The 288,358-nt window shown below is 43.8% G+C and overlaps 1 protein-coding gene across 6 annotated transcripts; it reads left to right on the top strand.

The window, feature by feature from the left end:
• Nucleotides 1-123,845: 123,845 nt before the first annotated feature.
• Nucleotides 123,846-270,940, top strand: LOC138261905 (ATP-dependent translocase ABCB1-like). Of its 6 annotated transcripts, none has more exons than XM_069211464.1 (30): nt 123,865-123,964; nt 129,730-129,787; nt 155,006-155,096; nt 160,818-160,911; nt 160,994-161,051; nt 162,619-162,769; nt 165,745-165,817; nt 167,980-168,171; nt 173,336-173,507; nt 181,503-181,627; nt 184,048-184,225; nt 188,163-188,276; nt 190,286-190,396; nt 195,412-195,537; nt 198,610-198,813; nt 202,929-203,099; nt 223,678-223,839; nt 226,635-226,862; nt 228,483-228,626; nt 232,228-232,332; nt 233,730-233,807; nt 234,306-234,389; nt 234,481-234,684; nt 235,726-235,826; nt 238,608-238,748; nt 247,344-247,500; nt 249,342-249,539; nt 249,956-250,162; nt 252,512-252,658; nt 270,646-270,940. In XM_069211464.1, exons 3-30 carry the CDS (start codon nt 155,048-155,050, stop codon nt 270,841-270,843), a joined length of 3,972 nt encoding a protein of 1,323 aa, XP_069067565.1. In that variant the 5' UTR covers nt 123,865-123,964; nt 129,730-129,787; nt 155,006-155,047; the 3' UTR covers nt 270,844-270,940. The 6 variants fall into 6 exon arrangements, with proteins under 6 accessions (XP_069067562.1, XP_069067560.1, XP_069067565.1 ...); XM_069211462.1 differs by having other exon boundaries at nt 123,896-123,964; nt 160,821-160,911; XM_069211461.1 differs by lacking the exon at nt 129,730-129,787 and having other exon boundaries at nt 123,846-123,964; nt 160,821-160,911.
• Nucleotides 270,941-288,358: the final 17,418 nt, after the last annotated feature.

The following is a 288,358-nucleotide window of genomic DNA, read 5'->3' as shown; positions in this document are numbered from 1 at the left end:
TCTTTCAATGCAGAGACCCCTCAAACTTTTAAAGTTTAGATTCCCATATGTTTGCCTGGACAACTGTGGGAGTAAGCTCTACTGCAGACATGATAGAAAAGGTTTAGGACAGAGAGAGAAAAAACTTTTTGGAACTTTTAAAAGAACAGAGAAAAATGTTTTCAAACTTTTGAAAACTTTTTACGTTTTCAGAAACTTTTCAGAAACTTTTTAGAAAGTTTTAGAGAAGGAACGTTTAACTGTTTAGGTTACTGTGTATATTATGAAGTATTTGGTATATGTTTTTCTTATGAAAAGCCCCAATGATAAAGTTGTAAAGCAGTTACAAGTACTTATCCCACCGCTGCATCACCAATGTAGGAGGCTGGCCTGGCTTATAGTGGGTACCTTGTGGTACTTACACCTTGTGCCAGATCCAGTTATCCCTTATTAGTAGATTAGTAGTGTTCTAGCAGCTTAGGCTGATAGAGGTAGCTATAGCAGAGCAGCTTAGGCTGAACCAGGAGACATGCAAAGCTCCTACTATACCACTTATATCATATAGCACTATACTCAAAGTTACTAAAAATAAAGGTACTTTATTTTAGTGACAATATGCCAAAAGTATCTCAGAGGATATCCTCCCTTAGGAGGTAAGTAAAATACACACAATATACACACAAACCAAAATCAGGTAAGTAAAACACTTAGAAAAGTAGTGCAAACACTGTAGAACACAATGGAATGCAAAAGGAGACAATAGGCCGAGGGGCAACACAAACCATATACTCCAAAAGTGGAATGCGAACCACGAATGGACCCCAGGCCTAGTGTAATGTGTAGAGGGTCACTGGGAGTGTAAGAAAACACTAAGGGGGTCAAAGATACACCACCCCAAGACCCTGAAAAGTAGGAGTAAAGTTACCCTACTACCCCAGAAAGACAGTAAAGTTGAGATAGGGGATTCTGCAAAGGCAACAACTGACTGCAAAGCACTGAAGACGGATTCCTGGACCTGAGGACCTGCAAAGGAAGGGGACTAAGTCCAAGAGTCACGCAAGTGTCCGGGGGGGCAGGAGCCCACTAAACCCCGAACGAAGGTGCAAAAGGGCTGCCTCCGGGTGGAAGAAGCCAAAGATTCTGCAACAACGGAAGGTGCCAGGAACTTCTCCCTTGGTCAGAAGATGCACCATGCCGTGTTGGAGGATGCAGAGTTGTTTCCACGCAGAAAAACAGCAAACAAGCCTTGCTAGCTGCAAGAGTCGCAGTTGAAGATTATGTGAGGGCCCAGGAAGGAACAGGAGGACACCCCTTGGAGGAGGAGACAGAGGGGGCGCTCAGCAACACACAGAGCCCATGCAGAAGCATGCAGCACCCGCAGAAGCACCTGAACAGGCGTTCAGAAAATCTGAGCATGGCGGTCATCTCAGCACAACAAAAGAGGGTCCCACGAAGTCGGAGGTCAAATCAGCAAGTTGGGCAATGCAGGACGGAGTGCTGGGGACCTGGGCTGTGCTGCGCATGAAGGATGTCTTGCAAAAGTGCACAGAAGCCCTGGCAGCTGCAGATCACACAGCACACAGGATTACTGTCTGGCGTGGGGAGGCAAGGACTTACCTCCACCAAATTTGGACAGAAGGACCACTGGACTGTCGGGTCACTTGGATCCAGCTCCTGTGTTCCAGGGACCACGCTCGTCAAGATGAGAGTGGACCCAGAGGACCCGTGATGCAGAAGTTTGGTGCCTGCATTAGCAGGGGGAAGATTCCGTCAACCCACGGGAGATTTCTTCACAGCCCTCAGAGCATGTACCACCAGGAAACAGTCGAGAAAGCCGGCAGGATTAGGCGCTACAATGTTGCTGGTAGTCTTCTTGCTACTTTGTTGCAGTTTTTCAGGCGTCCTGGAGCAGTCAGCGGTCGATCCTTGGTACAAGTTGAAGAGAAAAGTGCAGAGGAACTCTGGTGAACTCTTGCAATCGATATCTGAAGAGAAACCCACAGGAGAAACCCTAAATAGCCCTCAGAGGAGGATTGGCTACCTAACCAGGTAAGACCCTATCAGGAGTGGTCTCTGACGTCACCTGCTGGCACTGGCCACTCAGAGGTCTCCATTGTGCCCCCACACCTCTGCATTCAAGATGGCAGAGGTCTGGGACACGCTGGAGGAGCTCTGGGCACCACCCCTGTGGTGGTGATGGTCAGGGGAGTGGTCACTCCCCTTTCCTTTGTCCAGTTTCATGCCAGAGCAGGGGCTGGCTACCCTGAACCGGTGTAGACTGGTTTATGCAAGGAGGGCACCATCTGTGCCCTTCAAAGCATTTCCAGACGCTGGGGGAGGCTACTCCTTCCCAGCCCTTAACACCTATCTCCAAAGGGAGAGGGTGTAACACCCTCTCTCAGAGGAAACCTTTGTTCTGCCTTCCTGGGACTGGGCTGCCCAGACCCCAGGAGGGCAGAAACCTGTCTGAGGGCTGGCAGCAACGGTAGCTGCAGAGAAAACCCCAGAGAGCTAGTTTGGCAGTACCCGGGGTCCATGCTGGAGCCCCGGGGATGCATGGGATTGGCACCACAATAACAGATTTGGCTTGGGGACAATTCCTTGATCTTAGACATGTTACATGGCCATGTTCGGAATATTGACCTATATGTAGTTCACGAGTGTAATGGTGTCCCCGCACTCACAAAGTCCGGGGAAATTGCCCTGAACAATGTGGGGGTACCTTGGCTAGTGCCAGGGTGCCCTCACACTTAGTAACTTTGCACCTAACCTTCACTAAGTGAGGGTTAGACATATAGGTGACTTATCAGTTATTTAAGTGCAGTGTAAAATGTCTGTGAAATAACGTGGGCGTTATTTCACTCAGGCTGCAGTGGCAGTCCTGTGTAAGAATTGTCTGAGCTCCCTATGGGTGGCAAAAGAAATGCTACAGCCCATAGGGATCTCCTGGAACCCCAATACCCTGGGTACCTAGGTACCATATACTAGGGAATTATAAGGGTGTTCCAGTGTGCCAATCAGAATTGGTAAAATTAGTCACTAGCCTGCAGTGACAATTTTAAAAGCAGAGAGAGCATAAACGCTGAGGTTCTGGTTAGCAGAGCATCAATGATACAGTTAGGCACCACACATGGAACACCTACAGGGCACAACTGATGAGCACTGGGGTCCTGGCTAGCAGGATCCCAGTGACACAGGCAAAAATAAACATACATATAAGTAAAAAATGGGGGTAACATGCCAGGCAAAATGGTACTTTCTTAGAATATCCATTCACCATATTATGACACACACACACCAATCCAACAGAATTCAGCCACAGACACAAATCCGCCAGCCCAAGGTCAGTGATAAAGTAGCGGTCGCAAAATCCATACCGCTATGCCAACAGAACAACGCCCATTACATTATGACCCACGAATCACTGCGGCAGACACTAAGCGGCTGTAAACCATTGACGGTACATACCGCCGCGCTCACAATGGACACCCACATAAAAAACAACACCACTTTGGACAATTTAAACAACACACACCTGACACCCATACACACACCACACCCACACTACTATAAAACACATGCCCACATTACCCACAACCCTTTACGAATACAAATCGTAGGCATGAGACTGACACCAAGACCACTGACACAACAAGAGCCACACACTGCTCACACCTATACACCAACCATGGACTCCACATCACACACCCCAACACATTACCCAACACACCCTCACCAACACACATCACAGAGGAGGAGCTAAGGGTCACGGTGGAGGAAATTGTCAGGGTAGAGCCACAGCTATTTGGAGCACAGGCTCAGCAGATATCAATAGCCAGGAATATGGAGCTATGGCAGAGGATGGTGGACTGGGTCAACGCCGTGGGACAGCACATCAGAATTAGGGATGACATCAGGAAGAGGTGGAATGACCTACAGGAATGACCTACAGGGGAAGGTACGTTCCACAGCAGCAAGACACCAGCTTGCTATCCAGACGACTGGCGGTGGACCCCCACCTCCTCGCCCACAGCTCACAGCATGGGAGGAGAAAGTCTTGGCAATACTGCATCCTGAGGGCCGGAGTCGGAGGAGGACTGGACTCTGGTAAGTCAACTCTCTACTATTATCACCCTCCTATCTGTATGCCATCACATACCCTCACCCTCACTCCCATCACTCCACTACATCCCACTCACTCCACCATCACATCTCACTCATCTCAATGCCAAGCCCTGCAGGCTGCACCAATGCATGGACACCCATCACAGCCCTGCATGGACACTCATCACTAAAGCATGCACACCATAGAGAACTAACAATCCCACCATACACTAACATATAACATACACAAGTAAAAGCTGGCAGGGGAAATCCAACCATCGAGGGGAAGCCACGGATCTACAATATGTCAGACACATAAACCATAACACATCATTTACATCCCCACAGGCACCCCAGCCAATGTCAACGGAGAGGAGGTGCCAGGACTATCCAGTCCCCCAACAGAAGAGGCCCACAGTGATGATAGCAACTCTGGTCTTCGGGATCTGGATGACCTACCTGGCCCATCAGGGACCACTAGACAGCCGGTTAACCTAGCTCAGTCACACACCACCACAGAGCCTCCCCCATCTGGGAACACCACCACAGCACTCACCCAGCGTACCCACACCTCTGTCCCCAGGACACATCAATCAGCAGTGTATCTACCTCTACAGGGACCCCAGGCCACACCTCGCACACAAGACAATCAGGGACCTTGGGGTCAGTGGATGTGGGCACACGGTTCAGGGGACAGAGGCATACGCCAACAGAGAAACTGGGAGGACTGCTGTGTGCCAGGGGGAGGACAGGCCAAGGGAACAGACTCTCCAGGAGGCACTCGCCAAAATCCTGGGAGCCTATCAAGATTCCCAGGACACGATGGGCCAGATCCTACACAACGTGCAGGAGAACAGGCGGCTGCAGGAGGGACAGTACCAGGGAATCAGGGAGGACTTGCAGGCCATCAACAACACCCTGATCTCCATAGCAGGGGTGCTGGAAGACTTGGCCAACATTATGAGGGAGGTAATCTCACACCAGCGGGCCTCTGCCACTAGCCAGACATCTGAACAGTCTTGCACTTCCGCTGCCGCTAGTGGCCAGGAGGCCCCACCACAGGACTCACAGACCACCAGCACCCCTCCCCCTGCAGAAGGTTAACCACCCCACAAACATTCCCTGTGATCCAGACAGAAGCCAGAGACACTTGCCAAGACCCCCGCCAGGAAATGAGACTCTCCTGATTGTCCCCCTTGTGTCCCACTCAGTCACCCTGTCCACCTTAAACCTCCAATGCTCCCATTCCTATGTCCCCTTGGACTCCTCACCTGTGCTACAAACAGAAAGGAGCAATACCCTGGACTTTCCTCCATCATCACCTCATTCCATTGCACTTACCCCCTATATGTTAGCACTCCAATAAACACCTTTTGACAAAAATCCATTTGGAGTATGTCATGTATATCAAATATGTATTCTTTGAAACAGGTACAAACAATGCAAATTAACTGTACATAGAATGAGCATAGATAAATAACCTGTAGCTGGCTGTAGTGATCACACCCGGAGTATATGTCAAGTCATAAACATCTGCAAAATGAATTGCCAGAGGGAACAGTAAGTGGGCATAGAAGTGGAAATATCAGCATGCCATTGCCACACAGATTGCAACCAAAGTCATTGAAATGAAAAGTTACACTGTCCTACCTGTGTCTCATTGAAACTATTGTCGTATAACTGATGTTCTGTTGTCCTCATCCTCTGCCTCCTCATCATCACTGGCCACAGGGTCTACTGCTGCCACAGGGGCATCTCCAGTCTCCTCCTCCTGCAGAAAAGGGACATGACGTCTGAGGGCCGGGTTGTGAACATGCAGCATGCCACTACTATCTGGCAGACCTTCTTGGGTGAGTAGCACAGGGATCCACCTGTTAGATGGAGGCACTGGAACCTGACCTTCAGGAGGCCTCAAGGTCCTTTCAATGATCCTTCTGGTTCACCCATGTGCCTCATTATAACGTTCTTCTGCCCTTGACCTGCTATTCCCCAGAGGGGTCAGCAGCCATGATAGGTTTGGATACCCAGAGTCACCTGCAAATATTGATGGACAACATTTAGCCACACACTATCGTATATGGCCCAAGTCATACCCATACACCATCATCTACTGGGTGGGAACCAGAGCTCACCTATTACCCACACCCTATGCCTCTGTAGTTGGTCCATCACATTTGGGATGCTGGTATTCCTCAGGATAAAGGCACCATGCACCGAGCCAGGATACTTAGCATTGACGTGGGAGATGTGCTGGTCCGCCAAGCACACCACTTGAACATTCATGGAGTGGAAACTCTTACGATTCCTGAACACCTGTTCAATCTGGCAGGGGGGGGAGACAAATGCAATATGTGTAGCATCAATCGCCCCAATTATGTTGGGGATGTGTCCCATTGCATAAAACTCAGCCTTCACAGTGGCCAAATCCTCAACCTGAGGGAAAACAATGTAGCTGCACATGTGTTTTATCAGGGCAGACAACACTATTGTCAGCACTATTGAGAACATTTGCTGTGATATTCCTGCTGCCAAGCCCACTGTCACTTGGAAAGAACCAGTTGCCAGGAAATGGAGTACAAATAGCACTTGCACAAGAGGGGGGGTCCCAGTGGGGTGACAGATAGCAGATATCAGGTCAGGCTCCAATTGGGCACACAGCTCTGTGATTGTGGCCCTTTCAAGTCTATAGGTGAGGATAATGTGCCTGTCCTCCAGTGTTGCCAACCAGGGGTCTGTACACAGGGGTATGTCTCCATCTCCTATTCCTCTGCAGCAGCAGGTATCTAAGGGACACAAGAGTGAGGAGGCTGTCACAAACTGAAAATTGGAACTACAACAGGAGTCTGCAATCTGTAAACTTGTAATGGGTCAGTGTGATTTGTCCAGAATGTGCCTATTTCACTTGTGACGGAGCATGAATCCATAGGGCTGCCCCCCCCGAAATGGCGTCTGCCTTTCCTGTGTGGAGAGACAGGTGGAAGTGATGTAATTCCGCTGACATTGTGCGCCGTGGCTGGAGGCGGTTGGGAACCACCATGCAACTTCTCATTGGTTAATATTGGACCCTATGGGTTACAGTGGCCAATGGTGATCTACGCCGGCGGTGACAGTATGCGGTGACGTGACTGCCATTTGTGACCATATTCCTCACTTGCTACCTGACCTTCCATAGGAGAGGAACTACACTGCATGTGCTGCTGTGACCTGTGTCTGGAACCCACCATGGCCCGTGTGACTGGGGAAAGTGCCCCAGCCTTCACTTCAGAGGAGTTGGAGAGACTGGTGGATGGGGTTCTACTCAGTACGGTGGGCCATATGTGTAACAGGCTGGGCTGTTTGTCTAATGGTGTTTTCCTGTGTGTATTGCCTCCGCAGGTCGGCGCCCATCAAAAGAAGGGTATATGGCGTGCCATCGCCAAGGAGGTGTGGACCCTGGGGGTCTATGGCTGGCAGAGCACCCACTGTTGGAAACCGTGGGAGGACCTGAGACGCTGGGCATGGAAGACGGTGGAGGGGTGCCGGTTGAACCCTGACCCCGTTGATGGCCCGCATAGTGGTGGTGGCCTATCCAGAGCTGGATGGGCACTTGAGGGAATCACAGCAGCCACAAGGGGGTGAGTGAAGTGGCTATCATTACAACTTATGGCTGGTGGGGTGGTATCCAGGTGGTGGATGTCTGTTAGTGGGTGCCCCTAGGCCAGGCCTGACATAGCAGTGTAGGTCCTCTGGTGGCTAGGGTTCCGAAGGGATAATCCTGCCTATCTAGCTTGTAAGCATCCACTACTGGTCAGGGCTGTGTGGGTCCCAGGTGTGCTGCAGTTGGCAGTGTGTGCCCCTCCTCATGCCTTGGTGGCTAGCAATATCAGTGGTGGTGCAATGCATAGTGCGTAGGCCTGTTCCCTGTGTGTGAGGGTGCTGTGAATGCCAACGGTGGTGTTGGTGCATCCATTGACCTAGTGTATCCTTTGTCTCTCTCCCCCCTTCTTGTTCTGTCCTTATGTGCATTAGCATCATCTGGTGGAGGAGCAAAGGCACCGGCGACGGAGGGAGCTGCATCCCACAGGACCCAGGAGGCAAAGTCGGAGGGCGAGGGGAGCAACACGGCGGAGACTGGAGGGGACAATTCAGACACAGATACCTCCTCCGATGGAAGCTCGCTGGTGGTAGCGGACACTTCTGTGACCACCCCAGCTACAGGTACAGCCACCACCCCGTACCAGCACCACCCTCCCAGCAGCCCCTCATCGTGTTTCCTGTGCCCGCTCACCGAGGAGGGTGGGCATCTCCTTCGCCCCAGGCACCTCAGGACCTGTCCCAGTTAGCCCTGCTGTCCTGAGTGAGGAGGCTATTGCCCTCCTGAGATCCATCTCTGTAGGGCAGTCAACCATTGTGAATGCCATCCAGTGGCTGGCAGCCCAGATGCAACAATCTAATGCATTCCTGGAGGGCATTCATACTGGATTGGGGGCCCAATAGTGATCGATCCAGGCTCTGGCCTCCTCTCTGATGGCAGCCATTGTCCATGTTTCTGCCGTCCCCCCTCCAACTACCACTTCCCAGTCCCATTCTCCTCTACCCCAACCCATCCCAAGCACACAGCCAGACGAGCATGCACACAGGACAACACCCAAGAGTGTCACAGGCAAACACAAGCAGCACACTTCATCCCACAAGCACTCATGCAAACACCATACATTTGCAGACACCACAGCATCCACCTCCTCTATTGTCTCACCCTCCACCACCTCCCTCCCAGTCACGTCCACACTCACACTACATGCACTACATCAGCATCCACTACCAGCATCACTACACCAAGCAGAACACACACCTCACAGGCAGACACCTCCACAACATTCATGCATATGTCCCCTGTGTCCTCTCCCACTGTGTCTGTCCCCCTCTCCTAAAGTACACAAATGCAAGCACTCAGGCACCCAACAGCCATCCACCTCACAACAGCATACAGTCCATGTACCTGCACCCAAATCCAGCAGGCAGACACCTCCAACAACCACTCCCTCATCCTGCACTCCCATTCCTTCTCCCTCTTCCCGCCCCAATGCCCCTAAGAAACTTTTCCTATCCACCATTGACCTCTTCCCTACCCCTCCCCCGTCATGCACGTATGGCCAGGGTGTCATGAACCCAGCCAAGCACCTCAGCCACACAGTCCATGGGCCCACTTGCATCCGCACTGACTCGTGAGGGAAAGGAATCCAGGCCACATATACTGAATACAACTAACAAACTTCCTGTCAAACCACTTGGCCTCTCTGCCCAGGAGTACTCCAACAGTCCATTCTCTCCCTGAAACTCTTTAATACATACATGGAACACTTGTTCTTACTTCTAATCATTCAAACATCTCCTGATAACTCTATGTGGATAACAGGCAGTTCAATATGAGAGTCACCTCACAAAAAGACAATATTGGACTGGGCATGACCCTAAAAGTCCCTCAATCATTGATGCCTCGCCATCACCTAAAGTTAAACCTCTGAAAATTGAGGTCCCCTTCTTCTCTCCATTGACATCCACAACTCCAGTACAAATATGGTTAAATACAACTAACATACTGGGCTACAAGCAAAAGTAATACATACTTACAGGATCACCACAATGCCCAACTTCAATATGCTCACCATCAAGTCAGACTCACAGGAGTCAATAAATACATCACTCTGCACAATAATTTCAGATATGTGGTACAACCCCTTGTCGTCTGTGAAATCTCTTATGATTTTTCCTCGCTGTCTGAATTTTGACAATTCCCCATGCTTCATTAAAAGCAGCCCTCAAACTGCAACTCAGTTCATGTCTGGTGCCAGAAGTTCCTACCACATCACTTCAACTTTGTTCTCATTCAAATGTATTCCCATTGGATTCAGAAGTATTGACAAACTAGTCAGTACTGTCCATATGTCTATACACAACAACCGTCTGCACTCCCGCTATTTAGCCAGCCAGTCATCCAGCAACCAGCTATGTAGCTGACACACTGGTTATATCTGGTGGGTCAAGTACACTCAAGAATAAAGACACTCTCCTCCTGTAAACTTCAGCCTTCAAGAAAATCAAAACTCATGCAAGCTTTCTCAGGGAGTTGTCCTTGAGTATGGAACGTAATCCTCCATCTATTGTAATGATTACATATTTTAAAACCTTGAAGAAAATCTCAAAACTCACTACAGTTTCAACAAAATATCTAACTGGATATATCTGTAGAGTGATGCTTTCACTCTGTGGGGCCTACTTACAAGCTGCATTTTGTAGTACATTTTGTAGTGCTATAATAGGACTACTAGCATACTACAAAATGCTTTTCACAACTCTCCATGTAGAGTTTCAGCTCCACCTCATTTTTTCTGTCTCTTGTTTTATGCAGAGATCCTTACCTGAGTGCAGAATATCCACACATGTAAGATTATGTTTTGGCAGTAAATGTGGGGAGTGGCTGGAAAAGCAGCAAACTTACTGCTAAAGAAGAGGGGAATAGGGAGGAGTAAAGAGGTGTTTAGGGAGGGGCTGAAGGCATCTAAGGGAGGAACATCGCCCACCCATGAAAAAGTAAGCGAATTGCTATCCACCGACTGCAATTCTGAACTTACTACTGCTAAAAAAACAGTAGTAAGCCTAGCACCATACATGGCCAGCCATTTGTACTGCAGCACCCTCCCATACAGAATAATGAAAATAGGGACTTAAATAAAACCCCCATAAAAACAATGTTAAATTGCATTTATTTATTTTAAACAGTTACAACTATGAACAAATGTTATTTAATGTGAAAGACAATCCAAAAAATACTATGGTGGTCATTACAACCCTGGCGGACGGTGTTAAAGCGGGAGGCTGTTGTGAGGTGGATGGCTGTTGGGTGGGTGTGTGCCTGAATTTGTGTATCTTGGGAGGGGGCGTCACAGATACACTGGGAGAGGAAACAGGGGACGTGTGAATGGTAATGGGGTGGTGACTGCACGTGAGCGGGGTGTGGTGGTGGGTGTGCTGGAGAGAGACGTAGTGGCTGTAGAGGTAGTGCATGCAGGTGTGAGTGTAGATGATACAGGGAGGGAGGAGGGAGACGAGGAGGAGGGGAACACAGTGCAGGCAGTGGATGTTGGTGTGTCTGCATGTGTGTGATGCTTGCGTGAGTCCCTTTGGGATGTGTGGTGCTTATGTTTGCCTGAGCTTCCCTTGTGTGTTGACGTGTGTGCATGCTGGTCTGTAGGTGTGCTTGGATAGGCTGAGGTTCAGGGGATTGGGTCGGGGTGGAGGAAGTTGGAGGGGGGAGGCTAGACACAGGGACAATGGCTGCCATCAGTGCTGAGGCCAGAGTCTGAAAAGCTCACTGAAGGGCTGCCTAACCAGAATGAATGCCCTCCAGGAATGCATTGTTTTGTTGCAACTGCCTCTCTACACCCTGGATGGCATTCAAAATGGTAGACTGCCCAACAGTGAGGGACCTGAGGAGGTCAATGGCCTCCTCACTGAGGGCAGCAGGCCTGACTGGGGCAGGGCCTGAGGTGCCTGGGGCAAAGGTGATGCCCACCCTCACGGGGGAGCTGGCACGGGGCGAAGGCTGAGGGGCTGCTGGGAGGTCTGTGCTGGAAGGGGGGTGGTGGCTGTACCTGTAGATGGGGGGGGCACAGATGTTGCCGCCACCACAAGGGAGCTCCCATCAGACGATGAGTCAGTGTCACTGGTCTCAGCTCCTGTCCCCGCCGTGAAGCTCCCCTCGCCCTCCGTCCCAATGGTGAACTCCGAGCCTGTAGTGTGGCCCTCCACGGCCATGTGGGATGCAGCTCCCTCGTGCTCCGGTGCCATTGCTCCTTTGCCTGATGATGCTAATGCACACAAGAACAGGGAGACCACAAAAAGGGGGGGGCGATAGAATAAAGACATGTTGAGTGCATGCATTACCGCTACCGTTGGCGGACACAACAGACACAGAAGCACCCTGCACTACGTCGAGCTCTTGGGCTCCACTGTTCAATTCCTGGGAAATGGCCCACAAGGCTATAGACGACATCTGCACACATAGATGACACAGGTGCATGACTAGGTGTACTTGGCACTCTACAGAGGTGGGCTGGGGTGCCATATGGCCTGCCTTACGGAGGGACCTTGCCTACGGAACTCGCCCTGGCCTAGGGAAACCCACAGCCCACCTCCCCCACCCAGACCCCTCCACTGCGGGCAAAGTCAGCAGAATGCGAGTGTACTCACCCCCTTGCGGCTGCTGTGATGCCCTCAAGCGCCCATCCAACTCCGGGTACGCCACCGCCAGGATCCTGAACATCCGGGGGGTCATGGTGCGACGGCCACCCCTCCCACGTTGGGAGGCCATCCCCAGCTGAGCCTCCGCCATCTTCTTGCTCCAGCGGCGAATGTCCTCCCATCTTTTCCGGCAGTGGGTGCTCCATCTGTGGTAGACCCCCAGGGTCCGGACGTCCTTAGAGATGGCATGCAAAATATGTTTTTTTCTGGTGGGCGCTGACCTACATGATTTGTACAGGGGGAAGAGAAAGTTATTACCAACTGCACCGTCAAAGTGATTGGCCCCCATCCCTACCTTTGCCATGTGGCACATGCACTCCCCGTCGTTTCATGCACGCCGCACTCTCCACCCTTCCTTCTTACATCCACCCCTCTCCACACAGGCATAGCCCATACAGCATGCTCCCAGTGTACTTACCTGTTTGTCTGGAGGACCGTAGAGTAGTGTGTACTGGGGGAGGACCCCATCCACAAGTTTCTCCAACTCATCCGATGTGAAGGCAGGGACCCTTTCCCCAGACACTCGAGCCAATGTCTCTTCCAGACCGAGGTCACAGCAGCACTTGTAGGTGTAGGTCCTCTCCTGTCGAAGATCAGGTATTGAGTGATTGAACAGATAGAAAATGGTGGTCACATCCGCGGCGGTGCGTACCGTCACCACCAGCGTACATCGTCATCGGCTCCTGGGACCCATAGGGTCCAATGTTAACCAATGCAGCATTGTGCCGCGGTCTTCGACCGCCTACCGCGACCGTGTACAGCGCCAGTGCAGTTACCTCACATCCCATTGTCCCACTTTAGAGGTCAGGCAGCCGCCATTTCAGGGGCCCACATGGCTTCATTTTCAACTGCTTCACACATACCTAGGCCTAGACTCAACACATGTACAGGCCACTTTTTGTGTATGAATGGTGTTCTGTGTAAGCTGTGGGTACGTACCTCGGAATTGTTTGACTCTGTGCTCGCTGTTGTCCTTCATAGGCACCGTCTGCTGGGATATGTGAGGAGATGGCGGCATCCTCCGGTTTACCGACCGTTGGTGGGCCTGTCGACAATGGAGGAAAGACACGTGATAATCACATACTGGCTTGACCGTGCCACAATCCAGGAACTGTGTACCCAGTTGGAGCCAGACCTGATGTCAGCTATCCGCCATCCCACAGGAATTCCCCCTCAAGTGCAGGTGCTGTTAGTGCTCCATTTCCTTGCAAGTGGGTCCTTTCAAACAACAGTGGCTATAGCATCAGGGATGTCCCAGCCTATGTTTTCCAATGTGTTGTCAAGAGTGTTGTCTGCCATGCTGAAACACATGCGGAGCTACATCGTTTTCCCTCAGGTTGAGGATTTGCCTACAGTGAAAGGTGATTTCTATGCCCTGGGACATATCCCCAACATCATAGGTGCCATTGATGGGACACATGTGGCTTTGGTCCCCCCCCACAGGAGTGAACAGGTGTACAGAAACCGGAAGAGTTATCATTCGATGAATGTACAGATGGTATGTTTGGCAGACCAGTACATCTCCCATGTGAATGCCATGTTCCCTGGCTCAGTGCATGATGCTTACATCCTGCGGAATAGCAGCATCCCTTATGTGATGGTTCAACTCCAGAGGCACAGTGTGTGGCTATTAGGTGAGCACCTGAAAGCTAGTCAGTGGGAATGGTTGTCTGGGTCTGGGGATATTCCTCCAGGTTAGTGTGTGTCTAACAGTTGTCCCTCGCCATTTGCAGGTGACTCTGGTTACCCCAACCTGTCATGGCTACTGACCCCAGTGAGGAATCCCAGGACAAGGGCAGAGGAACGCTACAATGAGGCACATGGGCGAACTAGGAGGGTGATCGAACTCACCTTCAGCCTCCTGAAGGTGAGGTTCAGGTGCCTCCATATGACAGGTGGATCCCTATTCTACTCACCAAAGAAGGTGTGCCAGATCATCGTGGCCTGCTGTATGCTTCACAACTTGGCTTTGCGACGACAGGTGCCATTTCTGCAGGAGGATGGTCCAGATGGCAGTGTTGTTGCAGCTGTGGAGCCTGTGGACAGTGAAGACGAGGAAGCAGAGGAAGAAGACATGGACAACAGGGACTCAGTGACCCAGCACTATTTCCAGTGAGACACAGGTAAGAATACAAACCTGCCTGCTACATGTACTTATACACTACTACCTCTCTACTGTCTGTCTTTTTTACCCAGTGGATGGTCACTGAGTTGTCACTTTCCCTTACGATTTCACAGATCTGGGTCCCACAGTGTGACATCTGCTTTGATTCCTCATGGACTAGAGCTGTGTGACATAGGTATGTTGACATTACAAATGAAAGAGCTTTTTGCCACAGTTATTGCTAATACAGTATTCTGAAATCACAGACAGACTCCAGATTGTTTTGTGCTTTAAGGGTGTTTATTTTAGTGCTCAGAATTGGAGGGGGTAACAAAATGGTGAGGGGTGATGGCGGAGGAATGTCCATGGCAGAGTCCAGTCTATTAGTCTCACAGGTGCATTGCCCAAATGGGCATAGGAAGTGGAGCTGGGGCAGTTTAAGGATGGACAGGGTGACAAAGTGGGACAGTAGGATGACAATCAGTGTCGTCTCATTTCTTGGCGGGGGTCTTGGCATCGTTCTCTGTCTTGTTCCTGGATCTCAGGGACCATTTGCGAGGTGGTTCTCCCTCTGCAGGGGGTGGGGTGCTGGTGTGGTGGTCCTGTGGCGGTGCCTCCTGTCCACTAGCGACGGCAGAGGTGGTGGGCAGTACATCGTCAAGGCTAGTGTCAGGGGCCCCTTGTAGTGCCACAGTGTTCCTCCTGGTGTTGAGTACTTCCTTCAGCACCGCTACGATGGTGCCCAGGGTGGAACTGATGGTTCTGAGTTCCTCCCTGAAGCCCATATACTGTTCCTCCTGCAGGCGCTGGGTCTCCTGAAACTTGGCCAGTACCGTTGCCATCGTCTCCTGGGAGTGGTGGTATGCTCCCATGATGGAGGAGAGGAGAGTGGGTTCCCTGGGCCTGTCCGCCCCCTGTCACACAGCAGCCCTCCCAGTTCCTCTGTGTTCCTGTGCCTCCGTCCCCTGGACCGTGTGCCCACTACCACTGCCCCCAGGTCCCTGTTGTTGTTGGGGTGGTGGGTTAGCCTGGGTTCCCTGTAGTGGTGGACACACTGCTGATTGACGTGTCCTGGGTACGGAGGTATGGGCCCGCTGGGTGGGTGCTGTGCTGGTGTTTCCAGAGGGGGGAAGCTCTGTAGTGGCCTGTGACTGTGTGAGGGGAACCGACTGTCCCGAGGTCCCTGATGGGCCGGCTGGTCATCTAGATCCAGTTGGACAGAGGTGCTGTCATCACTGTGGGCCTCTTCTGTTGGTGGTGTGGACATGTGTGGACCCTCCTGTCCGGTGACGTTGGGTAGGGGTCCTGCAGGGGTATAAAGGCATGATTATTGCATCTTTGTGTGTCAAGGTGTGCAATGGGTGGGTGACCGTGTACCCCAGTGCTGTGTGACCTTGTGTGATGGTGTTTTAGGGGGGTGTATGGGTATGTGCAGTGGGCATGCTTTAGTGATGGGTGCCCATGCTTTGGTGTTGCATGCAGGGCCTGGTGTTGGGATGTGTGGTTTGTGATAGTGGGACATTTGTGAGGAGTAGGAGTGATGGGGGTGAGGGCTAGGGTGGGGGTAGGTGATAGCATGCAGGTGGGTGGGGGATGAAGTAGTGAAAGGTTTGACTTACCAGACTACATTCCTCCACCTACTCCTGCGACGCCCTCAGGATGCAGAATCGCCAAGACCTACTCCTCCCATGTTGTTATTTGTGGGGGAGGAGGTAGGGGTCCGCTGCCAGTCCGCTGAACCGCCAGGTGGTGTCTGGAGACCACGGAACGCACCTTCCCCCGTAGGTCGTTCCACCTCTTCCTGATGTCCTCCCGATTTCTTGGGTGTTGTCCCACTGCGTTGACCCTGTCCACTATTCTTCGCCATAGCTCCATCTTCCTAGCTATGGAGGTGTGCTGCACCTGTGATCCGAATAGCTGTGGCTCTACCCGGACGATTTCCTCCACCATGACCCTGAGCTCCTCCTCTGAGAACCTGGGGTGTCTTTGCCGTGCCATGGGGTGGTGTAGGTGATGTGTGGGGTGGTGTGTGGGGTGATAAGTGTGCTGATATGTAGTGGGGTGTTGTGTGAGGTGTGTGGAAGTTATGTGGGTGATGGTGTTGTGTGCCTGTGGATGCTAGTGTTGTTGATGGTGGTGTCTCTCTCTGGCTTTCGTTCGTGATTTGTTGTCGTAAGGGTTTGTGGGTGATGTGGGTGTGTGTTTTATAGTGTATTGAGTGTGTGGGAGTGGTGTGTGTATGTGTATCAGGTGTGTGTATTTGGAATTGTCCAATGTGGCTGTGTTTTGTAAGAGTGTGTGTATTTTGAGTGCGGCAGTGTGTACCGCCAATGGAATACCGTGGTTGAAAGACCGCCGCGTGGATTTGTGTGTCGTGATAGTGTGGGCGTATTTCTGTTGGCGTGACGGTGGAGGTTTTGTTTTCGCCAGTTTATCACTGACCTTTGGTGTGGCGGACTTGTGTGGGTGTCTGAATTTTGTCGGATTCCGAAGTGTGGGTCATAATAGCTGTGGCGGAATTCCGCTGCCGCGTGTGTGTGGTGGCGGTCTTCTGCACGGCGGTAAGCGGCTTTTACCACCAATGTCATAATGAGGGCCTATATATTTATGTATTATTTAATTATGACATGTTTTAACCACTATTTAATGTAAATATTAATGTAACTTTATATTTTATTAAAAGGTATTTACATTTCCTTTGTGTATTATAAACATCACTTTCAATCAGTATTAATGCAGTGTAAACGTTTTTTAGGGGGGATTTATTATTAAACTTAAACTTAGGACAAATGATGTTAATTAATATATTTGAATGAATTGAAAATGTAATTCAAGATAAAGATAATAGTGCTGTAACATTTATATTTTAGTCAATATTTAACAAAAATATTTATAATAATCTACATTGCTATTGAACATAAAAATATTTTAAAAATGTTTAGTTAAAAAAAACTTATTGAAAAAAATATCATCCTTTACTACATTTTACAAGTGCTGTGTAAATGTAATTAAAAGTAACTTAATTAATGATTAACACAACCTAATGTTATATTATTGTTTACTTTAAAATAAGGTTGTTAAAATATGTCATAATAAATATTAAATACAATTAGTTTTTAAAGATTGTGTTACCATTAAATTAAATTGATTTATATTTCTAGCTATTTAAAGTTCACTATTTTAATAGGAGGATTTTGCAATACCAGTGGTTGGTCATGTATGGTGCTGGGCTTACTTCTATTTTGGAAGTAGTAACTTACACTTGTGGATGTGGCTTCACTGCCTTTTCAGGGGGTGGAAGCATGTGACTTACACTTTTTGAATACCTTTAAACTCTGATATCATGAATAGTCAAAAGTGGGAAAGTTACTCAAACGTGTAAGAGTAAATTACACATGTAAATTATAGAAAAGTGTAAGTCAAACAAATTTGAAAGTTAACTTTGTGAACAGCCGTGCATATGTTGCTAGTTTGTGTTATTCAACAATCGTGAACACAGACAAAAAACTTTCAAATTTTATCTGGGCAAACAAGGGCAACAGGCTGTCTTGGAACAAAATGAGAAGATCTTCACCTGAAACCCCACTGACTGCTTCTTGTTGAATTTAAGGGGCATTGTGTTAAAATGATGGTGATCCTATTAAGGGTTGTCATCTTGACTAGTTTTACACTGCTGTAAATAGTGAGTGGTAAATTGTTCCACCTCCTCAATATGGTGTCAATTTCTCTGGTACCCTTAGTCAAATTCAATTTTGGGACATCTTTCAAGTTCTGGGTTATCTGCACTCAAAGTACCTAATCTTCTTCTTTTTTCTCAGTAAGAGAATAATCTGCAGGGATATTCCATTCCATACCCTCTATATTTCCCACATTTAATTGATAGCCTAAGAGAGCCCCAAACTCTCTCGCTTGTGCCTCCACTCATTGGTTGGGTCTCTACAGGTCTGATATATATAACAATATCATTGAGATGAAGGGCTATTCTTTATTCATAGTTTTTAAATTTGAATGGTGGGTTGCCAGAATCTTCCCTAATCGATTGCACAAGAGGCTCAATATACGAGTTGAATAGTAGGGGAGAGAGTGGACACCCAAGACATGTGCCTCTCTGAATCAGAACTTTGTCCGACAGGGATTCACTAACTAAAATTCTTACTTTTGGTGCCCATTTACAGGCCTTAATCAATCTTACCACCCTGTCCGATCCTATACAGACACTCTCAAAGAAATTACTATTGACCTGGTCAAATGCCATAGCTGCATCTAAGATGATAACAGCCAGTAGTGTCTCATAGGTCTCTGGCAGATCTATTGCACCTATCAGAGTGTCAGATCATTCAGGTGCCTTACCTCTAATACAACCCTTATGGTCTTCTTGCATGAAACCCTTGATTACTGCAGCTACTATAGTTGCCTTCATTGAAGTCAATATTTTATAATCTATATTTAACAATGAGACTGGCCTGTACAAACCACACACCTTCTGATTTTTTTAGGCTTAGGTATTAGCAAGATGGTTGCCTTAAACCAGGAAGTTGAAATATTTTCCTCTCCCCTCACCATTGAATTAAATAGCTTTTTTTACCACTGGAACCAAACATTCCATTTTGACCTTATAGAGCTCAGCCAGTATACCATGATGGCTTGCAACTTTAACATACTTTACCCTTCCTATGGCCTTCCTGATCTCCATTTCACTAATTTACTCTTCTGGTTTTTCCTGTCAGGCTCTGTGCAGGACCATCAATGTCCTATCTGCCAAACATTCCTTGATCCCCTGCCTAGTAATCCTCGTGTTCTCCTTGCACAGATTCTAAAAATAGGTCTGAAAGATCTCCAGAATTTCACTGCTCTCAGCCATGTCCCTCCCTTTAGTATGGTATATTGCTTTTATGTGATATCATGCACAATCAGATCTTGATTTCCAAGCAAACAGTTTCCTATATTTCTAGCTGTATTCAAAATGTCTGAGACTGCTCGCTTTCCATCTTTCTCTTTGTTTCACCTCTAACCTTATATTAAAGTCAATCTTGGCTTGTTTCAGATCTTACTCTTTTCTTTGATCTTTCCCTGAGGCTTTTATCACCTCATCCTCAATTTTCCTTCTCTGGTTTAACAATCTATGAACTTCCAAGAAGTTTACTTCCACAGCTCTCCTGGACCATTTCATTGTTATCCCTCTTAAGAAAGCCTTATAAGTATCTCATATAATATTTAAAGTGCATTACGACATATTTTGTGCAAAGAAAAGCTCAGATTCTGTCTTAATCCACTCTGTCAAATCCTGGTCCTGCAAAAGACTGCAGTCTACTGCACACCTCCTGGGGTCTGTTACTGATGGATTTTCAATTCCAGCTAGATTGCATCATGGTCCAATAACTGGGCAGGAATATGTTTCCCATCTGCCACCTTTTTCCTTGAAGTCAGATTAATGACCAAAAGTCTATATGAGAGTCAAGCCTGTATTTATGACTATGAAAAGTATAGCCTCTCTACATCCCAGCCTTCTCTCACCATTCAGGTGCAGATCTAGCACTATAAGCTTCATTTATCTTAAAACTTTTGGAGACTTATTTTTTTATATTACTGATGATCTATCTAACTTGTTGCTGATTAATGTGTTAAAATCATCATCCATTAACAGTGGCGAATTACATTCTGCAAGTTCCAATAGCATGCTTCTTAGAGGGCTCGGGTTGTCACTATTAGGCCTGTACTACCCCATATAAACCAAGCATAGATGATCTGTTTCAATCTTGGCAATCGTCCAGGTTCCCTGCTCATTCTGAACTGAACCCTCTCATTTATTATCACATTTTTTTATATAAAAATTGTCCGCCCTCCCCCCCTTTACCCATCCCCCAGTTGTACCAGCCTGTTCTGTTGCCAACATGTCCTGGAACCATTTCACCATTTTAAACAACATTATACATTCCTGTTTTGTAAGACTATCATTTGAGGTTCACAATCCCTAAGATATTCTATAACTTACCTCTGCTTCCTTTGCCCTAGTAGCCCTTTGACATTCCACGTAAAGAAACTTATTTTGGAATCCCCTGTCCTTGTGCCCACCCTAATTTAACCCACCACTATAAATTATCTCTGCTGGATCTTAGAAAATAAAGCAAAGGTCGATGAGGGCCTTTTTGTATTTTTCACCCCCTGTGCTCCCACCCTGTGTCGTTCTCAAAACTCACCAACCCTTTCTAGAGGAATCACCCGTTCTTCCAAATTAACATACCTTGACGCCCATTCAAGACCACCAGACCATTGGCTCTACTAAACACCCATGTGACCACCTCATTGGTTATTTGATTTGCTGCTTTTCCTTTTCGTTAGTTCTTTTCTTAATTTTTGTTTTCATATATAAAAGACTTATATGTTCTACTTTCTATTGCCCCTTCTTTTTATTTATTCCCTTCCCCCCACATACTGCTTAGGAGGGCCAAGACACACTAAACTACATATCAAGAATAGGGTGAAAGAGGCATAAGAGGTAGAAACTGCATGATTACATTGCCTCCTCTACATACCTAAAATGATACATCTGATCATCTTTCATTACAGTCAGAGGAGCAGGGAACTTCATTTGGACACACAAGTCTAACCCATGCAGCTCTTCTATCTTCTGACCAAGGGTACTCTGCTTATCATTAGTCACCCAATATACACCAGAGTTAATTATGAAGGAATAACTGTTCTACACTTTCTTTGGCTCAATGTGTCTGAAAATGTATAAGTCTCCTCCTGGACTTCTGTCTGGTGTGGTTTCTCCTAAAAGGGTCCCTATGAACTCTTTGTATCTTATTTTCAAAATCTATATCACATGCACCTTCAAACAACCCATTTTTGATCAGAAAGATCACAAATGATTTTAAATATCACATTCGCTAGCCTCCACGACTCCCAGAATGTTCAGGTTATTCTTCCTGCAATGGCTCTCTAACCTCTATAGTGTTCCATTAAACTTCTTATCTTGAGCCTCAATGACACTTTATCTTGTTGAGATTTCTGCGCTTGTTGGGAGAGCCTATTCAAGCCCTGCTCTACCAACTGCATACCAGCTGTCAAGTCATTTTTTCTCCTAAAGTTCTGCAAGCATCCTGGACTCCCTTTTGGTTATTCTCTGAAGTTACAAACCTAACCAAATCCTCATGGTTAAAGTCTGTATCAGAGGTATCAAACTAGTCTCAGAAACTTTCTTTTCCTGCATCTCCACGCCAGCTAGCTTCAGCACTGCTCCATCCCTGATCCTCTGAGTAAAGTGCCTGCCTCTCAAGAAATAAAAATCTAGCAGAGGTGCTAAAGACCAATGGCAATAATTCTCCCGTGAGGGCAGAGCGTATTATTCAATGACCCTCCTTCCTTCTCCATTCCTATACCGGGCCTGACTCAAACCCTTTCATGATGGGTTTGCTACTTATTTCAGAATGGTTTAACGAGGGTTCCCCTGCTGTTTCCTCTTCTACCCTCTTGTCCACTGCCTTTTGCTTCACACTCATGGAAGCTAGCATCATCTCCTTGCTGTCCTCTTTTGGTCTGCGATGAGAAAGAGGTGGAACTTTTTAGATTTCTCATACTGTTCCACCATGATTTTAAAGTAGGAATGCAGGGAGAGGATAGTTTTAGGTTTGGTTCTGGATACTCTACCCTCGCTTCTATCTCTTTCCCCAACATTGAGCCTCCTCTCCCTCCCCTGAAACTTGGTCTCCCTTTGAGGCTTTAGTGGGTTTGCTTTCATTTTTATTTTGAGGAGTCTGGTTACAGGCCTGCCCTCAATGAAACCTTCACTAACCCACACTTGACAAAGGGGCCCATGAGGATCTCATGCTATGCCTGTTTTTTCTGTAAGAGTGAGGTGCCCCTTCTCCTCCTCGTGAGCTGTTCTTGGAAAAATCCACCATTAATACGTCCACTCACTTGTATCAAGTGCGTAGCCTCTAGTGACTTTTGTCCCTTACTTGCAAAGACTAAGCCCTCCAACATCCACGAGGAATAAGATTCAGAACAAGGTATAAGTTCATCCTGCACGTTCTCCTCCTTGTTCCTTTCCTCTTATTCCTTTCTTGAACTCCTTTTGCTTAGTGTTGTTGTAGCTATGTATGTGCATGTGGTGTCTCTGTCCATACAGCTCATAGTTCCCAAGCCACCTAGGCCTCCCTGCAGTGTGATCCTCCATGCAGCTATCAATCATAGCATTTGTATAGTGCGCTACTCACCCGGAAGGGTCTCAAGGCGCTTGGGGGAAGGGGGCCGCTACTGCTCGAATAGCCAGGTCTTGAGTTGTTTCCTGAAGGTGAAGTGGTCCTGGGTCAGCCGAAGGTGGATCGGGAGGGAGTTCCATGTCTTGGCCGCCAGGTAGGAGAAGGATCTGCCTCCGGCGGTGGTTCTTCGGATGCGTGGTACGGCGATGAGGGCGAGGCTAGCGGACCGTAGCTGGCGGGTGGGCGTGTGGAAGGTCAGGCGGTCGTTGAGGTACTTGGGGCCCAGGTTGTGGAGGGACTTGTGTGCGTGGGTGAGGAGCCTGAACGTGATCCTCTTGTTGACGGGGAGCCAGTGCAGGTTCCCCAGGTGGCCGGAGATGTGGCTGCGTCGAGGGATGTCCAGGATGAGTCGGGCGGAGGCGTTCTGGATGCGTTGTAGTCTTTTCTGTAGCTTGGCTGCGGTTCCGGCGTAGAGGGTGTTTCCGTAGTCCAGCCGGCTGGTGACGAGGGCCTGGGTGACCGTCTTCCTGGTTTCGATCGGGATCCATCGGAAGATCTTGCGGAGCATGCGGAGGGTGTGGAAGCATGAGGAGGAGACGACGTTGACTTGTCTGGTCATCGAGAGGGAGGAGTCCAGGATGAAGCCCAGGTTGCGTGCGTGGTCTGTCGGCTTGGGGGCGGTGCCCAGGGCTGGGGGCCACCAGGAGTCGTCCCAGGCGGAGGGTGATGGTCCAAGGATGAGGACTTCCGTCTTGTCTGAGTTCAGTTTCAAGCGGCTGTTCTTCATCCATTCGGCGATGTCTTTCATCCCTTCGTGGAGGCTGGTTCTGGCGGTGTCGGGGTCTCTGGTGAGGGAGAGGATCAGCTGGGTGTCGTCTGCGTAGGAGATGATGTTGAGGTTGTGTTGGCGTGCGATGGCTGTGAGAGGTCCCATGTAGACGTTGAAGAGGGTGGGGCTGAGTGATGATCCTTGCGGGACGCCGCAGATGACTTCGGTGGCCTCGGAGCGAAATGGGAGGAGGCGGACTCTCTGTGTTCTTCCAGCGAGGAACGAGATGATCCACTTCAGAGCCTTCTCTTGGATGCCGGTGTTGCTGAGGCGGTGGACTAGGGTGTGGAGGCAGACAGTGTCGAACACGGCGGAGAGGTCCAGGAGGATGAGTGCCGCTGTATCCCCGTTGTCGAGAAGGGCTCGGATGTCGTCGGTGGCTGCGATGAGGGCGGTCTTGGTGCTGTGGTTGGCTCTGAACCCGGACTGCGAGGGGTCGAGGGATCCATCATCTCGAGGAAGGCGGCAAGCTGTCTGTTGGCGATCTTCTCGATGACTTTGGCAGGAAAAGGGAGGAGCGAGATGGGGCGGAAGTTTTTGAGGTCGGTGGGGTCCGCTGTTGGTTTCTTCAGTAGGGCGCTGAGCTCGGCATGCTTCCAGCTCTCCGGGAAGGTGGCAGTGTCGAAGGAGGTGTTGATGACGTCTCGGAGTTGGGGTGCGATGGTGGAGTCGGCCATGTTGAAGACGTGGTGGGGGCAGGGGTCAGTCGGAGATCCGGAGTGGATGGTGTTCATCGTGCGGGCTGTGTCTTCGGTGGTTACTGCGGTCCAGGTGCGGAGGGTGGCGGTGGGGTGTGTTGGTTCGACGGTTGGGTGCGAGGATGGTGCGCCGAAGCTTTTGTGGATTTCGGCAGTCTTGCGGTGGAAGAACGAGGCGAGGGAGTCGCAGAGATCTTGTGATGGGGTGATGTCGTTGTTGCCGGTGCTGGGGCTGGAGAACTCCTTGACGATGCTGAAGAGTTCCTTGCTGTCGCGGGCGTTGTTGTCCAGTCGATCCTTCAGTGATTTCTTCTTGGTGGCGCAGATGAGCTGGTGGTGCTTGCGGGTGGCGTGTTTGAGGGCGGTCATGTTGTCAGTGGTCTGGTCGAGGAGACAGGCTTTCTCGAGGGTGCGGCAGGTTTTCTTGGAGTCCTTGAGTTCGTCGGTGAACCAGGGGGCCTTCTTGCTTCTGGGTTTGCTGGGAGGGTTCTTCAGTGGTGCGAGGTCGTTGGCGCAGGCGGTCAGCCACTGCGTGAGGTTGCGGGCTGCTTCGTTGGGGTCCGGTGTGCTGGCAGGTGGGTTCTGGCTGAGGGAGGTGGTGAGTTGGTCGGCGGTGATCTTGCTCCAGCTTCTGTGAGGAACCTGCTGCGGGTGGTGGTGGGTGGTGTTTTTTCTGAAGCTGAAGTGGACGCAGCTGTGGTCTGTCCAGTGAAGTCCGGTGGAGTGGCTGAAGACGATGTGCTTGCTGGATGAGAAGACGGGATCTAGCGTGTGGCCAGCGTGGTGGGTGGGGGTGTTGACCAGTTGCTTGAGTCCGAGGTTGGCGAGGTTGTCCAGCAGGGTGACGGTGTTGCGGTCCTTGTTGTTCTCCAGGTGGAAGTTGAGGTCCCCTAGGAGGATGTAGTCGGCGGAGGGGAGGGCGTGTGGGCTGATGAAGTCCGTGATGTCTTCGCTGAATTGTGTGCGTGGTCCCGGGGGTCTGTAGATGAGGGTGCCTCTGAGGGTAGTCTTTGGGTCGGTGTGAATCTGGAAGTGGAGGTGTTCGGCGGCGGTGTAGGTGTCGTCGGCGTCGGTCGTGATGCGGATGGTGTTTTTGTGGACGATGGCGATGCCTCCCCAGTCTGGTTGACGCGGTCCCTCCTGATGATCTTGTATCCATCCGGGATGGCGATGGCGATGTCGGGGGCTGAGGAGGCGTTCATCCATGTTTCAGTGAGGAATGTGACGTATGGTGATGTTGTGTCGAGTAGGTTCCAGAGTTCGACGGCGTGTCTGTGGACGAAGCGGGTGTTGAGCAGGATGCACTTGAGGTCGCTGCTGGGGTTTGGCTTGGCGGGCGCGGTGCATGTTCGGAGGCAGGTGAACTTGCAGGTTGTGCAGGTGAAGAGTCCGTGGAAGCGTTTCGGGGCGGCCCGACAGCAGGCGGGGGTCCGGCCGGCATTGAGTGCGTTGAGGGCGGCGGCGTCGTAGGTCTGTCGGGTCGTCTTGCGTCGGTGGGGGCCAGGGGTCCTGGCACTGGGCGCGGTCCAGGCACGGACGGGCACAGACGGGCTTGCCTTTGGCGCGCCTTCGGCGCGCAATCGGCGCGTCCGCGCGGTCGCCATGTATGGCGAAGTGGGAGGGCGGGAGGAGCAGCTGGGAGGCGGGAGCGGGGAGGGCACAGAAGGAAAAGGGGGCGTGGCCGCTAGCACGGCAGCGGGAAGCGGGGCGGGCAGGCACAGGGGGGCGGACAGACAGAACAACAGCACAGGTAATAACAAAAAAGCAAGAACAGCAAATGGGAAACAAAAACAAGATTAACAAGATGCAGGAAAAACAAAAAGGAAACAAAGTATAATCAACAGTACACGCAAATGCGGCGGGGGCGGGATCGGCGAGGCAGGCTCAGCGGGGCTGCGGGCAGTAGCGGGGCGAGTTGCACACACAACAGCTGGTGGCCGTGCGGCGCGGGGGTGTCCTGAGAACCCCTGCCAATACTGCCTCACTGTGCACCAGCATGCTTTTTCCTGCTTTGCCTGTTTTGCCTCCGCAGCCTCCCAAGCCTCAAAGCAGGGCTCCAAGGCAGAGCTGAAACTACTCACATTGCCAGCACTGTTTTGCGCTGTCATCTCTCCTCCCACTGTTGACAGTAAGTCCTTTCTCCGTGGGTCTTTGCGAGCCAGTGGTCCTAGCCTTAGCCTGCTGCCATGTTCCTCCCCTTCGCAGTTCAATCGTCGGTAAAGAGTTGAGGAACTCATGTTCAAACATGATTTAATCAATCCCCATTCAAATCCTATCTCCAATAGGTACTCAATGTTTTGCTTTGAAACAATAAACCTTCAGAAAGAGATTGAAACTCTCTGTCAGAAGCCACTTGCAAAACAGTGTGACTGAAATCATTAAAATGAACTGAACTTGGTCTTCTAACACCTTGATTTGCGGTGAGTGTATATAAAATACTTGACGAAACAGTTGACAAACTAGTGATATTGTTTTCAATATTTGTAATAGAAACAGAAGTGAAGTTACACAACGGAATTCCACAATGCAATTCCAGAAAGATTGTAGGCCTTTAATAAGGTAATTAGAATTTCCAAATGGCTTTTCAGTTGTCTTTGAATGTGTTGCAAACAGGTAATATAAACAGATAGCAGAGCTCAATCTAAAGAAAGCATGACATTGAAGACGTTAGATAGTCAACAGGACCTTCTGAAAATGCTTTAACAAAGAAACAAAATGTGCATGAAAACCTAGATGCATTTGTTAAAGCTGTGCTCACTAAGGGCTAGAATCTCAAAGACTGAACATTTTTAGAAGTTTGTCTTTCTGTTTAAATTGTGCTGTGATTTGATTTGACCTCACTGTCATGTGCTTTCCAGAGCTGCTGCACCAGCCACCTCAGTAATATTTATTTATCCAGGTAGTAGGAACCTGGTTCACTGTAGTATTCCTCTTTTCTTGTATGTGCATGCCATATTTATCATAAGACGTCATAGTCAATTAGGTGATAGACACATCAATTTCAGCTCTTGTTATAATTATTTCAGTCCATATTTATTTACTTAATTTTACATCATTATTAGTTTGTGCCTAGCCTCCTTTTTCATTATGGGCCCATTTCACAAAGGTATTTGCACAAATAAGTGGAACTCAGGTCCAGTATGCGCAAAATGTGTATTTATATTTGTTAATAGACTTTCTTACGCAGAACATCATCAGTCATTTTATGTGTCAACTAACCTGCTACCAGGAGCGAGTAGATTTGCTGCATTTTTGGGGGGACGAGGGGTGTTCTCTAGGGAAGTGATAATCTACCTAAGTGTACATGCACCAAACTGGATGTCCGTTTTTTATGAATCAGGGCCCTTGAGCTTCAACTATAATTCATATGTACTGTGAAAAAATACTCTTGCTATTTGTTTGCAACGCAGTTATAACACATTATTGAAAGGTTGGAGTAAATCTATATTTCCAAAATCCATTACTGATTGTCTAGTATGTTTTGTGTATTTAAAGTGAAGGGACCGAGCTCCACGTTTGTACAGCTACTTGATGTCTGAAATTATATTTAACATAATAGTCACAAGGTCAACAGGGTTTAACTGCCTTTACCTCTCTCTCTCTCCTTCTCAGAAAAGCCCAACAAAAGAGATACCGCCATACACTAAAAGCAGACACTGGTTGACATTTCCACGGTAGCGTTTCTAAGAAACTGTGTATGCTTTGTTTTCTGAACCAGTCTGTTTCCAAATTCCTTTTAGTTTCTAGAGTCAGATGATCACGCAATCCATTGTAGTGTTGCAAAGCATACCAGAACAAATATGCCCACGACTCTATTTACAAATATATCCATGAGCAAGCAACGAAGATGTTATAGTTAAAGATAATACAATTTGGACCTTCTTCACCAACTCAGCTCGGTACTGAAAAATCATTTTAGGCAACAACAAATCTTTGCTTTGTATTTTTTGTAGTGGAGATTGGGTATGAATTCAAGAGGGTTACCAAATGTTTTGATTTATTTCTCATTAACACTGATTGAGAACCAAAACTGCAATAACTCCTGGTTAGTCCTGGGCTGACTGGAGGATTACGAAATTCAGCAGGCAGGCAGTAGTCACCTTGTTATACCTGCTCTTTTTGGGATGTGTTCGTATTGTATTCTAAGAAAATAACACAAGAGTGTGTCAAAATTATGGATTTATTTTGTTATTAAAAACATTGTACTGCAAATCCAAACTTGTACGAAAGGTCAAGACATAGCATTTGATTGAATCTAGACAAAAGTATTTTGCATGTCTTCCATTTTAGGAAGCCATGAATCTCTCTCATAAAATAATAAAAAATACACTATGGACCCAATTAAAAAGAAATTAACGTATGTGCTCACTTCCTTTGAGTCCTCCACCCCTAATCACTCTAGGTCCCCGCATTCACACCACCCCACCTCCCGCACTTGCCTAGGAGCTGCTCCCGCACTTGAGAAAGTCAGGTTCCTCCTGCAATGTGGTGGGGTAACTTGTAGGAACAGTGGCCTCCAGGCATCTGGATAGCATCTTCTTCAGCTCCCACTTGGTTGCTTTTCACTCACGCCTCTCGGATGCCTCCCACTGTGGTTTCCAGTCCTCCTGGCATCGGGTTGTCCAGTTGCTCGCTTCGAACGCTTTCCATTGGGATGTACAATCCTTCTGGTGTCTGGTTCATGTTTCCCCCCTCATTATCTGTGTTTTTTCCGGTTTCCCCAAAACGCCAACACACCTCCACAGTGTTAAACTCCCCTTTAAAGTGGCCACTCACTATTCCCCATTTGTCCTGGGTCTGGTCAGTTGATGCCTCAATGATGCCTTGTTCTACGACGTGGAGCAGGAGGGTAAGACTTCTGCTTGACTGTCCAGTCACTGCCTGACCTGTGGTATGAGACTGGAAGTAAAAGACAGCGTTATTAGGTCGAGCGCACAAGCGCTTTGACCTGTTGTAAGTATTGTGGGCTTTTAACTACACCCATCTATTGCCCATCACTTTCATTTGTTTCTGGCTTTGCCTTTCAAAAATCAATTGATGTCATTGGTAAATGCTTTACTTTTGTCCTTCCTTGAGGCTGTTTTTGTCACACCCTGAGGACTGCCCCTGTTACAAGGATTATTGCTCAATTGCCAATATCCTTCAGAATGGGTGAACTATTTTTTCTGTTGTCTTTTCCCTTCGTGCTGCATGGTGGCCATGGGGCTCACAGCAGTAACAGGCACAACAGCATTAACTTGATCGGTGGTATTAGAGCACTGGTCACATTGTTCACAGTTACCTAATCAGAGTCATTTCCTTTGGCTCTCCCCTTAAAACACTAGAAATTGGTAAATGTTTTATGTAAAACAGAAATTCTCAAAGTGAAAGCGCCTCTCCCGCACAGCGGGAAAGCTGATACTACAATATTCACTGCACTAGGGAAACTCGCTCCATAAAGCCTTGCAGGGCTTTTCTTTTGCAAAACATTTTTGCTCATAACTCAATCTGTGGTGTCCTAGAACAATGGGACAGTCACTAAAACGTTCAGCATGCCACACTCTTTCTGTTTGTATCATCTCTAGGTCCCCACACTAGGTTAGTGGGGACCCCACAATAATAACCTTTCTGACTATTCAGTGTCTTTTTAAGTGCTCTCATGGCTAGAACTTTTGTTCTGTGGCAATAGCTTGTGTTTTTAAGGGCCTTGTTTGTAATATAATTGCTTTAGGCCTGGTACTCCTGAAAGAGTGTAATGCACTGTACCCTCTAGGGGCTACATACATGGTTACACTGCATTACTTTCTCCTATTCTTTTTTCATGTGGGTATGCTCGCTAAGGGCTGACTGTATGTAGTACTGTGATGATTACTGTGATGATGTAATACATTCTGGTGCTGGGCTGTGAGTAGGAACATTCTTAAAATGTTGATATTGGAAGTTTTAAACAGTTATTGTACAAACTGAAGACGCTCTGGATGTTCGCTGGCTGTGCTGCTCCATAACAATGTAGCCTCTACTAATAAACCAGTACTTGTCTTCATTCGGTGGTCAGAGTACTTACTACACTGTATGGTTACATGACCATGTTTCCTCCAAATGTTATTTTTATTGTGGTGACCTCTAGGGGCTGTTCTGAGCATTGCAGTCAACATACTATAATATTCGCTGCACGAAAACTCAACCCATAATGCTTTGCAAGGCATTACTTTTACAAAACATTTTTCCTCAAAACGCCTGAGGTGGTCCTAGGACAATAGGATCACCTTCAAAATGTTCTTTCTGGTTGGTTAGTGGGGACCTCCAATATAATAGCCCCTTCCACTATTCAGTGTCTTTTAAGCTTTCCCATTACTAGAAGATTTGTTTTACAGCTGGGAGAAGTTTGTTTTAAAGGCCTTGTTTGTAATATCTTTTCAGTAGTCCTGCTAGCCTAAAAACACCCTCTAGAGGCAAAGTATATGGTTACACTACATTACTTTCTCCTGTTTTATTTCACGGGGTTATGCCCTCTAGTGGCTAACAAAAGGGTTGCATGACCATGTTTCGTACAAATTATATTTTTGTTATGGTGGTGGGGCTGTTTTGAGCATTACAATCCAATACCAAAAGGTTATTGCTGATAAAGGTTTATATGATATTTGTATGTTTTAATGATCTATCCTTGTTACAATTATGACCACGATTCAGGTCAACTTAACATCCTTATTACACTAATACTGTTTGAACACTCTTCATTTGTTTGAGTGACCCTTCTAGTTTATTTCTCCTCTGTTGCTGTCTTGTGTCTTTTTGGGGAATTGTGTTAGCCAGGCAGCAACTCTGATGGTGGGGTGGTGAAAGTGATATTCTATTGGAATTAGCATGGCAGATTTAAATTAGGATGCTAAATGTCAATATTTTCATTTTTTGCTGCAGATAGAGAAAGAAGGTAAATGGAAGTGCTTTAGTTATATGCAGGGTGCCTGGAATTACATGGGAGGAAAAGATTAAATTATGAGGCAGCGTTGACCAATTTATGTGGCAATAAAAGTCCAGTTATGAATTTATAATGCCAATAGCTCTAACTCAAGGAAATGCAATACCTATTGCATTGCAAATACTTGTTTGAAATGTCTTCTGCCCATTCGTCACATACCAAGGTGAGTATTCCAGGCCCTTTTCTGAGATAGGTTCTTGACTCCCCGCCTCTTGACACTGACATTTTCAAACATGTTGATTTAACCTCTATGCATAGGCGTAAATCCCGGCTTAAAAAATGCAATTGACTAACTCCATGTGGAGATTTACACCTAGTAGTAACTAATCAAAATCCGACCCTAAAATAAGCACTGTTAAATATACAGGTGTTTTAGTCCCAAACCTGGTGAATGTTGTTCTAAAAAGCATAGGTGGACATCCCTGCCTATGCTATTTAGAACTACGATTGAAAAGAATAGGGAAACTGACACCGCCATTTGAAAATACATAACACACACACACACACACACACATTTCCACTATAAGCACATTAAAAATAGCCCCTGCTCTTGGATGTGCCCTTTCTCTTTGCAATGCAAGATGCTGTGCAGCCAGACACAAGCTACAGCTGTTGTTGTGAATCATTCTCTATGTGTGTCTTTTATGTGTACATTTGATAATGTGATTCACATAGCTGCCTGCAATTTAAAAAGTTATATAAACATGCTTATATTAATGTTATTACATTTGTGCACTGTGATGAGAGAGGTTTTCTGCAATGTCTCAACTTGTATGACCATTTTTTTCTTTTCTTTTTTTTTTAGGTATTCGTCTTCATGCTTTTTTTAAAAGATTGTTTTTATTGTTTTTCTTTGCTTTCTTCATCTTGACATACATACAAATTGGAAACCACGTTTTACAGTCATTTGGAAAAACATATGCAAAAGTCACAATGATGATGACAAAAATAGCATTTGTGAGTGAAATAGAAGATTTAGGGCCTAATTATGAGTCTGGCGGTCACTAGACCGCCAAACTCACTTTGTGACCCTGGCAGTCCAACCGCCATGGTACCACGGTCTCTGCTGGGATCAGTGATCTCGACGGGCTGATGGCAGGTGCAGGTTGACATCAGCCAGGGCAGCTCTCTGTGCAGCACCACCCTGCTGATTACAATGTGGTTCTTCACCAGCCTTTTCATGGTAGTTTCACTGCCATGAAAATGTTGGTGGAGAATAGTTGCAGGGTCCATAGGTGGCCCCTGCAATGCCCATGTCCGTGGCACAGGCAGTGCAGAGGCACCCCTGCCCAGCACCCTTGTAGTGTGCACTGTCCGCTCTGCAGTGAGCATTAAGAAGGTGCTGGTGCCCCCTGCGGGAGGCAGCATTGCCGCCAGCTCGACTGCAAGCCGCAACAATCCTGCCAACACTTTCCACCTGGGCTGACCAGCGGAAACCTTGATTTTCCGCCCGTCAGCCCAGCAGAAAAGTCATAATGGGGCTGGGGGGGACGTTGGCACTACAGGGGTGGTCTACCAAACTGGTAATCAGGTGCTTAGTATGTCTCAGCAAGAGAAGAGAATGATGAACGTTAATAAAAAGGAAAGAAATGGGATGGAACAGGAGTGAGGGATGGGGATGGAGGCAGGCACTATTAAGGTGCTGGTAAATGATGTAAATGATGTGGGGGAGGCACAAGATTGGCTTAACTCCACAAATTGGAAAGGTGATTGTAAAATGAAGTGAGTCTGAACAGCGGGCATAAGGAAGGTGTGTTTCTAAGCTGCAGAAGAAGAAAGGGAGGGGGCATAGCATAACTCCTCAGTCAGGGATGTGGAGGGAGAATTTAGTATTGGGTCAGGCGGAAGATGTCAGTGTGGTAGAATTTGGACAATTGTCCCTCAGAGTAATCAGGTGAGTGAACTGTGTCATTAAGGTATCCCACTCTGGAGAGATGGGACGTCTGCGTATGCCTCCAAGGGTGGTGCTTGTGGGCCCTTCCAATGAATGGAGAGGGACCTTTTGGATAATAGCAGTGCTAGACTAGCAAAGTGTGTACAAACAATGTAGTGCTTCCTGTGCCTAAAAATGCCCAGGACACTATCCTCGCAGGTATTGAAGCCATTCAGTAATCTCTTGCAAAGTGGTGTGTATAGCCTGCCAGTAGGTCTGGAGCGCAGGGCTGGACCATCACATATGCTGCAGATCTGCTGAATCTGATCGATATCTAGGGCAGGGCAGGTTTGCTGTTGGAAAGTCTTGGTTCAGGTGCATGGGAGTAAAATATGCCCAATGTAGGATATGCAATTGTATGTTTTTAAATCTCACATTGCAGGAAACGATGGGGGTCGTTATGACCCCGGCGGTGAGTGGTAATGCGGAGGCAATACCGCCAACAGGCTGGTGGTACATACCGCCACATTATAAGAATGGCAGGTTGGCTGCAGCCAACCCGCCACTTCTCCACTCATACCACCATGGCGGTATCAACCGTTGGGCCAGAGATGTCAATCTCCAGCCCGGCAGCCGGCATAGTGCCGCCAGAGACATTATGAGCCGGCCTACCGCCATGGTTTTCATGGCATTAGCAACACCACAAAAACCATGGCGATAGGCCCTACCGGTGAATTCCTTCCCTGTCACCGGTAGGCTCCTCCCCCACCCCCCAACACACACCTGAAGCCCCCTCCATTCAAACTCACCCCCTCACCCCACCAATACGCACACTAACCCCCCACTCCCTGACATTCAAATACACCCCCCACCCACCCCCTTTCCAAACACACACACCCTACCCCCGATCCAAACACACAACCCCACCCCCTCCGTTTCACAAATACCCCTCCACCTCCTCCAATTCACAAACACACCCCACCCCCTCCGATTCACAAACACACACTCCACCCCCATACATGCACACAGACACCCACACGTACCACGCATACACCCATTCACTGTCACTGGCATACACGCATTCATACACACACTGGCATACACGTATTCATACATGCATACTTCCAGACATACTCACACACATTCTTTCACACATTCACACTGACATGCAGACACGCACTCACTTCACCATTCATACATGCATTCACACACACGCATACAACCACGCAAACAACACAACACACACAGATGCATTCACACACGCACTCACACACTGAGACACACACTGTAGGAAGTTGGCTCTGTATGTGCTATTTCAAAGTAAGGAATAGCATGCACAGAGTCCAAGGGTTCCCCTTAGAGGTAAAATAGTGGTAAAAATAGATAATACTAATGCTCTATTTTGTGGTAGTGTGGTCGAGCAGTAGGCTTATCCAAGGAGTAGTGTTAAGCATTTGTTGTACATACACATAGACAATAAATGAGGTACACACACTCAGAGACAAATCCAGCCAATAGGTTTTTATATAGAAAAATATCTTTTCTTAGTTTATTTTAAGAACCACAGGTTCAAATTCTACATGTAATATCTCATTCGAAAGGTATTGCAGGTAAGTACTTTAGGAACTTTAAATCATCAAAATTGCATGTATACTTTTCAAGTTATTCACAAATAGCTGTTTTAAAAGTGGACACTTAGTGCAATTTTCACAGTTCCTAGGGGAGGTAAGTATTTGTTAGTTTTACCAGGTAAGTAAGACACTTACAGGGTTCAGTTCTTGGTCCAAGGTAGCCCACCGTTGGGGGTTCAGAGCAACCCCAAAGTCACCACACCAGCAGCTCAGGGCCGGTCAGGTGCAGAGTTCAAAGTGGTGCCCAAAACACATAGGCTAGAATGGAGAGAAGGGGGTGCCCCGGTTCCGGTCTGCTTGCAGGTAAGTACCCGCGTCTTCGGAGGGCAGACCAGGGGGGTTTTGTAGGGCACCGGGGGGGACGCAAGTCCACACAGAAATTTCACCCTCAGCGGCGCGGGGGCGGCCGGGTGCAGTGTAGAAACAAGCGTCGGGTTCGCAATGTTAGTCTATGAGAGATCTCGGGATCTCTTCAGCGCTGCAGGCAGGCAAGGGGGGGGTTCCTCGGGGAAACCTCCACTTGGGCAAGGGAGAGGGACTCCTGGGGGTCGCTTCTCCAGTGAAAGTCCGGTCCTTCAGGTCCTGGGGGCTGCGGGTGCAGGGTCTCTCCCAGGCGTCGGGACTTTAGATTCAAAGAGTCGCGGTCAGGGGAAGCCTCGGGATTCCCTCTGCAGGCGGCGCTGTGGGGGCTCAGGGGGGGCAGGTTTTGGTACTCACGGTATCAGAGTAGTCCTGGGGTCCCTCCTGAGGTGTTGGATCGCCACCAGCCGAGTCGGGGTCGCCGGGTGCAGTGTTGCAAGTCTCACGCTTCTTGCGGGGAGCTTGCAGAGTTCTTTAAAGCTGCTGGAAACAAAGTTGCAGCTTTTCTTGGAGCAGGTCCGCTGTCCTCGGGAGTTTCTTGTCTTTTCGAAGCAGGGGCAGTCCTCAGAGGATGTCGAGGTCGCTGGTCCCTTTGGAAGGCGTCGCTGGAGCAGGATCTTTGGAAGGCAGGAGACAGGCCGGTGAGTTTCTGGAGCCAAGGCAGTTGTCGTCTTCTGGTCTTCCGCTGCAGGGGTTTCAGCTAGGCAGTCCTTCTTCTTGTAGTTGCAGGAATCTAATTTTCTAGGGTTCAGGGTAGCCCTTAAATACTAAATTTAAGGGTGTGTTTAGGTCTGGGGGGTTAGTAGCCAATGGCTACTAGCCCTGAGGGTGGGTACACCCTCTTTGTGCCTCCTCCCAAGGGGAGGGGGTCACAATCCTAACCCTATTGGGGGAATCCTCCATCTGCAAGATGGAGGATTTCTAAAAGTCAGAGTCACCTCAGCTCAGGACACCTTAGGGGCTGTCCTGACTGGCCAGTGACTCCTCCTTGTTGCTTTCTTTGTTCCCTCCAACCTTGCCGCCAAAAGTGGGGGCCGTGGCCGGAGGGGGCGGGCAACTCCACTAAGCTGGAGTGCCCTGCTGGGCTGTGACAAAGGGGTGAGCCTTTGAGGCTCACCGCCAGGTGTTACAGCTCCTGCCTGGGGGAGGTGTTAGCATCTCCACCCAGTGCAGGCTTTGTTACTGGCCTCAGAGTGACAAAGGCACTCTCCCCATGGGGCCAGCAACATGTCTCTAGTGTGGCAGGCTGCTGGAACCAGTCAGCCTACACAGATAGTTGGTTAAGTTTCAGGGGGCACCTCTAAGGTGCCCTCTGTGGTGTATTTTACAATAAAATGTACACTGGCATCAGTGTGCATTTATTGTGCTGAGAAGTTTGATACCAAACTTCCCAGTTTTCAGTGTAGCCATTATGGTGCTGTGGAGTTCGTGTTTGACAGACTCCCAGACCATATACTCTTATGGCTACCCTGCACTTACAATGTCTAAGGTTTTGTTTAGACACTGTAGGGGCACAGTGCTCATGCACTGGTACCCTCACCTATGGTATAGTGCACCCTGCCTTAGGGCTGTAAGGCCTGCTAGAGGGGTGTCTTACCTATACTGCATAGGCAGTGAGAGGCTGGCATGGCACCCTGAGGGGAGTGCCATGTCGACTTACTCATTTTGTTCTCACTAGCACACACAGGCTTGTAAGCAGTGTGTCTGTGCTGAGTGAGGGGTCTCTAGGGTGGCATAAGACATGCTGCAGCCCTTAGAGACCTTCCTTGGCATCAGGGCCCTTGGTACTAGAAGTACCAGTTACAAGGGACTTATCTGAATGCCAGGGTGTGCCAATTGTGGATACAATGGTACATTTTAGGTGAAGGAACACTGGTGCTGGGGCCTGGTTAGCAGGGTCCCAGCACACTTCTCAGTCAAGTCAGCATCAGTATCAGGCAAAAAGTGGGGGGTAACTGCAACAGGGAGCCATTTCTTTACACAAGCCCCCCCCAGCCCACAGGCCAGGAGACTCAGCCCAAGCTGGGAGAGTCTTCCTAGTCTGTCAGGCGAGGAAGAGTAGGAGAAATAGGCTGGTTAGTTGCAGGGCCTACTCTGCCTTACATCCTTCTGTTCAGGTCATTCCCTTTGGGGAACTGACCTACTTCCACAGTGATAGGACCTAGTCTGAATTGCCTCTTGTCTGCCTCTTCAATGTCTCCACCCATTCTTTCTATTTTGGTCTTAGAGGTATCCACCTCTGCTAACCTTATCTTGGCCAGGGTTACCCCTAGCTTACCCAGAGAGGTTACCCAGAGCTGGAGTAACCCCACCATGACCAATAGGGTCAGGGGGCCTAACTTGCTATTTGGCATGGGGTCAGACCACCAGGCTAAGGATAGTGCAGCCATAAAGGCTAACACCCAGCAGAGGCCACTGACAGCTGTCAGTGCCCAGAACCACACCTTTAGCTCTTCACCTAAAAGGGAAGGGGCTAAGTTACAGGCCTCTTTGGGTTCAGGTTGCCTGTCTGCTGTATTAGAGTGGGGGGTTACCACATCTTGTAGTAAACACCCTTCTTCCACTCTTTCTTCTGTTAGCTGAGGAGCCACCCTCTCAGGTTTAACAGTTGCCTGACTAGCCAGGACTTCTTGTGGGTCAGGTTGGACTTTATCAGGGCCATTTTTGGAGTTCTCCCCTACTGGAGCAGAATCTCCTTGGCTTGCTGTAACCTTGGCTAAAGGTTGTCCACCCTTCCTACTCTGTTTTCTTTTCTTCTTCTTCTGGGGCCTGCTTGCATTTACTGCAGAGGCAGGACTTCCAGAATCCTTGGGAGAGGACTGGCACTGGACCAGTTCCTCTCTTGGGCTCTGACTAACCTCTGGGTAGTCATTTCCAAGGAGACAATCAAGGGGGAGGTCTGTACTGACTACTACCCTTCTCCAGCTAAGAGTGCCACCCACTTCTATGGGTACTAAAGCCACAGGCCTCTTAGTGACCCTGTCTAGGCTAACTCTTACCCTGGCAGTCTCACCTGGGATGTACTGGTTTGAGAGCACCAGCCTGTCATGCACAATAGTGTGACTGGCACAAGTGTCTCTCAGGGCAGTGGTTGGGATTCCATTCACCAGTAGGTGGTGGAAGTGTCTACTTCCCTCTGGAATCTCCAACTCACCTGTTGGGCCCTGTTTCCAGTTGAAGGCTATGAAGACCTCCTCATCTGAGGAGTCATCTCCCATGGCTACACTGGTTACCCCTGGAATTTTGTTCTGGGGTTTGTTTTTGGGACAAGAAGTGTCCTTGGTGTGGTGCCCAGACTGTTTACAGTTGTGGCACCATGCCTTAGTGGCATCCCAGTTCTTACCCTGGTACCCACCTTTGTTTTGGGTTGTGTCTTGGGGCCCACCCACCTGTTCTGGTTTTTGGGGGCCTACAGAGGACTCTTTTTCTTTGTTTCTAGTGTCACCCACTTTCTCCTGGGGAGTTTTTGTAACCCCTTTCTTTTGGTCACCCCCAGTGGAAGTTTTGGTTACCCTAGTCTTGACCCAGTGGTCTGCCTTCTTTCCCAATTCTTGGGGAGAAATTGGACCTAGGTCTACCAGATACTGATGCAACTTTTCATTGAAGCAGTTACTTAAAATGTGTTCTTTCATAAACAAATTATAAAGCCCAACATAGTCACACACTTCATTTCCAGTTAACCAACCATCTAGTGTTTTTACTGAGTAGTCTACAAAATCAACCCAGGTCTGGCTCGAGGATTTTTGAGCCCCCCTGAACCTAATTCTATACTCCTCAGTGGAGAATCCAAAGCCCTCAATCAGGGTACCCTTCATGAGGTCATAAGATTCTGCATCTTTTCCAGAGAGTGTGAGGAGTCTATCCCTACACTTTCCAGTGAACATTTCCCAAAGGAGAGCACCCCAGTGAGATCTGTTCACTTTTCTGGTTACACAAGCCCTCTCAAAAGCTGTGAACCATTTGGTGATGTCATCACCATCTTCATATTTTGTTACAATCCCTTTGGGGATTTTTAGGATGTCAGGAGAATCTCTGACCCTATTTAAGTTGCTGCCACCATTGATGGGACCTAGGCCCATCTCTTTTCTTTCCCTTTCTATGGCTAGGAGCTGCTTTTCCAAAGCCAATCTTTTGGCCATCCTGGCTAACTGGATGTCCTCTTCACTGGGGTTATCCTCAGTGATTTCAGAGGTGTTGGTCTCTCCTGTGAGGGAACCAGCATCTCTGACTATTATTTTTGGAGTCAGGGTTTGAGGGACCCTGTTCTCCCTAGATAGGACTGGTAGGGGGGAATTGTCCTCCAAGTCACTATCCTCTTCCTCTGAGTTGCCACCCTCAGAGGGGTTGGCCTTTTCAAACTCTGCCAAAAGCTCCTGGAGCTGTATTTTGGTAGGTTTGGGGCCCATTGTTATTTTCTTTATTTTACAGAGTGACCTTAGCTCCCTCATCTTAAGATGGAGGTAAGGTGTGGTGTCGAGTTCCACCACAGTCACATCTGTGCTAGACATTTTGCTTCTAAAAGTTGGAATACTTTTTAAGAATCTAAAACTGGTTCTAGAATCTAATTCAAACTTTTACAAACTTTTAAACTCTAAAAGAAATGCTAAACAGGATCTAACACAAGGCCCTAGCAGGTCTTTTAAGAATTTAGAAAACTTTTCAAATTGCAAAAATCAATTTCTAATGACAATTTTGGAATTTGTCGTGTGATCAGGTATTGGCTGAGTAGTCCAGCAAATGCAAAGTCTTGTACCCCACCGCTGATCCACCAATGTAGGAAGTTGGCTCTGTATGTGCTATTTCAAAGTAAGGAATAGCATGCACAGAGTCCAAGGGTTCCCCTTAGAGGTAAAATAGTGGTAAAAATAGATAATACTAATGCTCTATTTTGTGGTAGTGTGGTCGAGCAGTAGGCTTATCCAAGGAGTAGTGTTAAGCATTTGTTGTACATACACATAGACAATAAATGAGGTACACACACTCAGAGACAAATCCAGCCAATAGGTTTTTATATAGAAAAATATCTTTTCTTAGTTTATTTTAAGAACCACAGGTTCAAATTCTACATGTAATATCTCATTCGAAAGGTATTGCAGGTAAGTACTTTAGGAACTTTAAATCATCAAAATTGCATGTATACTTTTCAAGTTATTCACAAATAGCTGTTTTAAAAGTGGACACTTAGTGCAATTTTCACAGTTCCTAGGGGAGGTAAGTATTTGTTAGTTTTACCAGGTAAGTAAGACACTTACAGGGTTCAGTTCTTGGTCCAAGGTAGCCCACCGTTGGGGGTTCAGAGCAACCCCAAAGTCACCACACCAGCAGCTCAGGGCCGGTCAGGTGCAGAGTTCAAAGTGGTGCCCAAAACACATAGGCTAGAATGGAGAGAAGGGGGTGCCCCGGTTCCGGTCTGCTTGCAGGTAAGTACCCGCGTCTTCGGAGGGCAGACCAGGGGGGTTTTGTAGGGCACCGGGGGGGACGCAAGTCCACACAGAAATTTCACCCTCAGCGGCGCGGGGGCGGCCGGGTGCAGTGTAGAAACAAGCGTCGGGTTCGCAATGTTAGTCTATGAGAGATCTCGGGATCTCTTCAGCGCTGCAGGCAGGCAAGGGGGGGGTTCCTCGGGGAAACCTCCACTTGGGCAAGGGAGAGGGACTCCTGGGGGTCGCTTCTCCAGTGAAAGTCCGGTCCTTCAGGTCCTGGGGGCTGCGGGTGCAGGGTCTCTCCCAGGCGTCGGGACTTTAGATTCAAAGAGTCGCGGTCAGGGGAAGCCTCGGGATTCCCTCTGCAGGCGGCGCTGTGGGGGCTCAGGGGGGGCAGGTTTTGGTACTCACGGTATCAGAGTAGTCCTGGGGTCCCTCCTGAGGTGTTGGATCGCCACCAGCCGAGTCGGGGTCGCCGGGTGCAGTGTTGCAAGTCTCACGCTTCTTGCGGGGAGCTTGCAGAGTTCTTTAAAGCTGCTGGAAACAAAGTTGCAGCTTTTCTTGGAGCAGGTCCGCTGTCCTCGGGAGTTTCTTGTCTTTTCGAAGCAGGGGCAGTCCTCAGAGGATGTCGAGGTCGCTGGTCCCTTTGGAAGGCGTCGCTGGAGCAGGATCTTTGGAAGGCAGGAGACAGGCCGGTGAGTTTCTGGAGCCAAGGCAGTTGTCGTCTTCTGGTCTTCCGCTGCAGGGGTTTCAGCTAGGCAGTCCTTCTTCTTGTAGTTGCAGGAATCTAATTTTCTAGGGTTCAGGGTAGCCCTTAAATACTAAATTTAAGGGTGTGTTTAGGTCTGGGGGGTTAGTAGCCAATGGCTACTAGCCCTGAGGGTGGGTACACCCTCTTTGTGCCTCCTCCCAAGGGGAGGGGGTCACAATCCTAACCCTATTGGGGGAATCCTCCATCTGCAAGATGGAGGATTTCTAAAAGTCAGAGTCACCTCAGCTCAGGACACCTTAGGGGCTGTCCTGACTGGCCAGTGACTCCTCCTTGTTGCTTTCTTTGTTCCCTCCAACCTTGCCGCCAAAAGTGGGGGCCGTGGCCGGAGGGGGCGGGCAACTCCACTAAGCTGGAGTGCCCTGCTGGGCTGTGACAAAGGGGTGAGCCTTTGAGGCTCACCGCCAGGTGTTACAGCTCCTGCCTGGGGGAGGTGTTAGCATCTCCACCCAGTGCAGGCTTTGTTACTGGCCTCAGAGTGACAAAGGCACTCTCCCCATGGGGCCAGCAACATGTCTCTAGTGTGGCAGGCTGCTGGAACCAGTCAGCCTACACAGATAGTTGGTTAAGTTTCAGGGGGCACCTCTAAGGTGCCCTCTGTGGTGTATTTTACAATAAAATGTACACTGGCATCAGTGTGCATTTATTGTGCTGAGAAGTTTGATACCAAACTTCCCAGTTTTCAGTGTAGCCATTATGGTGCTGTGGAGTTCGTGTTTGACAGACTCCCAGACCATATACTCTTATGGCTACCCTGCACTTACAATGTCTAAGGTTTTGTTTAGACACTGTAGGGGCACAGTGCTCATGCACTGGTACCCTCACCTATGGTATAGTGCACCCTGCCTTAGGGCTGTAAGGCCTGCTAGAGGGGTGTCTTACCTATACTGCATAGGCAGTGAGAGGCTGGCATGGCACCCTGAGGGGAGTGCCATGTCGACTTACTCATTTTGTTCTCACTAGCACACACAGGCTTGTAAGCAGTGTGTCTGTGCTGAGTGAGGGGTCTCTAGGGTGGCATAAGACATGCTGCAGCCCTTAGAGACCTTCCTTGGCATCAGGGCCCTTGGTACTAGAAGTACCAGTTACAAGGGACTTATCTGAATGCCAGGGTGTGCCAATTGTGGATACAATGGTACATTTTAGGTGAAGGAACACTGGTGCTGGGGCCTGGTTAGCAGGGTCCCAGCACACTTCTCAGTCAAGTCAGCATCAGTATCAGGCAAAAAGTGGGGGGTAACTGCAACAGGGAGCCATTTCTTTACACACACACACTACACCCTGCCACCCTCCCACTCCCAACCCCTATCGGACGCCTGACTTACCTTGTCCAGCGAGGAAGGGGCGCTGCTACCGCCAGTAGCGCCCTGCCAGCAGAACACCACCAGGGCGTATTTCTGGTCAAAATACAGCCGGTGGCGTTTCACTGGCGTGGCGGGCAGGTGGTAGCAGCTTCAGCTTACCACTATCCGCCAGCATGAACACTGCCAGATTTCCGCTTTTATTCTGATGGAAGTCAGGCAGTGCTCATAATATGGCGGATGGATGGTAGCCACCGTGGCGGTATGTTGGCACCCGTCACGGCGGCGGTAGGGCCTATGTTTGTAAAGGCCAGAGCTTACTCCCATTCCTTATCATGGGGCACCCTCCCTATATCGTCTTCCCATTTAGAGCGTAGAGGAGACAGTGAAATGCCAGTGTGGGTCCCAAGAGCTTTATAAAACCATGTAATTAGTTGTCGACCCTCACCCATCATGAGTATAGTTTGAATCACTGTATGAACTGGAGATTCCTCATCCCTATTTTGCCATAGTTGGAGACAAGTATGATGGAGTTGGCAACAAGAGAGGAATAGCCCTGCCGGGAGGCCAAAGTCTTCCTGGAGATTCTCAAATGTGAGGAGGTGGCCGTCAGAGAATAAATCTCCAATCGTGGTAATAGACCAGTCATGCCAGCTTTGTAAGGCTGAGGTTGAACAGGTGCCCGGACATTTCAGCAGTCCCACCAAGGGGAACCCAGGAGCACATGGGAGGACACGACGTGTGAGAGCATGGTTCTATTGATGCACTTAGAAGCGACCCTAAGGAAGGTCATGTGATTTCCGAAGGAATGGACTGAGAAGCTTGAAGGTAGCAGACACTGTTATTTTTTTAATTATACTCCCATCCCCTTCCCTACAACAGGTATTTAAAAAATTCAAAGGAAGATAACATCCATTCTTTGGACGTCCAGGGCTATTAGACTTCCCTGGGAAAAGCTGGGGTGCATATTAGAAAAAGGGGGCCTGGCGTTTTCTTATTTGAGGCTGTACTGTGATGCCTTCCAGAACTGTAGGGTGTTGTTGGGTTTTACTGATACTTTGACCTGGGGCAGGATGTTGACAGTAATGACTGGAAACCTGGGAACAGTTGGCTTCCTTTAAAAGTGTGGGGCTTCAAATTATTTCAAACAAATCTGGTTAAAGGTTTTAATGACAGCACTCAGTCTTTGGTGGAGAATTAGCAAGACTTTTTCGCATCAAATATTACTCTGACTTTTTTCCTATCTGGGATCCCCCTGTTACTTAGTACTCCGGAGTGTCTACAGGATAGATTGAGCTCTCCATTGAGAGATGCTGGTACCACAATCTGGGGGCAACTTTTGACAGTTCAAGGCCCGCTACCATGGGTGGTGGCTGCCGAAAGGACTAAGGAACGTCTGTTCAGATTCAAATATGTTCAACTGCTCTCTTGGTATGACAATTAAAGGCAGGACAGTGGATGGCCTTCGGAGGTAGAGCTGAGAATTCACGACATGCTGAATATGAAAACAACGTGTCTCGCATTTGCTCGAGTTAGAGCTATTACCGTTGTAAACTCCTAACAGACTTTTCCCGCCACACAAATTACAACAAAAAAACACAGCGTGATCGCGCTGTGTAAAATGCAGCGCTGAAATTGAAACCGGAAAAACTGAGCGCGATTGTGCTATGTAAACCCCAGCGCAATTGCGCTGCATGGAAAATAAAAAGATAAAGTAGTCCGGAAACCATGCTGAAAACATCGAACCTCGAATGGTTTCAGTAGTTTACCGGTGCTGTGTAGGTGGGCTAAACACCGGAAAAGGCATGACGTATGCATTCCTTTCTCAAATGAAAGCAAGCAGATTTTAAAAGGCAAGCCCACAAACCAATGAAAGTGACTGACGTGACATGGGCGTGGTTGGAAGCCCAAAGAGAGATTACAGCATGGGATGGAGCACTTTGCGCTCGCCCATAAAAATGAGACTCCCACCTGGAATTGGCAATTATTTAATCCTGAGGAGGAAAACTTGAAGGGTCTGTTTCTAATTTGGGAGGGGACGATGCCAGGGATCGAGCTACAGTACTTATGGCAAGTATCTATGCAACTGTTGTATAGTACTGTTAAATTTGCAAGTTTAAACTGGAATCACTTTTATACCTTGCATAGGATCTATTGGACCCCTAATAGAACATGAGGTTTGCAAAAGGCCAGGCACCCATTTGCAGAAGGAGTGGTTGCCCTGAGGCTAATGATAAGCATATATAAATGTCCTGCACTTCCCTCTCCGCCTTTTGGGAGGCTGTGACTAAAACCAAAACTAAAACCATATAGGAAGATCGGTGTGTTATAATCAAGGAAAACTCCATCCTTGTCTTATTTTGTGTGGATATTCTAACATACAGGGGGTCATTCTGACCCTGGCGGCCGGTGGCCACCAGGGCCACCGACCACGGGAGCACCGCCAACAGGCTGGCGGTGCTCCCACGAGCATTCTGACCGCAGCGGTTCAGCCGCGGTCAGAAGCGGAAAGTCGGCGGTCTCCCGCCGACTTTCCGCTGCTCGGGGGAATCCTCCATGGCGGCGGAGCGCGCTCCGCCGCCATGAGGATTCAGACACCCCCTACCGCCATCCTGTTCATGGTGGGAAACCCGCCATGAACAGGATGGCGGTAGGGGGTGCCGCGGGGCCCCTGGGGGCCCCTGCAGTGCCCATGCCAGTGGCATGGGCACTGCAGGGGCCCCCGTAAGAGGGCCCGCAAAGTATTTCAGTGTCTGCTATGCAGACACTGAAATACGCGACGGGTGCAACTGCACCCGTCGCACACCTGCAACTATGCCGGCTCAATTCTGAGCCGGCGTCCTCGTTGCAGGGGCATTTCCTCTGGGCCGGCGGGCGCTCTTTTGGAGAGCGCCCGCCGGCCCTGAGGAAATGTGTGAATGGCCGCCGCGGTCTTTTGACCGCGGTGCGGTAATTTGGCGGCGGGACTATGGCGGACGGCCTCCGCCGTCCGCCATAGTCAGAATCAGGCCCACAGTATCCTAGATAGCTCGTAGCAGAGCCTGTTATTCTACCTGTTATTACACACGAGTAGGGCGATCTGCACGTATTGGCTGAATCCTGCACCTCCCTCTCCTAGGTCGTGGTTGAATGCTGTCGAACGTATATGTGAATTAGATGTCAAACAGCATACTCCATTTGGGCCAGATTTGTGCCTGGGGGAGGGGTGTTTGTTTCGCACAACAGTACAATCCTATGATTACACCATAGTGCCAAAGTAATCCGGGTGCTAAATCCCATTTCTCTTACATGTGGCACATTTTACGCAAAAGGTGATATGAGAACAAAAATAAATAAATAAAGAAGCCCTTTAACATGCACTTATAATAAGATGGGGAAGATATTGTCATGTTTAGAAAGCGTAATCTTTCTTCAAATTTTATATCAGATCCTTAGTTGCTGCTATGCTGGCCACTTATCCCTCTGTGGTTGAGTCCTGTGAAGCAGGTTCCAGTGGTATTTATGAGATCTCAGAGAGCAGGACTTGTCATCCTGTTCTTCCAAAGCAGGACCCTCCTGTAGCTAGCCTTCCTAAGCTTCAATGGTATAACACTTGCAATTGTAGCTTACACTGAGTAGAACACTTAAGTCCTTATCAATAGTGCCCAGCAAATAATGCAGTTTAGAGCTACAGTAAAGAATCATTAGCTCTCTTTTGAATTCTGACTGAATGTCGCTAAAAGAAACATTGATGGTTGATTGAAAGGGAGAAAACAACAGACTATTTCCTGCGCACCTTTTACTTGACTAATGAGTCATGGAGGAGTGTTCAGCACAGTTGAGACAGCACCCTGCTGATCTCAACCCCACATGGTAAATACCATTACCCTAGGGTGAAGTATTTACCACTAGTGGTAATTACGTCCTATTTCAAGTTTCCAACAGGAAAACAAGGCATAACATGTGTGATCAGTTATTAACACACTGAATTCTGCATGTTTTGTCTTTTTTCCAGACCTTTTCATCTGATAGGTTTCGACAGGTTCGACCTGATGGAATTTATCAGGGCAAAACTGCAAGGATGTGATAATTATCACACTGACGTAAAGTTCCTAGGGTCAGTCTCCATCTTCGCCGGACCCCGACTCCATCTAAGCCCATGGACATCACCTTGTTCCTTGTTTTTGCAGAATAATTGTCATTGTCTGATAACACCACTTTCATTAGACCATATCCTTCCTAAGGAACAGAATATCGTCCAGTTCTTTGATCAGTGACAAAAACAAAGTCTAAGGCGACCTTCTTCGAGGTCAAGTGTTGATTCCTCCTTAAGTCAAGGATACATAAACACATGATATAGATTTTTGATCAAAGGAGTGTAGTCAGAAGCGTCAGAAGCGTACACTTTGATGTCCATAATCGAGCACACACATTACAGTCTCTGATAAAGACTTAGGCCCTGATTTAAGAAAAATGACGCACAATTGTGCTAGTGCAGTTGTGCGGCAAAAAAATTACCGCCGGCTAACGCCATTCCTTAGCTCCACCCGTGCTCCGTATTTAAAAAATGACGCACCATGACGCTAAGGAAAGGTTAGCGTAAAAAAAAAACAATGCTAACCATTGTGACATGCTAGAAAGGGGAGGCACATAGGACACACTGAATGCATGCAAAAGGGTTGTCTGGGGGCAATTAGTGCCAAAATCAAAAGGCCCTATTGCCAATGGAGCCTCACTTTCAGTGACGCTCTGGTGATGCTATGCGCTCCACCATATTCACCACCTTGTAAATATGGCCCCTTCACACTCTGCACTTTGCCTGGAACGTGCGTTCAATCAGTGTGGCTGTGCCACAACAACACCCGTTGCATATTGTTGTTGCCCCAGATTTAAGACTACATGAAAACCTGGGGCTGCAACTACATCCAACACCACCGCAGTGGTGGTGTTAGAATGGTGCAACAAGGACAAATGCTTTCCTTCCTCCTTGTGTTATTGCTCGTCCTTTGTGTGCTGCATCCTGCAGCACAAATAGAAAGTGCAAATGGCCCAGAAAAAATGTATATTCTACAGGAACATGTCCCTACCTGCCCAAAAACAATCTCCCCCGCAGCTCAGCCTTCCGTGCTCCGTGGTGCAAGGTAGTGTGAGTCGAAGCTCGGTAGCAAATATTGTGCTGATGCAGGGGCCAAGAGAGGGCTGTGACATGTACGCCTAAAAAAGGTGCATCCAACCGTATTGAAAATTACAAAGCATAGCACTGCCAAAAGTGGCGCAACATTGCACTCGGTCATTTTTCCTGAAACCTGGGCAAAAATGGCCCAACACTTCAGATGCTCACACACATTCCCTCCCAAAATGCACCAAACATTTTTCAACCACCCCAGCAATCGCTTCATCCAAGCGTATTGAAAATGACGGAGTGTTGCACTGTCAAATATGGCATTTTTCAACCACCCCAGCAATCGCTTCATCCAAGCGTATTGAAAATGACAGAGTGTGGCACTGTCAAATATGGCACAAAGTTGTACTCTGTCATTTTCCCTAAAACCTGGGCAAAATGGCCCAACACTTCAGATGTGCCCACACCTTCCACCCTACCTGCACCAAATATTTCTCAACCATCCCAGCAATCACTTCACTTTGCCACTAATCCACCTGCCCATGTGTAACACTCGGTGTACAACATGTTCTACGGTTGTTGCACAGTGTGGCCCAACAACAACTCTCATACACCTCCATGTACCATTTGGGAATGGGCACAAAAGTGAACATATACAACATATGGGGCATGTCTGTGATTATCATTTGTGCTGCTGTACAAGTAGCTCCCATTTCACCAGAAATAAGGTTGCCTGTGTTGTAGGAATGGTTGGTGTTGTGCACAAAGAGACACCTTTTTGCATAAGAACAGCCACAAGTGGCAGCAATGTTTCACTACAGGTACAATGTCACAAACCTGAAAAGCAACATTATCATCATACAAATTGTTGCCAATGGGGATACAAGCTGTCCATTCCCCTTGTACCACATTAACAAAGTCACACAATGCATGCATTGATCCACATTGTACATCCTCACACTACTATATGCCTGTGGCAGATATGCTATATGCTAGGAAATATCCCTTCTGTAGGGAGGGAAGAGCTAATGGGGTTGACAATTCATAAAGGTTGCACTGTGCCATCTAATTACCTCATGTGTGAGGCCTGCTAAAGGCAGATGACAAAGTGACGCAAGCATTGTAAGAAATGGACCTCCCTGTGCTTTGCTGCACTAGTTCCATCATTCATGGTGCCAATGCAGTAAAGCACCAAAATAGTGACAAAACTCAATACACTACTGTGGGAATCTCCACCATGGCGAAGAGGAATGTAAATTACGTGCCACCATGGTGTCAGTGGTTGGGGCAAGGTGCCTGCAAGGAGAATGGTGGTGTGGGATTAATGCCCCAAATACCTTGAAAGGTTGCCCTATGTGTGATGCACAATGCAACACACAATAAACAACTACAACCTGTAGAATTACAAACTTGCCAGACACCCACTTGTCAATCCCACACCACCCTCAGTTCTTGGACTACACTAAACCTAATCCAGATGTGCTGACCTTTTCAAAGGCATCAGAAGCTGGGTGGGTCACACATGTTGCATGAGAGGATCACAAATATACACATGGAATGCCTATTACATGCAGTGTCAGGTGTGAGAGGGGCACATGGAAAATACAACAGGATAAGGAATGCAAGGTGCTTCACCTTGGCATGTCAAGTATGACCTATCATTATCCACCACTCAAGTACAAGTCACTAATATTAGATGCCTGAGTACAGCACTATGATGTCTGTGTCTGGATATACTGGCACATATATACTCATTGATGAAGAAACATGCAGTGCAACAGGTATGCTAATTCTGCTGTGCGGCATCAATTCAAAAGTCCAGGGATGTGTGCTTCTTACAGATAGTCAATGCATCTCTATACTAACTTTGGTAATCCCCCCAAAAAATGAGGGACCGTACCATCATTGCCACACAACATGCATGGTGTAGGGGTGTTCCTCTTGGCTGTACTAATGCACATCTGCAGAAAGGAACACATCCTGCTAAATCTACTAACAGGAATGCTGTCTGCCACTTACAATGTTTGACGATGATTGCAACACACATTGAAAGTAGTCCACAATAGGATTACTACAATGTCTGTTCTCAGTACCACAACTACAATGCAACCCTTGGTGTGGTGTTCCAACATGATGCATCCACACATCAACAAGCCTCAAAATCTTCCAGGTCCACCTCCCACAACAAGTGTGTTCACAGAGTGATGGAAGTGGATGGCCTTTACACATACATCTTCCTTGCAACGTAGGACCAGATTATTGACGAAGTAGTGCAGTTTGTATGTGTATAAAGAGGAAGGTCTACCTTCCGCCAAAACACACTCAGTCCATTAATACAGCCATCCTTGCAGCAATGCAACAAGGAAACCTGAGATGCACGGATGAGTGTTGTCTTGCAGGAAGGGAGAAAATCCTGTTTTCTCACATACACACAATGTGGTTGAATCTCACAATGGGTGGTGCAGGATGATGGGCACATCACTCAAAGTGTCTAGGAGGATGCATGTGGACAGCTCACCCCCTACTGTCACTCCAACAACACATGTAGGGTGGCAGATGAGTCACTTAACAACTACAATATCTGTAATAACAAATTCCATGTATATCTGAACATCTACACTTGTGCAGTGAGCACAGAGCTGGAACAACGCCCATGACTTGCAAAGTTTACACAGTCAAGTCAATGAAAGGGGTACATATGTCGAAGACCATGATTAAAATATCAAGGTGGGAGTAACACACTGGGAACTGTGGACCGGCAGATTGTGCAAATGGCGACTACACACAAATGATGATGCAAAGTATGCTATTAGGGCTCCACAAATGTGTGCTTTGATGTGGGGGTCTGTAACATGTCACAGAGCCACCAGTAGCATTTAAATGATGAGACATGTCAACAGCCACTGCAGTCAAAGATTGACCTTTCACTATCCCATTGCAGAGGATGATGCCTTACCTCATGCTGACCTGCCTGTCCTCGATTTTACAGGTGACATGGATGACCAGCTGCCAACCATCAATGAAAAGACTCTGCAGGATGTCCTGGGTTCCTTCCAGACACCACCTCCAGACACAGGGAGAACACACAGCATTGTAGGGCTTCCACATAAGCCACTCAACTACCAACACATAGCACCAACCAGTCCTGCCACAGCCCTGGACACTGAGGACCCAGACATCACCTTTCAGAGGACAGTGGCAGGAGTCCAGCAGGAGCTGACACAGCAGGTGAGGGTGTGGATAGAGACCATGGCAGGCAGCCTAGAGGAAGTGCAGAGGTGCCTCAGCTGAGGACAACTCAGCTGCCATCAGGGGCACCCACTCCCACCTTCGCGTACTCCAGCAGTCCCCGGCAGAGATAGCTGCTGTCATGAGGCAGAAGATTGAACAATTGCCCTCCCAAAGTGGCAGCAGCATGATAGATAACAGGCTGGAGGCTAAACAAAATCCCCTGATGTCCATACAACGGTAAGTGACCTCCCTCAGAACAAACATGGCTGCCTATCACTGTGATGTAGCATCAGTGATGAGAAATCAACAGATCCTTTTTGCTTGAGTGATGCCTTATGTGCTTCCACAAATAGCCACTGCTGGACCTTGGATTCCACATTCCTAGCCCCTGATGTGTGTGTGCCCCCCCCCCCAACTTCAATAACAGCACCACCTATGGCACAGGAGGTACCACACATATCAGAAGGTGAAGATGTGGAAGGAACAACATTTATATGTAAAACTACCCGGTAGCTGCAGTCTGTGCCACATAGACAGTATCTCTTTAGTTCTGTGCTTAAGATCATGCCAGTGTTGTGCCAGCTGGCAATGTGCCCTCTTCACTTTACCACTATTGACATATCTTCCAAGGACTGTCATTGTCTCAATTCCTACCTACTGTCAATTTGGACCCCTCATCACTAATGCACACTTCTACACATGTCTCATGACATGCTCCTCACCCTTGGACTCCGAGTGTACATCAAATGGCTCAGGATCTTTCATGGGGTCAGTAAACTGGACACTGTACTGCATTGTAAACTAAACTTGTACATGTAAATAAATTACCATAATTACTTGTACCATGTTCAATCAATTCATATAAATGTCTGCATTGTGTTAGTAATGTAAATGAGAACATAACCAAATGACATGTCTGGCTTACTGTCAGACACAAAGGCACACACAAGAACTCAACCATGATAAAGGTGGTCTATGTTATTGTGGACTACAAACAACTTACTGAGCCTCCCAAGCATGTACTGCTCAGATATCCGTGCAAGTTGACATATAGCATGAATGGTTCAGAACTCAAGTGTCAGACATTTCCCTGATGATTGTACCAGGACAACAAATATGTAAGAAACAGAAGAGCAATATTTAGGATCGTGACAGGCAGCTGCCAGTATCCATACCCCAAACAAGGTGGAGTTTAATGTGTTAAGCCTTTCTAAAATGATTGTGACAGACCTTAGCAATGACAATTGATGTTGCATCATTACCTGTCACAGATATAGTATCCATACACAACCTGAGTGTCAGGGACTGCGCTGAAAACAGTCTTGAGTAGCTGATGTCATAGTGCTGCCAATCAGACAGCTCCTTGGTCATTGGGGATACACATATTCAAATATTTAAATCAATACTGAATGCACACCCTAAGGCATTTCCCTAACTTGGCCAGTGCAGAGATGCGAACACCCAGACAGTCAACCATCATGGACGCTTAATTGCCCAAACCTTACAGGGGTTATTGGCACATAAAAACACGACCTATTAAGAACCTACACTACTCACTAACCTACACTAAGCTAACCTATACTAACTTATCCTAACTTAACCCTACAGCTATCTATCCTAATCTAAATTTATACATATAATGCCATTCAATACAATTGTCCCACCCCACCCCCCTTATGAGACAACAGACATGTAGGACAACATGCACTAAAGCTACACATATACTAATGAGTCCTATGTCCTAAACATTTTTTTTCTTACTTTTTTGGGGGGTATTTTTTTAACATATACACCTATACCTAATCCCCCACCCAACCACCCCCCAAACAAAAACAATGACTAAATACCACCCCCCAAACTACACAAACTATATCCTACAACTAACCTACTCTATCCTGTCTAACCTATGTCTATCCCCCTAAAACCCTCTAAAACTTTAAACAATGCAGACTGGGGAAGGGAATGTCTAGGGAAGTGGTTAGTGGCCCCACCTATAGCTTCTTCAGCTTCCTCCTAATGTACTTTAGGATTTTGGAATTCCTGCCATTATCTGCCTCAAGTCTGGCCAACCTAGCCTTGACCTCAGCCAGGTCTTTACGCATTGTGGCCTCAAAGATGGACCCAGTGGCATATAGTGGTGGCTGTTGTGGTGCTGCTGGCATCAGATGTGCTGTAGATGTTGAGAGTGCAGGATCTGATGGAGCAGCGCAGACTCTGGCTGCTGAGGACACTCCTTTTGCTGAGGTGATTGCAGGCTGTTGAGCTGATCCACCATGTGGGAAAGCCTTTACGACCCCAATTACTTTTCTGTGCGGTACCTCAAAGACATCTTCCCGTAACCAGCCTGAACCTTGCAAATGTTTCGGAAACATTCAACACATTTTGTGAATTTTAGTTCCTGGGCTGCAATCATTGTGGCATCTAAAACATGAGGAGAACATTCCATCAGTATCTGCTGATGCCCCCTAACCTGCGCCATGGGACGCCGTATCTTAGATACTGTGCACACATGGTGGCGGTAGGGAGGTGCTAACAAACTACACTACCCCAAGGTGTTTACCCTACAATACAAATAAAATGACAGGACAATAACACTACACAAAACTTACAAATACAACAAATTGGACTGAACAGCAACAGTACACAGCTCCAAACTCTCAGCAACCACCACTCCCCAACCAGCACCAGCTCCACACAGCCTCTATCAACCACAGACAAAAAGACTATAAAGTAAAAGTGAAAGTAAATTCACTTTACCATGTGTGTAGCAAGGAAGTCCTGTTACATCACTTCCTGAACGTATGCGTCCCGTTTTCTGATATGTGTCATTGTTTTTAACGTATGATGGCCATGTGTGGATTTTTTCCATGAAGGCTGACAAGGCCTGTTGACTTGCAATTGACATGCAGGTGCAAGGTGTCATTTTTGACATGTGCGATGTTTGTAGGACAACGGTACGCATCAAATTATTTGACGCATACTGGGCATGCATCGAATTATGAGGGAAGGCTGAGACAGCAAGACAGTTCAGATGCGCATGGTGTTAGCCGTCATTTTACTGATTTCCACTGTATGGAGATGTGACATATGCGTCACTTTATTTTGATGCATAACAGCCATGCATGGATTTTGGTAGAAAGGCTTACAGCACACCCACATTCACATTCCTTATTAAAGGGTCTATCCATCTATATAGTTTGTATGGTATGGCTACATGTTTGTGCATTTGCTTTTAATTGTGTACCAGTAACATAAGAATGTGTTGACATATGTATCTGTGTGTGTTTGTGTGATTGAGGACTGATACTGTTGGCAAATGTGCCAGTGTATGAATACTCTTTGCCACACACATGTTTGCACATGTGTACTGAGTTTATATATGTGATGCTACTCATGTTGTGGGTCTACCACATTGTCATGTCAGACTTCTGACTGTATGTTACCATACACAACATAAGATGGGAAGAGCCATGTGCAATACATTTTCAGGCATACCATACCCTTAACAAATCTTTAGCACGGTATGCTGTTGACTAAGGCCAGGATAAGATTCTGTAAGCTATTTTAGTGTCAGTGCACATATATGCACACTCTGGTGTGTTGTAAGGAGCATACTTAAAGATGCAGAGCAACACATGTGACGTGTGGTTCCCCATGCATGCAGAATGTTGGAGATGGTGCACTGACATGTGTCATTGTAGGTATATATGTGACATTTTTTTGTGTGAAAATATATCTATCATGTCTGATAGGTGCTGCATGATACAGTGACGTGCTTAGGGATTGGACACATACCAAATCTCTATTCCAGCTAACTTATATGTAGGCCAGTGTTCCAAAGCTGTGTACTCATATCTGTGCGAAACATTTTTCACAATGGGGGGACTTTTGTACTCATCATGATAAGTTGTGAGTTATCATGTGACACATTTTATAATGTAAATTGTACTCATTTGTCCATCCACAAATTGACAGCATCATGCATGGTCCACCTAGATGGGACATATGTAGATACATTTTGTTTTTTTAACAACATACATTTTCAAATTTCAATTACTCAAACATGGATGCTATTAGCAGATTGATGAAATTGAATACAATCTGTATGGCAGGGGTGTTATTCTGCAGTGATGGCACCCTAGTCATCAGTGGACATGTGGCAATTTGAATGGCCATGCAGGGCCATTGTTGCATGTATGAACACAGGTTGACTGTGGTCACCTCAGCTCAGTTCACTGTGTGCGATCTGCAGGCTTCTGACTGTGTCAAGGGTCAATGTAGCCTACTCAGGTGTTTGAGGGGGTGTTAGGTGGGGATCTGCCATCCTCATGATGGATCATCAGCACTGTGATACACAGTCTCCTCCAGACATACACCTGCACATTTGTGATCTCATTGCCAAGTATGTGTTGTTACCTTTGAGGTACTGATGTCTGGCTTGCCCTATCATATACTGGGGAATGGCATGTCTCATCAACTTCCATGGTTTCACATGATTGGACATGGATCAGTGTGGTTATTCCTAGGATGCTTAGTTAGTCATTGATAGTTTGTGGAACTGGGTCTTGTCTGTAGACCCAGGGTACAGATACTGTCCTCCCTGAGCTTCCCTTCTTTGTAGATGACCACTATGGAAGGTTGGCACTAGTCTAACGGGAGTACTCACTCCTTTTAGCTCTTCTCATACATCTGCATTAGATGTGAGGCAAGCTAAGTGGCTGTCAGCGTATAGGGTTCCATTGTTACCCCGTGGGCCTTGATGCTTTGCCGGGCTTCACATCCCTGATGGCTCTAACAATTTCCTCCAGGGAAGGTGCATCTTCTAAGGTTTCCCTATCCTCTGTTGTGAGTCTTGGGTGGGGGATGTCACCCAGGAGGTCGCCTGCTTTGCTTTTTGTGGCAAAATACCTTGCAAAATCGATTTTCCCATAATACTGGGCAAACATTTGGGCTATGGTTTGTCCGCAACTATCAAGTTCCCCTGATTCCTTCTGGATCCCAGTAACCCATCTATCTGCTGCCTCATACCTGTCCAGTAAGGCAAATATTTTTCCTGTTGTGTCCCACATTACATTGATGTAGTGCTGTGTTGCCCTGTGGTGCATACTCACAGCTTCCTGGGCTACTCTCAGAATTCATTTTGCTTCAGGGCTAAAATGTGGGATCCCTCTGATCCCTCTTCAGGTAAGGCAACCTCAAGGGACAAAAACTCACGTTCAAGAGGCTTTAATTTGGCCCTTGTTAGTTTTTTCCCTTGCGCCATCATGGTGAGAACCACCCCATTGACTACGGTCTTGTAGGCCACCCACAACATGAGTGGAGCCTCAACTGAAGTGCTGTTTCCCTGAAAATAATGGCCTTTTATGGCTAACATCCATTCTCTAATTTTTGGCTCTTGAAGGTCCCAAGGGCTCAATTTTATGCGGGTAGTGTTTTGCCTCTCAGTCAGACCATACACCAGTCACAGGGGAGAATGGTCAGAAATACCCCAGGTTAAGTTAGTGGCCTTACTGAACAGCAGGGGAGCTGGCATGAGAAAGTGATCAATTCAAGAGAGACTATCATGTACCCCCAAGTAAAAGGATGAAGTGCTGGCTTGCTGGTTTAAGGGTACACCATACATCTGCCAGTCCCTGGGCAGTGAGGAAGACTGCTAAAGGACTGAATCCAGGGGCCTCAGGGATGTTGGTGAATGCTATCACTCAGCGTTGCGTTGAGGTCCCTTCAGAAGATCACTTCCCCATCTGGAAGACTGTGTACAAGAGTGGTCAGGGCTGGTAGTACAGAGTTGTGAAGTCATTTTGTAATATCTACTGAAGGTATGTTTAAGATGCCCCCCTCCCACGCCCCAGAGAACACCACATAGGGACCCAGCAGGTCAGGCCATATTTGCCAAATGACCAGAGGCAGCGTTCTCCTCACAAAGATTACTATTCCTCTAGAGGAATTGATGTACTGTTCAGGGTCAGAGCTAAGAATTAGGCCCTTACCACGAACAGTACTCAAGGTCCCATTGGTACAAATAGTGTGCCCCCTTCAACAGCTGCTCTTAGCAGATGTTAAGAGTAGCAGCAATATATGGCACAGTTGTTTTTGTTAGATTCCACTGCACCATTTTGGCTCCCCTACCAGATGCACACCCCTGGGCATGCTTAAAGCCTGTTGCAGGCATTTTGTGGCACAAGGTGTTACAAAGTGCCACACTGCCTGAATTATGCCACTGTGAGTTTCTACTGCAAGATATTTGCATAGTTGGGCCAACTTAGCATAAGATGTTTGAAACTGATGTTGAACAAGGATATACTAGGCCCTCTTAAATCAGGGCCTATGTCCCAAAGTTGTTTACAACTGTTGTGGTGTAGTCATGCTCTCTGAGATATGGATAGGTTGCAATTGGTATGTGATGGCGTAAAAGAGTACACCATGTACATTCTGAGTTTACTGATTTTATTGAATTATTTACATGGTGATTCTTGGAGTACAGATCTATGCGGAAAAAATGTGCACAATTAGTTCTCTTCTGTGTACTATAGCAGCAGTGTTTTGTTGTCCCCCCTCCAGTTGTTCACCGTTGTTGTCATCCTCCTCATTGGGGACATCTACTTGTTCATCCCAGGGGACATGTGGACATAGACAAATGTTGTGCAAAATGGCACACACAAGGATAATTTTGCAGACAAGAGGTGGTGCATAGAACAGTCTTCCTCCTGTAAGATGTAGGCACCTGAACATTGATTTAATGAGACTAAATGTCCGCTCCACAACATTTCTGGTCCTCATGCGTGCTTCATTGTGGGCCCGCTGGGCATCCGTTGTAGGATTTCCAAAAGGTGTCATGACCAATGGCTGGATGCCGTAACCTTGGTCAGCTGCAAAGGGCTGCAAAAGTGTCATGGCCCATATTTGCTTTGATTGCAGTGGTGTATCAGACCTACAACTGGTACTGTGTGTGTGTTCCTGTTGGGATGTATGGTTACATTGGTCTGGGGTGGTGCACTTTCCGATCATGAGCTGTGGCTTGGGTACTGTTGGAGTTTTTTCCTTATGCAGGGTCATCCCCAATCTTTTTGCCTCCTGCCTTCTACTTTTTCTGACCTGTTGCTGTTGGCTTTTGAACTCTGAGTACTTTACCACTATTAACCAGTGATAAAGTGCATATGCTCTCTGTGTAAATTGTATGTAATTGGTCTACCCATGATTGGCATATTTGATTTACTAGTAAGTCCCTAGTAAAGTGCACTAGAGGTGCCCAGGACCTGTAAATCAAATGCTAATAGTGGGCCTGCAGCACTCGTTGTGCCACCCACATTAGTAGCTCTGTAAACATGGCTCAGACCTGCCAGTGCAGTGTCTGTGTGTGCAGTTGTAAACTGTAAATTCGACTTGGCAAGTGTACCCACTTGCCAGGCCTAAACCTTCCCTTTTCTTATGTGGAAGGCACTCCAAAGGTAGGCCCTAGGTAGCCCCAAGGCCAGGGTGCAGTGTATGTTTAAGGTAAGACATATGGTAATGTGTTTTATATGTCCTAACAGTAAAATACTGCTAAATTTGTTTTTCACTGTTGCACTGTCTGTCCCTTTCATAGGTTAACATGGGGGCTACCTTTAAATATGATTAAAGTGTAGATTCCCTTTGGGATCGGATGGACATGTGGAGTTTGGGGTCTCTGAGCTCACAATTTAAAAATACATCTTTTAGTAAAGTTGATTTTAAGATTGTGTGTTTGAAAATGCCACTTTTAGAAAGTGAGCATTTTCTTGCTTAAACCATTTCTGTGACTCTGCCTGTTTGTGGATTCCCTGTCTGGGTCAGTTTGACAGTTGGGCTGGTTGCGCCTCTCACTAGTCAGTGACACAAAGGGAGCTGGGGTGTAGTCTGCATATCCTGATAAGCCATCTGTGCTAGGAGGAAGGGGAGGAGTGGTCACTCACACTTGAAAGGGCTGTGCCTGCCCTCACACAATGCAGTCTCCAACCCCCTTGTGTGTGTCTGGGGCCTGGCCTGGGCAAGGCAGGATTTTACAAGCAAGAGAGACTTTCCTTTGAAGCAGGCCTACTTCAAAGGGCAAAATGGGTATAAAAAGGGCACCCAAAACCACAGACTTTAGAACACTTCTAGAAACCAAGAGAAACCTCTGCCTGGAGAAGAGCTAAAGAGCTGAGGAAGAAGAGCTGCCCTGCTTGTGACTGTGCTTTGTGGAGCTATCCTGCAGTTGCTGCTTCTGCCTGTGCTAGAGGACAAAGACTGGGCTTTGTGTTGCCTTCTTTCTTGTGAAGAACTCTTCAAGGGCTTGATTTAGAGCTTGCCTCCTGTTGTTTGAAGTCTCAGGGACAGCAAAGACTTCTCTCTGCTAGCACCTGGAGCCTCTGCTGAGACTCCTACCCTATCAAGTGGTGCCCATTCAGTTCCTTGGACCCTGAAAGGAGAAGCTGGCAGGCCAAGAGGGAGATATCCACGCACCGACCGCCGTGCAGGGAAAAAGATCGACGTGAACCTGATCTGTGGCTAAAAAATCGGGGGGCTGCCGGCATCGCGGCTAAAAATCGACACTCGTCTGCAACACGACCGGAAGATCGACGCCCGTGGCTGGAGAAACGACGTGCAGCATTGAGAGAGTGTAGTTTATATAATCTATATTAACATAACTGTTTATGAATTAATGTGTGATAATGCTGCATAGAAACTGTAATAGTAATTTTGCTTAAACGTGCACCTGAAATGTGACCACGGGGAGTGGCCGCCAATGTATACGTGGACTAATAATGATGACTAAAAATGTTTATGTATTATTATTGATTAAGTCATACTAATTATTAATAATTGTATTATTGAATTTGTGCTGAAATCCTTATAGGCCTTCAGTTAGCATGAGTCGAAGCTTAGCTGCTTGGCTCTCATATTAAATGCATTTTTCCTATCTTGCAGTGTGCTGACTCACAAAAGGACACAACCTTTTTATTTTTTCAAGCTACAAGACGAATGTAACCATGCTAGATCCGTTCCCATGAATTTTTCATTGCTTGAAGGGTGATGTTAAAACAAAATGAAACAGTGTAGATTAATGTAATGTGCAAGGTCAATCAAACCGGTGAAGACAATGGAGCTACTGACCAAAAGATGTGCAAAGAATTACAGAAAGATGAAATCATACCAGACGTGCCACCTCTGAAGACATCGAATGGGAGAACCGATCAAAGATTTGTAAAATAATATGGGGTGAAAGTTAGGTGACCTAATGTGTTTTCTGATAGGTTAAAGATAGTGGGGTATAACAAATGTCCAATAGAATTTTGGGGGAATGTACAACGAAAAAGGGATAAAAACCCATGACACGGGGAAGCCATTTAGGTGGGTTAGGGAATGCTATTGATTTTATCCAGAAACTCTGTCACTCTGTTTGGTGACTTGTTGATTTACTTAAACCATCCTCGTCCTTAGATTTGCCCATTTCTACACTTTGCCTCCTTATGAGAGAAGTGTCCCTTTTTGGCCCGGAGCTGAGTTCTGACTGATGGTGATTTGACAGATGTCCTGAAGATGAAGACTGAGCCTGTGCGCTGAACTAAACTTTGGAGGTTAACTATGACAATACAATTGTGATTTGTTTGTTTGCTTTTCCTTTCTAGGTACCAACTGCTTATTTTTGACAGAGACCATAGTTAAATGTTTTCCAAAATGGTGTTTAAATCGTTTTGCATGAAGCCCAACATGCTAATGCTAATCAGTGGTTAGGACAGGTGTTCACTAAATTGACGCAAATAGACAAACAACCGAATCTATGCTTTGTTGAACTGACACGTTATTGAGACTCTGTTAAATTGATCTGTGTCCACGCCATGTTATGTTCTGATGTTTATAATTCTCGCCTTTATGAAATCTTACCAAAGTTGCCATATCGTGACTATGCTATTATGTTTCTTGGTTTTGAGATTGATGCACCTGTTTTTATATTTGTAAGCAATAGGGAATAAAACTCATAACATTCTACTAAACTGGTGTGGTTATTCATGACTGAAAAGTCATGGGAGTGTTTTGAATTGATTAATGACTTTGACTAAAGTGAAATGTATTGTTGTGATAAATATTGATGACATTATTGACTTATTGATTGACATATTGATCAGCTATCTCGTCCTAAGGTGTCTCTCAACTGGGTCAAAAGATTAATTGGCCTAAAACGAGTCCTGATGTGTAATAAATTATCATAAAGGGACGCGTTAGCAGTTCTGGTAGCAGAGTGACGGTTTGGCCCTTGTGGCCCTAGGACGGTGAATTATTGTTTAGACTGTTTTTCTGAGATAATGCATATTGGAGGTATGATGCGTTTCTAAATTCACCATGACTTTCATGGGATCTCGGAGCCTGCCTAAGTGAGTTGGGAATGTTCTCGGCGTCATAGTATGTGTGGTGTAGGATTTGCACTTGCTCAGTTTATGCATTTCGCAGGTGATTTGTGAAGTTTGTGTGTATTTAGGTCAGGTAAATGTTGTTTTAGTAGGAGTGGGCGTACTCCGCAGTATGAGTGTAGGGAAGTCGGCGTACTTCATATGAGTGTGGCGCTTTGTGCTCAAAATTATCCACGTGGTTGGTTGTTCATGTACAGACCAGTCGTGGTCTAAGACTCCGGAGTATATTGACAAGTGTAGGAGACACTTGGGTTTATGTTGTAATTTGTGCGGTTTAATTAGGTCAATCGGGCATGGTTGACAAGTCGAGTTTGAGTCAAATTGTATGTGTGAAACCTTCGATGGAGATTTGGCAAGTTCTAAAGTGCACTAGAACGAACCATTGACAAGTCGAGAGTAGGATTTGCGGGTCGAATTCTGCTTGCGTGTGCGAGAACTGTAAAGGAGAGAGTAGCGGCCGAGGCTTCAAGTGAAATCTATGTAAAGTTCTGAAGCGAATGTGTACCCTTCCTGTAGTAAACCGACAAATTTGTGTTGTTGTTGTTGTTAAGGTGCTCGCAGTAAATTTTTGCATTCGTTTGGTGTGAATCCAGTGAGGGGCAGACGAGCCGCAAGACTTTGTCAGCTGCAGTGTGTGAGTGTGACGTCAGTGGTGCAGCGCTGAGATACGTCAGTTGTCAAGAGGGGTCGCGCACAGATTGGCTGCCGTCCATGAGAGGCAATAGGTTGAGAAAGGTGGGTGAAGAGTGTCCTGGGAATTAAAGTCACTTCCTGACTAAATACAAACAAAAAGAAAAAAGACACAAAGATGAACTTTATCAAAGCTTTTAAGAGCGCTCTGAAAGGAGACGCATACATTGTGGTGAGTGAAGGGGAGCCCACACCGCCTGAGGGTACTCCAGCTTATATAGTTATGGAGGAAAAAGGTGTTGCGCCTTGTTTATGGATGAAACAGTGGCACAAATTGACAGGAAAAGAGGGATGTTTGGCATTTCCGGAACACAGTACGTTCAATACGAGAATTCTAGAGAATTTAAGGTGGATGTTAAGTGTACAGAAGCCACCTCCGAGGCCAGCTCAGTACGAGGCTTTAGCAATTTGGGATTTAATGGCTATTAAACAAAGACAGGAAAAATTCCAAATAAGAATAAAAAGGGCAGAAAAGACTTTAGCGGAAGCTAGGTGGGATAATGAGAGTAAAATGTGGAGACGGGGAATAGTTGACGGACTCAAATTATTCCCAGCAATAACACAGGGAGATGAGACACGGGGGAAAAAAGCCACATGTAAAACAGACAAAGGCCCTCATTCCGACTTTGACCGGCGGTGGTCGCCGCCGGCCTGTCGGGGGCCGCCAGAATACTGCTGCGCGGTCAAAAGACCGCCGCGGTAATTCTGACTTTCCCGCTGGGCTGGCGGGCGGCCGCCTTCAGGCCGCCCGCCAGCCCAGCGGGAAAGATGCTTCCACGATGAAGCCGGCTCGGAATCGAGCCGGCGGAGTGGAAGCTGTGCGACGGGTGCAGTGGCACCCGTCGCGTATTTCACTGTCTGCCAAGCAGACAGTGAAATACTTGTAGGGGCCCTCTTACGGGGGCCCCTGCAATGCCCATGCCAGTGGCATGGGCACTGCAGGGGCTCCCAGGGGCCCCGCGACCCCCCCTACCGCCATCCGGTTCCCGGCGGTCGGACCGCCGGGATCTGGATGGCGGTAGGGGGGGTCGGAATCCCCTCGGCGGCGCAGCTTGCTGGATTCGATGGGGCGGCGGTACACTGGCGGGAGACCGCCAGTGTTGCCGGTCCGACCGCGGCTTTACCGCTGCGGTCGGAATCCCCATTGGAGCACGTCCGGCCTGTCGGCGGTGCTCCCGCGGTCCTCCGCCCTGGCGGTCTTTGACCGCCAGGGTCAGAATGACCGCCAAAGACTCTAATAAGTCTAAAGAGACTAAGAGATCTTGGGTATAAGAAAATGATTCAGATAACTAAGAATTTCTAAATCAGTTATTGCATGATCGCCCGCCACCTTATGCGATAAGCGACAATGTCCCGAGCACTAGTGCGGGTCCTGGGAACCAGACGCAGGAGAAGGGAGTTACTGATACAGCACAGGCTAGTGATACGGGCTCGATACAGAATGGTGTCAGTGTACCCACTGCGCCAGACATGCAGACACAGTTGCAACCTCCGCCGCAGATACAGAGAATCTATCCAGACGTCCCAGTACTAGAGACTACTACAAATCTGATAGTGCCGCCAGACCTGATATATACAAAATCAAGGCTAGTGCAGATTGAGCCAACTCCACAATTGCTGCCGCAGCCACAACTAATACCAGGGTATAATCCAGCAGCAGGACCTCCATCAATACCTGCCCCGGCTTCAGAGAATCAGACCTTTGGAGTCTCTTTGGAGGCTCCACAGAGTTTTGGACCAGGTCAGGCACCTGCGGCCATATCATTGCCAATTACTGTTGGTCCACCGGTGCCATTGTATGCACAAGGTAAGCCTGGTGTATGTGATCATGGAGTAATGACTCAAAATGTAATAAGAGGAGGGTCCATAGGAACTCCCCCGTTAATGGCTCTAGGACAGCAATCGGTCGAAAAAACGAGGTCTTTGCTAGACCTCAGCCCAGTTGAAGCACCGTTGGAGGCAATGAGACAAGCAGGGCTAGGAATACTAACCCCACAGACAATAAGTATGAATGCTTCACAGTCACCAATCATGCATGCAGGGAACATTTCACTGCAAGGTTTTATGGTACAACAGTTAAATGAGTGGTTAGAGAAAACCTATGCTTCACAAAAGACTACAGTAACTTCAGTGGAACCGGAAAAGTCGGAGAAAGATGATTACCTGAACTTTGTGAGACTGGGTGTGGAAGCTGCTGAATTAGTGGAAGGAACAATGGAGGTAAACAGATTAGAGTCATACACCGAAGCAGAATTGAGATATCTGTGCCCTAAAATCACTAAAGAAGTAGGTAAGGTACATCAGAGATTAGCGAATCTGGCAGACAAATACAATATTGATATTGAGAATACTAAACATTTGAAAAGAAGCTACAGGTTAGACTTTGACTCAAAGGACTTCGAGCACATGAGGTCTGCCGGAATGAAAGTGCATCTAAAGGAAATACTGCAAAGTGCTCAGATCTGGGGAGCTTTAGAAACGTGGGTAGGCAGATGGGCCAAGAAAAGAGACAAGGAGAAAAGTGATAGTCTGGGATCAAGTAAAACTAAAGCTTCACCAGATACGGAATCAGTAAAGATGTTACCCATGAGAGAAACAGCTGGTGGGGTTCTAATCCGTGTACCGTGGTCCAGGGGAGACATCCTATCTTTCACAAATGATTATCCCAGGTTGAGGGAGAAGCCGATCAAGTGGTATCAACAAACAGATAGGTTTGTGAAGCTTGCAAAGTGTCTCTGGGAAGATTTGAATACCTTGTTCGAGATCATTGTTCCGCACGACTTATGGCCTGAGTGCAAGAGAGGGGTGGACTGGCTGACGCAGGAGCCAGCAAGGGATAAGGTGACTGGAGCACCCTCTGAGGAGGTGATGAAGTATTATCACAAGGTAATTGAGTTTTTGAAGCAGAAGGTGTTGCCAAAAGTGACTGATTGGCAGAAAATCGACCGGACCTCACAGGAGTTTAAGGAATCGATACATGCTTATTATGAGAGGTTGTTGAAGGCATTCAAACATTACAGTGGTACTGAAACTATTGAGCCGAAAGACATGAACCATCTCGTGTTCAGATTTGTTGAAGGGCTGAGGCCAGAGGTTAGCCAGATGATTAAGAATCATTTGATCTGTGGGCAAGCAAAGCTGATTGATGAGGTGTTGCAGTACGCAAAGTACTGTAGTGACGAAATTGAGCTGAAGCAGAGAAAGCTGAAGGAGAAAGTGATGGTGATGCAGATAAGGGCAGCACAGGCAGGTATGCAGGGAAATGGAATTCAGCAGATGATACAGCAGCAACCGCAAGGGAATGGTGTGTTTCAGGCACAAACGAGAGGTCGAGGTCGAGGTTTTGTGAATCGCGGTCCAGATTTGAATACTGTGATGATTCAAAATGATACGCAAGGGATGAAAAAGATGTCTCCATGTCACGCGTGCGGGGGCGTGGGGCATTGGAAGTGGGAATGCCCAAATGTGGTGCAGGATGGTGTCGTTCAACAAAGCACTAATGTCGGTACATTACAAAATGTGAGAGGTCCAAAATTTGAAGTCAAAATCCGAACTTCCAAAATAACATGGGTCAGATGCAAGGGATACAGCCCATGCAGCAAATGCAAATGCTGCATGTTCAACCAGTGCAAATGCAGCAAGTACAACAGCAGGTTCCCATGGTACCTAGACAGCAAATGCAATTACCATTAGCTCCAATGGGACAGCAGCAGGTGATGCTTCCTCAGCAGGTCACAGGTCAAGTGATGAGCCAAAATAATAAAGTAGAGCAATTCCCATTGAGTGGTGAAGATGGAATGAATGAGGATTGGTCGGATGACAGTTCAGACAGTGAAGAGTGCAGACTTGCAGCGGCCCTAGAAGTAGATCAGAGGGGACCCTATGTAGAGGGAAAGATAATTGGTCATAAGGTTTCATTCTTGTTTGATACCGGAGCTACACGCTCTACAGTCAGAAGTGCAGAGGTTCCAAAATTACCACTTTCAGGGCATACCATAAGAGTCGTCGGAGTAGCAAACCAGTACTTGACAAGTCCAATTACAGATCCGGTGCAAGTTGAGATTGGCAACTTTCAGGGACTGTATAAATTTGTAGTCTGCGATTCAAGTCCTGTGTGGCTACTAGGAAGAGACTTAGGGGGTCATTCTGACCCTGGCGGTCGGTGATAAAGCTGCGGCCAATCCGCCAACAGGCTGGCGGTCCAAAAAATTGAATTCTGACCCTGGCGGGAACTGGCAACAGAGCCCGCCACTTTAACACTCCGACCGCCACGGCGGGACAGACCAACAGGCAGGCGGCAGACAATGTACCGCCCACCCTATCACAACTCACCAACCTGCCACCTTTTCCGGGGCGGGAGCCCCGCCGATAAAAACACGGCGGAAACAGACTACGAACGGGAAAACGCTCACCTCTTTACACTCCACGAGGACGGAGGACAGCATGGAGCCCGAAATGAACATCCTACCTGCTCTCGTCTACCTGCTCATCTACCACGAGTACGAACTCCGGCGCAGACGACAACGGTGAGTACCGCACCTACGACACAGGGGAGGGGGGGAGGAGGAAGGGTTACGGGCACACACATACGCATTACACCCACCCCCCAACTATCTACACACCAATGCAGAGCACCAAGTCAAAGTGACCCCACCCAAACCCCCCGGAATAACGAAAAGATAAGATTAAAGTGAGAAACAACATTTATGTAAAAAATAGATTCATTGAAGTCATGGTAAAATAGGAAAATTAAATAAAAAAATCCAAGTGTAAACATTGCGTAACCGATAAATAGAGGCAAAAAGTCCCGCACAGTCACTGAAATTTCAAATGTCCGTGGGCCAAAGTGTATCAACACATGGGCAAACCCCACACAGGAGACATGAGTCCGTTGGAGAGAACACTGCAGGGGCATCAGATGATAAAACTACAGGCACCTCAGGGGGAAGGGAAGGGGGGGCACCACAGCCACATGAGTCCACGACCCCAGATCCAAGAAGGGGCCACCATGCCCACTGTTCAATCCTGGGGAGTGCAAAGCCACAGTCTCTCAAGTCTCTACAGTGGGTGGCTTGCCCACTGTCATATCCTGGGGAGTGCAAAGCCACAGTCTCTCAAGTCTCACAAGTGGGTGGCTTGCCCACTGTCATATCCTGTGGAGTGCAAAGCCACAGTCCATCAAGTGGATAACAGTCTCCACAGGCAATGGAGGAGGCAGGGTGGCCCGAGTGCAGCGTGAACATTAGCACGACACAGAACCGGCACTGTCAATGGGCCAGCGGTGCTTGAGACGGCGGGGCCCAGCGGAGCGGTGCTTGAGACGGCGGGGCCCAGCGGAGCGGTGCTTGACTGGAAGGGCCCAGCGGAGCGGTGCTTGAGACGGCGGGGCCCAGCGGAGCGGTGCTTGAGACGGCGGGGCCCAGCGGAGCGGTGCTTGACAGGAAGGGCCCAGCGGAGCGGTGCTTGACAGGAAGGGCCCAGCGGAGCGGTGCTTGAGACGGCGGGGCCCAGCGGAGCGGTGCTTGACAGGAAGGGCCCAGCGGAGCGGTGCTTGACAGGAAGGGCCCAGCGGAGCGGTGCTTGAGACGGCGGGGCCCAGCGGAGCGGTGCTTGAGACGGTGGGGCCCAGCAGAGCGGTGCTTGACAGGAAGGGGCCAGCGGAGCGGTGCTTGAGACGGCGGGGCCCAGCGGAGCGGTGCTTGACAGGAAGGGCCCAGCGGAGCGGTGCTTGAGACGGCGGGGCCCAGCGGAGCGGTGCTTGAGACGGCGGGCCCAGCGGAGCGGTGCTTGACAGGAAGGGCCCAGCGGAGCGGTGCTTGAGATGAAGGGCCCAGCGGAGCGGTGCTTGAGACGGCGGGGCCCAGCGGAGCGGTGCTTGACAGGAAGGGCCCAGCGGAGCGGTGCTTGAGACGGCGGGGCCCAGCGGAGCGGTGCTTCAGACGGCGGGGCCCAGCGGAGCGGTGCTTGACAGGAAGGGCCCAGCGGAGCGGTGCTTGAGACGGCAGGGCCCAGCGGAGCGGTGCTTGAGACGGCTGGGCCCAGCGGAGCGGTGCTTGACAGGAAGGGCCCAGCGGAGCAGTGCTTGAGATGAAGGGCCCAGCGGAGCGGTGCTTGAGACGGCGGTGCCCAGCGGAGCGGTGCTTGACAGGAAGGGCCCAGCGGAGCGGTGCTTGAGACAGCGGGGCCCAGCGGAGCGGTGCTTCAGACGGCAGGGCCCAGCGGAGCGGTGCTTGACAGGAAGGGCCCAGCGGAGCGGTGCTTGAGACGGCAGGGCCCAGCGGAGCGGTGCTTGAGACGGCTGGGCCCAGCGGAGCGGTGCTTGACAGGAAGGGCCCAGCGGAGCGGTGCTTGAGATGAAGGGCCCAGCGGAGCGGTGCTTGAGACGGCGGGCCCAGCGGAGCGGTGCTTGACAGGAAGGGCCCAGCGGAGCGGTGCTTGAGACGGCGGGGCCCAGCGGAGCGGTGCTTGAGACGGCGGGGCCCAGCGGAGCGGTGCTTCACAGGAAGGGCCCAGCGGAGCGGTGCTTGAGACGGCGGGGCCCAGCGGAGCGGTGCTTGAGACGGCGGGCCCAGCGGAGCAGTGCTTGACAGGAAGGGCCCAGCGGAGCGGTGCTTGAGATGAAGGGCCCAGCGGAGCGGTGCTTGAGACGGCGGGGCCCAGCGGAGCGGTGCTTGACAGGAAGGGCCCAGCGGAGCGGTGCTTGAGACGGCGGGGCCCAGCGGAGCGGTGCTTCAGACGGCGGGGCCCAGCGGAGCGGTGCTTGACAGGAAGGGCCCAGCGGAGCGGTGCTTGAGACGGCAGGGCCCAGCGGAGCGGTGCTTGAGACGGCTGGGCCCAGCGGAGCGGTGCTTGACAGGAAGGGCCCAGCGGAGCAGTGCTTGAGATGAAGGGCCCAGCGGAGCGGTGCTTGAGACGGCGGTGCCCAGCGGAGCGGTGCTTGACAGGAAGGGCCCAGCGGAGCGGTGCTTGAGACAGCGGGGCCCAGCGGAGCGGTGCTTCAGACGGCAGGGCCCAGCGGAGCGGTGCTTGACAGGAAGGGCCCAGCGGAGCGGTGCTTGAGACGGCAGGGCCCAGCGGAGCGGTGCTTGAGACGGCTGGGCCCAGCGGAGCGGTGCTTGACAGGAAGGGCCCAGCGGAGCGGTGCTTGAGATGAAGGGCCCAGCGGAGCGGTGCTTGAGACGGCGGGCCCAGCGGAGCGGTGCTTGACAGGAAGGGCCCAGCGGAGCGGTGCTTGAGACGGCGGGGCCCAGCTCAGCGGTGCTTGAGACGGCGGGGCCCAGCGGAGCGGTGCTTGACAGGAAGGGCCCAGCGGAGCGGTGCTTGAGATGGCGGGGCCCAGCGGAGCGGTGCTTGAGACGGCGGGGCCCAGCGGAGCGGTGCTTGACAGGAAGGGCCCAGCGGAGCGGTGCTTGACAGGAAGGGCCCAGCGGAGCGGTGCTTGAGACGGCTGGGCCCAGCGGAGCGGTGCTTGAGACGGCGGGGCCCAGCGGAGCGGTGCTTGACAGGAAGGGCCCAGCTGAGCGGTGCTTGAGATGAAGGGCCCAGCGGAGCGGTGCTTGAGACGGCGGGGCCCAGCGGAGCGGTGCTTGACAGGAAGGGCCCAGCGGAGCGGTGCTTGAGATGAAGGGCCCAGCGGAGCGGTGCTTGAGACGGCGGGGCCCAGCGGAGCGGTGCTTGACAGGAAGGGCCCAGCGGAGCGGTGCTTGAGACGGCGGGGCCCAGCGGAGCGGTGCTTGACAGGAAGGGCCCAGCGGAGCGGTGCTTGACAGGAAGGGCCCAGCGGAGCGGTGCTTGAGACGGCGGGGCCCAGCGGAGCGGTGCTTGAGACGGCGGGGCCCAGCGGAGCGGTGCTTGACAGGAAGGGCCCAGCGGAGCGGTGCTTGAGATGAAGGGCCCAGCGGAGCGGTGCTTGAGACGGCGGGGCCCAGCGGAGCGGTGCTTGACAGGAAGGGCCCAGCGGAGCGGTGCTTGAGATGAAGGGCCCAGCGGAGCGGTGCTTGAGACGGCGGGCCCAGCGGAGCGGTGCTTGACAGGAAGGGCCCAGCGGAGCGGTGCTTGAGACGGCGGGGCCCAGCGGAGCGGTGCTTGAGACGGCGGGGCCCAGCGGAGCGGTGCTTGACAGGAAGGGCCCAGCGGAGCGGTGCTTGACAGGAAGGGCCCAGCGGAGCGGTGCTTGAGACGGCAGGGCCCAGCGGAGCGGTGCTTGAGACGGCTGGGCCCAGCGGAGCGGTGCTTGACAGGAAGGGCCCAGCGGAGCGGTGCTTGAGATGAAGGGCCCAGCGGAGCGGTGCTTGAGACGGCGGGCCCAGCGGAGCGGTGCTTGACAGGAAGGGCCCAGCGGAGCGGTGCTTGAGACGGCGGGGCCCAGCTCAGCGGTGCTTGAGACGGCGGGGCCCAGCGGAGCGGTGCTTGACAGGAAGGGCCCAGCGGAGCGGTGCTTGAGATGGCGGGGCCCAGCGGAGCGGTGCTTGAGACGGCGGGGCCCAGCGGAGCGGTGCTTGACAGGAAGGGCCCAGCGGAGCGGTGCTTGACAGGAAGGGCCCAGCGGAGCGGTGCTTGAGACGGCTGGGCCCAGCGGAGCGGTGCTTGAGACGGCGGGGCCCAGCGGAGCGGTGCTTGACAGGAAGGGCCCAGCTGAGCGGTGCTTGAGATGAAGGGCCCAGCGGAGCGGTGCTTGAGACGGCGGGGCCCAGCGGAGCGGTGCTTGACAGGAAGGGCCCAGCGGAGCGGTGCTTGAGATGAAGGGCCCAGCGGAGCGGTGCTTGAGACGGCGGGGCCCAGCGGAGCGGTGCTTGACAGGAAGGGCCCAGCGGAGCGGTGCTTGAGACGGCGGGGCCCAGCGGAGCGGTGCTTGACAGGAAGGGCCCAGCGGAGCGGTGCTTGACAGGAAGGGCCCAGCGGAGCGGTGCTTGAGACGGCGGGGCCCAGCGGAGCGGTGCTTGAGACGGCGGGGCCCAGCGGAGCGGTGCTTGACAGGAAGGGCCCAGCGGAGCGGTGCTTGAGATGAAGGGCCCAGCGGAGCGGTGCTTGAGACGGCGGGGCCCAGCGGAGCGGTGCTTGACAGGAAGGGCCCAGCGGAGCGGTGCTTGAGATGAAGGGCCCAGCGGAGCGGTGCTTGAGACGGCGGGCCCAGCGGAGCGGTGCTTGACAGGAAGGGCCCAGCGGAGCGGTGCTTGAGACGGCGGGGCCCAGCGGAGCGGTGCTTGAGACGGCGGGGCCCAGCGGAGCGGTGCTTGACAGGAAGGGCCCAGCGGAGCGGTGCTTGACAGGAAGGGCCCAGTGGAGCGGTGCTTGAGACGGCGGGGCCCAGCGGAGCGGTGCTTGAGACGGCGGGGCCCAGCGGAGCGGTGCTTGACAGGAAGGGTCCAGAGGAGCGGTGCTTGAGATGAAGGGCCCAGCGGAGCGGTGCTTGAGACGGCGGGGCCCAGCGGAGTGGTGCTTGACAGGAAGGGCCCAGCGGAGCGGTGCTTGAGATGAAGGGCCCCTGTTCAGCGGTGCTCCTCCCGGCGGTGCCCTGTTCAGCGGTGCCTTTCTGCACGGCGGGGCCCTGTTCAGCGGTGCCTTTCTGGACGGCGGGGCCCTGTTCAGCGGTGCCTTTCTGGACGGCGGGGCCCTGTTCAGCGGTGCCTTTCTGCACGGCGGGGCCCTGTTCAGCGGTGCCTTTCTGCACGGCGGGGCCCTGTTCAGCGGTTCCTTTCTGCACGGCGGGGCCCTGTTCAGCTGTGCCTTTCTGGACGGTGGGGCCCTGTTCAGCGGTGCCTTTCTGCACGGCGGGGCCCTGTTCAGCGGTGCTTGATCTGTAAGTTAAGGGAGTCAGACCTGGCCACGACTCCCTGCTCAGTCGCCCTCCGACTGTGCATTTGCTGGACCCTTCGGTGACGGTGTGCTGGGCCCTTGGGTGTCCTCCCTCACACCCGGGATGGGGCTTGTGGGGCCCTCCTGGTCCGCGCTCCTGCTGGCTGACTTCTCCGCCCTGCTGCCCTTTCCCTCCTTCGATCTGGCTCTCGGGCCCTTGCCTCCCCTGGATGTTGTGGCAGGTGAAGTGGCAGAACTTTGGTCCTTGGGGGCAGCCGTGTCAGTCGTCCCGCGGCGGCCCCTTACTTTACGGGTCCTCTTTCCAGGGGGGGGGCTGGCTGTCCCCTTGCTGCTGACCGATGTATCACTGCTGGCAAAGGGGGGACTCCAAAAGCCATGCACTACGGTGACCCTTGAAGCCGGGCTGGTGGTGGCTGAGGCGCTCCTGGGACTCTTAGCAGATGGAGGGGGGGGGTCAGGGGAGGGAAAGAGGTCAAGAGTGGAGAGGTAAAGTTTTTTAGGACCAGGGTAAAGGGTAGGTGTAGTGGTTATGGGAGTGGAGGAAGAGGAGGTGGTTGTAGGAGAGTCAGGTGTGCTGTCCTTGGATGAAGGTGCATGGGCTGGAGGCTGTCGTGAGGTGCTTGGCTGTTTGGTGGGTGGCTGCCTGCGTTTGTGTGTCTTGGAAGAGGGGGTGACAGACACAGTGGGAGAGGACACAGGGGACGTGTAAATGGCAGTGGGGGTGGTGACTGCACGTGTGCGGACTGGACTGGAGGGTGTGCTGGTGATGGAAGTACTGGCTGTTGGTGGTGTGCATGCAGGTGTGAGTAGAGACGTCACAGGGAGGGAGGAGGGAGACGAGGAGGTGGGGGACACAGAGGTGGTAGTGGCTGTTGGCATGTCTGCATCTGGGTGTTGCTTGGGTGAATGTTTGTGTGATCTGTGGTGCTTATGTCTGGATGAGCTGCCCTTGGGTGTTGAGGTGTGTGCAGGCTGGTCTGATGGTGTGGATGGGATAGGCAGAGGAACAGGAGACAGAGACAGGCTGGAGGCAGTTAGAAGCGGGAGGCTGGAAACAGGGACAATGGCTGCCGTCAGTGCTGAGGCCAGAGCATTGAACGATCGTTGATGGGCAGCCTGACCCGAATGAATGCCCTCCAGGTATGCATTGCTACGATGCACCTCCCTCTCTACCCCCTGGATGGCATTCAAAAGGGTAGACTGCCCAACAATGATGGTCTGTAGGAGGTCAATGACCTCCTCACTGAGGGCAGCAGGGGTAACAGGGGCAGGGCCTGAGGTGCCTGGGGCGAAGGAGACGCCCGCCTTCTTGGGCGAGCGGGCACGGAGTGAAGGCTGAGGGGCTGCTGGGAGGGCGGAGCTGGTGCGCGGGGTGGCGGCTGTACCTGTAGAGGCGGGGGGCACGGATGTTGCCGCCACCGCTAGGGAGCTCCCATCCGAGGACGTGTCGGTGTCGCTGGTGTCACCATGGCTCCCCGTTGTGAAGCTCCCCTCGCCCTCCGTATCACTGGTGGCCTCGGTGTCTGTGCCATGGCCCACCGGGGCCTGGTGAGTTTCAGCTCCCTCGTGCTCCGGTGCCAATTCTCCTCCGCCTGATGATGCTAATGCACACATGCACAAGAAGATAAAGAAAAAGGGTGGGGGGAGACATAAAAACTGGTTGAGTGCATGCATTGTCAACACCGTTGGCGGAGAGGACAGACACAAGAGCCTCATGCACTAAGCCGCGCAATCGGGGTACACTACTCCGTACTTGTGACTAGGCCAACAGGTCTAGGGACAACAAACGCGCACATGGGTGATGCAGGTCCATGGATAGCTGTACTTGTCACCCTACAGAGGTGGGGGGCGGGGGCACAGGGACATGGCTAAAGCAGAGGACTACACTACAGAAAGCGCCCTGGCCTAATGTCACCCACAGCCCTCTTCCCCCACCCAGGCACCTCCACTGCGCGTAAAGATAGCTGAATGTGCTGGTACTCACCCCCTTGTGTCTGCTGTGATGTCCTCACGCGCCCATCCAAATCGGGTAGCCCACCGCCAGGATCCGGGACATCAGGGGGGTCAGGGTACGACTGGCACCCCTCCTAGGTTGGGAGGCCATCCCCAGCAGTGACTCGGGGGTCTTCCTGGTCCCGCAGCGGATGTCCTCCCACCTCTTGCGGCAGTGGGTGCCCCGTCTGTTGTGGACCCCCAGGGCCCGGACTTCCTTGGCGATGGCACGCCAAATGTCGACTTTCTGATGGGCGCTGACCTATTTGACATGTACAGGGTGGGAATTGAAATATCATCAATTTTCTGCATGATAGATGCGATTGGCCCCCCCTCCCCAACCTTGCCATGTGGCACATGCTCTCATCTGTCGTGCCTTGCACTCGTCATTGTCTCCCCACCCCACCATCTCACATCCACCATACACAACCCAGGCATAGCCCATTCAACGTGCACACAGTGTACTTACCTGTTGGTCTGGAGGACCGTAGAGTCGCGCATACTGGGGCAGGACCCCATCCACAAGTTTCTCCAACTCTTCTGTAGTGAAGGCAGGGGCCCTTTCCCCAGTCGCAGCAGCCATTGTATCTCCCAGACCGAGGTCACAGCAGCACTTGCAGTATAGGTCCTCTCCTGTGGATGATCAGGTCTCGAGTGATTAACCAGATAGAAAATGGCGGTCACGGCCGCGGCGGCGCGTACCGCCGCGGTGCGTTCCGCGACCGCTGGCGCAGCTAGTCATTGGCTCGTGAAACCCATAGGGTTCGATGTTAACCAATGCGGCTTTGCGTCGCGGTCTTCGACCGCCTACCGCCACGGTGTGTCACGCCAGCGCATTGACCTCACATCCCACTGTCACACTTCTCAGGTCAGGCAGCCGCCATTACAAGGGCCCACAGGGCTTAATTACTACTGCGTCACACAGGCCTAGGCCTTGCATTGCCCCTCATACAAGCCATTCAATGCATTGAGAATCGTGTACTGTGCAAGCTGTAGTTACGTACCTGTGGGTTGCTTGACTATGTGCTCCATGTTGTCCTTCCTAGGCACCGTCCGCTGGGACTTGCGAGGAGAAGGATGAATCCTCCCGTGTACCGACCGCTGGTGGACCTGTCGACAATGGAGGAACGTCATATAATACTTCACTACCGACTTGACCGAGCCACTATACATGAACTGTGTGCCCAGCTGGAGCCAGCACTGATGTCCCCCATCCGCCAACCCACAGGAATTCCCCCTCTGGTGCAGGTTCTGTCAGTCCTCCATTTTTTGGCAAGTGGGTCTTTTCAGACAACAGTGGCCATGTCATCAGGGATGTCTCAGCCTATGTTTTCTAAGATTTTGTCCAGAGTGTTGTCTGCCCTGACGAAATACATGCGGAGCTACATTATTTTCCCTGAGGAGGGTGATTTGGCCACTGTGAAGGCTGACTTCTATGCCCTTGGACATATCCCCAACATCATTGGTGCCATTGATGGGACCCATGTGGCCTTAGTACCCCCAAAAGACGACGAGCAGGTGTACAGAAACAGGAAAAGTTACCATTCGATGAATGTCCAGGTGGTCTGTTTGGCTGACCAGTACATCTCCCATGTAAATGCCAAGTTCCCTGGGTCAGTGCACGACGCGTATGTTATGCGAAATAGCAGCATCCCTTATGTGATGGAACAGCTACAGAGACACCGTGTGTGGCTAATAGGTGACTCTGGTTACCCCAACCTGCCTTGGCTACTGACCCCAGTGAGGAATCCCCGGACCAGGGCAGAGGAACGGTACAATGAGGCCCATGGGCGACCTAGGAGGATCATAGAAAGGACCTTCGGCCTCCTGAAGGCCAGGTTTAGGTGCCTGCATATGACAGGGGGATCCCTAATGTACTCACCCAAGAAGGTGTGCCAGATCATCGTGGCCTGCTGTATGCTTCACAATCTTGCATTGTGACGCCAGGTGCCTTTTCTGCAGGAGGATGGTCCAGATGGTGGTGTTGTGGCAGCTGTGGAGCCTGTGGAGAGTGAAGAGGAGGAAGACGACGGGGACGACACGGACAACAGGGACACAGTCATTCAACAGTATTTTCAGTAGCACCCAGGTAAGAATCCCCCACGCCATTTTACATTTACTTCTGGCCTCCTGCATCTCTACTTTCTGTGTTTCCCCCCAGTTCCTTTCAACTGAATTGTGACTTTCCCTTGGCTTTTCAGAGCTGTATGACCCACTGCGTGACTTCTGGTTTGTTCGGCCATGGAGTAAAGCACATTGACATTGGTATGTTGTCATCACAATGTAACTGAACAATTTTGAACCGTTATGTGTAATACATTTGTTAAGAATACAAGCAGACTCCTGAGTGTTTTAAGTGCAATTAGTGATTTATTTAAAGTGCTACATATAGGTCCATGATAGTAAAACGGTGATGGGTGGGGGTGGAGTGATGTCCATGGCAGAGTCCAGTTCTCGGTCGCACAGGTGCATTGTCCATATGCCTGTGGAAGGATGGAGCAGGGGCAGTTCAAGGTTGGACAGGGTGACGATGTGGGACAGTGGGATGACATCTGGGGGGATCTTAGGCTGGTGGGGGTCTTGGCATCCTACTCTGTCTTCCTTTGTGATCTCAGGCTCCTCTTGCGGGGTGGTTGATCTTCAGCAGGAGGTGGGGTTCTGGTGGCCCGTCGTTGTGTGGGGGCCTCCTGTCCACTAGCGCCGGCGGAGGTGGTAGGCTGTTCCTGGTCCGGGCTGGTGACAGGGGCCCTTTGGGGTGCCACATGGTCCCGCAATGTGGTGACTATTAGGTTCAGGGCCTGGACGATGTTCCTGAGCTCCTCTCTGTACCCCATGTACCGTTCCTCCTGCTGTGCCTGGATCTCCTGGAACTTGGCCAGTACCGTCGCCATCGTCTCCTGGGAGCGGTGGTATGCTCCCATGATGGTGGTGAGGGCCTCTTGGAGAGTTGGTTCCCTGGGCCTGTCCTCCCCCCCCTGTCACACTGCAGCCCTCCTAGTTGCCCTGTTTCCCCGGGCCTCTGTCCCCTGGACGGTGTGCCCACTACCACTGCCCCAGGTCCCTGTTGTTGTTGGGGTGTTGGGTCAGCCTGGGTGCCCTGTAGTGGCGGACACACCGCTGATTGACCTGTCCTGGAGACAGAGGCATGGGCCCGCTGGGTGGGAGCTGTGCTGATATTCCCAGAGCGGGTTAGGTCTGCTGTGGCCTGTGTCTGTGTGTGGGGAACCGACTGTCCAGAGGTCCCCGATGGTCCGGGCTGGTCGTCAGGTTCCAGGTCGACAGAGCTGCTGTCCTCACTGCGGGCCTGTTCTGGGGGTGGGATGGACATATCTGGACCCTCCTGGCCGGTGTGTTGGCGTTCGGGCCCTGCAGGGGTGAAAGAGTATGGTTATTGCTTCTGTGTGTTCCATGGTGTGCGATTTGTGGGTGCCCTTGTCCCCCAGTGCTGGCATTCCCTTGTGGCAGGAGTTGTGAGGGTGGTTTGTGGGGGGTATGGGTATGTGCAGTGGTCATGCATAGGTGATGGTTGTCCATGGTTTGTGTTGGCATTCAGGGTTTGGTTTTGGGTTGGGTGGGTTGTGCTGGTGAGACATTGGCAGGGAGGATGTGTGCTGGGGGGTTGGGGGTGAGGGTGGGGTGTGGGTTGGCATGCTGGTGGTTGGGGGGGGGAGTAGTTGAGACTAGACTTACCAGAGTCCATTCCTCCGCCTACTCCAGCGAGGCCCGCAGGATGCAGGATGTTAAGGACCTCTTGCTCCCATGCTGTGAATTCGGGAGGGGTGGGTGGTGGTCCGCCGCCAGTCCTCTGCACAGCGATGTTGTGTCTGGAGACCATCGACCGTACCTTCCCCCGTAGGTCGTTCCAGCGCTTTCTGATGTCTTCCCGGTTTCTGGGATGCTGTCCCACAGCGTTGACCCTGTCGACGATTCTCTGCCATAGCTCCGCCTTCCTGGCTATTGTGGTGTGTTGCACCTGTGTGCCGAAGAGCTGGGGCTCTACCCTTATGATTTCCTCCACCATGACCCGGAGTTCTTGGTCAGAAAACCTTGGGTGTCTTTGGGGTGCCATGGGGTGGTGTGGATGAGGTGTGGGGTGGTGTTTGTGGTGATGTGAGTGGTGGTGTGTGGTGATGTGTGCGTAGATGTGGTGTGGTTGATGATGTTGGGTTCCTGTGTGTGTTGGGGGTTTCGATTGCTGTTCTCTCTCTCTCTCTCTCTCTCTCTCTCTCTCGCCTTCTCTCCGATTTCCAACTAGTCGGGGTTTGTGCTTGGATGTGTGGGGGTGGTGTTTGTATGTGTATCAGGTGTGTGTATTTCAAATTGTCAAATGTGGCTGGGTTTTGGAGCTGGGTGTGTATTTTGACCGCGGCGGTGTGTACCGCCAATGGAATACCGCGGTTGAATGACCGCCGCGTGGATTCGTGGGTCGTAATGGCATGGGCGTGTTTGTGTTGGCGTGGCGGTGGAGGTTTGGTCATCTCCAGTTTATCGCTGCCCGCTGATGAGGCGGCCTTCCGTGGATGTCGGGTTTTTGGCGGCTTGGCAGTTGTGGGTCAGAATGACCGTGGCGGGTTACCGCGGCCGCGGCGGTAGAATGGCGGTCTTCTGACCGGCGGTAAGAGCCTTTTACCGCCGAGGTCAGAATGACCCCCTTACTGTGCAAAACAAAATGTTCGATTACCTGTTCCAATGATGGAATTGAGGTGCAGACAAACAGTGATGATGAAGGGGATGATGGTCAGTTCTCAGAGTTAGGGACAGAAACCGTGAATGAAGATTACCCTTTGATAACATTATTCCTGATGCTTACAGTGACTGACTTACCAGCTGAATTACAGGGAACGGTGACAGAGAAAGTGTGGGATTTGACAGGAAAGGAAGTGGGACTGATAAAAGGAGTGGAAACAGTTTAAGTACAAGTGAAGCCAAAAGCGGTGTACCACATGGAACAAGATGTCCTTATTCAGGTGTCGCAAATAATTGCGACTTTGTAAAACAAGGAGTCCTGAAGGAAGTATTGAGCAGCCCATGTAATTCACCGATAATGGGTCTGAAAAAGCCTTGTGGGAAGGTTCGAATTGTGCAGGACTTGAGGAAAATAAACGAGATTGTGGTAAAATGTTGCCCCATAGTACCAAACCCAGCAGTGATCATGTTTCAGGTTCTGTGTGATGCTGAATGGTTCACTGTTGTAGACTTGTCACAAGCTTTCTTTTCAGTGCCTCTTCATGAGGACAGCCAGTTTTTATTCAGTTTCAAATTCCTGGACAAAGTGTACAGTTGGTGAAGAATTCCTGAAGGGTTTTCTGAGTCACCGTCCATCTTCAATCAGATATTGAAAAAGGACTTAGAATCCTTAGTACTGCCTTTCAGTTCGACTCTAGTACAGTACATTGACGACTTGCTGATTGCGTCCAGGACAAAAGTTGACTGTAAGTATGACACAATTGCTTTGCTGAATCATTTAGGAAAGAACGGACATAAAGTATCGCCAAAGAAGCTGCAGTACTGTAAGAAAGAGGTGAAATACTTAGGACACTTGATTGAGAGAGGGTCCAGGAGGATATCAAAGGAAAGGGTGACAGCTATTTTGCAGATGAACCCCCCGACAACAAAGAGAGATGTCAGGATGTTTTTGGGAATGGTGGGCTACTGTCGCCAGTGGATACCCAACTTCTCAATTATCTCTAAACCACTAATTAAGCTGACAGGCAAAGAAACTAAAGATGACCCGTATACCCTAACCCTATCTAAGGAAGAGCTTGAGTCATTCATGGAATTGAGAGAGTGCATGTGCAGGGCACCGGCTTTGGGTATGCCTGATTATACGAAACCTTTTCTACTGTTTTGTCATGAACGTGATGCTTGTTCTTTGTCTGTCTTGACCCAGGTCCATGGAGGTGCTAACCGCCCTGTAGCATATTTTTCAGCTACCTTGGACCCCGTCGCAGCAGCCTTATCGGGTTGTTTGCGCGCGGTTGCGGCAGTTGGTCAAAGCCTCAAGCAGTGTGAAGGCATAGTGATGGGACATCCCTTGACAGTAATGGTTCCACATTCAGTTGAAATTCTGTTGACTCAAACCAAAACCCAGCACATGACAAATGCCCGACTCTCACGATATGAGACAATTATTTTGGGGTCGCCTAATGTCTCACTGAAGCGATGTACTGTATTAAACCCGGCAACTCTACTTCCTGTTGAAAGTACTGAGATTATTAATGAAGAGGATGTGGAGCATGATTGTCTTGAGGTAACAGAACTATGTACCAAGCCCCGACCTGATATTCAAGATACGCAGTTAAAAGAAAATGACTGCATTATGTTTGTTGATGGATCCTGTTTGAGAGACTCAGTCGGAATGCTGAGAGCTGGTTATGCTGTGTGTACCATAGCTGGTATCATTGAAGCTTCCTGGCTCGAGAAAGTGTATTCCGCACAAGTGGCAGAATTAATTGCCCTTACTATGGCATGCCATGCAGCTGAAAATCTGAGAGTCACTATCTATACCGACAGCAGATACGGATTTGAAATTGTACATTATTTTGGCCAATTGTGGTCACAGAGAGGTTTCATGACCTCTTCTGGTTCTCCAGTGAAAAATGGCGAACAAATTAAATATTTGTTACATGCGATTCAGTTACCTCTTGAAATTGCTGTGGTGAAATGCAATGCTCATGTTAAGTCGCAAGACTTCGTATCTATGTGAAACGGTTATGCAGATCAAGTCGCAAGGTTTTGTGCATTGAACTGTATATCGTTCAAGGATCAGTGGGAATTGTTACCGCAATCTGAAAATTAAACATGCTTAAACTTTGCATTAAGGGTGGTTGATACACTAGATGAGCTAAAAACATTACAGGGTCGTGCTAGCAGAGAGGAGAAACGCTCCTGGCAGAGAATGCAATGTGTACAAAGAGCTGATGACTTATGGGTCTCAGAGGAGGGGAAACTGGTTTTGCCAAACAGTCTTCTGTCACAGTTTGCAAGGCTTTATCATGGACAAGCACATCTTGGGAGAGATGCAATGATTAGGTCTTTCAAAATTGACTGGTTTAACCCGAAATTCAGACAAGCCACAAAAGTTACTGGTCACAGGTGCATCATCTGTCAACAGATGAATGCAGGAAAAGGGACTGTGGTAACTTTGAGCCGCATAGGGATAGCTGGCGGTCCATTTAGCAAGATGCAAATGGATTCCATTGAGATGCCTGTTTGTGGAGGATTGAAGTACGTGTTGGTGATTGTGTGTGTTTTCAGCCACTGGATTAAAGCTTACCCCACACGTAGAATGACAGCCTCACAGTTGCAAAGCTGCTGCTTATGAAACTAATACCCAGGTTTGGTTTTCCGGTCTCTTTAGAATCAGATAGGGGCAGACACTTCGACAATGAGGTGATTAAGCTCTTGTGTGCTGCATTAGACATCGAACAGAAGCTGCATTGTAGCTACCGCCCTGAAGCATCAGGATTAGTGGAACAGATGAATGGTACCCTGAAGTCGAGAATGACAAAAATGTGCGCAGCTACCAATATGAAATGGCCAGATGCATTGTCCTTAGTGCTGATGTCGATGAGGAACACCCCTGATAAGAAGACAGGACTATCACCCCCATGAAATCCTTATGGGCAGAGTCATGAGGCTGCCCACAGTACCTGCAAATGCTCTTTTGAATATCACGGATGATATGGTGTCGGACTACTGCAAAGGTTTGGCTGATGTGGTTCGCTCTTTTTCTCACCAGATGGAAGCCAACACATTGCCACCGATCAGTGATCCAGGTCACACCCTGCAAACCGGTGACTGGGTAGTTGTCAAGAAGCTCGTGAGAAAGTCGTGTTTGGAGCCGCGCTGGAAGGGGCCATATCAAGAAATACTGACAACAACCACTGCTGTGAAATGTGCAGGTGTTCCAAACTGGATACATGTCAGTCACACAAAGAAGGTAACGTGTTCGACTGATGAGGAACTTGAAGCCTCCGACTCAGCAAGTCCAGAGAAGGAAGTCTCAGGGTCTGAAAATACCCAAGGGGGAACTGAGACTGTAGGAGAGCCCGCTGAGAACAGCCTAGTCCCTCAAACAGTAAATGAGTTCGAGAGAGGTGACAGTGTGCCTATCTCAGTAGAGGCAGCAGGAGAACTAAATCAAGGAGAGGTTCTCCCAGAAGCAGAAGGATATGGGTTAGAGCTTGAACCTGTTACAGATCCAGAAGAAGAAGAAGGGGAAATAGTAGAGAGAGATCAAAGCACAACGGCATCCCCTGAGCCAGTTGCAGGTCCATCAAGAGAAAACAACATAGCACAAGAGGAGGGTGCTGCTCAGCGCCCTGAAAGGACAAGCAGGAAGAAGACGCATAAGGGAGATAACTGGCCAGAGAAACAGATTGTGAAAGAAAGAGTCGTACCAGGTGAAGCAATAACAGAAGAAACTGATACATCCCGAATAGAGGATCTAAGTGAAGGAGAATTGCAAGGCGAATGCAGATTGAAAAGAAAAAGAACTGCAAATAGAAGGTACGCAGGTCCTGAATGGGCATATGCAACGACATCTGAATAGCAACAAGAATTCTTAGCATTCTGTTTTGATCGAGAAGTACCAGGTCAATACTACGGTACCTGAATTCAATCAGAGAGAGAGAGACTGTGTTAAAACTGAAATCGAAAAGGAAAATTGAAAGCTGAAAAGCTAAGAAAGAGACTTATAAATTACCGGATGTGACACTGATAACCTGAATTGACTTTGAAAACCCGATTATGACAAGCTGCTAACCTGATTGACAAAAGGGGTCCTAGAGTGAGTGAAACGCTGAAAATATACGCAGAGAGAAAGAGACTTTACATCAAGAAAAAAAAAAGAAAAAAGCTTTTATATCGTCCTCAAGTTGATTATTTGCTTTGAAGTTATTCTGCTATCTGATTCTTTACAGACATGGCTTATAATAGAGGTAGTAACAAAAAGGGTAAGTTGTGTGGTTGGTTAACTCTTATATTAGGTATTGTGTGTGCAATAATAATTGTAGGTGTGATTGTGGGAATGCCGTAGTTGGATAAGAAAGCAACTAACAATGCTTCAAAACCTGAGACTACAACACTAACACCATGGGAAACGTCTGAGCAGGATACAAAACATTTGCATGAAGGAACTAACTCAAGGGGAGAACTTTCCACCAATGTCTTCTATCGCTTGCTGAATGAGTATGTTGAAACCATGGATGCAAAGAACTGTTATGTGTGCACAAAGATTCCTTCATCAGTACAAGAAGGGGTCACTTATCATAGCTTGCCATTAACCTATGGGATAAGTTGTAGTTTGCTACTAACAAGATTCTATAATCAAGAGCATGTGCAATACTTCTATTCAAATTTGGATGTGGTGTTTTCTTTTGTGCCTGTGATTGAGTTTCTGAACAAGTTAGCTAAGGAGCATAGTATAAAATTAGTTAGAGGTTTCTTAGAACCAACACTTACATTTGGGACAGCTTATGCACACCGCAATAATCTGACTTGTTTATTGACACCTGTAGAGAAAAGCTTTTTAGATCACACTGATGATAGACGCAAAGCACTGAAAGAAAGATTAGAAAAGGGGCTAGAAAAACGCACATATGCAAATGATTATGCTTACACTGCAATAAAGACGCAAGGCAAACTAGCTATAGATGCATTACATGTAGGAAGGCTTTGTATATATAGGCCGAAATCTGAACATGACACTTTATTTGTGGGAACGAGTGAATGCAGGCATGTGTTTTTGTTTCAGAGTAAATGGACATTCATGTTAAATGGACAGGATCCAGCGATCCCTGGAATCTGTTATATCTGCGGACTTAATGCTTATCACCATCTCCCTGAGGGGTGGTATGGAACATGTTATTTGGGAATAGTTTTCCCAAAGATTTACCAGATTGATGACTTAAAGCAAATACCTAAAACGTCTGAATTACAACATGTTAGACAAAAACGAGAGACAGCGGCTGCTGTTGTTGGTGACATATTTGGAGCCATAATTCCTTCAATAATGGTTATCTTAAACTCCATAAAGATTCGAAAGTTGTCTACTATTGTGGATAACATGCTGACAAACTTTACAGGAGCTATATTCCTGATGGATACTGAACTTGCTGCGGAAAGAGCTATGACTCTTCAAAATCGGCTTGCTTTAGACATTCTTTTAGCAAAGAGCAGCAGAGTCTGCAAGATGCTCAACGAGCGTCATTGTTGCTCATATATACCCGATAATAGTAAAAAGATTAGAGGTATGTTTACTTACCTAACTAGAGATAGTGCAGCTTTGAAGGAACCTGGAGTGTGGGAGAAAGTGGGAAAAGGAATTGCCAGAGTAGGGAGCTGGTTTACCAATATTTGGAATGGGGCACTTGCAAAAATATTAGGGGGGTCTACTAATTGTCCTGGCCTGTTTATTAGGATTATGGGGAGCATGCAAAAGTAATGATAAAATTAAAAGAAATTGGACAAAAAGGAATAAAAAGAATGAAGAAAGTGAAAGGGAGAAAATGTTTAATGACATTTGGGAAAGTTCACATGAGGGACAAGATGTTGAAATGCGCATTATGCGCAAGGTGAAAAATTAAGTGAAAAGTCAAAAGGGAAAGGTTTGTGTGATGACGAATGTCATCAGAGGAGGAACTGAGAGAGCATAGTTTACATAATCTATATTAACATAACTGTTTTAATGTGTGATAATGCTGCATAGAAAGTGTAATAGTAATTTTGCTTAAACGTGCACCTGAAATGTGACCACGGGGAGTGGCCGCCAATGTATACGTGGACTAATAATGATGACTAAAAATGTTTATGTATTATTATTGATTAAGTTATACTAATTATTAATAATTGTATTATTGAATTTGTGCTGAAATCCTTATAGGCCTTAAGTTAGCATGAGTCTAAGCTTAGCTGCTTGGCTCTCATATTAAATGTATTTTTCCTATCTTGCAGTGTGATGACTCACAAAAGGACACAACCTTTTTATTTTTTCAAGCTAGAAGACGAATGTAACCATGCTAGATCCATTCCCATGAATTTTTCATTGCTTGTTGGGTGATGTTAAAACAAAATGAAACAGTGTAGATTAATGTAATGTACAAGGTCATTCAAACCGGTGAAGACAATGGAGCTACTGACCAAAAGATGTGCAAAGAATTACAGAAAGATGAAATCATACCGGACGTGCCACCTCTGAAGACATTGAATGGGAGAACTTGTAAAATAATATGGGGTGAAAGTTAGGTGACCTAATGTGTTTTCTGATAGGTTAAAGATAGTGGGGTATAACAAATGTCCAATAGAATTTTTGGGGAATGTACAACGAAAAAGGGATAAAAACCCATGACACGGGGAGACATGTAGGTGGGTTAGGGAATGCTATTGATTTTATCCAGAAACTCTGTCACTCTGTTTGGTGACTTGTTGATTTACTTAAACCATCCTCGTCCTTAGATCTGCCCATTTTGTCACTTTGCCTCCTTATGAGGGAAGTGCCCCTTTTTGCCCCGGAGCTGAGATCTGACTGATGGCGATTTGACTGATGTCCTGAAGATGAAGACTGAGCCTGTGCGCTAAACTAAACTTTGGAGGGTGAATATGACAATACAATTGTGATTTGTCTGTTTGCTTTTCCTTTCTAGGTACCAACTGCTTATTTTTGACAGAGACCATAGTTAGATGTTTTCCAAAATGGTGTTTAAATCATTTTGCATGAAGCCCAGCATACTAATGCTAATCAATGGTTGGGACAGGTGTTCACTAAATTGACGCAAATAGACAAACAACCGAATCTATGCTTTGTTGAACTGACGCGTTATTGAGACTCTGTTAAATTGATCTATGTTCACGCCGTGTTATGTTCTGATGTTTATAATTCTTGCCTTAATGAAATCTTACCAAATTTGCCATATCGTAACTATGGGATTATGTTTCCTGGTTTTGAGATTGATGCACCTGCTTTTAGATTTGTAAGCAATAGGGAATAAAACTCATAACATTCTATTAAACTGGTGTGGTTATTCATGACTGAAAAGTCATGGGAGTGTTTTGAATTGATTAATGACTTTGACTAAAGTGAAATGTATTGTTGTGATAAATATTGATGACATTATTGACTTATTGATTGACATATTGATCAGCTATCTCGTCCTAAGGTGTCTCTCAACTGGGTCAAAAGATTCATTGGCCTAAAACGAGTCATGATGTGTAATAAATTATCATAAAGGGACGCGTTGGCAGCATCGCTGATGGAGGCTGGTGAGATCCCAGCCCGCGCTGCGTTGTTTTCGGACCATCGCGCAGCTGAATTTCTGACGCAACCATCACTGGGCGTGCAAACACAACGCAAGGCCTGCCCGGACCCGAGAGTACGGTTTGAATCGACGCATTGCTCTCCTGCGGAGAGACGAAACGACACACGCTGACTCGACTGAAGAAGAAATTATGCAAGGTCTCGCTCGTGAGTGAAATCAACGCATTGGAAGCCCTTTTTGACACACACTCACCCATGCTGGGTTATTTTTGAGACACCCAGGTACATTTCCACGCTAACAGAGTTAGAGTTGTGTTTAAAATTACATGAAGACTCTTTTTAGTTTTTAATTGATAACTTGAGTTGTGTATTGTGGATTTCTGTTGTTTTTGTCTTGTTTTGTTTAGATAAATATTTTCTATTTTTCTAAACCTGTGTTGTGTCATTTTGTAGTGTTTTCATTAAGTTACTGTGTGTGTTGGTACTTTACACCAAGCACTCTGAAGTTAAGCCTACTGCTCGTGCCAAGCTATCAAGGGGGTAAGCAGGGATTAGCGGAGGGTGATTCTCTTTTACCCTGACTAGAGTGAGGGTCCTTGCTTGGACAGAGGATAACCTGACTGCCAACCAAAGACCCCATTTCTAACAGGTACATGGTGATTGTAATTGGAATTTTTGTCTGACAGTTCACCTGTGCCAAACGTGTGCGGTTTTCTCTATCTTTGAGCCGGGGACCAAATTTACAAGGCCCTAGAACCTCCTTGCACCTCATTAGCCTACTGTCTGTAGACACTATTGTCCACCACAGCACCATGTTTACAAAGTGCCACTACCCATGCAGTGCAACACTTATTGTGCCTTTGCAACACATTATGCCTGTGCAAAGTATCATGTGTGCACGGGGTGTTTTCCCCCACTGGGCAAAGCTAAAATGGTGCAGAGGAATATAATAGGTTCCAAAGCATAATTTTTATCTGGTACTTTTGGTGCCTGCACAGAGCAGGCGTATGTATTGGGCACACCATTGCTTTAAATGTGGCCCTATTTACTGCGCAGGATTTGCACAATACATTTGGCAATTATCCTACACAGTCCATTGATGGCATCCACCATGTTGACACTATTGCACCTTCTCCGCAACATGATGCGCCATATAGTGACTACGGCACACACATGTTGGGTGTAGGGGTGCACTATAGTGCCCAAGTGAAGAAGCACTACTTTAGATGCTGCCCAACTTTTCTTATATGTGGCCCTTAGTGCCTTCACTTTAGACCTGCAGAAGAGTGATGTAGTGGACGTGCATACCTATTATGTGTGTTGTGTGCCATGTAACAGGTGTAGGACCCTGTTGGTTTCATGTGAATCCCACCCTATTGCCCTAGAAATACCTCATTTGCACAAAGTTTTGTTGTTGTCAATTGCTGGCTGGCATGCTTATCTGCATGAGGTTCATATGCCCAGTGTGGGACAGTTATATGGGATGTATTGTGATGTATGCATGATTTTTCAGACAGCTGTGGGACAGGACAGGGCATGCTGTACTTTTCAGCACTTCCCTGCATCAGGAGTCCAGCCTTGCTGAGTGCCATGTATCCTCATTCATGTGCATTTCTGGCCTCTCCCTGTACATTGTCAGTAGTACATATGCCGCAGACCATTGTTGGTACCTTTGTATCATGGTATGTTTGTATATTTGTTGGTGTGCTGTGAGGTGCCCATTCCTGCACATGATCTTTCACTGACGGTGATGTTGTATTTCAATGTGTGCTGCACTATGCACCACAAAAGGGAAAGTTATACACAATTAGTATATCTTTTATATTTTGCAGCTATGTAGATGGTGGTTGGATCACTCAGGTGGAAATATATATCAGTGCTGCCTGAGATTTCTACAGCATAGTAAATATGGGGCAGTGCCAATATGTGAGTTGTTTGAAGTTTAAATGGCCAATGCAATTCAAATAGCAGACCCATTCCTTGGTAAGTGTTTTTTGTGTAGGATCTGTGTTTTGCTGTGAACATGTCGTTGTTTGAGTCCAGCTTTTGTATTAATATGGGACATTGCTCCACCTGTCCCTCCAGTGATGTGTCAGTCAGGTGGTGCCAGGGACTTGTACATATGGGCATATGTGAGGGTGATGTGCCATGCATGCAGTGTAGTGTGGCATGTGGCATATGGGTTGTGGTCTATATATCTGTGTTTTTTTCCCTGTCCATGTACGTTTGATGTTGTGTTTGTATTGTTTGCATTACAAGGCTGGTGTGTTGTGTGTGTTATGATTTGTATGCTATCTGACCTACAAGTAGGACTTTGCCATATTGTCCATCCTGAAATTGTTGGTTTATATTGGAGTGCCTGAAGATGTAAGCATCATGGACGCTTCCAGGATATTTTGTTAGGATATTTGTGATAATTCCACTGTGGTCACGATAGCCTGCACATTGATGGACTGGGCATGCTTGTGGTTCCTGTAGAGGTGTTCGGTTGTTGCAGGAGGGATAAGTTGGACATGGGTGCAGTCCATTGCACCCAGCACATGCAGGAAACCAGCAATTTGGTAGAAACCTTGCCTTGTCTCCTGCTGCAGTTCCTGGGAGTTGGCTAACCATATTTGGTGGGGTCTGAGTCTGATGATGGCATCCAGAGCCTTTGTAAGGAAGGCAGAGAGGGATGGTCAGGAGATCCCACCCACTTGTGCCGAAGCATTCTAGAATGAATCTGATGCCAGCAAGTGGAGGACAGCCAGGAGTTTGGTCATGGGTGAAATTTCTTTGTGACTGCACTCTTGCTATGATGTCTGGCACAATGTGGTGGAGCAGGAGTACAATGGACTCCCACCTCAGACAGTAGAGTCCGATCACCTCTTCTTCCCTGAGGGTCAGGATGCTTGCACACAGGTGAAAGATCGTCTCTAGTCTTCTATGCTGCGTTTGTGGTGACTGTGGTGGTGTTTGTGGTTTCTACGGTGGTGCTGGTAACACTTGGGGTCATCGCTGCCGTCTTTTATTGGTGCCGAGCTGTAGGAGTAACACTTCCATGGTGTCTAGTTGCTTTTCTAATGCTCCTTCTGTGTTTTTCCCTTATGTAGTAGTGTGTAGGCCGAATTTTAACGTCTGGTCTGTCTAGGCGTTAAAATTTAGATGCTAATCAGACTTAGCGTCATTTTTTGGAGCCGGTCCTTTGCATGAGTAATTTTTCCATTGAGTTCTAAATTTGCCACTAGAGACCTAGCGCCATTTTTTAAGAGGGAACGCCTATCTTGCATATCATTGTCATTAAACAACGCAAGGTGAGGTTGCACTCCCACAAAATGATGTTAAGTCAAAAATATTGAAGCTAGACTGCTCTAACATCAAAATCTAAATATGCTGTTAAGTTAGCACCACTTCTTCATAAAAAAATTACGCAAACATGAGCTACTTTTTTTATAATCTGGCCCTTAGGATATAAGGACTGTCATTTGCCCACTTGGTAGAGAGATCCTTCGCCCTGATTATCACCCATGATTCTGACAAAGATGATCCCATCTACTGCCAGTGCACTTCACAGACAACACACCTCACCTGCAGCTGATATAGCCCAGTCCCGGGGAAAGCCCAATTGACTGCTATTGGAGTCAGTGTTTGCTGTTCATGTGAAACTCTGACTTCATGCCTCCATTTATAACAACGTCTTTTCTGTCAACAAGGTATGCAATGCATCCCTTCCTCCTAAGAAACTCTAGATTGCAAGTTTCTTTCCCTTTTATGTTCTCAGGGTATAACTCATAGAAATAGGCAATAAGGTTTTATACAATATTTTAATGGCGTTTAGCAATGCTAGAAATGTTTGTTTTATTCTCATCACTTGTAACATGTCTCCTGGCTGTTTTTATAATATTTGTGTGGTTGTTTTAGATGTAATGAGAAACAGATTTTTTCTGTAGTAATAAATACTTTTAACATAAAAGAATTTCATTCTTCTTAGTACAATGTGTGTGGTAGAATGAATAACGAAATGAGGTTGCTGTTTCCATGGCACCCCTGATTCCTTTATGGGATTGTTAGTAACCCGAAATCAATACTTCTATGTCAATTACACACTGAATAGTGTCTTGCAGGGCTACACTGGTGTGTTGAGCTAAGTTCACTAGTATCACCCGTGGGTGGGAGGGGACCGCTTGTAGAGTTATGTCAGAGTCATAACTTTCACAACAACACAACTCGTAAGTTGGATCAATATGTAAACACATTTGGAAAATGATCAGAATTTAGCCCTGAACTGGTAATGAGGGCCAAAGTGTCTGACATTAAGCTGTTGCCTCTATCCCTAAACAAATCCAGTAGGGTAGGATTGAAAGGTTCGGTTCAGCACTGAACGAAGCTAGGAGTAGACAAGAATCTCCAGCACCTTATCCAGAAGGTTGAAAAGAATGGTGGAAGTGGTAGTTCCCAGGACGCCCATATAAGACAAAAGTCCAAGGGAAATAGGCCCTCTCATCAAGTCCACAAGGGAGGTGGGAATAGGTACAGTTTCTTCCTAGAAAAGTAGAGTGTTCACTTTGGATTTGGTGGGGAAAGCTCAATTAATAGTTACTGTTCAACATGCTTTCACCTCCCACATCTGTTTCCCACATTGCCAAATTCATTCTTTATGCAAAATACACCTGGCCTGATTGAATCAACAGATGAGTCACTGGAATTCAGTCAGGCCCACCCATTCTGTAAAAGTGCCTCCCAAACCATACTTGCAATTCAGCACAGTGTTAGACGATGGGAAGATGGGCACTTATATTGAACATCCTGAGGATTAAATATGACCATGGTCAACCTTTGCTTTGAGACTCTTGAATAAATCTTCAAAGGGGCAATAAGAGGGCAAGGAAGAGGTCTCCATTTTCCTTCCATATTTCTGAGTTTAACCTTGAGATTGAATAATTGATTATGTAATTCTTGTTATTTGTAAGTGTAGTAGCAAATTTATTAACTGATAAGATTATTTATTAAAATGAAGTGCAAAACCTATGTTGAAAAATAACTATATACTAGCTGCAGTTTTTGTAGAACGTAAACATACTTAAATGTTCAAGACTGTAAAACGGAGAATTAAAACATGACTTAAAGTTAACATAACTGGTGGTGCCATGTTAACTGCAAATAATGCATTAACACTGAAAGGCCTGTTTTTTCACATTGAATAGACGTTGTGCAAGATATTTTTCTTCTCTTTTCTGCAGATGTCGCCATTTTGGAAGCTACTGTTAGCTGGTGAATAGACACATGTTTAGTATTAGACAACTGATAGAAATGTTGTCACCATGAGGACATGGAGACGACAGAAAGAGTGATTCATGGGAAGAAGTTGTTGGACCACAAGAAAAACATTCTGAAACATTCAAGGACAATGGTTTAAAACGCTATTGTGCTCCTGTGAGAGCATGGGGAGTGAACCTGTTCCCACGAGCATACTGCAATCCTATTGGTCATCAGGAATTAAAAATAAAATAATGTTGCAACATAGAATTTGTGTATTTGTATTAGTGCCTGCTCTTAGATTAGGGGAGACTCATATTCACATAGACCAAGAGACAGACCTCAGATTCCCAAAAGAGAAGAGGGGGATTTGAGGATTATTTTCACAATTCTCTGACCGGAGACTCACCCTTTGATTTTCTGATGTCTCTCTTCATGAGAGGCATTCTTCCTTAGATTTTCACTGAATGTTCTGCTGATTTTTGGGCTGAAAATAATTTCTAGTTTATTATGTAAAAGCTTCATGCTTATGCTTAGATTTTTCTCATCAGCACTCTTTAAATTATCTGAACTGACACCTTCTCTCATAAACTTTTACGTGTATTGGGGAATTTTCCTTTATAGAACATACTTCTTGCATTATTACTATATTGACTGCATTAACGACTAATATATTGTTTTACTTTATAATAAAAGATCGATTGATAGATTATAATAACGTTTCATATACACATATACAGTTTGGAAAATAATATGAGTAAATAAAAGATGGAAAACTTAAAGATTTGAGAATAAAACCCTTTAACTGACACTAACTCTCTTTAGAGATTGAAGTAAAAGATTTAAATATTGATTATGTTTTCATTTTGAGAGTCATTATAACTCTTTGTCGACTTCAAAAATCCAATCGACCAGTAAGCCTTTTATTGATTATTCTGTGAAATAGATAATCCCACCCCAGCAAGTGGTAGTGAGAGGGTGGTTTATATCACAAGAGAGAGGAGCTATAATAATTTACCACAGTTTAGAAATGCCAATTTCCCTTTACCCAAAGCCTGGACTTGAAGAATGAGAGAGCTGCAGTTTTAAAGGCAGTTGCAGTGGTGGAGGTGTGAGTATCAGTAGGGTTATGCATTACAATTGGTTTTGTTGAGATTCTGTCATTGTTTTGAAGTTATGTTTTTGTGTTTTGAGAAGTAGTGGTGTCTAAGTACTAAAGATGACAGTTGAAGTTGTTATCAGACTTAATGTAGTATAAGATCCTGGGATACAGAGATAGATATGTAGAGATAAACAGTTAAAATTGAGATGTTATTTGTCTGCTAATCTTTGCGGTGCAGATTTGTGAGGTACAATCAAACTGCACAATTGAGATGGGGATTACAGTGATTGCTGTGAGTGTACTAATAGTGATTGATGTTAGTGTAGCCGCCTTTGCAAACAGAAAGCTATATTAGTTAGGGTTATATCCCACTGGCTGAGATTTCATTCATGTGTGTGTACACGTGGATATGTAAGAAAGTCAGAGAGTGTTAAAACTGAATTTCTGATTGGGTTCTTCTTTGAACTAATTACTTTGACTTCTTTAGTGGAGCAGGCAAACGTTATTTGTTTATTATGCTTGCTTAGAGTTGTAGCATCTTGGGTACAAGACAAAGTGTAAAGGCGGGTGAATCGCTGCAAGGAGTGGAGGGTGGAGTCAGCATGTCAGCATATGCCAGTCAGGGATTAGTCAGTTGGTGTGCAGTCCAGTCCTGAGATTGGTTGACGAGTCATCAAAAAGCAGACTGTGATAGGGTTGTGAAAGAAAGGATTGGGATAGGATTGGAGGGAGAACTGACGTATACGAAATTACAACTTGAACCAAAACATTGAATTTTGAATTTCAACAGTGCACATTTATTGCTGACTCTTCTGAAATTAAGAACTGCTTAAGGCTCACAGAGATTTGCTGAGGGGTGATGTATAAGTCCCAGTTTGAGAGAGTGAAGAGGCACCACCGGAAGGTATGCCAGCTCATTACATGGCAACAAACATAAGGCTCCATAAATGTTTGTGGCTTTGTTTATGGTGAAAAATCACTGAAAATGAAGGTCCATTTAAAAATACACAGTATGTCACTTTTGATTTAAAGGCTATCAATTATTTAAGGGAACATTATATGAGATAAGGCCACCTCCTAGACCCAAACAATACAAAGCATCAAATGCTCAGGAGTGAGCAGCACATGCTAAGGAGAATAGAGCAAAAAGAGCTGTGGAAAAGAAGCAAATACTCAAAGGGATAAAGGGCAGCAAATGTATAGTCGCGGGAGCAAGAATGTACCCAGCTATAGCCACAGAAAAGACTAAAAAGAACTGGAAACAGGACAATGATGATGAGAAAGCTGCAAAGAAGACAGACAGTGATAGTTATTCAAAGGATGATATTTTGGATGCCTTGCTGGCTTAAAATCAATGGTCACATGCGGCCCCCACAACAAATATAGATAGTGATACAACCTCTAGTGCTACGTTTGCTATAGCTCCTGTTGACCCGAATACAATTCAGACTGAGAGACCACTTCCAGTACTTTCAATTGCACTTGTACCTGTGGAAGCAGCCCCTACTTTAATAACTCTATGTGTTACTGCTTCAACTGTGACTGTTCGAGCCCCAGTGTCACAAGTTGCATTATCACAGTCATTAGCAGTGCCTGTTGCAACTGCACCAATAAATATTGTTCTGAATACTGTTATCCAAGGTGCTGTAGGAGGAATAGCTGTTACAGGGTTCATTCCAACATCGAAAAATTTACAGATTGTTAACTGGATATCACTGCAAAATATTCAATCATTCACGACACCGGTTGCACAAGTGGAGACAGGACCATTTGATGATGGGATTTTTTCCACATGATTTGAAGAAACCTCAGGAGATATAGCAAGACCATCTATTAGTCAAGAAGGAGAGCGAAACTTAGACATCCCAAAATAGAAGGTGGAATTAGAAAACTTATTGGAGGATGATTAGATATTTTACATTTGACTCAATATTAGGAAAACAAACTGATATATTTAAGTATCACAGGGCATGCAGCTGCCACACATGGTAAATTAACTAAATTAGCAGGTAAAGTATGAATGGATTTTTCTAAGAACGTTCCTTTGCGAACAAGCCTCAGGGTACAACGAGATGATGAAGCCAGTGTGATAATGCAATCTTCAGGGATGAGACTACATATTTCAGAATTGGTAAAATGCATCCGCAATTGGAGTGATTGTGACAGATTAGAGTGCAAGTAGGCAAAGAAACAGGGAAAGAAAAATAAACAATCATATGCTATAGAAGCAAATGGTAAGCCACCACCAGATGAAGATGAGGCTTTTAACTATTCCTATCAGGGACAAACCAGGTGGAGGATATGTTTACATGCCGTGGAGTCGAGATGGTCTCTCACCATTTATAAACAACTTTACAAAATTGAGAGAGAATCCTGCACAATTTTACACACAAGATGATAGATTTGTAAATATTTTGAAGGTTTTGTGGACAAACTTGAATACCTTCATTGATATTGTGGCACCGAGTGACTTATGGGCCAAATGTAAAATAGCTATGCAATTGCCACGTACTGAACCTCAGAGAGATGCGCATACTTGAGCGCGCTCACCTCCAGCAAAAGACATTAATTGGCTAAAGAACAACAGAACTACTCAAGAAGCTAAAGCATCAGTACATGCCTACTATGAATGTTTGTTACAGGTGTTCAAACAACATAGCAGTCAAGAAAATCCCAAAAAGATCATATGGGGAGTTTTGTGTCACAGTTTGTTTTTGGGTTGCAATCAAAGTCACTATGCATATATAACAGAATGTGATTTGCTGGCAGCTAAAACCTCAAGATGAGATCCTGAGGTATGCAAAATACTGTAGTGATGAGCAAGACATGAACAAGAAAACACTTAAGGTGAAGTTTGTGCTTGCACAGACAGAGCTATCTTAAAAGAGATTTCAGAATCAGTTGCATGGAGGAAATGTTGGTGGAATGCAGTTTGTTGGTTTTCAAGATGGAGGTCAGGTTGTTCTAGGAGGAATTGGTGTTTCACAGGGTAGAGGTAGAGATGTTCTGGTTGATCAGAATTCTAGAATAGACATTGAAACATGAAAGAAATTGACTCCTTGTCATTATTGTACCAGGCTCAAGCATTGAAATAAAAAGCATAGACAGATTCCAAATAGAAGTAGTGGTTATGGGCAAATATAAGGAATCAAATGCAAATGCAAAATGTTCCAGTACAGGTACCAGCTCAACAAATGCAAATGCTAATTTAGTCACAAGTTCCTATGATGCAGGTCCCACAAAATCAAATGGCCCCACTGAATATGGGAAATCCTAGGTTCAGTGTGAATCATGTATCAAGAGCTAATTCAAATCCATTTCAAAATTAGAACCCATTTCAACAGTTCCCCATGTTGGAGAATGAGAGTTTTGACTCTGTCAATTCCCAGTGACAGTGCCTGAAGTGGGATGAAGACTGTGAGCTTGGTGCATTCTTAGAGGGAGACCAAAGTGGACCATATGTAGGTGAAGAGTTTAACGGCCACCAAGTGACATTCCTTATTGACATGGGAGCTACATGTTCCACTGTTAGAACAACAGACGACCCAGACCTACCTCTCTTGGGAAAAAGATCCAAGTTGTAGAGGTTATGAATAAACAAATAACTAAGCACTTTTAAAACAAAATACCTGGAAAAATATGTTCATTTGAGGAAGATCGCCAGTTTGTGGTATGAGATTCAAGTATTGTAAATCAGTGTGGAGCAGAGATTACACAGTAGCTATTGACTCAAGGCTTCAGGGACAGAGGAGCTGTTGACTGATATTCTAAAGTCTCGGTCGGCCAAACTTTGTGTATCCACTTCACTGAAATAGCCAGATGCATTACCACTGGTTCTGATGAGTCTTTGAAGTATTTCTGACAGGAGATCAGTCTTATCACCTTGTGAAATCCTCTTGGGTCATGCTGAGGTGGTGCATTGTTTCTCACTAGGTTGGAGCTGTCACTCAGACAACATCAGGAGCAATGCCATGACCTTAGTCCTAGCGACTGGGTTGAGGCCAAGAAACATGTGTGAACATCTTATCTGGAACCAAGATAGAAAGGCCCCTACCAAGGCATTCTGATTACTAACACTGCTGTTAAATGTGCTGGTATACCCAACTGGGTGTACGCGTCGCTCATTCAAAGAGTCAGGTGTCAATATGAAGTATTAGTGTTCTTTGAGACAAATCAAAGAGCACCTGTGACAGGACATCCAGAATGATCAGAAGGAGTGAGTAACAGCAAAATCACTAGGGGTGGGTGGAAAAATTCACTCCACTGGCAGAGTTTGCAGAATTTGGGCACAGCACGCTATGTAGAGTAATGAGGAATTCCCTAAATTCTACAATTTGCGAATGGTAGAATTTTTTTTCCGTTTTTTGGGGCATGTGCTGGTGAGTGCCACAATACTCTCAGGTCGCTTGCGAATGAGCGCAAGATTTCACACCCGCTAGCATGGCTTCCGGAAGTGATGGCACCTTTATAGTGCTGCTGTTAACTGTGCTTATATACTCAACTGGGTGCACGCGTCGCTCATTCAAAGAGTGAGGTGTCAATATGAACAAATAGTGTTCTTTCAGCCAAATCAAAGAGCACCTGTGACAGGACATCCAGAAGGATCAGAGGGGGTGAGTAACAGCAAAATCACTAGGGTTGGGTGAAACAACTCACTCCATTCGCAGAGTTTGTGGAATTCGGGCACAGCACGCTACGCAGAGTAATGTGGAATTGCCTAAATTCTGACATCCAGCTTGTGTTAGAATTGTTTTTTCTGCCTGTTTTTGGTGTGCGCTGGTGAACGAGCGCAAGATTTTTTTTGCCCGCTAGCACGGCTTCCAGAAGTGATGGTACCTTTTTAGTGCTTCTGTCGAGCACCCGCAGCTGTACTCCGAGCATATTCTCTACATGAGAAGCAACTAAATCTACTCAAAAAGATGTTTGAGTGGGTTTTCTACTCCAGTGGACAGTTCAAGTTGGTTTTTCTCTTAATTTTATTTCCAGCATAAAGGAACTGCTCCAGAGACTCCAAGTTCCTGTCCCTGTCCAGCAGACTACTCCCAATGCTTTGTCCATCTTCTAGTCACTTTTCACTTGGATTTTGAGGTGGACGTTTCGTTCTCTTATTCTGCTGAATATATACCATTGGATTTAAGGAATTTAAAACTGATTCACAAAGATAAACTTACACTTGTTGTCTAAGTTTAGACCACAAGTATAAGTTTATGATGATCAGGTATTCACAAAGGTAAGTTACGAGTAGTATCTTTACATCCACTCTGGGGGCAGATCACCTGCACTCAGGGTGGCTCATCCGCACTTGGGCCAGATTATCCGCACTCAGGCGGTTGATCCACACTCGGGTCGGATGAGGCAAAAAGGCATACTGGCACACCTGTGTAAGTAAGGGCCCACCATCCCCCCAACCAACTTCAGCTGAAATTCCTCAGCCCACACCTAATCCCGCCCTTGCTGCACACTTAAAAGCAAAGCTGCCACAAACAAACTCTTTAAGTCTTTTCAGCATTTCACTGTGTGTCTGTTGGTTTGCCCCTTCCTATGTGACATTAGGATTTGAGGAGAAGGAGGAGGAGAATAGAAATAATACTCAAAGGAACAACCTCTTTGGGATCTCTAGTCAAGATGCCATGACCAGATACTGTTTTCCCCCTGATATCATCTTGGAAATGGTTTGCGACTTGCCGATCCCATGCCATCCCATCCTATATCAAGATCCTAGCAGCTCTCCATTTCTATTCTACAGAGTCATTTCAGAGAGCCTCCGGTGACCTTGTGGGCATCTCCCAAGCAGCCCAGTCCTGATGCCTGATTCTGGTTCTTGGCTGCATCAATAGGAGATCCCATTTCTATATTCAATTGCCCCATACACTGGCCAGAAGGCAAAGGATAGCTGGGATTTCTACCTCATTTTCCACTTCCCACATGTGTTGGGTGCAATTGATTGCACTCGTGTGGCTCTACAGCCACTTCGACACAATATATCTTAGGCAACAGACACCGCTGGCACTCCATCAACATGCAGGGTGTCTGTGATGCCAGTGGCATTGATGTGCATGCAGTGTTCCCAGGAAGTACCCATGACAGCTATGTATTCACCTGTTGCCCGGCAGATGGCAGCGGGAGAATTTGGCAACATGTGGCTACTGGCTAAATCTCAAGCACCACAGAAGTATGAAATATATATATATGTGTCTCTACATGTTCACAACCATTAGACAACAATAAACACCATGCCACATACATTCCCCCAACAGACACAGTATGTATTGTTTCATACAGTATGTACTGTACAGATGCATGAGGGACATTTACAAATATTACTCTATTTCCTTCCTTAGGTGATACTGCATATGCACTCTCCCTTTACCCTCTCACACCATACAGACCTGCAATCACTGTACCTCAGCAGAGGTACGATAGGGCATGCAGATGTACACAAGCCATCATTGAGCGCACTTTAGGCTGCTGAAGTCAAGATTCAGGTGTCTCTACAGTACAGGGGGTTGCTGCTGTACTCTTCTCAAGTTGTGTGCAAGATTATAGTAGCCTGCTGTGTTTTGCACAACATAGCAGGAAATCATGGCTTACACATAACTCTGGACCCTCAGGTAGGTGGTCTGAAACCAGGCTCCCAGACCATTGTACAAAACAGAGGGCAGGGTATGCAGTTGCGTCACCAGCTGGTTGACACTTTTTTCACCTGAACAATATGTGTGTTATGGCCGTCATGTGGTTTGCAATGACGATTGGTGGACTTTTAACACTCTGTCTACATATGCCATCCTGAGACTTCTTTGTAAGCCATACATGATGTCTGTATACAACCGCTATTGCCAAGAGTAAAAAATTGGCCATGCATTACATCATGTGCACATGTCAGGGATTAGCATGGACAATGTCTATTAGGGCTTTGTTGATTCTGGGGATCAAATGTCTGCATGTCGGAAACCTCCCTGGACAGTGTCCCAAGAGGGGTCTGCTTCCCAAAGAGCCTCGCCCATTGGTGTAAACGTACCACATCAGAGTCTGAGTACCTGTAACCAAGGGGAAATTCCTGCTATGAGATTTTCCAATGTAGTGATCCTGCTCCAAGTGCGGCAAATCACCTACAACTGTGTAGCCTGTGTCCCAGGGACAGCAGAGGCTCCTTGCTAACCAGGCCCCTTCTATGTGTGTGTGTGGCAAATCATATGGCGGCATGACCATATGTCTGACATAGGTACACCATGGAACAAGTGGATCAGTGTTGAGACATGGATAGTCCATGCTCGTAGCTGACATATTTGGCAGCTGCACATGGGATGTGCCACTCCAGGCCTGTGGTGAATTATATTGGAGATTGGGAATATTGTCCCTGTTTCTCCATGGAAGTACTGAGACTACAAAACCCAGAATAAATTATGATCATCGGGCCAAGATCAGCACATCATGAATAGACCATGTAAATTTAGCAGGGCTCGCTTATCACAAACAGTCTTCATCATGAATCAGACTGACACCTACTGGTCACATTCAAAATGTGTAGCCATTTTATATTGTGTGTAATGGGGAGTATATCACACATTCAGGTCTCGTTATTCTATGATGACATGTCAGTACCTCTTGTCAAACCAACAGGCACCTTGTGGGACATATGGCATTGAGTGGCTGCTGCTATTTGTGCAGGTAATGTTAGTCTAACACATACCCTGCTCCAAAGGTACATCTTGGACTATTGCAGGTAACAAGACACACTACCCTGCAGCATGCATTGAATAAACTCCATTAATTGTCTCCTTCAAAGTGTCCCCGGTATGCATCCTCAATGTGCACCCACTCTGTGCACCCCCAAGGCACATCTATAGTGCAGAAATGCCAGCAGAATCTCGTGCTGCCCATTCTGGAAAAAGGATGGTGCTGTTAGAGATATGGTGCCTGCACTATCACCAGTGGGTGTACACTCACTGGAATAGGGGAACAGCCCTTTGCTGATGGATGGAAAATCTTTACCATGGTAGCCACGGCACATATTAGATGTGGGTGCAGGGGCAAAGAAGTTGTTAGAAGGTGCACTGACATTGTGCCACATAAAAGGTGTCCCACTGTCAGTGCATACCCTGATGAGAGTCCCCTAATGAGGAGACAGATGGTCATACAGACTCCACAGACATACCTTTGCAGGTGCCCCTACCAGCAAGGCATATCTAATTCCCCTTCAAACGTGCATGTGGGTTGACATCTGCACAGTGCTACACAGAGCAGCTACTGTGTGAGAGCTAATTTGTCAACATGACTGGGCTGCTCCCACGGAAGTGTGAGTGTGTGGCAGCCCTCGGGGCACTGCATTCATTATTATGGGTCTCACTTTTCCACATTGCACCTTTTTGAGCTCTGTCGTAGTACAGCCAAAGCGTGTCCCTTGTACAATCATGTCCCAGTCATCAATGTGGACATCAGCATGCATCTTTTGCCCTGGGCCTACAGAATAATGAGACTTCCTAGCAAACACCCTCTCAGCGTGTATGTCCAGATGAGTATCACTGACTTTGTGGGTGCCTCATACAACCTGGGACTACACAACCAATGTTAGCACAAATGACAATACCACAGCCAGTTATAACTCAGACGAGTGTTCCAGCTCAAGTGGGGACTGCTCAAATAGTGATGCCTATACGTGTTACTGCTTCCATAGTGACTGTACCAACATCTGTTACTAAGGTAACTACAGCCCAGCCCATAGGGACACATGTAACAAACTCATTAGAAACCCGGATCAATTGTGCCAGCAGCATGAAAGCAGCGTTCAGATTGGCCACAGGGTAGCCTGGGAGGCTTTGTCTGCAGTGGAGTCAGAAGACCGCCGGGCAGCAATGCCGCATGATTCAGGTAACTTTTTTTTTTTTTAATATACATTTTCTCTATCCCCCCACCCAGCACCACCCAGCCGCATTTCCACACCACGAGCAGCGACGCATTCAGGCACATTGCAATGATGGGGCCTGAGAGGGGAGACCGAATGCATGCTTGACACAGTCTTAGAGGTGGACCAGAGTGGACCATTTATAGAAAGTGAGGTAAATGGTCACCAAGAGTCATTCCTTATTGATACTGGAGCTACCCTTTCCACTGTTAGGACAGTGCAACTCCCAGACCTACCTCTCTCGGGAAAGAAGATCCTAGTTTTAAGTGTTATAAATAAACAAATTACAAAACCAATCTCAAAGGACGTTCCTGAAAAAATAGGTTCATATGGAGCAAATCCCCAGTTAGTTGTTTGCGGCTCAAGTCCTGTAAATTGATTGGGGAAGAGACCTATTATGCAAACTAAATTGTACAATGTATTGTACACCAGATGGGTTTGAATCTCATACTCATGATGAGGATGTTGATTTTAAATTGGCTCAACAGGAGACAGTAGCACTTTACCCAATAATTATAGCACAATATGTATCACCAGATTTAAAAGAGACAGTAAATCCAGAAGCATGGGTCTTCACAGAAAAAGATATCAGACTAATAATAGGTGTAGAACCAGTCCAGATAAGTGCCAAAAATACCACCTTATCAGACGACTCCAGAAATAATAGCAAGGATAACACCAATAATTGAAGATATGATATAAAAAAGCATCTTAAAAGAGATAATCGGGAGTCAGTGCAACTTTCCAATTATGGGATTAGAAAACACTGGTAGCAAATTTAGGATTGTTCAGGATTTGAGAAAGATTAATGATATTGTATTCCCAAGTTGTCCTGTTTTCTCAAATCCAGCCACCATACTTTATCAGATTCCATGTACAGCAAAATGGTTCACAGTTGTAGATCTCTATCAAGGTTTCTTCTCGATTTTGTTACCTAAGGGTTGTCAATATCTATTATCCTTCATGTTTTTAGAGAAGGTAGTAGCATGGTATCAAATCCTACAAGGCTATACTGAGTCCTTCAATCCTTAATCAGATTTTAGAGAAAACTTTGTGGATGTTGATCATGCCCTGTAACTCAGTTCTTGTCCAGTATTTGATGACCTATTAGTGGCATCAGAGATAAGAGACTCTTGCACACAAGACACAATTGCTTCACTAAATCACTTGGCTGAGAATGGACATTAAGGTGGTCCTTACAACCCTGGCGGTCGGTGTTAAATCGGCGGTAAGACCACCAATAGGCCGGCGGTAAAAAATTAGCAATTCATTGCATTCACTTCATGTCCCACCGGGGCTAGTGCTGGCAGTGGCCTCCTGGGCAGGTGGGCTAGTGCTGGCGGTGGCCTCCTGCGCAGCTGGGCTGGTGCTGGCAGTGGCCTCCTGCGCAGCTGGGCTGGTGCTGGCAGTGGCCTCCTGGGCAGCTGACTGGTGCTGGCGGTGGCCTCCTGGGCAGCTGGGCTGGTGCTGGCGGTGGCCTCCTGGGCATCGGGGATGATGGCCGTCTTCTCCACTGTGCTGCTCCTCCCAGACTTGCCGGGTTTCTTGTGGCCCTTCCCCACCTTGGAAGGTGTCACAGCTGACTCCACATTCCCACCTGTACCCCTGGGAGTGGCTTTGGTGGCTGGAGTCTTCCCCGTCTCCCGCCGGGCACTGGCCAACTTCTGATGCTTCACAGGTGGGGGACTGTCTGTGCTGTGGCTCCGTGCCACACTGGCTGCCCTGGTGGCCGGTGCACTCCAGATTCCGGTGACTACAGGCACCACTGGTCCCGGAGATGTTGTGGCTGAGGTGCTAGTTCGGGACCTATGAGATGGACGGGGTGGGGGAGGTGTGGGAAAGAGGTCAAGGTTGGACAGGAAATGTTTTTTGGACACACTGGGATGGGTAGCTGGAGGGGGTTTGGGAGTGGAGGAAGAGGTGGTGGTTGTAGGAGGTGTACGTTTGGTGACTTTGGGTGAAGGTGCATGCGCTGGAGGCTGTCGTGAGGTGGATGGCTGTTGGGTGGGTGTGTGCCTGCGTTTGTGTATCTTGGGAGGGGGCGTCACAGACACACTGGGAGAGGACACAGGGGACGTGTGAATGGTAGTGGGGGTGGTGACTGCACGTGAGCGGGTGTGGTGGTGGGTGTGCTGGAGAGGGACGTAGTGGCTGTAGAGGTAGTGCATGCAGGTGTGAGTGTAGACGAGACTGGGAGGGAGGAGGGAGACGAGGATGAGGGGGACACAGTGGAGGCAGTGGATGTTCATGTGTCTGCATGTGTGTGATGCTTGCATGAATGCCTGTGGGATGTGTGGTGCTTATGTTTGCCTGAGCTTCCCTTGGGTGTTGACGTGTGTGCATGTTGGTCTGTAGGTGTGCTTGGGATAGGCTGAGGTACAGGGGATTGGGTCGGGGTGGAGGAAGTTGGAGGGGGGAGGCTAGAGAATGGGACAATTGCTGCCATCAGTGCTGAGGCCAGAGTCTGATAAGCTCGCTGAAGGGGCGCTTGACCAGAATAAATGCCCTCCAGGAATGCATTGGTTTGTTGCAACTGCCTCTCTACACCCTGGATGGCATTCAAAATGGTAGACTGCCCAACAGTGAGGGACCTGAGGAGGTCAATGGCCTCCTTACTGAGGGCAGCAGGGGTGACTGGGGCAGGGCCTGAAGTGCCTGGGGCGAAGGAGATAACCACCCTCCTGGGTGAGTGGGCACTGGGCAAAGACTGAGGGGCTGCAGGGAGGGCGGTGCTGGTAGGGGGGTTGGCAGCTGTACCTGTAGATGCGGGGGGCACAGATGTTGCCGCCACCACAAGGGAGCTCCCATCAGAGGACGAGTCCGTGTCGCTGGTGTCAGCTCCTGTCCCCGCCGTGGAGCTCCCCTCGCCCTCCATCCCACTGGTGAATTCAGACTCCGTAGTGTCGCCCTCCAGGCCCATGTGGGATGCAGCTCCCTCGTGCTCCGGTGCCACTGCTCCTCTGCCTGATGATGCTAATGCACACAAGAACAGGGAGACCACAAAAAGGGGGGGGAGACAGAAGAAAGACATGTTGAGTGCATGCATTACCGCTTCCGTTGGCGGACACGACAGACACAGAAGCCCCCTGCACTACGCCGTGCTCTGGGCTCCACTGTTCAATTCCTGGGAAATGGCCTACAAGGCTATGGACGACATCTGCATGCATAGATGACACAGGGGCATGACTAGGTGTACTTGGCACTCTACAGAGGTGGGGTGCCACATGGCCTTCCTTACGGAGGGGCCTTGCCTACGGAACTCGCCCTGGCCTAGGGAAACCCAGAGCCCACCTCCCCCACCCAGACCCCTCCACTGCGCACAAAGTCAGCAGAATGAGAGTGTACTCAACCCCTTGTGGCTGCTCTGATGCCCTCAAGCGCCCATCCAACTCCGGGTAGGCCACTGCCAGGATCCTGAACATCAGGGGGGTCATGGTGCGACGGGCACCCCTCCCACGTTGGGAGGCCATCCCCAACTGAGCCTCCGCCCTCTTCTTGCTCCAGCGGTGAATGTCCTCCCATCTTTTCTGGCAGTGGGTGCTCCGTCTGTGGTAGACCCCCAGGGTCCGGATGTCCTTGGCAATGGCACACCAAATATCTTTTTTCTGGTGGGCGCTGACCTACATGAAATGTACAGGGGAAAAAGAGGAGTTATTACCAACTGCACCGTCAAAGTGATTGGCCCCCATCCCTACCCTTGCCATGTGACACATGCATTCACCGTCTTTCATGCACGCAGCACTCTCCCCCATTCCTTCTTACATCCAGCACTCTCCGCATAGGCATAGCCCATACAACATGCACCCTGTGTACGTACCTGTTTGTCTGGAGGACCGTAGAGTAGCGTGTACTGGGGGAGGACCCCATCCACAAGCTTCTCCAACTCCTCCGATGTGAAGGCAGGGGCCCTTTCCCCAGACACTCGAGCCATTGTCTCTTCCAGACCGAGGTCACAGCAGCACTTGCAGTGTAGGTCCTCTCCTGTCGAAGATCAGGTATCGTATGATTGAACAGATAGAAAATGGTGGTCACGTCCGCAGCAGTGCGTACCGTCACCGCCGGCGTACATCATCATTGGCTCCTGGGACCCACAGGGTCCAATGTTAACCAATGCAGCATTGCGCCGCGGTCTTCGACCGCCTACCGTGAAGGTGTGCAACACCAGCGCAGTTACCTCACATCCCATTGTCCCACTTTAGAGGTTAGGCAGCCACCATTTCAGGGGCCCACATGGCTTCATTTCCAACTGCGTCACACATACCTAGGCCTAGACTCAACACACATACAGGCCACCTTTTTGTGTATGATTGGTGTTCTGGGTAAACTGTGGGTATGTACCTCTGAGTTGTTTGACTCTGCGCTCGCTGTTGTCCTTCATAGGCACCGTCCGCTGGGACATGTGAGGAGATGGCGGCATCCTCCGGTGTACCGACCGTTGGTGGACCTGTCGACAATGGAGGAGCGACATGTGATTATCACATACAGGCTTGACCGTGCCACAATCCAGGAACTGTGTACCCAGTTGGAGCCAGACCTGATGTCAGCAATCCGCCATCCCACAGGAATCCCCCCTCAAGTGCAGGTGCTGTCAGTGCTCCATTTCCTTGCAAGTGGGTCTTTTCAAACAACAGTGGCCATAGCATCAGGGATGTCCCAGCCTATGTTTTCCAACGTATTGTCCAGAGTGTGGTCCCATTTCTTGGAGGGGGGCTTGGCATCGTGCTCTGTCTTTGTCCTGGATCTCAGGGACCGTTTGCGGGGTGGTTCTCCCTCTGCAGGGGGTGGGGTGCTGGTGTGGTGGTCCTATGGCGGGGCGTCCTGTCCACTAGCGCCGGCGGAGGTGGTGGGCAGTTCATCGTCCATGCTAGTGTCAGGGGCCCCTTGTAGTGCCACAGTGTCCCTCCTGGTGTTGAGTACTTCCTTCAGCACCCCTACGATGGTGCCCAGGGTGGAGCTGATGGTTCTGAGTTCCTCCCTGAAACCCATATACTGTTCCTCCTGCAGGCGCTGGGTCTCCTGAAACTTGGCCAGTACCGTTGCCATCGTCTCCTGGGATTGGTGGTAGGCTCCCATGATGGAGGAGAGGGACTCGTGGAGAGTGGGTTCCTTGGCCTATCCGCTACCTGTCGCACAGCAGCCCTCCCAGTTCCCCTGTGTTCCTGGGCCTCCGTCCTCTGGACTGTGTGCCCACTACCACTGCCCCCAGGTCCCTGTTGTTGTTGGGGTAGTGGGTTATCCTGGGTTCCCTGTAGTGGTGGACACACTGCTGATTGACGTGTCCTGGGGATGGAGGTATGGGCCCGCTGGGTGGGTGCTGTGCTGGTGTTTCCAGAGGGGGGAAGGTCTGTGGTGGCCTATGACTGGGTGAGGGGAACCGACTGTCCTGAGGTCCCCAATGGGCCGGGCTGGTCATCTAGATCCAGTTGGACAGAGCTGCTGTCATCAATGTGAGCCTCTTCTGTTGGTGGTGTGGACATGTGTGGACCCCCCTGTCCGGTGACGTTGGGTAGTGGTCCTGCAGGGGTATAAAAGGATGATTATTACATCTGTGTGTGTCATGGTGTGCAATGGGTGGGTGACCGTGTACCCCAGTGCTTGCATTCCTGTGTGGGACCTTGTGTGATGATGGTTTAGGGGGTTGTATGGGTATGGGCAGTGGCCATGCTTTAGTGATGTGTGTCCATGCTTTGTTGTTGCATGCAGGGCTTGGTGTTGGGATGGGTGGTTTGTGATGTTGGGACATATGTGAGGAGTTGGGGTGCTGGGGGTGAGGGTGGGGGTATGTGATAGCATGCAGGTAGGGTGGGGGATGTAATAATTAAGATTTGTCTTACCAGAGTCCATTCCTCCACCTACTCCTTCGAGGTCCTCAGGATGCAGAATCGCCAAGACCTGCTCCTGCCATGTTGTTAGTTGTGGGGGAGGAGGTGGGGGTCCGCCGCCAGTCCGCTGAACCGCCAGGTGGTGTCTTGAGACCACAGAACGCACCTTCCCCCGTAGGTCGTTCCACCTCTTCCTGATGTCCTCCCGATCTCTTGGGTGCTGTCCCGCTGCGGTGACCCTGTCCACTATTCTTTGCCATAGCTCCATCTTCCTTGCAATTGAGGTGTGCTGCGTCTGTGCTCAGAATAGCTGTGGCTCTACCCAGACGATTTCCTCCACCATGACCCTGAGCTCCTCCTCCAAGAACCTGGGGTGTCTTTGCCGTGCCATGGAGTGGTGTAGGTGATGTGTGGGGTGGAGTGTGTGGTGATAAGTGTGCTGCTATGTAGTGGTGTGTTGTGTGAGGTGCGTGGAAGGTGTTGTGTGCCAGTGGATGCTGCTGTTCTTGCTGGTGCTTTCTCTCTCTGGCCTTCTTTCGGAATTTTTTGTTGTGGGGGTTTGTGGGTGATGTGGGTGTGTGTTTTATATTGTAATGGGTGTGTGGGAGTGGTGTGTGTATGTGTATCAGGTGTGTGTATTTGGAATTGTCCAATGTGGTAGTGTTTATATGTGTGTGGGAATTTTGAGCGCGGCGGTGTGTACCGCCAATGGAATACCGCGGTTGAAAGACCGCCGCGTGGATTTGTTTGTCGTGATAGTGTGGGCGTATTCCTGTTGGCGTGACAGTGGAGGTTTTGTTTTTGCCAGTTTATCACTGACTTTTGGTGTGGCGGACTTGTGTGGGTGTCTGAATTTTGGCAGATTCCAAAATGTGGGTCATAATAGCTGTGGTGGAAATCTGTGGCCGCGGCGGTGCGTTGGCAGTTTTCTGCACGGCGGTAAGCGGCTTTTACCGCCAATGTTGTAATGACCGCCTAAATGTCCCCAAGCAAGTTACAATACTGTCAAAAAGAAGTCCAATACTTGGGACATATCATTGAGAAAGGAACCAAAAATGTGTCAAGAGAAAGAGTGGAAAGCATTTTATAAATGGGTCCTCCAAAGACTCGAAGAAGTCAGGATTATTTTGGGAATGGTTGGCTGCTGTAGTCAAAGAATACCTAACTTTGCCTTGGTGGCAAAGCCTTTCCTGAGGCTGACACACAGAGACTTGTCTGATCCAATTCCATGGGACAACAAATGCATTAAATCTTTCCTAGAGCTGATTGAAGGTCTCTGTTGTGTCCGGGCACTGGGGATACCTGATTAATCAAATAGTTTTACATTATTTTGCAGTGAGAGGGAGGGCTGGCCAGTGGCCTATTTTTTGGTCACACTTGATCCCGTAGCTTCCATATTGCCTGGCTGTCTTAAAGCGATGGCTGCTCTCAGTGCTAGTCTTGAGAGGTGTGAAAGCATAGTGATGGGACATCCTTTAACTTTTATGGTGCCTCATTCTGTTGAGGTTTTGCTTATCAGAACAAAAGCCCAGCATATGGCCAGTACAAAATTGACTAAGTATGAGCAGCAGATACTTCCTCCTGGTAACATCTCTTAGAGGCATTGCCAGATTTTAAATATGAGCACACTTATGCCTCTGCCTGAAGGTGAAGCATTAGATCAATTTGAGCTTGACTGACTTCGTATCACAGACGTATGCACCAAGCCAGGACCTGATATAAAGGATGAGCCATTCATAAGTCTTGATTATGTCAGTTTTGTAGATGACTCATGTTTAAGGACAAAGGAAGGTTCCTGAGAGCAGCATATGCTGTCTGTATTATTCAAGAAATAATAGAAGCTTCATGGCTTCAAGGAGTTTCTTCATTCCAAGTTGAAGAATTGATTAGTCTTACAAGAGCTTGCAGCTTAACTGCCCAAATGAAAGTGACTACATATACAGATAGTCAATATGGTTTTGGTGTGGTCCACGACTTTGGATAGTTATGGTCACAAAGAGGTTTCATTACCTTATGAGGATGCCAATTGAAACGGGGAACAGGTGAGGCAATTGCTGGAAGCTTTACAGCTTTCAACTGAAATTGCAGTCGTTAAAGGTGCTGCACACAGGTGCCAATATGGTTATGTCAATGTCTGCAATGTCTGCAATACATATGCCATATGCCAGTGGCATGCTATTGTGCAATTGTGGTCTTTATACTTAATGGAACATTCACAGATGAATTTCAAGAGGACATTGTCTATTCCATGCTGATGACAATAGCTTATAGTGGATCCTGCCTAGTTTGCTTAGCCTTCTGGCTTGCAGACCTGTGCCCCTGTCACCTAGTGATTTTTAACCTACTTAGCCTGTTCTGTTTTAGTACATTTATTTAATTATTTCTTTCAAAATGGCTGCTATGTTTAGACTTAGGAAGATGTTTTGATTTCACATTATCAGTGTCATTCTGTTAAGGCGTCACTATCAGCGTCAAAGACAAGTGATATACGTAGGTATTCACATCATGTCCCTTTCCCACTTATGTGTGACAGGAACATAAAGTACTCTTGGAAATAATTGTTTATATAATTGCAGCCCCAAGCATGCCTTCTTATCTATTGTTTGGGAAAATATCTGTGCCAAAGGTCCAACAAGATCTGTATAAATACATCTAATGCAGACAAGGTTATCAGAGGGATTCCTACCAGATACCATCAGCACTATGTATTGTACATGTCGTCTTGATCCAGACCCAGCCTTCATGTTTCCACGGGCTCTGATCTAGAGACCTCATTCCAAGGTAACACGGGTTGGAGGCTCTTCTCATGGACATGGTACTAGCAGATTAGGTTTATCACACCTAGCTCTCTTTAAGTTAGAGATTAAATTCTCCATGCTGGGGTATTAGGGCCTACTTTACATCTCATGTTATTGCAAGATAGTTATTGCAAGATGGTGGGGGTCTTTGTATTCACGATTCTCATCTTCACAATTCTGCTTCTTGCATTGTTCATTATATTACTCATTGCAGCTCATGACTTTTACAGTAGATAGTAGTCTTGTTAGTAAGACCTATTTAAAACCTTACTGTATCTCCTTCATTGCCTGTGTGTGACTAAGACTTATTGCTCATGTGAGAAAAGTGTAATCTCCGTTTAACCATGACTCCCCTGAGATGTCACACTCGAGTCCATGCGTAACGGCTGCCAGAAATCACCTTCTACTGTTTGGGTTTTTAGAGAGGTACTGCTTGTGAGTCGGGCGGGATAGGCTGACAGTTACGACTTGTTGAAAAATTGGCTTAGTCGCCTACAAAGAAAAGTGCTGTCATCCCTAAACTAGCAGTCTTGCCTAGAGCAAGAGTCCAACTACAACAAGCTGATCCGAAAGTCATGCAGGAAAATTACTCTGAGGCAGAACAACAGAGATGAATCAGAGCAGGATATGGCAAGGATGAAAATTACATTTGGATTTCAGTAGATGGAAGATCATTGTTATTTGACCGTCTATTGTCCCCAAAGACACAACATTTAGGCAGGGGTGGGATGGTCAGGTAATTTAGACAGAGTTGGTTCAATCCCAGATTCGGAGCCCATGCAGAAGAATTGTGTCACCGAAGTACAACGGCTCAACAGATAAATGTAGGAAAGCGAACACTAGTCACAATGAGTCATGTAGGGAGATCAGGAGGTCCCTTCAACAGAATGCAGATGGGCTTTATCGAAACACCTGTTTGTAACAGGCTGCGATATGTCCTGTTATATGGTGCATTTTCTCTAGATGGGTGGAAGCCTACCTAACAAGGGGAAACAAGTCTCACAGTAGCCGAGCTAATGTTTAAGGAGTTGGTCCCAAGGTATGACATGCCTGTTTCTCTGGGGTCATTGAGGAACTGACTTCAACAGTGAGATCATTGAGGTGGTGTTTGCACATTGCAAATTGAACAGAAGCTACTCTGCAGTTATCAACCTGAAGCATCTGGGATCGTTGAGCAGATCAAGTGAACCATTCAATCCAGATTGGCAAACGTTTGTGCTTCAACTTCATTGCACTGGCTTGATGGTTCACCCTTGGTATTGATGAGTATAAGAAGTACACCTTATAGAAAGACTGGTCTATTACCACACAACATACTTATGGAGAGAGCAATGAGATCACCTGCTGCTCCTGTGACTGCACTTGTGAACAGACCAGATGACATGGTACTGTATTATTGCAAAGGACTAGCTAATGGGGTGTGTTCTGTCTCTCAAAAGCTTAAAGTTGTCACTGTAAATTCACATCAAGAACAGTGTCATTACCTCAATCCAGGTGACTGGGTCTTTATCAAGAAACATGTGAGAAAGTCCAGGCTGGAACCAAAGTGGAGAGGCCCCTATCAGAAACTAATCCAAAAGAAGAAAATAATTAGGAAATTTGTAGATTCAGATAAAGGCATTAACTTTGCTGTTCTATACAGTACATATTGCTTCTACAAGATGTGACTTTAGATAAACATGTGTGTGTTAACCAGAAATAGATGTAAAATTATTATAGGCATTGTATTTACATTAATAATTTTACTAGCAGTTGCAATATTATTACTAATACATTTTACACCACAGAGAAATATATAGATACATTCACTAACACAACCTCTAGAACAGGAATTAATCAAGATGAGTTAAAGGCTTCTTTCGTAGACTACATTGAGGAAGATTATTGGACAAATGTTTATTCTAGATTAGTACAAGAACATATGAGAGCTATAGATGCAAAGGACTGTTAGATATGCACACACATGCCTTATTCAGCTGTTGAACAAGTAGCATGACATCATTTTCCTCTTTACTATGCTATATCATGCTATATATTGCTCAGTTTAGTATTTAAACAGAGACACTTTGAATATTATTTTGCTAGCTTTGACATGTTTTTTTCAAATGTTTCCTTTGTGAAGAGCATGAGCCTACATCCACAAGGAAAGGAGATGGAGATAGCTTGGTATTACTGTAGACCTTTTCTTCCTGTAAATACTGTTAAAGTTCATGAAAATAATTTAATTTTCTTAATGAACCCACTAGAAAAAGCTTAAATGTTAATGTTAGAGACGAGGACTGTATAGTTTGCTGGAAATGCGTAGAAAAAGGAAGATGTCTTAAAGAGTGTGTGGAGAAGAGGAGTTTAGAAAGAAAATGTCTGTTCAAAGATTGGAATTAGATAAAAGACACATAGGGAAACTGAGGGGGTCATTCCGACCCTGGCGGTCCATTACCGCCAGGGCGGAGGGCAGTGGAAGCACCGCCAACAGGCTGGCGGTGCTTCCTGGGCGATTGAGACCGCGGCGGTAAAGCCGCGGTCAGAAAAGGGGAACCAGCGGTTTCCCGCTGGTTTTCCCCTGGCCCAGGGAATCATCAATGGCGGTGCTGCTTGCAGCGCCGCCATGGGGATTCCGACTCCCTTCACGCCACCCTGTTTCTGGCGGTTTTTACCGCCAGGAACAGGATGGCGGGAACGGGTGTCGTGGGGCCCCATTCGGAGCCGGCTTCATTGTTGCAGGGGCTTTCCCGCTGGGCCGGCGGGCAGCCTTTTGGCGGTTGCCCGCCGGCCCAGCGGGAAAGCCGGAATGGCCGCCGCGGTCTTTTGACCGCGGAGCGGTCATTCGGCGGTAACCGTATTGCGGGCGGCGACTGCCGCCCGCCGCGGTCAGAATGACCGCCTATGTGTGTGTTTAAAAGAGGAATTCAAGGGAAAAAGACATCTATATGGAATGGTAATTGTCAGGGGTAACATTGCAAATTTTGCAGTAAGATGATCCAACTATACCTGGAGTAAATTTTATTTGTGAAGAGAATGGGAATGTACTACATAGGTTAGCCATTTTCAAAGATGTGTCACACACAGAGTTTAGATGCATTAACAATGACACCCCACATAGATATTCACACCGTGTAAATGAATGAAAGCAGTTAGAGGGAGCCATGTTTGGAACAATTATAAAAGCAGCAGGAGTAGCATTGATTGATGAAAAGATTAGAAAGCTTCCAACAGTTTTAGACAAATTAGCAACTGGTACATCTGGAGCTTTATTAGTTGAAAACAGATCAAGTAGTGATTAGGTCAACGATATTTCAAAAATCGTTATGCTTTAGACATTTTACTCGCAGCGCACGGTGAAGTTTGCAAGATGCTAAAAAATGAAAATTGTTGTACATATATATCAGATAAAACCAAGAAGAATATTGACTATAAAAAGAATATTTCTGACTTAAAGCTTGATTTAAAGATGATGGACGGAATGCAGAGCAAATCAAACATTCACCCCCAGTCACAGATCTTGGTTTAATCCATCAGTTTTTTTGCTTGCCATGCCACTCTATTTTGGACCCAACCATATGCAAATCAGTCTTGACCCTGTTCCCATGGGAACAGTCCAGCCCGAACTGCCATATTTCCGATCTACACAAGCAATTTACAAGACAATAAAAATGTTTTTAGAAAAGAATAGTCGAAGTATGAATAGGAGAATAAAGAACGATGTAGAATTGAGTGAGCATATTAACAAAGAATATAGCAGACTAAAAGACAGAGAAAATCTAAAGTGAAAAAGAGAAATTCAAAAATTCAGCAGAAGTTGAGATTCAACTCTGAATACATCTGTGAATGTGTTTTGTGATAGTTTAAACAAATCAAATGGGGGAAATAAGAAAGAGTCTTTCATAAGAATAAAAACATTATTATCAACCTGTCTGAAAGGATTTTTAGCCCTTCATTAAACATTGCATTAAACATGGGTTTTGCATTTGAAATTTGCACGCCAGCATGCACTTGGCTGAGCTACAAACAAAGACAAACTCATATTTCTTTCATTTTCTTCATTCTTTCCTCTTAATTCGTTTGACCTGTGTCATGGCCACAAGTATAGCATTGCATGATGCCAATGTCCTATAGTAACAAACAAATGAACAAAGTGAATTTTAGTGCTTTTTTCATGAACATTTACCTATGAAAATAATAACTGCAATGTTAGATAACTCTTATAATTTTTTATTTATAAATAAGGCTTTGCTAGAAAGATGTGTGAGAATGGAAATGAGATCATTTAAGAAATGTATTGTGTTCCCTTAACTGTTCTTTCCCTCATACATATTTACCAGTGGAAGAAATTTGAGTGTTTCATTGCTGTTTAGAAAATAGTTAAATGTATCACGTATTGAGAACTTTCTTTGTTAAATCTTGCCATATTGACGGAAGCTGTCCTGTTCACATGAAGACTTCGAATTCTGACTGGTTGATGCCAAAAATTATTTACTCATGCTTTATAATTTGCTTCTTTGTAGAATGTTTTAAAAATGTGTTCCCAGATTAAGATAACAGGCCTCTTTTTCAGAGAGACACACTGAGGCTCGCTAAACTGGCATGACTTGCTACACTCTTTGAGAGCTCTCTAACTTTGTCATTTTCTGCCTTGTCCTTTTTATCATGTCTTGGATTCATGATGAGTCTGACCTTATCTTGCTTAAACCTATTTACTGAGAGTTTCTACTGAAATTCTCAGTGAGATTTGACTACAAATGATATGCTTTCACATCTGAGACGAGAACTCTTTAAGAGTTCTTCTGAACTTTATTTTTCCTGGAGCTAGATTAGAATAAGGATTAGATCTTTATGAGACAGGCTATATACATTGTTCTGTAATTTGTATTGTTTTTAAGTGATTTGCTAATAAAGATATTGAACTAATTATTTGATAACATTTTAAAAATAGGATGCAAAATGCTCACGAGTGACTCTTTTAAAGAAAATGTCATTGAGGAACTAAGAATATTTAATGTTTTGATTTGCGTCTCTTTCCCTTCTCACTTGCCTAAAAAAGCAATTGCCTTGGGGTCCAGTAATAAGCATGGGTTTTAATGAGAAAGATGAACAATTATGTATTCAGAGTCTCTGCTTCAACAGGGACAACCCTGCAGAGAGATCCAGGCCCAACAAGCAATTATGCCATACTAATTATTACTCTTGCACATTTTAAAAACACATGATACATAAATATACCAAACTATCTTGCATTTATATTACATAGGAAAATTACTATTCAGTGTAGTCAGTTGCTCCCCGAAGTAAACAGACAATAAACTTTTCTGTGTAATTCACAATATGTCTTTGTCCAATACAATGGACCTTGCAGCAGTAGCAGCTGCTGCCAGGAAGGGTTGAGGGTGCAGCGCGCGGGGGGGTTAAAAAAATATATATATATTTACCTGCTGCCTCGGTGTTCCGCCACTCCCGTCGCCTCAGTAAACTTTTCTCTTTTTCCTCTTTTTCTCCCCTCCCCAACCAAACATATTGCTTCTCTCATGCTGATGCCCGCATGACAGAGAATCACCAGGATTGGCCTGAGTGGGCTGAAATGCTGCCCAGGGATGAAGTGGGAGACTGCGCCTGTCTCCACCCATCTGTGCAACACAGCTGGGTGGAGTGTTCTAAGTGTGCATGTCATTTTGGGGGGCCTCAGATGACCGGCCAAACTGACCTGCGCAATTAGAAGTGCACATACCAATCCTCCCTGTGCTGACACAGAGGATACCGACCCCGACCGCCGTAAGAAAGCGGAAAAATATAGTGATAATAAAATACTCTTATCACTTTATTTTTCTGATTTCAGCAGCGGAGCGACGTTCCTCTGCCATAGCAGAGGGGCTGCCCCTGCCTTTCAGTCCAGATATGATTATCAACAAATATGGGCAGCAAATATGGTCAGGACAACTACTGACTTGCACAAATTTCCTTTTTGGTTGAGGTGCATTATTAGCAAACTTCTTTTGAAATTTTAAACCTGAAATTACAGACTAAATATTAGTTGATCGCCTCGGTATATTTGTATGCTTGCTTTTTCAACGTTCTCCTCATTACTGGTGTGCTTAATGAAGATACTTTTATGGAACTAAAACTGCAAATGTGAATATAAAAACAGCAAACTTAATTATTATTAACCTTAAAATACTACTGATGGCATCTAGGCATAATGTTAGACATGGAGTGGCAAGACCCGAAAAGTTTAATTTTCATTGCTACTCAATCATTCAGGAAATCTGAAAATAAAGACAGGATAGTTTATTTCATTATTTTTAAACTGAAAAACATTCATATACATACACATTTTCACCATTGCTTTCTGTGTAGATATTAACGCCTTTTCCCCACTGAATATTTAACACATTTCATAATTTTGTCACCTTTCTTCAAATTTGGGGCACATCTGCATGGGCTGTTGTAACTGAGTTACACTGTTTCATTAAAGTCACTAGCGATACGACACTGTAAAAATGCAGAAGTAATTTAATAGGAATGCTGGGTGGGAAATACATGCTTAGTAGTAGAAAAATTCCCACGATGCGCTGCAGACTTGGTTGTATGAGTCTAAAATACATGAGGCACACCGCCAGTTCCCGGGAGATGCATGGCTAGAATATGACAAGTTTCAGGTTGAAAATGCAGGTTCACCCAGAAATGGAATGGAATGAGGAGGATGTGTCTAGTTACATACAGTAGATGATGGTTGCCAGAGAAGTCAGATCTTGGTCAGGGAGGGGGGAACCCCCTTTTCGGAGTTATTACCACAAAGGGAAACATGAAAAGATGAAGTCGTTTCACAGAGCTAAGCCATGGCACAGCAGCAAAGGTCAAAGCGATAAAGGGGGCCAAGCAATTTGTTGGAAATTCGAAACCGATGAGTGTACATGGGGGCAGAGCTGCAAATTCAGACACAACTGCTCATCCTGCGGGGGGAACACCCAGCTTCATTGTGCAAGAAAAATAGACACCGATCAGACAAGAAGGACAAAAAGAAGAAACATGAAGGATAGATCACCAACAGGGCCTCTATCATGGAACTTAGAAGAACTAAAGTTGGCAAAATCCCCCATTAATATGCAATTTTGAAGAAAGCTGGCCAGTGAGTATTACAACAAGAGTGAGGCAGAGATTTTAGTGAAAGATTTTGAGGAAGGTTTCCATATCCCAGTGTCAGACACAATAGTGGGTGGGAATGGGAAAAACTTAAAATCAGCAAAAGATCACCCAGACGTATTGCAACAGAAAACTGAGAAAGAAGTGAGGCTACGCTGCATTGAAGGGTCACTGCCTTTCCCAACACCCCAAAACTTAATAATATCCCGTTAGGTGTGGTACCAAAGAAAGAAGCTGGCCAATTCAGACTAATACATCACTTATCATACCCTGAAGGCGCGTCAGTAAATGACAGTATCCCTGCAGAGGCCAGCTTTGTTGCCTATACCACTGTGGAGGATGCCATTGATTTGATAAAGGCAGCAGGCATGGGGGCATTGTTAGCCAAGGCCGACATTGAGTCAGCATTTTGCCTACTATCGGTACATCCAGATAGCTCCTTCTTGTTAGGTTTTCAACACAAAGGAAATGTTTATGTTGAGAGGCCATGCCTATGGGCTGCTCCATCTCATGCGCCTACTTTGAGCAGTTTAGTACATTTTTGGAATGGGCCTTGCATAAGACTCACGCAGCCGGAGGGAAGATGCATTATTTTGATGACTTTCTATTTGTCGGGAAAGCAGGCACAGGCGAATACGCAAGCTTACTAAGTTCTTTCAAAACATTAGCTAAAGAAATAGGTGTTCCCCTAGCGGGAGAAAAAACAGTCGGACCAACTACAACCTTAGTTTTCTTAGGCATTGCATTGCTGAGTTAGACTCAGGTACTGGGACAGCAAGGATCCCTATAAACAACGTTAGGAAGTTAAAGGAAGAAATAAGGTACATGCTGAGTAGACAAAAAGCAACACTGAGCGAGCTGCAAAGGATGGTGGGAAAACTTAACTTTGCAAGCAGGGTTCTCCCGACAGGTCGGGTTTTTGCAAGACGTCTGAGTAAATTGACAGCAGGCTTGCGTGAGAAACACCATCATGTCAGGCTCCGTGCAGGAGTTAAAAGCGATCTGGCCATGTGGGACTCCTTCCTCGACCATTTCAACGGTGTGCTCATTTGGAGAAAGGGATGGATAACAGCTAACGAACTAGCATTGTTCACGGACGCCGCAGGCGCTCGTGGTTTCGGGGCATTGTTAGGCAGAGAATGGTGTGCAGGTCAATGGCCTGACAGGTGGCACGAACTCGGGGTCACCAAGAACATTACATTCCTGAAACTATTCCCCATTGTAGTAGCCATGACAAACTGGAATTATAAACTTCGGAATATGAAGCTAACAATTTGGTCAGACAACCTAGGGGTAGTAATGGCAATTAATAAGGGTTCGGCATCCTGCTCTGATACATTGAGATTATTGAGGCGTTTGGTCAGCATCCAGCTAAGGGGGAACCTGGACATCAGGCCCAGACATGTGCAGGGTATAAAAAACTCATGAGCAGACGCTTTCTCTCGTTCCCAGATGGACAAATTCAGGAAATTAGCCCCAGAAGCAAAGAGCAAGATGACCCCTTTTCCGGAAAATCTGTGGGAGCTGGCAGAGGCGACCTGTCAATACTAATTCATAATGCACTCATGCCAGAGACACACAAAAGGTATTCTAAATACCCCATTAGTGAGGGAAAAAGGGGGCCTGGAAACATTGGGAGATCCCATGGCAAACAAGCCAGCAGTGCAACATTTCATCAAATGGGCATACCAACAGAGTAAAACAAAGGACTGGGTGCAGGCTCACCTGGCTGCGGTGGCACATTTTTCAAAGCTCCAGACAGGCCAGGACCCCACAGCCGCACACTATATTAGAGCAGCATTGAAGGGCTGGAAGCAGCTAGAAGGGCCAAGAATGGACAGCAGACACCCCATAAATTTTAACAAATTAATAAGTTTGATAGATGCTCTGGAAACAGTGGCAGATGACAGCTACGAGATAGGTCTCTTCAGGGCAGTTTTTACCATAGCTTTCTTCGGGGCCTTTCGAGGGAGCGAGTTAGTGGCCACGGCAAAGAGAGCGGGCGGCAACAGATGCATTCAGGCTGAGGATTGCAGAACAGAAACAGACAGGGTACGCTTGTTTTTAAAAAGATCAAAAACAGACCAACAGGGCAGAGGCAGTTGGATACAGCTCAGTTGCATAAAACAAACAAAGTATTGCCCGGTTTGCGATTTAAGGAATTATCTGATAACAAGTCCCAGTCTAACAGGACCGTTATTTATGCAGAGCAATGGAGATTGGCTGAGCAAGTACCAATAATTTTTGACAGTCATGCGCATAGCATTAAAAAAAAGGTGGTCTAGCGCCTGCTGGATTTGGATCACATTCTTTTCGCATAGGCACAGCCACAACAGCAGCAGAGTTCGGTTTGGAGGAAGATGCTATAAAAGCCGTGGGTAGGTCGCGGTCAAAGGCATATAAGAGTTATATACCGCCACATTTAGTACAACTACCACTTGTGTCTGATTCCATTGACAGGTGCACCACCCAAGGTAATATGGGTGGTCGGGCACTCCTTCATTTCTAGATTGCAAACATGGTGGAATCAGAACATCAGCAACACGAAAAGAGATGTAACGATGAGAAAAATCAAATGGTGGGGTTTTCCTGGCATGAAGTGGGAGCAGCTCTCGAAAACATTGAAGGGGCTGTTAGCAATCACCCAGAAACACCCAGATGTTCTAATCATACACCTGGGGGGGAACGATTTAGCTGCAGTGGGGAGAAAGATCCTGCTGAACGAGATAAGGTGAGGCTTGTCAGAATAGACAAAATTGTGCGGAGACACGGTCATCATATGGTCTGAGATAATTCCCAGGTTACAGTGGAAGGGGGCTTGTTCAAACAAGGCAGTGGACAACTCCAGAAGGAAGCTAAACATTGCAGTTTGCAAACATTGCAAAGCAAACGGTTTTGAGAGCATACGCCATGGCTTGATTCACCCCAGGCGACCGGAACTGTACGCACCGGACGGGGTGCACCTATCAGCAGTAGGAATGGAAATATTTTGGGCAAACCTGGCCGCAAGGATGGCATAGTCAGGTTTCCCAAAAAAATAAAAAATTTATGAAGGGGGAGCTGCCAGGAGACGTAAGCCTCTCAGGCAGAGTGGCGGAAATTATAGGATGTTTTACCTAAATTATCGCTAGGCACACTTAGTAAGGTAGTGTGCAGATGGAAGCCCCTACACCTGGGGATGCCTTACGGCAGGGTGAAAAGAGGCCAGGTAGGGGAATAAGTGGAACACGGCACTCGCAGCCCAGACCCACCAGGACAGATGGCAGGGCACAGACATATGCCAGGTAGCGAGTTGGGCCTCATCCAGAAGTTCTTGAAGCTACCCCGTGGTGAAATATGGTAGAACGAACAATATGGACTAAGTCCCCTCACAAACTAAATGTGAAATTGCCTACAGATGAAATGGGTCAGCAAGACATGGCAAACAGAGGCCAGGACTCAAAGGCCGATCAGTCACTGCATTTAAGAATTTTGTAATGTTGATTTTAAGAAATTGCTGGTCATTGATGTATGAAACAGACGAAAAAATTGTTTATAGTTTCAATATAAATGTGATGTTAATTAAACACTGAAGTTAAGGTCTTTGACACAGTAGTAGAATGTTCAAGAGTATTAGGCAATAACACATGGGCCTATAGCAATAAAAGAGGCCAAGTTTATCCACAGTTAAGTATGGTCTGACTCGTTTTTTGGAATTGTTGAATTGTTAATAACTGGAGTGAGAGAAGTGCAGGAGTTAAAGCAAAGGCCACTCCTGAAAGGGCCATCACGGGCCGGCGCCATAACGGACGCCTTGGACACGGAAGGGACCGGTCAAACGTTTTTTGTTTTTGTAAAAAACACACCCAGGCAAAGCGGTGGCTCCCCATCCCCCCTTATACAATAAAATGACAAATGGGGGAGAGAGGGCGCGAAAGGACAGTAGGACCAATGGGGGGTTTAAATTATTCAAACCCCCCAGTGAGGTAACAGGAAGTCACCTGCATAGGGTCCAGGGGGACATTTAAACAAGCGTGCCTGTCCCATCCTTTTCAAACAGGCAGATGAATCGGGACAGCGCGCAGGAAAGAAGAATGAAAAACAACCCTCCCACCCAGACAATAGGCATTTCGTCGAGATGCCAGACAGAAAAAGGGGCAAGCGGAAATTAAAGGACATTTTACCAAAATTATCGCTAGGCACACTTAGTAAGGCAGTGTGCAGATGGAAGCCCCAACACCTGGGAATGCCTTACGGCAGGGTGAAAAGAGGCCAGCTAGGGGAATAAGTGGAACACGGCACTCGCAGTCCAGACCCGCCAGAACGGATGGCAGGGCACAGACATATGCCAGGTAGCGAGTTGGGCCTAATCCAGAAGTTCTTGAAGCTACCCCGTGGTGAAATATGGTAGAACGAACAATATGGACTGAGTACCCTCACAAACGAAATGTGAAATTGCCTACAGACAAAATGGGTCAGCAAGACATGGCAAACAGAGGCCAGGACTCAAAGGCCGATCAGTCACTGCATTTAAGAATTTTGTAATGTTGATTTTAAGAAATTGCTGGTCATTGATGTGTGAAACAGACGAAAAAATTGAGTATGGTTTCAATATAAACGTGATGTTAATTAAATAGTGAAATTAAGGTCTTTGACACAGTAGCAGAATGTTCAAGAGTATTAGGCAATAACACATGGGTCTATAGCAATAAAAGCGGCCAAGTTTATCCACAGCTAAGTATGGTCAGACTCCTTTGTGGAATTGGTAATAATTGGAGTGAGACGAGTGCGGCAGTTATGAGCCACTCCTAACACATGACAAGGTCAATCTCCACTTTTAAAAAGGCACGGAAATAGCGCTCACTAAAACGCCTTTTGTGACCTCTATCCACCTGATGTATCAGGTCTCCACAAATCTGAAACTACAAAGCTACCAATATCTGTCTGAAGACTTACAAGCCTGCTTTAAGGCAACTTTTTCGCTTGTTCAGGTTTGTGTTTATGCCACGGTTTGGAAAGTTCACTGCCGCCTCATAGTCTTGACGCCCTACATAAACCCCAAATAAAAAGCATTGGAAAACCAAAATGCTCTAACCCTGGAAATGTGAACTATCTTCATGCAGTTCGACCCGCAGCCTCTCTCGAATGTTTACCAGGTGCGTTCTTTGTTAAGTGCTACCTGCATAGTCCCTAGAGAGCCCTTAACTCCTGATCAGAAGGGCTCGTCTTTTTGTCACGACCTTTGTTCGCGGTGGCTCTGCTCATCCTGGTGTTGTCTAGGAGATGGGCTACGTAATGTTTGCTCTATTAATGTACGTTGATGTTGATGGCATTGTTAAAAAGGACATTGCCGTGATGTCTTTTTTGTAATCATAATCATTCACATCAGACTTTCAGCAGCCGTGCCAGCTTCCCGCCCGCATCGCTTCCTCACAGTGGGTCATCCAAGTTTATGCACCCAGCCCTAGTCTGCTTATTTGAACAAGCCCAGGGAGAGATCACTCCTCAAATACCCCCTGTAGTGCTTTTACTTGGAGGGAGGGTGGGGCGCATCCTGCTACGCAGCAAAACTTGAGTGGACTCTGGCGGAGGTGCTGACGGAAAATTCTCTCACAAAGGACAAGTATACGCGTTGTAGAAAAATGATATAGCTGCGGATAGTGTTCTTCTGCTGCTGCACTTAAACATACCGATTTTGTTTCACTTATTTTACATTACTCCAGTTCCTCGAAGCCTCGGCGCGCTTTCCACAGACCATATTTATTGTATTTGGTACTGCTCGAACAAGGGCTCTCTACGCCGGTAGTCTTCAAACTGAGGATACTTTTAAACGTAAGGCCTGCCTGACCAGAATACTAAAAACAGTAACAGAACTTAACTGCAATGTTAAGAACATCTAGACATATTTAAACATTTCCAGTTTAAAAGGATAATTGTGGAAAATTCATAGGGGAATCCCGATGATTTTTTTTGTCACTTGGGGGAGAGGGGGTTGACGCGGCATTACAAGTTTAAAGACCACTGCTCTACGCCGATGTAACGAGATTTGTGGCAGACTCTGTAAGGTCGACAAAGACCACCATTACCGGTTGCCTCTCGCGCTCCTCGTTATTCATCTCGAATTCCCTTCAGGGGCAGAATACCCTCGACCAAAGCCCGAGGACCATAATAAACTGGTTCTTCCAGTGAAACTCGTTGACCCCTGCCGTGCGCCAGCCGATTTCAAGCATTTAAACGCTGTCCCATGGGAAATAATTCCAATATGATGTTCATTATGAAGTCAATATGTATAACGTAAATCGGGCTGTACACAAGTGTATTCAAGGTATTCCTTGGAAAAAGTGCTTCTGCGTGTGTTAATGCGCTATGGTATACATTCCCCCTACATTGATGCGGCGTGGTATCGTCATGACTGCACATTCTGTCAGTCCTGCCGTTTTAGCCAAGAGGGCTGCACATGGCGGTAGTTTTAATCTCTTGCGGCTAGTGTGGAGTGAAACTACAAGTCCCACAATGCACATTGTTGTTGCTTGAAATCTATGATTAGTTGAATTTGGCCACGCATGACATGTATAACGGCAGCACTTGGAGGCTTCGAACCTTTCTTACTCATGCTGACGACGTAAGCATTTAATTACAGCATACAGCAGAGGAGGGCAGGGCGTGCGTTCGATAAGCAAGTTCATCCAGAGACCCAGGTACATATTCTGGAATGCCTATGAGCGTCGACGTAATTGAGCAGACTTGCCGAACTCCGATGACCCTTTGAACTGACGGATGGGAAGTACTTTTACCTGTTTCGAAACCTGATCCCTCAGATGCTTTAGTTATATAAGCAAAAAGGGGGCTGGCCCATCACATCGCATCTCCAAGCGGTTAAAAAGGAGTGACCACGCTTGTACCAGGGAGCAGCACAAGTGTGTCCTGGGAGTACTGCGCTCGTGAGAACACAGGCGGACGAGGCAGGTGGGGAAGACTGACCCTAGTCAGGTATATATTTACGTTTTTGTCTATCGCAGGCCCCATGCTCCCCTTCTATAATGCACTCGTTCAGAAAGTCTAGTCTAAAAGAATAATGGTACTCGTTCAGAAAGTCTGATATAAAAAATAATGTATGTATGTAAATTCCGGAGAATAAGCGCTGTGAAGCGGTTGTCAGCAGCATTAGCACTGTAAGAAAGTCACACAACGAAAACTGAATTCTTACGTGATGCACTGTACTGCACCTGTACTTAAAACGGAATCTGCGCGTACCTTAGATTCTGTATCGAGCTTGAGGGAACGTGCATTTTAAGTTTAAGACATGACCGCGACTTTAGCTTCTTTTTCTCTCACCCTACCGCGTTTTTGATGACTACCAGTTGAGCAGGGGAATAAGCTACATTTTCTCCCACCAGTAGCTCGGGAGCTTGTAGCTCGCCAGCTCTCTGAGCATCGAGATGGTCTGGGCACATTGAGGGAGATAGTGACCATAATTTTCAAAATACTGTAGAGCAGTGGTTCCCAACCTGTGGTCCAGGGACCCCTGGGGGTCCGCGATGCCTTCTCAGGGGGTCCGCCACTGCTCAGAAAATTAAATAATATTAACAGTTTAGGTCCCCAATGACTCATTGGGGGGGTCCCCAGATTCCAATAATGATTCACTGGGGGTCCCCGGGTTCCAGTAATGATAAAATGGGGGTCCACAGAAGTCAAAAGGTTGGGAACCACTGCTGTAGAGTAGCAGTCAGCCAAACCAATGGCAGATCTCCACAGTAGCAGACAAAAAAACGCACTGTAGCAGCGGGAGTGCCTGCAGCATGCCGCAGTCTAGCAAAGTTGCATAGGAGTGGTCATGTTGCATGACACGCTCTCCCACTGTGTATATGAATACACGGCCATGAAAGAATGACATAAGAAGAGTCGCTTGAGTGCAAGGCTTGGAGTGGTGGTCATTATCGGTATTCCGATATTGGGAGGTCAGAATTGGAATCTTATTGGATGTGGTTATATTGTAACAGTAATAATATTCATGACTACCTCAGGGTGATATTCACTGATATAGAAAAGGTTGGAGATCACGGAGTTACATAAATAAGAGACAATTAAAAAAAGAGACTTGGCTCTTTTAAAAGTATGTGTACTTTTTTTATTTTTTGTCTATTTGTACAGTGGTGACTTCTGTGTAGCAGAGATGAAACAAACATAAAAAAATGCTGAGTGATAATCTCCTCAATCAATAAAATCCAGCCTCACAGAAGTTGTTCCCATCTTGAGAATCTATTTTATACACGCGCGAGATATGCCACGCCTAACCTTTTCGCAACTCATCCCATGGAGTCGCAAGGAAATCAAATGGAATCATTTAAAATACATTAGGATTCCTAATGGGACCGCCAACCAAATTCTTTTGAAGTGTGCAGCTTTGTTTGGACTCGACTGATACAAATGTTATAACAGCATTTCGTAGTCACCGCGGACCTTGTGCAGCCTCTGTTGAATAATAATTATTTTATATTTTTAGATTTACATACATTCCGGTTTTTCAGATTTTGGAACTGAACGTACAAGTAGAAGAGACACGCCTATAAATGAACGTATTTTGGCATCTACTGCTTGTCTAAGCGAAGACTAGTTTTTTTTTTTTTTTTTTACTTAATAATATATGAAAAAGAAACATTTATAGTTGGAAAATATCTTTCTAACCAGTAAGACGGTCACCGCACCAGTTACTGCATCTGAAGTTTACATCAGTAGGTACATCACTGGTTACTGGTCAAACATCTAAATCAAGATGGCACCAATTAAGTCGTAGAATCTTTTGACGATGATAAAAAAAGGATCATAGTTCAGTTCATTTGGTGATATGTATTTCATTACTTTCAGATTTTTAATTCGTTTTGTGGTATTAATTAATAATGTAGTCTTTCAAGGCTTGTGCGGTTGTGTACTGCAACTTTTTCAGATACTGTAACACATCATATTCCCAACATCGTCAGCCATTTTACATCTAAAGCGACTCTGCTGATCACATATAAAATAATCACCAGCTAGTTTGTTGCTAGTACTCCTTGAATCGTGTAGCAGTGCAGGAACTAATTAAGAAAAGGCTGACTAATTATGTGGCAAGAAATTTCAAATTATGTGGTATAACCTGGAGCAGTACTATTTTGGCTTTTTAACGGACACTGAGACAAAAGAGATTTGAAAAGCTGTAAAATATTGCGATTTCTTGAGTAATAAAGCTATACATATTCTCCAGGTTCTACTCCCAATCAAATAATGTATCTGTTGTGTGTGCCTTCATTGGGAGCCAGTATTCTGAATGCTGGATTCTCAAACTGCAATGAGGTTGCAACAGAGAGAAACAAACGTTGTTTCTCACTTTTGCTTTGTCATGAAGGAATTTCAGGCTGCCCTGACTGGGCTTCCAGCGAACCTGTTAGCCCACTCTCAGCTAGAGAGCACAGCTACAAGAAGGTGGGAGGAGCGAAGGCTCAGAGAGTGGCAGGCGTGGTTGACAGGAGGCCTTTATTTACCCCCCACCCCAAATACGTCGCTGCCCCTCCATAACAGATGAAAGCAGGGGGCAGATGATTTGGATACCATACATAACTTACATTTATAGCTAGGTGAAAATTGTTTAACAGGGATGCCTTTCACCTCAGGGTTATGAACGACATCATAAACCACTTGAGCTTGTTCTTGCCTATTTGATGTCACTCATAGCTTCTATGTGAACAGTATCCTCATTATTTACTGTTACCCTTTCATAACTCTGTATGTTGTACGTCGTTTCTATTGGAAGCCTTTAGCATAAATACATGGATCCGAATCCGTTTTTTCACTGTAGTGTTGTCACAACGGTGGTTAACCTATGTGGTGACATCACCTGGAAAGCGCTAGCTTCTTCTTTGTTCCGCCACATGGGCAGGGTCTCAATGGACTTGAGTGCTACAGTGGAATGGCGGTTGGAGATCTCGCTTTTTGTGCCGCTCCCAGATCTCCACAGACCTGAGGGAGATAGGAGTCCATTGACAGCAGTGTCCCAGTGCCAACTGCCTTGTGTACCTTCAGTGCAGGTTTCTGCAGACCCACTCTGAGAGGGTAAATTAAGTGCACTGCCAGACGACATTCACAGAGCTACTGTGCGCATGGTGCTTGCTCTCTGCTCTCGGTGTGAGAGTGGAGAGTGTGGCTTTGGTCTGGTAGAGGGTTGGATTGCACAGAGTGGTGGAATTGGGTGGCAGGATGCCAGTTTTTTAAAAATCAGTTTGGATGTCAGGAGGGGTTTTGCATAGGGTGATGGTGGTGATGCCAGGAGGACAGGTGATTTTTGGGTATATTTGGTATGAAGAGGAGGCACGGGGGTAGCATATGGCCACTTTTTTGATTTTAATAGTTGGAGAGGGAAGATATATAAAACTATAGATGGGTAAAATATGAATTACAGAGATGTTTTTCACCTTTCGGTTATAAGTGGCAATATCGACAACTCGAAATTCCCTCTGTTGTCCAGTTGATGTCACTCAGAATCTCTAGGTAAAAAAACATCCTTTAATTCACAGTTACTCATCTATAAATTTAAAGCTTTTGTATGTCTCTCACTGAGCACCACAAGAGGGAATAGCAGATTACAAATCTGGTCATTCACTGATATGATGCAGTAACAGTGGGAAACTGTTGCTGCATCAGAATTTTTTTCAGGCTGCTTTGAGAGGGCTGTTTGAGATTCTGTTAGTGTGGTTCTAGCCTTTTTCTCAGAGAGAGAGCAGCAAGAGCATCTTCGTGCAGGGAAGGAAAGGGAGGGCATAAAAAGTGATGGCGGTGGGTGGCAGAAGACCAGCTTTTTTTTTTGCTTTTAGACATGCGATGGGAAGAGAAGCTATGTTTTGTATGGTTCCTCCAGTAATCTACTGCCTTGATGTAGCAGTTGAAAGCTGGATCTGAAGCTGTTGGGGCATGCATAACAAAAAATTTAAATTGTAGATGGGTAAAAAGTAAATAAATGAATAACGAGGATCATTTTGACCTCAGAGTTCTGAATGATACTATAGCCAACTCAAACTTCGCTCTTGTTGACTATTTGATATCACTCATAACACCTCGTTGAGAAATATCCCGTTAATCACTGTTACTCATTTATAATTCTTTGTAATGTGTGGCTTCCATTGGGAACTTTTACCACGAATACAAGAGTCTAAATCTAGTTATTACCTACAATGACACAGAAATAGTGGGAAACAAAAGTTGCCCCCTGCTATTGCTACGCCAAAAGGGTTTTCCAGGCTGCTCTTCAGAGTTCTCTGAAACTCTTTCATTGAATTACTAGCTCAAGCACAGCTCTCATGTCTACAGGATATCATTCAGAATCATTCGGTGAAAAATATTCCTGTTATTCAGTGACACACTTATAATTTTATATCTAGTATGGAATCAAACAAACACCATTTTATTAACTCTTATTTCTGATTCACAGAGTGCAGTAGTTTGTGTGAAACATTCAGAACTGCACTAAGCATAAAATCAGTTTACAGGAAAATGATTCTTGTAATTAAATGTGCACCTCTTTTATCCAGCACATGCCAGACATGTTCAAGTTTATTCTGTGTCCACGCCATAGGCCCCTGGAACCACTGATTTCTTTAGGAAATACCACTACAGGAAATCAATGTATATTACTCACATACAGGGCCACTGGAATTATGCGGCAGAGAAGGACCAAATTATGTGGCGGTATTGACTAAATTATGTGGCAAGAACAGGTAAAATATGCAGCATCATGCAGTCCTTTTTTATAGTAATACTTCAGTTTGTCATTTCTACACGTGCTAACAATGTCTGGACAAAGATTTCACCTTATTAAAATAAGTTTAACACCCCAATACAGCAAAAGGCAATTGAAAGATGACCAGTCAACCTTTGTGAAGGGCTTTACATTGCACAGGAACATTTTGCCATGTTTTTAGTACTTTAAACCATTTGAGCCAAAAACATTTTTTTAATACAATCTAATAATGCAGCAGATAATGGATAATGTGGCTGGTGCACAAATCCATAATTATGCCGAAATGATGTGGAGAATGCCACAGCTGAATTGTATTATTCCCGAGGCCCTGCATGTGTATTATGCAGATGTCTCTCGGAAATTTTCGAAAATTTCAAGTAACCACACCTTAAAATCAAGCAAAATATTTAACAGTTGTTGAAGGAAGCCATTGCTTGCCTATAAGCTTGACTGGTAAGACGTCCTCGTTTGGGAGCATGTTTTTTAAAATTTTCTTGTTTTTTGATCAAGTGCTTTGTCTAGAAGCAGTTGCAGGCTGGGCCCTGAATGAGTGGGTGAAGAGTGTTGCAAAAGTAGCCCCGGAGTAGGAACGTGTGAGTGGGTCTTGATGGTCTCGCAGAGACTCTGACCTGACAGTTTTGCTGCATGCTAGAGTAGGTGTGCCAAGGAGATTTCAGGAAAGGAACCATTTTTAGGTCTCGCCTGCAACAGCACATGCGCTCCCACTTGTGACAGATATTGTGTACACAAAAAGGGCTTGCAGCCCACACATTACTTACTATTGGATTTTTTTTGTCACTCTCATATCCTTGCTTGTTATTGGTCGCATGCGATCTCGCTTGTGGCAGATACTGTGTACACAAAAGGGGCTTGCAGCCCACCCATTACTTACTATTGGTTGGCTTGATTGTCTCTCCCATTTCCTTGCTTCTCATGGGAAAATGCATGCGTGCCTCACTTCCTTTTTTTGCATTTCTGGCTTCACTAGAGCATGGACCAAGTACAGATTAATTACATTTCCTTCTGCTGATCCTGCTTCAATTGAGGTACGTTTTTTGTTTCCCCTTCATTGTTGCTGGTTTCGGCCCGCTCTTGTTGTTGCTTGTCCATCTCCCCATCCCTGCTTGACCAGTCCCCCCTCTACTTCCGTTGTCATTGCTTTTTTTTTTTTTTTTTTTTTTGCTTCACAGTTTTCCATAACACGATCCAAAGCTATTGGAACACTCTGCATGCTCACTAGTTACATTACACAATGACACATTCATTTTTGTAGGCAGGGCGAAGAGTGAGTGATTTGCCCAGAATCACAGGATGCTGAGCCCACGCTGAGACTTGAACCTGGTGCCCCAGTTCAAAAGTCGGCAGTTCTGGCCTTCACTCCACAACCTCTCCCCTAATCATTGCTTCAGAAGATCGCCACTTTTAGCTGTGCTGAAATTAAAGGCAAAACCGTGTTATTTTTTACACTGTTATTACCTCTAACATGCACAACACATATTTCTGTCTACAACCTTCCATGTCATCTTTGTGCTATTGGCAACAGCCTTTGAGACTGCTCTCTTTCCTAAAAAATACATTACATTTCAGAACCACACAAGTCTTTAAAATGTACTCTTCGCCATGCTACACAGCCACGCTATTGTATAACATGGCTAGAAGACATTAGCAAAGCCAATTGCTCTCATATAGGTAAGACCTATTGACTTTGCCAATGCTTGATGCAAATGTCTTAGAACATGTCTTCATTCTGTAATTGTTTTCATACAACTGACAACGTAAATTACTCCTCAACCAGAAACCTCCATTCAGGGTCCAATCATCTGATCAAACAAGGATCCTTTAAGGAGATGAATCATGAAGGCAGCTACCTGGATCGATCTCTAACATAATATGGGATCAGAATCCAAACACAAGTTGTTAAGGAAAATTCTGAAAGAAATCGCATACACTTACCTTCATTTAAACACTGCTTGTACTCCAAACTCATGAGTGAATAATATCAAGTATAGCTCTCAACTGTCTATTCAGACGCCAACACTCTGCAGGTACCATCTAAAGCGTTCTGAAGTAATGCAACCAGTGGTTAAAGTGGGTGCAGTCTCTAAATGTAACAGTCCCATTAGCACTTTACAAAACTCCTTAATAAATAAGTTAACTGTCCTTGCCCAAGGACCTTGCCTAACATTTTCATCCTAAGGAGTATCCGCAAAGTTTCACAAAACATTTGTGTGATGAAAGTCAAACCCATAAACCTCCTTGGGCCTGTTTCAGGTTTCTGAAATTAGAAGAAATGGGAGGTGTGCCAATCCTTTGCATAACCTACTGCGTCAATGAGGAGCTCTTTGCTGACACACCTAACAATGCCCTTTGGCTGTCTCTGTTTCCATTAGGACTTCAGGTCCTGACTCTCTGTCCGTCGTTTCTCTTGTTGCTGCCAGCTGTGCACTGCTAACAGACGCAAGACATTGGGGTGTCAAAAGCTTTCTGCGTTTCAAATTAAACCAATTAGAAATGGCTCTATGAATGTTCTCAAATTTCCCACCATCCCTGCACAAATCGTTAATATCCTTTTTTCATATTGACTTTTCAAGGATTCTGTCTTTCAATGAAAGGTCTTTTCTTTTCCACATCCCCTGTAAAATAGTGAACTTTTGTGCACTTTGCCAAACTTACTACATGATTTATGGTTTCAGGGAAAAACGAAAAAGCATCACAAAGGGAGAAAGTAGAAAGCTGCTAGTGAGCAGAAGTTGCAGGGAGTGGCTTTATATGGATTGAAGGGGCCCGGGATGGCTTCAGGATTACGCTACCTCAGTATTCCGTGTACCCACATTTAATTGCAGCAGCCACGTGTTTTAGAGGAGTGCTTTGGGCACCGGCACGTTTTTATTTACAAATTAAGCACTGTGCTAACGTCATCGCTAAACACTGTGCTGTGTTCTGAATCCTAAGGTTGTGCTTCTCCGGACCAAGCACTCTTAGAAAATGCCTACCAGTGTGGATGACATGTAAATCCCTCACCTTGTAGTCCCCTGTAAAGTGCCCTGAAACCCTACAGTGGTATGAGAGATGCTATAAAACAAATGAAGTACATGTGACAGAGAGGCTAGGGCGAGATGAGAGGCCCTTATGGTTTACTTCCTTTCCCCTTCACTTATTTATTTGAAAAAGCTTTCTCAGATCTTGCATATCTAAAAAATAAAAACAGAAATAGCTCCGGAAATGTAGAATCTGACCTGAGGATTCACCTTTCCTAAATAAAACCAAACATTGAAAAGGTAGTTGCCGAGATGCAGCGCCAACCTTCCCAATAAAATGTTTTGATTTTTGCATATTTTTTCAATACAAAATAATTTTATCTTTAGTAATTTGAGTATTTGTTTGGTGTGTACTTGTTATATGTTTTGCAAATTACTGTTTTAATGTTTGAAAATTAAATTGCACAAATTGCTGGGGGTCCCCGGCTTCCAGTAATGATTTATTGGGGGTCCACAGGAGTCAAAAGGTTGGGAACCACTGTTCTAGAGCGATCCCAATGTTTTTTTCAATATACTACCCTCACCCACTAGTAGTGGCATGCTTCATTAGCTGTGGTCCGACACTAAATGATAATAAATGCAATGATGGAGCGGAGTCGTTAAGACAACATAGATACATAGGGATCAGCACTAGTTGAGACTGTCTGAAAAGGATACCTTATCCGATTTATTTATTTGGGGGTTCCCTCTGACAGGATTAAAAACTTAGTATGGACTCGGGGCACTTATCACCCTACATCAAACCGTCTCGTGTGGTTTGATCAGTCCTTTCCTGTGTGTTGTAAAGCTCAGCATGGACAGGTCAAACCATCTAGTATTGTTAATGATTTATCTGTGAGACGGCTTCTTTTTATTTTGTATTTGAGGGTGCCTCCTATAGGTCCAGTAGTTATCCTTTAGTATAGCACTCTAAAAATTACAGCATTTATCAGGTGGCATTTAGCAGGCCAGAATTGACTGCCTTTCATACCAATCATTCTTTTCTAATTGTCCATAACAAGAAGAAAACAAATCATCTCATCTCATTAAAGAGAGCTCACTGGTGGAGTCTGAGAATGGAACCCTAGACAGTCAGGGTTTCTATATATAGAACCTGCGACCTCTCACCTTACATTTTCACAATATGCACGCGATGTTGCTCCAAAAGCCACCTAACGTTTAACATCTCCACCTTGAATATCTAGTTCAACCGGTTAAAAAGGCAGTTTCTTTGAGGAAGTCTGGGCGAAATTTACATTGACGATATCACACTTTTTTAATGGCTTTTCGTGCACGGAAAAGTAAATATTGACAGTTCTCAAGTCCAGTAACATAAAATGAAATTATACAACAATAAAACGATGGTGATCATTTTTATAACACAAAAGAAAAACTTACATTAGGTCCTTAAACACTGGCTCTCCTAGAAAACAAAGTAAGAAGACAGAGTATGAGGGGAAAAGAATGGAAATGCCAGAGAACAGGACTTTGAGAGATAAGCATCTCCGATGAACAAAATGCTTTGAATCATGCACATACTGTGGCGTGGGGGATCTTTGGAGTTCCACAGAATAGGTTTCCATTTAATCACATGCTTCAAAGGATTGAGGTTTGTGTTCTGTGATCGGCTAAACTTGTGATCTTGGCCCAATAACTGCATCTCCACCGCCCACTACGTATTTCAGATTAACTATGCCTTATTTGAAACAGGTGAGGTTTTAGTAGCAGTTTTACACTAGCAAAAGATATTTTGTTATGCTGGGTACACATTAAATAAACCAAGGTGTACTGAGGTGACCTGGTTGTATTTTCGCTCCCCGTTCGATTTTTATTGGGTGAGGGAATTTGTTCCCTTTTTATTTACAACCTTCTTTCATCTTCATTGCTTCTCGCAGCTACCTAGCATTTGTTTACCAAACATTTAAAGATATTCATCTATGCCAAATCCTTCTCAATAAATTAATGAATCTTACTACTTCTTTTGTGATCACGCTCATCCCAATTCAAGTATGTAGTGCAAAGTACATTTTGGGGTATTTAAGAGCTTTCAAACTGCAACAAGAAGTGTTAAATCATGTAAAACGACTATTTTACAACTGGACATGTAGAGTACTGCTTTCTCTAAGTAGGTCTGTTGTTCATTGTTGTTTCATCCTCCTACTAATGTGCATATACCATGAAGTAGGGACTTCAGCAGGCTAATAAGAGAGAGCCTAGCCTGTATGAGTTAATCCAACAATTTTAGAGCAGAACCAATCACACAACCAAATATCGCATTTTAATTAATACACATTCACGTGCGTTATATATTGTTTTTAATTGTAAAAATGAGTTTAAATGCTATCATTTGTTTTGTAGTTAAAAATGCGCAATTGGTGACAAAAGCGCTAACCAGGATTTGGAAACGTTCTACATCTGCTAATGTATCCTCAGATTGCATTTTCAAATGAACAGACACATCTGGGAGGTATGCTGCAATACCTCCAAGAGGCACAACAGCCCTAGTTTACAGCTTCCCTTTCTAAAAACTCCTAATAGTTGTTGACTCATCCTCCCTCTCACTGCTGAAGCTTCCTCTTGAGACAAGACTGTACATGTCCAGGCGCCCTTTGTGCGATTGTTTATACCCTTAGAACAAATGTAAGGTTAAAATAAAAGACAGGCACATAGCCGGAAAGTGTATAATAATACACACCTCTTATTTTGATTACAAATTCGTAGAATCATTTGTTTTTGGAGACTGTCCACCAGGGGTGGTTCTTCCTGAGGAGCGTCGCCCCATCTTCTGCAAGCGCAGCAGGCAAACACAAATAAATAAAATGGTAAATTTGTTGCCATCAGCTCGAGCTGTGTTCAGCGCAAGCGTGAGGGCATGGGGTGAGGCTGAATCCTGCAACTGCAGGGTGACTGTCGCCCCTTTCAGTAAACGTGTTGGGTTGGCCAGCTGTCTAGCTATGGCCAGCCTGACATGTGCACTGTAGACCCTGCAATCCCACAGTTGTCAATTAGCTGGGCCGCTTTTTTCGAGATTGTGGGCCTGTTATTATTATTATTATTTTTATGTCTAGAAGGTCTATTTTTTTTATTTTTTTTTTTTTTATTTTTACTGTTTATTTCCCTGATATTACCACAAATGTTGTCTTCATCATGCCCAAATGCATGTAGTCTCCTTGCAAAACACCTATACAAAATGTCTGTACAGGTTCAAAACTGCTCCGTTTGTAAACTTGTGCCACGTTTTTACTTATCTAATTTGCTAATGGAACCACTTTTATTTTGGTGCCCGGGCCTAATTTCAGTCCGACTCCAACCCCGTCAGTGAACCAGAAAATGCAGTTGGATAAGAAAGAGAACGTTGGGGGTGACACACCTCAGAAACAACTGGAACACAGGTTAAAGACCACAACATGGTTTATTCGTATTAATCGGGACATATGTCATATATATATTCATTAAAACTTTGTTTTTACTTTACTCTTGGTGGTACTAGCCAATGCATTACCAGTCCTAGCTGCTACTTAACGTTTGCCATAAAACTATTATCTCTGGCTGCACATTTTCACTCCATGCACATTGACAGTCCCTAAAGGTAGCCTTAGATCTTCCCCAATTGTATTCCCTCCCGCCATACCACAACCTATTTACCGTATTTTCCGGTGTATAAGATGACTTTTTAACCCCTAAAAATCTCCTCAAAAGTCGGGGGTCGTCTTATACGCCGGTATACGGCGTGCTGAAACTTCAGCTGAGCTGAGCCACCGTACGCTGCATTGGAAATGAATTCCAAGCGTACGATGGGCTCCGCGTCCCACAAAGATTCAGTTACCGTACTTGTGGACATGGTCTTACCGTATGCCGAAATCCTCGCTGGCAGTTGTCTGGGCAGGCGCGTGTTCCTGCGCGTGCCCCAGGCTATTCAAATCGCGCTATTACGGTACCATAGAAACAAGATTTGTTTTCTGTTTCTTTCTTCTCGCACATGGCACATATATTATTAGGATATATATATTATTAGGAGATATTAGGGAATTACCATATAGTAACGGCCATTTTGGATTGGGATATGACAATATTATAAAAAAATATATATTTTGACCGTATTTAACTTTGGTTGTACTGCAGTTTCAACAATCTTAAATGTAAATTCATTCTCTGTGATTGGCTGGTTGTTGTATACTTGGTGATTCTGAAGGAAGGCAGTCTATCTGGTGAGCAGATACATGTGGTGGTGAATACAGTACAGTACAGCACAGTACCAGTACCAGTATCTGAACCAGTTCATACAGTACAGCACCAGTACATACAGTACAGTATACAAATGGCTAACAGACAAGACCCCATCCTGGCTCCACCAGCAAGAAGAAAGAAATATGAAGCCGGTTTCAAACTTAAAGTTGTAAACTTTGCCATGGAACATAATAACTGTGCTGCTGCAAGACAATATGGAGTAACAGAAAAGATGGTTCGGGACTGGAAAGCAAATGAAAAAGCATTAAGGAGTATGCCAAGGGGTAAGTGTGCATTAAGAAGAGGCACCCCACATTGGCCAGAACTCGAAAAACATGTAGCAGACATGGTGAATGAGCATTGCCAAAGTGGTTATATAGTGACACAAAATCAAATACATTTGTTTGCCCTTCAGTGGGCCAAATCTAACCCAGATCACAGCAACAGATTTAAGGCCACTGTATCCTGGTGTACTAGATTCTTTTAAAGGCATAATCTGGTACTGAGGCAAAAGACGAAAATTGCACAAAAATTACCTGCAGATCTTGAAGCCAAAGTAAATAGTTTCCATTGATATGTAATACAACAGCGCAATAAACATGGCTATGCGTTAAGTAGTATCGGAAATATGGATGAAACTCCCATGAATTTTGATATGGTTGGAAATAGAACTGTCCATCCAAAAGGTGAAAAAACAATTTTAATTAAAACAACAGGGCATGAGAAGTCCAGTTTTACAGTGGTACTAGCATGCACAGCTGATGGTGCCAAACTGAGACCAATGATTATTTTTAAAAGAAAAACAATGCCGAAACTCAAGTTTCCTGTTGGTTGTTTTGTACATGTACATGAAAAAGGCTGGATGGATGAAGAAGGGGTAAAGCTATGGCTTGATAATGTATGGAGCAGGCGACCAGGTGGACTTATTCAAAAACGTAGTCTACTGGTGTGGGATATGTTCAGGGCTCATTTAACTCCCAGCCCCAAGCAAAGGCTGGCAAGAATAAACACAGATGTGGCAGTTATTCCTGCAGGATTGACATCGTTGGTACAGCCACTGGATGTCTGCCTAAACAAGCCATTTAAAGATCGGAATCGAGAACAGTGGAATGAGTGGATGGTTAGCGGCGAAAAGTCATTCACAAAAGGAGGAAACATGCGTGCTCCACAGTTGGATGTTTTGTGCAAGTTTGTCATAAAAGCCTGGAATGATATTGATGCAGAAACAGTAATCAAGTCTTTCAAGAAGTGTGGCATATCAAATTCATTAGATGGTATGGAGGACGACTACTTGTGGCAAGATGAAGAGAAAGCCGAAGCTGAGACCACACCATCTGATACGGAATTAGATCCATACGATGACTGCCTTACAAATGTACCACAAGATGTAATTGATTTACTTATGATATCAGATGACGAACAGGAGGATTTTGAAGGCTTTTAAAGAGAAACTGTCAAGCCAGCAAGTCCTGTAAAAATAGCTTGGAGTTATGATGGGCGTTGCTGACTCCCTAGGATCTTGCCCGGCACTTGCTCTCTCTTTCTGTTTGTTTATCTTCCTCCTATCATCATCAGTTCAGTTTGGTTGACAGCTTAGATAACAAACAGCATGGCAGTTCCCATGGGTTTATTGTCTTATCCTTCCTTTCAGCTTTAGAGTGAATTAGGAAAAGTTTAATCCACTTGCACTGTTTCATGTTTACATGTTTGATGACAAACAGCCTTATGTTTATAAGTGACAGTTTTCCTACTACGTACCTGCATGTCATAAGCATTTGAATTAAAATTACCATATTAAAATCAAATTGATGTTTTTTAATTTTTATTTGGTGTGCGTTGAAAGAGGGGTAGTCTTATACGGCGAGTATAGCCCAAACCCTATATTTTAACAGGAAAAGTAGGGGGTCGTCTTATACGCCGGAAAATACGGTACCTCTCCTGACAGGAGGATAGTCCGGGTGACCACTCGAACTGCAAACGTGAAATGTTTTTTTGTTTTTTTAAACCATGTACACCTGGCCACTCGGAATAGCTAGTCTTTCTCTTTTGTTAATGTACAGCCCACAATAACACGAATTTCTCCTAAGGAGACTGGATGTTTGTGCAGCTAGATAAATTAAGAGGCTTGAGCACATGAGGCTAGGCTGTGTACTTGCAAACAAGCAGCATGTGTGATAATTACTGCGCATCCATTCTTTTAAATAATTTGATTTGAGGTTTCATACATTTATGAAGTCATTCACTCAGTAGGATTTTGGGCTCCATCGAAGATTTAAGAAAAATCAAAAATATACATTAGAATACTGTTTCAGCACGGAATCATTTACAATACATATTTGTTACATTAGAACTTAATGCTTTTGCCTAATGTGGAAGCAAAGTAATATTTCATATTACCTGCAAAATTTGTCCGTGCTTGTACAAGTCAGCTCATCCACATGTTCCACAATGTGGCTTCTGTTTGAATTAAACCTTTTAAATTATCAATACAAGATATGTAATTCATTTTTTTTGTTTGGAAGTCTTTTTACATTCTCACTCTTCTGTTTTTTTTTTTTTTTAAAGGTGTCAATCCGCTTTTGTAGTTATTACTTATTTGTTAAATCAGTGCCAGTCATGTATTTTTCTGCCGACCTCATCAATCCATTATCATAAAAATGGCACATTCAGAGCAGTAAAACATTGACTCTAAGCAAGAGAATCAACATCATACTTTCCTTGACAGAAAAAATGGATGTTGGCAGATTTTGTGGATTGCAAGGTAGCACATGATCGGCACCTGTGATTAGTTGTCAAGATTCGTGCAGACAGCATTGTGTGAGCAACCTCAAGAAGCTCCTTGAAAGATCTGCAATTTTCCTGCAAGTCACATAACAAAATGTTGCCAAAACATCTCACTTCGGCCATCTTTTAAATCTCTTCTTGTTTATTGTGGAAACAAAGTTCTAATGAGATACCGAGCATTGCTTGCTCATTCCAGTTGAGCTGGTGCAAACATGAATTGTGATGTACCTTTGGTTGTTTCCTGTCGGTAGTGGGAGAGTGAGCAATATCACAGGAGAGAGAAATGCTGCCGGTAACCATTATAGGTGGTTAAGATTAATTCACTCAATTCCATCCATCACTTGTTTTTCTTTGTAATGCTTGTCTACAGTGATTGAAATGGATTTAAAGAAGTGTAGGTACTCATGCCCAGACTGCCTGTGTGTAACTGAGAAGTGTAGGTGCCCTTGCATTAAAAGTTTTGAACCGCTTTCATAAGTGCAGGTACTCTTCCTTTAAAATTATAGAAGTGCAAGTATTCATTGCCTGCCCATTTAATGCACTGCTTTTATTTCTGGCCTAATATTGAAGATTTACAAACACACAAAATGGCTTATTCTTTTTAAGGGTCGATAATTGAAGTTTTAGAAATTTCTTAACCTTTCTTCTGCATGCTGATCTCTTTCAATGCAGAAAATCTGCTCCACATGTTTGGTGGGTACAGAGATATGCCAGATTTTGGGGGTGGGGTGGGGAGGGGAGGCTCTGCATTTTGGGCAGAGGATTTACCCTACACGGGGAGGCGACCCCGCCTCGAATGTGGAGACTCTGCTCTGTTAAATTACAACTGGTAAATACCCCAAAGCTCTTACTTTCCCCTAAATGCAGATAACAGTGCCTCATCCCCACCGGAGAGGGTGGATAATTGTGGAAACTGGGCGCATACAGAGAGGGCTCCTCAGAGGAATTGTGGTCGATCAGATCTCATCCCTTTCTCTCAGTTACTTTAGTCTCATACAGGCAAAGACAAACAGAAGCAGAGTAAAGTTCAATACGGTTTATTGAAGTAACTGTCTTAGATAAAATGGCTTGTATTGCAAAAACTACAATGATAAAACACACTAGAAGCAAAATTGCTACAAGGAGAGTGAAACACAAAAACAGTCCCACCATACTGTCACTAGGAACAATATATTTCCTACCTTAGCTTTGTTAGAGCACAGCGTGATAAGCCCTTTGTTAGAGCACAGCGTGATAAGCCCTATTCCACCCTTCAGGTTCCCCCCTTGGGAAGACATCATCTCCCATACCTGAGCAAGGAAGCCTGTTGTCTAGAAAGACACCGTCCACATCTAGACCAGGGATTGGGCAGCCTAAGCAAGCAGCTGTTAGTGAAGACATTCAGCAATCAGCATGCAGTCGTAGTCATCTGGCTGGAATCTCCCTCTAACATGTATAGGACAGAGAAGTGTTTTATAATAAAACAACTGATGTTCTAAGAAAGGGTCCCCACGCAAGGATAGGTATGTTTCTGTGAACGTCGGAGACACAGAGTAACACTTTTGCCATCAACCTTATCTGACTGCAGCCTTGAGGAAAGCACAAAGTGACATGAATGCAGAGCTAAGAACGTGATGCTTTCATAGGCGAAAGAACAAACAGATAGAGAAAACAAAACAACACTGCAAATGTGGGTAATGCTAGAAAAATAAAGCAACGCTGAATAAAATGTAACTGGGCTAACGTGCACAATGGCAGACCTAGTTTGCTAAACTAATGTGTCTAAAACATGGCTAAAATAGCTATATAACAATAGCACTTATGTTAAGTGCATTAGCTATATATTATTATTTAGCAGTTCTGCTGAGAAGTGGCAGGATACTTATATTTAAAGTTTGTCTTTAAGTTAAGATGGGCCAGTATAAATTTAGCAAATGTTTGGTTTCCTATAATACATTCCACCTAGACGATGTCCTACTACTTTGCCTTGGTCCCTTTTCTGTCACCCAAGCCCCCCCTCCAAAGAAATGGATAACTCCTCGACCAAAACTCATGTTTGGATGACTTATTGAAGTGTGCCTTTCAAACATTATATAGAGAGCCTGTTTTTTTAATGCTTATCTCTGAAGGCATCCATTGAGTTTCTGTCCTCTTTTTGTTTTTTTGATTTTGGGCACATACTGAGTGGGGCATTGTTTACCTCAACCTTTCAAGCATCCATCGTTCTCTGTTCTTTGAGGGCTTCTGCATTAGAGCGGCACCCTCAATATTCCCTATTGCTGCAGTATCTTCATGACAATGTCCGGTAGGACACATTAAGAATCTCTTTGCTGATGTTTGTCTTAAAGAGTTGCTTGGATGAGCTTCAGCAATGACAATAATCAAAGAGTTTGAGACCTTGCATTGCAGACACCTGTTAGTACAGTGGTGAAGGAACCATAATTATTTTTCAAGTAATACAATAATTGTTGTGATTTGTGTATCTGCTCGAAGGCTTTATTGTTTATAGAAATTATTAGACCAACAAAAAATATTTCAAAACCTAATAAAGAACAAATTGAAATAGTCCAAAGTTCTGTGGGCTAAGTTGTTTGACGTTGCAAGTGGAGAATCTTTGCTTTTGTTTGTGGTGGAACACACATAGGATTAGCACGAGGTGTTGTTTGTATTACCGCATTTACTTTTATGGTGGTTTTTTATAATGCATTTAAGTTCTGTTATTTATTTCATAAGCTCCCTTCATCAATTTACTTTTTTATATAACTCTGAAGTATCTTCTCTACATTTATTTTTGACTATGCGGGTAACGTCAATATTATTGGCTGCACAGCATGTATCCCGTGTTTCCTTCAGCACGTGGTGCTTTTCCAGTGGATGCAGGCTCCCAATATCAGCTGAATAATACAATTTTTAGGTAATCCTTTAGCTCCACGGGGCTCCAGTTTGGTCTAGATAACTATTAGCTCCCTCCTGTTTAACATTCTGCTGGTTACAACCTTAGAAGGTGGACACATTTTGCTTTTGTCGGTGGTTGAATGCACTTCGGATTAGCACTGGGTGTTGTTTGCATTACCATTTCCTTTTCAATAGCAGTTTTTAATATCACATTTAATCAATGTAATTATTTTTTTGTAGAAGATTTTTATAGCCCGATAATTTACAAGTCTAGTCATATAATGACAATTAGTTCTCTTCATTGTAAGCACTTTATGGTTCTCCTTTTCATTGTTTTTTTGAGAAATATATTTTTTCCATGACCAACTGTGGTACCCTTTTCTGTATTTGTTCTGTGTTTTTCGAAACCATGCCTTTGCCTCTTAAGTGTATTGTCCTAATGATGACCCTTTGCACATCTTTTTGGGTTGTAACGCAGTTGACTCTTCTGACAACTTGAACTGATTAAAATTCCTTCCTATAAATATGATTGGAACTGATACAGATGGCAAAAAGGTCAATATTACATTGTCTGTTTCTGTACTTAACATATCATGTTCTTTGTAATTTGTATTAACTGTGTGATCACCTGAGTTCTGAGCACTTTATTTCAAGTATTTTTATCAGTATTTTGACTCTTTATTTACTGAAACAATATTAACACATTTGCATTTTTAAAAATATATATTTTTGAACGGACACCTTATTTCGTTTTGTTCTTTACTGAGTTTTGTTATATTTTTTGTTGGTCTATTTGTTTTTGTGCAAAATAGTGTCTTGATATGGTGGTTATTTTAATCTTGTTTATATATTGATTTAAGTTTATTTCAATTTGCATGATTAATTAAATTCATAGCAAACGTTACAATAAAACAAGCACCGGAATGAAATGAACAACATCATGCAGATTACAGAAGGTACCACTAACAAATAAAAAACATGCACTGTCACATGATTAATAATATGAAAAGTTGCAGCAAAAAGGCTCATTCAAAGCAGCAGTAGGAAATCATGCATCACACAGTTTATAAAATATACCACTAATAGGGCAAAATGTACACCATCACATAATTAACAGTATAGCAGTAAATTCCCTATTCATAATATTATTAATAATAACAGCCATGGAATATCACAGGTAAGCTTAAACAAATGCTCAACAAAAGGGCAAGTGCTAAGCAGAGCCTACAGAAATGATAAAACCCTCTGCTTATGTATACTAAAACTAAAGGGCTAACCATAAGGTAGCCCGATCCTTTCCAAAGTGGGCCATGCCCAGCTTAGTGTTATGGGCTTTGCTCCCAAGTTGTAACATTTTTTAGCCTTAATGAGGCAATTGTCAAACTTGATGAAGCTTGCCGTCAGTTGACATGAGTCATCTTTCAGACATTCTATTACAGCTGTTTTGCAGACCCTGATGCTCAACTGCCTAAAAATTGGACTAAGATAATATTGTCTGAATGAAATTAAAAAAGGGCACAAGCAGAACACATGTAAACGTATTATAATCGCAGCCCCTACTTAAAACATCAGAGGTGCCAGTCAGATGGCCGTACTTGATTGCTTTGCATGGTAATAAGCCAAATCTCAAATGCATTAGTTGGGAATTTACTGTAAAGTTTATAGCAAGTGACAAGTACATCGGAAGAGATAGTGGTTGATATAGAGGAATTTTCAGGTTGGCATGCTTCTTGATGGTAATAGAGCACACGTCCTCATGAGCTGACAAGAGCCTTGCTTGCCTCATCAGTGCTTTTGCCAGACATTTCAAGTGCTAAGTAGACTTCAAAAGGTCTCTGGCAACCAGATGATCTGTGGCTACCTGAATAAACTGGTAGGTGTCAGATTACGGATCCTGTGTAATGTCCCACAAGAGTTTTTTTTTTTAAAGACCCTTGCTCAGCTAATGCAAATTTGGAGCACGTGAATAAGAAACTGGCAAACCATGCATAGTTTTGTTGTACCTGGTTGAACTTCAAACAGATCTGTGCTTGTGCAAAACATGCTGGTAGCTTGATTAAGCACCTGTAGCATTGGCATTGAGCCCGGTCAAGCCGGCTTGTAATACTACTTAGATGAACAAATGCTCTGTTTGCGAATGTGGGCATTAGTTTGCTTCAATGACTTTGCAGATTGCTGCCTGGTCCAGGCTAGAGAGATTTTGAAGTAGTCACTGAAAGGCAAAGGTAACGGCCTTGGCTGATGATGCTAGTGTCTCGATGTGGGGGGTAGGCAGGCCACGTTTATTAAGCCAAACTCCTAGTTACTTGATGCTTGGTGCTCTTTCAATCTCGTGGGCATTTATATACCAAGCATGTTTTCTTTTTTATTTCCCGAAGACTACAATCTTAGTTTTCGATGTGTTAATACTGGATCGACATGCATAGTAGGTTGATCTCTGTACCCTGCCCCTTTTGAAACCCAGTGTCTGTGGAAGGAATTAATTTATTCTGTTGTGCCCAAGCTTCCAATTCCTTGTGGAGTATTTTCTCACACCATTTCCCCTCCACATCTAAAACGGCAGTGAGTCCAAAGTTTTCATGCTTATCCCTTGCATAAGCCAGAAAACTTCTTATGTTTTGGGACTAGGTGGGATCCGCCCCAGTTCTCAAGCACAATAAACAAAGGAGTGAAAAGGGTGGCCAATGTATCAATAGCCACCTTAAATGTGCTTGCTGGAAGGCCGTGGGGACCTGTTCTACAGAATAAACGATGTATAACAGAGACACGTATGCTGCCCAGTTACCCATGAGAATGTTGAAGGTCTCCTTGATTTTGATTCCCATTCACCTTATACACCATAAGCCAAATTGTTTTAAAAATCCGTTGGCTTTATTGCTGAAAAGATTGCTAGCCATTGGGAATCTCTATAGCACTGCCATTTCACAGAAAGGCATTGCCTGCAATTCTTATGCACTGGCTTGATCTTTTCTCTAGGTTCCATATTTGTTGGTTCCTTACACACAACCACTATACATCTATTAAGTAACATTAGTTCCTTACTGTTCATCAGTCTAGGTTGATTTTTAGGCAGAAGGTCTTGGCAGGGCTGCAGATTTATTAAAGCATTTAGCCGTTAGTTTGTAAAGACTGGCCAGGTTTCAATTACAATAGAGGACATATTTAAAGTATATGAAAGAAAAGTATCAAGGAATGACTTAGGGCCAGATGTGTGAAAGCATTTTGCATTTGCAAACGGTGCGAATGCACGTTTGCGAATGCAAAATGCCATTTCAGAATGTATGAAATACATTCTGAACGCAATTTTAAGGAATCGCTAAAATAGCGATTCCTTAAAATTGCGATCCTGTTTAGAGAGTCGCAAATCGCGGCTCTCTAAATTAGAAATCGCAAATAAGGATTCCTTATTTGCGATTCCTTAGCACATGTATGAAGCAATTCCTAAATGCGATTTTGGCATTTAGGAATCGCTAATTACCACCAAGTTGAACATGGTGGTAACCATGTGCAAAATTTTTAAATGCATTTAAAATGCATTTTTAAATTGTACATGTAAAGCACACATGCCCTTTTGGCATGTGTGCACCTTACATGTCCCCCAAAAATGTTTTGGAGTGCAGCAGTTTTGCATTTCCAAAATTGCGATTTCTGGTTTAGAAATCGCAATTTTGGAAATGCAAAATATTAGCAGATATGGGCCAACAGTCCCATAGGTGAGAATTGGGCCGGTATCGCAACTTGCAAATCAGTAATAGCATTTGCGATTTTTAAGAAATCGCTATTACCGATTCGCAAATGTGATACATGCCACTTTGCGAGTCGGAAATAGCGATTTCTTAAAAATCGCTATTTCCGAATCGGAAATGGCCTTGATGATACATCTGGTCCATAGTTTGAAATTCCAAATATGTGTCACCTTATACATTTAATAGGTTTGCTGGCGCACTAGTGGAGGCCTTCTTCCCACCTCAGATTAAAAAATTCACAAGCACTCTGGTGAGACAACAAACCTTAAATCTCACCAGTAGAAGTCGACTGGATATTTAGACTTGATGAAGAGTGTAGTAGTCAGATTCATTCAATCACAAATCCATGACATAAAGCCATGAACAATTCAGAACACCATGAACAATTTAACTCTGAATCAATCTCCAAACCAAATAAAGTTTCAAAGCTTTATTACAATGCCATTATCAATGTAACATATGTTGGACAAAACTCAGTTATACGCATACATTAAAACAATAGGCTGATCAAAATGTCTAAAAATATTTAATCTACTAAACATCAATACTATTTAACACTCCAAAAGAATGACATAAATTATCAAAGACACAACATGCACATAGGTATCATATTTCAAAGCAGATGATTATGACATCAGTAAATCAGCAAAATCCAATCAATAACATTTCGGTTTCAGAGCTGGGCCACTCCTATCTCGAACATGAATTTGGACTTGCATGTGTGGGAACGGGCTAACACATGGGAAACAGCAAAAGAAGAGACAAAAATAATTTGGAAAAAATAATCTAACTAGGGTTACTCCCTATAAAAATATGCTAGTGTAATTATTTTAGCTGAAAAATAAATAAGAAAACCTAATTTAGTTATACCTCTCCTCATGGGACAGCAGACAGGAATACTTCTTCAAATAGAGCATTCACATTCTCCTGACATTTGTAGACCGCAGCATCAGGACGGTGCAGAAAATGGGCTGCACATAGGATAAGTCAGCAGTTCAGAATTAGTTGGCCATATTAGAATGAGAAAATATGACTTTATTCTTCAGAAGATCACTAAAGGATACAGGGATTCAGAAGAAGCAGAGAACAGCTGGTCTTCATCATTGCATCAAAACTGGCTTTTGCAGAGCAACCAGACTAACTCGAACTCTAACTTCTACTAACTTCAAGTTTCCAAAGTTCCTCACTAATTAGAAATATCCACGGTCCTTTAATTGATCCTTCAGGGGGGCTAATCTCACGTACAAAATCCAATGACCAATGGCTGTCTGTTGAACCATCAAGTTTGCAACAATTCTGGATTTTCTCAGCAAAAGTGCATTGTCATTTCAAGGATTTCACACAGTTCCGAAAAAATATTACAATTTCTAGTTGCTTGTTACTTCAAAGTCCTTTCTCACAGTACACAAAATGAACTAAACTTTCTCACATGGGAATTAGGAGTTTTCCTGTCTTGTTAGACAGATAGAACAAATACTTTTACATAGTTAACATTGAAACATGTATTTGCCTTCAATACAATAGGACATTCAATGTCGTGTCAGCAACCTAGGGAAAGAATTCAGGTCAAAGAACAAGATAAGCAAGTAATTTTCCTCTACCGCTGCAAAACAAATCTTTCAGGCTTAGGCAAAAAAGCCTAAATACACATTGATACAATCAATACATATAAAACCTATTGTGCACCTTACAATTTAAATCAAATAAGCGAAGCAAGTTATTTAATTGCAAGCATTATTTATGATATGTTAGAACAGTTTAATAGTGCATCTATTTTTCTGCATACATGTAACTCACGTTAGTGAAATAAATTGAAATCCATAAAAGTATGAATAATTCATGTTCATTTAATATTTCAATTCTAGTATTCATCTAATTAAAAACACTCTTAACGTTTGTTCATATCAGTACTTAATTTAATATAAATGCAAAAATATCTTCATGTTAAAACATGATGTCAAATACGAATGGCAGCCAAATAGTCCTCCATAATTGTAACATGCACATTTTCATTTCTGTGTTAATTTCCCTATTAGACCTTTTAGATGAAGGTTAATTATTTACCATATGCTCATTTCTATGCCACTAATATATTAATATTATTTGATCTCTCTCAGGTTCTAACCCTGCTTGCGCTCCTTCCGAGTTTCCTTGTGTAATGTGGCAGTCATCAAATGCAGAGAACATGGCAGCTCTGCATGTTTACTTAATAGGTTATAATCAATTTATTTTAAAATTCGAGATCCAATGGAAGCCTTGGTTAGAGACCAATAAGTAGTCAAGTGTTGCCAGTCTTTCATGAGAAGTGTGTGTATACACAGCAACATGATCTGAACTACACCTACCATTGAGGTTGCACAGGCCCATGGTGTGTAGACTAGAGTAAAGCTTGATATCCAGTTTTGAGCTTCTCGAAAAAGTAGAGGGATTTAAAGATGGAATGTTCCAAAATTTGTCTTCAACATCTAGCCGCCTGTGGTCAATCATCAATTTTAACAGATCGGTGTTAGAAATGGGGTCTCTAGTTGGCAGTGGTTTGCACCCTGTCCAAGTAGGGACCCTGGCTCTAGTCAGGGTAAGGGAGTCACACAGCTAAGATACCCTGCTCACCCCCTCAGTAGCTAGGCCCGAAAAAAAAAAAAGAAAAAAAAAAAAAACCCACACTAACACACACCCATTATTTGAATTAAAGAAGACCAACATGTAAAAAGACAAACAACATACACAAGAAAAGATATATGACTTTATAAAAGTAGAAATGAGTCTTAACCCCTTCGCTGCCAGGTCTTTCCCCCTCAGGTGCCAGGCCTTTTTTTTTTTTTTGGGCTGTTTGGGGCAGTTCATGCTTACGCGCTAATAACTTTTTGTCCACATAAGCTACCCAAGCCAAATTTGCGTCCTTTTTTAACAACATCCTAGGGATTCTAGAGGTACCCAAAGTTTGTGGGTTCCCCTGAAGGAGACCAAGAAATTAGCACAAATACTTTTTTTTTAAATGGGGGGGGAAAAAGGGCTACAGAAAACGGCGTGTGTTTTTTCCCCTAAAAATGGCATTAAAAAAAGGGTTTGCGGTGCTAAAAATCACCAGCTTCCCAGGTTTCAGGAACAAGCAGACTTGAATCAGAAATCCACAGTTTTCAACACAATTTTGGCATTTTACTGGGACATACCCCATTTGTACTATTTTTTGTGCTTTTAGCCTCCTTCCAGTTAGCAACAGAAATGGGTGTGAAACCAATGCTGGATCCCAGAAAGCTGAACATTTCTGAAAAGTAGACAACATTCTGAATTCAGCAAGGGGTCATTTGTGTAGATCCTACACGGTTTCCCTACAGAAAATAACAGCTGAAATAAAACAATATTGAAATTGAGGTAAAAAAACAGCCATTTTTCTTCACGTTTTACTCTGTAACTTTTTCTTGCAATGTCAGATTTTTAACTGCTCCATTTAATTCAGCTGGGGTGGAGATAGTAAAGCCCAATTGATTTTATACATAGAATGAAACACCCCCAAAGGGTCATCCCACCTCCCATTGTGGATTTGAGTGCAGGTGAGTTATATTCTGTGTAATCCAACAAGGGGGTTGCAGATAATTGCCATGTTTCTTGCAAGCTAATTTGAAGGTGCGTAGAAAATCCAAATGGGTTTGGGAGGAGGTTAAAGAGTTGTATCCTCTAATGTTCCAACAGGGGAGCAACAGTGGTGTTGACACCTTACCCACAGGAGTGTTAGAACAAATGCAGAGTCATATTAATTAACCTAGCTTCGACAGAGTTCAAAGTATTCATTAGACAACAAACTCTGCTCCCTGACTCAAGATTTTTGGTCAAGATTTTTTGGCTACAGGAACTTCAGGAATATTTGAATTCAACGTTGGTGCCACCTTTCCCAATGTGGTTAGCACTTCAGTGTAAAGGGCAGACATTTTACTAGTAAAACATCGGGCGCTGCTACAGGCTCAGCTGGCCCTTGTTGTAGATCCGTTTTAAAGAACATTGACAATAGAATATGTTAACTGACCCTTTCTTCCTGTTAGTTAAATTTCTTAGGTCGGTTTTTACTAATTCTTTGGAGCCATTTGAGTAGCAGGCTGGCCGGGCAAACTAATTCCGCTTTCACACAATTGAGGTTGTTGTCAAATCCCTGGAGCACTCCTTCTTCCTGTTGATTTGTTAAACCAGGGTCATGAGCGTTAGACCTGACAGCCTTAGGATGGTCATTCTCCAACTTTTTGCCTGCCTCCCTCCATTTTTCTGACACGGTTTTTGCTGGTTCTACGACTCGGAGTACTTTACTACTGCTAACCAGTGCTAAAGTGCATATGCTCTCTCCCTTAAACATTGTAACATTGGTTCATCCCCCATTGGCATATTTGATTTACTTATACATCCCTTGTAAAGTGCACTACATGTGCCCAGGGCCTGTAAATTAAATGCTACTAGTGGACCTGTAGCACTGATTGTGCCATCCACATGAGTAGCCTTATCCATGTCTCAGGCTTGCTATTGCAAGGCCTGTGTGTGCATTTTCACTGCCACTTCGACTTGGCATTTAAAAGTACTTGCTAAGCCTTAAACTGCCCTTTTTCTACGTATTTCACCCCTAAGGTAGGCCCTAGGTAACCCATAGGGCAGGGTGCTAGGTAGGTAAAAGGAAGAACATGTACATATGTGTTTTAAATGTCCTGGTAGTGGAAAACCCCTAAATTTGTTTTCCACTACAGTGAGGCCTGCGCCTTTCATGGACTAGCATTAGGACTGCCCTCATATACTTTTTGAGTGGTAGATTCTGATCTGAAAGGGGTAACCAGGTCATATTTAGTATGGGCAGAATGGTAATAGAAAATCCTGCTTGCTGCTGAGGTTGGCTTTTATATTACTATTTTAGAAATGCCACTTTTATAAAGTGAGCATTTCTCTGCATTTAAAACCATCTGTGCCTTACAGCCTGTCTCCAATCAGCACCTGGTATGTGGTGGTTGACAGCTCCCTTGTGCATTTCACCCAGACAACCACAAACACAAGACACTCAGTCACATCTGCATTCATCTGCATACTGGCTGGGTTTTTCTGGGCTGGAAGGGTGGAGGGCCTGATACTTGCATTTCAAAGACCAGTGGCCTGTCCTCACACAATGGACTGATAACCCCCCACTGGGACCTTGGCAGAGAGGCCTGGGCTGAAAGTGGAACTTGTGCACTTTAAAACCACTCTTTGAAGTCTTCCCCACTTCAAAGGCATTTTTGGGTATATAAACTGGGTCTCTGACCCCACCAACTCAGACACCTCTGGACCTACACCCTGTCAGAGGAGCTGCCTTGCTGCCCAAAGGACTCATCTGGATTGCTTTGCTGAAAAGGACTGTTGCACTGCTGGCCTCTGACTTTGCTGGAAGGACACTGCCTTCCCCAAAAGAGCTCTCTAGGGGCTTGGATTGAGCTTGCCTCCTGTTTCTGAAGAGTCAGGGTCAACAAAGACTTCACCTCTTTAAAAATTCCTCTGTGTCAAAAATGGATGCAACGCGTGCAGAAATCGACGTGCAGCCTGAATTGCGGCCGATAAATTGCCCCACAGCTGACCAGAACGACGCAGCCCTGACTTCCGAACTGGAAATTCTATGCAGCATCTACCTTGCAAAGGAAAATTTGATGCACCGCTTAACAGATCGACGCAGCACCTGTGCCTTCTTCCAGCAAGTCAAGGATTTTCAACGCATCCTCCCTAGGCGTCAGAATAACACCACATTGCAGTGAGGATCCAAGACTGCGCAACGGAAAATGACTCTTACCCCTTGCAGCGTGGAAAGAAATGATGCATCGCCTGTGCCGCGTCAGAAAATTCTATGCTTCACCTTATCTTTCCATGCAACTCCTCCTCTGCAGTCTCCTTGCATCATTATTTTTGATGCATCACAGTTATTGTGTGTAACAAAGAGACAACTGTTTATTTCTAAGGATTGAGACTCTTTTAAACCTTTTTAAAAGAGATATTTCAACTTGTGCTTATTGGATCTTTGCCGTTTTTACCTCATTTTACTCTGGTAAATATTATCTATTTTTCTAAACCTGTGTGGTGTATTTTTATTTTGCCTTAACTGTGTTACTGTATGAATTATTGCACAAATACTTTACATATTGCCGTCTAAGTTTAGCCTGACTGCTCAGTGCCAAGCTACCAGAGGGTGGGCACAGGATAATTTGGATTGTGTTGTGACTTACCCTGACTAGGATTGTGGTCCCTACTTGGACAAAGGTGTATACCTCTGCCAACTAGAGAGCCCATTTCTAGCAATGAGAATCTGTTTATTTTGAAGAAGCATGAGCCAGATTCGCCCTTTCCATCCTGCCCACTGTTTTTCTGGCATTCGCAACTGGACTGACTGTCTAACGTCTTGATATTGTTTTTCCTGGAACCACTGTTGTGTATTTTGATATTATTGCCCCAGGTTCTATATGTGTCTGGGGCTGCCACTGTTGTGTTTAATTGCTGCTGTTTATAAAAAAACGACTGAAGCATTAGTGGGAAAGACTTGTTATGCTAGGTTATTTACAAAACTAATCTGCTAAACTAGTTATAGATCTCACCACAAAATGTACTTCTAACACAAATCAATGAAAATGGGACACACTACTTAAGTGAATATTATATTTTAAAAATGTAATCTGTCCTAGAAACTGTTCTACGATTACTACAGTTGAGTCTTCTCCAAAGGAACTATTTATTTGAAGAGATTACATTCCACAATTTATAATCCAAATGACACTGTTCTCTAAACCCATTCTATTTTGACTGATTTTCCTAATAATTTGTGACAAAGACAGCCCAGAACAGAACTTTGATTTCAGGAATACCATTAGCAGTGTTGCACCCAACATGCAGTGGGCCAGAGCTCTTTTCCTTAATTTAATTGAGATTTAGAAAGACGTTTCTTAATTTTAATCCACCCTTGTCATTTAGTTCCATTTTTAAAAGACAAAGTCCATCTGTCAATAACCAATACTTTAATGTACAAGAGACACCGGAGAAGTCCTATAATTCTGTGTTTGCATGAGTCACAACTTCGAATCTCACCTAGGCTGACTCCGCCTTCCCTCCTCACAAAAGTTGATATATTAAATACCATTACATTGAGTAATAATAATAAACTGTATTTACAAGTAGTAGAAACAACTGAATTGTTATAAGAAGTGGTATACAAAAACCATTTGTTATGTAAAAATCTTTTTGTTACTGATTGGACAGATAAGACTCACATGGATTAAAAGCCCCGTCTGATAAAGGGAAAGGCTATATAAGTTATACACAAAACTCGCTCAGGGCCACATTACTCAGATATAGTTGTCAAAGGCTGACCCATGTAAAGTTTTTACATAACAGTAAATATGTACATGCCTTATCATTCTGTAGCAGGACATGTACATTTACCTAAAAATCTGAGTTGTGGGACTATTGAATATCAGACAGGGTTAGGGCATTTGGATGGACAACATGAGGTATAAAGACACTTGGAACAAAAATGCTCCATTAAACAAAAATATACTTCAGTATGGGAGTAATCAGCTTCCATAAAAAGCAAACAATAATGACCTGAGGCTTTTAAGGGTTTGGCAGACGGAGTACTCCATCAAAAGTATGGCTGTATCACACTTGCATTATATGCAATGCCAAGATAAATAAACTGGAAAGAACATTGCCATTTTGACTGACTGAGTACCCTGTCACCCAAACTCTAGATAAAGCCTTGGGTACCTTAACTACGCAAAGAAAAGTGTTAATAGGAATAATATCTTAGCAAGGAAACTATAATTTAGTTAATTTCAATAAAGCATTGTGCAAGTACTTCAAACAAACACATCTCATGATTTTCTTTTTGCAAAAGGGGCAAAATCTAATTTTACCTATTCGTACAGTTGTATGTTGCTTTATGAGCTAAAATTTTAAAATGTACAGTCAGAAGGATGATTTGGAGTGAAATACTTGAACTTTCTCACACGCAACGCTTTCCAAAGAAAGCAGCATGTAGACCATTAAAATGAAGATACATGCTGACCCCCTCTTTAATGTAGAACTTATTTAGAATTATATCTGTTATTTACCAGAAGCCTTAAGTGACTAGTCACGTGTGTTGCATTAAAAACACGGAATACAGTTTTTAAAACATAAAAAATTATTTTATTTTCTATTATGGATATTTTTTATTCTTGAATTCATTGTAAAAATATATTCTAATATGCGCTGCAACTCAGTAGACATATGGATTACAAAAGCTAAACGTGAAGCAAACATGGCCATCATTCCTGCTACATGTCTTTCAGCCTCTGGTTCTACCACTTCTGAAAAGCTGTAATAATGTGTCCTGAATGTTTCCATTAAACCATGACCTCGCTTCAAGGTAGCCGAGCCAACCGTAAAAACAATATATACTATCAATGTTACATAATGAGCCAATATGGAAAGATATTTCTTCAAGAGGCATTACAATAAATTTACTATAAAACATAGAACTAATGCTAGTTGATAAACTTTGTGTAAAACCAGAGGTGAGAATATGATTCTGTGCTCCTTTAAGAAAGTTATGTGGGAATATAGAGATTCAAGTACAGTTGTGACATGTGAGAGATAGCAAATAGACTTGAAATGATTACAGAGGTAGGACTATTGTGAGGTGAGTTTCTTGACATGACGATATTTGTTTTGCATCCTGTGGAAATTGAACCCATTCAATTTCTAACATTAGTGCCAATAATAATTGATTTCCACAGTCTCAGCACATGAGCACATATTTGATAATGTACAATGAAACAAAATATTCTACCATTGTCTGGTTTGATCTCAGTCTGAGATCTCCATCTAGTCTTATATTTTGGAATACACCTTTCCCCAATGCAGGATGTAGGCAGACTACAAGATTCGGAATACAGAACACAGGAACTTCAATGTGCCCGATACATGCAGATCAGTGTTTTCTTCAGATGTGTATTATTAACAGAGGTTATTTAGTATTTGTTCTAAGAAAGTGTATTATACAATGCGTCCTGCAAAGAATACAATATACGTGTGTAGCTTCAATATGTATAACCTTAATTAGTCATGTGGTCCAATAAAATGTGTCAATTTTAGAACGTTTAATAAACAGAGTCTGACATTTGATTTTTGCATTTTACTGTTACTCAGAAGTCAAATAACATGTTAATGACTAAACCATCATACTTCGATTGGGCTCTCGCATCACGGCCCTATGTAATGAGATGTTGTGCTTTGGTTCTACTGAAATATATGTGTGTACAAAGACTACAAATAGTCAAGTATTATTTCACAAATCATATGTAGATGCACAGAGAGTAATATACCACTGTTCATGGGGAAGAGACAGCATGCGCCTTGGCCCTTTCTCACACTCAATGCGAGGAATTTTAAATAGCAAATCACACTCTGTGCATCTTCATATACACAATTTATATAGATATACATGCAATGCACACATTTGAAAAAAATTTATAAACCTTGACAAGATTAGATAACAAGTTAATAAATCACGGTCAATCTCATAATATCTGTACAGTGCGATCAACACAAAACCAGCTTGTTATGTTTTTATTTTATTTTATCATTGTAGAAATTCCAGCACTGTAAAGGCCTCTTTCCAAATAGAAGTAAGATGAAGGAAGAAATCTCAACATACCCAGAGAAGAACATTGCTGGTTTTGGTAAGCAAAGTGATAATATTGGTTTTTTTTCTGCTATTGGAATTCAAGATTGTGAAGCTATCAGACATAAAAGTAGTAATATTGTGCATGACCTACAAGGTCAAATGTGGCTTTTAAAAGCTTCAGTATGTGTAACTCATTGTTTGCAGTTTCTTTTAGAATAAATGTGAGGTGACACATCTTGAGTTCTAGTGAGACACACTGTGCTTCAGATTTCAAGGTTGGTTTCATACTAAAACATAGACAGCAAAACATATTTTACAAAAATGGACTACTTGAATCTTGATCTTGTGTGACTATGTCCCCACAAATATGATTTCATGAATCCAGCTAAACGCATTTCCCATATACATCACTCCTGGTTTCATTCTCTATTCCAACTCCAGATCTGGCACATTTGATTATGTGGCTAATAGTGGGATCAGAGAAAGAGTGATATTTTCACAAGGGGATATTTGTGTAACATCAGCATTTAGGTAGCTTTATTTTTCTGAGCTGACTTTTTTCAAACCCTTTTTGCAGTCTGTTTATTCATCCTATATAATAGTTAATGCTTCCCAAACCATCAATATTACTCTATTAAAATGTAAAGAGGAAAATCTGGACTTAAAAAATATTAGAGGGGAAAACTCAAATAAGTACTTAAAAATAGTTTTGAATTGCAAGTGAGAAACTCCATTTGGAATGAAGTGCAGAGCGGGTGTCAGATGTCCAGGTTAGGTAAAGTGATCCCTCAACAATGGCTTGTAGTATCACACCTCTAGATGTAAATAATTCATGGATGTGAGTCCTGTTCAAGAAACCCTAGTACCTGTGAAGCTGCATTCTCATCAAGCATGCGTTGTATGGCTGTATCCGCTCAAAGGCACCATTTCAAGAAAGATGGCTTATGGGAGCACTTTAACCTGACTGGGATCATCAGTCTTCCACATTAATCTCTTACAAGCAGAAGCAACGCGGACACAGGAAGGTGATGGAAGGTAACTTCACACACTCTTTGCATATCTGCTATGCAAATGTAAACAGTACTACGTAAGGAAGCAAGTAGTGCAGAAAAAATGTATACAGCCATCCCCTAGAATACAGAGATACTGCTTAAAGTTGAGTTTAGCTACTTATCCATTACATGAGTATTCATGCTTATACAGTGAACAATGTATGTGGGGTTTACCTCATTCAATGTGGTTTTTAAATCAAGGGCTGGCTTACAAGCTTTGCACAAATGTTTACACACCACAGCAAACGGCGTACGATTTATTTTGCCCAACATAACATGTTGTGCAAGTTATAAAGGTGGTGAGTAGAAGCAGCTTATTTTACACATTGTGAACTTCCTAGATGTTGTCATTTTAAATAGAACTGTGACTCTTTTTGTATTTAGCAAAAAAAAAAAAAAAGAAGAAATTCTCTAGAGCTTCAACATGTGAAAAGTAATTTTCTTAATGAAACGTGGTTCATTTTTTTGGTTTCAAAACAAAAAACGTATATGTCCGAACTGCGCGTATTTCAGTGTTTGGTCTGTAAAGAGTCACACTTTGGTGTGAACATTATTATGCCAAAGTGATATTGTTGTATGAATCGAAAACTAAAACAGTTAGAATGTTCTTACAGCAAATACTTTGGGTAATATCTTTATTGTAAAAAAAAAAAAAAAAAAGGGTTAGACAAGACAAGCAAAGTTTGCGCAAAGAGTTTGACCGAGTGTTAGACCTGACGGCCTTAGAGTGGTCTTCCCCCACCTTTGTGCCTGTCTCCCTCCATTTTTCTGATCTCATGTTTGCTGGTTTTAGGACTCTGCATACTTTACATTTGCTAACCAGTGCTAAAGTGCTTGTGCTCTCTCCCCTAAACATGGTAACATAGGCTCGTACCCAATTGGCATATTTAATTTACCTATAAGTCCCTCGCAAAGTGTACCAGAGGTGCCCAGGGCCTGTAACTTAAATGCTACTAGTGAGCCTGTAGCACTGACTGCGCCAACAATATAAGTGACCCTCCTTAACCATATCTCAGGCCTGAAAACGTGGGCTATCAATTATCATAATATCATATTGCGCACACACCTGTCTTTTTTTCCAAGAAACATGCTTTTTCCTTTTGATGCAAGATGTTCCCAGCCACTTCTGCTCTACTCCTGACCCCCTAATGCACTGGAAAACAAAAAACAAAAGCTGCCCCCCCCCCCTACACACCGCCTCAACCTTTCATGTTGTGATAAGTAAATAGATGGAACACATTGGTACACCCACAATCTGTTAAGTGTGCCCATCATCTTATCAGTTAATGCAAATTTTTGCAATTGATCAATAAGCAAATCTAATGGCTGCCTGGGAGCCAGAATATGGATATAATTGACGCAATCATATAAGGCTTTATGGTGGCAGAGGTTTAATATTTTTGTGGAATTTCCTAGAGTTTTGAAATATCCTTCCATATTTTGGACCAGAGACTAAAGTATACTTAATTAAGTATGTGCATATTGTAAGAAGAATCTCCTAAGCACCAGCAAAACATGATGCACCTTCTACGAATTTGGTTATGAATTGGATTGCTAAAGCAAAATGCATGTTTCATCTCTTCAGTCTACCCAGCCACCATGTCATCTATTCACTCTGGGGCATCCACCGACCCATGCCCCCTACACCTGTTCAGCCTCGGAACCAACCTCATCAGCATGGAATTCACCAGCATCCTCAACACCTCCATCACCTCTGCATTTTTTTTTTCAGACCAATGTAACCATACAGAAATCAAACTCCTTGTGAAAAAACCCTCTGCCGCCCCAACAAACAAGAATTACTGACCCATCTCTCTAATCCCCTACCCAGCCAAAGTACTCGAGAAGGTCATCAATTGTTAGCCTACCAGCAACGTGGAAGAAAACTACCTTCTAGACACTTCCCAATCAGATTTTTATTCCAACCACAGCACCGAGACTGCACTCATCACCACCACTGACATCATCGGCACACTCCTCGACCGCGGGGAAACCACCACACTGATCCACCTAGACCTATCAGCCATGTTCAATACCGTCTCCCACCACACCCTTATCAACCGACTCCACAGCATCAGAATACAAAAAATCTCTCAAATGGGTCATCTCCTTCTGGACAGGCCACACTTAGAGGGCCCAACTACCCCCTTTACCTCTGCACCCAAGAGCATAATTTGCAGCTCACCCCAAAGTTCATCCTTCAGTCCCACTTTGTTCAATACTTACATGACCCCCAAGGCTGACTTTGTAAGATCCCACAGACTCAACATCATCTCCTACACAGACGATACTCAACTGATCCCCTCACTTACTGAAGACCCTTCCACCACTAGAACCAACTTCTGCAGTGCATGACCACCGTATCCATTGGATAAAGACCAAGGGCAAGATGTAGCAAAGGGTTTTTCCCATTCTGTGTCAATGGGAAAATGTGTTCGTACATATGGCCCCAACTGCCTGAATCTCTATTCTGACAAGACAGAACGCCTGATCTTCGAGAAAAACACCTCCATTTGGGACCATGCTGGTGGCTGGCCAAACTTGGACCCACTCTAACGCCTACAGACCACCCTCATAACCTTGGCATCATCATTGACAATGAGCTGACCATGAAGCGGCAGATGAATTCAGTTACCTCCTCATGCTTCCACACCTTCTGCATGCTCCGCAGAGTCTTCAGATGGATCCTAGCCAACAGCAGGAAAACCATCACCCAGGCCCTGGTTACCAGCTGTCTCGACTCCTGAAACGCTTTCTATGCCGACATAGTTTCCCAGCCCCTAAAGAGACTATATACAATACAGAACACTGCCTCCAGACTCATCCTGGACCTTCCCAGGCATGCCCACATCACCCCCACCTGGTAAACCTCCACTGGCTCCCTGTCCAGAAGATATGTAATTTCAAGCTCCTCAGCATGCCTGTAAGTCCTACACAATCAAGGACCAGGCTACATCAGCCACAGTCTACACTTCTGCCAACCCAACAGACACCTACAATCTTCCTCCCTGGCTGGCACACACAGACACACCCAGAATCCGGCGCAGCCACAGAGTGGCAGCCGCTCTTTCTCCTACACCACTGCCAAAGCCTGAAACAACCTACACCTCCCCTTCTGAACTGCACCCTCACGGGCAGAATACAGGAAGAGACTCAAGGGGTGACAGCGACGCACTCTACAAATGACTGATTGATTGTTTGAAAAAGAGTATCCCATTTTTTTTTTTTTTTTTTTTTTTCCTGAAATTCATTAACTCATTGTTCTTATTAATTTCTTCTTCTAGACCACGCCTGCATGAAGCAAATTTTTCCAGTTAATTAGTAGTTGCATTTGTTTTCAGCTAGTTAACGATATTTCATGCACTCACTTTAGCTGTTTTTATTGCAAGGAAAAGAAAGTAATTAATTTTGGAAGAGTAATTAGTTTAAAATGTTCTCTGTTTTCCAACTACTATAATTTTTTAACATTAGTTTTATATATTTGTCAAACATTTCTACAGCACATGGCTTTTTAGTGTCATTTTTGCACTCTTCAAGTATTTAATATAATTTAAACACTTACCTTAGAGGAAAATATTAAGCATCATTCATCCAAAAGAGAATAAAGGAGTTTACGCCCCTCATCCCCATTGCAGCCCGATAGTGCAGTTTGATTGCTGGAAGGCACAATTCACTGCAATTTATTAAAAGATTCTCTGATTCTACCGGCAGTGCTCGAGACTTCCATGCCCAGGTAGGCGGTCAAAGATCTCATTAGGCCTTTATCTAAGGAGAGCTCTGAACAGATGTATGATAATCTTGTGTATATAACAGTATGTGTGCCACTTGTATAGGAACAAAACCAATCTAAAAAATGAGTTACAATTGCTTAGGGAAGTATTGCGATGAGCATACGTCCTTTTGTTCATCATAAAAGGTTTCTATTTTCGAATTCTAAATTGGGATATTGAGGCTTGATTTTAAGTGTGGGTATTTTAGTTAGAGTAAGCGAATACCTGCCAAATTCTCACCACTGAGTAATACTGTCTCTGCATTTGTGTTCCAAATAGCCAGATGTTCAGACTGGACTAGTGTTTTGACTTCCAGGTTTTGTCCTCAGTTTTCATTAGTATTCTAGTGTGCATGATCTACATGTATAAGGTGAGTGTCAGGTAATATTTAGCTCCCCCCCCCCAATAGGCCTTTAAGGTGGTTGTAAAGTGAGCTACTAACTGCACAACAACATAGACAAAGACTTCTCAGGATGTTTGAAGTGTACTAATCCTGAATGCACATTAGTTTCTAGATCCTAATCCCACTGAAAGATAACAAATACATTTCCTCCACTTCAAATCCTCCTTCAGCATCTAACATGATCCTAATCAACTTTTCATTTTCACATTAAATCCCACATTGATATGGCCAAAGGAATTTCCAATAAACATTTAAGTATTTGATAGAGATTTGGGCAACTTTTTTAGGAGAGTTAGGATACTTTGTAGGTCTTTCTCCTGCCTGCCGAAAAATCAGATATCCTTTCAGTCTTGTAAGAAAACAATTCTAACTGCAGTCTGAGTATACACCCATTGGCTTTTCCTCTCCTTTCAAATATAAAAACAGGTACTACAAAAGCATAGCCTCCTCTTTTACAAATATTTCAACCCGTCAATCTTTGACATGCTTACCCAGGGTTATTGAGTTTCCATCTGAATTGTGAAACTGGCTAACAAAGTGATATTTTACAGCAGATGTCACCATAGACGGCTATGAGAATCCAAGCTTTGAGAATGACGACAAACCTGTTCAAAATGGGACGTCTAAGAAGAGTAAAAAAAATAAGTAGGTATTTTCTTTTGTCAAAAGTATCAGCTACAATGTTTGCAATATTTTGCACAGCCTTATTGTCTGCTTACCCTTTTAGAGATAAAAGCGCCAAGCAAGCAGCTGGACCAAAGGCAATGGTCGGACTGACAGAGCTGGTAGGCATATGTAATGGAATTATTTTAGTTTGTGAGCCTTCTTGAAATTATATGTTTTCAATCTCATCAGCATGTTTTGTCTGTCATTTCAATGTGTCAGTTGAGCAGCAGATGTACTATAGGGATAGCTAGCACTCAGAATTAAACAGTAATCCTAATGTATTTAATTGCCGGAGATCTGTCTCTGGGTGCAACTTCTGTGTTCCAGATGTTTTGAAGGGATTAAAATCACTGCTGATAAATATGCAATAAGGAGATGCACATGAGAGAAGGAACACATCCTGCAATAAAATGTTATTAGCAGTCAATCGTCAAAATGAATCAAGCTGCAACATCTATCATAAATTGACTCCAATATGGCCACATATGAATTCCATATGAGTTGTCCATCTGTAATATGCCTCTGTATCAGTATTAATAAAATCTCAAAGAAGCATGTGACAAAACCCACATAGAGACAGTGGAGGCTGACCTTGCACCAGGATCTGAGCATTGAAATAGAAAATGTTAGGTGACAATGATCGGGGAGCAAAGGGACATGGTTCTAAAGTCTTTGTTGTGAAAATACCATGTGTTGTCAAAGAAGAATATGGGGCACCTCTGGGTTTCCTCGCTGTGTTTCCCTGCTCCTTTGCCATTTCTGATTTGTCTGAGCCAATCCATTGGACGTAACTCTCCTTTCACCTAGACCTTCTTTCACAGAAACCTCACATCTCACAAACCTAATCCTCAAATAGAAACCTGTAGGGAGTGTGGTTCACAAAAATATACCAAACAAAGCTTTGAACAGGCCCTCTCATTGATCACTTAAAGGAAAATATTGGTTATATGGATATTTTCAGGTCAACCATACACCTCCACCAGCATAAGTAGCAAAAAACCTATGAAACCCCAAATGATGTTTCAAGGCAGTGTTAAGTGTGTCCTGAGGTCTGCGATATTGGACATAGGTCAAGGCCAAACAGAAGAAAGCTACATTTCTCCAGCATTCAGTCATGCAGATGTTTCCATCTAATTGAAGTTGTGCATGAGTAAATATTTGGCCAGTTGAGTGCTCCTGGAAACACACAACTGTCCAGCATTTCTACTAACGTTCTTTGCAGTGCCACAACATCAGACATATCCTCTATTCTTAGGGGAGGGTGCTTCATTTGGGCTGGCCATTGCCAATATCCACTATCAACAGTAGTTTTTGAAACAGCGGCATGTCCCTAAATGTAAACAGAAAGGAAGCGTTACCTCTGAAAATCTGTGCAAAGACTTGCTGCTTGGAAATGGTACAGGTTGTCAGGTAAACATTGCTTGCTCTGTTATTTCCATCTTTGAGATCCTGCACTTTTTTTTTTTACACCAATGTAAGCACTGTTAGGAACCAATCAACAGGAGTACATTTTGAACATCCAGAGCAACGTTTTGCAAATCAAGAAAACTGTCTGAACAATAAGGATAGGAGTTGGGCACCTGACTACAGGAATTATATATAAAAAAAAGTTGTGGGTGCGCTTGCATTATTTTTAACTTTGTTTATGTGAAGTGTCTAACCTCTTTGAATTGTTTTTCATTATAGTTTTGCTTTGCTGATGGGCTTGATACATTTTTGGTGATCCTAAGCATGCTCTGTGCGCTTGCCAATGGTGTCGGATTACCACTTATGATAATTATATTTGGTGAAATGACTGATGCCTTTGTCAAGAGTGGGCAGACAAATATAACTACAGGTAAATATATATTTACAAATTGTGTTCTACATAGTAAGTGAGTCCATTTAAACTGCAACCTGAGATTTCTGTATTTTAACTGATCATATTTCCAGTCACAGTGTCCACCACTCATATTTCACTTTCATTAGGATTTTTGTATTTCCTATTGGAAGTCATTAGTGATTCAGTGTATTTTGCTGGAAGATTTGGGCATCCTTTCAATTTGGAACAATCTATATCAACCCTGAAGGTGTTTGCAAACAAAAAAAAGTATGCCTGTCCTATCTGTATGCATGTATATATGTAGTATTTTCATAGCATGAACCCACCTAAAAGCAGTGGTGCACTGTACATGGTCAAAGACAAACATAAAATCAGTGAGTGCTAAGAGAGGTAACCAGACAGTTCATGCACTGGGATGTAGTGTCCTTTAAGGCATTAAAGAAAATGCCAGATACAAGCACCAGGGATGGAACGAACAACGACTTTGATACTTGTATAGAAATGCCTCACTGTAGGTTCACCCCTTATTTTTGGACTGGTGCTGGGGAGGTTTTGACTCTGAGTTCAGTGAGACCTGCTAACCAGATCTCAGTGCCCGTGTTTTAACCCTAACAAAATGTAGGTCGAATTGGCTACCTCCGATTGGTATAAACTGGTTTACTTATAAGTACCAAGTATAGGGTACTCAGGACATATAAGGCAGAGTGTCCACCCAGTGACGCAGCAGTGATTGTGCTGCCCTGTGCCTGACAAAGTACAAAATGTCTCCCAGCTTGCCACTGCAGACTGGGAGGGCAGTGATCACACTGCAATTTTGACTTAGCCATTGAAACCAATGACAAAGTCCCCACGTCCTAAGTCTCCCCTAATTCAGGCCTATTAAGTCCTAAGGTAAAAAGCTGTATATTATTAGGGACTATATGTATTTCATATACTTGTCTTGGCACCAACACTTCCTAATTGGTTTTTTTTCTGTGGAAGAATTAGCAGCCCCATTGGCTAACCCAGGGCTACTGGCTGACACCTCAGCCTGGCTAACTTCTGAATTGGACTACTTGGATGGTTACTGTAAGGTATCAAATTAATTGTGACATTTAACCCGACATGATGCACAGGTCAAATATAATGCCACTGTTATGAATTTTTGGTAAGTTGCCACTCTATGACCCAGTTTGCCCAGTGCTCTCACACTGTTACTGCACCCCAGACAGCTTCTGTCCTCCCTGGTGCATAGTGACAATGACTCCCAGGCTTAGTAACAATAGCACCCTACTACAGGGCTAGGTGTTAGCCCAAATTGCGAGCTTCAAAGGAGAAGCTGCTTTTGATGGGCAACTGCCGATCACACTCTTAACGGCTGCTCTGTCGTCAGGTAGATGGGCTGGTGATGGGAATAGAGAGGGCACACCAGTGTCCAAAGCAGTTTTCCCTTGGCCATGTAGTCCCCAGGTAGCCACACCTCCAGGACGAGCTAGAAGCTCCTAACATGTGTACAGGAGTCCTGACATCTTGGGAGTGGACAGAATAGTGCACCCTGGGACTGCTGGATGGCACACACATAGCCCGAAAGTTGTCACCAAGAGGGAGGGGACATGGTAACCCATTGGCTAGTGACCGCATCATTCTCCTAGGGCAGTGTATGGCAATAAATATGGAACCCTAAACCTCCGATCATGTCAGAACTAGAACAAGTATCAAAGAAGAACTACCCTGAAGAGCCCTGGACCTGGCAAAGAGAGGCTGTACGGTCTGCTGGACTGCATCTGCCACACCTTGGGTTAGTGAAGCGAGGACTGTGCCAGTGGCTCCTGGCTTAGGAAAAAGTCCTTCTCAAACACCAGCCCAAAGAAGTGACTTAAATAATCAGTCAGCTGACCCCCTAAACCAGCAAACAGGTACATCAAAATTGAAGTAGCCCAACTCGGTAAGTCAGTAGCCACTTCTGGAGAATCATCACTGACTGCCACTGGGCACCCCTAGAGACTGATCCTTAATGGCCAAAAGTTGTACCCAAGTCAGCTGGACCTTGGAGTGTCATCTAAGTCCAGATTGGTCCCCAGGGACACCAGCCTCCATCAAAGGCTATCGCGGGGACGGCTGTGTATGGAGACTAGTAGCCCAGATGCAGCTTGTCTTCCAAGGTCTTAAAGAGGACTTGAAGTGAGTCTGACCTCTGTGGCCAAACTCCTCCCAGCTGACCAGTGGACCAAGGAATAACCGCAAAGGCACCCCTGTCAACAGTACAGGACCCATAGCATCTTTGAGCATCTCCCTTCTCCTGCATCTGCAGCATTAGGACCACTCCACTGAAGTCTATGGTGGTGTGCTGTAGAGTTTGGAACTGGACTGGAAAGTGCTTTATGGCCAGGTAACTGACTAAATGCTCCTTTTTGGTCTTCCAGACCTTCTCCACGTTGGATTAAGTTACCTAAACCAGCTGAAGTAGGCAAGCTCCAACTTTTCAAAAGCTTATAAGCTTTAAAGTTAGCAATGCTTGTTTGCAGTTGAACAGAGATTTTTAAAGAAAACTTAAATCTCAATCTCTGGAATGCTCTGGGGTATTTTTCTCATTTTAAGCACTAAAAATTAATACAAATATAATCTATTTTTATAAATTGGTGTCTGATTTCTTTGATTTCATGTGGTGTTCTTATTTTGTTGCTTGGGACTGTTAAATGCTAGACACTAGTTCCTGTGTATAAGCATTGCTGCTCACAGCTACCCAGGGTTGGGATTAGGTTTTTACAAATGAGCTTGATGGCACACAGGGCAGCTTTTCTGAGTGTATTACCTGGGAAGGCTGCAAAGCCATACCATATAATACACCCAAGTCTTCACAATGATTAAAATAATCAAGAGTGGATTTTGAGATTGAGGCAACAACGAAAATAGAAAGGAGCAGCATTTACCTGCCCCAAAATGATTCCACTTGCAGCTATAGTATCATTTTCTTTGTGGTTTACAATGTATTTATTTTCTTCTCTTTGCAGTAAATATGTCAATGCTATCCAATCCCACTTGTTTCCAGATTCCTGGTTTCGATATAGAAACTGAAATGACAAAGTAAGGACAAACTCATTGTGTGTTTTTGAGACATTAATTTCTGGCTAAGTGAATATTAAATATACTATTTCCATTTATTGATGGTATCATTGCAACACTCCATATGGGATCCATCCTGGCATATCCTGATGACCATATATTTTCATTAGTATTAGCTGGTATATCATAGATTGTCTAGGAAAACCTTTATCTTTGAAAAAGGGATTAAGGCATTTCTGACTGCCAATAAAATCAAAGTAAACATGTCATACGGTGTCATGATTATTGTGGAGCTAGTTAAGCATATATGGGGTACTTATGTTCTGAACCCTTTGAATTTATTACCGATTGTCAGCTTACTTAAGCTTTCAAGTTGGCTCTCAGAAATAAGGAATCAACACAATTTTTTTTAAGCCTCTTGGTTTTGTGATTCGATTCAGATTGTTTCAACTTGCAAAACAATATTTTACATAGAAAGGAAGATACTGGAAGGGTGACCCAGTGGATATTTGAGTGACCAGTGAACAAGATTAAAAAGACATACATGCACACAGCACTTGAAATTGTAGCTTTAATGTCTGGATATATGTAACCGCAAATAAATATGTCCTCAAATTGGCATACATCGAGGATGAGGTAGTGAGAGAAATATAGAGATGATCAAGATGGAGAAAATTGTGCGTTAGAGGGAGGGGCAAAATGAGAAGTCAGGCACCAATCATTTACTCATCAGTATCTTGGCTTTCAAATATGGCCTTTATCTCAATCTCAAATCTTAAAATACAACATTAGCATGAGATTATCTTTAAAGCTCCAGGCTCACATTAAACCTTTGAATGGTCTCAACTGTACTGGAAAGTGCTGTGGAGGCCCACATTAAAACACTTGAGCTATTGAACTGAAGGCAGTTTGCGTTTTGACACAAAAGAGATAGCACTATTTTATATTTGCACAAAACTGTTGTGAGCTAGATATCAGGGTGGCTGGCAGAATGCATTTTCTACTTGGTTTGTCATCTAACTCTGATGTGATGCAACATCAGTCACTGGTGAAATGAGTGGAAACTCTGGGCCTGATGAAAGCGGGTAATTTCTGGTTTATTTTTATTTTCCTAGGTGTGTCACAAGTGAAAGTGGGGTACTTCTTTTACCAGTTTCTCTGCTTTGATGTCTACAGGGCAAGCCCCCCCCCCCCCCCATCTCATTCTAATAAGATATCAATGATTGGACTCCTAGGGGCACCTATCTTTGTTTTTAGATGGTCCCAATGAAATCCAGCTGGCAGTGTAGCGTGAGAAAAAAGAAGGCGTGGGATGGATCCAGTGCGATTTTGTCTGCATGTTAAGTGGTGCTTATGTTAGAAACCCCAACAACTTTGCTAATTCAACTGGATTGAGCAGGTAATAGGTGCTGTGCCACTCATGTTGCAGGCTGTAGAAAGCCTGGTGGTTTATAACAATAGTGGTCTCTCAATGAAGAAAGAGGGTTCATTTGTCAAAAGGACTGGAATTTCTATATTAAACTGACAAAACAGGCACTTTCCTTGGTGACCTCCCAGAGCGGTAGCTATTTGAGAGCAATTACATTGGCAGTGCTTAGCAAGCCATGATACTACATGGATGTGAAGGTACAGCAACAGATCGTAGGCGGCTCTTTACAATGCACAATGAGAACTTACTTCAAAACCATTGGCTATGCTGCAATACTTGTTGGTACAGGAGAGGATTGACTTCAATGTGCTGTACTTGGCTTTTAGGAACAGAGTTCATGTTATCTAAGAAAGATACATATGGTCAAGTGTACTGTACAAGATGTACACCCGAAGATGCCTGAAAGCTCCATCTGAAGTACAATCTTTAGCACAGAAAGTAAAAGACTGAGAACAACTGACTTCAGACTATCAAATGCATCCCAAATATATATTAAGAGATACTGGATTATTAATATGACAAATGTAAAGAGAAGACACAGCATGAAGGAAGCTACAAACTCAGGTGTACTACTCAATGAGTAAATCAAAAAATATCAAATGGATTTCTATAAGGAGCATTTATATGTCTTCTAAGTAAAATGTTTTTTATATTTCTTGAAATTGCACGTAAATATGCTAGTATGTTATAACAATGCTTATTGTTGGTGTTAAACTTCAATACGTTACAAACTCTACTTTGTTTTCATCAACAGATACTCATATTACTTCATTGGAATTGGATTTGCTGTGCTTGTATTGAGTTTTTTTCAAGTATCATCAATTTTGGTGGCTGCTACCAGACAGACCGCAAGAATCCGGCAAAAGTTCTTCTATGCAGTTCTTCATCAGGAAATGTCTTGGTTTGACACTAATCAGATTGGTACTCTGAACACTAGATTAACCGAGTAAGTAGTCATATTAGGACAGGCATTGAGTCTATACATTTCTATTTCCATTGATTCAAGGTAGCATTCATGTTATTGAAGTATATAAATTCTAGCTGAATTGACAATACTTTTCAGTGTTGTACGTGATGTTGGTCAAATGTTCATTATACATTGTTATATCATAGAAGTTGCTGCATTCACACACCATGAACTGTATTGTTTTTTGAATGGCCACAATATTTCAGGAGAAGATGATTGCCAAGGAGGCAATGTTCATGTTTGGAGGTACAAGTGTAATATCTTGAGCAAAAGCCAGTTGAAGATTTTATGGGAGGAATGTGGATCCTTCATCTTTTTTTTTTTAGGTCTTGAATTAAACTAGTTGATTAATTTTAGACTCTTCGTACTCAGACCAGATAGTCTTCATAGAGACTAACATGCATGGTATTTGTGCAGTGCTTGATAGAGTTGGCCACTTGATTCCTAGATATTGTGCTATTTTGGCCAGATTGGTGATAAGAGACAATGTTGTTGTTCACAAAGACTCTATTCAGCTGTGTGACCTAAAACAAGGCTTGGAGTTTTAAGTTCATTCCTATACGACAGCTCAGATAAAAGCCCCAGTAGTTGGTATTGTTGCTTGAGGTGAATGTGTCTGAGGAAAAAAGGGGAGAGATGGATAAGCAAGTAAAGAAATCCCAATATAAACTCTGTCTCAGCTTGTATACTTTGAAACCTTATCTCCTCTTACAACAGCCTTGATGCAAAAAAGATACCTCTGAAATCCCAAGCCACAGAGAAGGTAGTTAGATAGGCGTGTCAACTGTCCACAAGGGAATAGCAAGAGATCCTGAGCAGGTCCTATGATCAGTTAAGTACTTGCTGAACTGTCAAGCCATAGGAAGTGTGCTAGGGTGAGAATATCAAAGGCAATTGTCAAGTAAATTAGGACAAGAACATAAGTGAATCATTTTGCAAAAGTTAGGATGGTGGTTCAGTTACTAGTGCATTCTCAGTCCAATGTCATGAAACAAAACTACCCTAACAGGACATTATATTACAAGAGATAGTTGTTAGTTACTGAAGCACTATTAATACTTTTATAATGAAGTCATCAGTGCTATTATCATGTCAGTTAATAAAATGATAATGTGAAGGAAATAGAAAAAATAGGAAAGGTACTTATTTTTTTGTACTTTAACAACTTCTTCTCAACAGAATTCCAACTATTCTGCCATTGTTCTAGCTATATGCAGCTCAGTTATGACTATGACCATAACTGAAACATTTATAGAGTTTACCTTGCCCATTTAGCGCATAGTAAGTTTAATTTCAGGAGCTGACCCATGTTATGTTATGTTATGTTATGTTATGTTATGTCTCCCTTGAAAGGTCATCCGGGCACTGGTGCAGGTATATAGGTGTGAAAGCCATACTGGGGTTAGTTGAAGAGCCAGGTTATTGGTCTCTTGCGGAATTCAAGAAGTGAGGAATAGACTCTAATGTGTAGAGGGAGGGCAGTCCATATTTTGAGTGCAATGTAGGAGAAGGCTAGGCCTCCTGTTCTGCCTTTGTGTATACAGGGTGTGTGTGCAAAAGAAAGTGAAGCTGAGCACAGGTGTCTGGTGTGTTGGTGGAGGTGAAGAAGGCTTCTGAGATATACAGGACCCAAGTTCTGAAGTACACTGTATATGCATGAGGAGTTTGAATTGGCAGCATTTGTGTATCAGCAGCCAGTGGAGTTCTCTGAGGAGTGGTGTGGGTGCAGCGTCGGTGGTCTAAGATGAGACTTGCTGCGGTGTTCTGGATGGTCTGAAGTCTTGGAGGAGGTGGTTGAAGACTCCAGCATAGAGTGCATTGCAGTAATCTACTCTGCTTTTGTGATGGAATGTCTGGAATTCTTGCCAATCAGTTTGAAAACATTTCTGAGGATGTGTAGTATATCGAAGTCAGGGGACCTGTGCTGCCATGTTAAGTTTGTCATCTAAGATGATTACCAAGTCTCTTGCATGGTTGGTGAGAGTTGGAGTGGGACCAAGCTCTGACAGCCACAAAGAGGAGTCCCAGCAGGAATTCCTGTTCCCGAAGATCAACACTTCTATCTTGTCAACTTGAGCTGTAGGCAGCTGTTTTTTATCCACTCTGCTACGTGGATCACGCATTTGGTGAAGTTCGTTCTGATGGTAGTTGATTTGTCGGACATTGATATGATAAGCTGCATGTAATTGGTGTAGACAGTGATGGTGATGCCTTGTGTTCTGATGACATCAGCAAGTGGTGTTGTGTTGAATAGGGTTGGTCTGAGTCATGAACCTTGGGGAACTCCGCAGATCAAGTCCTTTGACTCAGAGATGTAGAGTGGGAGTCTGACTCTGTGTTCTTCCTGTGAATAAAGAGCATATCCATTTGAGGGCTGGTTCTTGAATGTCTTATTCATGTAACCTTTCGATGAGTCTGGAGTGAGACATGGTGTTTAACACAATGGAGAGGACCAGCAGTATAAAGCAGCGGTTTCTCTTTGGTCCAGTGAAGTGCAGATCTCCTCTGTGGCGGCAATAAATACAGTTTCTGTGCTGTGGTTGCTTCAGTAAATGGACTGGGTCTGGTCAAGTATGTTGCGAACTTCCCTTTTACAGAAAGGGACTAGATGTGTTCAGTATTCTTTTATAGAATTATTTTATAAAATTACTTCTCAAAATGCATATATAAAATTCTGAAGCTTCCATATTGGTGGAATACTTTGCTAGAATCTCAACACTGTCTTCATTTTATGTTGGCAACATAATTATGACCCATTTTAAAACTGAGATGTATTTGTCATCTTGATTTTTTCTTATGTGCACAATAGCACATTTTATTTCTTTTTTGATCTACAAACGGGCATAAAAAATTGTCCTAGCTCAAAAGTGACCATTTTCTAAAAATACCCTTAGTGTAAGGCAAACATGTAACATTTTCTTCAATATATATCCTGTTTCACCTGACATACCTCCCCCTGTTCAATGAATCACTAATCCTGCAGAAGCATTTTATAGATGCTTGTGTCCATACTGTTTAATAAAGCAGTTGTTAAAAATACTAATCAAATCCATTTTAACTTAAGGTGTCAATCTGTGACTAAGAGTTATGCTGTGAAACTTCTGAGAGTAAATGACCAAAAATAAACCAGTCACGTTATTTTCAGTATAAAATTCATCCGTTTTAGTTGATTTTACCATTATGTACTTGGCATGATTCCACAAAGAGAATCTCCCAGAGATTATATTTATAGAATTGGTGTGTTGTTCACTTTGTCCCATTGTAAAGAAAACCCTGATGTCTCCTTGTTCACTGCCAGTGTGGGAGGGTTCCTCATGACTTCATTTAATAGTGCATGTTAAATACATAGAAGTTCACTCAATAATTTTGTAGCACAGTGTTAAAGTTAGGTACACCAATTGCTGTAGTTAGACAGGTCCAATATATGTATTTATTTACAAAAGCTGAACTTAAGAAGATTACGTTTATAGAAAGTGGTGAAACTTGTTGCAAAATTCTTAATATAATTTTTTTAATGTTAATATGTTTTAGTTGTAGACTTTTCAACCATTCTTGATATCCTTCTAAGATTTAGTTTCCTTGACATTTTAATAAAATATTCCTGCATATCCATCTTCTTGAATGGAAATCTAAGAAAAAAATATTGCTGCTTCTTGAAGGCAGATTATCTAAGTACATATCTGCTGGGTTTATGTATGTCTACATGGATTTTATGTATTATAGTTTTTGCAAAGGGGCATTTGTATTTAAACCTTGGTGTACAAAAGGTGATGCACAAGAATAGGTAGTCGAGCAGCTAAGAAGAAACTAATTGATTAATTCTAACCATGATTACTGTGAATACTGAGATTTGAAGGTAAATCTCCCTTAAATTTAAAGAAGCAAAGTTGAGGTTGGCGGTGGAATACTCTAACTAGCCTTATACTTCCCACTGATAAGTAGGTAGGGATTTGGTTTTAGTCGATCTCCTAAGGGTGAATATTGCTTGCTTCGCTAAAAATATGTATGAAATCAATTAAATGGCAATATATGGGATAAAGTACCATAGCCGTACATTATAAGGATATTGCATGTGAGGTAGGAGGTCCGTAGACAAATAGTGGCATGATGTTGAAGGCCAAGTTGCAAACTCCTAGTAATCTACTGCAGAGGACATGTTACTCCTTAAAACATGGTCACAGCATCCCCCATTCCACAACCTCCTTAATTCCTTCATGTCTTGCTCCTTCATCTGAAAGAGAGATTGAGGCTTCAGACATGAAGAATAAAAGCAGACTATCTGGTGCGAACTTGAGCACATCGAAAAGCAGTTAGTATTTTCCTGCGAAACATATAAGAATTAGTTTGATTTTATTTTGATTAAAAAACAGCCGCTCTGAATGATTAGTAGCATGTAGAGATCCATTCTTTTCAGTAAAGAACTACAGCATGCAATAAATATGTTGCCATAATCTCTCCTTTGTACTGGTTCAAGTTTAAGTTACAAAAAACAAAACATTAAGTAAATTAGTTTAATATGCAGCTATAAAAATGCTCTGTGACCTGTCTTTCACCTTGGCTTCTGGATCTGGCAGCGGCATCATGCCATTACAACTCTTGTGTAATATGGTAGTACAGTTTAGCAGCTAAGGCACATTCTTATTTCAGGTGACCAGAGATGTCACAACTCGACTGCAATAAGGAAATTAAAGACATATCTTTATGCTGTTATGCGTTCCAAAGTATTTCACTTTACCACAATTGTATAGCAATGCTCCATAGTTTGGAAAATGTACATTTAATGCATCTAAGATTTGTTATATATTTATTATGTAACAAAATAAATATGGCAGCACATTTATCAGAACACAGACCATTGCTTTGCTGCAATTTGTGCCAGAGGGCAAAAAACATATCAGCAGTGTGACATGGCTCCACCCATTTGTCTTTCTTGTTAAACTATATACGAGTCCTTCAACTGCCATTTCTGTGTACACTTACAAATAAAAATAACATCAAATAATGATTGTTGTGAAACAAATACAGATGAAAACGCCTTGACCTACATATTGACAACTGGGATGATGTAAGTGTATGTAGTGTTGCTATCATTTAATTGAGTTAAACAATGCTAATAGGTTCCACCTGTGGTTTGTTTTTGCAGTGACATTAATACTATCAACGAAGGTCTGGGAGACAAAGTTTGCATTTTTGTACAGTATTTTGCTACCTTTATAACTGGAATTGTTATTGGATTTGTGAAAGGCTGGAAGCTCACCCTGGTTATTTTATCTGTTAGTCCACTCCTTGGAATATCGGCGGCGGTTTGGTCAAAGGTTAGTATAAAGTAATGTACTGTGCAATATGTGGTTTCCTTCTTCATGTTAAATGTGTATTGTAGGCACTAGAACAGGGCAAAGCTAATTTTGTGTGAGCAAGTGGGGTACCCATAGCTGTCAGTCAAGGTATTCTAACGAGTAGCCATTTGCATCCTGAGAGCTACAGTTTTGAAATAGTAAGTGAAGGTGGCACACGTGATGGTGAAAATCAACAGGGTAATTCTTGTTTAAGTATTGGACATCATTATGTTTACAAACAGTCTTTGCCCAGAAAGATAATAATTTAAAGATACATTTTTGACACTGTACATTTCATTTTGCATTTGAAAATTTGCACCAAACAACTGTTGTTCAATGTAAGATTTATTTAGTCAAGCCCACCATTGAAATAAGTTTCCCCTAGTTTTGTGGAAAGAACAGAATATGCTTAGGTCCAGGAAGACTTTTAAAACTCCATTGTTTCTATCCATATAATAATGGTTGAGATTTCCATCTTGAAATCCACTTTGTCCAAATCCTCACGTTTGCTACAGTGCCACGATGCACATCTAATTGATGACCGAACCATGCTTTATGAATGCATAAATACAAATACAAAATGGATGCCTAGAGTAGGTGGCCGGAGCTCAAAGAGGGTCCACCACTACTAACCTATCTAAAACTTTACACACCAAATGTTACCAAACACTGGCCAAAGTAAAGTTATTACAGAATTGATCAAGACTGCTCTGGACATTATCATCAGAGGTGACTTAAATACCGTTCTAGATGTGTTAGAGGCAGCACATTCCGGTTGGATGAGCCGAGGTCCTAGCCAAGAAGAACCTACCACTCCCGTAAGGGGTGGGTGATTACACTCACTGTATAACCTGCGCTCACCCTTGTGTAGCTTGGCACAGAGCTGTCAGGATTATCACAGAGGCAATGTATAAAGCATTGGCACAGAACAACCACGCAATGGGCCTGATTCAGACCTTGGCGGACGGCGGAGGCTGTCCGCCAAGGTCCCGCCGACAAATGACCGCACCGCGGTCAAAAGACCGCGGCGGCCATTCAAACATTTCCGCTGGGCCGGCGGGCGCTCTCCACAAGAGCGCCCGCCGGCCCAGCGGAAATGCCCCTGCAACGAGGACGCCGGCTCAGAATTGAGCCGGCGTAGTTGCAGGGGTGCGACGGGTGCAGTTGCACCCGTCGCGTATTTCAGTGTCTGCAAAGCAGACACTGAAATACTTTGTGGGGCCCTCTTACGGGGGCCCCTGCAGTGCCCATGCCATTGGCATGGGCACTGCAGGGGCCCCCGGGGGCCCCGCGGCACCCCCTACCGCCATCCTGTTCGTGGCGGGTTTCCCGCCATGAACAGGATGGCGGTAGGGGGTGTCTGAATCCCCATGGCGGCGGAGCGCGCTCCGCCGCCATGGAGGATTCAATGGGGCAGCGGTAAACCGGCGGGAGACCGCCGGTTTACCCTTTCTGACCGCGGCTGAACCGCCGCGGTCAGAATGCCCTTGGGAGCACCGCCAGCCTGTTGGCGGTGCTCCCGTGGTCGGTGACCCTGGCGGTCACCGGCCGCCAGGGTCAGAATGACCCCCAATATGTACACTGAGCATCACAAATGAGACATCACACAAGTTGCATGCAAATAAAGGTTATATTCAATACACACATGAATTACCACCACATGAACATCACGTAAATTGGGGCATAAATCACATTCAGAAATATCACTAATAGTACATGGCCCAACAGTGTTAATACGAAATCAGCAGCATGTGCAAGTGAGAAAAATAATACTTTCCCGCCCCACACCCACATGCTGTACTACCACGTTGGCAGCACAAGACCCACCCCAACAAACACCCCAATTTAATGTAAAATGGTTGTAGGGTGCATCGTGGTTCCGAACAATAGCAGCAATGTATACATACAGAGACTATAGCACATTTGAAAAAGCTCCACGGCCTAGGCCGCTCAAGTAAACGCCACTGTCAACCACAATAGTAAATGACATGCACAGCAATGCTGCCACGTGGTGTCACTGTGCACTGCAATGTCGTGCCAGGGATGTCAGCCACACTCGCCTCCATGCAATTGCACATACTCACTTCCAGCATCCTAAGGCAGTGCTCTGACAACCGGCAGATGATGTGTAAGTGAGCTTGCAGAGTCCTCTTGGACCCAAACCTTCCTCCACTCCACCCAACGAATTACCACGCCACCCCCCCTCCAAGAGTTAGAAATGAAGCAACTTTTCCCAAGATACTAGGCCAGACGTAGCCGGTGGTTACACTTAGTAAAGACCCTAAGGCAAATGTACAGGGAAAGAAGGAGAGAATGGCTGATCAGGCAACAGTTGGCAATTGGAGATTTGGTCCCAGTCAGGAAGTTCACTCAGGGGTCTACACACTGGCCTTCCGGCAAGGGCCCCAGTCTGCAATGCACAGGGGGAGGGTAGTCTTGGGAAACACTATTCACAGTGGTGCCCAGCCAAGCCAGACACTCCACAGATAGTTACCAATTTGGCACCTCCCAATACAGGAGGCACAACATCAGGATGCAATGACTTGGCCACCCCTTGTGCCCCAGTTGCACATGAAGATTTTACCAAGTTCTGTGGCCTCCTGGTATGAGCACAAGGTCTGTTGCAAGATGATCTGAGTTGCACCAGACACTTCCGAACACAGACACAAAGTGCCCAATGCAGTGCCTCCATCAGATGAGGCTGAATGTCTGGTGCGTGATGGCTTGAGACACCCCAGAAAAATATGCTTATACATGACAAGTTACCAATGCAGCGCCTCCTGGAAATGAGGCACAACGTTTGGCGTGCAATGATTTGGGTCACACTAAACAATCCTGCTGCACACAAAGTTACCACTGCCGTGCCTCCCTGGAATGAGGCACAAACTTCTGGTGCTCAATGACTTGAGTTGCACCAGGCACTTCTGAGCACTCAATCTGTTTCTATTCCACATCTCCCTGGAATGAGACACAAAGTCTGGTGCGCCATGACTTGTTGCACCAGACAAATCCAATTCACCCACACACAGGCATCAGTTCAGCAGTACCACATGAGGTAGAATGCCGCACTGCTCTGGGTATGCCCCCAAATCAGAGGGTCACAACCAGTGACACCGACACAATGAGCATTCAGTCGGTGGTTGCACAAGAGAAATGTGGCACACTCAACAACCACAGTCCCACAACCAGTAATTCGTTCACTAGCAATCAAATGCTTATGTGTGACATGGCTGCACTCCTCGAATGTGGGCTGTACTTAGCAGGTCCCCCACCAGGCAAATCCAGTCTCCAGGTCCAATACATAGTTCAACACTCACTCCACTTCTACCGGGTGGAATCCAGCAGACGACCTAGATGCAAAGGAGGACAGCTCTCTCCAAGTGACACAGTAGATTGTGTAGGTCCCGCACAGAAGGGCTTTGATATCCCCAAGACCTCCACGCAGAACGGGGGCAAGCAACAAGCCCTTGGAGAGCACACTTCAAAGTGTCACACTGCAGCAAGCAGTGTGCCCAGGCCAGCCATGATGCAGAAAGAATGTGCGATCCTTCCTCATGACAGTAAAAACTCCTGTGCACAACAAATTCCTCTGGCAGTGTAAACCATGCAGTACGGGGACTCCATCCTGTGCTCCTGCAAGTTTATCTCTGAATAGCTGAAGTGTGGTCCCCCTAGTTGTATTGAAGTGGGCCTTGGAAGTTGGGGGTGGTTCAAAGGGTTTCCCTTTGAACCACAGCTGTCTCCCCTAAATTTCAGTCCTGTCTGCCGTGTGGCCCTGGAATGTAGATCCTTATCTTTAATGAGGCCATGATCTAGCTCCGAGAGGCAAAGTTTCAAAACCTCTCCCTCCAATCTATACAGCCAGGCCCTCAAATGACAGAGGTCTGTTGTTTTGGTTGTCCAAGTTCTATAGCTGTCCCTGGGGAATGCACAGATGTGTTTACCCCACAGCCCCAGTGAAATTAAGTTTGAATCGAAAAGGCACACAAAGGGATTTTAGAACATGGAAATATCCACCCTCTAGAAGTGGCATGCCCAAGGTATTACTTACAAAAACACCTTTACCATTGGAAAGGATTTGTCATTGGGAATCAAATGATAGTAAACATGATGAGGCTTCTCCACTGCAATCCACTATTGCATCTAGGATTAATTATAAACTCCCCCCCCCCCATATTAACCTATGGCCAGAGCAGATCTTGATGGCAGTGAAAACACATTTGGGCACTCTTCACTTCATGGGCACTCCCCACCAGGGGTTGTTCCAGGGGTAACAGGAGGCCTACTCAGGGCTGGTCCCAAAAGGGAAGATGTGACCCTGAGCGTATGTGCACCTGTGTCTCCACAGGCCTGCACTACCAGGCCTATTACATGTTGGTCAGGCTACTCTGGTGGGTGGCAAACTCAGCGCAACATCCCACTAGTGGCCAGGGCTTTACCCACCCCGGTGTTCCCTTTTTACAGGGCATGAGTAGGAAAGGCACTCACACTTTTCCCCTGTGGTACAGTGGGAAAGTGCCCAGAGTCCTAAGGCCACGCACAGAGTCGGCAACAACTGAGAGTAAAAAGGCTAAATGTTTCAGGGAAATCCCTTAAGAAGGTCTTTGTCCAACAGCATGTGAGACAGACCTTGTTGAGAAAGGATAGCTCCAGGGCACTCACAATAGAAATCGTAGATTGGCTTAGCCACTTGGACCTAATTAACAAGTGGCTGGGACAGCAACCAGATAAACTAGACTTCACTCGCACGCACATAATAAAAATGTGAAACTGAACTGTTTTCTGGTCTTGGCTTCACTCCAGGAAGACATCCTTACTACTGAAATAGGTACTCACCCTTTCAAACCATGTACCAGTCTCAATAGATAGTCAGTTATCAGCTAGACCCTACACAAGAGATTTTGCAAGCCAGGGAATAAATGGAAGGGCAACTAAAAGGGATACACAAAAGTACAGGATCCCAAATGATCTGGCAAAAGCTCACAGCAAGAAGGGTGCCTTTGACAGTGACAAAGCAACATATCCATTACTAATCAAACAAAACCAAACAAAAGTGCTAGGTGGGCTAACAAAGCAGGCAAAATAATCACTTGCAACCATTTAAGGCAAGCTCCTGATGTAAGTTGGATCTAATCATGTGTGACTTGGTTGAAACATGGACATCAGATGGGAACAGCAAATGCAATCAATTCATACTAGAGACCTCTAGGGCAATCAAAAAATTCTGTAAGGGACAAAGTTACAACCCTCACTCAGGCTGAGAAATAAGAGAAACCCATCAGATCAGAAGAGATAATCACAGGCATACATAGATTACAAAACAGAAAATCCCCATAAATTAGTAGTTTCCCTCCATTATTCTGTAGGACCTATTGCACTTTACAGGTCCCAGCTCAGACAAATGTGTTCAATGCTTTCAGCAAGCAAGGGATAGTTGCAAGCTCAATGCTGAAAGCAAGAGTGACAGGAATACCAAAACTAGGAAAGGATTACATGATATGTGGTCCATACCTCCCTAAATGCAGATACAAAACATCTTCACAGCTGGTAGCCTGGGACCTCTGCTACTGGGTGTGAGAGATCTTGAGCAGTCCATATCTGTTCACAAGTAGATCAGTAGAAATAAAACAAAAAGATTATCCCCATAAACAACAACATCTAGAAAGTGCAGAAGGACAAAGATGTTTGACTGTGTCAACTGGAAATTCCTGGCTCACTTACTAGGCACATTTAGGTTTGATTTAATGAGTGGATATTAGGTCAATTTGGAAAAGTGGGAGTCCATTGTACCACCTCTAGTCCATTTAATATCAGACGGTGTTGCCCCATGTCTCACTGACATTTACCCTTACAATAGAATTGTTTGCATTCAGGGTCCAGTGAGGATGCACCAGTTGCAGGACTAGGACATGTTGCCAGCTTTAAAGTCAACATACCAAATCTCAAGCTCTAAATCGAATGCTCCCACAGATGTAGAAGAACTAACAGCAAGTTCCTAGTCATCAGGGTGAAACAGTACATTGAACACCTCAGTATCAAAGTTACCAGGTCTCTGAAAAATCTATCTGAGATTAACTGTTTTCCAATAATACAGCAAATTCAAAGGGATTGAAATATAATGCACATGAAACAGCTGCTGTGTTAGGGTCGCATAGCAGCAATCAAAGTGATAACCCTATCAATGACTCTCTTCCTAATGCATGCCGTACAACTTCCACTTGTTCTAACCATGCTCATAAAAATGAAGTGTTTATATGGGAGGGAACATGTTCTAGAACAGTCATTCATAGGCAACAAAGACCCATTCATCAAGGGACAGTAGGTGTTCCAGATATAATAAAATATCACCAGGCTTCCTATTTGCACTTCATGGTAAGTCAGAAAATCAATGGTGCTTTGTTGCTCAGTTAGTCTTGTGAATATATATATATTTGGAAGGTACCCTGGTTGGAAAAGAATTGGAGCATGAGGACTTTTATCCTCACCAGAGATTACGGTGACACTTGCACTTTGGAATGGGGTGGCAGTTAAGAAAGGATTGACTACTTTCCCATTGTGTTTTACCCCAATAATTGACAAACCACTCTTCTCCAGAGTACACACCAGCATGTTATGTCTGGGCAAAAGCTAGATGCACTAGAAGATGGGATCTATTTGACAAGGAGGGAAATAAAGATTTTGAATAACTGAAAATAGAATTTCAGATATTGGTGGCAGAGCAATCTCACTATTGGCAAATCAGACTGTGGATAAGGCAATGTGATATCAGATGGGCCACGACTAGCAACCTGAAGGTCTTCAATAAATGTTTATTACTGAAAAAAGGGAGACCAGGGACTAAGATCTGACATATGCAAACTATTGTCAGAAAAGGTAGGACTGAGAGTTTAATCTCATGCACTCTGGACTTGCCGTAGGCACCATTGCGACTGGAAAGGAGTGTTGGATGCATTAGATAATATATTTCACACGGAAATTAACAGATTCCCCACATACATTACTAGAATTACCCAGCAGACTCACTTTTACAGAAGGATACAAAAATGGTATTCTCGTTGCTAGCAGGGAAGAAGACACCCTTACTGCAAGGCTGATTTAAAAAAAAAAAAAAAAAAAAAAAAAGCTTTGAACCATAATGTGTATGGAACAAATTGTACTTTAATTATCCCAGGACCCCTGAGTTTCTAAAAAAATCTGAAAACCTTGTCTAGGGTACCCCTCTTCCAAATTTAGAGAACTTGCATACCTCAAAAACTAAGGAGTACTGAAAACAATCCAGTACAGAAATTTGAAAGACCAGAAAATAATGGATAAAGAGGACACCTTCTTCTACCAGCCATACAGGAACTGCTCTACTTGTTAAGGTATTGGACCATTCCCCAAGGAAGGAATACATGAGAGACAGGAGAAGTGGGTTAGGTTCAAAGAAACCGAGGGGGGGAGTTGATGATCTGCTTTCAGTGTGTGATAAATTTACAATTTGTGTTTTTTGAAGTTAGTAACTTTTTAAGAAAAATGTCCCTTCCCAAAGTGGTTATGGGCTGTAGGATAGGTAGATTGATTTAAAAACCCCAATAAAAAGATTAAAACTAGAAATTCACATTTCGATTTGTTGCCTCCTACAGCAAGACATTCACTTTCTTTGTGTTTCAGGTTGTTCATTTAACATGAAAAGAAGCTCATTCCATTAGGTTTTTCACCTTTGATGGCTCGGCAGACTTTTTCAGTTAAAGCAGTATTGGGACATATGTTAGTGCTAGATTGAGTTATCAACAAATCAAAAGATGGACTATTAGGGGTCACATTAAGAAGATGTAAGGAAAGAAAAGTAATCGAGAAAAAGACACAATTAAATCTATAGCAAAGGTATTGTTTTTGTTTAAGTAAGAGGGAGACAGATGAAAACGTGCAGCACCTCTGTTTCTAACTCTTCAAACTAACACATAATCTCAACTTTTAATTATTTCTTTCCAGCTTTTAGCAACATTAACTGTTAAAGAACTGTCTGCCTACGCAAAAGCAGGAGCCGTTGCAGAGGAAATTCTGACCGCCATAAGGACAGTTGTTGCTTTTAATGGCCAGCAGAAAGCACTTGCAAAGTATGTTCTTGTGAATTTCTATTTAATAAACAAGGGGAAATTCGACTTAAGACATTGAGTTGAATACCTTTAAATATTTTACTGCAAATATGTGTTGCATGTCAAAATGCTATTTTCTTTGTCTTGTTCCATTTGGGCATTTTGTCTCTTTGTTAATCTGTTAAATGTAAGCCCAAATGATCACAAAAATTTTTTTCCCCAATAGGAGATGTATCCATGTACTTGGCTGCATTTCTCTAGAATCTTAAGCCTTGGCTGAACCTAATCTTGCCAAAAAGGTGAAAAAGCATTACAAAGCTCTGTATATGTAAAGCTGACTATACCTACTATGTGCTGAAGTCTTCTCAAAAAGTGTACCAAAGGTGTACATTTACGAATATCTATTAGATTTGACAGCCTTAGGGTGGCCTTCCCCCTACACATGTTGCCTGCTTTGCCTCACTTTTGCTGATCTAGTATTGTTGGGCTTAGTACTCTGTGCACTTTACCATTACTAACCAGTGCTAAAGTGCATGTGTTCACTCTCTAAAACATAGTAACATTGGTGTATCCATAATTGGCATATTTCATATACTTATAATTCTCTAGTAAAGGGCACTATATGTGTCTAGGGCCTGTAAAATAAATGCTTCTAGTGGGCCTGCAGCACTGTTTGTGCCACCTACTTAAGTAGCCCTTTAAATGTGTCTTAGGGCTGCCACTGCAGAGCTTTATTTGCAGGTTCACTGCCAATTAAAACCTCTTGCCAAGCCTTAAACTCCCTTTTTATTACACATAAGACACTCCAAAGGTAGGCCCTAGGTAGCCCACAGGGCAGGATGTGCTGTAAGTAAAAGGGCATCTAATATTTTCCATGAACTCTTTCCTTCTGAAATGCCACTAAAAGAACATCCCCATCTCCTCACATTATTTATGACTTGTTCAATCAGGTGTAAGTTAAAAGTTGCAGGGAAACACACACATATTTCAGAGTGGTATGGTAAAGAAATTGTTGTGTGAAGTATTTTTTTTTTTTTTGCAATTACCTTAATCCTTCAACAGCAAAATTGCCATCATTCTGCTGTCAGAGAGATAAGTTACTTCAGCATAGCTGAGCAAATTTGATTAAATTGTAACTTTAAATGGATTAGTACAGAACCATTTGTGAATCAGGTTGGGGTAAATCATACCAGTATAAGCAGCATAACAAGTAGAGTCCTACCCTGCCTAGTGGGACCAATCCAATCCTGGACCTTTGGAAGTTTGTTAATCTGCTGCTTTCTGCTAAAATCAACGCATCAATTCTGGTGCACCAATTGGCATCACCACATCCGCCCTTGCCGCCGACTCAGTGAAGCTGAGGTCAAAGACTCCACATCTCAGACTGCACAGTGCAGGATCGATGCTTCACCACCAGCCTCGGCACATCATCTTCACATCACTGGCTGCGTAGCTTGACAATGACGCATCCCTTCATCAGAAACAGTTTGACGCTGCACCCCTGCTCGGAGATCTTCCTCTGCGCAGCTGGATGACGACACATCCCTGGACTGCGCGGATAGGTACCAGCCTTTGCACATCTGTGCTCCTCACAACAAATCTTCAATGTCAATGCAGATCTTCAATGTCTTCAATGTCAATGCAATCCCCATCCAGGGTTCTGTTTTAGCTGGACAGGTTTAGTCCCTATAGACGGCCCGTGCTCAATCACGGTCGGCCTGAACTTTGAATTTATCTGGGTTTAGCACGACCAGATAGCCTTGATTAGTGCTTTAAGTTTCTAAGCACTACAGTTTTAGATATTCTTTCAAAATCTTTATCTCAACTTCTACTTATTGGATGTTTGTCATTTAGGTCTTGTTATACTCTATTTTTCTAACTTGGTATAGAGTTTTTTTGTAGTGTTTTCACTATGCAACCTTTTAATGTCGCACAAATACTTTACAAATTGCTTGTTAAGTTAAGCCCGACTGCTCTATGCCAAGCTATCAGAGGTTGAGCACAGCCTATTTGGAGAGTGTAGCTGATTTTCCCTAATTAGGATTATTGCCCCTACTTGGACAGGGTGCATACCTCTGCCAACTTGAGACCCAATTAAAAAAAATGTTTTAATGGCAATTAAAACATTGGAATGTGGAGCTCCACATTCTTCCAATGGTTGGTAAAAGCCCAGAGCACCAACATTTCAATGTTCGTCTCACAGCAACAGCTGTCAACAAAGGCCTCACGGAGCCCGAGGGGACTTCAATCAATTTACATTAGATGTAGCCGGATAAATCTGCATGGTTTCAGTATACCACAAAACACAATTCAGTTGTGGTCAATCTTTTGAGGGTCTCACTGATATAAAATGTTGAAATAAGATATATGGCCAAGGCTGAAATTAGTTTGAGAGTGACAAATAATATGAAGAAACATTTCTTCTTTCTATGTTTTTTCAGGTATGATGTGAACTTAAAGGATGCAAGAGATGTTGGCATGAACAAATCATTGACAACCAATATATCAATGGGCTTGACTCAGTTTCTCATATTTGCAGCCTATGCGTTGGCCCTCTGGTATGGGACAAAATTAACTGTGGAAGAACCAAAAAACTACACCATTGGAAATGTGCTTACTGTAAGTAACGTGGTGAGAATGTTTCAAAGACTGAAACTACAAATAAGGATTTATTCTGTAAACAGTGACGATCCAACCTAGAAGGACATTGTGGTTTTTCATAACATGTAGTTTTAGTTCCAACTAATAATATGCAGAATTTATTGAGCAGAGATATCAAAAGTGATTGGAAGTTCTGGAAGGTGTGTGGAAGCTCTGCACTCATGTTCAACTTACAATTAGTGGTTATTCGAAGAGAGGGCTAGGGAAGTGTTCCTTGAAAATGTTTCCAAAAATCTAAGTGTCTTATGTTGACAGTGTTCACAATGATGTTCAGTGTCTTCCCACACTTAAGTACACAAACATGCATATTAAAACCATTGTAAGTGTGGGAACATACATCAGGTGTTATTGGGAAATGAAAGCCTTTTTGTGGAAAACTTTTTTCAGTTACAGGAAACTGGGAGAGAGGATAATTTTTAAAATATTATTGCATTTCTCACCCAAAGCTGTAGAGTTAGGACATCTAAGATTTTTCATGAGAACTCTTTCCTTCTGAAATGCCACTAAATGCCCACTTAAAAATGGTGAACTTTGGTTCATCTCCCAACCTTGCCACATTGTTTGTGACTAGTTAATTTGGGTGTGAGGTAAAAAGTGCAGGGAAAAACATAAATATTTCAGAGCGGTATGGGAAAGAGATTGCCATGTGAAGTATTTTCTTTTACAAATACCTTAATCCTTCAACAGCAAAATTGCCATCATTCTGATGTCAGAGCAATAAGTGACTCTAGCATAGCTGAGCTAATTTGATAAAATTGTAACTCTAAATGGATTAGTACAGCAGCAGTTGTGGATCAGGTTGGGGTAAATCATACCATAACAAGCAGAAACCTTCTAATGCTAAGATCTATGGTTTCTTTCCGAGTGAGCCCATTTTTGCTTTACCAAACTAATATATTTAGGATCGCCAAACAATGAAATCCATTAGAATATTTTATCTGCTACTTAGTTAGGGAATCTGTAGTAGTAGTAGTCTGTCTCTGGCAAGATTTCCAAGGGTTAGTGCATCAAATAAGTGAACCTACTGAAGCAGGGCACTTCTAATTTTAAGTTTTCCAATAACCTACTTCATCAGGATAGTTAGAGCCTCACAGAGATCTGCCAGTGGTTTTAAATATTCTGATGCAGTAATTTCTCACCTGGAATTACTGATACCATGGGTATAGATTATTCCAATATACTATGTGATTAGGAGTAAGACCTACTGGAGCCACTATTCAGTTCAGAAAAATTTGGGACATCAATATTTCCCCACTAATTTACCTTCCTCACTGATTTAACTTGCCTTCACCGAATTCCAGGCTATTTTCCGAAGACTAATTCATCCAAGTCTGGCCTGTTATATTTATCTGAAATATACTTGTCATAACGTAATATTCAAAACTACCATATGCTATATAACAGCATTGCTTACAATACAGATGTGAGTGGAAACTGTTGTTTCTAATGAAATTGGTATTAAGTGGTCACTCAGAATGAAGGCTTGAGGGTTGTGTTTATTTACCATGATCACACTTTGAGTTAGTCTGAGGTTTATGAAGAGCTCTCCATAAGTCTGTGTGTTAGCAAGAGCACACCTCTGAGTGACCTCAGCACTCTAAATATGAGAAATAATGACTTAGGTATTATCTGTAACATTGCAAGCTAATCGGTACAGAGTGCATTATCAAGACTTGGGATAGATGTACTCATTTTACACACAATGTAGTGCATAAGTCAGGTTTGTTGTGCCACATGTAACTATGGAGAACACACAGCGCAGCACCATATCCACAAAAATTGGATTGTTGCTGCTGGTATCATCTCCTGCACTGGCATGCAAAAAAGCTGCCTTGCAAGATACCCAGCCTCTTCGCATTGTGCAGAGGGGAGCGTGTGATGTCTAGCACATGAATTGTACTGCAAATATATCCTTCCAGTACAAGTTTGTATGCAGATGGTTCCAATGAATTGCATGTGTGCTGTGCTCTGTAGCACATATGCAATACATTATTTATTTTTAGAAACATATTTCTCCTTGTTTGTGTCTGCTTCATGGGACAAAACCCACTGGCTATCTCAGTAGATTGGGCTTTGCATCACAAGCTATGCGTGTTTGCATTGCTGTAGTGCAGTAACATCCCCTAGATCAAAGTAATGCAAAGCCTTTTCTGCAGCGTGAAAGAAAAGTTCCCTTCCAGCACAAACCATCTTTTGCACTGAACAGTAAACAGCAGGCACATATTGGACTGCCTTGCACTAGTGCCAGTGCAAAGTCTTAGCAAATCTGGCCCTAAATTTGTAGTATATGAGCAAGTAAGAAAACTAGCATAGTAGGCCTACCATGCAAAGATTATCCTTATTACGTGTGCTTAAACAGGAAAAAAAGGAGGAAGTAAAATCTAAAATCTAATTCTGACACATCTTCATGTAATATGGGAACCTCTCCAATCACTTTAAATACTTTTAGTTAAAATGGGTGGCATGTTGAGGGTTATGCTGAAAATAATATCATAAAGTTGTCTTTATTTCAGAAGATACTTATGTCAAGTTCTTAATTCTATTGCACAATGTACTAATTTCAAATTTCATAGCCTCGTAATTTGTAGGCATGTTCTGCTCTAATATGTGTAAGGGAATTGCTATTTGGCACTGCAGTTTGAAGTGCATTTTCAATTGTACAGTATTTCACACAGTAGTCATGAACCTGCCACAGAATTCCTTATGTTTCTTTTTTTCAATGGCACAGAATGCCAGCCAGTCAGTATTTGTACTGGGATTTTATTTGTGAACAGCATTGTGGTTCAATGTTTAAAACTGGCACAATTCAGCTGTTACACAAACATATTACTTTAGTCCATTTATTGTTCTAAATGGGCAGAATATGTATGTGGTAATACTTTGAAAGAAAAAAAGTGCTAATACTTTTGAAAATTGCAAACAATATGATTTCACAACCTCCTTATCAGTCAAAGGCAACTTGTGACAAACATTTAAAACTTTATAGCGGACCCTCAAGTGGTTGTTTCTTGTGCTATATTAGCTTCTAAATTACATTTCTATGGAGAATGAGACTATTGTAAATCAGCAAATACAATCCTGCTTCTTTTTACTTATATATGTATGAATAGGTATGTCTAATGGCTCCTTATAGTCTGTTTTTAACATTAACAACTTTGGAATGCTACCACACCGTCCATCTGGCAAGGTTTTGTTATTTGCTACATTAACCTGTTCAGTGAGACAGGTTTGTTTCAGAACCCTAGTGTTTTAATGTGTTGACATAACTTTTATATCATTCCCACTCTGAAAAATATTCAGCCACCACTGCCATGAATCCTGGATCACAAGTCATTGCATGAATTCAAAAAAGAATCATTGAGAAATCTTTCCACAGACCAGTAAACAATACATTGTTCTACTTCAAGACACACAGTGGCATATGGAATAGCAAATTGACTAATGTGAGATTATTCAGTTAAACTTTGGAAAGTCCAGCCCCAGCCACCCCATTTGGCTAGATCTCCATAGACAAGGGGTGTACAAAGTAGTCCAGTCGGGCCATATCAATACAAGATTTCCAGGCCTCCTTTACAGTACATACGTGGAATGAAACTAAATGAAATTTCCTTACATACGTTTTGGTTATGCATTTGGCATGGATACCTGCGTTGGACACTTCTATTATGGACCTTTACTTTCTTGCTCATTTCTGGAGCAAAAATGCCAATGGCATACTTTCACATAAGTGGTCAATTACAGAGGATATAATGGTCAATGTTTGGCTACTTGTGACAATAAGCATTCCTGTAAGGACTTTGGAGCATGTTAGTAACACTACATCTTTCATGCTTGAACCTTATATTTTAAACCAATATAATATTGTTTCCTAACTGGTGTCTTTTTTCATACTTAGGTTTTCTTTGCAGTTATGATTGGTGCCTTCTCATTAGGTCAAGCTTCCCCTAATTTGGAAAGTATTGCCAATGCTCGTGGTGCTGCATATGAGGTGTACAAGATTATACAAAAGGTACCTTCTTAATACATAAATGGAAAACTTTGTATCCGATTTGCCTTTGATATTTCACTGTGGTACTTCCTAATACATGATTAATATGTGTTATAAACTAAGTAAAAAGGAACACATGATTAAAGCAAATAATTTACAAGACATTGTCTGACATTTAATGTTGCATGAATATACATTGTAGTTGCTTCTTGGCATGTCCCATATCACTTTGCGATGCACACAATAAAAAAACCATATAGCTAAGTTCCCTGGCACTGTTATATTGTTTACTCCAATAAATCCGGTCATTGAATCTCGTAGTTCATAATTAACAACCTCTGATGTAGAATATTACTCAGTTCTGTTGGTTTGTGCACTGCATAAGCAAATGTTAAATTGCTGGGTATACCTATGACTGGACTTTACTATTCAGTGGGGACCTAGAAGATCTGAAAGATATATATGACATATTGGCTTTTGTAATAAATATTTGGGCTTCTACAGACATAAAATCAAATAATACCATCAATCAATTAATTATACCATGGGTGCATTCTTTAGATAGTCATCCTACACAATCATAATTGATCACTATTTCTCAGGAAGCAGGCACTTATATTTGGTTGCATGCAGAAATTTAAAGTGCTTTGCTGAACTTAGTGTGAAATAATTAGTTATTTCAGTGGTTTTACAATGAATTAAAGTTTGCCATTTAAGAGTGGTTCAAACCCAATTCATAATTACCTTTCCATTAATCTCATCTTGTGTCAAAGCCTTTCAACACTGAATACATTTGACATTGTTGACATTTCAGTTCCAGTACACGATTTGACAATATCAAGTAAGCAGGACATTTGTACAGCAGTCTTTGGTATGCCATATTTAAATAAAATTCCTGTAGCAAATCATATTTTTTTTTGTCTAGTATTAGTGTGTTAGTAGTGAGCACAGTTAGTTGTACAAATGTTTGCGTCAAAATCTACAACAAAAAGGATGTAGAGAATTACATGTTATTTCAAAACTGAATTTACACATAATAGCTTCTGCAATTAATTTGGTTTCAAAACAGACATTAAGTTAAATTAAATTTGCATTATAAAAACATTTGCATGCATGCACACCTTCAAAACAGAATAGTATTTACATTGCTAATACTTGGACCTTTTTTTTGCATAATATACGGGGATGTGTTGCATGACACAAAGATAAACTCCATTATGTTACCTTGATAGAGATTTAGACACTTGACCCAAAATACTAAATATGTAGGATAGGCCTCAACTCTATACTCTCCATCTAACTGCTCCAAATTATCTTAATTGAGGGGTTTCATGTGCTTTTTACCTCATTTATTAATACATTCTCAGTGATATTTTATTGGAAAGCATAAATGTGTATGATGAGTCACATGGATCACTGTATAGTCAAAACATCCTGTTTTAATGAGTAAACCAATGGTTCTACAGCTTTGACAGCACTGTTGACCACCTACTTCCAATCTCCTGCCCCCACAATATGACACCCTTTGTCCTCTAACTACTAACTCTTACACCCTTTGTCCTATAACTACTAACTCTTTATGTCTGACTCCTTAGGATGTTATATTTTATATTCCCACCATTATTACAAAAACAGGTATGCTACTCTTCATGTGTCTAGTGAATGTACATTGTTTCAGGTCATAATTCTCTCCAGCGTGACAGGAGTATATTATTTGTGAATGTAAAGCAGAGGTGGAGAGAACACCGGGCCTGATTTATATTTCAGCATATGGGTTACTCGTCACAACAGTGACGGATATCCCATCCGCCACAATATAAATCCCATTATTTCCTATGGAATTTATATTTCGGTGGACCAGATATCCGTCACCGTTGTGACGGAGTAACTCATCAGCTGAAATCTAAATCAGGCCGTTATTCTTTACCAATGGTGAAACAATGAATTTAGAGATGACTACTTCACCAGTAATTGAATTGTAGTGTTCTCAACTTTGTTATTAACTAATATAATAAATATTTATTTTTCAGGAACGTCTGATTGATAGTGGCTCTAAAGATGGATTTAAGCCAGATAGGTTGGTTGGACGGATGGAGTTCAAAGACATCCATTTTTCATACCCTACTAGGCCTGACGTTCAAGTAAGTTAGTTCTCTAAATTCAAGCATCCCTGTGTACACCAACACCACTAACATAATGAAGTGGAAATGATCAGTTAATAGCCCAATGACATGTACACTACAGAGATCATTCATCTCTACTATCGTTTTACCTCTGATAGTTAGAAATAGTATGGAATTTACTCTTTAGGAGAGCCAGGAGTGTTTATGGACTGAGTAATAAATCTCATTAACTTGTATTCATTCAAACGTCTAATATACAGTTAGTAGAACTGTCTAAGACAGCCTCAAATAAGGACCAAAGGACGTTCTGGCCCTTTATATACAGGAATGAACAGGGGCTTCTTTGAGGATAAGGTAATAATTCATCGCATAAAATACAGCTCACATACATTAGCGCTCTATGTACGTGAAGTCTTTTGTCACTCCTGAGATACTCACCAGCAAATAATAGGCATCCTGGAAATATCATCCATTGTCAGCTTCAAAGAAACAGATCCAAATGGTGTACCTGCTACTTTTGTTTATTGGATATTGGCAATTGTTCTTTTCTCTCTTCTCACACTACCTACAAACAAATATTATACCAGACTCATTGGCACAATTCGATCTTGCAGCCACTACACAGAAACGGCCAACATCTGATCCTGGGAGCTGCAAACTTAAACCACCTTAGATGCTGAAAGACAATTTTGTTGGCAGACTGCCATCATATGTAAATTCGTTCAACTCAACCAGACTCATTTTCAAATAGCTGACTGTATGACTGATAACATTTTGTCTCTTTCAGTCCTAGTCGAAAATATATACAAAGTTAAAATCTACATATTTCGTAGACTTTTAGAACATCGTTCAATCAATATACAGAGACCATTTAAACCGGTGGACCATACCCTCACTGCTTCTTCATGCCAGAAACTCCTGAGTCAAGATTATTCTGCCTCAATTAAAAATGTGTACTTCAAGATCTATACAAGCAGCGGTCTTAAGTAAGGGTGTGTACTTGCCCCTCCTATTTGCAGTCTATATATTACTTTAAGTAGCAAACTTGGTACTCTGACGTCTCACGCTCCCAATATTGGCAGCCAGCACATAACTTCTTTGCAGTATGCTGATGATATTATTCTAATAAATACTACAACAGTTGGCCTCTAAAGGTTGATAGAAGTTTTAAATGCCTTTTGTAAAACTGATCACACAAGTATTGATCTTGATTAAACCAAATTTGTAATCTTTGGCAGAAAGTCCACAAAAATGGCAAATATGGCTCATTGAATTTAGGCAGAGATTCTACAGAGTTGGGAGAGCCACATGCTAAAACATATCTAGGCATTTGCTTTGATGGAGGATGTAGTTTTCTCCAGCACCTCATCACTAAAACCAAAAGCAAATTCACTATGTTTTGCCTGAGCTCTCTAGCAAGGTTGATGTAATAAAATAAATAAATCACTCACTTGTGCCAATACTTGCAGTTACAAAAGCTAAGCAAAGCCATTCCTTATCTTATGATACAGAGGCCCTACCAGGAAAACTTGCAAGGTGTACTAATCTCACAGAGTGCAATACGTAGTGCCTCATTTTAGGCTTACAATTTCGACTTGTCGGGCACATGTTAGAATAGAGTTTGGCCAAACATATACGCTGAAATCTGCTTTTAAATGTATATTTTAAACTCAAAAATGCTCAACATTTAAATTCTGTCTTAGCCTTTCTGGAAATCCATGAGCTTTGGAGAGCACCATTATCATTTACAGTTTTTATATTAATTGTAAACCTGGCCACTGTCTTCGTATGAAGACAAAATATTCTTTAGGAAAAGGAGTTATGATTGGATGGTCATCCATTCATACACACAAGTATGCACAGATAAACATCTTGCAGACTTATATTCTGTATATTACAGGACAAATCCTGATGCACTTGAGGTTTGTCTTAACAATTTCAGACTTTTCTGACAACATGGCCTCCATCTCCAAGCACAAGTGAATGCAGACTTTGCATTAAAAATCCAAAACACTTTTTCACACATTATGCACCTGTCCAATATTTAATTCAGAGTGCAGTCTGTTTCACTCAATGTAATAATTAATATGTGTAGATGCCACCACCCAAATACAGTCTGCTTAAAGGGGGAATCTCTGCATATTATAAAAATTCATTAAGGTCACTGCAGCTTTATTTCCTCATAAAGGCAATTGTTAGACTTTTCATCCTTGGCGTGGTCTCCCTTAACTTTTTGCCTCTGTTCCCCAGGTTGTTGATGTGTGCTGGACTCTGATTTTACTGTTTTTGTTACTCTGGGCACTTTACCGCTGCTAACCAGTGCTAAAGTGCAAGGGCTCCTGTTTAAAATATGTATGTAATTGGTTCTCCATGATTGGCATATTTGTTTTACTGTTAAGTCCATAGTAAAGTGCACTAGAGGTGCCCAGGGCCTGTAAATCAAATGTTACTAATGAGCCTGCAGCACTGGTTGTGCCACCCACACAAGTAATCCTGTAATCATGTCTCGGACCTGCCACTGCAGTGTCTGTATTTTTACTCTGTAAATTCGACTTGGCAAGTGTACCCACTTGCCAGGCCTAAACCTTCCCTTTTCTTACATGTAAGGCACCCCTAAGGTAGGCCCTAGGTAGCCCCAAGGGCAGGGTGCAGTGTATGGTTAAGGTAGGACATATAGTAATGTGGTTTATATGTCCTGACAGTGAAATATTGTTAAATTTGTTTTTCACTATTTACAAGGACTGTCTCTCTCATAGGATAATATGGGGGCTACCTTTAAATATGATTAAAGCGTAGATTCCCCTAGAGAGTAGATGGACATGTGGAGTTTGGGGTCCCTGAACTCACAATTTAAAAATACATCTTTTAGTAAAGTTGATTTTGAGATTGTGCGTTTGAAAATGCCACTTTTAGAAAGTGAGCATTTTCTTGCTTAAACCATTTTGTGACTCTGCCTTGTTTGTGGATTCCCTGTCTGGGTCAGTTTGACAGTTGGGTTGTTTTTCACCTCGCACTAGACAGTGACACAAAGGGGGCTGGGGTGTAACCTGCATTTCCTGATTAGCCATCTCTGCTAGGAGGGAGGGGTGGAGTGGTCACTCTCATCTGAAAGGACTGTGCCTGCCTCTGACAATGCCGGCTCCAACCCCCTGCTGTGTGTCTGATGCCTTACCTGGGCAAGGCAGGATTTCACAAGTAGGTGTGAGTCCCCTTTAAAGAAAGGTGACTTCAAAGACTAAAATGGGTATAAGAAGGGCACCCAAATCTACAGACTTTAGAAACACTTCTGGAACCAAGAGGAACCTCTGCCTGGAGAAGAGCTGATAGCTGAGGAAGACGTGCTGCCCTGCCTGTGACTGTGCTTTGTGGAGCTTTCCTGCAGTGCTGCTTCTGCCAGAGTAAGAGGGCAAAGACTGGACTTTGTGTGCCTTCATCTTGTGAAGAAATCTCCAAGGGCTTGATTTAGAGCTTGCCTCCTGTTGTTGGAAGTCTCAGGGACAGCAAAGACTTCTCTCTGCCAGCACCTGGAGTCTCTGGAGAGACTCCTGCTCTGACAAGTGGTGCCCTATCCAGTCCCTGGGCCCTTGAAAGGAAAGCTGGTGAAAATCCAAGGAAATCGACTTCGGACGACTCCGGACCGCCGCCGCTGCTGAATCCGGTGACGCCGCCTGCACCTGACGCCGTAACCTTTGCTGGAACGCGACGCTCTTCGCAGGCCCGACGCCGCTGCAGCCCCGACGCCGCTGCAGCCCCGCTGAAGTCCGCGACTCCGTGGAAGTCACCACACCCCGTCGTGACCAACGCCGTTCGAAGCGCGTGGATTCAACGTTTCGCACAAACACCGCGATCCCCGACTTCGCGCATCGGCTTGTTTTCACTCTTCACCAAAGGTACTGTACTTGGGGGTCTAAATGACTCCGTGTCCGGCGCCGCTGGTGTCGGCTTGTTGGGAACGACTCCGTCACGACGCCGTGTTAACATCTCATTCAAGCATTTTTGTTTCTAAGCGCTATTTTTGAGTTTAATCTTAAAAAATTCATAACTTGACTTGTGTATGTCGGATTTTTGTCGTTTTGGTCTTGTTTTGTTTAGATAAATAGTTCCTATTGTTCTAAACTGGTGTTGTGTCATTTTGTAGTGTTTTCATTGAGTTATTGTGTGTGTTGGTACAAATACTTTACACCTAGCGCTCTGAAGTAAAGCCTACTGCTCTGCCAAGCTACCAAGGGGGTAAGCAGTGGTTAGCTGAGGGTGATTCTCTTTTACCCTGACTAGAGTGAGGGTCCTTGCTTGAACAGGGGGTAACCTGACTGTCAAACAAAGACCCCATTTCTAACAGCAATCAAAAGCTTTTACATTTCCTCCCCAACCCCTGAGGTTTACATATTTATTTTTTGTACTGATAGGTCCAAATGGGCTATTTTATATATCCTCAGCAAAGCTAATTACGATCTATTTATGGAAATAATGTCCAAATAGATTATTCCCATAAGATCCCATTGGATCAATTTCTTATATGGTATTGCAAATTAGGGAAACATTTTGTAGTTGTAGATCATCTTAACTTTTTATATAACGGAACAACTTGGGACCACTTTTGTGCTATTGACTTTTTGACTTGATTAAACAGATAAATACTTAATACATTCAAGGCTTGTCTGCTCATGGTATTGGAAGATACCCATTTGTTTCTGATTTTCTAGTGTGGTGTAAAAATGCCAAACGTTCAAGCATCACCAAGAGAATATTTCCAAGATTCATACAACTAGAAATGACTGGCTTTGAGTCTCTTTTCATCTCCTCCAACTCTGTACCTATGACGTGGATAGGTTGTGTCTCTAAAAACACAAATAATACAATGCAAATTGTATTGATCCCATGTTAACATTCCTCAATCAACAGCAGAAATTATCAAGTTATTTCATCAGCAGAGCTATCTGTTCATTTTGTGTAACTAAAGTAAAATGAGTACACAGGGGTATTTGACTCCAAGGTATATACAGTGCAGCTAACATCAAGTTATTCTTTTTTAGATTTTGAAAGGCTTGAACCTGACAGTAGAGACTGGAAAAACCATTGCGCTTGTTGGGGCGAGTGGATGTGGGAAAAGTACAACAATTCAGTTACTGCAGAGATTCTATGATCCTCTTCAAGGGGTGGTAAGAGCTGATTTACATCAAGATCCTGAAGAGGTCTAATGTGACAGTAATGTGATATCATGTGCCCATGACCATATGCCTAAGAAGTATGTTTTCCTAACAAAATAATAAATTCATTTCATTTAGATGCATGTTTTATTCATCACTTGTGATCTCTCCTGGGAGACATAACATAAAGAAGTATGTGTCCATTGGTTCTACAATCAATTGGTCCATATGATTTATGAAAGTAGTGTATGATATTATCTTCTGTCCTTAAAGTGGTTCGTCTCCCAGCAGATAGTTTGGTTTTTGGATGCTTCACCCTTAACTGTATATAACTAATCATTAGGTGGCCTCCTCTGTCCAGATGATGGTCCCATAAAGTAATTGAGAGTCAGCAGAAACATCAGCTTTTTAGGACTGTTCAATGTTATTTTCTTAATTTGTCTAGTGTTTTTATGATTAATGCAGCATGCATTGTGTTTAAAATATTTTCATTATGTTTTGTCCTTATTATATTGTGGTGTTCACTTTTTGTAAGCTCAATGCCAACTTACTAATTAGAAAGAGCAAACCTGGCTAGCCATACCAAACGAGCCACCCAAAAATTACCAGAGGGTGATGCATTCTGGGTAACCATCAGTCCTGTGGGAGAGGATTAGTCGTGAGTTCTAAATCTCTTTTTCCCCTGAATAGACATACTCAAAATTACCCACTAGGAATATGTCCTCTCCTAGTGTATAGAACGTGTATAGTTGTAACTATGAAAATAAACAGAACAGTGGTTAATAAAACAAAATATTAAAATAAATTGCAACATTGTAAAGGTATTTCAGAATTTTCTGAAAGATGGAACTAATCTCTGTTCCCCAACCCCTCCCTTCTTACCTCTAACAAAGCTCTTTTAGGGCCATATGAATTTCTAAATTGCCTCTCAACTGCATAACTGAGTGCAGTGTTTCCCAACCTTCGGACCTCTGTGGACCCCCACTTTATCATTACTGGAGCCAGGGGACCCCCCACTGAATCTTAATTGAAATCCAGGGACCCCCCATGAGTCATTACTGAAAGCTGGGGACCTAATCTGTTAATGTTATTTTAATTTTCTAAGCAGTCGTGGAACCCAGGAGGAGGCATCGTTGACCCCCAGGGGTCCCTGGACCACAGGTTGGGAACCACTGACTTGGTGGAACAATAGAAGTTTTGTTCTTTTTGAAGGTCATTATTCATCTCTGTGCTCAGTACCTATTGTGTCTGTAGCAAGATGGTAAGGCCAGACTCTCTCTCTCTGAGATGCCTGCCTGTGAACTTCATGAAAGGTATTTACATCTTATGTTTGCTCAGTCTCATTCTCCTGCTTTGCCCTTATGTATACCAGTAGTTAATTCCTGAAAAAATAAGTGTTGAGCCATTGTCAGGAGGTTGCTGCTGCTTGCACTACCCATTGCTCCTTTCAGGGCTGCCAGTGAAAGTCCCAACACAACTACTAAGCATTACACTCCTCTAGGGTGACAATCCAGTCTATTTAAGCCCCCCAAAGCCATAAGATTGGCTTAGGAGGCAGTAAGTGCAATATACATATATACATGAAAAAGGTGCAACCTAAATAAAATGAGTATATGCAATATATGAAATGCAATTGGGGTATAGAAGCAGAAAAAAATAAAAGGTTATGTAATAATAACTATTGTCTTTTTGTACTACCATTACCACCTCTTTGATTTATTCTTTCTTTAACATTTTTAATTAAGGATCATAAATTGCTCCTTTTGAAGTGCTATTTTGTGTAGTTGACCTTTGAAAATGTGGCACACTCAAAACATGGCACCTTTTACTTGTCATAGACAAAATTTAAAAGGGTGTTTAAGAGATACTCATTTGGTGCTTTAGTAATTAGTCTAAACTCTTGTTTAATTCATGTAAACAATTTGCGAAGTCCTTTACTATCAGGTTGTTTGTGAGAGTAATACACATTTGCTTTCAGGCTCCAATTCAAATAATCTTTATATAATATTACCATTACTTCTGGCACCAAAATGGCACAATTTGTAAGAGGTGTAAGGTTCTCATTATGCAAGCAAAGTCTATTGTAGATCCCAATCATGTCTTCACCTGTCCTGTATGGAATGCTTTCATTTTTGTATTTTTTCCCAAAATAATCAGGCTGAAAATGGATGTGGCATTTTCTTGTGAGCAAACTTTAAAACTGTTTTCCTCAAAACTTTAAAACTAGTTGAAAGTTCACAAACTATTTTCTCCCCCTCAGGATAAAATTGTGTAAAATTCTCAAATGTAACAAAAGCCACATGCAAATACTTCTGGAAACCATGAGTAATAATCATTTTCTTGACAATTATGGTGAGTTAGCTGAGAAAACACTGAAAATTTTAACACCCCTTACTATTGTTGGAAGTATGAGAACAAGTGGTTAAGATTTTACTACCATAAAGTATGGACTTTCATCTTGTACTTCAGACCAGAATTCATACCTATGTGCTGGTGGATGTCCGATTACTTTGCCATCAGTGATGTACATTTCTCAAGATATAGCCTCACCTGCTAAAATCCATAAAAATGACTAGAGGTGTACTTTTGTTTGCAATACAGACATCAACACACACTCTGGTAAAATGAGCCAAAATAACCAAAGTAATTTAGATCTCAAGCTACCCACTATAATTGAAGAAGCTCTAAATGAAATGATGGATGGGAAATGTGCAAGATTATGACATATTAATTTCCTAAATAACAAACAAGTGCAGATAGAGGGGGGCATTTGCAAGCAGATGGAAATCACAGACATAAATGCGAAACCAACTACCCCAATTCTTTAGGACTATAAGCAAAATCATAGTTTGTGTTGTGTAAAGCAAAGTGATCACAACATATTGTTCCTTTTTTAAACTGCATTTCTTTCTTAGTGCAACATCAAAAGGGCTATGGGTTTTTATGTTTGTTTCGGCCAACATAAGGGGTTAAGGGAGCAGGCATCTACAAAATAAAATTGGATTAACGTAGTAACCATTAAGCTATTTAGTGTATACTATTTTAAAGCAATTTAAACTGATTTGTTTGTGTGTGATATTTCAGGTCACAGTGGATGGCCATGATATTCGAACACTCAATGTTAAGTGGCTGAGAGAAAACATTGGAGTTGTAAGCCAGGAACCTGTGCTGTTCGGCACCACAATAGCAGAGAACATTCGCTATGGAAGAGAAAATGTAACTGATGCTGAAATCGAACAAGCAGCTAAAGAAGCCAATGCTTATGACTTCATTTCCAAACTGCCAGATGTAAGCAGACATTATAATGTTTTAAAAAAACAATATTCTCTTGCTTAGCTCTGATTAGGACCTATATTTCACAGTCACACAAAACTCACAAACAATCATATACTTGTTATATATAGACATTGTCCACAGCATTAGTTTTTGAAACACATTTATTTCCCGCCAAACCCCTAGAGCAGCAAAGACCTGAACCCTGAAGTTCATGATCTGAGGATGGTAATCTGCTACCTTTCCATGGTGTCTAGAAACCAAAGGATGTGGGAAGTTTGATCTGCATCTCTCTGCTATCAACCATAATCTCCTTGTAAGCCAAGGATCTCCACAGACCCCTGATCACAGGACAAGAGGTTGCACTGGCGAGTGGCTCGCACAGAACCAGTATTGAAGTAGCATCAGCTCTCTTCATGTAAGAGAATGAAGTATAATTTTGGGCTGGAGGGGAGTTGATGCTCAATGGGTGGTGTGAGAGGGAGTAGGACTTCAGGTATTTTGTATTGGGGAAGCGTGATTGGATGGTTTTTCTATGGGCAGGTGAGAAGCATGGCAGGGCATATTTATTTCATTTGAGAGATATTAAGGAGAGGGTATTTCCAAAGATTGGTGGTGAAGTTATCTTGTTGTACATTTTCCTTATTATGGAGTCTAGACTGTGCCACACAAGCTAAAGAAACAAAGGTTTTTAACATGTTTAGTTTGTTTAAATCTTGCTCTCAAATTGAAGGCACATTTGGAAGGGTTCCGGAGGAACCAAAACATATTTTTACTATCCTACAGAAAGATAGTGCATTCACTGGGCTGTACCCATCATTTTCTTGTACCTCTGCATTTGCCCTACTGAATGCACATTGTGTACCTGTGTACTAAGCAAGTGAGGATTTCTCAGACCTACCTCTGAAAGTGTTGCATTCACCATCCAAATAAAAAAAAAAACTTTATTCAGCCAAAAGACCATAAAAGTAAAAAATAAAACACATTTTATAAAAATATATCACATAGATAACTAAAAATGTTGTCTCTTTGGTTCATCAATACAGCATTTCAACCAAGACTTAAACATTTCCCTCATCATCATAAAATTCAAAAAATCAATTTCCACACGAATAACCTAATTTTAAGAAGCATAAGGTTTCTTTATAGCTCAGGATAGAAAAACATGATTCAATAGATGAAAGGCTTTGCAAATATGATAAACCCTCTTTATATGACTTAAAATGTCGCTTCCTTATAATCGGACATAGAAACTGCAATCTGGGGGCCTTATACACAGTACAAAAAAGCATAAAATCAAATCCTCTCTGAACAAGCTACAGCTGATCCAGAATATGGCGGCTAGAGCTATCCTAAACCTCCCTCCCTTAGCTTCGGCCAGTGACAGTTTAAAACAACTACACTGGCTTCCAGTGGCCCAGCGTATTGTTTTCAAAACTCTTTGCCTGACTCATAAAGCAGTTCACGGAATCGGTTCCAATTATCTGGTTTCTAAACTTTGCTGGCATACTCCCAAACGGTCTCTTGGTTCTTCAGGAGCCTGTAGAATTCAGGCCCCGACACTAACAAAGTAAAATGGGGAGATAAAGCTTTTACGGCAGCCGCAGCAAAATGTTGGAACTCGCTTCCCATGACAATCAGGAAGGAACATAGGGCCAGATGTATCAAACCGTTTTGCCCATTTTGTGTCTATGGAAAATGTGTTCCTACATATGGGCCATAATTTCTTAATTTTTAGGAAGTTAGTCAAAACTTGGCTATTTCTGCGCTAACTGCTGTCTTCTACTTTTTCTCCCTCCCAGCGAACGTGCCCTTTACCTTTCTGCTAGCGCTTCGATGCCTCGGCCGGGATGCACTTTACAAATACTAAACACAAATACAAATATACACTGTGGAATATGCCCACCACAAGGGCAGGGTGGCAAGGCAGGATGCCATGTGTAAACCATAGGAAAGGCCACCAAAAAATGGACCAGGCTCAGTCTTAGCCTTGTCAGATAGAATCCATACTGCAGGTTCCTAATCCATACCAAATATGGCACCATCCCCTTTGTATCACTGACTTGGAGATATCGTATTACCATATCCAATATGGCCATTAATCTTAACTCTTCCATATAAGATTTGTAACACTGCTTCAGTTTTAAACTGGCATCTGCCGTAATATGCTCTGGGTTATCAAATAGCTCTCTGCACCCAAGATTGTAAAAAGAAGCTTTTATATAAGCGAGCCAAGAGATTGAGGATACACCATCCTGTCTAAGGTAGTCCATTGTAACTTGTCTCAAAAAACTGCTTGACTAGTACTCCATATCTTCAAGCATAAAGGGGCCAACTTAATAGGATCTTCTATAAATGTGACTCCTAATTCTGTAAACAAAATAAAATATGTTGTATTTCTTGGTGCAGCAATAAGTCTCCCTAAAAATCTATTTTCCACCATTTGGAGCTTCCCTGCGGCAGCAAACCCCCCAAACGCCTGTACCATATGTACATATCGCTATGCATTTACTATGATAAATTTGGAGGAGCTTTTGCACCAGCTTACATCCCAATCTTGAAGCAAACTTAAAAACCACATCAGCTTCCGATGCCATTTTTTGTAATCTAACAGTAACTAGCTGATCCCATTTGCTATTCTTATCAAAGAAGAAAACCAAATAGTTAAAAGTAAGAACTTTCGCAATCATTTTACCTCTCAAATAAAAGGATCTTGTTTTAAAAATGTTTGGGTCACTTGACATGATAAATGATTTCTGCAAATTAACTTTAAGTATTAAATTATTCATAAACTCCTTAAAACCATCAAGAAGATTCTAGAAGCCATTTGCTGTCCGCACCAGCAAGACCGCATATAACAAAATTGGTAAGGGAAAGATACCTATTCTTGGGGCATCTTTTGTGCACTTTGTTAAAAAAGAGCCCAAAGAACTAATATAAAATAAGAATAAAAAGGGGGCTAAAATACAGCCCTGCCGTACTCCTTTAACCACCCTTATGGAGCAGTAAAATCCCCTCCTGTGGAAAAGCGCACTTTTGTGGACGTATCCTGGTGCAAGAGCCGAATTAATGTCAACAGCTGGTTATCTATCCCCGCATGCCGGATCATCCCCCAGGGAATATCCCTGTCAACCATATCAAAGGGACATGAGAGACCCATGAATGCCATATGTACTACTCCTCTCCTGGCCGCCACATACTTATCTAACATGAGCATAAGGTTGAGTGCCTGCTCTGAGGTCCCCGGCCTGGTTGAAAGCCATACTGTAAAGGGTTAAAAAATGTATGATCTTCCACCCAGGACTCTAATTTCCCCAAAATAACTTTACCCAGAATTTTTGCCACTGAATCAGTTGACAAAATGGGACATTCCCCATGCATTTTTGAAGGTAACAAGATGCACCCTTTGATTGGAATGCTGAGACTGCTACTTTCAAAGGCACATCTTGGGAGCACAGTCATTCCAAGTGTCCCATAATACAGCACCATAAACGTAGGTATCTGAGTCATGTTGACTTTTTTGCCTCAGAAAATCGTAGTTCTCTGCACTGGGCACTGTTCCCTTTGAATTAGGATGATGCAAAACTATATCATGCACAGTTTATACACTTATATCATCCACGATTTATACACCAGAGGTAACTCTATTAGTGTAAAAATATGTAGGGGAAACTACTTATGAATATTTCCAAACTTTATATCTTAGTGCCAAAACTAGAAACTACCTTTCAACTAATGTTCTTCCTACTGTTCATACTCTATTACTCCAAGATGCAAGACATACCTTCAAGACATATACCAGATGTGCCCAACATTGTTCCCTGGAAGGCCGTTTTTCCCTCCAGATTTTCAGAATATCCACATAAGATACATCTGCATGTAATAAATCTAAAAAGGACTTCTTCAGATAGTGATTTACCTAAAAGGCTGGAATGGCTCTGGCCACTCCTGAAGAATACTATTGGATAAGAGCCATTTGCCGATCCTAGAAATGTTCCTATTATGAAAGGTTTCACATCGTTGATAAACCTAACGCATATATTTTGATGAACTATTTATAATGGTGCATGGATGTTTATATTGGTGGAAGTCGCTTTTTTGCCATTTTGATGAAACTTAACTTTTCACAGAAATTCAACACAATGGTGGGTGAAAGAGGAGCTCAGCTGAGTGGGGGACAGAAGCAGAGAATCGCTATTGCCCGTGCTCTGGCAAGGAACCCAAAGATTCTGCTCCTGGATGAAGCAACATCTGCTCTCGACACACAAAGTGAAGCCATTGTACAAGCTGCTCTGGATAAGGTAAATTATCAGTGTAGTGTTACAAATGTCTTACTGCAATTTATTTTTAGTTTTTGAGATGTCATGCAATATTTGGCATAATCCGAGCCATAAAAATCCCTTGAAGAGAACTTTAGTTTAGATATTATAGGTCACTGATCTTCTACACAATAATTTATTTTGTGCCCATCTACAGAAGTAACCAGTTGCAAATTGTTCATTACATTATATATATTGGCTGCGTGATTGCAAGATTTTTGAGACCATCTTTTAAAAGAAACTGTGTTATCAAACAATGTTGACACATTGGGTATTGTTGGAAAATGGGTTATTGGTAGGGGCAGGTAGGTACCTACACCTAGCAACAAGCCACTAACCTCCAATTAGGTACAGTTAGGTCTCAGTAAATTAATCCCAGCTCAACCCTTGGTAGCTTGGCAACGAGCGTCAAGGCTTAACTTAGGAGACAAAGTGTAAAGCATTCAAATATCACAAAACCGTAATTAAATAAAACACAGGAAACAGTTTAAAAATCCAAAACCAATTTATAAAAATAGTTTATATTTTTATCTTTAAAATGACACAAAAACGAATAAAATTGGTTCAGGGGAACCGGAGATATGAATTTTTACAGTATTATTATTTTTCTAGCGCTTAGAAACAAAAAGCGCCAATCGGGTCATCTGGTTGCACCAGGACCGGGGCAAAGTCAAAGTTTCAGGCCGACCGCGATGGAGCCCTGCTCGGCTACAAGTCGCGGGAGGCCTCGGTTAAAAAGTTAACTTCTGACTTAGTCTTTATTTTGAAGTTTTTCTTCACCGGGACGAACCACGAAGTCAGGCCGGGTCGCGGTTGAGGCAAGCCGGCTAGAATTTCCGCGGCGGGTCGGTCCCTCTCTGGAGCTTTTTTCCAAAAATTCTCAAATCTTTTCCAAACTTCTGGGGCTTCACCCAGATGTTCTTTTAAGGTTCTTTTGGGGTCCACAGCTCACCCCAAGTGTCCAGAAGTTCTGTGATGGTCCTTGGGGGGTGCGGACTTCAACTCCCAGAATGCACCTGGCGCAAACTCCTTTTTGGCCACTGGACAGTGGTCAGCTGGTCGCTTTCTTCAGGAGTTGGTGCAGGGGACTCTGGTTAGCAATTTTTCACCTGTAGCAAACAGGGAGTCCCTCCTTGAACCAGTTGAAGCCAGGCAAAGTCCTTCTTGTGGTGAAGCCCAAGTGTGCAGCTGGTGCCGTCCTTCTGAGTGCAGGGTCCAGGTGCAGGCCAGGGGTCCAGCAGGGCAGTCCTTCTTCTCCTTGTAGTTCCTTCTTCTTGAAATTTGGTGGGGATCTGAGGTGTGGGTGCAGGTCTGCCAGTTTTATCCTTGCTCCTGGGTGAAAAGCAGGGGGGCCCTGGTTCTCCAATCAGGGACAGGGTAGTCCCCCTGTGATGACCACTTCCTGGGAAGTGTGGCAAAAATCCATCCCAGAAGGCAACAGTCTCTAAAAATCCAACATGGATGAATCTGATTTTTGGAGGTTACATCTGGCTGAGCCCACCCACTGGTGTGGCTAAAAATCATAAACACACCCCTCTCCTGCCCTCTCCTAATCTAATCAAGGGGGCACCTAATTGTCTGGGGTTGCAGGATGTGGGGGTGTTGCTGGGTGCTCCAAATGTCCTTCTCTGCCTTTGTAGACCAGTTTGGCAGCCCTCCCCCTTCCTGCCTCACCATCTGCTGAGGGGAGATTCTCTCCCCCAAGCATATTCCTTTGTGTGAAGCCAGGCCACTTCACACCTAATCAAGGCAGCCTGGCAGAAGCTGCTGCAGGCTGGCCAATCAGAGCACAGCAGCAAAAACAATGCAGAGCTGAAATTGGCAACTTTTTAGGTAAAGGCTAAACTTTTTACCTGAACAAGTTATATTAAATCCAACAACTGGAAGTTGTGGGATTTATTACAACAATTAATTTGATACCAAATTCTTGGTATGTAACATTTAAGGAGACTTTAAAATTTAAAATAAAGTCTGCCCATTCTAGCCTATGAAGGCCATTTACTTCAATGAGGGAAAAACGAATTTGGCTGTTTTTACCTCACCAGGGCTTATAAATCTATTTTTATAAAGTCCCTGCTTATAGTTACATGGCACCCAGCCCTAGGGGCACATAGGGCACACCTTAGGGGTGACTTATATGTAAAAATAAGGTAGTTTAAGACTTTGGAAGTACCTTTAATTCCAAAGTCGAATTTGCCTATAACTTTAATTTAAAAGCAGCCAGCAAAGCAGGCCTGCCTTTAAAATGACACTGGGCACCTCAGCAGTGCACCTAGGTGTGCACCACCTATGCTGTGGTCCCTAAACCTACATGCCCTACCATATACTATGGACTTATAGGTAGGTTAACTTAGCCAATTATAATTAGCCTAATTTGCATATCCTTTTTACACAGAGCACAGGCCCTGGGACTGGTTAGCAGTACCCAGGACACCTTTAAAGTCAGGAAAACACCAGCAAAAAGTGGAAAATGGGGGCAAAAAGTTATGGGGCCTCTGCAATCAGCCCTGTTTTCTCACAGGTATTTTGAAAATATTATCAGAACTCGCAAGATGGTTCACTAGATAGTCACCTACTGCTGACATTGGTGCAACCTGCATGTCACAAGCTTCAATCTCTAGGGCCAGACTTTCATCCTACTAACTATTAGGAGAAAGAAATGAGAGATTATGAGTTCTATGGAAAAAATGCACTCTAAATTATTTTACCCATGCTCTTCCAAAGTCATTGAAATACTTACAAGCCTCTCTACACTGAAAACCGATCAGATTGCTATTATGTATACAAAGATGTATACATATTAGCCTTTGTAGAAACAGTCTTGTGCTTTTCAGCCCAAGTCATATGCTTTACACTCTAAAAAAAAATCAGTATAATACACTTAACATTCTGAGCAATATTTTGTTTTTTTATTCATATAGAAAAATTGATTAAAGTATTTTTAAAGAAAAAAGTCCGTAAATACTCCTCAGTCAAGTCCTATTTTAAATGCATTGTGGCATATTAAGATCTATGATGTCAATAAAGCAAAAGGTTAAGCGGAATCACATATGTAGTTTAAATGAAATGCTTATTCTCATATATAATTTAGTGTAGAAGCAAGGACTAAAAGTGTGTGGTACACTTGTGGTTATTGCTGAACAGGAAAAAGCAAGCCCAAAACTTGCCTGATTTCAAACCTAAGCCAGTATATCTAAGATAATGTGTGAATCTATATAGCCATCTCTATCTATATCGCTCTTACCAATCTCTCTCTCTCTCTCTCTCTCTATCTACACACACACACACATATATATATATATATATATATATATATATATATATATATATACACTGAAAAAAACGAAGGTTATAGGGACGTTATAGTTGGATCCTGAATTTACTCATACAAAACCATAGAAATTCAGCAGTTATAATTATTTCAAGTAGCTATAACTCACACCCTAAAGTAGCTATAACTCGCATCCTGCCATGAACAGTTTTCTTAGTAATAATCTTATTGCAACTGTTGCAGTGATAATATAAATGATGCTATAGAAGGTGTCATCAATGAAGTAATATGTGGGTTATTTAGCTATACATGGCAAGGGCGCGAGTTGTAGTTACCATAACCATAACTGCTGAATTTCTAAGGTTTTGTGCAAGGAAATTCAATACCGAACTATAACATACCTGTAGCCTTTGGTTGGGTTTTTCAGTCAATTTCTATGTTTTGTTTTTTTAAGCACTCGTGTTAATATAACTAGTGCCTGCACAACATTTGGCAGTGCGTGGCAGGGATTGGCCGCATGCACCCAAACCTTCACTTCACATGGCCTTTGCCAGGGTTGAATGCAGTGTTTTTTTGTTTTTCCCCATTTTTCTGTTGATCTGTGGATCCACTGCATATTTACAAAGAGAGCTATGCTGAGACCTGCAGTGGATCCGCGGATCGGATTAAAAAAAAAGTGGGCAATGTTTAGCCCGTGAGGAACCCCTAAGGGGCCACCATATGTGTCCTATGGTGTCAGGATACCTGTATCTGGATCCCTTATGAGTATTTGCACTATTCTCTTCTCACCTCCCAGCTGATGCAACAAACAAAATGGGGGCCGCAGCTTTTCTGTCAGGTTACAGCCAGCCAATCAGGGCCTTGCTTTCCTCTTGGATCTGTGGATCCGCACTGACTGAATCCAGGATCTGTCCCTATATATTTATATTTTTAAACCTAAAATAATTCTGAATCTACTGAACAGATTTACGCCAAATTACATAATTCACAATCTGTGGACCAAGATCTAGCTTCCTGCCAAATGTGGTGCAATTCCGTTCAGCGATTCGGGCTGCAGCCGTGTCTAAAGAATGTAAAGTCCTCATAGATACAGAATGGGGAAAAGTGTTTCTCTCGGCCCCAGCTTAATGAATCATCTAAAAACGTCCCATGCAGAACTAAGCAATGTAGGACACTTTTGGGGAAATTTCATGAAGATTCATCAAACGGCGCCAAACTTATTAGCAAAGCAAAAAACACTTTGTCTATGGCGAAAGTTGGTCCTAACTAGAATTACCTACTGTCTATTGCCAGTAGGATATATGTAACACCCATAATAGTAGCCACTCTGTTTAGGGTGACCAGAGATAGTGATTTTCAGAACTGTTGTCCCATAACAACATTGCACCAGTTTGACGAATGTCCATGAGACTGTGCGGAACTACTAGCCTGTTTCATTGTCGGAGTACTCAAAGTTTTACAGCATTTGGTCAGGGGGATGCAAATAAAAAAGGAGAGTCCAAAAACAGGCTTAAAAACCAATGCATTTCACATAGACTTTTTATTTTATGTAGAGCGCAAATGGAGACTCAGATTTTGCTGAAATTTGGCAGCATTAGATATTACGGTGTCCAGATGATTATTTTGGTACCACAGGTAAGTAGAGTAAGTATTTCTTAAGTTATAAAGTTTTTCAACATAGTGATATCTTGAAGCACAATACTACTAAAAGTAGCAAGGAAGTCCAGAAACTAAACTACACTCGATATGCAAAGTTACTGATTTGCTCCATGAGCAACTGAAAGACTTATTTATGGTCACATGCTAATGGAGACCTATAAACAAACACATAATGAATAGAATACATCTTAATCTACATACGTTTCCTTTGCATGCTTGCTAGCTCACAAAATAAAACTGGACCAACAAGCCGAACCAAAACCATCTTTCTTATGCACCCCTGTGTAACAAAATGAAAAAATGAACTACCAGTGAGCCACACAAACCACTATTTGGAGGACATGATGATTGGCCACTAGGAAAAAATAATAATCTCAATGTTTATTACATTAACAGTGATTGCCTTTCATTTAGGCCTGGGTGGAGAGCGCGGAGTTTCACTCTGTGGAATTCCACAGTCACTGAAAAACTCTGACAAATTCTATGGAGTGCTGCGTGCGGGTAGAGTACTACTGAGTTAGAGTGTTAATGCACTCAATTAGTTCCATTCAGAGTAAGTGGAGTTTTAATCACATTCGTACAGGTTTAAAATTAAACATGACTTTCTGACCAGGATGCAGAAGCGTTGCTGTGACTCTTAGTCCCCGAAGGGCTGACCCTTACTGAGGAATGTCTGGGCAAGCATGTTGGAGCTTGGCCAGAGGAATCCGTGTCAACGAGGTGTGGCAAAATGGAGGCAGGAGCATTTGGGCATAGGTAAGGTCGGAGGAATGCAAATGAAGTGGGGAAGGGGGAACAAATTGAAGATACTGTAGGAAATGGGTAGGAATACACCAGCAGGATTTTTAGGGCTAGAAGGACCCTCTCTATGGATTCGAAGAAACAGCTGCATATTAAGTGACAGCAACAACATTCAATTTGACTGAAGATAGTCATTTTAATCACAGCAAAATGAGTGCGCTGCACATGGCATGAGAGGTGATCTGAGTGTGTGGCACCTTGCGTGGATAAGCCTATTTGCAACACTGATGATGCGGAAGATGAATCCAAGGGCCCGCTTTGTCAGTAATCAACTTCAAGTGAAGATGGAGTGCGCAACTTATGCAAATGTGGACCATAACCATCATAAAATCAAACATGTTTTAAAATGAGACTTAGGTGCACATGTTTCAAATGTTTAATGAGTTGAATTGAAAATCATGAATAATGTAACTGGGCTAAAATAGGGTGAAAAATAATAAATGAAGAGCATCTATTTTGTAATAGTGCTGCCCTATGCTAGCCTCAAAGATCACGTTACAGATGCACAGCACAGGTTCAAGTGCATGGACAGCGCCTTGGTAGTAACACATGCACAGCAGGGAAGAAAGTACTCACCAGTCAGTCCTGCTATTCTTATTCAGGACATCCCCATAAGCCACCTGCAAGCTTACCTTACAGCCATGTCCCTGCAGTAGTCACTGCCAGGTGTACCTCACCGCCTCCCTTTTGGGTGTGCCCTTTCCCCTTCCTTGCACACTCACAGTTATAGCTCACAAGCACTGCTCTCTGCTGACTGGAGGGTAAACTGTGCTGGGACAGGAGTACTACCTGCTGCAACTAACAACGAGATCAATTCAGGCGCACAAGTTGAACTTGGGGGCATATTTATACTTGTTTTGCGCTGAATTTGCATCATTTATTTTTAACACAAATTTGGTGCAAAACTAACTCCAGCTTTTTTTGCACCATTTTATAACACCTGGGTCAGGGCAGGCGTTAAGGAACCTGTGGGCCTATTTCCATGGTGGAACACCATGGAATAAGCCAACAGGTGCCCGCCCCAGGGAAACCCACACCAGAGGGACAGCGGAGGATGCGGGACCCCATACCAGCTAAGTATAGGTAAGTACAGGTAAGTATTTCTTTTCTGTTTTTTATAAGTGCCATTGGGGGCCTTGAAATGGGCCTGGATGCAATGGCCATGCCCAGGAGGCCCCAGTCCCCTGTGCTGCCCATTGGGGTGGTGGGCATGACTCCTGTCTTTTCTAAAACAGGAGTCGTGGTATGGATGGTTTTGCGCCAGAAAATGACTCTAGGCAGGTTAGCCATTTTTTTTTACTCTAACCTGCCTAATGTATTTTTTGGGTGCAAAACCCCCTTCTTCCATACCTCCAGCCCCACCCGACTAACATCATTTTTTTTCATTTATTTTTTTTACGTTAGCCTACCCTTTGCACCAGCTTGCACCATTCCATAAATATGGTACACGGCTCGTGCACAGAAATGGTGCAAGCCGGTGCTAAACTTTTTGGTGCAAAACTGCGTTAGTTCAGTATTGCACCAAAAAGTATAAATCAGGGCCTTGGTTTACAGAATGCAATAGAAGTCGCACTATGGTTGAGACTAAGGGACACTTCCCAGTTTACATTTGTCTGCTCTCATATAAAGTTTTTCTGCACAGAGCTGAAACCCACCCAGGCTGGAACATATAGATTTTTTCAGAGCTCACAGGTAAACTCCGCTACACTGGTGACAGTGTAGTATTTTCCAAACTCCATGCTCCAAGTGGTGCATAGAGCGGCAAAACTCAACCAAGTTCACCAGCAGGGCGGAACTTACCACACACCCTTACTTTCATTCACTTTTGCCTTCACATGAGCACAATCCTACTAGAAGTAGCAAGAAACCCCAAAGAATAAACTAGACTGCGTGTGTAAAGTCTCAGATTTACTACATGAACAACTGAAAGACAGATTTATGGTCACATGCTAATGAAAACTATAAACAAATATATAACTATTATAATACATCATCCTCTACATACATTTTCTTGCATGTTCTCTGGCTCTCAAAATAAAACTTTGCCCAACAATCCCCCCCCAAAAAACATCTTTCTTAACTACTTCTGCACACCAAAATGGAAAAGTGACCTAGCGGTGAGCCACACACACTACTATATGGAGGACATAAGTGGCCATTAGGATAAAAATATAATCTTGGTTTTTATAACAACAATTATTTGCTTTTATTCACTTTGGGCTTCATACGTAGCACAATACTACTGTAAATACCAAGAAAGCCCCAAAAAAAAAAAAAAACGAAATTGCATATTTAAAGTTTCAGAATTACTACATGAACAACTAAAAGACATATTTATGGTAACATTATTAAGTAAACCAGTAAGCAAATACATCACAATAGATAAAAAGAAAGAAATCACATTAAATCTGATTAGCACTCTGTAGTTATAGTTAGTATTCCCAAAATAGGAATTCCTTGGATAATAGCTCCCTAATAACTTTCCACCCATTTGACGAATCACCGCAAAACTTTCCAGACTTTCCAGACCTATAGCATTTTCTTCAGTTTGAGATAATGTAATTTTTTGTGGTGAATCCTTAAGGGTGTGCAAAGATAAAACGGTGTCCCAAAATGCGTTTTTCCACCATTTAATTTTCCATAGACTATTGTATTTGACATACTGTGAAAATGGCTGTATGGATTTGCATTAAATTTGGTTAGATCATACATTATGCTGCAGAGATTATGTTTTTTGGTACTGCAGTTAAGTATGATAAGTATTTTTTTAAGTTATGAGCAGTGCTTAATTTGAGCTAGTTGTTTCCGGTGCTCTGCACCAGCACTTTATTATCAACACTGGGATTTGCTGGCAATGTGGAGAGCCGGCAGGAGCCAGCCAGGAGTGGGCTCCCCGAGCTGCTTCCCAATGTCACCTACCTCACGGGAAGTGTCTGGGTGGGACCCCCAAAGATGAGGACAGCCGGGGGTGGGGTCACCACCAACAGAACACCCATGGAAAGGGGAGCTGCAGGAGTAGCGCAGCCCTAGGTTTGGTGACAACAGAATGATAACCCTCCAAAGGTTCAATACATTCACTAGAGCATTCTGGGTGGAACTTGTGTTCTTTTGTGGAAAGGCTTCAATTGCAGGTGTATTTTTACAGCAGTAGTTGAAATGATAACCGGTTATGCAAAATGTATTAGGGGGATGTGTGGACCCAGTATTGAGACCAATGGTATGACTTCTGAAAGTTCATATGAGAAATCACCCTCTAAGGGTGCAGGATGGGATTACACCATGTTAATCAAAAGTAATTTGAAAGTAATCTGAGAGTAATTATAGGCACACAAATCATTCCAACATGCCTACCTATGTTCTTGTTCATGTTTATTTGAGTAATGAGACTGACAGCCACCACTAATCAAAGTAGATGTACTTTATTGCCAGAATTAGGTGCTCTCACTCCAAGTTACAGTCAAATATTGCATGGGGATACAAGTTAATGTTTTGCCATGTGGGTTGTTGGATTATGATTACATAATGTCATTCAAAAGTAATTCAACCAGTTTGTGCGTATTTGTAAATTGTTGCATAATATTGAGGTGTGGATGTGTATGTGTGTGTGTGTGTAATATATGTACTTTTACCTTACCAAAAGATAAAGCACAGACTGGACAATCATTTATTGAGTGTTATTCTTGAGTGCTCTTAAATGGCAATTACTAGCCCACACCACGTCCCTTGAGTAAGCGTTGGACTGCTCTGCAACACTACCCTATGAGAGTCAAGCACTACAATGGGGTGCTTAGTTCCTAGCGGTGGTCGTATGTGGACCTATTACTTGTGCAGGCCACACAACTAACGTCCCACCTTCCAACACTATTCCATTCCAGTGTATGCCACTCCAGTCTACACCATTTCACTTTATGCCATTGCACTGTATGCTACTCCACTATACACTACTCCAGTCAATGCCACTCCACTATACACTACTACACTCTTCATGTACACTATCCCATTCCATGGCACTCCATTCTATGCTAGTCCATTGGATGCCACTCAACTGTATGCTACTTCACTCTACTGCACTTCACTGTACACTACTCCAGTCTACACTACTCCACTGTACACCTCTCCTCTCTACATTATGCTAATCTACTCGATGCTATTCTACTCAACACCACTCCTCTGTATTCCACTGTACACTATTTGACTTTAGCCACTCCATATTACCCTATTACACTTTACACAACTTCAATCTTTGTCCCTTTACTGTATGATATTACACTTTACCCCACTTCACTCTACCTAACCCCAATCCACTGTATGCTATTACACTCTACCCCATCCCACAATACACCACTGCAGTCTAAACCACTTCACTGTATGCAGTCCACTGTATGCTAGTACACTATACGCTATTATGCAAATCTCTTCAACAGTTTCCCACATTGTATGACACAGCGCTCCACTCCATTTTATAACTGTTTCCTTGATTCTAAGCTATACCACTTCAATGTATCCACCCCACTCTATGCTAATTCAGTATACCCTACTCCACTCTGACACTCTACTGAACACCGCCCCACTCTGCTCTTCCACGCCGTGCCACTCACTCATCTATGTTCCACTTTACAGCATTCCACTGTACGCTACGCCACTTTATGGTAATGCACTCTACACCACTACAGTGTACGGTACTCCACTTTATGCCGCTCCATTGTATTACACTGTCCTCTACTCTATATGACTCCACTCTATAAAATTCTATCACACTTCTTGGCACTCTGGCATTTTACTCCATTCTACTATCATATAATCCACTGTCCAACTCTAGACTCCACTCTATGTGTGTACACTCCAATGTACAACACTCGATTCCACTATACGTACTTTTAAATGCAAAACAGCACTACAGTGATGCTGTACGAGACTCCACTCAAATGCATTCGTGTTTATGACCTACGCTATGCCTGTATATTCCACAACACTGCACTCCATGCCACTCTGACACACCAACACAATCCATTGTACTTTACTCTCTACTACTTTACACCAATCCACCCGACTCTACAACATTGTAGGAGAATTTACCTTACTTTATGCTACTATACAAAAATCCACTCAACCCATCACCACTGTTTCACATACTACTGTACTCCATGCAATTTCATTCTACAATACTGTTTGTCACTCTCCAACACTTTGCTCCTGTCTATACCTGTTCATTCCACTGCACAACACTGTACTATACCTTATGCCACTGTAAAACACTCTAGTCCACGATACTCTAATTCACTATAAAGCACTGTACCCAACTATTTGTATGGCACTGCAGCTCACTTTACTCCACACAACTCTGACAGAGTTTTTAAGTCCACTCCATTACTCCACTGTACGCCACTCCACTCTATGCAACTCATTGCTATTGTACTCCTTAACACTGTATGCTATCCACTGTACCACACTCTACAGCATGTTACACCACTCTACTCTACAAAATTCAACTAGACTGTATGCCACTCTACCCTACTGTAGACTACATCACTTTCCAATAATGTATGACACCCCACTACACTCTGAACAACTCAGTACTCACATTTATGACACTTTACTCAACTATATGCTATGCCAGTCCACTCTACTGCACTCCACATCACTATATTTTACAACACACTACTCCACTCTTTGACTCCACTTTAAACTACTCCACTCAGGTGTACTCCACTCCACTACACTTCACTCTACTCCATTTTATTCTGCTCTACGCTACTGTACTCATACTGTGCTCTATACCACTCCACTGCCCAACACTATACTCAACTGTATGCAACTCCACTCTAAAATACTGTATTCCACTCTATGCCCATCCACTCTATGCCACTGTTCGACAATGTATGACACTCAACGACATGCCACCCAACTTCTCTCTACTATTTCCCACTCCACTATATGGCACAGCACTCCACTCTACAACATTCTCCTGCACTGTACTCTACAACACTTCACACAATGATACTTCACTCTGACACCGTACTTCACCCTACTCCACTCGAATACATGTTATTTCATTCTATGAAAGACTACGATATAGGAGCCCCGGGGACCACCACCTCCCCAGATTTGGCCCATTAAAACAGAAGGGGGTCCACATGGCCCCCCTTGTGGAGACAGTAATGACCCTGGGGACCTCCAGCAGCCCAGGGCCAGCTCCTGCTATTTCCCAGGGTGCCCACCCCTGGGACATAGCTGTTTGCTCTGACTTGGGAACTTTAACAGCTCCTGCCAAGTCAGAGTAAACACTCTGCTTTCAGAGGGCGGGAGATGTCAAAGTGCTTGCTCACTGGAAGCAGATGTTTCATCTCTATCCCTGCCCTCAGAGATGGGGGCAGGGAAAGAGATGAAACTATTGCTATTGCATACTGGGATTTGCATATTTAGCAGCTCCCTGTGTGCAATAGCAATGTCGGCCCCCAGCATGAGGCAACGAGCCAGCTGGGACCACTAAAGGCCACCCAGTGCATTTCCCGTTGATATTGGTGGGGCGTTCTTAAATGTGAGGAATATGAGGACATCTCCACAAAACAAAGAAGCACTTATGTCATATAGATAACAGGAAGGACCCTGGTTTGATGAAGTCTTGTCAGCCTCTCTACAGGAGGATTCATGTTGTCACATAATTCTGGATAAAGACCACCAGGAACAATGATATTGACAAAACGCACACAAGGTCACTGGTGATATTTCCTTGTGCTCTATTACGCAAGTATAGTGTAGAAAACGTACTGAACATTTACCTACAGAGGCAGAAAAAACTCCATTTGGGTAGATATTTAATTAAAAACTGTGGACTATTGTTGGATAAAAGGGCAGGTGAGGTTCCTTTGTGGCCAAGCCACTCACACAGGTACTGACATACCCACACAGACACTCACACACTCACCCACTCACTCACAGATGCACTCAGACACTCATGCACCTACACAAAGACCCCACTCACAGACCCACTTAGACACTCCTGCACCCACTCACAGACCCACTTAGACACTCATGCACCCATTGAATGATCCACTTAGGCTCACCCACCAACTCACAGACCCACTCACTCATGCCCTCACAGACCCCCTCAGAAGCTCATGCACTCACTCACAAATGCACTCAGTCTCATGCACCCGCTCATAGACCTACTCAGACACTGTCACCCATGCACCCACTCACAGACTCACTCAGACACCCATGCACCCACTCACTCACACGCACCCACTCACACGCACCCACTCACACTCAACCCCACACCCACTCACAGAGACACTCGTACACTCAAACCCTAAGGTAACTAGAACTTAGGCCCTCGAAGGGCACTGCTAATTATCCCAACAACTTGTAACACTCCAAGCCCAACACTAGATGGCAGGAACAGTGCACAGCATGTGAATCTGCAGCGGAACATGCCACGAACAGATGTACACTGGGTAAGTGACTTTTTCCATATATATATATATATATATATGTTCAATGGCATGTGTAGCTGCAGATACACATGCTGTGCATTATCCTCCCATCTAGTGTTGGGCTCGGAGTGTTACAAGTTGTTTCTCTTCGAAGAAGTCTTTTCGAGTCACGAGACCGAGGGACTCCTCCCTTTCGGCTCCATTGCGCATGGGCGTCGACTCCATCTTAGATTGTTTTCTTTCCGCCATCGGGTTCGGATGTGTTCCTCTTCGCTCCGTTTTTCGAATCGGGAAAGTTAGCTAATTATCGAAAATTCAATGGTATTGTTCGCGCTCGGTACCTGTTTAGTGTTAGTACATCAACACCGATAGTAGAAGTGCTCAAGCGGCCCTTCAGGGCTTCCACTCTTCCGCTTCTGCCCGAATTTCCACGCCAAGTATCCTTATACGGAACAACACTTGGTCTGTAACCTGTGTCTATCACCGGAACAAAGGGAGGATACCTGCGAGGCCTGCCGGGTATTTCGATCGAAAAAGACCCTACGCGATCGAAGAGCCAGAAGACTGCAAATGGCGTTGACACCAACAGAACAGATCGACATCGAGGAGGAGGAAAGAATCTCCATGCAAGAATCGGACTCAGACGACTCCGAAAGTGAACTACCGCAGAAAACTGTGAGTAAAACTGCCCCGTCTAAGACTCACTCCAAAATCATAAAGGCCAAGGGGATGCCACCGCCAACAGGCCATGGCTTAACCCGAACACACAGTGACCAACCATCGGCACCGAAAAAGGCCACACAACAGCCGAAGACATCCGACTCCGGTCGAGATACCGGCTCCGAACCATCTCTGCACCGAGAGTTCGAAACACCCAAAGTAAAGAAAGTTGTTTCGGAACCGAAAACGACTGTCTCCAAACCTTCGGTACTGAAAAAGGCAGCCTCGGAGCCGAAAGTAAGCTCTTACACAGAAGAGCACAGACTTTCCAGCCAAATGCAACAACATAGGTTTGAGCAGGAAATAAGTATGTGGGAACCAGACCATACTCAAAAAAGGCTGCACATCCAGAAAGAGATTGAAAAAATTCAAACTCTTCCTCCAATTAAAAGAAAGCTGGCATTTCAAGGGTCAGAAATGCAGCCAAAGGCAAAGGTGGCAAGAGACAAAACACCACCACCAATGTTTTCGCCACAGCCTTCTCCACTGCACTCACCACAGCTGTCCCCGGTAACAACACCCCCAATGCAGTCACCAACACACACGGGGATGACGCAGGATGACCCGGATGCATGGGACTTATATGATGCACCGGTCTCCGACAACAGTCCCGATTGTTACCCGGCAAGGCCGTCACCTCCAGAGGACAGCACTGCATATATGCAGGTATTATCAAGGGCAGCTACATTCCACAATGTAGCAATGCATGCGGAGCCAATAGAAGATGACTTCTTATTTAACACCTTGGCATCCACCCACAGTTCTTATCAAAGTTTGCCAATGCTCCCAGGCATGCTCAAGCACGCAAAACAGGTGTTCCAGGACCCAGTGAAAGGCAGAGCTATCATGCCTAGGGGGGAGAAAAAATACAAACCTCCCCCAACTGACCCTGTGTTTATAACACAGCAACTGACACCAGATTCGGTGGTCGTGGGAGCAGCAAGAAAAAGGGCAAACTCCCAATCATCAGGAGACGCACCACTGCCTGACAAGGAAAGTCGGAAGTTCGATGCTGTGGGCAAACGAGTGGCAGTACAGGCAGCCAATCAATGGCGGATCGCCAACTCGCAGGCTCTACTGGCTCGCTACGACAGGGCACACTGGGACGAGATGCAACACATTATACAGCACTTGCCCAAAGAACACCAGAAACATGCCCAACAGGTTGTTGAAGAAGGACAAGCAATTTCCAACAACCAGATAAGGTCTGCACTGGACTCGGTAGACACAGCACGGACAGTGAACACTGCGGTAACCATTCGCAGGCATGCATGGTTACGGAGCTCAGGTTTTAAACCGTAAATCCAGCAAGCTGTGTTAAATATGCCGTTTAACCAGGAACAATTGTTTGGGTCGGAGGTGAACACGGCAATAGAGAAGCTAAAGAAGGACACAGACACGGCTAAAGTCATGGGCGCGCTCTACTCCCCACAAAGCAGAAGCACTTTTAGACGGCCACAGTTTAGAGGGGGGTTTCGCACCCAAACCCCAGAGCCTTCCACCTCACAAGCCAGACCCACCTATTAGGGGCAGTACCAAAGAGGAGGGTTTCGAGGCTCTTACAGGGGTGGTCAATTCCCAAGAGCAAGGGGAAAATTCCAAAGCCCCAAAACAACTCAGCCAAACAGTGACTTCAACGTCACAAACACTTAACACCAGTGGGGGGAGATTTACTGCATTCTACACAAACTGGACAAACATAACTACGGACGCATGGGTCCTAGCCATTATCCAACATGGTTATTGCATAGAATTCATAAATTTCCCACCAGATGTGCCCCCAAGAGCACGCAATATGTCCAAACAACACTTAGACCTGTTGCAGCTAGAAGTCCAAGCATTGTTACAAAAACAAGCAATAGAACTAGTACCCAACCATCAAAAAGGAACAGGTGTCTACTCCCTATATTTCCTAATTCCAAAGAAAGACAAAACGTTGAGGCCCATATTAGACCTCAGATTGCTGAACCTTTACATCAAATCAGATCACTTCCACATGGTAACACTTCAAGACGTGATTCACTTGCTCAAAAAACAGGAGTACATGTCAACGTTAGATCTCAAGGATGCATATTTCCACATACCCATACATCCTTCTCACAGGAAATACTTAAGGTTTGTAATCCAGTGCTTGCATAACAACAGCCCCAAGGGTATTCACAAAATGCCTTGCAGTAGTAGCCGCTCATATAAGGAGACAGCACATGCATGTATTCCCATACTTAGACGATTGGTTAATAAAAACCAGCACTCAGCAACAGTGTCTTCTTCACACGCAATACGTTATAGAAACTCTACACAAACTAGGGTTTTCTATAAATTACCAAAAATCACATCTGCAACCATCCCAGATACAACAATATTTGGGAGCAACACTCAACACACAAAAGGCGATTGCCACTCCAAGTCCTCAAAGGATACAAGCTTTCCAAAATATAGCATTAAACATGCAGACAAACCAACACTACCAGGTGAAGTTTGTAATGAAACTTCTAGGCATGATGTCTTCATGCATAGCCATTGTCCCAAACGCAAGACTACACATGCGGCCCTTACAACAGTGCCTAGCAAAAAAATGGACACAAGCACAGGGTCAACTCCAAGATCTAGTGTTGATAGACCGCCAGACACACTTCTCGCTTCAATGGTGGAACCCTATAAATTTAAACCAAGGGCGGCCATTCCAAGACCCAGTGTCTCAGTACGTGATCACAACAGATGCTTCCATGATGGGGTGGGGAGCACACCTCAACCAGCACAGTATACAGGGACAATGGGACATTCAACAAAAACAACTGCACATAAATCAGTTAGAACTGTTAGCAGTGTTTCTAGCATTGAAAGCATTTCAACCACTGATAGCCCACAAACACATTCTTGTCAAAACAGACAACATGACAACAATTTATTACCTCAACAAACAAGGAGGGATATACTCGTCACAACTGTGTCTCTTAGCACAAAAAAATTGTCATTGGGCGATTCACAATCACATTCACCTAATAGCACAATACATCCCAGGCATTCAAAACCAGTTAGCCGACAATCTCAGTCGAGATCACCAACAAACACACAAATGGGAAATTCATCCCCAGATCCTACAGGATTACTTTCGACGCTGGGGAACACCAAAAATAGACCTATTCGCAACAAAAGAAAACTCAAAATGCCAAAACTTCGCGTCCAGGTTCCCCCACCCTCTGTCCAAGGGCAATGCGTTATGGATCAGTTGGTCAGGGATATTTGCTTACGCTTTTCCCCCTCTCCCACTCATTCCTTATCTGGTAAACAAACTGAGTCAAAACAGACTCAAACTAATACTCATAGCACCAACCTGGGCTCGCCAACCGTGGTACACAACACTGCTGGACCTATCAGTAGTACCTCACGTCAAATTACCAAACAGGCCAGATCTGTTAACTCAACACAAACAACAGATCAGACACCCGAATCCAGCATCGCTCAATCTAGCAATCTGGCTCCTGAAGTCTTAGAATTTGGACACTTAGGGCCTGATTCTGACAAATGACCGCACCGCGGTCAAAAGACCGCGGCGGCCATTCTTACATTTCCGCTGGGCCGGCGGGCGCTCTCCAAAAGGGCGCCCGCCGGCCCAGCGGAAATGCCCCTGCAACGAGGATGCCGGCTCCGAATGGAGCCGGCGGAGTTGCAGGGGTGCGACGGGTGCAGTGGCACCCGTCGCGTATTTCAGTGTCTGCACTGCAGACACTGAAATACTTTGTGGGGCCCTCTTACGGGGGCCCCTGCAGTGCCCATGCAGGGGCCCCCAGGGGCCCCGCGGCACCCCCTACTGCCATCCTGTTCCTGGCGGGAGACCCGCCAGGAACAGGATGGCGGTAGGGGGTGTCAGAATCCCCATGGCGGCGGAGCGCGCTCCGCCGCCATGGAGGATTCTCCCGAGCAGCGGAAAGTCGGCGGGAGACCGCCGACTTTCCGTTTCTGACCGCGGCTGAACCGCCGCGGTCAGAATGCTCGACGGAGCACCGCCAGCCTGTTGGCGGTGCTCCCGTGGTCGGTGACCCTGGCGGTCACTGACCACCAGGGTCAGAATGACCCCCTTAGACCTTACACAAGAATGTATGGAGGTCCTTAAACAAGCTAGGAAACCTACTACAAGACATTGTTATGCAAACAAATGGAAAAGATTTGTTTACTACTGCCACAATAATCAAATTCAACCACTCCATGCTTCCGCAAAGAACATTGTAAGTTACTTATTACACTTACAAAAGTCTAAACTAGCATTCTCTTCTATTAAAAGACATCTCACAGCAATATCTGCCTTTCTGCATATTACACGTTCTACATCACTTTTTAAAATCCCAGTTATCAAAGCATTTATGGAGGGATTAAAGAGAATCATACCCCGAGAACACCACCAGTACCTTTGTGGAACCTTAACATTGTATTAACACGACTCATGGGACCACCATTTGAACCCATGCACTCTTGTGAAATGCAATACTTAACTTGGAAGGTAGCCTTCCTAATAGCTATCACGTCTCTTAGAAGAGTAAGTGAGAGATACAAGCGTTCACTATACAAGAACCCTTTATACAAATACATAAACATAAAGTGGTTCTCCGTACAAATCCCAAATTCTTACCAAAAGATATATCACCATTCCACCTAAACCAAACAGTGGAACTCCCAGTCTTCTTTCCACAACCAGACTCAGTAGCCGAAAGAGCCTTACATACATTAGACATAAAAAGAGCACTAATGTATTACATTGACAGAACAAAACAGTTTCGCAAAACAAAACAATTGTTTGTAGCCTTCCAAAAACCTCATGCAGGAAATCCTATATCCAAACAAGGCATTGCCAGATGGATAGTGAAATGTATTCAAACTTGCTATATTAAAGCAAAAAGAGATCTACCTATTACACCAAGAGCGCATTCCACTAGGAAAAAAGGCGCCACAATGGCTTTTCTAGGAAATATACCTATGACAGAAATTTGTAAGGCAGCCACATGGTCTATGCCTCGTACATCCACAAAACATTACTGTGTAGATGTGTTAACAACACAACAAGCCACAGTAGGACAGGCTGTATTACGAACATTATTTCAGACAACTTCAACTCCTACAGGCTAAACCACCACTTTTGGGGAGAATACTGCTTATTAGTCTATGCACAGCATGTGTATCTGCAGCTACACATGCCATCGAATGGAAAATGTCCCTTACCCAGTGTACATCTGTTCGTAGCATGAGACGCTGCAGATTCACATGCGCCCTCCCACCTCCCCTGGAGCCTGTAGCCGTTATAAGTTGAATAAAAATTGTAAATTTGTAAATAAATACTTTTTAATACGCATTATGTACATACATACTTACTCCTTTGCATGGGCACATCTAGTATATTCACAACTCCTACCTCACCCTCTGTGGGGAAAACAATCTAAGATGGAGTAGACGCCCATGTGCAATGGAGCCAAAAGGGAGGAGTCCCTCGGTTTCTTGACTCGAAAAGACTTCTTCGAAGAAAAACAACTTGGAACACTCCGAGCCCATCACCAGATGGCAGGATAATGCACAGCATGTGAATCTGCAGCGTCTCATGCCACGAACAGATGTACACTGGGTAAGTGACATTTTCCATATATATACTGAATGTATCATAGTCTGAACATTCATTGCTGAAAAGAGCAGGCTTTTTGCCTTGTAACCTTCAGAATGTTGTCCTCCAACCCTGTAATGTGCACATTCCTGTAGTGCGAGATTGACTCTTCATGTGACCGAAACAGGTTATTTTGTGCCACTCCTCACAATTGCAGAGACTGTATTAACACTCCCATCCTAGCTACCATATATGGGAATCTTCAGACACTCCAAGAGATTTTACTTTCCACTTGCACCCCCTTGACTGGGCACCTATATGATCTATACTACCACTCAAACTCTATCAAATCTCCTCTCACCCAGAGAACATCTGCAAGAACAGTACAATCTCCGAATACACCCATTGATCCCCTTGATTGGTGGCAGCCACAGTCTTCATTGGAGTCTGCTGTTCGCTTGTCAAAAGTACTGTACACACACATTCAAGGTAGTTTAAAAGCCGAGGTATGTGGTGACAGTGCACACGTATCGATGAATTTAGTTTAGTTTATGTAATTCTTTTACATAGTACCACAGAGTTAAGTGTCAGGCAATTTCACATCAAAGTAAATGAGACAAAGGCCCAGTGGTAGATGGTATGGACAAATTGTAGTAGTGGGCAAAGTTTAGGACTCTGCCTCATGCAGCTGAAAACTGCCCCGCACGTCAATTGTGTCAGCACATCATGTGTTGGGGTACTTTTGCTCTCAGAGATTAGTTTATCACCCCTTCTTTACTCGAATGCACTGAGTTGCCAAGAAGAGTATACAAGAGCGTTTTATGCCCAGTTTTGTGACACACGACTGTCTAGAACAGTGAAAATTTTGACCACGACTACGCATGTTTTTTCTGTGTTCTACTGCCTGAGAAAACTACAATTCAGTACTGAGAGATGATGAAAATGACAGTATGAAAAGCGTTAAGTATGGGTCATCAGAATAAAATAGGACTCGGGCAATTCCATTGTTGGACAGTGTCTACTTGTGTGCTCTGAAAATATTAAATATATAACATTCCTTAGTAACATTTTCTCTTCTCATTTTTGAAGGCTAGGGCTGGGCGCACCACAATCGTGATTGCTCACCGTCTCTCTACAATCAGGACGGCTGATGTCATTGCTGGATTTAACGATGGTGTTGTGGTTGAACAGGGGACACACAATGACCTAATGAACAAAAGAGGAGTCTACTACTCTCTGGTGATGCAGCAGGTAATTCATCTGAAGTATCTGATATACCTAAATAGACGTTTTCCTTCATATTTTCTTCCTCTGTAGGAAATGATTTGGTTCGTTGTGTTCAATAATGCACTGATGGGTTTGCTAGATATGTTTCTCCTGAATGTGAAGTCTTCCCTTAACCTAATTTACAATGGCCATGCATCACACGTTTTCAAGGAGGGCATCCGGGGCCCAGTGGAGATTAGCAACTGAAATGGTACCGCCAACCCCATTGCTTCCCTTCAAAAAAGTTGCACATTGCACCAACTCATTGGGATCCTGAAACCAGAACTTGTTGCCAAGAGGTACAGCCCATTCACTATAAAAAGCTTTGCCATTTTTCATCATTAAAAATTGAGACCATTTGGCAGATTAATGCTCTAAAATACTGACACTCAATGCGTTTACAAACCATATCAAGGTAACTATCTTGTTCTGTGTGAAGGAGGTGGCCTGTTTTCAGCAACTAAGCTATGATTAATGCAGTAGGTGGAGCAACACAAGTTCAGAGATATAAAGAAACCCTCGTCTACTATTTATGCCTGTCTTTAAGTTCAGAACTGGGTAAAAGGTACAATTTTCTTTGTTTGCATTAAGACCAATTGCATCCTTACTACGCCCCTGAGAGCGTTATTTTTGTGGTTGGCAATTTCACTTCTGCTTCATACAGCTTGCAATACGTGGAAAGTTGAACTCTTCTACTGGTGACTTTTAACAATTTTCTTCTACCAGTCTTTGTCCAGCTCATCTAATTTCTGTCCAACCTTATTAAACCAATTCCATATGTCCAGCCAACATATAGCAAGCAGTGTGCCCTGTCTTTGGTTCCTGTTCTATTGCTTTCAGGGTCGGATACGTCTATAGGGCAATCACACAGTGCCTGATGAGCTGGTTTCATAGATTAGTGTATGGGCCAGTTTTTTGTTTTTTTTTGTACAGTTTGTGGGCCGGTTTTATAGCCCACTAGGCCAGTTTTCAATGTTGATTTCCCTGATGTTTCCACAAATATGGCCTGCAGTAAACACAAACGCATGCCGTCTCTCATACCTTACAAAAATACCAATAGAGCCTTTCTTTACAGGTTCAAAACTGGCCTGATTTGCAAATGTGGTCTCATTTTTTAGCTATCTGGTTAGCTAATTCTGGACACCTTTCCTTTAGTGTTCGGGACAATTTTTTTATATTCCTAGTCCGAACCTGATTGCTGTCCAGATACATCTGTTCAGCACTCCACTATCGAGCCAATCCATGTTCATGCATATCAGATTCCCTTCACTTGCATTCCCAATACCCTACCACATATGGCTGCCATTTTCTCCCCTTTATGGTTGTGTTTTTTTTTATTTTATTTTTTTAATAATCATGTTTTGCTTAGATTTTTCACATCTGTCCACTTCTGTTGTGTCTCCCTTCCTGTCCGCTGGAAGAATTCATATTTCCACTTCTCCATGCTCAATTCTGAGAAAATGTATTTGCTCTTCCATTGTTATGCTTTATTTCCCTCCCTTTTTTAGTCTTGCTCCTTCTTAGTAAATCCATTTCAGTCTTTCATTGTAGAAATCTTTCTCTTGTATCTGCGGTGCACCTCCTGTCTTGTTGCAGATCTCTTTATCATCAGCTCTTTATCTGTTATCTATGCCCTTTTTGTCTCCAGCAGCTGAAGCAGACATACCTGGAGTACCTTTGGTTTGAAACAGGGTATGCAACTTTGTTAGGCTTCTTTTCTAGGGCAAGATTACCACTTACATTTCCACTCCCTTCAGAATGTGAATTCTGATATTCTCCTGCAGGAACCTTACACTCTGTAGGAGTATGCTTACCAACGACACAGCACAAGCGACCTCTTGAGTTACATCGAAAGATCTCTCCAACCTCCCCAGTCCGGAAGGCAGTTATGAAGATCAAATGTGCTTGGAGAAAATGCTTAAAGGGTGACATGGGAAGACTGACCTAAGGCACTGAGCTTAGATTGCTACCTTTCTCAGACAAAAATACCGGCCATTTGTTCATTTGTTAAACTTTTGCAAGGGCCCAAGCATGATACTTAATCAAGACTTTACATAGAATCCTTCGAATTCATTTTAACATGGTTTTGATGTCTTTGTTTACTTGAATTATTGGTCATGGGTCATTAAGGCAGCTCCAGGACACATTTTAAAGTGATTTACTTTCAAATGTGCTATTTTGAGTATGTGCAGATAAAAGGAAAAAATACAGCCTCTAGGCGATTTTCCTAATTTTTCTATCACCCAGAACACTAAAATGCCGGTCCTACAGGAAACAAAATCTGGCCTGGTGGAAGCCCTAACTAAGAGGCAGTTCAGTGAGCTCTAACTTTCAGTTTTCTCTGTGAAAAACAACTTCAACTTCAAGAGGCATGAAAAGTAGACCTATGCATCCTCTGCAGTGCAAAAGATTGGCAACCTTTCTGGGCCTTTCGTCAACATTATTATTTTATACATATCTGAGATGGCAAATCTTATAGCCCTCCTAACATATTTTGTGTGATGGCACACATTTAATGTTGTGACTGGATAACAGAGAATGTCATTTTCCTTACCGTCCTGGGTACTGGCTAGTTTCATGTTCCATGCAGGCTGTTACGTCTCACTTCCAGAGTGATCAGTTACAATATTTCATGCAAAAAGTGTAAAACAGGATGTGACTTGATTTCAAGACCATTGTCACCTGCAGTAATTGAGCTGGTCTTTGTCTGTGGTAAATCCCTTTGTTTCATATGTGCTCTGCTAAAGTCTGTCTACTTTTTTTGTCCTTTTGCCTTATAGAGTCAGAAAAAACATGAGGTAGAAGAAAATGAATATGAATACACAGATGATGAAATTGATGACGATGAAGCAGAGGACAATTATGAGGCTATACCAGACATCGCTGATACACCAGAAATAGAAGCATTTAGAAGGGAAAGCATAAGGAGGAGATCAAGTCGTCGATCAAGTAGGAAGATGTCTTCCAAAAGAAGAAAGAGTCAGAAGGAAACGAAACCAGAAGAGAAGGTATGCATCTTTGTTTTAGTCAATGCATCTTGAGTATAGGGCACATGGAGATTACACTTATAAAAACTTCAGCTAGTATAGTTGCTCTGGTTCTGAGACAGAAACAAGGTGATGGATGGAACACTTGAATTAAACTCAGTCGCTGCTCCAGCCACATTTAAATCCATATTTTTTCACTAAACATGACCGTCTAAGCAGGGCACTATCCTGGGGTCTCATTCTGAGCCAGGCCAATGAATTTAGAAGTATCACTTCTTACCCGTACACGCTACACTATCCTTCAGCAATTACATTCAAAATGTCACTTGGGAGTTAAAATCCCTGCAACACTTTGGGTTCCAATTTTTGCAAAGGAATATAATACCATCCAAACAATACCTGTAAAATGACTGTTGAATTCATCATGTGATCCACTACAAATGGAGTGCAAGTGTCTTTGTAGACATGAAGCTGAAATTGTAATGCAGACTTGACCCCTTGTAAATTTCAGGGGAATTGACGTGTCCCCTCTATCTTGTGATTCACAAAGGTACACAGGTCCTTTGTACTATTTGTATAGTTGCAGAGTATGGAGTTGTTAGCACCTGCCATGAGCATGTACTAAACATTCATAAAGTGTAAGATGTCCAAATTGAAAAGCGTAGACACTTATGTAAGCTGTAGACAACGGGAAGTGCAGGTGCTGGCCCCTCGCACTGCTCAGTGTCAGAATTTCAGTGTTGCACTTGTGCCATGTTGGTCCCTGTGTCTTGAATGGAGAGTGGTCACAATGTCCGTATACTGCACAGTCCCGGCAAGAAGGCTAGCTGTACCAGGCACGTCTCCATTTTCATATTTTGCAACAGTTTGCAAGCAGTTTCCTTCTCCATTCATTTTAATAGGGTGGTTGGTTCGCAACTATCTGAGAATTGTGTCTTTGCAATGCAAGTACTTTGAGCATCCCTGGTACTGGAAAATGAGATAGTTATCCAACACAATACAAAACTTTTTCTGCAACCAGCATCTTTTGAAAATGAGGCATAATAATTGATCCTTCTTTTGTCAAGCTGTGCAGTATTCATTATTTTGCTGATTCATAAAACATATTTGCAAATTTAGGCACGTAGGTTTGTGCCTACATTCACAATCAATTTCCAACGATCATGGCATTTACAAAGTAGTACATGATTCCTACTAACAATCCCCAACAATTGCAGATACCTTGAAGTAGATCTGGAATTCTGTGTGAACTCAATGTTAGCAGCGTGCTAACAATGTAGCAGCAATAATGTTGTAAGTGCTTAAATATGCTGTACAAATGTTATTGCCCTTTGAAACATTTTCGGTTTCTTATGGGGGAAAAAAAACTTTTTTTCCACATAGAAAAACTTTCTCCAAGACCGCTGCCAATTTTGGCATGAGGCCCCCCACCAAGCCTGCACCACCCCCACAGCTTTATTCCTGTCTTTCAAAGGTGGAAAGTTAAGTAAAATGTTTGAAACATGTTAGTGATTCCCCTCGAGTTGTGTGCTAATTTCTTTTCAGTCTTTGCTGGATTAAGCATGTGCATTATAGACAGCACTTTTTGGAAATATTCATGTTTTTTACATTCTCGATTACTTTTGCCCTCTATTGCCATAGGACGACCTTCCTCCAGTTCCTTTCTCTAGACTTCTATCCCTGAACAAGCCCGAATGGTGTTTCATTGTTCTTGGAGTGATTGCTTCTGCTGTTGCTGGTGGCATATATCCCACATTTGCTGTCATATTTGGAAAAATGATTGGGGTAAGTGATAATTTTATATTAGTAATGATTGTTAATTAGAGGTACATACAACTTTACAGAATGTGGATATTAAAACCTCCCTGCCATAAGTTTTCAATAGAAATTCAAGAACAATGTCAGTCAGTAAGGAAAGTTTTCTGAAGACTCAACTAGAAAGTGCTGTGGTACAGCAGAGATATGTGAGCTTTTGGCAGTTTCTAAGAAAGAGAATGTTTTGTCTTTCAAATCCATGCTCTTTTAAATCCAACTGCCTGTGACTAATTTATTTGACAATTGTATTAACCCTGGCAAACCCATCGTTCTTTAGCAAGTTTTCAGGGATTTTACTTAATTCCATTATGTGTTTCTGCTACATAGATGTAACGTCACGCATGACTGTCAGTTAAAATGGAGTGAGAAAACTCCAGGTACTTTCTGCCCAGCTAAATGGCCAAACTTACAGAATCTGGTTACATAATACATTTAACAGTGTCCACTGCATTAAGGTAGAAAATTGCCTACTTGATAAGGACCTGATTAACAATGTAATGTGCAGTTCTGTTTCTCAATTATGGATTTTTGTGTGTGAAAATATTCTCCTCAAGGGCAGGATGTGGGTGTGACAACATCCACAAACATTATTGAAAGTATTCAAAACATTATCTTCACCCAATCACACTATTACTTAATTACTTGGAAATGGTCCGAAATTTACTCCTGCAAGGGCAGGTGTAACCCTGTTTGCAGGGTGGGCATTGGAAGAAACACTGGGGGGAACTCAAGGGGAGGTAATGGGTGAACTGTATGGTCATCCCCCAAATCTGGCTATTAGGTTCACACTCGACGAGGTGATGGAGGCTATGCAGGGTAGTGCCAGCCATAAAGCTCCGGGCCCTGACCCCATTCCCATGGATTTATACAAATATTGCCTTCAGCTGTGGACACCTATATTGTTCAATGTTTTAAATGCAGCAGTGAGCGCAGGGATTCCCACTTCTTGGAAATCTACATATATTGTCCCTGTTTGTAAAAAAGGAAAGTGACCCAAAATCCTACCAACCAATCTCAGTTCTTGATTCCTCAGCGAAAAGTTTGGGACAAATTGGGTTAAGCCGCATTGAGGATTGGATGAGCAAAAATGAGGTCCTGAGCAGGGTGCAATATGGTTTTATCGAAGGGCTTGGAACTCAAGAGCAATGTATAAATCTGCTCATGCTGATTGGTAAATATAAGCAAGCAAAGAAGGGTATCCTGTATCTTGCCTTTATGGATCTCAGCTGTGCTTTTGACAAAGTGAATCGAAGTAAGTTATTGGAAAAGCTAACCCTGAAGGGTTTGCACCCCCAAATTGTTGCTTCGTTATCTCCACCTAGGAACAAATGCAACTGTGAGGTTCGGGTCAAATGGGGAATGCACATAATCATTTGGGCTCAGTAGGGGTGTTAGACAGGGGTGTGTCTTGGCCCCCACCCTCTTTTTTAATTTGCAAATGGGCTGTATGACTTTTAAGTGGGAAGATGTAAGGATGTTCCCATAATAATTGGTTAGAGTGTCCCTGTTTTGAACTATGTGGATGACGCGGTTCTTATGGCCTGCACTATGAATGGTCTCCATGAGGTGGTTAAAGCATATGGATATGTTATGTCAGCTTTAGACCTAGAGATCGATAGTAGCAAATCACACTTTATGGTGTATGGCAAACCTCTGAGTAGGGTGGGTGGGCTGAAGATCCACGACCCAGTCATAAGCCAAGTACAGGAATTCCCTTATTTAGGGGTAACCTTCGATGAAAAGGGAACCTGTAAATCCTGTATCTCCAGGAGAGGTGTGTGTTTTAATGCCACGGTAGGAGCCACCTTTGAGTTTTCCACAAGAGTGGGAAATAAACCTATTAAGCCCCTCCTTGAAGTATACAGGCGTAAATGTCTCCCAGTTTTAAAGTAAGGGACACCACTCTGGTTACTCAGTTAGCAGGGCCCCTATGATAGATGAAAATCATTTTTGTAGAATGTTCTTAGTAGTGGGACACAACACCTTTGGCTTTTGCTAGCTTGCTGAATTGGATGGATTTGGATTTCATAGAGGATGCTATTAAGATTGCTCCATTTCTGTTATGGATCTCCATTTGGTCAAATGACTCTGCATCCCTAAATAGGGAAATCCAGTGTGACTGTATGTTATGTAATCACGTGAGGGATATTCCCTGGCTATCCTACATAAGAGAAGTAGCCATATCCCTTGGTGGCCCAGATATGTTTAATGTACCAGCGGGCTTAACACGTTCTGACAAATGCTGGGAAAAGGAGAATTTTCTCAACATCTTAGGAGCAAAGAGGGAGGCAGGGGAATTAAGGAAGAAATCAGTGAGGGATTTCATAATGTTAAAAATAGTGGTGGGACCAGATATGTACCTCTTAGAAATAAAGAGTGTATGGGGAAGGACTCTCATCTCGTGTTTTTGGTTAGGGGTAATCAGAAGCAATTTGTGCTTCCTGTTGGGACAGTTTGATCGAAACTCCATACAAATTTGCTCATGTGATGGTGTGTCTTTACAGACCTTGATCCATTTAACTCTGTTATGTGACTTTTATGCACCTTTTAGGTGTCTATTTTTACTCCCCTTGCTGAGGGAAAGGTGCAGTATCGCCCAGCCTATATGTGGTTGCGCATGGTCTCTGATTTGTTGTTGTGTCGGGGGGCAGGGTCCTTTTTAAAGGGAGCCATAACCTGGTGGAACAGTGTAAATCCCTTTTAATTTTATTTATAAGTTTTTATTTATTATTGAAACTCTGCCTGGGAAATGATATTTTGGATGTATTTTAAAGTTCTCATAATTATGTGATTTTTAATCCGTCAAGATTGTTATGTGACATATATTTATTTGTTTTATGGTTGGAATTATCAAACCGAAATAGGTTATTTAATTGATTGATTGAAGAAACACTAATAAAAAGCTGTAGGAAAGATAAGGTGTTTTCCATGGTAAAATATTTTCACCTGGTAGACAAAAGAAAAACAAAGTTTATTGCATGCATTTCCATGTGTGTAAATGTACACAATGTACACGGACTGAAATGCCTTTGCATATGAGTCAATAATGATTCACCAAGGTTTTCAGTAGTACTCCAGGGGGTACATGCAACTTACGCAGCTGCCCAGACATGTTCCTAAAAACCTTTAGGAATTACAAATATATACAAATTTTTCTCCAAACATAGAAGAACTTCCACTGCCAAACGAGGGATCTGTAAGCCTACAGGTGCTGAGAAGGTACCATGCTGTTATATCTACCCCCTCCCTGCAATTTTGCTTGTTTTATACGAATAACCTATCCACTAAAATGCCTTTCTACTTTGTTTTAAATTCATGCTACAAAACATCATAAAATGTATGTTGTACGGTACAATGTACTCGCTTTACCACATGCACCAACCAAAACGTAGACAGTAACGCTAAACATGCGATTTTCTGTATCGAAAACAAATGTTAAAATATTGCTGAATTGTTTTACGAGCACAGACGTATTTCACAGCGACACAGCATTTCTTAGAATCACAGAAAACATGTTCTGAATTGATTAAGCAAAGTTATCCATGTGTTTCTTTTGCCATTTCCTTTCAAGGCTTTTCAAGAAACTGATGGTGTCAAAAGAAGTGAAAACACATCTCTGCTCTCGCTCATGTTCTTTATTTTGGGAATAATCAGTCTTGCTGTATACATTGTCATGGTAAGCATATTTATTATTATTTGTTTAACTACAGTACTGTAGCATCGAATTGGTTGTTCACATACTAATATATGAGCAGTTTTGAGTCCGTAGGAATTGTAAGCATTGGATAAATACAGATAAAAAATGTACTCTATATAGGAAGCCATAGTTATCCAAACTTCGAATTCTGAACTTCGAAAGTGCCACCTCAGCATAATGGTCAACAAGTATGTTTGAGATGTTCATGCTAAAAAGTGGGTGATTTTGTTTTGCCTTATAATCCGCAAACTAGTATCAGTCTCTTTTAAGTAGTTTATGTATATATTATTTTTATTTTATTTTTATTTTTTTACATTTTTATATATCACTTATCTGACCTACAGGTGTTAAAATGCAATACACGATAATTTGAGCCACTGGTTTCCGAAGCTCATCAGTACACAGTATTTTTGAGCCGATGATTTCCAGTGCTCTGACCAGCACTTAAATTGTCAACACCAGCACTTATTACAGTTGCCATAAGGTGGCTCTGTATGTCCAGGTTTGAGATGAGCACAGCAATAGTTGTTTATTAATTCCATATACATTAAAATGTCTAATACCAGTCGCCCAGGCCATTCTTATAGATTTAATGGCTGGAATAGTCTGAACTGTCATACTTATAGGGCATGAAGTTAGTATTTGTGTTGGTGCCTTTATTGGCAGCACTGACAGGGGCACTGGGTGGTGCAAGTGGCAGTGGACTCATGACACCTTTTTTTTATTTTATTTTTTTACAAACTAAACTCTGGGTAAAATGTCAAACGTTTGGCACCATGATTGCATTTCTTGAATGTAGTTTGGGCTCAACTGCCCGAAAATGCCAACTTCAATAAAAGTTCAAAAGCCCACGGCTTCTACTGACAGGTCCTGCTCATTTATTGCATGGTACTGCAGTTTAGTCAGCGAGAGGTAAGTGAATGACGTTCTGTGATGCTGACCCCTGCTGCAGTGCTCACTAGGTCCTCCCAACCTGAATTGCTCTAGCCCAAACATCCTTCTGTAACATTTCTGCAGGTGATAGTGTGGGTGAGCAATGCCATTTGCATGCCTGTCCGTGTTGGCTTAGTACAACTGATCTAATACCCTTGGCTATGCCTTTAGTACAATATCTTTAGTGGTGGTCAGCAATGTCATGTTTTTACTGTTTTATTCTAATGTTAATAAGCACATGCAATAAGAAATTAATTTCAACACTTTTAGCAAAAAACTTAATCCTACCTCAACCAACAAGTTTATTAACACCAGTAAGTTTTATGTGCATAATTTTAAAAATTGTATGATAAATGTAAGCAGCAGACTGCAGTTGATCAGAATGTATATAATCCACACAAATGTTAGATAATCTCTTCATCACTGTTTGTTCAATTTTACAGGGGTTTACGTTTGGAAAGTCTGGAGAGAATCTTACAAAGAGATTGAGATATGAGTCCTTTAAAGCATTATTAAGACAGGTGTGTAAAAATAATTTAAAACTTAAGCAGAAACTGAAATAGTCTTAGGGGATTTCACTGTCTGTTTTATGTATTTCTGGGTGTGAAAAGGATAGACTGTATCACAATAATTGGGTATCCAAGTCACCAACCTGTTTTGAGCTTTAAAGTAATGCATAAGTGTGACATACTGAACTATGCATAATTCATGAGTAAGTCGTGCTTACAGACAGAACTTTGAATTGGGCTCTTTGGTCTGAGGGCCTGCCCTATAGTGTGTCATGGGTATAACTAAATGGCCTATTTACTGATAGGTTCTTTTCAATGTTACTAGCTTTTTGAAAGTTTCGGATTCAAGCACTGGTTCTTAGATATGTTGTGTAGCAAAAACGTGCAGTTTAGGTGAGGTGAAAGGGAGTAATATTCTATAGAATCACTTGTTTTAGTTACATTGAAAATGTCAGAGACAGTGCTTTAGAAAAATGGGAACTCATATTTCAAATGTTTTTTTTATTCTAGGAAATAGGGTTTTTTGATGATCACAAAAATGCTGTAGGAGTACTGCTAACACGACTTGCCACTGATGCTTCTCAAGTCAAAGGGGTATGGAGAAAAAACATTGTTCAATATACTTTAAAAAAAATACTAAATTCATGATTGAGTAACCCAAACTCTTTTTTTTCACATTTTTCAGGCCACTGGAAGTCGCCTGAGTCTTGTTACTATGACTGTGTGCACCCTGTTAGCAGCCATAATCATTGCTTTTGTGCATGGCTGGCAGTTAACATTGCTGATTCTTGCCTGTGTACCTTTCCTCATTGCTGCAAATGCTATTCGTATGCAATCAATTTCTGGTCATGCAACAAAGGACCAAGCTGCTTTGGAAGAAGCTGGAAGAGTAAGTTGGGATGCATGTTTACTTTCAGTGTTCTTTAGGCTGGCACCCCTCCAGTTGACAACACCTTTAGTGACAGGACTAAGAGTTTCATTTATACGTTAAGCCAAGTAAAGGAATGCCAGTGACGTTTTCTCAAATACTGAGACATGCTGAATAAGTTTAAACACAAAAAGTACATTGCTTGAAGTACCAAGTATCCAAGAATGGCCTGCTGAAAGGCATCACATTATTGTTGTGATTAATTATATCTTTCTTTTGCCCAAATAATCTGACAGTTTTTCTATGATATATCAAACGTGCTTACCTTTAAATACAATACAGTTTTGTTAAAGTATGCTGTCAGTGATACATACACTTATAAATAGTCCTATATTTAAAGCTATTAAAATGATCACTGAATTAGTTACAAAATAATTATGGTCAAACACTTTTGCAAGTTTATAGTGAAGCGTGTACTGTAAACACCATGCTGATCTAAGCAGACCATATCATGGCAAACCCTAAACAGAAGTTGTCATTTATACTTGAGGTTTGAGAAAAGAGCTCAGAAATAATTATAAGTCAAATGTGAGCTGCATTTGTGTTTTAATTGTGATTTTTTACAACTCAGCTGCACTTTTTCAATTAATTTTATGGCACACACTACTATTACAAGACAAATAGAGGTAAATAAAGTGAAAATTCCATACTGTGCAATGAACAATACAAGCTGAGTAAAGTTAGATGATAGGACACCAGCAACTAATTAAACTTTAACATACATCTAGCACAACAGGGAATACAAGCAATACCTATAAGAGCACTAATTATGTATATTTTGAATGTACATTGTTATAAAAATATATCTGTAGCCCCTTGCAGTGTAACCCCCTGCAATTATTGTATGTGTAAATATATTTTTTAAATGGTGATGTCATTGCAGGCAAAGCTTAATACTTTCTTTTCTATGAATGTGTTTTCCTATACCATAATTCTAAATTTGATACAAATGCCTGTTGGCATGGATATATTTTTACTTCTATTATTTTGTGTTTAATTTAGATTTCAACGGAATGTGTTGAGAACATAAGGACAGTTGTTTCATTAACGAGAGAAGATGCATTTTTCGACCGCTATATGAAGAGTTTGGATGGCCCTTACAAGTGAGAATGATGTGTTAATCTCTTGGATAATGTCCTTTATATTGCACATTTTGATTTCTTGTTCTGGTAGAAGTCACTCTGAATAATACTAGATAAATCACTTTCCATGCATTTCTCTGATAAGGACATGTCCATTAGTAAACTTAATGCATGCTAGAATTGAGTAAATCTACCTGGAACCAATCAATCTAAAATGCACAATGAGTTTTCTTGCTATTCTAGTTTGGAAACTGAGTAATATGTTTGTGTAGAGTTATGGCTCACATTTTCACACATTTTCTCATAGTCACAGAATGGGTAAAACCCTTTGATACATTAAGCCCTACATCCCTTTAAATGGGAGGAGAGCATTATGATGCTGGCCTTTGGCTCTCACCCAACAAAGACAAGCTTGCCTTGAAGGCACATTCTCAGACATGTGCCCTGATGCAGTCACATATTGGTGAAATGAACATTTTCATACTTTTGTGCCTAAAGGCCAGCACTGTTACAAGGCATACACAGAACAAAGCAAAACACACAGATGATGTCAAATTCTTAATCTTGACCAATTGATACCCAGAAAACTACCAAAGACACGTCTCTCTTAATGTTTATCCATCTCAAAATAGGGGGTGATACCAGTATATCATTGTCTGAATTTTGTCTTATAAAAATGTTGCATCCTTAATATGGTCAACAAAAGTATTGCCACATTGGAATTAATATTACACAATGCACACCCATTGGGTTGAGATTTTTATAAATATTTCAAACACAATATTTATGTCAGATGATATTTATGTAGACAATATTCTGACCTACAACACAAAGTAGAATATTAAGTTAGTCTCAAAAAGCTGGATATCCTGGTGCTGTCACTTGTTTCCTGATGGAATGTCCTTCTCCATGTAGGTGGTTTAAGGATGACTTCTTCTTTTAGACAGGGGTGTCAAGGCAGCTGCTTTCAGATAAACCCATTCACAGTTTATTTCTGGTCCCAGTCTCATGAACGTACATCATCTGCCAAACCAAGGCGGACCATCTAGAGAGGAAGTAATGTCACTTCAACTATAAATAATGGCACTACAATAGTTTCCTTGCATACTTAAAAGTATGACAGTAAAAATGTTTCATAGGTTAGAAAAATATGGTACCCTTTAAATGGTATGCAGATCTAAGATAGTAAGTTATGTTTCTGCAAAGTTCATGAATATTTTCATGTATAATATTAATAAAAAGTTAGAAATGATATACTTTGGGTAATAATTTGTGTCACTCAAAGGGCTCTGGATGCCAGGTTTCAGGACTGAGTACTTGTGTTAGTTCAATTAGGCAAATCTAGACTGCTACTCTCAGAATTCACGCACCTAATAATCAGCGCTAGCTCCTACAAATAATTGAAGCTGTGTTTGTGAAATGAAAAATGCACATAAAACTATTGCTTGTTGCCAGAGCAGAGAATCAAAATCAAAGTGCTAGTTTCTCACTACAATACATTTGTGCCCCAGATGACTGCAAATGTTGAATCCATTATATCTCCACCTAAAATCACAAGCATGGCAAACACATTCAATCAATCTAAAAACACAAATAAGGTAGGCATTGTGATTAATCATTAGAGATAAAATGTTCCATGTGCAAGAAATATATTTCAATCGATAAATCACCTTTTCATAAAATAGTTCAGTATTGTTCTCTTAAAATCAGGTCTTTGAACAATAATTAAAACACCAAAAGCCTTTTTTATTGTACACTTGTCTATAGCTCTTTACCCTATCCTTGGATGACTTTACAGGATGCTACGAGTTTTAATTGCTTTCTTCGAAATAAATAAATGTTTGAGTCATTTGAGTTCTGATAGGAGTTTCAAGTGAGGCATCCTAGTAGTAAATAAAACAAAAACAAATTTAGGCCCACTCACATCTGTAGCAATGATTCTGAATGGAACTCCCCACCCATAGTTCTTAGTAGCTCAATACTTCTGTGTCTGGAAATCACAGGTCTACTTAATATGTCTAGGCCTCGAGAAAACTGGCTGGTTTCACATGTAGATCATTGCCCCACCACCCCTGCCTCAGACTTTCAACTTTCTCCACATACAAAGGGCAGCCCTAGGCCAAGACAGAAGTTGTGCTAGCCTTATCCAGGCAGAGCACAACACAGATGAAGCAGCCAAAGATCTCCCATTATGCTATCAATCTACCCTAACACTGACCCCCAGCTCTGGGGTTTACACTCTGCCTCTGAACTGAGTAGGTGGAAAAGGTTGGGATAGATTGTTCCTATGGGAAGCAGATTCAAGGCTGATTTGCATATGGCTGGGTCCAAAATGGAACAGCGTGGTGAGCAAAATAACAATGGATTAAACCCACATCTGTGACTTGGGGTGAATGATTGACAATGTTCAGCTTTTCGTCCACCATCTTTTTGTGTTGGAAAAAGTCCTGGAATTGAAGAAAGCAACTCACAAAAGGGAGCTCGTTCATGTCTCTGATTAGTAAGTCCTCATTCAAGGGAGAAAATTAGCAATTGGTGGATTTGTGTGTGGCTATATTAGTAGTACGTCGGAATACTAGCCCTTTGAAATCCCCTTAAACTTTTAATGAGGTCCTTAGGCAAGCTGTTAACATTTCTGTTCCATAAGAATATTTTAGAATTTAGTATTTGGTGTACCATGCAACACACAGTTTACAAAGGGCTGCCACAGTAATTCTTATATGTGCAAAAACTGTCAAAAATTGCTCTGAAAAATCATCATGGCTTTACTGCACTTCACCTGAAACATATTTTACCTTACAGTGATTCATTGAAAAAAGCACCTATCTACGGAATTACTTATGGAATCTCCCAAAGTATTAACTTCTTTGTTAACGCAGCAGTATTCAGGTTTGGGGCATGGCTTATTGCTCAGTGTCTCACAGGATTTGAAAACGTTTTCATGTAAGTATCTGTTTGTAAAATGATTTTACATTTTTTCTGATATTGATGAATCCAACAACCTGAAGATGTTAAAGGTCAATTTATTAAGAGATTAACACATGTATTTAGCTGATAAAGTGAAAATATTCAAAGATGTTTATGCAACTCATTTGAACAAAACTGCTAGTGGTTTTCTTTGTGAAAACGTTATCACCAGGTGCCTTGGTGGTTACAACTTCTGAGTGAAATAGAAAATGCAACAACATCCAAAGGAAAGGGTTGAAATGCTAGTAAAATACAGTAATCTGCTTTGATGTGCTGGTTGAACAACAAAACATTGTGATACTAATGGATCCCTGACACAAGTAAGATTTTTCAATGAGTCTAGGAAGATAGTATTCCTCCCTCTATTTTTCAGACTGAATTATTGTTTAGAACAAGCTTGGGTAGGCTGATGTCTGCAGGAGGTAACCTCTGTCTGGACCATATCATGGGTGTTTGACCTGTTGAAATGAGTGCTTAACAATTAAGGCTCTATTATATTTCTTGGAAGAACATGTTTTATCATTTTGTTATCAATGTTAACATTAAGGGGCTACATTGTGAGTCTAGTGTCCATTCAAATAAATAGTTTTAAAATAATTTAAAATATCATTAGAGATACTGCATTAAATGTTTCCTTTATCAGCCTGGATAGCCAAAGGCCAGAAATGCAGTTAGCATAATGGTGGCATTTAGAAGGGCTAGAGTACAGTGGTGACTGAAAATTGGCAGCTATTATGATCCTATATTTTCACCTGCAGAATACTTCTAAATGTGTCAAACAGTTTTGAAAAAGTGGCTTGTGCACTATGGCAGATCTGTTTGTCTACAGTTGTGGAACATTGTGATGCACCTAATATGTTATTACATTCGTTCATTACAGTTCTGAGACAAATAATTGCTCTGCAAACTAAAAGAAATGCAATAGTTTTCTTTACAAAATTGTACAGCAATCATAAATAAATAGCTTATTTTGGAGAGTGAAAAAGAATTTATAGATTTTCTTTATATGGTGCCTGAAACAGTTTTTAGTTTTCTTATCTGAGTAACATGAGAGAGGTAATTGCTGACCTCTTCAGTGCACTTGGTGCTATACATTCTCTCCCTTATTTACATCTGAAATAGTTAATTTATTAATACAATTGCTCTTAATAACATGAGCTGTTGGACTACATTTATTTTCACTCACTGGACATAAATATATTTATATTGTCTCTGTGAAAATAAATTTTGCCCAATAATATTTGCAACACGTATACTAATAAATACAGACTTATACGGTTATTACAGAAGTGCAAAAAGGTGTTATTAACACAATAGAGCACATAACCAACTTGAGGAATAACGAATTAAAGCCTTGCACGTTCCATTCTACAATCAGCTAACAGAAGAAAACAACTTAGGTATTAATCAAAAGGTCTGTGTATTATTGTTTTATTCACTGATTAGGTTTAAACCTTTCTGCTCTCACTATGGTTAAATTGATCAAACACCTTTGTTTATAAATAATGTACATGAAAAAATCCTGGAATAATTAATATGTGCACAGCGTAATATGTTACTAATCTACATTGCTCAGGGAGGGTGGGGCATGATGACCCCTCTCATTAGTCATGATCAATCTGCATAAACAATAGTAATTAAAAGCATTGTACTCTACATACTTTATGCACGTCTGCATAGATAATATGCTGGCCTAGCATCTAAAACAAGACACATAGTAAACTAAACAATAAAAGGATCTATAAACTATATTGCTAACACTTCTGTAATGACCAAATATCCACATACAAAACAGTTTGCAAAACATTAACTGCATTACCAAATGTTATATCGCTCTTCTAACGTCATTCCATGGTAAATAAAATCCAACCTAAGATATCAATGTGAAATTAGAAATTCTTATCCTAAAAGCAAACCAGTCTGTTTTTCTAGCTAATGAATACAATAGCTAAAAAGTTCCCTATCCCATGACATATTCTTATATAATTAAAATCTAAAATAGTTTTTTAAAAGATCCAAGTTGCAGCAAATATTTAAAACTCTGAAAGTCAGGAGTAACAAACCTTTCCTTTCTATAATAAAACTCCTTCAAAAAAATAATTAAATGACCCAATAACAATAGAAAAAGTTTGCTAACGGAACAAATAGGAATATCCATTCTTTCATGATAAATCTTCATCCAGTGAATAAATGCTGACACCTGGCCAAGCCTGAGCATCAATAGCCACCTTCTAACAATAATAATCTTAATATCACACAGATAGTATTGAGGAACATCTCTGTAATATGTTTCCAATAGACGGGACCACCTATTCCTTAATCACACTTTCTGGATTTATTTTGACCTTTTGCCCTAATGTACTCTTCAGTTGGAAGATGAGCTACTGATATACACTGTGTATGCAATGATGGCAAAATATCAAGACTATTGTTAATATTCTGTACATTTATAATCCAGGGTGCTGCTTTATTGAACTGTAAATAATCTACAGTATAATGAGTTGCTTTAGTTGATCCTCAACTGCATTAGTAAGACAGGCCCAATAACGGAGGACCCTTTGCTGGTACTTAAATTCTATATTCATTAAGCCTAGCTCCAGCCACAGTGCACTATTAACTGTACCTTTCAGGCGGCCCAACCATTTTTTTCCGAATATTCATTTCTATAATTGAATGGCAGTTGATATGTTTCTCCAAGAGGACTAAACAACTATACAAGAGCAAATGTAATATTTTTGAGCTGTAGGTCTCTCTAACATCTACTGATTTGGGCCCCAATGCAGAGTCCATTCTATGCAATACACCATCTATAGTCCTTGCTCTTTGTTCCTGTTGACCAATATGTGCATTAAAATTAAGATTTTATTTAAAAAGGAGACCTAAAAACCTATATTCTTTCACCCCTCCATTTGAACATCATTTAGCCACCACTTCTGATATTTTTCCATATAACACTAATGGAAAAAACATTACTTTTTGTTTTGGAGACATTTATTCTAAGCTCATTCACTCTGCAGTATTCTGAAAAAACATCCAATTGCTTCTGAAGGCCTATTGGAGTGAGATCTAATATAACTGTATCATCTACCAAAAAAAAAAAAAAGATTGTCTACATAGTACCATAAGGAAACAGCCTCCACAACTAGTTTCGGTGGAAAGGGGAAGCCTGGCTTGCAGCTATTGGTGCATCAGCTATAAAATGGAAAAAAGCAAAGGGGCTTATGTGCAACCTTCCCTTAAGCCATTAGGGTTCTGTATACTTCTAGATAGAACACCATTATGGATTATCCGTTTTAACAAACCCAGTGGCTATTTTCTCCCACAGAAGAACCCAGTTTATGGTCTTGAATGCCGTGTACGAATCTGTATATGAAGCTTAAAGAAGCTGCTTTCTTTGAAGGCTTAATTCTCAGCTATCTGTTTCAATATTAGACATCCATCAACTGTTGAGTGACCGCTATGAAAGCCCGGTTGTACCTTCGGGAGCACTGCTTCATTTATTTTCCACTTCTTAAATACATGTAATTGATATTTAACATATATTGTACTTAGAATGTCCAACAAAGTAATCATTTGATAACTCCTGGGAGACTCATGCAGACCCTTTTTTTTTTTTTTAGAGCAGAACCTTTATACTTCTTTTTCTGGATTCTGGTGTATCATGACTACTAATTATAGATAAAAATAGTGGGTCAAAACCTGAGACCACAAACTAGGGTTAAGCTTAATTATATTAGCAGATAATCCATCTATTCCTTGAGCTACTTAACTTTTATTATTTCCTCTACACTTCTTACTGTGTAAGTTAGAGAGTACTGCTCCGGTATCATAAAGTCCATCTTTTGATTTTTCAAGCAACCTGTCACATCAGTATTGCTATCTCTTAATTGATTTAACTAAGAAATATACATAACCCACTCTTCTTTAATCACTGGTGTTGCTACTACTTTATTCACGATCCCATGGATATCACCCATTGAGTCCCAGAAACCCTGTGTTCTTCTTGTATGAAGTGCAATGTAACCCTTGTTCAGGCTGGATCTTTCTTTCTCCAAATACTTATACTTAATTTATGTCTGAACTCTTTCCTGTATTGTCTAATTAGAACCACTTTATTAGCGCCACCCATTTTATAGGCCATGCTTATTTTCTTTTTTTGCTAAATCTCTGCCACTCCTTTTGGAATCTTGATTTGCTCTTACATCCTGTTCCATTCTTAAGAGCAGTTGATGCAGCCTCTCTTACAGAGGGTATCAATGTATCATATTCATTCAAGAAAACTAGAGGTGGTCCATTAAGCTGATATCTCAAGAGCTTTTGGTGTTTCAGTTTTCCAGCCCATGTTATCCTACGGTTATTTTGCAAGGTATTCTGAAAAAAAATCCCCCAAAAATATAAGGCTGGGCATAGTTGGATAAAGAGGTTTACAATCACTACCTTTTATCTCCCCAATTTTAAAATCTTTCACCAGTCTGAAAACTTCATACGAAATTATAGCATAGTCACTTAGGCTAACTGATTTCCAATTATCAAAAGTATTTTTTCCAGCTGATCATTCATAAACCTTCCATTGATTATTGGCATATTCAGACTGTCTACCATTTTCTGTCTTTCATGTCCCCAATGTTTTTAGCAGAAACCTGGTCCGGGATCCCAAAAACATTATTTTTTCAAACTTTAAATGATCAAAGGATGCTTTGTTGGGGATCTTTGTGTTAACATTTCCTTCCAGCAGAATTTGAATTTTTGAAAATTTCAAGGTGATTTTTTTCCCCATCAATCACATCAAATCCTTTAGCTTGTTATCCAGTATTTGTGTGGTGAAAACATAACTATTTAACATAAGGTTTATAGCAGCCTTCTTCACCCATATTTCCTTACTTATTTGCATACCTAATGTAATAATTACAAATTCCTGGAACTCAATACAAATGTTTTGCACCTGTATATTATGTTTTACTGAGACCAAAAATGCTAGCCCCCATTCATATTTCCCTCAACCACATCCACTCTGTAAATTGTATAATCATACATAACAATTTTATCAGTTTTGTGGGTTTCAATGCTGTTATCAAGAAGGATTTCTTTCCTGAAATAAACAATAATGATCTTAAATTCCTTTTCAAGTCAGCTATGTTCCATGACAGGACCAAAACATCAGCCTCATCAGGACCTTTGGATAAGTGATCTTACGGCGGGCCACACCCCCATGCAAGTGAGGGAATGCCCCTGATGATAGTGCTGGGGGTTTATGTGCTCCTATTATAGATGCATCACACAAACATCTGCAGCCCTTTTTGTAACACTAAATTGTCCTGGGGGTGTGCGAAATTGGTGCAAAGGCCCCTTTCACCCCTGGGTCAACTTGGGTAATACAGCCCCAGCTGATAAACAGAACCTGTAATACTGTGGGGTTCAACAGACCACCCACTCCTCCCCATGCAAGCCTTTCCAAACTGAGGAATCACTGAACCCACCTCAGCCTTTGGACCTCCCTAGCCATACCTGTCCATTGCCTTATCAGAATCATCATCTAAACGGGATTGGGAATGTCCACAAAACTGTAAACTTTGTTTGAACCATTACCGGGTCTCACCTGCTGTTCTTCCACCTCCTGCTTCTCTGATTCACTTACTGATGCATTCTCAAACCACAGCACTATTTTCGCCTTTTCATTGCATTCCAGTGTTTCTGCATTATTATTTTTTTATACATTGAACCTTACTAACATTTTCTGTTCTGAACTAGCGGAAACACTTAATCTATCTTTACCCTATCTTTCTCATACTCTGCCCCATTTACTGAAGCTCCTACTGGACTAAGGACCTTATTACGAGGCTGGCGGTCCTAAGACCGCCAGCTTTGCGGTGGCTGTTGTACCATCGCAACTGTGGCAGTCCGACCACCACATTATAACCCTGGTGGGTGGACCCGCCAGGAGACCACCGTTCCCACAAGAAGCATTGTTCCTGATGGGGTGACAGCAGTCAAGGTTGTAACCAGCCAGGGCGGCGCTGAACTCAGCACCACCTGGCTGATTATAACCCCACTTTCCGCCAGCCTTTTCAAGGCAGGACCCTGCCATTAAAAGGCTGGCAGAAAGCCAGTGCTGGGAGCCTCAGGAGGAGCACTGCCGGAATGCACACTGTCTGTACTGCAGACAGTGTGCATTCTGAGGGTGCTGGAGTGCTAGGATATTGGCCTCCGCTCCCTTAATGGATCTGAGGCCAATATCCTAGCACTGTTCTTACCGGTCAGCCCGGCAGGAATGCGTATTACAATGTTTCCATCTGTCAGCTCGGCGGGAACATTGTAATACGCTCAAGACAGTGTTGTCTTCCCCATGCCTTTGGCAGTCCGCTTTTAGGACCACCAAGGCCGTAAATAAGTTCTTTTCAGTAGGAGCGAATAGCAAGCCAAAGCCAATTTGGCTTTCGTCTAGTACTGTTAAAAACACTTTCACAATGACAGTGCTGTTCTAAACATAAATCATTACACCTACCAAGCTCACCCGTGCAGGCTCATCATTGGGGCAAGTATCAACCAATGAATACTCCTCAGTGTGTGAAGGTATACAGGACCCTTTCACCAAAAAGTTATGCTGGTTCACATTATACTCAACAAAAATGCAGATTTCTCAAAACATTGCCAGGCGTATCTGCAGTGTCACGCAATTAAAGAATACGAACTGGATGTTTATTGATGCTCAATATTTTCTAAAGACTACTCAAAGAATAAATTATGTAAAATAAAAAAACAAAATGAGTAAAGGGATCTTCTATGACCATCTCATGGTTCAGGTGACATTTATACTCTGACTTTGGCTAGCCTCATGGCTAATATTTGTACATTTGGGTTCACACAGAGAAATGTGAACTATGGAGAATATTCATGGTTCTATGTGAATTATGAATTTCATCATGATGTTGACAGTCTCAAAACATGCAGTTATCAAGATTATTGGGAGTATACTTCATGGAGTATTACATTATGCAACAAAAAAATCATAATTATGTAGCAAATACCAAAAATCCATAACAATGCAGTAAACACTGCAGGCACAGAATCCCATAAATCCACTCACCCTCACCATTGCCTACTATTTTATCAATACTTTATTCAAAATGGGTAATCAAAACCAAAGTATTACAATAACAGTCCGTGACCATTGTTAACTGCACTTTGAACAAAACTGCTTTTTCAACTTAACCACCCTTTTACCTCGTGCTCACACAGCAGCTCTTCGAGTACTCTGCAAAGTATTCCCTTCCTTAGTCGAGAAGAATTTGGGATTGGAACAAAGTGTGGTGGTTTTGTTCGAACTTCAATATACATTTTCCAGACACTCAAAGGTTTCAATATCTTTTGGGGTGGTTCTCTTTCAAATGTCCTAAAAGACAGCTCCTCAGAAACAGAATATCAAAAGGGAGTGAAACCACACCAATTTTGAGACCAGGTGTCTCTTAAAAATATGTTGTGACACTCAACAGCTGGTTTCTGTCAGCATTAGGCTATTCATCACTTATGTACTAACAGTCAGTAGCAGCACCATCATCAGGTCTTACCTCAACCCGGAGGAAGAGTCTTTTGGTATAGTGACATGGTGGGATCTGAGAAAAAGTGCAGTGAGTTAAAATGATCTTGTCTCCCATATGAATGCTACTTTATTAAAACTGAAAAAGGGGTACGATTACAAAAGCTGGGATGCATTAGGGATAGATTATATATCCTTTGCATCTTTAAAAGTGGTCGACATGTTTCAGCCTAAAAGGTCATCTTTCTTCAGGCCCTCTATGTACCAGATCCCATGAGAGCCAGAAGGGATATTTCCCATCAAGGCCTTGTGGTATGTGCAAATATGCAGGGCTGGTAGGACATCTAGATGCAAGCCACAAGAGAAAAGCTCAGAGAATAAGAAGGCTAGAAATGGCAAATGCCCCACCTCATCCCAGCGTCCTATTAGGTTTTGGCATTCCTCCTGCAAGAGAATAGGGATTCCTCCTTCCAGACAAAGTAAGTCAGTGCACTTACCATTATGCCTTTTTTAATATTATCCCTTTCTCTCAATCTTAGTAAAATAGCATTCAAAGGTCATTTATGTGTATAAATTCATACTCCTAGGATCGGAACATGCCTGAAAGGCAATAGTGTTTAAAAATAGTACTGCTATTTACATGGTGAAAGTAAGAGGGTTAGCAATTTGTCTAGCTTAGTATGTTTAGTTTGTGCACTTTCATGATTTAGCTGCAGCATAAGGAGAAAGAACATGGTATGGTCAACAAGAATACAAGATCCTGTAGAAAGTGATGCCTCTCCTGGATAATCTGTTACAAAATAAAACAGGTGAGTCATGGTGGTCTGTGCAGGCCAGATCCATGACAAAGGTTTGGGAAGCCCACATAAAATAAGTGTACATACAATGAAGCAAAGGAAAATAATTTAAGTGACAGTATTTTTACCCACATTGGACACCTCTGCAATAGTACCTCCTGACCCAATTTTGTTATTAAAGGTTTAATAAAATCAGTGTTGTATTTGCTATTTCAGTTAATATTTTGTTTCTATACGCAGTGTATTTTCAGCAATCATGTTCGCTGCTATGAGTGTTGGCCAGTCCTCTTCCTTTGCACCAGACTATGGCAAAGCAAAGATTTCTGCTCAACGGATCTTTCGGCTTTTGGACAAAACACCACTGATTGATAGCTATAGTGAAGGAGGGGAACAGATAGTGAGTACTAACACTTGGAATGCATTTTCCTCATATCCTAGAGGTAGCTGCCTTGCTACAATATGATTTCTGCATTTTATTGGATTTCTCATTTTTCATTAGCTAAACCTAATGTTTAATCTTGAGACATAAATAATTTTAATTGTATGCATTATTTTCTTTTTCCATATTTACTTGTATTTTGAACATCCCAATGTATAAAAAAAGGGAATAATCTTGCAATGAAATGTTTTAATGTGTTTTATAATGTGTCTTTAATTTAAACCACTTTAGTTCAACGATCTGTGGTAGGCAAAAGTGTTAATATCACATTGGGAATAGACATTATTACTTGCTTTTGAATCTTCATCATAAATTTTAGATGTGGCAACATGGCTATAGAAAAATTAACATATTATTAATGATCATTTTTATTAAAAGAAACACCACTGTTAAATATTGTGATTTAGTGTAAACTCATGTGTTATTAATAACAAAAGTCTCTGGATTCCTATGCTTAACAAAAAGAGCTCAATAGAAACACTCTTAGGGTTTGATTTAGCTGATTCAGAGTTTGGGAGGGTGTACTCCCTCGCAAAGACATCCACCAAACTGAGGAATGCCCACCTCATTTAGAGATGGGCAGACCCTCTGTATCTTGACAGATAAAACTACCCCATCGCTGCCACTGACATACACTTCTGACAACTCAAAGGAGTAAAGGCCTCAGAAGTTTTGACCTTTGTCCTTTAGTATTTATATTTAGAGTGGGTGAACAAATGACATGTTTTCACTGTCCGTCACTGATAGTGAAAACTTGAATATGACCCCAACTCTATGGGAGAAAATGCCCATGGGGAGGAGGTCATTCTTTGTTTGTTTTTTAATTTTCAAAAACAAAATTACACTTTGGGATTTTATTAAAAATAAAAAATAAATATGAAAGGTTGCTGTATGGCTTTGTCATGCTGACGGCACTGTCTGTCAAAATGTCAATGCATTGACAGGAACCACTGTGACAGTGGTTCATACCAACACAGGAGATGACTGGTGGACGTTTCTAAATTCAGCAGGCAGGTATTCTTTCAGGGCAACAAAGTACTTTAATCCATTGTCACAATGTAGTAAATCCCATTCACGTACTTTAAATCAGGCCCATAAATATGTATCAATTTATTTTAGGTCACACTTACAATCATTTCTAATATTGTTCTACCTTCACTGAAATGAAAATATACGTGCTGTTTTCAAAATAGTTTGTTTACCCCTTCATAAATACATCAATAGAAAAGACATTGTTGAATGCTTTATCGACATATGCAATTGTTTTCCTCAATAAGTCAAAGAGCAATGGAATGAAAATTTCTAACTAAGCCTCTGTCAATGACCCTGGGTTACAGTAAATCATCTCTGACAATGTATTTAATATTTATTACAAGCCTAGCAAATAAATGAAAGTGTGAGTACCAAAGACTGTTTCATGTTCTCATTCAAAACACAAATTGGCACTTTTTATGTCAAACTATAGTATAAGAGGTTCGAAATAGCTGGATAACAATAGGGAAAAACTGGTTAATAAAACACACCACCTCAAAATAATATTGCAAAGATTGACAAAAATGATTAGTTACTTTTTTCTGTACCACTCCCATCATTAGTATTTTCAGATAAAATACTTTCTTTTAAACACTAATCATACTAAAACTGAGCTGAGAGAGAAATTTAAGGCGCAAGTTTCAAGTGACTATCTAGTCACAACTTACAAATTCATATATCACAAGACATGATTAAATTAAGCTTTATCACTCGCTGTAATAATACAACAGTTACAGTCAATAAATGTGTGTGTTTTCTACTTTTAGAGTAACTTTGAAGGAAATATAGAATTTAAAGACACAAAGTTTACGTACCCAACAAGACCAGATGTCCAAGTTCTGCAAGGCCTCAATTTAAGTGTCGCTAAAGGACAAACTCTTGCACTGGTTGGAAGCAGTGGATGCGGGAAGAGCACCACAATTCAGCTGCTAGAGAGGTTTTATGATCCTGCCGAAGGCCATGTGGTAAGGAGCAATGCTATGTTGTTTACATACAGCGGATTGAAACAAGTTCAATAATAAAATCATTACTGATGCATGATAAGCTTTGGGGTAAAATAATTTTGATTTAGCATGGACATTTCAAAAAGTTGAGGAGCCGGTTCATGTGCTCATACTTATAGACTGCTATCTTTAATGACTTGCCATAAACTCCTTGCACTTCAACCATACGCAAATTGCATAAAATAACCTAAAAACCACATTAGTCAAGTGTATTCGTTATCCACAGAAATGTCAAAACAGCTTGTGGACTTTGTTCTATCAAATGGTACTCATAATGGTATGGATAGATTTGACGTAATAATTCTATGGTGACAGCATAATTCTAGGGTTCATTGTAGATACACCCTTTTATATTCTTGACTGTTCCCTTTTTCTAGTTTGCAGATGGGATGGACACCAAATCCTTGAATCTACAGTGGTTCAGAAATCAGTTGGGAATTGTGTCCCAGGAGCCCATACTTTTTGACTGCAGTATCGCTGAAAATATTCAGTATGGCGACAACAGCCGAGTTGTTACACAAGAAGAGGTGGAACAAGCAGCTAAATCAGCAAACATTCACAGTTTCATTGAGGATCTTCCAGATGTATGTCTGTATTATAATGTATTTTTATTCTATTGCATTTATGGAGTAGAAGTGATATTCCTACCAGAAATACCATGCATGGTAACAAAGTGGTGCAAAGGTGCATGTCTTGGAAATCATTCAGGTAGTAACATAGAGCTGTAATGTTAAGGAGTTTGGTGATGAAGTGAAGAAAATGAGCAAGTATGTGCATTCATTAATAATATGTATAACACTTATTGTTCAATTACAAATTCTGTAAATATGATTGTTTGAAGAGGGAACTACATGCATGGCCATGCTATGTATACATTGTAAATATATGTCACTGTGCATGGAGGGCGTGGCAAGATTCCAGAGTGGCCTGACTTATTGAAATATATCAAGCTACTCCCTGTTTTAATCATAAACAATTTGTGAACATTGTATTCTCTCCTGCTATATGCATTATTTATCCAAATGTATTTAAATAGTAACAAAATAACACCTACATGTATAAGTTAGTTTAACACTATCACACATTTAGGTATATTCATACCTATTGATGGAAACACATTTGTACAGACAAAAATAACCTCATGCTTATTGTCTTTTTGGGTATCACATTTACTGTATAGTGTCTCAGTTATATAATATGCTTCAAATACGAGAAGCAATCAGCATACTTTTACCAATTGTCATGCGATTGCTCAGCCATATGTGAAGAATATTAACTATTCTGTGATGTTCTACAAATACAGTGCTTTCTTTTATTGCACATGGCTCCCCCATATATTCCTATTTAATAATATTCTTATGGTCCAATTCACCCAGAAAAATCTGTAAATCTGTACCTGTAGAGATAAGCCCCCACAGGAGAGAAGAGTTGCAATTTTTCCCTCATCGCAAAACTTCCCTTAAGCTGTGCTAATCATTGGGAAACAAAGGCTCATGAATTCTTTCTTTTGCCGTTTTCCTTTTGGCAATGCAGAATACCTGTAGTTAATCACCAACCATTTATTTCCAGGGGAGATAGGGTTGGATGGGGCTTTGCTTATCGCACACATTGGCATGTTTTTGGGCATTCACAAAGTTTCAATCCTGAACATGTCTTAAAGCATCCACTTTTGAGTGTGTTTTCTCATGCTAACAATTGCACCGTCATAGATAATATACAGGAGTAACAGGATTGACAACTGTAAGGTCACCTCTTGTGAATTCTTGCAATGATAAATACAGCCATTTGCTTGTAAATTCAAAGTGCAGTGCTTGTGCAGAGCTTGAAACAGGAGAGGGCTACTTTCACATGATTTTAAGAGGAAGATCTGTTCATCTGCATAACTCAAGGACAGGTGCGGGGGAGAGATGTAGACAAGGTGAAAAAAAACACTTACCTTGCCTCTGTCACTGCTGTCTTGCTTGTCGCTTCTCTTGTGGTGTCCCAGCATTCCTTGCTCCCCAGCTGTCCTGGTGCTGCTTTCATGCTAATTTTAGCATGAAAGCAGTGTCAGAATTGGTCTGAGTGGCAGTGACTGCCGTTCAGGCACAGCCCTGGGGGGGCGTGGTGTTTCTCCAGCCCGGCTGTTAAACATAGCTGGATTGGAGAAACCTAAGTGCGCATGTGTGTTTGGCTGGCCTCAGAAGGCTGGCCGAACACACATGCTCATTAGGTGCACTCTCACCTCCTCCCGCTCCCACTTCCCGTGGCCGAGTGCCACCCCTCCCTGCACTGGTGGCTGTGCCAGAAGCAAAAAAATAAAACCATTGTAAACAATTGTTTTATTTTTCTGTTTCTGGCTCAGCCAGTGGGGCAACGCTCATTTGTCATTGCGAAGGAGCCACCCTGGCTATATTTAATATTTAGTTAGAGCTGGGAAGAGGGCACAGTTTCACAGACAAACTGTGCCTAGGATATTCTGGTGAGAGGGAAGTCTTGGTAATTTTTTATGACTTGGCATGAACCTGTGCTTATTCAGTGCTGCTGAAAAGCATGTCCTGCTGAAGCCTGAAGGCGGAGCTGTTACTGGGCAGAACTAAGTACAGAGCAGGCATCCACAGGTATGACGTCAGAGAAGAAATGTACACATGCAGTGTTGGTGAAAGGGAATTTCTGCCTCGGTCTGATTTTAGAGATGAGCTGTTATTGAGCAGAGCTGGTAGCAGGACAATCCTGTGAAGACTTGATTTAAAAAAAGGCGTTGCTCTTTAGGAGAGTTAGGAGCAGCTGATTCCCCTGACCTGGGTTGATTTCAGAAAAGGAGTGTCTTTTCAGCTGAATTTGTGATTACTCAGTTTGGAACTATATTTTGACATCAGTTTTCCACCTATGTAGATCAGCTGTTCTGTCTCTTGCCCTTCTTGAGATATGTTCTGTTTTGTTTTCAAATACAGAAATATAACACACGGGTTGGAGATAAAGGAGCACAGCTCTCAGGGGGTCAAAAGCAAAGAATTGCAATTGCAAGAGCGCTTGTTCGAAAGCCCAAAGTGCTGCTCCTTGATGAAGCTACGTCTGCTCTTGACACAGAAAGTGAAAAGGTATGTAATGCCGCAGTATTCTAACTAATTAATTATGGCATAAAGCAGGAGTTTCTGACTTTAACAAACAGCATTCTGCATTGACAGGTTTGTGCATACAACTGGAATAAGTTTTCTAATCTTTAATGTTCATCAAATCCCACGGAATACAAGTTACAAATCTAAACAAGTTGTTGATTTCCAGATACACCCATATTTCATACTGCTGACAATGGTTGGTAGTGCAAAAAAAGAATTGGTGAAATATGGATTTACACATTGAACTTCTTCATTTTCTTCACAAAAAATATTTTTCACACTCTATTTTTATATTTGCCTTAGCACATCAAACTGTAAGTATGTGTTCAAACTGAATGTGAAACTTGAGGAAGTTTTTCTCACACTCAGGCTCTCATTACGAGTGTGTCGGTCTCAAGACTGCCACATTCGCGACGGCAGTCGGACCGCCACAGACAGGGCGGTCCGCATGCCCTTTTAAGACCATGGCAGATGAGCCATGGTTTGACCGCCGGCACTGCCCGGTTGCCGCCTGTTGACAGCCTGGCGGTCTCGGCGGTTGCAATCCTCCAGGACAGTCTCGGCGGTTGCAATCCTCCAGGACAGCACTGCAAGCAGCGCTGCCCTGGGGATTACGAGTCCCCTTTCTGCCAGCCTTTGCATGGCTGTCTCACCACCATGCAAAACCTGGTGGAAAGGGGGTGTCAGGGGCCCTATGGGAGCCACTGCACTGGCCATGCACTTGGTATGGGCAGTGCAGTGGCCCCCATGGACAGCCCCGTCACGCATTTCAGTGCCCGAATTACGGGCAGTGATATGCGTGTTGGTTGCTGTTGCACCCGATGCACCACAAAATTGCCTCTGGCTCGATTACGAGCCGGCGTAAATGTTGTGGTGAGTTTTTCACTAGGCCAGCGGGCGGAAACGCTGTTTTTGTACGCTGGCCCAGCAGAAAACTCCCAATAGGGCAGGCAGCATACCACCTGTACTGGTGGTATACTGTCTGCGGCGGCTTTGGCGGTCTTTTAAAAAGACCACCAAAGTTGTAATTAGGGCCTCAGTCACTCAGACACTGAAGGAAATTCCATGTAATAAAATGGATTATATAGTTTAAAAGAAGTGTATTCTCCATATTTATGTTGAAATGTAAAACATATATTTAAATGTATAGAGTTGTATGCTATTTATTATCGGTGTTATGTATACAGAGGTGCCATGACTTGCGTTCCCTGTAAGGTACACATCCACCTTAATTGTCTTCAGCGTGCCGACTCTAACATGAGGTACGCACATACATTCTTGTGTGTATCACACAAGAGGGAGGAGCCTATGTCAACCACAGATTTAAAAACACAATGTAAGATATTGGGTGTTAGAAATGGGGTATTTGGTTGGCAGTCAGGTTACCCTCTGTCCAAGCAAGGACCCTCACTCTAGTCAGGGTAAAGAAGAATCACCCTCAGCTACCCCCTGCTCACCCCCTTGGTAGCTTGGCACGAGCAGGCAGGCAGAAGCAATGTGTAGAGTATTTGTACCAACACACACATTAATACAGTGAAACACTACAAAATGGACACCACACCAGTTTAGAAACATAGTTAGTATGTATCTAAATCAAACAAGACCAAAATGACAAAACTCCAACATACACAAGTCAAGAAATGAATTTTTAAAAGAATAAGAGTCTTAATCCTTAGAAAACAGTGGGAAAGCTGTTGTTACACAAAGTACATGAGTAGCGTCAAAAATAAAGCCGCCCCGGCGAGCGTGCGTTGAACAAGACCAGCGATGCATCGATTTCTCCCTCGCGAGTGAGACTGTGCATCGTTCCTCCTCCAGTCAGGTCAGCATGCATTGTTTCTTCTCTCCTGCAAGAGAGGGATGCATCAATTCCCAGACGGGCATCTCGGGTCGGCTTTGTGTCAACTTTTCTCACCCAGTGATGTTGCGTTGAAATCCAGTCACACAGTGTCAGGAAACCACGCTGCATGGGGATTGCGGCGTTAACAGCAGCCGCTGTGGGTGTTGCACATTGTTTCTCCAGCCATGATACGTCAATCTCCCAGCCGCGATGCAGGTGGAGTATTGATTTTAGCCGCGAGGCCGGCAGCGCATCGTTTCAGTTGCTCTGCGGGTGGTGCATCGAAAGTTTCCCCACACGGACGTCTTTGCATGGATTTCTGTCCTTTTCCACCCGCCTCACCTTTCAAGGGCCCAGAGACAGGTTAGGGTACCACTTGGCAGGGCAAGACTCTCAGCAGAGAGTCCAGGTGCTGGCAAAGAGAAGTCTTTGATGTCCCTGAGACTTCATCAACAGGAGGCAAGCTCAGTTGAAGCCCTTGGCGATTCTTCACCCGTGGGAAGTCACACAAAAGTCAGTCTTTGTCCTCTCTCAGGCAGAAGCAGCTGCTGCATGCCAACCCAGCAAAGCAGTCACAGGAAAAGGGGCAGTACTCCTCCTCCAGCTCTTCTCCCAGGTAGAGGTTCCTCTTTTTTCCAGAAGTAATCAAGGGTTTTGGGTCCACTGCTTATACCCTTTCTGCCTTTGAAGTAGGCCTACTTCAAAGGGAAGTCTCTGTTGTTCACAAGATCCTGCCTTGCCCAGGTCAGGCTCCAGACACACTCCAGGGGGTTGGAGACTGCATTGTGTGAGGGCAGGCATAGCCCTTTCAGGTGTAAGTGACCACTCCTCCCATCCAGCCCAGATAGACCATCAGGATATGCAGGCTACACCACAGCTCCCTTTGTGCCCCTGTTTAGAGGAGAAGTGCATACAGCCCAACTGTCAAACTGACCCAGACAGGGAATCCACAAACAGGCAGAGTCACATAATAGATTAAGCAAGAAAATGCCTTCTTTCTAAAAGTGACATTTTCAAGCACACAATCTAAAAAAAACCTTTACCACAAGATGTGTTTTTAAATTGCAAGTTCAGAGACCCTAAACTCCTCATTGCTATCTGTTCCCAAAGGGAACCTGAACTTTAATAATATTTAAAGGCAGCCCACATGTTAACCTATAAGAGAGATAGGCCTTGCAAAGTGAAAACTGAATTTGGCAGTATTTCACTGTTAAAACATGTAAAACACATTAGTACATGTCCCACCTTTAACCTACACTGCACCCTCCCCATGAGGCTTACCTAGGGCCTACCTTAGGGGTGCCTTACATGTATGAAAAGGAAGGTTTAGCCCTGGCAAGTGGGTACACTTGCCATGTCGAATTGGCAGTTTAAAATTGCCCACAGACACTGCATTTGCAGGGCCCACTAGTAGCATTTGATTCACAGGCCCTGGGCACGTCCAGTGCACTTTACCAGGGACTTAGTAGTAAATCAAATATGCCAATCATGGATAAGCCAATTCACACATATAATTTATACTGGGAAAACTTACACTTTAGCACTGGCCAGCAGTGGTAAAATGCCCAGAACAAACCAAAACAGCAAAAACAGAATCCAGCACACAGAAATAACCTGGGAAGAAGAGGCAGAAAGTTAGGGGAGACCACGCCAAGGATGCCAAGTCTAACAGTGAGTTATTATGTGGGATGGATGACTGTCTACCTCATGGAATAATAGCACTTATTGTCAAGATAAACCCTCAAAGTCACTAAATTATTCTGAGCTCAATCCTCTGCTAGATATGGCACAGAGTAGACAAGCTGAACTAAGCAATATATTTATGCATTAACAGAACAGTATATAATAACAACATCAAGGAATAAAAATCACAAATCAAACTAAATAATTGGGAAATATTTAATAAACAACATGAAACAAAAACAATACAAATACAAGAAAGTAAACTGGCGTACATGTCCATGGCCCTTAGGGGAAAATAGCAACAAAAAGCTCATAGCACCAATGGTTATCAATGGTCGAGGCAGAAAGGTACCTAACTTGAATAAGAAGTTGACCACGATGGAGCATGAGCATAGGTCGGCTACACCAAGTGGCTATGTCCCAGTGAAAGTCTGGAAGTTGAAAAGTTCTAAAAATGTCTGTCTCACATGTTGGAAAGTGGATTATTGGTATGGGCTGGTAAGTATCTAGACTTAGCCATAGGTCACTAACCCCTACTAGGTCCAATAAATCAACCCCAGCTCCACCCTTGGTAGTTTGGCAACAAGGCTTAACTTAGGAGAGAAAGTGTGTAAAGCATTCAAATATCAGGAAACAGTAATAAAATAAAACACAGGAAACAGTTTAAAAATCCAAAAACAATTTACAAAAAAAGAGAATATTTTTACACTTAATTTGACACCAAAAAGAATAAAATCGGAAAAGGGGAACCAGAGATATTAATTTTTAAAGAATAAATGTTTTTTTAGCGCATGGAAACTAAATGCCCCACTCTGGGAATCTGGTAGCACCTCCACCAGGGCAAAGTCCATATTTGAGGCCGACTGCGATGGAGTCCTGCTCGGCTACAGCAAGCGGGAGGCCTCAGCCAAAAGTTTACCTTTGGACTTAGTCTTTTCATGAAGATTTTTCTCACCGTGACGAAGTCACAGATTGGATCCAAACTCCCTGGAGCCCTCCTCGGATACGCTGCGCGGGAAGTCCTGGTCAGCTTTTTACGTTCGGACTTTGTCACTTTTTTTTAGCTTTTCTCTCAGGCATCTGAGGACCCTCCACAGCAAGCCAATTTTGAGTCTACGTCATTGGATTGCCTTTCCAGGAGCCCACGGTGAAATCCTGAAAGTCTGGAGTTATGGAGCTTTTCAGTGGGACAAACCAGCAAGTCAGGCCGGGTCGCAGTCGACATAAGCCGGCTTGACTCACGACATCAGGTCGGTCCCTTTATGGAGCTTTTTTACCAAAAGTTCTCTAATCTTCTCAAAACTTCTAGATCTTCTTCCGGAAGGGCTTTGAGGGTCCTTTAGGAGTCCACAGCTCACCCCAAGGTTCCAGAACCTCTGAGTTGCTCCTTGAGAGTTAGGACTCTAACTCCTAGAATGCACCTGGTTCAAACTTAAAGGACCACTGGAGAGTGGTCAGCTGGTCCGTTTTTTCAGGCTTTGATGCAGGGGACCCTGGTTAGCTATTTTCTACCTGTAGCAAACAGGAAGTCCCTTCTTGAACCAGTTGAAGCCAGGCAAAGTCCTTTTTGTGGTGAAGCCCAAGTATGCAGCTGGTGCAGTCCTTCAGAGTGCAGTGTCTAGGTGCAGGTCAGGGGTCCAGCGGGGCAGTCCTTCTTCTTGTTTTATTCCTGTTAGGGATCTGAAGTGTGGGTGCAGCTCTGTCATATTTATCCTTGCTCCTGGGGTGGAAAGCAGGGGGGGGTCGACTGTCCAATCACAGGAATGCCACCACCCTCTTGGATAACCACTTCTTGGGAAGTGTGGAAAAAATCAACCCAAGGGAGCAACATTCATTAAAAATCCAAAATGGCAGAAATTCAATTTTGTGGGCTAGGTCTGGCTAAGTACACCCCCTGGTGTGTCTAAACTTTCTTCATACACCCCTTTTCTGCCCTGTCCTTTGAAGTCCAGTTTGGCTGCTCTTCCCCCATTCTGTATCGCCATCTGCTGAGGCAGATTTCCTCCCCCCGGCACTTCCTTTGTCCTCAGCCTAGGCCAATTCACACCTCATCATCCTAGCCAGGCTGCCAGAGGCTGGCCAATCAGAGAAAGGCACTAAAGAGCTGAAGTTGGCAACTTTCCTTCTCTGAACTAGTTATATTAAATTCAACAATGGCACGTTGTTGGATTGGATTATAACAATCAGTCTTTTATAAGATCTCTGCTTATAGTTACACTGCACTCAACCCTTGGGGAACCTAGGGCACACCTTAAGGGTGACTTATATGTGAAAATAAGTTAGTTTAAGACTTAGAAAGGACTTTTAATTCCAGAGTCGACTTTGAAGGTAACTTCAATTTAAAAGCAGACAGCAAGGCAGGCCTGTTTTTAAAATAGCACTGTGTACCTCAGCAGTGCACCAATTAAAATTTGCCTAATTTGCATACCCACTTTACACAGAGCACTGGCCTGGGACTGGTTAGCAGTACCCAGGACAGAACTAAAATTCAGTAACCACCGGTATCTGTCCAAAAAGTTTAGGAGTGAACAGGGCAACAACAGGGGCTGTCCTACACTGCCCCCCAGATTGAAGGTGATGGGTACTAACCTACACCCTGGTAGTCCTCATCAGCTCGGTGGAAAAACCTAGAAATGCCATCTGCGTCGCCATGGGTACGCCCAGGTCCATGTTCCACTGTGAAGTCCAACCCTTGTAGGGAAATGGACCACCTTAACAGTTTTGGATCTTCCCCCACCCCCTCATTTGCATGAGCCATCATAGAGGTCTGTGGTCAGTTTGAACATAGAAGTGAGTGCCAAGCAGGTATGGCCTCAATTTCTTCAGGGACCAAACAACAGCAAAGGTCTCTCTCTCAATGGCACTCCATCTTTTCTCTCTGTGGCGCAGTCACCTGCAGATGAAGGCAACTAGTTGATCCTGGCCCTCTTAATTGACTTGTGCTAACACTGCCCCAATCCCTTCCTCTAAAGCATCTGTTTGCACTATAACCTCTTTGCTGTTGTTAGGTGCCAGTAGAACTGGTGATGAACATATAGCCTTTTTCAGAGTACCAAAGGCTTTCTGGCACTCTTGGGTCCAAATGACCTTTTTAGGCTGCTTCTTATCTGTCGGATGGTCCCATAAATCTGAACAAACCTCCTGTAATACCCAGTCAGGCCAAAAAAGGCCCTGACCTAAGTCTGTGTTTTAGGAGCCTCCCAATCCAGGATGGTCTGGATCTTCGCCTGGAGAGGTTGTACACGGCTCCCGCCAACAAGGTGGCCCAGGTACACCACTGAACTCTGCCCTATCTGGCACTTACTTGCCTTGATAGTCAGGCCTGCCTGGAGCAGGGCCTGAAGCACTTCTTTCAGGTGGACCAGGTGATCCTCCCAAGTGGAACTGAATACAGCTATGTCATCCAGATCAGCTGCACTAGAAGTTTCCAACCCAGACAAGACTCTGTTTACCAATCGATGGAAGGAGGCAGGGGTATTTTGCAACCCAAGGGGCATTACCTTGAACTGAAAGTGGCCCTTTGTGGTGGAAAATGATGACCTCTCCGTAGCTCCTGGACTTAAGGCAATCTGCCAGTATCCTGAGGTCAAATCAAATGTACTCTGGAACTTAGTATCTCCCAACCTATCAATCAGCTCATCAGCTCTAGGTATGGGGTGGATGTCAGTCTTAATGACAGCATTTAGACCTCTGTAGTCTACACAAAATCTTAGCTCTTTTTCCCACCTTAGGGATTGGGTTTGGGTACCAGTACCACTGGACTGGCCCAAGGGCTGTCAGAGGGCTCAAATAACTTTAACTCCAACATTTCTGTTCCCTCAGCTTTGATGCTGGCTTTGACCTGGTCTAACAACCTATTTTTGACAGGTAAATTGTCACCAGTGTCAGTATCATGGACACACCAATTGGTGAGTCCAGGCATAGTCCAGGGGTCAGAAAGAACAGTCCAGCAAACTGCTCCAATACTTGTCTGCAGTCTTTCTGCTGCTGGCTGTCAACTTAGGAGAGAGTTCCACTCCTTCCACTGGCTTATCTTGTGCATTGCTTGAGAGAAGGCCTGGCAGAGGTTCCCTCTCCTCCTTATTTCCCTCATCTGTGACCATAACCATAGTCAGATGTGCCCTATCCTGGTTGGGTTTCAGTCTGTTCACATGCAGGATCCTATGAGGATTCCTGGGGGGTGCCAAGGTCTACTAGGTAGGTGACCTCACCCTTTTTCTCCAAAATTGGATAGGGCCCAGTCCACTTGGCCTGTAGTGCCCTAGGAGCCAAAGGCTCCAAAACCCATACCAGCTGAGAAGGGTGATACTCAGGCATGGTAGACTTCTGGTCATGCCAGAACTTCATGAGCTCTTGGCTGGCCTCCAGGTTGCTGCTTGCCTTCTTCATGTACTCAGTCATACGTGGCCACAGGCCCAGCACATAATCAAGCACATTCTGTTTGGACCCTTTGAGAGGCTTCTCCCAGGTACTGTGTGACCAAACACAATGGGCCTCTTGCAGGGTACCAAAACAGTAACTCAAAGGGGGTAAATCTAACTGCCTTTTTGTGGCAGCTTGCTGTATGCAAACAGCAGGCATGGGAGGAGAACATCCCATTTCTTCCTGAGTTCGTCAGATGAACCCATTATCAGGCCCTTCAGAGTCTTGGCAAATCTCTCCACCAGACTATTCGCCTGGGGATGATGGGGGGTGGTGAACGTATAGGTTACGCCACACTCCTCCCACATTGCTTTCAGATAGGCAGACATAAAGTTTGTGCCCCTATCTGAGACCACCTCCTTTGGGAATCCTACTTTGGGTGAACATACAAAGCAGGGCCCTAGCCACTGTGGGAGCAGTGACTGTCCTGAGAGGTATTGCCTTTGGATACCTGGTAGCATGGTCCACAACCACCAAAATGTATCCGTTACCTGAAGCATTTGGTGGGTCTAGGGGACCAACAATGTCAATCCCTACCCTTTCAAAGGGAGTCCCAACCACTGGTAGTGGTATCAAGGGAGTCTTTGGCTTGCCCACTGTCTTGCCACTGGCCTGACTCCTTGAGTTTTTCTGGCATATGGGGCCAGTAAAAATGATTGACCAGCCTGTTACAGGGTCTTGGTCTGTCCCAAATATCCTGCTAAGGGAATATCAGGCCTTATAGAGTTAAGACAAATTCTCTTTACTTCAGGGGAACCACCACTCTCCTGGTTGCCCCTAGTTTCAGGTCCCCTGGCCCCGGTGTGGAGAGCTCCATCCTCCCAGTAAAACATGTGAGGTCCATTAACATCCCCCTGGTCTTGCCTGGAGGCAGTCTGTCTCAAGCCCTCAAGAGTGGTACACTCTCTTTGTCCCTGGCACAATTCTTCTCTGGTGGGCCTCCCTGCCCCTTCCATTTTTGTCAAGTCAGGCAGAGGAGGGGTCCCTCCTTCAGAGGTCAGAACCTCCCCCTCAGGACAGGATTCCTTCTGAACCTCTGTACTTGGTAAGGCTGGCAAGCCAGACCCAGTGCCCTTTCTCTTTTTCTTGGAGGCCTGGCCCATTGTTCCAGGGGGCAAGTGTCCATCACTTCCCTGTTGTGCTGTCTGTGACCTGGTCACAGCAAACACCCATTCAGGGAGGTACAGCATCTGCGATTGGACCCTTCTTTCCATCTCTGACCATTTAGATGCTTCTAGATCATTTACCACCAGACACTCTACTGGGAGGGCAGGAGCTACATCTACTTTTTTAGGACCAGTCGCACCTCTCCATTCTAAGCTCTCCATTGCCATGGGATGGAACTTGGTTCTACTGTCTGCATATGTCACTTGGTGGAATACACCAGTCAAGACCTGCTCTAGAGATGGAAAGGAGGGGGGCCAACTGTCCAATCATGTGCAGGCCACCACCCTCTTGAGTGACCACTTCCTGGGAAGTGTGGCAAAAATCAATTCCAGGGAGCAACATTCTCCTAAATTACATGGCAAAAAATCAATCTCCGAGGTTAGTTCTGGCTGACCCTAGTGTGTCTAGGTTTACCTTAACACACCCCTTTCCAGCCCTCTCCTAATCTAATCAGGAGGCACCTGGCTATCTGGTTTTACAGGAAATGGGGGAGGCCTACTTGCTGGCCCAAATGTCCTTCCCTCCTTTGAAGTATAGTTTGGCTGCTCTCTTCCACCCCTATCCTGTTTCACCATCTGCTGAGGCAGTTCTCCTCCCCTAGGCACTTCCTTTGTGTTAAGCCCAGGCCACTTCACACCTCATCAAGGCAGCATGGTCAGGCTGCCAGAGGCTGGCCAATCAGAGAAGTGCATTACAGGGCTGAAGTTGGCAACTTTCAGGTAAAGTTCTAAAACTCTTTCCCTGAGTTAGTTATGTTAAATTCAACAATGGCAAGTTTTTGGATAACAATAAGTTTGATACCAAAGTTGAAATATTTAGCTCCTTTTGACACTTTATTATTTTAAAATTGTCTCCCAATGGCCGCCTATGGAGCACATTCACTACAATGGGGAAAAATGAATTTGCCTATTTTTCCCTCACCAGGGTATATGAAACAACTTTTATAAGGTCCCTGCTTACAGGTACACTGCACCCAACTCTGGGGGCACCTAGGGCACACCTTTGGAGTGACTTATATGTACAAATAAGGAAGTTTAGGACTTTGGAAGCACTTTAAATTCATAGTTGAATTTGGAGTTAACTTTAACTTAACAGCAGCCAGCAAGACAGGCCTGCCTTTAAAATGACCCTGGGAACCACAGCATTGCACCTATGGGTGCAATACCTAAGCTGGGGTCCCTAAATCTACATGCCCTACCATATACTAGAGACTTATAGCTAGGTGGACAGTTTAGCAGTGCCCAGGGCACCATCAGAGCCAGGAAAACACCAGCATAAGTGGGAAAATGTGAGCAAAACGTTAGGGGGGTTCTGCAATCAGCCCAGTTTTCCCACACTATCTGTATCTGCCTGTCTCTATCTATCTAAACATATCTGCCCAATTACCTGTATCTATCTACATAACCCTATCTGTCTAATTACCTGTATCTCTGTACGTTACCCTATCTGTTTAATTACATGTATCTATCTAACCCTTTCTAATTACTTGTATCTACCTATCTAACCCTGTCTGTCTTAGTACCTCTATCTACCTACCTATCTATCTATCTACCAGTCTCTAACTAACCATATCTGTCTAATTACCTGTCTCTATCTATCTAACCGTATGTGTCCAATTACCTGTCTCTAGCTATCCCTATCTGTCTAATTACCTGCATCTACCTAACCCATCTGTCTATCATTCAACTCTAACTAATCCAGCTAATCTATCTAACCTTTCTGTCTATCTTTCAACTCTGTCTATTCCAATCTCTCTAAGTATCTATCTACCTATCTATCTAATTACCCCTCTCTCCTATCTATCTACTTGTTTCTATCTATCCCTAAGTACCTGCATCTTTCTATTTATCTTTCCGTCTATCTCTCCATCTGTCTACCTATCTATCTCTCCATCTATCTGTCTAATTACCTGTCTCTCCTATGTATATAGTTGTCTCTATCTGTCTAATGCTATCTAACTGACTATCTATCCCTATCGGTCTAATTATCTATTTTTATACTTGCCTCTATCTAACCCTATCTGGCAGGTTATCTATCTCCCTAATTGTCTTAATCTAACTCTGTCTGTCTAATTATCTCTCTTTCTACTTCTTTTAATCTAACCATATCTGTTGAATTATCTCTCTACTTGTCTTAATCTAACCATCTGTCTAATTATCTATCTACTTGTCTTAATCTAATGCTATCTGTCTAATTACCTGTATCTTTCTATCTATCCCCTCTGTCAATCTTTCAACTCTATTCTTATCTGTCTAATTACCTATCTCTTCTATCTACTTTTCTCTGTCTAAGTACCTGAATCTATCTTTCTATCTATCTATCTAGCTATCTATCTAATTGTCTAACTCTAGCTATCTAATTATCTATCTACTTGTCTTATTCTAACACTATCTGTTGAATTGTCTATATATTTGTTTTAATCTAACCCTGTCTAATTATCTATCTACTTGTCCTAATCTAAACCTATCTGTCTACTTACCTGTATCTATCTTTAGCTGCCTACTTCCCTGTATCTATCTTACCCCACTGTCTATCTTTCAACTCTATCTTTCTATCTATCCCTATCTGTCTATTTTATCTATCTATTCCCACCTGTCTAATTACCTGTCTCTCCTATCTATCTACTTGTCTCTATCTAACCTTATCTGTCTAGGTACCTTAATCTAACTATTGATCTATCTATTTGCATCTATCTCTTTATCTCTGTATGTTCTATCTATCTATCCCTATCTGTCTAATTACCTGTCTTTCCTATCTATCTATCTGTTTAAGTACCTGAACTTATCCTATCTACCAAAATACATCTATCTATCCATATCTGTCTAATTTAATCTGTCTATCTATTCTGTCTGTCTATCTTTTCCTGTATGTGTAATTACCGGTCTCTCCTATCTATCTACTTGTCTCATCTAACCCTATCTGTTTAATTACATCTATCTAATTGCATCTATCTCTCTATCTCTCTGCATGTTCTATCTATCCCCGTCTGTCTAATTACCCGTCTCTCCTATCTATCTACTCCTCTCTATCTAACCATATCTGTTAAAGTACCTGAATCTATCTATCTATCTATCTATCTATCTATCTATCTATCTATCTATCTATCTATCTATCTATCTAATTGCATCTATCTATCCCTATCTGTCTAATTACATCTGTCTATCTTTTCTATCTGTCTATCTATTCCTATCTGTGTAATTACATCTGTCTATCTTTTCTATCTGTCTGTCTATTCCTATCTGTGTAATTACCTGGCTCTCCTATCTATCTACTTGTCTCCATCTGTCTAATTACATCTATCTATCAATCTACCTATATCTGTCTAATTATCTGTCTCTATCTAATCCGATCCATCTAATTACATGTATCTTTCTATTGAACCCTATCTGTGTGAATACCTGAATCTTTCTAGCTACTTGTCTATCTATCTGTCTGTCTATCTACCTGTCTGTCTATATATTCCTATCTGTCTCTCCTATCTATCTACTTGTCTCTATCTAACCCTATCTGTCTAATTACCTCTATTTATTTGTCTCTATCCATTTAACCCTATCTGTCTAATTACCTATATCTATCTAACCCTATCTGTTTTAGTACCTGAATCTATCTATTCCCTGTCTGTCTAATTACCCGTCTCATCTATCTATCTTCTTGTCTCTATCTAACCCTATCTGTCTAAGTATCTGAATCTATCTGTTTAATTTCATCAATCTCTCTGTATGTTCTATCTATCCCTGTCTGTCTAATTACCTGTCTCTCCTATCGATCTATCTACTTCCCTCAAGCTAACATATCTGTTTAAGTACCTGCACCTATCCTATCTATCCAGTTACATCTATCTATCCCTATCTGTCTAATTACATCTATCTGTTCTGTCTGTCTATTCCTATCTGTGTAATTACCTGTCTCTCCTGTCTATCTACTTGTCTCCATCTAACCCTAGATGCCTAATTACATCTATCTCTCTCTATCCATCTAATCCTATCTGTCTTATTACATGTATCTTTATATTGAAGCCTATCTGTGTAAGTACCTAAATCTTTCTATCTGTCTATCTACATATCTGTCTAACTATTCCTATCTGTCTAATTACCGGTCTCTCCTATCTATCTACTTGTCTCTATCTAACCCTGTATGTCTAATTATCTGTCTCTCTTATCTGCTTGTCTCTAACATACCCTATCTGTCTAATTACCTATATCTGTCCATCTATGTATTTGTCTCTATCCATCTAACCCATCTAATTACCTCTATCTACCTATCTAACCCTATCTGTGTTAGTACCTCTATCTATTCCCTGTCTGTCTAATTACCCACCTCTCCTCTCTATCTGCATCCATCTAATACTATCTGTCTAATTACATGTGTCTTTCTATTGAACCGTAGCTGTGTAAGTACCTGAATTTATCTGTCTATCTACTTATCTGTCTATCTATTCCTATCTGTCTAATTAACTGTCTCTCCTATCTATCTGTCTCTAACCCTGTCTGTCTAATTACCTGTTCCTCCTAACTACGTGTCTCTATCTAACCCTATCTGTCTAATTACCTCTATCGATCTATTTGTCTCTATCCATCTACCCCTATCTGTCTAATTACCTGTATCCATCTGTCTAACCCTATCTGTGTTAGTACATCTATCTATCCCTTGTCTGTCTAATTACCTCTATCTCTCTATCCCCATCTGTCTAATTACCTCTATCTATCCCTATCTGTTTAATTACCCGCATCTGTCACTATCAGTTTAATTACCTGTATCTATCAATCTCTGTCTAATTACGTATCTATCATTGCAAGCTTCCTTTTTAACCATGTTTCAATGCTTCTTACCTATTTGTAATTTGCAAAAATATTACAAAAAAGCACTAGCAAAGCAGTTTGCCACCAATGGAAGGTCAATTGGCTTTTATAGGTTTAGTGTTATTTCATACCTTTTTGATTTTACTAAGATTATGTATGTAACATAGTTGGTTATAGGGCAGTTCATACAGATTTCATCCATTTGCCTGTTGTTGTCATTCACATGTTTGTTCCACCCACTCCAGCATGCATCATGGGGCAGTGAATCAGTTCCTTCTAGTCAGTGGTGACTTCACTATGAGTTACGGCATGCTGCCCTTTCAGAAGGAGTACACCCACACAAAAAGTAGTTCTCTTCAGTGCCAGGGACTACTATGATAATGTTTTAGACAAGAACAAATGTTTACTGACCCAAAAAATATTTTTGTCTTCAAAACGTTATTTTTATGAGGAGCCAGTAGCTTACCCAAAAGAGCAGCAAGTTGCAAAACCACTGCAAAAACACAAGAATTGCTAGAGCCAAAAGACTGGCTGCCAGCTCTAGACCTCTTGTCTTTGCAAATGCTTGTTTAAGACTAGGCAGTTGTTCATGGGGCCACAGCTTATTCTTTAAAATAGGTTTTTGTTAAAATGTATAAAGGGAAAGGGGTCCTTTGGGGACGCCTTCCCATTTGCAAATGGGTTACCACTACTTTTATGCAGGCAGTAAAAAATATTTTACGACCAGATTTCTATCTCAAACAATTACTACATTCCATTTCGAATTACTATTTGGAAGAAATGCTCTAACACGCCCGTTGCAAATACACATTCATTATGTAATCACAAACTCAAATTGTAATTATGGTAGCATGTTCACTGATCAGTTTGTGTGTGCTGCAGTCCAAGATGGCATTTTGCGGTCGCAAAGGGTTGTTTTTTGTGAACCGGACTGTTTGCAACTGCAAAAGTCTGAGTACATCTGCCTCCTAAGGTTCTAAAATGCAGCAAGTGGCCTGTAGTAAAATAGGGGAAGTACTGGTTATGACATTTTATGCTCACCAGTCTCTTCAATTAACAATCAACCACATATGCGCTGACTTCGCAACCATGCACAAGTACCTAAATGAGCCATCCACAAAAAGAAAATGTATTTTACTACAGGAAAACGAAGGCAGGACCGAAGTTAGGGCATTAGATTTTTTTTCTTGCACTTTAGGTTAAGTGTGACAGTACAATTGGCATTCCTGAGCTACCCAAAAGATGTACAAGGTATGGTACCACTTGCTGCCGCAGCACAAATAGCAAAATAAAACTTGTTACCCAAATACTAGCAGACAGTGAGACACAGCACTTCAAATACTTGGCTTGGTTTTATCTGTGTTGGACCTGGCCTTTTTACAGGGTCATCCCCAAACGTTTTGCCTCCTTCCTCCTATTTTCTCTGACCTGTTGTTATTGGCTTTTGGACTCTGGGTACTTTACCACTGCTAACCAGTGCTAAAGTGCCTATGCTCTCTGTGTAAATTGTACTGTTGATTGGTTTATCCATGATTGACATTTGATTTACTTGTAAGACCCTAGTAGAGTGCACTATATGTGCCTAGGGCCTGTAGATTAAATGCTACTAGTGGGCCTGCAGCACTGGTTGTGCCACCCACTTAAGTAGCCCCTTTACCTTGTCTCAGGCCTGCCATTGCAAGGCCTGTGTGTGCAGTTTCACTGCCACTTCGACTTGGCATCTAAAAGTACTTGCCAAGCCTAAAAACTCCCCTTTTTCTACATATAAGTCACCCCTAATGTGTGCCCTAGGTAGCCCCTAGAGCAGGGTGCTGTGTGGGTAAAAGGCAGGACATGTACCTGTGTAGTTTATATGTCCTGGTAGTGTAAAACTCCTACATTCGTTTTTGCACTACAGTGAGGCCTGCTCCCTTCATAGGCTAACATTGGGGCTGCCCTCATACATTGTTGAAGTGGTAGCTGTTGATCTGAAAGGAGTAGGAAGGTCATATTTACTATGGCCAGAATAGTAATACAAAATCCTGCTGACTGGTGAAGTTGGATTTAATATTACTATTTTAGACATGCCACTTTTAGAAAGTGAGCATTGCTCTGCACTTAAATCTTTCTGTGCCTTACAATCCACATCTGGCTAGGTTTAGTTGACAGCTCCTTGTGCATCCACTCAGACACACCCCAAACACAGGGTACTTACCCTGACTTGCATACATCTGCATTTTGAATGGGTCTTCCTGGGCTGGGAGGGTGGAGAGCCTGCCCTCACACAAAGGACTGCCAAACCCCCTACTGGGACCCTGGCAGACAGGATTGAACTGAAAGGGGACCTGGTGCACTTCTAGGCCCCTCTTTGATGTCTCCCCCACTTCAAAGGCACATTTTAGTATAAAACAGGGCCTCTTCCCTACCACCTCAGACACTTGCTCGAGAAGAAACCAGAACCTGCATCCTGCCAAGAAGAACTGCGTGGCTGCTCAAAGGACTCACCTGACTGCTTTCTACAAAGGACTGCTGCCTTGCTGTTGGCCTGCTGCCTTGCTGAACTCTTGCCTTGCTGCAGAAGTGCTCTCCAAGGGCTTGGATAGAGCTTGCCTCCTGTTCCCTGAAGTCTCAGGACCAAAAAGACTTCTCTTTTTCAACTGGACTCCTTGTGGGCCGAAAAATTTGACGCACAGCGTGCTCCGCTGTGAAAAATTCACTGCACGCCGATCCGGAAAGATGCCGCTCGACCCCACAAGGAAAAGATCGACGCGACGCCTGCGGTGCGACCGGAACTTCGACGCACGGCCCGCCTGGACAACACCGCCCGACTTCCAGAGAGGAAATCGTCGCAACGTCTGCCGTGAGGGAAAAAATTCCAAGCACAGCCCACCGGAACGACGCACAGCAGGACAACAAGCCCAAGAATCCACACACAGACTCTGGGACATCTGGGAATCCCGCGAACCACAGAGGAGACCGGTCCGCGTGCCGTGAAATGACGCACGTCTTCCCCGAGTGAAAAATAACCACGCAAGTCCGTGTGTGAAGGGGCGAAACCGACGCACACACCATTTTTGTTCCCGGAAAACGACGCACGTCTCCCCGTGTGGAAAATAACGACGCAAGTCTGTGTGTGAAGGGGCGAAACCGACGCACACACCATTTTTCCACGCATCTCCTCCTCTGCGGAGATTTTCCATTCTAAACCAGGTACTTTGTGCTTGAAAGAGACTTTGTTTGCTTTTTGAAGACTTAAGACACTTCATATCACTTTTCAGTGATATCTCTACAATTTCGTATTGCATCTTTTATTGTTTTGACCTGCAAATACCCAGATAAATATTATATATTTTTCTAAACACTGTGTGGTGTATTTTTGTGGTGCTATATTGTGTTATTGTATGATTTATTGCACAAATGCTTTACACATTGCCTTCTAAGTTAAGCCTGACTGCTCAGTGCCAAGCTACCAGAGGGTGGACACAGGATAATTTGGATTGTGTGTGATTTACCCTGACTAGAGTGAGGGTCCTTGCTTGGACAGGGGGCAACCTGACTGCCAACCAAAGACCCCATTTCTTACAATCTGCATTTAGAACACTTCTAGATAAAAGTGTATCAGCAACTCTTCCAAATAACAGAGGCTTCTATACAAAACCTATCCTGATAGAGCTATTAATATAATTGGATACATAATACATTGAGAAAGTTGTACATGGAAATGCGCAGATTAATAATAACCAAAATGTAGAAGTTGAAAAGTGTCATGGATGTAACAATGGGACTGCAGTGGAACCTTCCATACAAAGATGAGTATTTAGTATCACTCTACTGCTTTGTATGTACAATTAAAATAACAAGGTTAAAAAAAATAGTCTCTACTTTATTAATTAAAATAAACTATCAGTGATGCCACTTCAGCTTGTGAATTGTATTTTTTTCACTGGTAAGACTTGAATGGCCTTATAACTTTCAGCTGTTGTTGCATTTTTTTTAACATAATTATCGGGATACAAAATAAAGGAAGATTTTCTCCACAATGCATTAAATTGACACTTTTTCGTCTTCACTCTTTGCAGATAGTACAGAAAGCCCTTGACAACGCCAGGCTCGGACGGACCTGCATCGTGATTGCTCACCGCCTGTCGACTGTGCAGAATGCTGATATCATTGCAGTAGTTCAGAATGGCAAAGTGGTTGAGCAAGGCACTCACAACGAGCTACTAGCGAAGCAAGGCATATATTATGAACTTGTAAATGCACAAGTTTCTCATTAGTAACGATTACTGATATATGTACATATTTATATTATTGTTATATTTGAAGTATATGAGTATTTTTGTAATAAAATCTGGAGTGAAACCTGTTTGTAAATTAAGTGTCCTTCCAACAGATAATCTATATGTTTTCTTCAATAACCTTTGTAGTATGATATAGAATGAATGACTGTAGGGGGTTTAAGAATTAATGAAAAAACAAATGAGCAGTATTAGGATTTAAGGATCTAGCTCAAACGCATTGCCATTTCCACAAATCGAATATGCCACATACTACTTGCCAGCTCACTCATTGTAAGGTTTAATTACAGCACCAAAGCTTTAACCAAAAGGCTACTATTGGGCATCACACAAGAGCCCCTTAAATGTTTTATAAATAATGCCACAGTATCTCGAACTATAGACTCGATCTTGCTTCTGTAGAATTTCGAAAAATAAACTAAAAACATGACAACAATCGTATAGCAGCCATTAGAACATACCATTCTCTTAAACCATTTATGAAAAATACGGTTTAAGCATTTCTGGAAGGGGTACTGTAATTATTGGGTAGAAGGTTGGCAGCCCAGTGTTGGGGGAGAATAATGCAGTGGAAGAATTTGGCCTTCAGCACAGTACAGGGGTGGGTGGTGTGGTGTTGACGCGAGTAATCACACGTTGCAGTTTCAGAGCAATTTTATTCTCGTAGTGATGTGCTGAGGGTGGAAATGTGGATCTGGTGGGTCGAATTGCTGTGCTGTTGGAAGCAGAGTAGCTTTGGAGCTGGTAGTGCTGTACTAGTGTCTAGTAACACTTTGCTGTATCATGACAGGTCAGTCCAGTCATGCAGGCAGAGTAGTGTGATGATTGTAAGTGGTAGTGCAGCTCCAGAGGGAGTAGTTTTGATCAAGGCAGGTAGAATGATGCAAGATGTGAAGTTTGGGTCTAAAGGTAATAGTGTGGTCCTGGCTGATGGTAGTTCTGGAGGTCACAGGGTAGTGTTCACAAGTTATAGTGCAGTGTTGGGTGAGGTTCTGAAGTTATAGTATTGTATTGCAGCGCTTGGCACCGTAATGCGGTAAGGACAGAAGTGTGCACTGGTGACGGTGACAGGGTAGGGGTGAGAGACCTGTTCAAAAATGGTGCTAAGAAGTCAACATTATGCTTATAAAAATTCATTGGGATGAACTGGCCTAGTTGTTATTGGCCAGACTTACTGTTAAGGCACTAATAACTTTCCCAAGAGTAAGATTTATTCTGTAAATAGTGGGATTTCTCCCTTTTAGGCGTACGTCCTCCACAGAGCTGTCATACAAGTTAGAGTACTGCTCAACCCATCCTTCATTCGCTCTGTCGGCATCCAGGTCCTTGAGGTTACTACATCCCTTTGCACTGCGAGTAAGTAGCTCCCAAAAACCTGAAGAATAAGGGTCAGCCCCAGCAATTTCAAACTCTTCCAACTCATCTTTTGTAGTGTGAACAATGTCCAGTTCAACTCATCCTCACCCGTCATTTGGATCGACCACCCCATAATCTACTTCCAAATCAGCACACCACAGAACACATCCACTAATTTCAGCCTACCCACCCATAACTGAAGCAAAATCTCAGTATCAAAATGGCTCAGCGCACTCCACAGACTCTTTCCCAACTTTCCGTCCAACATCAATAAGAACATCAACAACTTTAACAACTGGATCAAGAACTGTGCATAATTCTTGACACCCATCAAACTCAACAAATGGAGAAGATCCAACAAGCAAGTCAGTTGGTAGATAAAGGACCTCTGGGACACCAAAACACACTACAAGCAGCTAGAGGGAAAGTGAAGAGCCAGCCTGTAAGATAAAGTTGGAAAGTAGACTATTGGTAAGGGCAGGTAAGTACCTTCACCTACCAATAGGCCACTAACCCCCACTAAGGTCCAGTTAGGTCTCAATAAATTAAACCCAGCTCAACCCTTTGTAGCTTGGCAACGAGCAACAAGGCTTAACTTAGGACACAAGTGTGTAAAGCATTCAAAAATCACAAAACAGCAAATAAGTAAAACAATAAAAATCCAACAGCAATTTATAAAACTAGATTATATTTTTATCTTTAAAATTACTTCAAAACAATTAAAATCGGATGAGGAGAACCGGAGATGAATTTTTAAATAATTAATGTTTTCTAGCGCACAGAAGCAACTAGCACTCAAAGGGTTTAAAAAAGGTCACACTGGAAAGTCCAAGTCCAGAGTTCAGGCCACCCATGAAGTAACACTTTCACACTTACTTTCAGAAGTATTTCGTGATTCAGGAAAGTGGTCCACAGCACCAGCCAAGGGTTTAGAGGCTCTGGGACTACAACTCCCACAATGCACCTCTTATGGAGTTGCTCCAAACTTCTGGATCTTCTTCCAGAGGTCCTTTTTGATGTGTCCACTACTTGATCCAAGGTTTCAGAAGCTCTGAGTTGCTCCTTGGGAGTTGGGACTACAATACCCGGGAAGCACCTGGTCATAATCCTCAAATGGCAACTGGATGCTGGTCACCTGGGCTCTGCTTCCAGGACTTGATGCAGGGGACTCTGTGCAGCTCCTTTGTACCTGTAGCAAACATGAAGTCCTTCTTGAAGCAGTAGAAGACAGGCAAAGTCCTTTTAGTGGTGAAGTCCAACTGTACAGCTGGTGCAGTCCTTCGGAATGCAGTGTCCAGGTGCAGGTCAGGGGTCCAGCAGGGCAGTCCTTCTTCTTGTCTTGTTCCTTGTAGGGATTTGAGGTGTGGGTATAGCTCTGCCATATTTATCCTTCCTCCTGGGTGAAAAACAGGACGGTCCTGGGTATCCAATCGGAGACAGGCTCCTTCCCCCTCTGATGACTACTTCCTGGGTGGCAGAAATCAATCCCAGGGAGCAACATTCCTTAAAAATCCAACATGGCTGAAAGTGATTTTTGAAGGTTAAATCTGACTGAGCACACCCACTGGTGTTGCTAAAACTCCTAAACATACCCCCTCTCCTGCCCTCTCCTAATCTAATCAAGAGGGCACCTAATTGGGGTTGCAGGATCTGAGGGAGGTGCTGGGCTGCTCCACATGTCCTTCCCTGCCTTTGAAGACCAGTTTGGCCGCCCTCCCCTCTTCCTGCTTCCCACCTGCTGAGGCAGATCTCCTCCCCCAGGCCCATCTTTTGTGTTCAGCCCAGGCCACTTCACACCTCATCAATGCAGCCTGGCCAGGCTGCCAGAGGCTGGCCAATCAGAGAAGGGCACTACAGAGCTGAAGTTGGCAACTTTCAGGTAGAGTTTTAAAACTCTTTACCTGAACTAGTTATATCAAATCCAACACTTGTAAGCTGTGGGATCTATTATAACAATTAATTTGATACCAAACCCAAGGTTTCTGACACTTAAGGGGACTCTGTTAATTAAAGTAAAGTCTCCCCATTTTAGCCAATGGAGGCCATTCACTACAGTGAGGGAAAAACAAATTTGGCTAATTTACCTCACCAGGGCTTATAAAACTATTTTTATAAGGTCCCTGCTTATAGTAACATGGCACCCAACCCAAAGAGGCACACAGGGCACACCTTAGGGGTAACTTATGTGTAAAAATAAGGTAGTTTAAGACTTTGGAAGTACTTTTAATTCCAAAGTCGAATTTGCAGATAACTTTAGTTTAAAAGCAGCCAACAAGGCAGGCCTACCTTTAAAATGACACTGGGCACCACAGCACAGCAGTGCTGGGGCCCCTAAACCTACATGCCCTACTAAATACTAGGGACTTATAGGTAGGTTGATATAGCCAATTATAATTAACCTAATTTGCATACTCATTTTACACATAGCACACGCCCTGCGACTGGTTAGCAGTACCCAGGGCACATTAGAGTCAGGAAAAACCCAGCAAAAGTGAAAAATGGGGGCAAAAAGTTAGGGGGCCTCTGCAATCAGCCCTGTTTTCTCACACAAGTCCTCACCAGCCCACACGCCCAGGAAACTCAGCCCAACCCTGGGAGAGTCTTCCTGGCTTGCTCAGGCAAGGAAGACAGTGAAGAATACTGGCTGTCCCTTTGCAGAGCCTATTCTGCCTTACATCCTCCTGTCATGGTCACTCCCTTTGGGTAGAGAACCCATCCCAACAGTGAAAGGACCCACTTTAAAATGTAACTTCACACTAAGGGGGGGGGGGTCTTCCTCCTCTCTCTCTGCCAACTTGGGTAGTGCGGGGCCCACTTCCACTATCCCTAGCTTTGCTAGGGCAACACCTAGCTTACCCAGAGAGATCACCCAACACTTGAGCAACCCCACTGTGACCAACAGGGTCAGGGGGTCTACTTTGCTTTTGGACCTGGGGTCTGCCTCCCAGGCCAAGTGCAGTGCTGCCATGAAGGCCAGCACCCAGCAGAGTCTACTGACAGCTGTCAGCACCCAGAACCACAACCACAACCTACGCTCTCCACTGGCAGGTGGGTGAGCTTCTTTAGGGGCAACTGTGGGGTCCTGCACCCCTCTGGCTAGTTAGAAGGGGGGGCTACCACCTCCTATGGCAAACACCTTTCTTCCACTCTCCCTTCTGTTGGGTTACTCCCCTCCTTCTTAGGGTTCTGGGTTACAGAGGGAGTATCTGTTGTAGGCTTACCACCTCCCTCCTTAGGTTTTTGGGGACCTGACCCCCTTTCTTGGAGTGTCCCTTCTGGGACTTGACAACCACCCTGGTTCTCAACCACTCATCACTTGCTTTCCCCAGCTTTCTAGACTTGGTCAGCTTCGAGTTCACTAGATGCTGGCGTAACCTTTCTTGGATACAATTGTCAAGATGTGCTCACTCATGATCAAATTGTACAACCCCCTCAAAGGTACTTACCTTGTTGCCCTATATCCAGCCCTCTAGTGACTTAACTGAGATGTCTACAAAGTCAACCTAAGATTGGTATTGACCTTCTGGGTGTCTCTGAACTTGATCCTCTACTGCTCTGGGGTCAGACCAAACTTCTTGGTTAAGCACCTCTTCATACTAGAGTATGAATCTGCCTCCTCCTCACTTAAGGTCAGAAACCTATCCCTCCCAGAGTTGGGGACCAACTCCCATAGAAATTAACCTGAGTATTGAGGCATAACTCTACTTATCTGGAGGGCCCTCTCAGAGGCCCCTAGCCATTTATCTATATAATCCCCCTCTACATAGGCAGGAACCCTCCCCATAGGCAGTCCGGGATAAAATCCCCCACCCATGGACATTGCAGCTTCTCTGTCACTGCCACCATCTCTCTGTTCAATCCTTGCCCACTTCTCTTTCTCTAGGGCCAACTTCTCTACCTCCAAATCTATGAGGCCTATCTGGGCCTCAAGTTCCCTTTCCCTGAGGTCCAGTTCTGCGTCTTGGTCTGATGCCACAGACCCTCCCCTCCCACTCACTCTGGATAGGGCCCTAGCTGCAGAGATTATAGTTTGGCAATCATTCTCATCCTCCTGGAAGTTGGAGAGGACATCTTCCCTCTCCCTTCCTACCCTTGAAGCTTTTTCTGCCTCTATCTGCACTACCCAGGCTTCAAGGGACTTGATCATCACAGCATTCCTAAGGTTGTTAGCAGCAGGTAATCCCCTCTTTCTGCACAACACTCTAAGCTCAGCTGCGGTTAAGTGTGGGCAGGCTAGCCAGATCAAGCTCCCAATTCTCCCTTAAATTTTGTGTCACTTAAACAAAACTTTGGCATTAATTGATCAGAATAGTTTAGAAAAATCAAAAATGAAGTAACTAAAAAAAATTTGTCCAAATTTGAAAACTTAAAAATACTTCTGTTCTAGGTCCATTTATAGGATTTGTAACTTATTTCACTTAAAACTGTATTGTGACTTTAAATAAAAGTACTGGATCACACCTCTGCCACCACAAATGTTTGAAAGTGGACTATTGGTAAGGGCAGGTAAGTACCTATACCTAGCAATAGGCCACTAACCCCTTCTTAGGTCTCAACAAATTAAATCCAGCTCAATCCTTGGTAGCTTGGCAATGAGTGACAAGGCTTAACTTAGGAGACAAGCGTGTAAAGCATAAAAAAAATCACAAAACAGTATATAAGTAAAACACAAAACAGAATAAAAAGCCAATACAAATTTATAAAAAGAGATTCTATTTTTATCTTTAAAATTACACCAAAACAATTAAAATCGGAGAAGGGGAACCAGAGATATGATTTTTTAAAGAATTAATGTTTTCTAGTGCATAGAAGCAACTAGCGCTCAAAGAGTTAAAAAAGATCAAACTGGAAAGGGACAAAGTCCAGAGTTCAGGCCACCCACGACATAACACTGTCACACCTACTTTCAGAAGTATTTCTTGATTCAGAAAAGTGGTCCACAGCACTAGCTAAGGGTTCAGAGGCTCTTGTTTGCCGCTTGAGGGTCTGGGACTACAACTCCCACAATGCACCTCTTCAACTTATGGGGTTGCTCCAAACATTTCTAAAATTCTGGAGCTGTGTCCAGAGGTACTTTTTGGGTCCTTGAAGTGTCCACAACTTGATCCAAATTTCTACAAGCCCTTGAGTTGCTCCTTGGGAGTTGGAACTACAATTCCCAAAATGCACCTGGTCAGAATCCTCAAATGGCCACTGGACACTGGGCTCTGCTTGCAGGACTTGATGCAGGGGACTCTGGGCAACTTCTTTGTATCTGTAGCAAACAGGGAGTCCCTTCTTGAAGCAGTAGAAGACAGGCAAAGTCCTTTTAGTGGTGAAGCCTAAGTGTGCACATGGTGCAGTCCTTTAGATTGCTGTTTCCAGGTGCAGATCAGGGGTCCAGCAGGGCAGTCCTTCTTCCTCTTGTTCCTTGTAAGGATCTGAGGTATGGATGCAGCTCTGCCATATTTATCCTTGCTCCTGGGTGAAAAACAGGGGGTCCTGGGTATCCAATCAGAGGCAGGCTCCTTCCCCCATTAATGACCACTTCCTGGGAGGTGTGGCAATAATCAATTCCATCCAACATGGTTGAAAGTGATTTTTGGAAGTTAGAGTTGGCTGAGCCCACCCACTGGTGTGGCTAAAAATCCTAAACACACCCCTCTCCTGCTCTCTCCTAATCTAATCAAGAGGGCACCTAATGGTCTGGGGTTGCAGGATGTGAGGGAGGTGCTGGGCTGCTCCAAATGTCCTTCCCTGCCTTTGAAGACCAGTTTGGCTGCCCTCTCTCCTTCCTGCTTCCCCATCAGCTGAGGCAGATCTCCTCCCCCAGGCATATCCTTTGTGTTCATCCCAGGCCACTTCACACCTCATCAAGGCAGTCTGGCTAGGCTGCCAGAGGCTGGCCAATCGGAGAAAGGCATGACAGAGCTGAAGTTGGCAACTTTCAGGTAGAGTTTTAAGACTCTTTACCTGAACTAATTATATTAAATACAACAATTGTAAGTTGTGGGGTTTATTATAACAATTAATCTGATATCAAACTCAATGTATCTGACACTTAAGGGAACTTTATTATTTAAAATAAAGTCTCCCCATTTTAGCCAATGGAGACCATTCACTACAGTGAGGGAAAACCGAGTTCAGCTATTTTACCTCACCAGGGCATATAAAACTATTTTTATAAGGTCCATGCTTATAGTTACATGGCACTCAACCCTAGGACACACCTTAGGAGTTACTTATTTGTAAAAATAAGGTAGTTTAAGACTTTGGAAGTACTTTTAATTCCAAAGTCAAATTTGCATATAACTTTGATTTAAAAGCAGCCAGCAAGGAAGGCCTGCCTTTAAAATGACACTGGGCACCACAGTAGTGCCCCTATGGGTGCACCACCTATGCTGGGGTCCCTAAACTTACATGCCCTACCATATACTAGGGATTTATAGGTATGTTGGCATAGCCAATTATAATTAGCCTAATGTGCATACTCCTTTTACTCAGAACAAAGGTCCTGGGACTGGTTAGCAGCACCCAGGGCACCATTAGAGTCAGGAAAACACCAGTAAATAATGAAAAATAGGAGCAAAACGTTAGGAGCATCTACAATAATTCCTGTTTTCTCACAAGCAGCAAATCTTCTCAATCATCAAAGATTTCACCAAACACATGGCCTCAGTCAACAGCATCACCCTCTCTCAGGAACTCTGTGATGACCTATCCAACTTCTTCCACAGCAAAATGACAAACATCCCCAGTACCTTAGTGCACCAACCAGATCCCAGTGAACTCATCATCTACTTGCCCATCACCAATCAAGATAAACACCTGATCAGATGGAAGACCCTGACCAGGGAAGAAACAGACACAATTATGTGGGCTATCCACTCTGCGACCCACTTGGACCCTTGCCCCACAACAACTATAACCTCTGTGCATCACCAATCAGCACCAGGACTCACCCACATCATGACTACATCCATCACCACCTTCCTGGAAGCACATAGAATTGAACGCCCTCCTCAAGAAACCTTCAGCTGACTCAAACCAACTGCTTAACTTCTGGCCAATCTCCTGCTTGTTTAGCAAGCTGAGGTAATTGAAAAGGCCAACAACAACAAACAACTCACAAGCCACTTCGAGCTCCACCACCTACTGGACAACACACTTTAGAAAGAACCACAGTACAGAAACCGCACTCATTGCAGCCACCGACGATATAAGGACCATCTTTCACTAAAGAGAAACAGCTACCCTCATCCTATTAGGCCGCTTTGCAGTATTTGACAGAGTCTCCCATAACACACTCAACAACAGACTTTACAAGTGTGGTATCCAAAGACCAGTGCTCAACTGGATCTGCTCTTTTCTCACAGGGAGAACTTAATGAGCCAGCCTGTCACCTTTTACATCTAATGCCAAGAAACTTACATGTGGAGTACCCTAAGGCTCATTCTGACCCTGTTCAACATCTACTTGGCTCCACTCACCAACATTATCATGTCTCAAGGCATCATCATCATCTTCTCCTGTGCAGACAACACTCAATCCATCCTCTCATTGACTGACAAGACACCCACCATCACAACCAACTCCACCAACTGCTTGACCCTGGTAGAGGAATGGATGAAAACTAACTGCTTGAAACTAAACCCCAACAAGACTGAAGTACTAATCTTTGGAAACAATTACTCCCCATGGGATGCCACCTAGTGGCCAAAAGAACTGGGACCCACACCAACACCCAACGACCATGTTAGAATTCTGGGGCTCACTCTGGACAACAAGCTGAACATGAAGGCACAAGTCCATTCCATGAGCTTCGGTTGCTTCCACATCCTATGATTTCTACCAAAAATCTTCAAGTGACTTCCGCAGAACACCAGTCAAACCATCACACATGCCGGCTCAAGTATGGCTACACACTGTGGGCAAGAATTTCCATGCAGCTCCTGAATAGACTTCAGACCATTTAAAATGCAGTCGCAAAACTCATTCTCAACCTTCCTCCTTGTACCCACATCTCACCTCATCTTGGGGAGCTCCCCTGGCTCCCCATTCACAAACACAGACAATTCAAACTCCTCACACACAGTTACAAAGGCCCAAACAACACAGGACCATCAACCTCATCAGCTGCATCTTGAGTCTTGCCTTGTTCTCCAGAGGACTGCCCTGTTGCTTGTGGTCTGCCCTGCTCTCTGAGAAGGAAGGATGGACCGGTTTCCTTTATCCCAGGCTAACCGAGTGACCTAAAAGGGTCAGTTGGCTGACCTGTTTGGAGTAACAGGGTCACAAAAGCTCATAAGGCCTCCTTGCAACTGCCCAGCTGACCAGCTGCAACTGGACCTGCAACAGGACCAGCCTGAGTTTCGCTGGCCTCTGCTGGCCTTTGCTAGAATGATTTCCTGATGCCCAAAAGGTGCCTCACCAGGTCTGGACCTTTGGCAGGCATCAGAGTGCACTTCTCTTTAAGAAAAGTTAAAACCCTGATGTTTTAGGTTCTTGCCAACCACCTGCTATGACCACCAACACGATGCTCTGGTAAACCCGAACTTCATGCTACAGCAACTGCCAGCAATGACCGGCAAATTGAGATCTACATTTCATACTACAGCAATAGCAGCCTGCTGTGGCTGCTAAAGTGAAGTTTCAGCAACAACTGTCCACTACAGCTGATTGGATCTTCATCCTACAGCTGCGACCCTCTGCAATGTCAGGCCTTCTCTTCATGCTACAGCAATGACCATCCATTACACTCTCCCTGCTCCTTGCAGCCTCCACCACCGTGAACAGAATTCTACACACCAGACTTTGAAAAGATAACTTTTTCAGGTGAACTAACCTGGTCCCTGTATCTGGCCCATGCTCCATCACTGTCAGCCTGAACTTGTGACCTTCCCCCTGTCTAGCATGGCAATATGACAGCGAATGGGGCTTTGTACCTTTAGGCATTCTATTTACCTGAAACTTCAAAATTGCATATCTTAGGTTCTATTGGTTGGATGTTTGTTGTGTATCTTATTGCATTTACTACAATTTACTCTATTTGTCTAAATTGGTTTGAAATATTTCTTGTGTTGTGTTTTCACTTGATTATCATTTGGGAGCTTCATAATTACTTTACACTTGCCTTCTAAGTTAAAGCTGACTGCTTAGCATCAAGCTACCAGAGGGTTAAGCCCCAGTTAATTTATTGACAATTGTGCTTGTACTGGATTATAATTAGGCTTATATAGAACATATAAAGCAAACATAGCAATAGACACGCTTGAGAAACATTATTGTCTGTCAATACTACAAAATATAGCTAAGCATTTTGACGTTCAGCACTGAATTCATAAGATGAAATGGAAAACCTCTCAGTCATCATGCCGATAGGCAGCATATTAGTTACTAAAAGACATTTCAGACTCTAATGCTCACCTCTTATTTGCTGGCAACCAACAGAACATATGCACAGAAACTACCAATATAAGTTGCAGAAATGAAAGTCCGGCCATTGTATGTTGCTAATCGTCTCGCAAAAAAGCAATCCCCAGTCCCTGCAATGAGATTAAGCATTGGCTAGGCCCATAGGTCTAGACTTGTAGACCTATAGTAGGGTGCCTACAGAATGATGCCAATGCCATTTTCCATTTTGTGTACTGATTTGTCTAGGATGGAGAACACCACTTGCATAGATCAGTAAATGAAAAGAAACAAATTAGTAAGTGCAAAAAAGCTTTTGATGTAGTGTAGTGCCTCGCAGCAAATGGCAGCAGCTGAACCCTCCAAAAACAGTGCACTAAAGCACTTAACCAAAAACAATTTAAATGCCCATGTGGTGTTTGGGGGGGGGGGGGGTGGAGCGGGTGGTAAATGGAGAAGCAAGTAGGGTGAAGCAGGGTTGGGGAATAAAATTAAAGCCTGATGGGTGGAGGAGACTAAGCAGCACGTTCAGGAGAGAGGTAAATGGATCACAGGGGGTGGGGGAGAAGCACTCAAGAGAGCACAGCGCAAAAGGGCGAAAGCAACATAGAGCACACGCAGAGTAGATATTTGTGGAGGAGAAACAGCACAGGAGGGACTAATCTAGAAAACACAGGCATTCTCATGGAGTGGCAAAAAAGCAAGAAAAAAGAGGTTTCCTGTATATCAGCAGTGGAAGGATACAAGCAATCCAATGAAAAGAATAGTAATGAAGATATGGTCCATGGAAGGGACAAGCAGGGGAATGGGAAGGGAAGCCATTGAATAAAAAGTAAGCAAATGAGAGTGACAATAAACCCACCCAATGGTAAGTAATGTACAGGCTCTAAGCCCACTGTAGGTTTTGGCAAGCCCACAAAAGGTCTTTCGCAACCAGATCTCTTGTGCTATCTGCTAGGCGAGACCTAAAATGACACCTCTCCCACTGCTGCCTTCTCCTTTGTTTTCACCTACTCAGCCATAAATGATTGAGTTCATAACAGCCTGCGAATGCCTTTGCCCCCACAAGCCAGGCTCTCACAGCATCATAAGACTGTCTGGACATGCTTTGCATATGAAGGAAACCCGTAGAAACATTTAGAATAATCACAGAAATGAGAATTATAACTTCCTGTTATTATTCATTTTTTTAATTTTCCACTGGTACCATGATACTCCTCTGTTACCATTGCTCATGCTTCTCCCCCATAGTATTAAAGCACATTGCAAGCTAAAAAGTGGACGCTTGCATTAGGCCATGGGGTGAAACTTGAGCATCAACTCCTGTTGGATTATTGTCAGAGTCACCAGATCCTTGGGGTCTGCGCACGTTCGGAACACGTCCACCACAAGACAGCTCCAATACTCTGATTAGAAGGTCACAGAGTCTAAGAGAGTCCAAGTGGTGAAAAGGGGATTAGGTAGGGAACAGCTGGGAAGGAGACCTGTAGGAAGCAAAAGGTTAAAACACACAATATCAAGATTATATCATATTAATCATTACTAGACTATGATTCTAAGCTTTGTCATACTGGAAACATGGATAGCTTAAGCATGGACTGAATAGCTAGGCCTCAAGATGTCTGGTTACCTGTTAAGAAATCAAGAAGGATTAATACAACTGTTCAATGAATCTCTCAATGAAATGTTACACATGGATTAGAAACATCAGAACCTTCTCGAATTACGTTTTCAAATTTGAGCATAGTCTTTTGCATGAGGACAAGAAAATAATCTGAATGAATTCTATAACACCATAGAAATTGTACTTAAGGGACTTATAATGCACACCCAATATAACATCTAGAATTCTAGCACTTTAGTTTCTTAGAATGCAGGAACCTGAATTGCACACATTGCGGATTTCCACAAGAGTTTTGTAAATGGCATGAAATGGTTGCGCACAATGAATAACATGAATTAAGCACAAGAAATGAATCGCGCATCTTGCCGATTCGAATTCCACCATGTGAATGCCAAGAAATGGTAGCGCACTATGAGTAACATGAGTTCAGCATAAGAAATTAATCGCATGTCTTGCCGATTTGAATGTCACCACGTAAATACCAGGAAATGGTAACACCCAATGAATATCATGAATTAAGCACAAGGAATGAATTGCGCGTCTTGCCGATTCGAAGGCCACCACGTGAAGGCCATGAAATGGTAGCGCACAATGAATAACATGAACTCAGCACAAGAAATTAATTGCGCGTCTTGCCGATTCGAATGCCACCATGTGAATGCCGTGAAATGGTAGCGCACAATGAATAACATGAATTAGGCACAAGAAATGAATGGAGCGTCTTGCCGATTCGAATGCCGTGAAATGGTAGCCCACAATGAATAACATGAATTAAGCACAAGAAATGAATCGCGCGACTTGCCGATTCGAATGCCACCATCTGAATGCCGTGAAATGGTAGCGCACAATGAATATCAAGAGTTGTACTCGAGCAAAGAATCGGGCATCTTGCCGGTTTGAGTATCAGCATGTAAATGCCATAAAACAGCAAGCGTACATTCACAAGCACAAGAGCCAAAATGTTTTATCAGGCAAATTAGGCCCAAGAACTCGAAATCCTTCGAGAACGGGATCGGGGGCCCAGCCCGACCTACGTTTTACCGCCCTGATCAAGGATCACCAACAAGTGAAAGGGCAAGGCCTGGAAGATCAAAGTAGGCCTACGGAACAGGAGCTCAGGAAGTTGCTGCTGCTCTGCACCAGGACCTCTGAATAGTGAGCATGTGGAGCTGGGCTGGCTCCCTTATATAGAGTCTTGGCCCAGCCCCCAAACCACACCCAGGCATGCTGCAGGGAAAGCTTCTAGAAGGCCCTGGAAAGGGACCACACCCTGACACACTCTGAAAGCCTGCAGCAATACATTGCAAATGAACAGTATTTATAAGCACCTTGAACATAAGTCTTCAGGATTAAACTCTGCAATGCAAAAGGCTAAACAACAGCATATCAGCACAATGCATAAATTACGTTATCTTGAAAGTGCTGGGTTTTTGCATTCCCCATTAGGGGGCCAGAAAAATGGTGAAATGAAATCTAAGAAATTTCTTTGTGTCATTGTTTTGGCACTTTTAAAGCCTGCTCAGAGCAGCCGTTAAAAGGAGGTGCACCATTGTTTACAATGGGCCTCAATGGGCTTTACAGGATCAGCATCAACATTTTTTACACTTATCCTGCAAAGCGCCGATCTAGCGTAAAAAATTGTAATGCTAGTTACCTAACTACCACCATGGTATGCCATGTAGTAAATATGGTGTACACGTGGTGGCGTTAGGGGGTACTAAGGGGTGCCAGAAAAGTGGTGCTGCACTAGGTGCAATGCCACTTTTCTTAACCCGTTGGCAGCCAAGCACATAACGGTTACGTCCTTGGCTGCGGCACTCAGGCACCAAGGACGTATCCATTACGACCTTGGACCGGCTCATGGAGGGAGTGTTAGCGCTCCCCCTTTGAGCCTCACCTTGGCGCCCTCAGGGCCGGGATGGAAAGGGAATCGCTTCCCCTTCCACCCCCGCTTCCCCCTGACCCCCCGTGGCGTCTGATGACCTAATCAGAGGCCTAGCCCTCTGTGCTGGAAGCTCATTTTCCAGTGCAGATCGGAGGAGAAATGCAAAAGCATTTCTCCTCCGATCATGTAGAGGGGCAGAGAGAGACATCAAAGGACAGGAAAGGCCTTTCCTTTCCTTTGATGTTTTTCTCAGCATTTCTGCCGCCGGATCACAATGCATTTTTTATATGTGGGGAGCGACCCCTTAGGCAGGGGTCACTCCCCGGGAGGCAAATATAATTTTAGGCCGTTTCCTGCCCCCTTTGGGGCAGATTGGCCTATTTTTATTAGGCCAATCTGCCCGAAACCACTAGAAACCAGGGATTTTTTTTTGCGCCAATTTCTCGCAAGCGGAGCGACCCCTTAGGCAAGGGTTGCTTCCCTCGGGGGGGGGGACAAATTTATTTTAGCCCATTGAAACCTCTAGGCACTTGGAATTTCTTTTTGTTTTATTTTTTTTATATGTGGGGAGCGACCCCTTAAGGCAATCTATGTTTTATGGTGCTTCGTATCCTTAACTTAGCTGAATTAGAAGCCTGGTCAGCACTGGGCCTTGCTTGCTTAAACATGGAGACGCGATGACTTGCTGAGGACCGTAACTGGAGAAAAGGACTTTGAACTGTACAGAGTTCAGATGAGCTCTGCTAGAATTTTCTGCAATGTACCAGTGGACAGGAGAAGATCCGAACAAATTAATAGAATTACGTGTAGTGTAGGCTAAATGTACTTTCCCAGGACTTGAACAATGGAAGCACTGACTAAAAGACTGTGGGCAACAATTTTGTTACCTGAAGAGCCAGATGATGTTTTCATCGACAGAAGGACCAATCATATTAATGGAACTTGATGCTTGAACCGACGCAAACAAGTGGTAAACAAAAACTATATGTTAGAATCTTAACCCCTGATAAGGTTGACCAATTAGCAATTTGTGGGATTGACTGAGAGACCCTAATAAAAAAGTCATGACACAAGAAGAGAGCAGAGAGAGGAGGGGCGAAAGTTGATGACGTCAGGAGAAGCTGTCCGAAGTGCTGAAAATTGAGCTTGCTCTTTGTGAGCCCGATTCTTGCTGATGACTGATGACCAGAAGACGAAGACTGACTTGTTGCTGATCTATCTGGGATAGGTAGCTATACAATTCTGACTGACTAATGTGTGCTTTTTCTTCTAGGTACCAACTGCACTGTTTAGAATGTTGTTCTCTCTTAGATAGATTTTTCAAAATGAATGATTTTTGGCTAAATTGTTTTCGCATGAAAAACCACATGCTGATGCTAATTTGAGATAGGTAGGCTGACAAGGGTGACTTAATGGTGACGGTAGAATGACTGACTTGCATTGCTGAATTATTCTATGTTAAAGGATTCGCTGACTTATGTTGATGCTCGTTTTTCGCTTATCAATAACTCTTGGTGAATTGTTGCTCATGATGCTAATAAATTTTGATTAATCATTGATGTTCAAAATAAAGGTTTTGATTAGAATTGTAACTAATAGGGAATAAAATCGATTACCCATTTGAGAGTGATGGGATTTTTCTTATTAGACAAGATTTCACATGGTGTTACATGTTGATTTTGAGGTTTATTGTTATTCCATTGGGTAAAGCTTAACTAGGATACTCTATGCAATCCAAAAGATTCAATGACCTATATGTGTCCCCTTGTAAGTTTACTTTCTAAGGACAAGGCACGCTAGCAGTTTTTGGTAGCAGCTTGATGGTTAGCTTCCTTAAGGAACTAGTTAGGTGGTGACTAGTGGGTATGGAAGTAGTTTAAAGTTGAGTACAATTATTTGAATTTTATGAGGTTTGAATTTTGATTTCCTAAAATGTCAATTGTAGCAAAGATGATGTCCCCTTAAACCCAGAAATGACTTTCCCAGATCCTGGATCCCGTTAGTAAGATTGAGTATGTTCTCGGCGTGTTTTGAAATAGCATGAGAGTAGTAGACTGCGCTTAAGCAAATCGCAGGTGAATTGTGACGTATGTGAGGTAAAAGTAGGGAGTCTGCGTACTCCAGTTCAGGGTTAGTAGGAGTGTGCGTTTTCCAAAGTGTGAGAGTAGGGAAGTCATCTAACTTCATATGTGAGTGGTGCTTTGTGCTAAAAAATTGTCCACGTGGTTGTTTGTGATGTACGGGCCCTGCATAGTCTAAGACTCCGGAGAATATTGACACGTGTAGGAGACACTTGGGGCCAGATGTAGCAAAGAAACATTTTGCGAGTTGTAAATAGCGAGTCATAGCGACTCGCTATTTGCAACTCGCAAAATGTTATGCAGAACGGTGTCTCAGACACCGTCTGCGAGTCGGTATGGGGTCGCAATGACCCACCTCATGAATATTCATGAGGTGGGTCGCAAATTGCGGCCCCATACCGACTATGGGCACTCGCAAACATGGAGGCCTGCTGTAGTCAGCAGACCTCCGTGTTCGTGACTGCTTTAAATAAAGCAGTTTTTTTTTTTTTTTTAAGTGTAGCCCGTTTTCCTTAAAGGAAAACGAGCTGCACTTTAAAAAAAAAACGAAACCTTTAGTTTCGGTATTTTTCAGGGAAGGGAGTGGTCCCTTGGACCACTCCCTGCCCTGAAAAAATGTTTTTGGGTCCAGTCACAAACTGGAAGGGGTCCCATGGGGACCCCTTCCAATTTGCGAGTGGGTTACCATCCACTTGAAGTGGATGGTAACTGCAACACCATTTGCGACCGCATATGCGGTCGCAAATGGTATTGCATACCACTAGGAATCGCAAATAGGAAGGGAACACCCCTTCCTATTTGCGATTCTGAAATGCATTTTGCGAGTCGGTCTGACTCGCAGAATGCATTTCTGCATAGGAAAATGCGATTTGCAACTCGCAAACGGCAGTTTTTGCCGTTTGCGAGTTGCAAATCCTTTCCTACATCTGGCCCCAAGTTATATGTTGTAATCTGTCTGGTTAAGTAGGTTGATCGGGTGTGGTCAACAAGTCGGAGTGAATGTTAGACAAAGAAAAGAAGCTTTAACTGAGATTTCGCAAGTCCTATGCGCACCAGGACAGACCCATTGATCAGTTAAGAGTAAAGTTTGCGGGTCAAATTTTACTTGCGAATGTGGGGGACTGAGAAAGAGGAATAGCTAAAGAGCCAGAAAGTGTC

This window comes from Pleurodeles waltl, chromosome 10, assembly GCF_031143425.1.
Source record: "Pleurodeles waltl isolate 20211129_DDA chromosome 10, aPleWal1.hap1.20221129, whole genome shotgun sequence".
Classification (NCBI taxonomy): domain Eukaryota; kingdom Metazoa; phylum Chordata; class Amphibia; order Caudata; family Salamandridae; genus Pleurodeles; species Pleurodeles waltl.
This window is presented reverse-complemented; position numbering and strand designations above follow the sequence as displayed.

What these genes read in the sequence shown, in the direction of transcription:
- LOC138261905 (XM_069211459.1), top strand. Translation starts at nt 155,048, where the DNA reads ATGAAGGAAGAAATCTCAACATACCCAGAGAAGAACATTGCTGGTTTT. An exon ending in AAACGAAACCAGAAGAGAAG is followed by an intron (nt 226,863 to 228,482) that starts GTATGCATCTTT and finishes CTATTGCCATAG; the next exon opens with GACGACCTTCCTCCAGTTCC. An exon ending in ATCCTGCCGAAGGCCATGTG is followed by an intron (nt 249,540 to 249,955) that starts GTAAGGAGCAAT and finishes CCCTTTTTCTAG; the next exon opens with TTTGCAGATGGGATGGACAC.